A 288,358-nucleotide genomic window follows, 5' to 3' on the forward strand; every position below is an offset into this window, starting at 1 on the left:
CTGCTTTTGTTTAGCCACCTTCCACACCATTGCTCTGGCTCTGGAAAATCTATTGATTTTCACAGCTTAGCAATGTGTCTTCTCAGAAGAGACCCTATTTACTAAGAATAAGTGGTGACATTGGGAGGGTGGTGACAGCAGTTGGAGAGGCCATCATGAATGCTTGTGGGACATAGGAAAGCTGTTTTTTTTTAAATTTCATACAATATAAAAAATACCCCCCATTACCCTGACTCCTTAGGTAAAATTGCAGCTTGGTGTTAAAAATAATATATTAAAATGTTATCACTCTCTGTGCCTAGCTTAAGCACAACACTTTAATCCTTTCTGCTAGAGAGTCTAAGACTGATGGATCCCTTGAATTCAGGAGTGAGTTCTGAGATTTAGTATGGCAACAATCAACTGGGTGGATGCACAACTAAGCTGCCTAAGGAGGGGGAAATTGGTCTAACTTGGAAAAATTAATCAAGTTAGACTTCCTTACCAATCAGCATTGGAATTGGGTCCATGGATGATTACTATACTTCCAGCCCATAGGGCAACTTATTTTATAATAACATAAAATTATTGTTATTATCCTTAATAATGATAATATTTAATAATTGCAGCATCTCCTCTCAGTTCATTATTTCAAACTCCTCTTGACAGGTTCATTTCCTAGGGGAAGCTGACTACTATTTCCCTCAGGGTTTTAAAAGTAACCCTGAAGGTTTAGGAGTTTTTATTACTGTTGCTGCTGAGCCCCAATCTGGTATGTTCCCTTTATATCAATCAATGCATTGACATCAATTAGCTTTTACAAAGTTTTACTGAGAATAGTAGCCTTATATTTTTTCAAAATACAAAGATAGTTTTTTAACATTCACCCTTGCAAAATCTTGTGTTCCAGATTTTTCTCCCTTTCTCCACGTCTCCCTCCTCTCCTAGACAGCAAGTAATCCAACAATTTTTCTAAACATATTTCCACATTTATCATACTGTGCAAGAAAAATCAGATCAAAGGTGAGAAAAGAATGAGAAAAGAAGAAAAACATCAAGCAAACAACAACAACAAATGTAAAAATACTGTGTTGTGATCCACATTCAGTCCCCACAGTCCTCTCTCTGGATGTGGATGGCTCTCTCCATCACGAGACTATTGAAATTGCCCTAAATCACTTCATCGTTGAAAAGAGCCAAGTCCATCACAATTGATCATCATATAATCTTGCTGTTGCCATGTACAATGATCTCCTTCTTCTGCTCACTTCATTTAGCTTAAGTTCACATAAGTCTCTCCAGACCTTTTTGAAATTGTCCTGCTGATCATTTCTTATAGAACAATAATATTCCACAATATTCCAAAAAAACAAAATTCATAATTATTCAGCCATTCCCCAACTAATGGGCATCTACTCAGTTTCCAGTTTCTTGCCACCATAAAAAGAGCTGCTAAAAACATTTTTGTACATGTGGGTACTTTCCCTTTTTCTCCTGTTTGGGAGACAGACTCAGTAGAGACACTGATAGATTAAAGGATGTGCACAGTTTTCAGTTCTTTGGGCATAGTGGAACACTACTTTCAAAATAGTCTTCTCCAGCTAGGGAGTACATCGTTTTCTTTGCATAGTGTTTCTTTCTTTTTTTGGTAGCAAGAATATTTATAGTAAAAAAGAAAATTCTATAAGCACTTCTGGACCAGTTTTCTTCAGGCTCCATTCCTGAGGCTCTAGGCTTCTTTCTCCATTATGCTGAAGCAACTTTCTCATACTGGAATTTCACTTGTCTTACTCCAGAAGATCATTTTGCATAGTGTTTCAAAGAAGAATAGATATTCACTTAAGGTACAAAGGTAGTGAAATATATTCATAAGAAACTTATGCAGCTAAGTAATATCTTGAAATTTCTTGCTCTTAAAGGACATTTTCCTTTTCATTGAGTCCCTTTCAAGTCCATTGCAGAGCAAGGAGCTCTTCTGCTCAGATTGGCTAAGTCTTGACAAAATGTTACTTTTTTTTTAGCTTATAGATCACTGCATTCTAGGCTGAATAAAGTAGCTCACTCAATTACTATGTTAGGTCTTTACTGGCTATTGCTGCTACCAACTCAAGTAGTATTTGGTTAAGTCTGATTATTGAGGGTAATTTATAATTCTCTTGATCTTGTGATGTCACAAGGTCATAACTTGGCCAATTCCATCACCAGTTGTTAAGTTAATCATAGTCAGTAAAGAATAAAAACAAAAATATCATACAGCTATTGCCCTATCTCTGACTGACTGTTGTCTTTCTTACTCAAAAGCCACAAAAACAAGAGACAGATCATTTGCTCAAATCTGTGCATGCAATATCAGTTTTGGTTCCATCTCTATTGAGTCAACAACCCTTCTAGTTCCTCAGTGCAAGCAGGAGACTTTTTGTCATCATACTGCATTAACATCATGACTGAAACCAGCTTCCAAAGTTCTAAAGTGTTAGATTAGAAGCAATAACAATGTTGTCTATGTTATGTATAGCCCACCAGGAAGGATGAATCTGAGAATGGTCCAAGGCTTGGATTGTTAGTGAGCCATCTTCCCTTGTAAAGGAAGGAATTTTACCCTTTCAATGGGGCACAGAAAAACAAAATGCATTCTTTATTTCTTCTCCATCCAATTTGTGATATATTGGAACTCTGTCACAAATGCTCATTGCATGGTCCTATGCCCTTTGTCTTTTTTTTCCAGCTTTTTTTTCTTCTTCATCCATTGGTTTCAGCCATCAGTTCTGGGTACAAGTTATGGAACAATTAGGCCTGAATATCTGAAAAATAGAATATATGAATGGGAGAAATTTACTAGAAGACTAGAAGGACAGAAATTGGTCAAACCATGAAGAGCTTTAGATGTCAGAGGAGTTTTGGGAGCCAATAAAGTTTATTAATTTGGAGTAAGGATTCAATGACATGGTTAATCATCCATATATAAAACCTTGTATTCTGTTTTAAAATAATTGCAGTAATTATAAATCAACTGACCAGGCACTTAATAGATCCTTGTTTGTTTGCCTATTTCTAACACTTGAAGCAAGGTGGAAACTAAGATTGGTTTCTTATCACTATTAGGAGTCATGACCAATATGAAGAAACAACCTTCCATTAAAAAAAGATTATTGAAGCACCAATCCCCTACATACACCCACTAGGAAGAGCTTTGGAGATCTTGACAGAACTATGTATGCTGTATCTGAGGTCAATCTCTCTGAAGGATCATCAGTAATCCCTTTACTTATTATGCCATAGTTCCAATGAGTTTAAGAGTAAAACATGTTTTATCAAGATAAGCTTTTTTATCAAGATCACTTTTCTCTCTAATATGAGCGTGTAATCATTATTTTAAATCTTAACCTATAGAAAATGCTTAGCCTTAGTACAATAAATGTTGAAAATGCATCTCAATTGTAGTTGCATTAACAGTGTGCCCTGGAAATTTCTATTTGTGGGCTGTTTTTTTGGTATCCTGTTTGCTGTGAAAACAAATAAAAGCAATTACTAAAAAAAAATACCCCAACATATTCTTCTGTCAACAAGCATCTATATCATAAAGGATACTCTTTCTTGCAGAATCAAGAAAACTAATGTTGCTAAAGTCACCTAAGTTGCTTTTCTGTCTTGATCTTTTACTCAACAAGACACTCTGGGCAAAGTAATGACAAAGGTCTCATCGATATGCTACTTTTCATCTGCCTGACATTGAAATCAATGGACCACAAAAGAAGTCATTCTATCAGCACTGTCAGAAACGATCACTGAAATGGACAGAGCATATTACCTGATTTCTCTGAGCACTCACTCACTTCTGAAAGCTTTCTCTATGCCGTTACAAAAGTGACCCTACTTAGAGGTCATAGATAACGATGCTCTACAATCAAATGATGCTCAGCTGGTCTGAAAAGAGGAGCTTCTCCCAGGGTGTGAGATGATATAATGGTCTCCATATTCGCCCCTTGGGACCAAGCACATTTCCCATCTTCGGGATGTGTGACCTGTAGCAGAATCAGCCAGGAGAGTAGAAGCCCTACTTTGTCATAAGTAGTAACAGGCAGCAGAGCACTGCACTTGCTATTAAGGGGAAGACTTATCCTGGCATTGATATAGCATCAAGGAAAGACAAAGGCGGAAAAAACATTGGATCTCAATGGATATCTTAAGGTTTTCTCTTTAAAAATTGTTTCCTTCCTTATTAAAAAAAAAACATTAATTACAAAGTTCCTCTAATTTCAGCCCTAATAATAAGTCTTTCTTCGTGGTGGGCAACTATATGAATTAATCATGTTCTCTGGCTTATAAAGTGTCAAGTTCTAGGTACCAGGTGCTATGGTAGGCAGTAGGGATGTAAGTGGTCCCTACTCTCCAGTAGCTCACCTTCTATCAGTGGAATTTGTGTTCTATGTTTCAAACTTTCTATCAGGTACAAAGGATCTAAATACAATGAATAATACAATAGCTATGCACTTGGAGCTTATATATTCTAAACCAGATTGAGAGTCTATAGAGCCATTTACACCGACCTCATCATTGTATGCTTGTGAAATCTAGATAGTATATCAGCACTCTGCCAGGAAATGGAATCACTTCCACTTGAATTGCTTAGGAAGATTCTAAAGGCAGAGAGGTTTTTTTTCAAATTAAACTTCCCAAGATTCAAACTCTACTGCAGAGAGCACAACTCAGATGGGCTGGCCAGATTTGTGCAAATACCAAACAAATGCTTGCCTAAAACCATTTTATGTAGAACTCACACAAGACAAGTGCTCATGTGGTGGTCCGAAAAAAAGCAATCCAAGACACTTTCAAGGTCTCTCTTAAGAACTCTGAAATCGATTGCATGACATGGGAGATTCTGACACAGGACCACCCAGCATGGTGTGCCCTCACTAGAGAAAGTGCTGTACTCTATGAGCAAAGCAAATTGAAGTAGCTCCAAAGAAACCCAAGATGTACAAATTTAGAGGATCTGCCCCAAATGTTCACATGGACTATTTGTACTCAAGCTCATAATGGTCTGATCAGCCATGGTTGCACACTCTATAACTCGACTCTAACATAGTAATGTCATTTTGGTTCTCTTCAAGAATGGAGGACAACAACCAACCAATCAAAATATTCTAAAGGGGGACATAAAAAAGCTTTGTATAAATATATACATAATATAAAGAAAAATTCAAATTAATACAAAATCATTCAATGAAAAGGAGTTTCAAAAGTAGAGCACTGGCAGTTGGGGATCAGGAAAGGCTTTATGAAAAAGAGCATCAGAAACAGAAGAACAGAATGGATTCCAGTGTGAGACATGAGTCAATGCAAAAGTATAGAAATGGGGCTCTACATGTGAGGGATAGCAAAAAGACATTTAGCTAGACTGCACAGTGTCAGAGTGGGAGAAATGTACAATGAGGAGAGAAAGAAAGATTGGGCAACATTTTAAACCCAACGGAATTTTATATATTAAAGCCTAAAAGAATTTTATATTTGATCCTAGAGGTAAGAATTTGTTTAATAGGGGATTGCCATAATTGGAACTACAGCAATGTGGAAGATGAAGAACAATAGAGAGAGATGTGAGTTAGGGAGATAATTGCAAAGCTATTATAATCATATAGGGGAGAAGTTCATGAGAGGCTGAACTGAAGTGGTAGCTATAAAATAGAAAGTGAGAATAAAGAGATGCTTCTGGTGCCCACTGGTTGGAAATATGACGTGAAAGAGAGTAATGAGTAAAGTGAAACTGAGATTATAAACCTTAGAGACTGAAAGAATGGTGATGGTATTGGAAGAAATTGTTGTTTTGTTCTTCATTCTCAAAACGGACCAATGACATTAGGAAAGTGATAGCTTGACTTGCAAGTGAATTGGTTTTTAGTAAGGCAGGGCTCTACAGAATCACCAGTCTCACTCTCTCCTCCAGAGTTATCTGAGTCCAGTGGCAAAGATATATCAGGACAACTAGAGATGATATTGAATGCAGTGGGAGATCTGAGTTTTTTTAAGCTAACATCTTGACTGGTCAGTAATTTGTCTGAGGCAATATCCAGAAGAGTGAGTTTAGGGAGAAAGAGTTTTGTCTTGAAAATTCTGAATTTCAGATTTCTTAGGGTCATCCAGTTTGAAATGCCCAAAGTAATGTGGGATTAATGTAATGTAACATGTCCTGTTGTAATGTAGGATTAAAACCTATAGCAGAGGCTAGAGCTAGACATATAGATTTATGAATAATCAGCATAGAGATAAATCCACTGAAGCTTTAGGAATCAATGAAAGATTATAGAGAAGAAAGAAATTAGGAAGCTCTGGGACAGAGACTGGGGGAATGAATAAACATATTTTTTTGGCGTATTATCTAGAATGGCATGGAAGTTGAACCATCAAAAGAGTCCAAGAAGAGATGTTTAGCAAAGCAGAGAGAGAATCAGGAGAGAGTAGAGTCATGAAATCCCAAGGAGAAAGGATTCAGAAGGAGAGGTAGTAAGTATAAAATGTAAAAAATAGGCTAAGAAAGAAGAGAATTAAGAAAAGATCAGTGGAATTGGCAGTTAAGGGATCATTCATTGTTACTTGGGGGAGAACAGTTTCAGCTGAGTAATGGGGTCAGAAGCTAGATTATGAAAGTTTGAACAAGTGAGAAAAATGGAAATAGCAAATGTAAACAATTTCCAAGGAAATTGGCTGAGAAAAGGAGAAGGGGCTTGAGGAAATGTTGAGGTATATTTTAAGATGAGGGAGATTTGGGTCTCAAAGAGTCAGACATTACTGAACAAGATCAATTTTTAAAAGTAATAGGAAAGGAATTAACAGAGTTTAAGATTATATTTTGGGGATAGGGAGTTTAAGATTGTATTTTGGGGAAATGTGGAAGAGTTGAGGTAATAATCTCTGAAGAAAAATGGAAGGGATGGGATTAGGAATATATGTAGAGGAGATGAATTTGATAAATAGAAGATTCAGTTCATCATGAGAAATTGGGAGAAAGGAGAGGTTAGAGGGGGATTCTGTGAAAGGGTTTTGACATGAAAATGCAAGAAAAGGGAACTCAAATCAAATGTCCTCAATTTTCTTACTAAAGCAGGTGACAAAATCCTCATCGAGGTATGGAGAGATGAATGTGTGGGATATTTGAAAAGAGAAGGTTTGGAAAAGTTTTTATGGAATATGAGATAGAGAATCAATTAAAAATAATAAAAGGATTGTCTTGCTGTAATGAAAATCCAGTTGAAGTTTCATAACAAGAATTTATGATGTGTCCATTCCTCCAGTTCTATTTAGTAGTGCATGAATAAGAATAGAAAAGTTCAATGGTGGAAATAATCCAGAATTGAGGTTTGCTAAGGGATAAGTGGCAATACTACAAGGGGGGCAAAGGTCTTGAGTACAGACAACATACTATTGAATTGGATATATGAGGTCCGTCTTGAGAAAGGAGGGAATAAATCAGGAGAGGGATTATAAATTAAGAATATATAAGGATGAAGGGCTTTGATGTCTTGATAAGGGCAAAGAGTATGTTTAAGAGGGATGAAACAAAGAGAAATTGAATTATTTTTGTTGAATTATTTTTTAATTAAGTAATTTACTCAGGCCACACAACTAACAAGTATCTGAAGCCAGACTTGAATTCAGAAAGCGAACTTCAGTCCCAGCACTCTGTCCACTGTGCCACCTAGCTGTCCCTAATTGAATGATAAGGGATTATGATTAGATAGAGGAATATTAAAATTTTAAATTAAGTAGGTATTGGTAAGATTCAATGCATGACCATTCCTTTGGGTGGTTGAAGCATAATGAAAGAGTAGGTCACAGATTTGAAGGACACTGAGGAATGGAGAGGTCAGGGAATTTAAAGAAGAATCAACATAAATGTTGAAACCTTTTAATACAGAGATGTCAAATGTGTCCTGTGACCCACAGTATGACCCAAGTGCAGCCTGAACCAGATTATGTATAATTGGAAAATACCAAACAAATAAAAATACAATAAGACATATATAATATTAAAGTGGGGTTCTCTAAGTCCATGTGCAGCCCATAGGGACCCTTATGTGACCCCATTCCTATTTGAATTTGACACTACGTGGCCAATGTAAGGGTAAGAGTCAATAATCAGTAGAAGATGGTAAACTCAAGAATGACCCGGGGGGGCTAGAATAAAACAGCCACAGTGATCTGGAATATGTGAAAATTTTTGTTCCTGTGAATAACAGAAGTTGCTGAGTGATAATAATATAAGATAGACTTTCAAGTGTTAGTGAGGATTATTCCAACTTTCCTTTCCAGGACCAATGTGAGCAAAAGAAGACTTTCTCTCACCCTAATAACCACTTCACACTGGGTCTGAGTTCATGGCCCCCTTCCTCCCAGAACATATTGATTTTTTCCCACATTTCTCTAAGACCATTTGGGGAAACTCACATAAGTCCCTTAGGATTAAGTTGGTGATTCTGACTGCTCACCTTGCCTGTCAAGAATCCTGACTGTGCTCACTTGATTTTCTGCCAGAAACCTTTGCTATATTCATTTCCCCTTCCTGCCCTCATGTTTTTAGGAACAACACAGAAACAATTTTCAGGATTGGTTTGTAGGATTATCTTCTTTTGCCCATGTTCAGTTGTGCAGAACTGAATTCTAAAATGTACTCTGCTAAAAGAGAAATGTCTCCCAGGATATGTCGCTCTCCAACTATCTCAGATAGAGGTTTCTTGTAACCTTTAAGAAACACTCAAGAGGAAAATGTTGCTGCAGGGTGTTGCCCTTGCATTAAGTAAAGCAGGTGGAGTACTCCCCATGCCTGTTGGACAGTAGAGGAATTGGGGCTTTTCTCTTGGAATTTCAAGAAAATTGTGTTCCTTCTTAAGAATCACTTAGGCTCAAACACTTGTCATTGTAACAATTCCAGATCTTTTTCAGTTCTAGATGTTTTTCTATGTCTACCTTGGCCACTAAACTGTAATGTTTATTATTATTTTCCTGTGTCTACCTTGGCCAAATGGTTAAATAAATACAGGAATGATCACTTCCCTCCCTATTTCACATGGTTATTGGTGGAAATGGGTGAGGGGTGTGAAAGTGGAGGTGGAATTTGTTAGCCTCATGGTACTGGCAAAAAGATTGGTGAAGGTAGCTGGGGTAAGAGATAAAGTGATCAGAGATTAGATGTAATGTTCTTTTTATGTCATTCCATACACAAACACACACACACAAACACACATATTGAAATGTATCTTTCTCAATTTGATTTTCTTCTTTGCTTTTCCTAATCATATTAACTATAGGTTTAACTATTTTGTTGGTTTTCTTCATAAAACCAACACTTAGTTTTATTTATTCATTCAATAGTTTTCTTACTTTCAATTTTATTAAAATCCTCTTTTCATTCATAGATCTTTCTCAAACGATTACTTACTTTACTCCATAAATGAACAGTGGAGCCTCCATAGAAACTGGTGGAAGTTGCTCCACGCAGACTAAAGACAAATCCAATGTACAGTGAGTCAATAGATAAGAACAGAGCCAGAAATTCTGGTAGAATAGAATTGAAAGTTGCAGTTGAGTAAGGTCCAATATATTGCTGATGTCCTAAGGAGAGGGGTGGAATGTGGGAAGTGGAGGACTGAATTACAATTGAGAAACTACATATTACTTATTCTTATCCCAGACTGATTTTAGTCAGAATCAACCTGAAAATGTGGTCATTGATGACCACTTTTGTTAAAAACAAAGAAATAATTGAGAAAAAATAGTGAATAGAATACTGTATTTAGACCTTGAATTAAATCTTGCTGGTGATACTTACTAGTTGTGTGATTAAGTCAAGTCACCTAACTTTTCTAAGTCTTATTTTCCTGATTTGAAAAATAGAAGTAACAATATCTATGTTTAATATGATTGATATATTATATTATATTATATTATAAATAACATAGCATATGTTATATTGCACCCAATATTATATTGTATGTTATATATATATCCTATATATAGTTACATTTAGTTATATATCATATAACTAATTATATAAATATATCATATATAACTAGTATTATAGTATTATTAATATTGAATATTTCATAAGATAACTAGATGGCTCAGTGAATAGAATTGTTTGGAATAGAAATAGAGTAGTTTGGAATCTATTTTGAAATCTATTTTGGAAAAATAGAAAAGTTTGGAATCAAGAAGACTTGTGTGACCCTGAGCAATGCATTTAACTTTTTTCTACCTCAACTGTAAAAATTGGAATAATAATGGCATCTAGATACCAGGGTTATGAGGATCTAAAATGGTTATTTTTATAAAGTGCTTAGCAAAAGGCCTCTGGAATGTAGTAGGCATTTCATAAATGCTTATTTCCTTCCTTCCTTCAATGAGGTTGTCTTGAAGTTCAAATAAGATGATACATGCATTGAAGCAACGTGTAAATATCAGCAAAATATAAATATCAAATTATTATATATGATTAGAAATGGAGGTAGGTTAGTCAGGGGTTAGAATGAAAGGTAATTAATAGGTAGTACAAGGGAGGGATAGTAACTCCCTTATCCATTCAAAGAACCACCATTTATAACAAAGAATAGAAACAAAGAAAAAAATCACTTCAATAAAACTAAACAACCCTTAACTATCCAATAGCATCTGTAGAATTCCACATCCATAGTCATTCATCTCTGAAAGGAAGGGAAAAGGATATAGTTTTCACATTTCTTTTTGGAGGCCAACACATTCAGCTTTACTTTTTTCCCCATTTATTTTGTTGCAGTCATTGTGCATACTATTTCTGGTTCTGTTTACTTCATTTTGTATCTGTTCAGCAATTAAAATCTTTTCATTCCTGTCAGCATTTTCTATATTTGTCATTTTAAAAAATAGTACAGTAATACTTTATCATGTTCATGTACTATGATTTGTTTATTCCTGAGATTTGCACAAGATATGAAGACACAGATTGGTTGCAATCTGCACTTCTGGAATGAAGACAATCACCAGTGAAAGCAAGATTTCATTAAGCTACTAAAATATATGTTTTAAAATCTACACAATTGGTTATTAGAAGCAAAGTGGTAGAGGAAAAAAAGATCTCACATGAATTCAAAAAGAGTTTTAAATCCTACGCCCAACATATTCTAGCTGTTTGATTATGGACATATCACTTAACTTTTTAGTGTACTCATCAACTCTCTAATACTGTAAGTTAGAGATCACTTACCTAGCTCCATCAGTGAATGGAATTTCCACACCTTGAGCTTCCCCATACTAATGAGAACATAGCTTTAGACAACAAAAAAGTGTCATTCATGGAATTTCCCTACACTAATAATTCTATCCATTGTTCATTTCATTTTAGAAGAAAATCCTTCAAATCTCCTCTGAAGATGTGACAGATATTGAGTGATATTTGATCAAAGAGAATACTCTAAATGCCTAATGCAAGAGCTTTACTAGCACCTACCAGCTACTTCTATCTGCTTCTCTCAACTTTATTAATTTTATTATAGTCTTATCTAACGTCATTAATGCAACTCTAGCTCTTTATCATATAATATATCTTTGCTTTAAGATATGTTGTTTAGTTAAGTCTGTTTTGTTCAGGGTTTTAAAGAAAACAGTTTCTCTGGCAGGCAATTGTTTAGAATTACTCTGAGTCCAAATGCTTGGGCAATGAATTGCTACTGAGTTTTAAGTGTGACAAGTTGTTATGTACTGGAGAAATATAAACATAATAACTGTTGTATGGTCTTGGTATAGATTTATCTGATTATAGGCTGAAGAGAAGAATTGAATTATTAATCATAACCTAAATTGGAATTGTTTGTAGGAAAAACACAGAAAGATGAGAAAGAGATAGAGAGATAGATAAGGAGGCAGAGACAGAAATGGAATTGAAAGGACAGATTTCAGATCTGTATCGATTAATTTTAAGGCCAGAAATGATATATTACATTTGCTATTGATGAGAAAGCCAAGCCAGAGTAAAAGACTGGAAGTAATAGGAAAGTGATTCAGAGAATCAATTAGTTTAGCTATAGATATTATGTCTACTGATTCAATAAACTCACTTCAGAGTGGAAGCAGCTTATGTATTCAGCAGGAAAACTACCTTTATCAACAAACTTTTATATAAAATTCCTAAGACAGAAATGTTTAGAGGTGCAGAGATGTGCCTTTCCTTGAGCTCTTGGGGTTTCCTCACTCATGTGTTTCCTTGGTAGATTTCTCTTTCCAAAAAGTGGTTTCTTTGCACCCCCTTTCTTACTCTTTACAATTAAAACTATCTAGAATCTTTTTCTAATAACAAATGAATGCAACAGTAGGAAGTGTTCTATTCCTTGTTGGAAATCTTATTTTGCCTTCGTCTTTTTCCTTTATTACTTATCACATTTAATGTCATATTATTCTCCCTTTGAACCTCAATGTTCCTGTTTTACTCAACAACTTCTGCCCTACCCTATCCCCATACACACAAAAAGTAGAAATAAGTTTAAGGTTCTTCTAAGTTAAAATGGCTTTCAGTTTACTTTTTTTACTTATTGCATACAAAACACAAAATTTTCCTGATTTTATTTTCTAAAATCCAAAATACATACCTGGAAAAAGTTGAATGATTACCAAGGCAATAGTTATCTTAAACTACACTATTTTTCTAAAGGCCTCTTCTCCCTTCCCTTTTTGCTCTTCTTTCTATCCTCTTAAAGTCCATTCTTCATACCCAAAATTTCCCAGAAGTTTTCATTAAGCATTTCCTCATTTGATGCACACCACCAGGGCAGAAACTCACCACAGCCACTCACAGCTGCCCAGAAATCCTCAGCACAAGTGAATAGTGCTGGTGGACAGCAGCCAAGTCCACTGTCTGTCTCTTTCCAATGCCAAGACATTTGTCTCCTGTTTCCTGCACTTTTATCTGGCCTCATCTTTTCAACTAAATGAATTTAAATTATGCCTTTATCTTTTTACTCCTGAGAATTCCTTATTTCAGCCTCCATCAGATATGACTTCCTAGTAAGATCCATTTTCTCATTGAAAAGAGGATTATAAATATTATAAGGTGGGGAACTGGAGCACTTCTAGGAAATTAGTACAGAACTGGGCCACAAAGCAGAGGGAAAGGGGCCAGACTTTCTAATACAGACTACGACGCTTAAAGAAGCTTCACATTAAAAAAAATTATCAATAGTTTCTTCCTGCCTGCAGAATAGCAACTTGCATGTTGTTTGTTTGGTTTCATGCCTGATAATGAAAAAGCAAAGGAATTTACAAGAAGTTTTAAAAAGCATTTGTATGGCTAATGAAACTATAGCAATCATCTCTTTTCTCATTCTTTCTCTAACCAAATCACTCCTCTACTCAAACTACAATTGTTTCTTATTGTCTCTGAAATCAGATAGAAACTCCTCTGATAATTAAAGTTCTTCATAACCTGGTCCCAACCTAACTTTCCAGAATCATTATATATTCTTTACTTCCTGATCCAAACTGACCTTCTCTAGATTACATGCTACTCCATCTATGCATTTGCCTTGGCCATATACTCATAAATTGGAACCCAAACCCCATCACTTCCCCCACTTATATTCATTTTCAGGATGCAGCTCAAGCATTCTCTCCGATTTGAAGCCTTTTCCAATCTCTCCAAATTTCAATATTCTCTTTCCATAAGCACCTTGTATTTATTCTCTTTATATTTATTCCATAACAACAATATGTATTTGTGAAGTCCAGGTTAGCACCCTGGATACCTTAAAATCAGCCAGAGTCAGGATAAGCAAAAGTCCTGGGTCTTTATTCTTGGTCTTTAGGGGGAGAAGTGAAGGGGATGGACACAAGCTCTCCACAACCTCCCTTCTCTTCTTCCACCACTAAAGTCACTCTGGGTTCTCTTACTCCACCCCCTAATCCCACCTACAATTGTCTGTACACACCAAAAGATTGAGCCAGCACAGAATAATGAGAAGGACCATTTTCCAAGCATATGCTAATAGAATATTGTCCAATTGGTAATTAGCTTTAAATGCTCGGTTGTCTGATTCCAGTGCACCTATTCAGAGTTTCAGCCCTTTACATGTATTTACCTCATTTAAACATAAGCTCCTTGAGAGTAAGAGTTGTTCCATATTTTCTATTTAAAATCTAAGTGACCAGAACAATAGTGGTATATAGTAGATACTCAATGATAATTATTGTTTTTGAGACATGAAGAAGGTCCTATAGGTATTATCAACATTTTACAGATGAAGAAATTGAGAAGAGTTGATTAGTGTACTTGAAGAGATTAGAAGGAAACCTTATATGAAGTGATACAAAGTGAAATAAATCAGAGCCAGAGAAATAAAATGTGATAGCATAATAATAATATATGATAACATATATAAAATATAATAACATTTGTATCATATAAAATATAATAACATTAGTATACATATAATAATAATATATTATAATATAATAAGTTAAGTCAACAAGTACTTACTATGTGTCTGGAGCCTTGTTCAGTACAAGAGATACAAATAAAAGAAAGATAGTCCCTGTTCCTAAGGAACTTATATTCTAATATAGAAAGACAACTTAAAAATAAAGCTGAAGAGAGGAGTTCCAGAAGCACTTTATTCATGATCATGGAGGACAAAGACATTCAGAGATTCAAGAGTAGGGAGTGTTCGTGAGAGAGACTTTAAAATAATCATGAGCCACATTGTTATAGCCTTTAAGATGTGCAAAGCACCTTAGAAATATCACCTCATTTGGCCCTCACAAGAACTTGTATGAACTATTATTATCATCTTTTTTATATTCCAGGAAACTTTGTCTGAGAGAGTTCAAATAACTTGCCTAGCTTCACACAGCTAGTGTGAGGCAGGCTTTGAATTTAGTTGAATTCCTGACTTTCTGACTTCAATTCCCAGCCTTGATCCACTGCATTGACTACAACAGTTTAACTAGAGAGAACTACATGTAATACAACCATAAAATAACCAAAACTGAATGCTATATATTTATGCTGATCAAGCTAAACCCCCTAAGAAAATGTGTAAGATAGTATTTCTCTCCCCTATAGAGGTAGAGAACTATGAGAGTGGAACATTGCATAGAGTATTAGATTTGGTTGACATTTTGTTGAGTTTTGCTGAATCCTCACTCTGCCCTTGCCCCGGCCCCTTTTTTTTTATTCTACATTAATAGAGAAGACTTGACTTAAAATTTAGTCATAGAATTTACTAGTTGTATGACTCTGTACAAGTCACTTAACCTTTTGTCTGCTTTGGGGATAATAACAGCACCTACATCACAAGGTTATTGTGAGGACTAACCAAGATATTTGTAAAGTGTTTAGCACAGTGCCTGGCACATAGTAGGTGCTTAATAAATGTTTCCACCCCCTATCTGGATGCAGGGAAAAAGAGGAAGATATCAGAAAGCACTGGTGATATAAAACAAAAATACCTATTTTTTAAAAAGAAAATGGAAGAAAAAAAATAATCTATGACATTCGGAGTTCCTCCGAGTACATCTCACTGTCCCACAGTAGACGGACAACTGCTCAGTACTTTATAGACTTAGTATCCTGGGAGTACCGAGAGATTAAGTGATGCTCAGAGGCAGACATTTAGGATTTTTGGTTATGACTTAATCTCTCTTATTTATCTGTAAATTGCCATTGCCTACTACAAAGCTTTATAAGTAGTAGGGTGCTTAATAGAAGATTGTTAAATACAATAATTGAATTCCATTTTTAAAAATTTGATATTCCCTCACAACCTAACCTAGATGATCAGAAATAAATGAATGAAAAAATACTTAGTAACTATTCACTTTGTTCCCAGCATTCGGTTAAGCACTGAGGATACACTCTCCATTCTCAAGGAATCCACATTCTAATAGGAAGAGACAAATGTGTACAAGAAGTTTGAGTTACAATTCAGATAGAGAGGACCAGACAGTCTTAAAATGTAGCATGCAGCAGAGGGGAAGATAATTTTTTTTGATAAACCACATTTATTTCAGATATTGAACAATTTGACAAAGCAAAAACCTTTTTCTGGGTCTTTGATAGATGTAAATTGGAACCAAATACAGAGAGGAGAAGTGGTAGAAAATCCAAAAGCATACACCAGTAATCTGAGCTGCATGGCTTGCTGATAGAAAAGAATGACATCTTATGAGATTAGAGGATTCCATCACAGTTGCAATCCTGAGACCGAGGGGGAGTAGAACAAGAGTACAAGAAAATACTACTGGACTCTCAAGTCACAAATACATTGGGAAGTTGTTCAGGTGTGGAGTTTTCTCCTCTATTTTTGAACCAGATGACAAAGGTCTCCTCTTGTTGGAATAGTAGAGAATTCTTTATGGAATTTTTTTTCCACTTGGGAAAAGTATTTTCACATAAATATGTATTGCTCATTGCCAATTTGCATGTTAGTCAATGAGGCAGCTAGCTGGCCTAATGGATAGAGTAAGGGCCTGAAGTAAGGAAAACTCATCTTCCCGAGTTCAAATCTGACCTCAGACACTTACTAGCTGTGTGACCCTGGGAAAATCATTTAACCCAGTTGGTTTCAGTTTCATCCCCTGTAAGATAAGCTGGAGAAAGAAGTGGCAAACCACTCCAGGATTCTTGTAAAGAAAACCCAAAATGGGGTCACAAAATCAGAAAGGAGAAGATGACTGAACAACTACATATTATTCATTAAAAACAGATTATCTTCAGCCCAGCCAACAAAATTAAAGTAGGTTAATCAGTCACCGCAATGAGCATCACCTACCTGAAAGCTCTAGATATCCAAGGATAAAAATCAGGGAGCTGTTCACCAAAGAACAACCTGTGTCACACATAATGCTATGAGACTATGAGCTTGTAAATATGGTTGCAGCATATGAGGCGCCCAGGGGACTTTTGACAAGCTATAGATTGAAACATCTGGAGTTAAACAGAACCAGGATTTCTTGGCTCTAAGACCTTAAGGAAGTCAAAATACTGGGCCTCAGTTTCCCCAACTGCAAAATAAAGGTAATGAATTTGACAGTGTACAAGAGTCCTTCAGACTCTAATGTATGGTATCTTGACTTCTATTTCCACAGGAGGGAAATTGGTAGAATCTATAATAAATTGAACTCTAAGGAAAAAAAAAAGACTAACAAATTATAAGAAAAGCAACATGATTTCTGCAAAAGGAAATAATGCCTTACTAAATTGTTGAAGTTTTTGAGTGTCATTTCAAGTTTCCACAGCACATTTTTTAAAAGTGAATCACAATGGAATGGAGAGAAGAAAGATCCTGACTTAGAGACAAGAAATAATATGTAGAGATAAAATAAAATTTCCCTGGATGTTCTCTTCCTAGACTTAGGGTAGGAAGCTAAAGAGGGAAATGAAAATTAAAACTTTTATAAGTCATGAAATATCATAGATTAATAAAAGTAAACCAATGGACTAGAAAAATAAAATGGTTTGAAGTAGAATTGGATGAGTCATTATGATGTTTGTCCAACAGAATTCCTATCCATTCCCTGGTTTGTCTAGGTTAATTGAACATTAGAGGGCATTTTATATGTGTGTATGTGTATGTATGTGTGTGTATATATATATACACACACATACATATATATATATATATACATACATATATATGTGTGTATATATATATATATATATATATATATACACACACATATAATGTATGTGATCTTTCTTCTTCATATAGTTTTGTTGGTGAAGTGTATAATGATTTCCTGGTTCTGCTCATTTCATTCAGCATCAGTTCATCAAAGTCTCTCCAGGCCTTTCTGAAATCATCCTGCTGGTCATTTCTTACAGAACAATAATATCCTATAACATTCATATACCACAATTTACCCGACCATTCTCCAATTGATGGGAATCCACTCAATTTCCAGTTTCTTTCCACTACAAAGAGACCTGCCATAAACATTTTGGATCTATATGAGAATTAATGCAGCTTCTACCTAATTTGAGTTCATTTTCTCCCAATGCCAAGTTGTATCAGTAGTTAATATCTTATCTTACCCTGACTGAGCAGATATCTCCCTCCAACTCTTAATACTGTGTTTGACTTGGACTCTAAGGTTATGTTCATTATCCCTCATTGTCAGTCTTACACTGGAATCTGCTCCTTTACTTTGTCATGGTGAAAAGTTTATCCTGCAAGTCTTTATTTCTTAGGTCTTCATAAATGATTGTGCTTTTCTCATGTGTGCTTCTAGGCATCTCTGGGGCTCTGCATTGTACTTCTGAAAGCATCTGTACAGAGTTAATATTATGTTATTACAACAGACAGACAGAATGTCATTTCTTTAAGCCTTGGCTGAAAATGCTAGTGCCTACTAAAATTTTACAGATATGAACATTTTTGTTTGTATGCGGGCCTGAGCATATGAATCCGGTCACTGATGGCTTGAGGCAACATGATGTGCTCAGTTTGCTGAACAGCTTGGTCAAAAAAAGACCCATTATTGACAAGTCATTTGTAACAACTGGAATTATTTTCCCATAGAACAGTCAGAAAACTGGAGGAGAGCCATGGATGTACATTCACTTTCAGTTCTTAACCCTAGTTGCCTCCAATTTTTTTTTTAATTGCAGCAATTAGAGTAGTTTCAAAGTCTCTACTATACTCAAAGGATTGTTTCAGATATCTGAAATACAAAAAGAAAAATGAAATAGTTCCTAGTCTCGAGGAGATTACATTATATTGTATATATACTTTAACACACTCACAATGTCGCTCCACCCTCAAATTTCTTGTGGCACTTTACTAGATCTATCCTTTGAAAATATCTCACTTATAGAGCAACTAGGTGGCACAGTAGATAGAGCACCAGCCCTGAATTCAGGAGGACCTGAGTTCAAATCTGGTCTCAACACTTCTTGGCTGTGTGATACTGGGCAAGTCACTTAATCCCAATTACCTCAGCCAAAAAAAAAAAAAAAAGAAAAAATATATATCACTTATTTATGTTATAAATATGTTAATTGTTCACCCATTAGATCATAAGTTCTAGAAAACAAGTACTGTTTTACATTTATCTTTGTAACCCCAGAGCTAAAAATAAAATAAAATAGTAGCCACATTCTAAATATCTGTCCAATTGAGCTAAATTTGTGGAACCAAGAAAATGAAATTTCCTAAAGGAAGTAACCAATAGTACCCCTCCAAAAATCTACCCTCCCCCATCAGAGAGACCCCTATATATGTGCTGGTAAATGAAACTGAAGAATAACACAAGACCATTGCCTAGATCCACTACAAATTCAAGTTACATAACTACAACCGAGTCCTCACTGTTGCAAGGTGATCCTTTTATGATTCCCTAATTAGCTCACTATTCCATTCACTACAGTGTCTCTCTGAAAACGTATTCATCCTCAAACCTTTCTTGGCACCTCTCCCCCCAACTCTCTGAGCTGAGAAGTTTGCTTCATCATTTATTGGAAAAATTGAGATCATTTTCCAAGTTCTGTCTTCTCTCCTCCCCATCTCACACTCCCAGTTGCCTTATTCCATTGCCTCTTTCTTCCTTCCTGTTTACGTAAAGAGAGCCCTTCTCACCAAAATAAATCCTTGCACAATCGATTCCCTTCCATCCCATTTTCTCTAGCACATTGTCCTCTCCCGAATCTCCATCCTCCCACTTAATTTCAATCTCTCCTTGCCATTAGCTACTTTCCTAATACCCATAAACATGCCCATGTCTTCCCTATCCTAAAAATAAACTGATTTAATCTATCCATCTCCATTAGTTATTGTTACATATCTCTTCAACTTTATGTGGCTAAACTCCTTGAGAAGACCATGCACAATAAGTGCTTCCACTTTCTTTCCTCCTGTTCCTATTCAAAAAACTACAAAGATTCCCTTATCCCCTCCAGGATCAAATATAAAATCCTTTGGAGTTCAAAGCCCTTCCCAATCTGGTCCCCTCCTACCTTTCCAATCTTATACTTAACTACACACACACACACACACACACACACACACACACACACACATACACTGCAATCCAGGGACATGAAGCTCCCTGCTATTCTTTGTATAGATGCTCTACCACTAGACTCCAGACATTTCCCTTGGTTGATCCCCATGCCTTGAATAATTTTTCTCACATCTCTGCCTCTTGGCTTGCCTTTCTCCAAGTTCTAGACAAAATCCCATCTTTTACAAAGATGCTTTTATAAGTTCCTCTTAATGTTAACACCCTCCTTCTCTAACCTAATTCCAATTTACCCTGTTTAAATTTGTATATAACTATTTCCTTCTCTCCTCCGATGCATTATGAGTTTCTTCAGAACAGAATCTTTTACCTTGCTCTGCCTGACATAATATAATCACTTAATAAACGCTTATTGATTCATGGACTGACCGAGGAGAGCATTATTGCAGTTCAGCTTTCATTGGCTACATTAATTTTAGTCTTTGTTTGTTTTTCAGGTTCATGGATTAAATAGCTCAGATGATTCTATTAAAAGAAAGGATTCTATGCTGATAGACAGAAGATCTGGGATTTGACCCTGGTTTTGCATAAGTTAATTATATGATCCTGAGCAAGTCATTTTCCTTCCTCTTGTCCTCAGCTTCCTGCTTTATAAAATGTAAGCTTTGGGCTAAATGACTGTCAGTATTCCAGGGCTAGCAGTCTATGACTCTATGAACTTCTTTTTTAAAATTAACCATTTTAGGCTAAAAAACCTTTGATCACCTTTTTTAAACTGCAACTTAAATCTCCATTTTTATTTTATTTGGTTTTGGTCTGGACCTGTAATTTGATCATTTTAGAGAACTCCTGGAATGGCAATTCCCTCCATTGATACTGTAACATTAGCTCTTTTTTTTCTTTTTTTAAAAATATTTTATTTTATTTTATTTAATAACTTTATATTGACAGAATCTATGCCAGGGTAATTTTTTTACAACATTATCCCTTGCACTCGTTTCTGTTCCGATTTTTCCCCTTCCTCCCTCCACTCCCTCCCCTAGATGGCAAGCAGTCCTATATATATTAGATAGTAACATTAGCTCTTAATAATTTACCTGGGGCACAGAGAGGTTAGGGATTTGGCCATAGTGACTCTGCTAGTGGGTTTCAGAGGCAGGGTGTTTGGCTAGTTCTCCTAGACACCCAATTCTATAGCATGATTTCTCTCTGATTTCTCCTTGGGCCATTATTTTTACAAGAAGGCTGGAGAAGGCTAGCTCTTGCCAGAATAAATTAGCTAATTATTTAAGCAGGGAAATTGCTCAAAATTCAATAAAATGCTAATGATTGCATGTTTTAATTATACACATTTGCACCAAGTATTTTAAGTCAACAGAGCACAGAAATTCTATCTATTGAAATAACATTTAATCAAGTAACAGTGAGAGTTATAATGAAATGATCCTACTAATTGTTAATTCTTTTAATACTTGCCCTTGTGACCTGTATGGTCTTAATCTATTGTCCTGTCCAGATCTAAAGAGCTGTCCATGGTGGAAGTCATTTAATCTGATTCTCAGATTTCCACTCTTCTTTCTTTTTGGTAAGATGGGGTAGCCAGAGAGAAGTCTTCCTTTTACAATCTTCAAATAGTTTAGAAGAAAGGATAGTTTTGCTTGCTGAAAAATCAAAGGTGTGTCAAATCCTGCCAAATGGCTATGACTTTCCCTGAAATGTAAAGCTAGATATCACTTCCTATGAGATACTCTAAAGTTGTGTTCAAAAAAAATAATAATAATAATGTGTCCAGGATAAGAAGAGAAGATATCAGATGTTAGGAGAAAAGGGTTTGTGTCAAATTTCTCAGATAAGAGTTGGTGTATAACCAAAAGCCACCTGCTATTAGATAATTAGCCTAGAGATAACTAGAACAAAGGATATGATCGGATATAATAACTGACCAAATTCTTCTCAAAAGAATTGCAAACTATCAATAATCAAAAGAAAATGAAAACTGAATCTAAAACTGAAAACTACTAATAATCCTATGATAGAATGCTCAAAATCATTAATAACAAGAGAAATGCAAGTTAAAACAATACCTAGAAAATTGGAAAATGTGACAAAAGATAAGGAAAAGATATAACAAGATAAACACATTAATGCATCATTGGCGGATCGGTGAATTGTACAATCATTCTGGAAAGCAATTCAGAATTATGCAAATAAAGTGGCAAAATTACACAAAAAAATCTCCATACCTTTCAACTAAGAGATTTCACTACTAGATATATATCATAAAGAGATTGAAAATCCTGTACATACTTTGCTTTGTGAAAGCAAATAATTGGAAAAAAAAGTAGATGCCCACCAACTGGAGAATGGCTAAATAAATTGTAGTTTATGAAAATAATTAAATGTTATAGCATCTTAAGAAGTGATGACTATGTGAATATAGGAAAGAATGGAAAGATTTAAATGAACTGATGCAAAATAAAGTAATCAGAAAGAAGTAAATTTACAAAATGACTCAACAATATCAATTGAAAGAAGAATCACCACAAAACAAGCAAAAAATAAATATTACACAGATAACTGGAAGAAAAATCTTTACAACAGTATGATTAAGGTTTCATATCCAAGATACATGCCCATATATTTATATACATTTATGTATATGTTTACATATATATTATATATAAACACACATGTCTGTGTAACTGATTCAAATCTAAAGGCCAAAAGCAATTTCCTAAAAGATAAAAAAATTGAAACAAAAACCTATATGAAGAGACAATTTTTGAAGAAAGAAGTTCCACTCAAAACCTTCAGACTGGCAAAAGTGATAATGACAAATGCTGGAAAGATTTTTGGAAAAGTAATCACACTAGTTGATGAATTATTGCTGGAGCTACAGATTGTTCCAGCAGTCCGGGAAGCAATTTGGAACTATGGTCAAAGAATTACTGAACTGTGTACCTTTTGACCCAGTTATAACACTGTTAGTCCTATATATTGAAGAGATTAATGATAAAAGAAAAAGATGATCTATGTATATATAAAAAGACCTGGAAACCAAGAGAGCACACTCTTATTGAGGAATCATTTAACAAGTGATAATATTATGAAAAATGACAAAGTAGATGAAATTGTGGAAACTGGGAAAATCTCTATGAACTACAGCAGTGTGAAGTGAGCAGAACTGAAACAGATTATACAATGATAACAATATTTGAGAGAAAAAGAATTCTTAAAAGACTTTAGAACTCTCATCAATGTAATAAGTGAATGCAGAAGATCGAAGATGAAAGATGTCTTCCACTTCCTACCAGAAAGGTGATGGCCTTAAACTGCAGGACAAGACATATATTTTTTGGATATTGATAATGTGAGAATTAATTTTTGCCAGACTATGCATATTTGTCATGAGAATATTTGTAATTGGTCAATGGGGGGGGCAATGAGGAGAGATAATAAATGTTCATGCAAATAGGTAGATAATTTTAAAAGATGAATATTGTAAAATTACAAAGAATGAATTTTCCACTAAGAAGAGATATAAGAAAACACCTTTTCTCCTTCCTTTTCAGAGGTAGGGAGAAAGGTCTTGGATGTAGAATGCTGCATATAATGTCAATTTGGAAGGTGGGAGATTTATTGATTGTTGGTAGGATTTTTTATCTTTTTTTAATTCTTTGTTAAATGTTGTTTAGTTGTGTGAATTTCTCAGGGAAATTCAGTCAGAACAGGAACAAAATAATTTTTTTTAATTAAAAAGTATAGTGTAGTGGAAATCCCTGGTTGAAATCAGAGTTATGACTCTGCTATTTATTAACTATATGATGCAAGGCAAGTCCTTGCTTCTTCCTGGACTTTAATTTTCTTCTCTGTAAAATGAGGAGGTTAAATGAGATGGCCTCTGAACACCACTGTAGTTCTTAGTTCTAAAAAGGATCAGATTACCATTCCTATTCCCAATTACTAAGGTCTAATTCATCCTTAAGTTTATTCAATGTAATTTGACAATGAATATTCATCACAGAATCATGGCATTTCATAGAAAGAAGAGACTTCCAGGGCTATTCAGTCTAGCCCATAATTGCCAAAGTCTTTTCCACATAGCAGCCAACAAGGGGTCATTGAACCATTTCATGAAGATCTCCAGGTATAAGGAATCTACTCTCTCCCAGGGAAGTCCATTGCATTTTTGGGATTTCTCTAAATGTTCAGAAGGTTATTTTTGTATTACATGGTTTGGTTTGGTTTATTTTTACATTTGCCCTTGCAGGACTTTTATACATTACTCCTAGATCTGCCTTCATTTTTCAAAGAGAACAAGTTGCATTCCTTTGCCACTTTCAAAAGCTTGAAGATAGCAATCATATCCGCTCTGAGTTTTGATATTTTTTTTCCCTTCCTGGCTAACCATCTTGAGATTTTTCATCTAATCTTAGAACTCCATGAACTCCAGACCCCTAGCTATCCTGGTTGTTTTCGTCTACATTCTATTCAACCTATCAATTTTCTTCTTAAATTCTGACATCAGATCTGAACATGGAACTCTAGCTGTTATCCAACCAGGAGAAATCACAGAAGGACTTTTACTTCCTAATTAGAGATTTGCCTCTCAATGAAACCTAAGATTCATCAGTCTTAATCTCCATATCATCATTCCATTATTTCATATAGAGCTTGATATTCATTAAAATCCCCAGGTTATTTTCAGTCAAATTGCTATCTGTATTTAAGACAATTAAAAAAAAAAAGAAATTATCTCAATTTAAGTCTTTTGGTTCACTGCTTAAAATTTCAATTCAGTAAAACATTTATTAAGAGTTTACTATATGCAAGGCACTTTGTTAAGTGGTGGAAATATATATCAGAGAAAAAAAAGACAATCTCTCCTCTAAAGGAGAAGACAGCACACAAAAGCAAGCTGAGAGGGGTTGGTGGGGATGTAGAGCAGGGGATAGAGGAAGTTGTTCCACAGAGTTACAATCAAGCACAGCAGCTGATGAAAAATGGAGAATTACCTGGAAAGGTCAGATCCCAGCCCTCTGTAAAGGAAGGCCTTGGAAGTAGTCCTCCAATCAGATGGGTCTAAAAAGGAACCAGGCTATGAGCCAATAAGGGAAAAAATAGTGGAAAACATGCACAATCGGCCAGCATTTCCCTCCCTCTGTTTCTAGTGGATTTGTATTTTTGCAATTATATATCATTTCCTCATGCTCCACCGGCTGAGAGAGGCTCACAACCAATGTGTAAGCCATTTAGTTTCATGGAAAGTTATTTACAAGGCAGCACCAAAGTGAAAAGCTTAAATACCGTCGATCATTTTGTTAAACAATTTCAGACAGCCTTTAAGTATTGATGAGTTACTACAAAGTCTACAAGACAAAAACATTGTTATTGTTTTTTACAAGAAAGTCTTTCTGGCCTTCCTAATGGATGCACAAATGTTCTGGCCTGGGAACTCTGGCAAGAGAGACTTAACTTTTCCAGGGCAATTGGCTCCGCCAGCCCCAGCATCTGGAGCAACCCGCAACCTCATGAGGAATTCTTTTCATGTTTCCTCCCCACACCTCTATGAAAACTTGGAAGGTTTCTGAGAAGCACAAAGATTCACAATCATTGCCAAGACAACACCTTTCTTTCAACCTGCGCTCAAGAGAGGAAGGAAATTTCCTGGTAAACATGCATGAACACACACAAACACACACAAAATGACAGAGAAAAGACAGCTTGAACTGATCTCTAAAAATACATATGCAAGCCCTCCCTTAGAAGCAAGCTTTTCACTATCATGTACAAAGTTAATGGCAACTGAGGAACTACCATTCCAGAAACGTAGTCCCCTTTAATCCTTAATAACCAAATAAAAATGGGTAGCCCGTACTCAGGAGCAGCTTCAGCAAGGAGATCTCCAGGAAACAAGGCTCCCTACAGACTTTCCCTTGATCTTAAAGCTTAACTTGAAACATTTATATGCACCGAGCACCTGGCCAGGAGATGTGAGAAGGCCCTTTTCTTCCTCCCCCTTACCTTGGCTCTATTTCTTTCTTAAATAATAAATTCCTGGCTTTCTTCCCCACCGCTAACCTCTCCCCACCGCTGCCTCTCCTCTACCCCCCCACCTTCCTGAACCAGATTCCTTTCTCAATCATTTTTTATTCCCTCATAATAGTTTAAGAATAGCAAGACAAACTTGAAAACCCCCCATTAGCACCCATCAGATTGCCCAAGTGACGATCAAGCATCACCTGAGCAGCTTTCAGAAAGATGAAGTAGGCCGTCAGAGCTGGTTAATTCCAATCAGGTTGAGAACTTCTATTTCAATTCAAAGGGCTCAGGTTAACTTCGCAGGCCAATTTATTACCAACTTGCTGCATGTATCTTTCACACACCTTGCTGGGTGGGGAAGTGATGAATGCATTAACTCGCTCTGACTGGTCCTGCTTAAGCACAGGCTGCTGAATTATGGTCAGGAATTTGACAATAGCATCAGGAAGAATGGAACGGGAATCGTCCGTGGGTGCTGGAGTCCTGTGACCATAGAGTCACCCTCCTAAGGGAGGAATCCATAGCAAATTCACATTAATCATGAACTAGCGACTCTTGCCTCCTTCTTTCACAAGAGTTTGTTTAGAAGTCAAAAGAGTTGGTTTAGTCATAAAATTTTTATTTTCTATTCTATCCTATTTTCTATATTTTAGAATTTTATTTATTAGAATATAGTTAGAAAAATAGAAAATTATTTATTAGATAATATGTAGAAATATTAGAATATTTCTATTGTGATACTTAGAATCATGAATGTCTTAAGGAGGAAAGGATTTTTCAAGATAATTCAGTCCAACTTCCTTATTTTAATGCTCCAGAATTTAATGTTCCAGAATAACAATCCAGAAATTGTGCTCCAGATAAGTGAAAAAATTTCACTAGTTAACGGCTGGGTCAAAACTGACATCTAGGAGTGCCTAAATAAAGAAAAGGCAGAAACTGTTGTCTCCTATATTTCTATGGTATATATTTTGCCTGTGTAGAACAGAATTTCAAGAATAATTACCCTTATGGCCCGATAAGCAGATTAGTGAGGGGTGTAAGCTTATGAGTTTAGAAAATTTAATTAAATGAGTATTACATGCTATTGTATTTTATGAAACTTTAGAGACCTTTATAATATCCTATAAATATTTTCATAGAATCATACTGAGAGATTGTAAAGGATCTTAGAGGTTAAGTGATTTAATCAGTATTATACAATATACAGATCTGGGATTGGAACTCAGATCTTCTGATTCTTTAAAAAAAAAAAAGCAACTAACATTTAGGATTATTGACTCCAATCACAATGCATTTGAGTTGTGGATTTGGTTTTTTTTGAGGGAAGGAGAAATGGTGATTGAAGTCAAAGTGTGTTTAGCTTCATGGATAGTCTAATTTTCCTGGTTGTGTTTATTTGGTGTTTATTTTGAAAGTATTTTATATATTCTTTTTTTAAAAAATTTACATATTGTTAAATGTATTCATGTATTACAAAATTACAATGTATAATATTATGCATTCCCATTATAAAATGTAAGCTTTTTGAAGACAGGGACTTTATATTCTCAGCACTTGGCACCTAGTGCTCAATAGCATCTGACACTGAAAAATGGCAGTCGCTTCATGAGGAAGCTAGGAGATCCAGTACATGAGTCTAAAAGACCTGAATTTGAATTCTGTCTCAAACTGTCTTGAATCCTGTCTTCAGCAGAGTGACTCTGTAAAAGTCACTCAATGTACTTAAATTTCCTTATCTGCAAAATGAAGAAAATAGCTCCTAATGCCCAGAGTTGTCATGGAGATCGAACAAGATAAGATATGCAAAGCACTTTGTCCATCTTAAAGTTCTATATAAGTGACAGCTGTTATTAATAACTATTTGTTGATTAATTAACCGATTGTTAAGTTTACTCGTATTTGACACTGCTGGCATCTGGTTCTCCCTGACGGATTTTTTCTTACAAAGAATACACCTGTAAAATTGTCTTTCTCTCTGTGGGTGCCACTGCTGTTTGAAGTATTTCCTGCTTAGTGCCCTTCTGCCTCTTAGGTCCACACAAAAGCTTTGCTCAGAAAAAGCCGCTCCATTACTCATTATTGCTTTGTTCAGAACTAGGAGAACATTGTATACAGTAACAGAATATTGCTCCACGATAGATTTAGCTCTTCCCAGAAATGCAATGATTTAAAACAATTCCAAAAAACTCTTGATAGAAAATGCTCTCCACATTCAGAGAAAGAACTATGTTGTCTGAATTTAGATTGACACGTACTATTTTTCACTTTTTTCCTCCTTTCTCATAGTTTTTCCCTTTTGTTCTGATTCTTCTTTCATATGATTAATGTGGAAATATATTTAATATGATTGTTCATGTATAACCTATATTAGATTTTTTGCCATCTTGGGAGAGAGGTAGAAAAAATAACTTATAAAAATAAATGTTGAAAAATATATTTAAATAATAAATATCAAAAAAATGAATGCATTATTGCCTTGTGATTTATGTTTATTTATAGTATTAATCATTGTAATAATTAATTGCTTTTAGTGAGTTGTTATGCCAATGATTTTTGATCAATTACTAAAAACATCCATTTTATCAAGCATCATAATAGTAAAGTACTAACAATGAAAATATCAAACATGAAAGAATAAAACAAAAAGAATAGCAAGACATCTACCTATCCCTGACCATTTCTATCTGCATTGTGTCAGACAAGACAACTGCACTAGCTAGCAAGCTAACATTTATGTGGCACTTTAAGGACTTTATCTCATTTAATCCTCCCAATTCCTTGTGAGAGGAATACTACAAGTATCACTATCATTGCCATTTTACAGATGAGGAAATCAAGTCTCAGTACATTTAAATGACTTATCCATGGCCATTCAGTTTGTGAGCAAGAGAGGTGGGATTTATTCAAAATCTCCATCCAAGGTCAAGCTCGGCACCCATTCCACATGTCCCTGAAGCACTTCTTAGCTCTCTGTTCTTTGACTGTGCAAATAAATGAATATAGATATGCATTTGTGCATAGAAGCCCCTCAGGCTCTTGAAACAGATCCATCAATGAGGACATCTGAAGGGCATGCAATGTTTCTTTTAATAATAATAAAGTTGCAGTAAAATGATATCCACTTTTGCAAATGTATTATGTATTAGTTCCTTTCAGAGCAATTTCAATAAGTATTCTTCTTTGTCCCATACATACCCATTTCTAAACAGGTAAGTAATGTTTTGTTTTTTTATCCTAGTAGTATTTTAAATATGTTTTACAAGCTTCAAATCCCTTGGCATAATGGGAAAAATTCAAAATGCTCCACTAACAGCTTTGTCTTTTGTTTTTCTGAGGAGATAATTTAAGTTTACACAGAACTTTTGTGGTCTTGTAGTATGTGTTTGCTTTTGTCATGTTGAGCCCATTTGGAGATCTTTTGGTCTGGGATACTGTTATGATTTTCTCCTTTAGTTCATTTTACAGAGGAGAAAACTGAGGTAAATAGAGTTAAGTGACTTACGCAGAGTCACATAGCTAGTAAATATCTGAGGCTGCATTTGAACTCAGGTCCTCCTGACTCTGTCCAGTGTTCTTTCTATCTGGATAATATGAATGGACATGTTTAGAAAAATACTAAGCCCATTTGAAAAGTAGATAAGCAGGAAGTTAATGGCATTGGTGCTAGAAATAAGAAGAGGAGTTATAAATTCTGTGGAGACGAGGAAGAGGCGGAAATGCATTTCATTTTTTTATAGAATTCAGCAAGATGGTACAGGTTTTTAAAGAACTAAAATATAAATTTATTTCAAGATCAATAGGAATATAGTTTCTCACTTATTCTTTGGATGAATTGGACATTTACTAGTGTATTATGCTCTATTCAAAAATCTGTCCTCTAATTGAAATGTAGAAGACTTAGGAAAAATCCCAAGGGAAAAAATAAAATCTTTAAAGAGCTGGGGATTAAAATCAACAGAGAAAGAATAAGGGAACTGTGGGCTTTCCTCAATATTTAACCACACACACACACACACACACACACACACACACACACACAGACACACACCTTGTCAATGTTCAGTTTCTCAAAATGTGTAAATTTCATTATATGTTTATATATTGTTAAAAAAAAAACAGTAGAATGTCAACTTCCTGAGGGCAAGATATGTTTTATTTTTATTTTTGTATCCCCTCTTTTGTAGCACAATGCTTTATCTGCCTAACAGGTGCTTAATGAATGTTTGTTGAATTGAATTGACAGAAATCAGGGATATAACTTTTGGAAAATGGTGTTTAATTATTTTTATTTCCATTAAGACTGGACTGTAGGAATAATCTGATGAGAAACAGTGGAAGACGTATAGGAGAACACTCCCATTGTCAAATTTTCTTTCTTGACAACTTAAAAAAAAACCAGAAAATAAATAAACATAGGCATACAAATACCATTTTTTTAAATTTCCATTAAGACTGGACTGTAGGAATAATCTGATGAGAAACAGTGGAAGATGTATAGGAGAACACTCCCATTGTCAATTTTTCTTTCCTGACAACTTTAAAAAAAAACCCAGAAAATAAATATAGGCATACAAATACTATATATACATATGCATATAGATTTGTAACATTTATACAGCAATTTAAATTTTTGCAAAGCACTTTAGCAATATTCTCATTTTATCCTCACAACCAACCTAGGAGGTGGTTATGATTATTATCTCTATTTTATAGATGAGAAAACTCAGAGGCAGACAGAGGTTAATTGACTTACTCAGGTCACACAGCTAGAAAGTGTGAGAAAAAAAGGATTTGAACTGAGTCTTGCAGACTCCAAGTCTAACACTCCACTTAGTCACCTAGCACCAATAATCTTTCTGAGAGAGTTTGCCCAGAGGCAGGCAAGGAACCAGAAACCTTTTTAAGAACTCTTCCAACCCTGAAATTCTGTAATCATTCTATCATTTTAAATTTATATATCATAGTAAAGTCACTCTCTTTGGGTCAGTGGAAGCCTAGTAACTTACCTAAGAGTGAAGTTATCCGTCAGGACTCAATAAACCATTCCCTCCTTAGCAAGAAATATTGGACACCTTTGGTAGAAAAGCAATATATTTATACTCCAGTAATGTAAGACCCATTTCCATTAAATACAATTAATAAGTCTTTGGGATTTGCTCTCAACCTTGAGTGAAAAAACTTAAATACACACACACACACACACACACACACACACACACACACAAGTTGTTCTTCAAAATAGTATTTTGCTTCTTTTTTTTCCAAGTCAATGGATTTAAAAGATATGACTAAAATTACAAAATTTTGAGTATAAAAAGAAGAAAATATAACAAAATTAAAACCCCAGTATTTATTCTTGAGAGAACTGAGGAGTTAACTCATTATGCTCCTCACTGAATGTCATTACATCCTCTGTGTCAGTTTAGGCTTCTCAGGCAGGACATTTCTTTTGAAGGAAAAAAGTACATTGTGAGCTACCTTGATGGAAAGACAAGGAGTTGTGAAGCAGGTATATATGTGTGTATGCATATGTGCACACACACACACACACACACACACACACATATATTATGTATCTATTTCCTTTTAATTCTACATATGGAATTTTTTAATTTCTAAAGGTTGTATAGGGAAAGGAGCTGAAAAACATACCTTAACATATCTTTAAAAATAAAGTTAATTTATAATTTCAGATCAGATTCTTGATCATCAAAATCAATGAGAATGGCTTCATCTCCAATATGAATCAGAATGATGTAGCATCCTATCCTGAAGGAAAATTACTTTTAAAAAATCCAAATCTGAATGTTTTTTTTCTGAAAACTCTTCCCTTATTTTTCTAAGATTGATCAGCCCTCAGAAAAAATACCTAGATGGAGAGCCAAGCCAGTTGATTTCCTACTAGTTATCTGTACAGTATCTCAGGTCCCTCTACTGGTTCAGCTCTAGGGGAATTCTTTTCTGAAGTTCACTGGAAAGCAATTTCTAAATCAAAACTTTTGATTTGAATTTGTTGATAATTCCCCTCCCTCAATACTACCTCATATCATTCCTTGGGTGATAGAAAAAGAAGTAGTCAGTTCAATGAACCTGCTAGTTCTGTATTTGTATACACATCCAATGCATGTTTGCTGCCATGCAGAAGGTTCTAACTTAGAATAGTCCGCAAAAAAAAAAAAAAAAAAAAAATTCTTGAAAAAAATTAGCTTTTCAAAAGCTGACAAAACATTCTTAAGACATATTGTCTTTAGATAGCACCATGATTCAAAGAGCAACAGAAAGGAAAGAAAAAAATAAGCAGTGGAATTTCTCAGAAAATTTTCTTACTTCCAAAGTCTAACTTTCTACTAATTAAACATATAAATGTAGTTTTATAAACAATATGTGGCATTCTTTAAATTTAAGAATTACATTTTGAAATTTTTCTCCTCTGGAAAAATACTTATGCATTTGCAATCTACTTATATTATTTTTCCCTGAAAATTGTCAGTAGTTTGAATGTCTAATTCATTCAAGAAGGCCCTTGCTCCTTTTAATATCAATTTGTGCAAAGTTTCAAAATCCATGAAGCCACCAATTGATTTGTTATTCTCTTATCATTCTAATCCTGTGAGTTTTCAAATTGGGGAAAAAATGAGAAGAGAAATTGAAACTACAAAAGATAAAGGAAAATAATAGATTTGGTAGAGCAGAGCAAGTACTGTATTCTCTTAAGAAGCAGAAACTTTTGTTTGAAGTAATCTTGCCCAAGGACAGCCACACTGGAACCCAAGAAAGCATAAAAAGAAAAACCATGAGGGCTTTTCATTAAAACACTCACATTCTGGCTAATAAGAAAACTCAGGCTTTTCAAGAGTCGTAGAATCGAACATTCGTTACCTTCCAAAACATCAGAGAGATGGTGTTGTCATTTAGAAAATTTCTGGATCATTCTCTCCCAAAGAAAACCAATATTTCCAGTTTAACAATAATCCAATTCACGAAATATGGGATATTTAAAATGGAGCTATTGTTGCCTCTCCCAGAGCTTTGTCAGAATCTAGAAGTCCACCTTAAGCAGAATGCATAATAAAGCTTTGTTTTAGATGCATTTTGGAATGTATATTTCTCAAAAAGGTAGAGAGTCCTAATTTTATCTTTTTTAAAAACCTTATTTATTTATTTTTATTTTTTGAGAGTTCTAATTTTAATCCATATTTTTGAATATGTGACACTATTCGGTTTTTCTTTTATTTACCTGATATTTAAAATGATTACCAATACAATGTGGGACCCTCCAGAATTGAGATTGTCCTGCTTTTCTTTATATTCCCATAATGTCTTTTACAAAGTAAGTACTTAATAAGTGTTTTTTTGAGTGGCTGACTGATTGATTAAAAAAAAAACTTCCTATACTTCAGCTCAAAACAATTTTAAGTGAATATGTGGATTAAAATTCATTTTATTTTGAAGAGGTTTGTGGTTACAACTTAACATCAAAGAGCACAGACTCTGGACTCGGAGAGCCTGGCTTCAAATTCTGTTTCTAATGCTCATTAGATAAATGTTACATTATGTTTATGACCTTGGACAAGTCATCTATTCTTCCATTAAATGAGGATATTGCAGTAAATGGCTTCTGAAGTTGCTTTCATTTCAAAATCTAAGACCTTATGACTTTCTGGAAATTCTCTACGATGTTTCAAAACCATAGTTGGAAAATCATTTTGTGAAAAAGTTATAAATGCCCCCATCTACCTGAGCTACTCTCTCAAGTCACTGAGGCAATCTTATTATCACAATCTTAAAAGAGTGAAAATTTTCAAATAATCACTGTATTTTTCTCTATATAGAATTTACTCTATAAAATTTACTCACTGTCTTAGACTATACAATTCATTTCCCTCTCATATAGTTATGAAGCTAGACTACTACTTTTAAAATTATTTTTCTGCATTTCAAGAGACAAGTAGAAAAATAAAGTCCTACTAGTATGTCATTCTCTATAGACTTTAAGAATTAACACAAAAGAACAATACTGCCATCTAGTGGTCATACTAAAGACAGTTGCAAACATTGGGGATAAAAAATGGCCCTGTTATTTTGTGGGATTGTGTTCCCACAAACTCACTGTTTGGAAAGTAGCTAAGAAATTAAAGAATCAGGTTTAAACTTAAGTAGCCTTTCTCCTGATTGCTAAAGACCTCCTCAGAACTCTACATGACTAATCCTGGACTGTGAAAACTCATTACAAACTTCATATTCTCTTGTCTTCTCCTTCTTTTCCCCATATTCTCAGATTCATCTTTCTAATTCTGACATGATAAACTTTGTGTAACTTCTATCGAGCATGTACAGTCACCCCTTCCACATTGCAAATTTCCTCATTACAATTTCAATATATCACAAGTTAGCATCAGAAAATAAATGGGGATTTTAGAAGATTTTTATGCAAATCAGAAATAACATAAAAGTCCAGCAGACAACACAGAAAAAAAATTAAAAACTCAGAATGCATAAAATTCGTGTATAGTATATATGTAATATTGTATACTACCAACTCAAATTTTACAATAAGGTATTGTACCTCATAAAAGAAAAAGAAAAAAAAAAACAGCCTTTTTCTCTAGTAAAAAAAGGAGGGGCAAAAACTTTTACACAGATTTTCCAGATTGAAGGGGTGCCTCCCACTATGTGGAAAAGTAACTATATTTGTGTGCAAATGTGCAAAGATGCAGTGAATATATTTGACAACCTGAAGCATTTCCAGCTGTCAGCCTTGTATCCTCATCAAGATAAGCAGTCTGGGAAAGTTCTCCAAGTAACTCAGGCTGTTAGCCTAGGGCACCCAGCCCACTCTTAAAGGGTGGTCTTCTTGACGCCTTTCCCATCATTCTATGGGAGGTCTCACTGTGTTTTGGAATCCTTTCTCAACTGGAAGACTGTTCAGGAAAACCAAAACTAAAACCTCAAGACAGAATTCTCCCACATCCAGAACATACAATTATGGTTTATATCTCTAATTCAGTTCAACAGATATTTATTAAATACTTGCTTTGTACAAGAAACTGGGGATATGAAAAGAAAAATGAAAAAATTACCCTCAAGAATTTTAAGGTTCTTTTGGAAAGATACAACATAGACGCAGATAAATTCAAGAGAGTTTGAATAGGGGGAAAGGGGGACTTTTCTAAGAAGAAATATTACTTGAGCTGAGTTTTGAGGGAGCAAAAAATTCTAAAAGATAGAAGTGAGAAAGGAGTCAATCTACAAATCGGGGAAAATTAGTACAAAGGCATTCAAAGGCGGAAGGAATATTGAGTCCAGACAATACCTCATGCCAAAATGTTCCACATTTTCATGTCTTAGATATGCTAAAGAAAGGAAGTGGGCTTCTACTTTGATTTTTATAAAGAACTCTTGGGTGAGAAAATCTCTTCTATTCATCCTAGTCCACATCCTCTCTAACTTAGAATTTTAGAGACAGTTGCCAAGATTAGAGTACCATGTGGCTAATTTATTTCCCTGTATAAATCACAGGAGACATTTAAATCCAGATTTTCCTGGCTACACAGCCACCCTTCTATCCACTACCCCACACTTTCTCTCATTTAAGTTGGAAATAGACATATTCTCAGTCAAGCTTCTACTTTCTTTTTCAAACAATTCACTTTCCCCTTTTCTTCCTTCACTTATTCACAGGGATACCTCATTCTACAGCTTGAATCCACCAGTTCTTTTAAGAAGTAGGTAGCATGCTTATGCTTAATCATTAATCCTCTGGTGTTATGAATGATCATTACATTGATCAGAATTTGCAAATCTTAAGCAACTAAGTACACCACACAGAAAGCTGGTCCTATAATCAAGATAGACCTGTGTTGAAATCTAGCTTTGTTGCTGGACAAGTTACTTAACATCAGACTACCTTAGTTTCCTCATCTACAAAATGAGGATAATAGCACTGAAAAATCAAGTGAGGTAATAATTTTAGTGCTTGGAACTTACTAAGTGTTACACAAATGTTAGCTATAATTATTATCAGTTACTTTCTTTTACAATTTTGTTATTATATAAATTGCTTTTCTGGTTCTACTCATTTTATTCTGCATCAGTTTATACAAGTTTCTCCAGACTTCTATAAAACTATCCCTTCTAGCCATTTCTTGAGGACATTCCTTGATATATATTTTATCACATTCATATACTATTATTTGTTCATTCATTCCCTAATTTATAGGAATAATGAATTTGTTTTAACTTTAGCCTGATGATAATGATAATAATAAAAATAATAATAAGCCCACTTTCAGGTTTGCTGTAAACATCAAATGAGATAATGTTTATAAAAAGTATTTAGCACAGTGCTTGCCGCATAGTAGGTGCTATGTAAATGCTTAATCTTTTCCTCACTTTAAGTTTTGCAAAGTTCTTTATACAAATTATCTTCTTTAGTCTTCACAACAACTCTGCAAAGGTAAGTCCTATAATATCCCCATATTACATTTGAGGAAACTGAGGCAAAGTTAAAGTGATTTGATCATGTTCACATAGCTGGTATCTAAGGCTGGATTTGAATTCAGATATTTGTGAATCCAGATTTAATACTCTTTCTACTACAATCAAGTAGCCACTTGAGATTATCCCTGGGTTAAGAGACTTCCCAAAATAATCCAGAAATTTTTATATAGTTTCCACAGGCATTCCTATTAGGAGCCTTCAAAGCTGGATTAGATAGTGTCAGCCAGAGTTTGTATTTTCTGGCAGAACCTGTGAGAATACTAAGTCCCATTCATGCCATGATGTGGATACTTTGTATATTGTCAAGTATGTTTTTTAATTGTAAAGTATTACCTTTGTTTTCCATGAAAGGTATCCTCCAGTGCCTACTGTTGACTCCAGGGCTATGGCTACAAAGCTCAAGCTTTTGTAGGTCTCACCAACCTAAAAAAAGTTTATCACAATACTGTACAGCACTGGACTCCATGTCTGTTTTCTGAAATTGGGGCCAGATCAGTTCAGAGAAGCTCATCACCAAATGGTTGGTCCACCAGAGATTAATTTTTTCAGCCAGACGAACTCACAAAAACCATTTTCTAAGTTACAGAGGTGTTGCAAGCTATACAATGGAAGCGATTCATCTAAACTGCTGAGATCTGGTCAGATATCTATCTCCTGGCTTCCCTGGTCCCCTTCACATCTCAGGTTAATGAAAGAAGGAAGCCCTCCTTAATGTTAGTGTCTTCTCTCAGAGATTGTCTCCAGCTTATCCTGAATGTTTCTTATAATACATAATTTTTATATGTTGTGAGTGCCCCTGAGAAAGGGAATGAGTTGTTTTATTTTAAGAGATGCCTTCATTTATATCCCCAGTATTTAGCACAATGCCTTGTATATAACGGGTGCTTGTTCACTTGACTTGACTTGATTTGGCCTCTATATCATGAACTTTTTCATTACAAAATACAAGACTGTCTTCATTTCATTGAATCACTTGAAGAGACCTTTAATCCCTCTTCTACCCTCCAAAAGAGAAATATATTCTTTCTTTTCCTTTCCTTTCTCCAAGCATCTTAAAAGTAAATATTTAACTGAAAATGGATGTATATGTGGAGAAAAAAGTGACAAAAAGATTGAAATTGGTTTGTGTTACTGCTCTCAATTCTAAATTGTAAATAAATTAAAATAATTTGAGATTTGGGAGGCATCTTTGGCTTTTCTTTCCAAGGAAAATGATTCAAAACCTTCCGGCTAATTGGTAGTATATTAAGGTAATATAGTTGGATTAAGTGCTAGAAGATACTTAAGAGATCATCTAGTCCAGCCCCTTAATTTTACAGTTGAGAAAATTAAGACCCATAGAGGTTAAGCACCTTTGACCGCATTGTGACTATAAGTTCCGCATTCTATCCACTGTACCATACTACCTCTTGCAACTTCTTTCTGTTTTAAATACATGTAGCAGAAAGTGATCAGGTGAGTCTGAGCCAGCAGAACTGAGGAAAAAAAAAACGAAATTTGTATATGGGGGAGAGGGGACATAGGTCCCTAAATCCCTGTAATATTGACCAACTAGTTCCATCAGAGAGGGGGAGAAGAAAATCACTATTAATAACAGAGCAGTGGATTCTGGCATTAATTTCACTTGTTTCCGATTGCCACAGCTCTCTCACCACACCCTACCTAAGAACTCAATATTTTCTAATGTCTGTAGACTCTTCTTAGAGCCATGCAAGAATCTATTTATAACTAGGGGAGATCAACTTGGTCCCCAGGTAACTTGTAGACTCAATCACTGAGAAGAATCCAGGCTGAATTATTAAGTGTGCACTAGTATTGTTGAGGTGTCTCTTGAGGAAGAAAATTATGAAGTGAGGAATAGGAACCATTGTTACTGCAAGAATGAGAGCTACTTTTAATCATGCTATCAATCATTCTTCAAACATATGACTCATTCAGGAAATCCAGATCATTTGAAAAACACTGGGAAAGGCAGACTGATTTTCTCAACAAGTGAAATGTCAAACACATTGAAATTCTATGATTGCCTATCTCTTCCTAGTCTCTCCTCCATCTTCCAATGTAATTTGACCTGTTTACTTTGGAGATATTGAAATGGTGATCTCTTCCTTCCTTCCTCCATACCTAGTGATTCAGTTGAGGATGATTAACCTAGAGAAAAGACTTCAGATGGAGAAAGGGAAACATTATACCAGAAAGGCTATCATCTGGAAGAAGGCTTCAATTAGTTCTGCTTAATTCCCAAAGGCAGAATTAAAAGTCTTGGATACAACGTGTCAAGAAGCAAAGTTAGTCTTGCCATCTTCTAATAATTAGAACCACCCAAAAGTTGAATGGACTGCCTTAAAAAATTGTGGATTACTCTTTACTGAATGTGTTTAAGCAAAAAGGGTTCTTGTACAGGGATCAATTAAGGGAGGATGGTTTAGATAGCCTTTGGAGCCCATCATAATTCTGAGATTCTATGAACAGGAAGAGCCAAGTGAAAGCAGAGAGAATGATTAAGCAGAAAGAGTATTTCTTAGCCTATTCTATACCAGTGTCATCATCATTAATAACAATAGTATAATTAATAACAATAGTATTAAACATCTGCAACTGAACCAATGGGTTTGGAGTTTGAAGTGGGAAACAAAGGGCATAACTCTCCTGCACTTATTATCATAATTATTAATTATACATAATTCTATTATATGATGACATAACAGTATTAACAATAATTCACATATATTATAATAACTAAATGCCTAAATAATTAGCTTTATGAAGGATTCAAGCTCAATGTGATTCATAACTCAATGATATTTTAAATAGAGAACTGGGAATATTTTTTGCCTATGTAAATACGATGACATCTTAATGTTCCACAGATAATTATTCAACTATTAGTCAGTTACTAAGTCAGAGACTAAATTCAAACATTAGTCAGATGTATTATTGTAAGCCAAGTCATACTGATATGTTAGGTTAAAAAAAAGAAAAAAAGTATCACATCAGAGGAGAGTTATCAGTACTCAGAGTCTGGCAGGAGTAAACTGTTAGATGATCATACATTTCACTACTTTAAGGATCTGTGATTTCACCAGTATGAGTATTCCCTTGGCAACTGGGTGGAAGAGCTCCGAGTACTGCTGTGCAAAAAAATTCATCACCCTGTTGCCAACCTGGTGATACCTCTCTCCAAATTTAGTCAGACCTCACCCCAGACTACAAACATAACACAGTCCATTTCCAGACCCATACTCAAAGCTTTCGCACTCGTAGGACCTGTCAGAGTTTTGGCTGTGCTGTCAAACTTTTGGGAAGGCAGGGTCACCTCCCTTCTACAATGAGTCATCAAAAGGAGGACTTAAGTGAAGAAAAAGATCATTTTTGGTAAAAAAAAAATACATAATGTAATTCTAATTTTCATAGTTCAGTAAATCATTTATTGAAAACATTTATCAGACAATTAAAAGAAGCAAAGCGATCAAGAATTATAGTACTTTGCTTTAATGTACTCTCAGCATACTTCCCTATCCACTACATTGCCTAATGGATTTGCTTAGCCTATCAAAATGCCATTATAGTTTGTTTAATGTTTCATGTCGAGAAAAAAAATTTCTAATACCTACACTGTAAATTACAAGTCAGCAATTTTACAATGTAATAATTCTTCTGGTATCATTCATCCAAGAAACCCAAAGTGCTTTATAAACATATCATTAATCCTACATGAAAAGGATCTCCACCTCCTATTTATAGAGAACCTTTCTGCTGCCATGCTGGCTAGAGATGAAGCCGAAAGTCAAGAGGCACAAATCAGTTTAGTCTCACCTGCCGATTCCTTTTTGTAGTTCCTCTGTGAATGCTCAACATCTGAGACCACAGAATTCAAAACTACATAATTTCAGTTAACTTCAACTCTGAAGGTAAAGTAGAATAGTAGATCTCTCTGAAGGGATCTCTTCTCCAAATCTGAGATGATGGAGTTCAAAGAGATAGAACCTCAAAATACACAAAGGGATTCATGGCCATCTAAAAAAAAATCACTGCCCCCTCATTTGCAGAAAGGATGCTCTTTGGAATGAAAAGGAAGCTCTTCAAGAAGATTTTTCTAGGATCTATGAAGGCCAGTGTTGAGCAATACAAATCTCATTGGAAACAGAATTCAGAGGAATTCAGCGAGATGTGCTCACCATTGGGCACCAGGAAATCTGACTGTTATAACAAATCACTAATATAAGATGGGGCAGGGATGGTTAGATAGTTCTTTGTATAAAATAACTGACATTTTTTTCATATACTTAAAGCTTAGTATGGTTCACCAGTGACATGGAAGCCCCAAACCCTCATGTCATCTAGGGCAGAATTGAGACGTATAGCTTCCTCTCTTAGGTAGTGGGGAAGAGTGATGGAGATATTCTCACAACTTTAGAACTACATCAAGTTCTGGATACCACAGTTTGAAAAGAACATTGATAAGGTGGATATCATCATCCAAAAAGAACAACTGTGGTGAAGGGCATGTGCCCATGCCATATAAGGATCACTCAAAAGGATTGGGAATGTTTATCCTGGAGAAGGAAGCAGCAAGATGGTTCAGTGGATAGAACACTGGATCCAAAATCAAGAAGACCTGAGAGCAAACTGAGACTCAGACACTTAATAGCTATGGGAACTGGCAAATAATTTAACTTGTCTTTGTTTAATCCACTAGAGAAGGAAACTGAAAATTACTCTAGTATCTTTGACAAGAAAACCCAATGGATAGCACTGAAGTGTTATGGTCCATAGGATCAAGAAGAGCCAGACACATTATAAAAGCTGAATAACAACAATCTTGGGGAAACAAAGGCTCAAATAGAATAAGCTAGCTATATTCCAGGGCCTGAATGACTGTCGTGTGGAAGAAGAATGAGATTTTGTTCTGCAGTCTCTTCTTTCCTTGAAGTTCTCTGAAATAGTGTTCTTAATAATAGGATATAAAAATCATAGATCCTTCTTGCTTTCCTCTACTTTCCATTATTGTCCTATTTTCCATTATTGTTCTATCTGGATGCTGTGCTTTTATAGGCAAGTGATTCACATTGTAGGCTTTTTTTTCTCCATAGAGCAATAGGAGGCAATAACTTCCATCACATTCTAGAGCTAACCATTGGGAGTGACTATGAGAAAGCACAAACAAAATCTATTTTGCCCTGTTGAGATCTCTTTCATATTCAGAAGTTTTTGCGCAAAGTCCTACAATATTGTTGTCCTACAAAGAGTGCTGAATTTACACTACAGTGTTTCTGACCAAAAGGTTCTATTCTTCAATAAGAAAATTAGGTTTACTGATCCACATTTAGGAAAGTTGTATTGTTGTGTTTACGTGTGAGTGTGTAATTTTTTAAGAGTATAAAGTCAGCAGCCACTGGATGTCACTGATTCTCCGTATGAAAGCATCAGGCCTAGCATTTCTATAGTAGTCAAGAACATATCTCTCATTTGAAAAAATAAAAAAAGAAAACAAAACAGCCTAAAATCAGTTCATCTTAAAAAAAATTATCTTCCAAAATATATCCCAGTGAAGTTTGGGTTTTTTTCCTTATTCAGCTACATAGTTCTGCAGATGTAGGAAAACAACAAAAATGTGAATCCCAGACACTAAAGAACTATTGAAGATTAGGCTTCATTATACTAAAAAAAAAATTTTTTTTTTTTGCAAAAATTGGTAAAACTGTGTCCATTTTAGAGATAAGTAAACAAGTCATGGTGAAGTAAAATGATTAGTCAAGTAAGTCAAAGACAGAAGCAAACAAGATTTAATTTTTAAAATTTGTTTCTTGTTCCTCCCTGCCAATAAAAAAGTATCAGAAGATACATTACTCACAGTTTTATTCTTATATGTATCCAAAAATAATGTAAATAAAGGGAAAGAAAGCAATGTACTTTTAAGAGAGAGTATTCTGATGAAGTTTCCTGTGAATTCCTGTGAGCCATTTACTTAGTTGAGCTTGTCTCTGACCTCCCACTTTTACCCTTGTGTTGATAAATTGTTTTCCAAGTCCATAATAGCATATCAGGCAAAAGCACAGGGGATTGTCCTGTCCCTTCTAAGTAAAGGTCAGGTCCTTTCCAGAAAAAGAAAAACATCTGTAAGCCTCCCAGTTTGGAAGGTTTTCCGAGGAAACCTTTAGCCTCCAGACTGGGCTCTGTAGAGTTACCCTTGAGCCTGATACTGGTCTCTTCAGCTCTCTTCTTGGAGGTCTGGCTCCAGATGTTCTCTTTATTGGCTTCCATAATGGGTGGCCTTTCTCTCCACTCATACTTCTACCACCCTGGTGCAAGTGCTCATCATCTCATGACTGTATTATTGCAGTTGTCTGCTGGGGGGGATCTGCCCGCCCCAAGTCTTTCCCCAGTCTGTTCCACTTTTTACTAAACCTCCACAGTGATCTTCCTAAAGTGTAGGTTCAAGCACCTTACCCCTTTGCTCATCAATTCCAGTTGTCCCCGTTAATGCCAGAATCAAATTTAAATATAAAATACTGAGTTGATTTTTAAAACCCTTCATAACTTGGCTTCTTCCCAATATTTCCAGTCTTCTCATATTTTATTCCTTTCTTTAAAATTCGTTAATGCAGATCTTGCTGTTCCTCATGACTTCCATGTTCTTCACTTTTGCCTCCCGACTTCTTCTTTGGCTATATTCTAGCTTCAGCCCAAATCTCACCTTCTGCAAGAGGCTTATTCCCTCCCACAACTTCTTATATCCCAGTACCCTCCCTCTGAGATGAACACCCATTTATGCAACACATTTTTATAAGTACATCCTTGTTTCATGTTATCTTCCCCATTAGAATGTAAGCACTTTAGGAGCAGGGATCAATTTTAATCCCACAATTTAGCAAAGTGCCTCAAATATAATAAGTCTTAGTAAATGCTTGTTGACAGTCAGAGGACTTCTGCAATAGTGGGAAAAGCTCTTCATTTGGGATCTGAAAACCAGGATTCTAGAGCTAGCTCTGCTGCTTGCGAAGTGTGCAAAACTGGAATTCCCATCGATTCTCTGAGTTTCAGTTTCCTCAGAAATGAGATAAATGAGAAAGTTAATTTAATGATACTTTTTACTGTCTCTAATAGCTCTGATTCCTTAGATATTAAAGTGAATCATCTGTCTTTTCTTTCCCTGTGGAACATTCATTCTATCACTGTCCTCTTTCTCTTTCTTTCCTCCAATCTCTTTCTGTTTTTTCAATTTCCCTTCTACACTCCTCTGTCTTTCAAAACTCCAGTACAATTACACGAAATTTTTGATTTTTTTCTTTCTTCTTTCTTTCCCCTTAATTATTCATTCATTACTCATTTGATAATTTTTATTCATTCATTCATTCACGTGCTTATTCATTTTTTTTATTTGTTTATTTGTTTGATTATTTATATTGGTCCAGGCTGGTGATTTCATTGGTAAGGAGAAATACTGGTGTTGAAATTCCTTCTATCTCTGTAGTCTGGGCAATTTATTGATAATTTCCATTCAGAGAGAGTTGCCCAAGTTATTGAAATATTAAATGAATAGTCCCTATGCCAATATATGTCACAGGCAAGACTTTAATTCAATCCTTAATTTAAGTAATCCAAAGAATAAAAATTTTGCCACAGGGGTTCTTCTAAAATTGCTTCTTTTTTCTTCTATATCCTCCCCAATCTTATTCTCTAACCAACAGTTGCCAGTCATTACTTCTTCTATTTTCTTTAGTAAAAAAGGTTGTTAATCTGGAGTCTATCAAGTTGGGCTTTTAAATTTTTATGTTGCTAATTATATTTCACAGAATTGATTCCCTTTGTAATTTTATTTTATTTTATTTTATACAATAAAACCATTATTCTGCAAAGGTGTGCATAGGTTTTACCAGGCTACCAAAGAAGTGTATAATACAAAAAGAAAAGAAAGAAAAGCAATGATCCACTACGATAGAGAGAATGAAAATCCATAAGGAGAAAGATAATATGAAATGACATCATTCAATCACCTAATACTAAAAATCAAAATATACTGCAAAGGATACAGACTAATGCATAATTTTATATCATACTTCAATTAATTAACAAGAACTTACTAAGAATCTACTATGTGCCAGACAATGGAGATACAAAGACAAAAAAAAATTATTAAAATAGTGATTTCTCTTAAGGCTTTCTTATAATCTAATTATAAGATATGATTCCTGCTAATGAAAAGAAAAACGGACAGAGCATCTTCAGAGTCATAATAATAGATGAACATCCATATCATGCTTTAAGGTTTGAAAGCTCTTTGAATATACATTGTATTAAATGACCACGAATTTAAAAAGGGATCTTATAGATCATCAGATTTAATCTGCACAGGACACAGAGGGGGCGTGATGGATAGAGTGCTGAGCTTGGAAATAAGAAAACTCATCTTCATAGTTTAAATCTGGCCTTAAATTCTCACCAGCTATATGATCCTGGCCAAGTTACTTAATACTTTTTGCCTCACATTCCTCTTCTGTAGAAATGAGTTGAAGAAGGAAATAGGAAATCATTCAGGTATTTTTGCCAAGAAAACTCCAAATGGAGTCACAAAGAGTCAAACAGAATTGAAAAGCAACAACAAAAATCCAATCTGCCTAAAGACAAAGAATGCAAAAGAATGATTGCTCCAATGTAGCAAAACTGTTGCGGTGAACATAGACCCTCTGAATTAAAATCTTACACTCTTGTCACTGTTTTAGGTTCTCTCTTATAGAGGATCTATACAACAATCTGGTGGGATAAGCTCCACAGGTTTTATTATTTCTATTTCAGAGATAAGGAAAATTATCTCAGAGTAGTAAATAACTTACCCAGGGTCACAAAGCAAATGTAAAAAGTGGGATTCAAGTTCCTGATTACATTTTTAGTGTTCTTTCTTTCTTTAAAATAAAGTTTTGATGTTTATTTTTTTTCTGCTGACTTTTCCTTTATCCTCCATAATTTTTCCCCTCAACAAATGCATCTTTCACAATGGAAAAATACAGTTAAACAAACAAATCACTAATTGGCTGTTTTTCTATCTTGGCTCCATCACTTACTTCTTCCATTGCACCAATAATTGCTTTCAAGATCTAAAAACACGGGAGAGAAAGCAAAAATGAGCCCAGAGACATTGGCCATCATGAACACATATCAAAATATGTCTTATATCATCACTGAATGCTTATTTTAAAAAATTATAATTCTTATTGTACAATAAAAATGATAAACAGATAGATTTCAGACAATACTGGAAAGACTTGTATAATTTGATGCAAAGTGAAATGAGCAGAACTAGGAAAATTATATAAAGTAACAGCATTATCATGTGATAATCAACTATAGATGACTTACCTCTTCTCAGCCACATAATGATCCAAGACAATTACAAAGGACTCGTGATGGAAAATGCTATCCAAAACCAGATTAAAGAACTGATAGATTCTGACTATAGATCAAAGCATTCTTGTTTCACTTTATTTTTTGGGGGGGGTGTTTTTTTTTCTCCTTTTGTTTGGTCTGTTTCTTCTTTCACAACTATGACTAATATGGAAACATGTTTGTATAATTGTATTATGCAATAATTTGCACAATAGTCTATATCAAATTGTTTATCGCTTTAGGAAGGAGAGGCAGAAAAATTTGTAACTCAAAATCTTGTAAAATTGAATGCTAAAAATTATCTTTATATATAATTGGGAAAAATACCATTTAAAAAAAGAATTCTTTTTTCGATTAAAGGATATGAATGGCTTAGTCCTGCTGATATTTATGTTCTCTTTCAAGCTGATGAGAGGCAAAGCAGATGGAGAGGTGTTCTTGAAACTAGAAAGTCCTGGATTCAAGTCCAACCTATGGTATATATTGGCTGTAGGACTCCAAGCATATAATATAACCTCTCAGTGGTAACTTTCTAAGCCTGTAACTTCCAGAGAAGTCCACTTGCATTTGTAAAGAGAATTTCCACATCTGAGAATTTCCTATACTAATGAAATCGCAGGCTTAATGCCTAATGTAAGCTATCAAGAAGATGATGCTCTCAAAAGTTCTGACTTTGCTTTGCTAGTAGATATAAGCTAAATCAGAGACTTTTCCCTAGAGATGTTAATGAATGAACAAAGTGAAAGCATTTATTGAACACTTACTATGTGCCAAGCACTGTGCTAAGTGTTAAGACATAGTGCAGTTTCCTTTTATTCCTGCCAAGACAGTTCAAAGAGCCAGCTTTGATGTGTCTCCTAGTTCCATGTCTTTCAGAGCTATTTGCCTCAACTTTAGTTTCCTGTTTCTATCAAAAGGTAAAAGTCTGCTTTTCTTGCTTCAAGTTCTCTCCTGGGTAACCTGGTCTCCTTGGTTCTGTGCTTAGGACTGATAACTTTGCAGATCTGTGCCCATCATTTTTCTCATGGAAACTGCCAAGCTAAAACATGATTTCATTGAATTTGGGAACAAGAGTATTCTGAAACACAGAGTCTGCTGCCCAGCCCAGTCCCAGCCCATCACAGACTCAGCAATCCTTTCATTGTCTCTCTTCTTAAATCCCTAAAACCAGGAGGCAACAAAGGTTTGGCTTTTCAATGGCATCAAAAATAACACATGGAAGACAGTCCCCCAAAATCAAATGACCACTGCCCAGGAGCAGTGTCGAAGGTTTGTTAATAGTGGAGGACAAATTGGTAGTAATAACAGAGTAGCATAGCTCAGGAATTAGGAAGTCTGGGTTTAATGTAGGTCTGTCACTACTTGGTATAAGAATTTAGACAAGTCTTATAAAAATCTATGGACCTCAGTTTACTAATCTGTAAAATGAGAATGATCTGGATTTCTCAGGTCCCTTTCTTCTGTCATGTATTTATACATATAGCATGTATTTGTCAGTCAGTCAGAATTTATGGATTCTTTCTCAGAATCACATTTTAAAATATATGAAAGACATAATGTTTCAAAGACACAAATGTTTCAAATGTAAGCATATTTAAATATGATTATAAAATATATATTTTTAAAGTTCATGGATTGTAAGTGAAGAACTGCTTTAATTTATAATTGTTATCCCTGTTTTCTTCTCTGCTTATTATATTTTCTTTACTTATTATGTTATCTTTACTTTGGAGAGATAACATACCTGACATTGCTATCTTTAGTCAGTGTACACACTGGTGCTTAGCACATGCTTATCTGAAACCTCAGTTCCGGAAGCTCTTCCCTCAGGACTCACATAGTATTTAGCACTGGGCATATCAAGATGAGAATGAAAATAGTCCCTAACTTCAGGAGTCTTACAATCTACTAAAAGGAAATGAATATAGATAAGTAAATACAAAAATCAGTTCTGAGGAGGTTGGATTGCTGACGTCAAGGGTCTAGATAGGAGGAGAGATAATATAAATCAGGAAAAGGCTGGTAGAATAGGAAATGCATAAATATATAGAAAAGTGATACCTATTAAAAAATGAGAACTTAAAAAGAAAAAAAATGTCATTTTATGAAAATTAAGAGCTTTCCTATATAAAAGTTTTACAAATTATTATAAGAATTACAATACACACATCCCATTCCATTCACCATATTATACTCAGGCTCTTTGTTCTCTTTTCTCCCAATAAGGATTCTCCCCCATCATCTTATAGTAAATTACACAAAACACACCACTTATTAGCTGCAGGAGTCTGGCTAAGCTTTTTAACCCACTCTGCTAGAAGGCTAATTTCTCTATCCTACAACCATGCCCATATCTCCCCTATCCTGAAAAAATCCTCATTTGATCCTTCCATTCTGGCTATCTTCCTGTATCTCTTCTTCCTTTCCTAACAATTCCTCAAAAAGGCTATCTACAATAGTCATCTCCGCTTTCTCTTCTCTCACTCTTTCCTTTATCTCATGACTTCTGACCTTCTCATTCTACCAAAGCTATTCTCTTCAAAGTTACCAATGATCTCTTAATTGCTAAATCCAAAGACCTTCTCTCAATCCTCACTATCCTTGACTTTTCTGCAACCCTCGACACTGTTGGTCACTCCCTCCTCCTCAATACTCTCTTCTCTCCAGGTTTTTGGAACACCACTTTTCTGGTTCTCTTCCTACTTATCTGATCCATCCTTTTCTGTCTCTTTTGTGAAATCCTCACCCTCTAACCATGGAATGCTTTCTCTTCTTAATCAGACTACAGACCTCCCTGGCTTCTATTAAGTCCCAACTAAATTACCACAGTGTATAGGAAGTCTTCTCCAATTCCTCTTAATTCTAGTACCTTCTCTCTGTCAATTATTTTCTACTTGTGGTGTATAAAGCTTACTTTGTATTGATTTGTGTTGGAATCCTTACTAACTGCTAACTAATTAGAGTTGATCTAATCTTACAAGAAGATGTTTTGGGCAGAACCTGAAACAAGGTACTAAGTAGAACTAATTAATACAAGGCTTGTGTTCACACCTTTACTCATTGGAGTTCAATGAGTTCACACCTCCCTTGAAGCTCGTTGGGCCAGAGAGCACTATGGGAGAAAACCCATAATCCCATTCTCTCAGAAGAGTCAGATAAAAGGCCAGTGATGAGGGCTCTATGGCAGAATACATTTTTTCCTCTTGGCTGGCTGGTCACAGAAGAGAGCTCAGCTGGACTCGAGAGGAGCGACTCTGGTGGCAGACGAAGGGTTGGACATTCCATCTCTGTGTTGGTTGGAGGCTGAAGAACGCAGAGGCAGAGGCTGAAGGACAGAACCTTTGGATTTGGAGACATCCGAAGGGCTCTAACCCTCTAAACCGGCTGTGCTTTGAGAAGAACAAGAACTCCAACATTTGAACTCTAACATTTGGCGCCCCACGTTGGGCGCCAAAATGTTGGAGTTCAAATGTGGGGTTCTTGTTCTTCTATAAAATATTATAAAATTTCTCTCTGGGTGCCTTCCCTGGAATCAGTATTTTGTTTGCCCCACGTTGGGCGCCAAATGTTAGAGTTCAAATGTTGGAGTTCTTGTTGTTCAACTCCCTTGAAGTTAGAAAGTGTACTTTGTGAAGCTAGCATACTTGTGGACTCCAATGAGTAAAGGTGTGAACACAAGCCTTGTATTAATTAGTTCTACTTAGTACCTTGTTTCAGGTTCTGCCCAAAACATCTTCTTGTAAGATTAGATCAACTCTAATTAGTTAGCAGTTAGTAAGGATTCCAACAGATTTGTTTATATGTTGTGTCCCTAATTTGATTGTAAGCTCCTTGGAGGACAGGTGTGCTGTCTTTTGCCTCTTTTTACATCCCCAGTACTTAGCACAGTGCCTGGTACAAGAGTAGGCACTTAATAATCTTTCTTGATTGAATGATTAATCTTTAATTTTCTTATCTGTAAAATGAGAGATTTAGACTAGAAGAATTCTGAACCTTCTTCTAGCTCTATAAATCCAAAGGATTCCCCAGAGCCATCTGCATCATCCTGATCTATATATTGCCACTAAATGATGGCTCTGGAGGAGAAAGTGAAGCTGGGGACTTTGTGCAGCCTCCCTCATTGAAATCCCATTCACCTTTTGGTGTCAAGGTCCTCTTCAAGAGCAAAGAACAAACAATCTCTGTCAGCTGCCCCACTAGGGACTCAACTGGAACTAGCCAGTCATGCTCTTTCTTTTTTTTTTTCTTCCTTGTGTTTCCTTTTTTTTTCTTTCTTCCTTGTTTGCTTTCTTTCTTGTTTTCTTTCTTTTCTCTTTTTCTTTCTTTTTTCTTCTTTCCTTTCCTTCTATCCACATAGGATATCTTTCTCCCTCAAACCTACCAAAATATCTTATTATCTGCTAGACTTATTTCTTAAGAACTATGATTTAATGCAAATTAAGACAATTCCAAGGTACCACTACATACCTCTCGGATTGGCTAAGATAATGATGAATGTTGTAGGGAATGTGGGAAAACTGGGACACTGATACATTGTTGGTGGAGTGTTAGAGTTCAAATGTTGGAGTTTGTTCTTCTCAAAGCACAGCCGGTTTAGAGGCTTGGAGCCCTTCGGATGTCTCCAAATCCAAAGGTTCTGTCCTTCAGCCTCTGACTCTGCTTTCTTCTGCCTCCAACCAAGACAGAGATGGAAGGTCTCTCTTATCTCCTTCTGGGGAGCCCAGCCACCAACTTGCCGCTGAGAGAGGGCTTCTGGCGTAGCTCCACTGAAATCCGTCAAAGTGTTCTCTGCACAAGAGTCGTTCCTCTCGAGTCCAGCGCGATCAGCCAGCCAAGGGGAAAAAATGTATTCTGCCATAGATCCCTCATCGCTGGCTTTTTATCTGCCTCTTCTGAGAGAATGGGATTATGGGTTTTCTCCCATAGTGCTCTCTGGCCCAATGACTTTAAAGGAGGTGTGAACTCCCTTGAAGTTAGAAAGTGTACTTTGTGAAGCTAGCATACTTGTGGACTCCAATGAGTAAAGGTGTGAACACAAGCCTTGTCTTAATTAGTTCTACTTAGTACCTTGTTTCAGGTTCTGGCCAAAACATCTTCTTGTAAGATTAGATCAACTCTAATTACTTAGCAGTTAGTAAGGATTCCAACAGTGGAGTTGTGAAAAATCCAACCATTCTGGAGAGCAATTTGGAACTATGCTCAAAAAGTTATCAAACTATGCACACCCTTTGATCCAACAGTGTTTCTACTGGGCTTATATTCCAAAGAGATTTAAAGGAGGGAAAGGGACCCACATGTGCAAAAATGTTTGTGGCAGCTCTCTTTGTAGTGTCAAGAAATTGGAAACTGAGTGGATGCCATCAGTTGGAGAATGATAAAGGATGGTATATAATTATTATGGAATATTATTGTTCCATAAGAAATGAACAGCAGGATGATTTCAGAGAGATCTGAAGAGACTTACATGAACTGATGCTGAGTAAAATGAGCAAAACCAAGAGATCATTATACCTGGCAACAGCAAGATTATGCAATAATCAATTCTGATGGATGTGGCTCTCTTCAACAATGAGATGATTCATAGTGATTTTGTGATTATGAGAGCCATCTACACCCCCAAAGAGGAATGTGAGAACTAAATGTGGATCACAACATAGCATTTTGATTTGTTTTGTTGTTTGCTTAAATTTTATTTTCTTTCCCATTTTTCTTACTTTTTGATCAGATTTTTCTTGTGCAGCAAGATAATTGTATAAATATGTATGCCTATACTTTTTACATATATTTTTTTATTGTGTTTAACCTATATTGGATTACTTACCATCTAGGAAAGAGGGTGGGGGAAAGGGAAAAAATAAAAACAGAACCATGATTTAAACCCAAATTAATCCAGTTAATCATTGCTTTGTCCCTGACTGGCTCAGATTGAATGTAAATAGCAATTCTTTCTGTTTTGGCCAGAAATCCTGAGGTTTTCCCTTCCAGGTGGATTTTTTTTTTTTTACAATAAAGATCATTCTTTACTTCAGTTGTTACCTAACCTTAATCAACAGATTGGATATAGCCTCTGTCAAACTGAGACCTAAGATCTTAGCTTAACCTCTCTCAGATTCAGTTCCTCATTGGTAAAATGGGGATTATAATAGTATCTTCCTCATAGAATTGATGTGAAGAACAAATTATATGTGTTTGTGCATGTGTATATTCATATCTGCATATTTCTACACAAATACATATGACCTTTACACATAAAATATCACTTTGCAAGCTCTAGAATGTTTTATAAATGTTAGCTAGCTTTGTGATTATTATTAATCTAGAGTGAGGTTGAAAGGCATATAGAAACACTTTATAAAACTTTTATAAGGGCAATCTTTACAATTCATATAAACATTTTTCAAATTTGTGAAGTTTTCCAAAACTTCTTATGAAAGAACATCAAACTTGGGCTACCTTCAGAGAATGTTGAAGACAAAATCCAATCCTTTGAAAGGATTTTGGGAAACAGCATAGGAGAGATATTTTTCCTATCCTTACATTGGAGTATTTATTCTGAGTGTCAGCCTTGAGATAATTCCTAATGGGAACATTACCCATTAACAAGGTACAGTCTGCTCTCTGAGTTGGGCTTTGGAGTTACATATGCTACAAAGGAGATTGTAATTTTGAGATAGCTAATCCTTTGGATGATCCTATGGGGAAATATTTGCAAACAATTTCTCTCAGATAAATTACATGATGATCTGATCTAAAAGTCAGTAATTCTGGGCATGTATGGCATGTGAAGAATATATGCCAGGACCACCATCTGAGAGATCACCACCCTTGTCTCACCAATGCTTTCCTTATTTGCACTATGACCACTTTGGGGTCCCCATAATACTTTTTCTATCCATCTTATCAGGTTCACTTTCCCTCTGCCATTGCTACACAGGCAGAAGAAAAATGAGGAAAGCCATCGTTCTTATCATTTGTGTCAGAAGGGACCTTACACTAGAATGGTGACTGTGTGGCTCTACAATTCCCATTTCTTACATACATGTCTATCTTCATACTCTGAAAAACTGATTGAATTGCTGTCCTCCACCTCTTATTAAAATGCTAAAGATATAGACAATAAGTTTCATAAAAGATTTTTTAAACTTCCTACAGCTTAATTTATAGGGAAAATAATCTTCCTATATATCTTTCTAGATTGACTTAATGTCACTACATCACATCTTTTTCCCCACTGAGGCAATTGCGGTTAAGTGACTTGCCCAGGGTCACACAGACAGGAAGTGTTAAGTGTCTGAGACCATATTTGAACTCAGGTCCTCCTGATCTCAGGACTTCAGGGTGTTCTATCCCCTGCACCTCCTAGCTGCCCACTTCTTGTACATTCTACTTTCCAACTATACCATCCTACTTGCTACTCCCCAAGTAGGGTACTTGCATCCTACCTCATGTTCTGTCTTATATCTGTGCTTTTTATCGGCCTTCCTCCCTGCCCACTCTCTACCATATCAAAGGTCAGCTCAGGAGTCACATTCCAAATGAAGACTTTTAAGGTCCCCTTCTCCCTCATTGTTAGTGTTCTCTCCCCTCCTGAAAATTAATAAATTTTTATTAACTTTGTATATGTATTTTTTATCTTTCAATATGTTATACAACAACATCATCATCATCATCATCATCATCATCACTCACTTCATTTGTACTTACTATGTGCCAAGTGCTATTCTAAGTGATTTTCAAATATTATCTTATCTCCTTTAAACTTCACAACAATCCTGAAAGGATAGGTTCTATTATCTTTATCATTTTACAAATAAGCAAACTAAAACAAACTGATATTAAGTGACTTGCTCTAAGTCAAGCAGCTAGCAGGTTAGATTTGAAATGAGGTCTTTCTGACTTCAGACTCATCTTTCTATTGCACCACCTACCACCTTAAGGGCAGTACCTTGTGCACTCAATAAATACTTATTGAGTTGAATGGTATTATATACATGGCATTACTTTATATTTCCATACTTTTGGTGAATCTGGTATACCTCTTCAGTATTCATAGTCCAAGTGAACAGGGGAAAACCCATCAATGACTTTTTGTCCTGTAAAAGTCTTGTCCCTATCTGTTGAAAGACCTATATTCTTAATCTTCTTTAAGTCAAGTTAGGTAACCTTTTCCCTTTAAAGTTCATGAGGATTTATTCAAAATTGATTTGATTGGCTCAGAAGATTAAGGTATCAAACCCACTGTCTCATTGCTTGAATACAAAACAAACACAAGAAACTGGAAGGGCTAGGAGATGTTTGGCTGGGAGAGCTTAATGGGAGTTTCACTCAGATGAGTCAGCTCAAAGAGTTCTCAATGTATATCCTTGTTGAATATCCTTTTCCTATGGTTGTGAAGGGTGTGAACTCTGAAACTGTGTCCCCTTTAATCTGTAAAATAATCACTTTGAAATTGTGTCTTCTTTGATCTAAAAAAGAAAGAAGACTGGGAGTCCAAGGAGCATGGGATAGCATGTCTTCCCAGAAAAGATAAGTGACATCATTCAAGTGGAAATCTTGATTAAAGCTCCCTCCATTGATCTTTTGGGGGTGCCGACCCTCTTCAGGAAATTCCAGATTTTGAAAAGATCTTGGTCTGATAATCAGCTCAAACTGCCCCCAGCCCCCCCAACCCCCACCAAAATTTGCTCATAAAATAGGTTTCTCTTTGCAAATCTCATCATTAAGAATTTGCCTGCTAAGGGAATTCCCTCTTAGGGAACAGTAAAACTTCCTTTTGCCACAAACAAATTTCAGGTTCATGAATTCTTTCACGTTGGACCTTCACGAAGACCAGAGGGGATTCTCACATCAATTCTCACACCTCAATTCTCTACTACTAGAACAGCATCACTTGAAATGTAAGTAGCTTTCCCAATTAATAAAATATATCCTGTAAATATTTTAGTTTTCCATAATATAATATACCTTTAAACTCCACAACTGAAGAGAAAAGATAACAGGACAATCACATATGAAAAAGAGTGAGAGAGAGCAAAAGAGAGTGAGAGAGAGAGAAAGGCAGAGACATACAGAGAGAGAGAGAGAGAGAGAGAGAGAGAGAGAGAGAGAAAGAAAGAGAGAGAGAGAAGAAGAAAGAGAGAGAGAGAGAGGAAGAAAGAGAGAGAGAGAGAGAGAGAGAGAGAGAGAGAGAGAGAGAGAGAGAGAGAGAGAAAGAGAGAGAGAAAGAGAGAGAATGGGAACAGATGAACAGTACCCAAATATTATAAGAAATAAGAAGGCTAAATCTTCAAAAAGGCTTGCTGGTGGGTCTAGAAGGCATTAAAAATATCAAATTTTTTTGAGGGTGGGGTATAGCGATACCAATATTATACATTCACCAGGTCATTTCAATAAACATTAATTATCTATTGTATTCAAGGCATAGTGGTAGAAATTGGGTATGAATGAGAGAAAAAATAGAAGAGAGAACTTTAGAAATTTCATCTGTAGTTTCCATCCTATCATTTCTTCTTAGTGATTCTTAAGAGATGACTGAAGAAATATGGTAAAAAGAATACTTAAGAAAGCACAATGGCAATTAGAAAACTTTCCACTAATGTAACAAGATTATTGACTGGGAGTCGACTAAATTTTTTAGTTTGAATTTTCAAGTTCCAAATTCTCTCTCTTCATTCATCTCCTCCCCCACACATTGAGAAGTCAAGACATATAATATGTTGTAAGGATTGTTGGAAAAAATGGTATATTAATGCACTGTTGGAGCTGTGAACTGATCTAATCATTCTGGAGAGCAATTTGGAACTGTTCCCAAAGGTCTGTAAAACTGAACATATCCTTTGATCCAGCAATGTCACTGCTAATTTTATAACTCAAAGAACATCTAAAAAAGGGGAGATGAGGACCTATTTTCACAAAAATATTTATAGCAGCTCTTTCTGTGATGGCTAAGAATTGGAAGTCAAAGGGATATCCATAAATTGGGGAATGACTAAACATACTGGTATATGATTATGATAGAATATTGTGCTATAAGAAATGACAAGTAGGATGATTTCAGAAAAATCTGAAAAGACTTAAATGAACTCATGCAAAATAAAGAAGAAAATGGAAGGAGAGAAAGATTTTAAAACTCAAAGCTTCTTTAAAAAATATAAAATGATTTTAATATGTAATTGGGGAAATATAAAATATATTATATTTATTTGATTTGATTTTATTAAAACAAAATCTATTAATTATAGGGGGGAAGGAGAGAAGAAAACTTCCTTCAGAGCCTTTAACCAATTATCAATTGGGTAATGCCTCTTATTTTTATAAATCTGGCTCATTTCGCTATATAATTGATAATGAGAACTTTTTCAGGGAAAATTGCTATACATTTTTTCCACCACATACCCAGCCAACCCCCCACCTCAATTTCCTGCTCTCCTTCTAATTTTGACTAAACCAGTTTTGCTTATGTACAACTTTAAATTTTTTTTCATTAAAGCAAATGATAACAGAGAGAGTGAGAATGCTATGTTGTGGTCCACCCTCAGTTCCCAAGGTTCTCTTTCTGGGTGTAGATGGCTCTCTTCATCACTGAACATGTGAAACTGGTTTGAATCATCTCATTGTTGAAGAATATTTAAATTTAAAGTAGTCAAAATTATATATTTTACCTCCTGTGATCTTCTCTGTCTTTTGGTTAAAAATGATGAATTAGGATTTTTTGTGGGAAAACATAACTGGTTTCCCTTGTAATTTTATGTATTTTCTTAATTTAAAAATATTATTCTAAGAATGAATCCAGAGGTTTCATCTGCCACCCAAAGGGGTCCATCACAGAAAAAGTTGACAATCCCTGTATTGGTATGTAAAGGTACCCTTGTGATGTTTATTACCAAACTAAGATGAAATATGTAAGTATAAATAAGAAGTTAAAGCGTAGCATCACTCTAGATAAGAACAGTTTAAATGAATTAGAAATTAGAAATAAACATTCAAATTCAATCTGGGAATTAGATAGGGTTAAATTAAGTACTACTTAATGGTATATACTGATTGATAAGATAGCTGTCAAACTCTTCTTTAGACCTCATCTTATTTATAGAATCACAGAATCTCAAAGACCCCCACCTGGGTCTGAATGGAAATCATCCTTAGCATATTGTCATCTAATTTTTTGCTGTTTGATCCTTATATACACTTCTCAAACCCAGCTTAGGGTAATATTGGTGAAGATTCATTGTTTTAATAAATGATTTCTCACCAGAATCAAGTTGTAAAAGTTGTAACTGATCAAGAAATTGAAGAAGGAAATAACCTTAAACTAACTATTCTGAAGGACCCCTTAGACATCACCAAGACTTCACCCACTATTAGAATTAAGTAAGAAACCCAAATATAAATTCAAAATTTTAAATTTTAATAAACCTTTTGAATGTCAAATTTTATTAGTGATGACAAACCTTACACTGACTACCAAAACATAAAAGAATAGCTCAAACACTCATCTATTGCTTTCTTGCCCTGTGATTTTTGTTGTCTAAACATATGATTTCAATTGTATGTGATTTCAATAGTCCACTTTTTTGTTTGTTTGTTTGCATATATAGTTTCAGAGAGGTGTTTGGGATTCACAGGTTAAGTGACTTGCCCAGCATCACTCAGTCAGTATGTATGTTTCAAAAATAAATCTTGAACCCAGTACTCCTGAGCTCAAGGCTGGCCTCCTTTCTGCCATATCATTCTGTCTTTTGCTCCATAATAGCTGACATAGCTAATTTCTAATTAATAAAGCCATGTGGCCTGCTTACTTTCTTCTCAATTTCCCATAAATTCTGAAACCAGAAAAAGATTCTTGATAGTTACAATTAAAAGACTTGCTCTTGTCCTTTCTTTGTTGCTAGGAAAATGGGTACTGGAAATGGAAGGCAACTGTTAGGAGTTTAAAAAGACATCTTATGCAGGACATTCTTATAATCTCTTGTTAAATACTGAATGGCAATAATTAAGAAAAATGATTGACCAAACAAAGCAGAAGAGTAAGAAAGTCCAGATGGAAGTATGAGAATAATTACATTATACCAAAATATTGATCCAATCTTTTTTTTTTCTTCTTGATCCAATGTAGAATCACATTGTTGGAACTGGAAAGGACCTTAGAGTTCATTTAATCCAAATGAAGCTCAAAGAAATGAATAACTTGCCCAAAATCATAAAATGAAATAGATTTAAAAATTCAAGTCTAATTCCAAATCCTGGTCTTCTTTCCATTATTATTATTAATCATCATCAGTCCCGAGGCAATTATCTCAGGACGAAAGGGACTTCATTGTAATGAAAGTTGATTAAAAAAAAAAAAGAATTTTTAAAATTATATCAGTGAATGATGATCAATTCTGATGGATGTGGCTCTTTTCAGTAGTGAGGTAATTCAGGCTAGATCCAATGGTCTTGTGATGAAGAGGACCATCTATACCCAAGGAGAGACTTTGGGGACTGAGTGGGGAACACAACATAGTATTTTCACTTATTTTGTTGTTTGCTTGCATTTTGTTTTCTTTGTCATTTTTTTTTCCTTTTTGATCTGATTTTTCTTGAGCAGCATGATAATCATGGAGATATATATAGAAGAAAAATTGCACATATTTAACATATATTGTATTACTTGCTGACTAGGAGAAGGGTTGGGGGAGGAAGAGAGGGAGAAAATATTTGGAACACAAGGTTTTGCAGAAATGAATGTTGAAAATTATCAATGCATATGTTTTGAAAATAAAAAGCTTTTTAAAAAATCATACCAACTAAAGCTTTTGTGTCCCATTTCTATGTATCATTATCCTTAGATGGCCTGAATTTGTCATTGATTCTCAATTAGTTCCCCCAAAATAACACATCCTGCCTATGAACCAATTCTTAGATATTTGTATGTATTTCAAAAAAACCCGCTCAGCTAAGAAGTGGTGTATAACAATGCATCATTAACATTTCCAAAGACCAGTCTGTCCCTGGAGGGGTTAGCCCTGATGCAAAAATCTCATACGAATTTATCTCTGGAAGAATTTTAAGCATGTATCTAGTAAACCACATTTATAAACAAACTAATTGGGCTATTTAAAAATGCTTTCCACCAAATTGATGTTTCTTTCATGTTGTTTTAATTACTTCTGCAGAAATTTATTGTGTGTGCTAAGTTCCACAAAGTCTCTGGCAGAGAAGAATCTTATTTTTATTAATTTAGTGTTTTTATAAAAGGAAACCTATTACAATATAGCTGTAATCCACTGGGTTCAATTTTCATCATGTCAATGTTAACCCTTGCAATATGTAAAAATTAAAGAGAGTGATAATGAATATATGGGAAAAGGAGAGTTAGAGTTAAAGACAAAAAAGAAGAGGGTGAGGAAGAGGAACTAAGAGAAAAAGAAAAAAGAGAAGAGAAGAAGAAAAGAGAAGAGAAGAAGAAGAAGAAGAAAAGAGAAGAGAAGAAGAAGAAGAAGAAAAGAGAAGAGAAGAAGAAGAAGAAGAAGAAGAAGAAGAAGAAGAAGAGAAGAAGAAAAGAGAAGAGAAGAAGAAGAAGAAGAAGAAGAAGAAGAAGAAGAAGAAGAAGAAGAAGAAGAAGAAGAAGAAGAAGAAGAAGAAGAAGAAGAAGAAGAAGAAGAAGAAGAAGAAGAAGAAGAAGAAGAAGAAGAAGAAGAAGAAGAAGAAGAAGAAGAAGAAGAAGAAGAAAAAGGAAGAGGAAGAAGAAGGGGAAGAGGAAGAGGAAGAAGGGGAAGGAGAAGGAGAAGGAGAAGAAGGAGGAGGAGGAGGAAGAGAAGGAGAAGGAGAAGGAGAAGGAGAAGGAGAAGGAGAAGGAGAAGGAGAAGGAGAAGGAGAAGGAGAAGAAGGAGAAGAAGGAGAAGAAGGAGGAGGAGGAGGAGGAGGAGGAGGAGGAGGAGGAGGAGGAGGAGGAGGAGGAGGAGGAGGAGGAGGAGGAAAAGGAGACATGTTTGGAAATTCATTGTTAATTGAGCTTGTTAATTAGTTAAGTTTTACTAATTAGGGAATATCAGGCTGGCTTTAGAGAGATTTTTTTTTTTTTTTTTTTTTTTGGGCAGGGAAAAAGAATAACCTCTCTTTGTCCCCTTACATTATATCACTGCCATGTAACTGTGTTTTATAATCATCATATGTCCCTTTCTCTTCTTCCATAGGTCATTCTTTCCAATCTAAGAAATGTCAAAAAAGCCCCCTGATTCATTCATTTAAATAGGAAATATCTAATATAATCACTAGTCTTCTATCACTATCCTCTGATAATGTTCTATTTGTGTGGGGAAGAGGAGCCAAATGCAGACTCCATCAAATTAAAATGTAATCGGGAAATATCTAACAAAATAATTAAAAATAAAACAAAATATAGATATCACTACATTTTAAAACTGTCGAAAAGTAGTTGGTAAGGATCTTTATGTTTTAATTAGTGGTTCCATTTATATTTAATACCAATTGTGTAGATCAAAGGTGTTATCATACCTAAATTAGTTCTCTACAGGAGAAAATGTACTCACAACGTATTTTAAAGAGTTTTTTTTAAAGCATAGTCTATTCTTTCTCAAGTCTAGAAAATCCAAAAAACAATAAGCTAAACCTGGTGTGCAGCATTTGCCAATTTCTAAAATATAGATGCTCACCTTGAAAATTCAACAATTGATTCTCAAGAATTTATGTGAGAAGACTGCAGAACCTTGGAATGGTGGAGATTAGGACTTGGACCTCATATAAACAAAACACATCCCTACTACAAATAGTCTCTCTCAGTCCTGGAGAGGCTTACATGAACAGATGCTAAGTGGAGTAGAACCAGGAGATCATTGTACACAGCAACAACAAGATTATACAATGATCAATTCTCATGGAAGTGGCTTTTTTCAACAGCAAGGCAATTCAGACCAGTTTCAAAGTTTTTGTGATGAAGAGAGTCATCAGCACCCTGAGAGAGGCTTGTGGGGACCGTGTAGAGCACAACATAGCATTTTCTCCTTTTTATTGTTGTTTCCTTGCATTTTGCTTTCTTTCTCATTTTTTTCCCTTTTTGGTTTAATTTTTCTTGTACAAAATGGTAAAAGTGAAAATGTGTATAGAAGAATTGCACGTTTAATATATATATTGGATTATTTGCCCTCTAGGGGAGTGGGAGAGGGGAAGGAAGGGAGAAAAAATTTGGAACACAAGGTTTTTTAAAGGTGAATGTTGAAAACAATGTGAAGCCATCACACTGCCCAATTCCCACCCCAGTTTTTCAAGTGAGAAAACTGAAACTCAGGGAAACTAAATTACATTTCCAAGGTCACACACATAATAAATGTCAGAGAAGAGGAGAAATTTGAACTTCTAGATCCAAGCCCAGAATGCTTTATCTTGTCCCTATCTGTTTGACTTTGAATGTCACCTATTTTTGATTAGCTCCTGAGTTCTTCATCTGTAAAATTAGGAGGTTGGATTACATGATCTCTAATATCTTCCAGTTCATGGACCAAGAAATGCTTGGCACTTGGTAGGTTTTAATAATATTTATTGATTGACTAAAGAAGGAAATGGCAACCCACTCCAGTATCTTTGCCAAGAAACCCCAAATTAGGCTATGGAGACTCAGACACAACTGAAAAACAACTAAAGAACAAATTGATTGACTGGTCCTCTAATAACTAAGTACATTAAACCTCCATGTACTGGGAATCATCCCTACTGATTGTCCTGCTTCAGTGCTTTATCATATAATAGAATTGACTTTGGGTTCTCAAAGGCCATCCTAGGAGAAGACAAGGTGAGGTAGTTGTTACCAAGCTGCCAATGGAGAGGTACAGAATAGTAGTCAGAATTCAGCATTTGGAATCATGAAAATCTGCCCTGAAATCCAACTTCAGATGCCCAATAGATGTTTGATCCTGGGTAAGTCATTTAATCTGATCATTAAAATTAAGGGGCTGGACAGATTGGCTTCTAAGGTCCTTTTAAGTACTCTGTCTGTTAATCTATGACTCAAATTCAGAGAGACTTATTATCATAATATTGGCCCCCAAAAGTGATTAATTTTCCCAGTTTCAATTTCTCAAGAAAACTATTAGTTAAGGAACAAAAGGACAAAAGGAAAGAAATGAGGTCAGAGATCCTTGAAATTTGAAATAACCCTAAATTCCCAGTTAGTTGGTTAAAGAGCTATTTTGCAAGCTATGATCTTTGAATTTCTTCCCAGAGGAGGCCCAGATAAGTCCAACCTGCAAGGGCAAAGGGTAAAGAGGGCCACGATACAGCCTAGAAGATCCTGGTATGTCTATGAAAGGTCCAATAGCAAAAAGAGCTCTGGCTCAGGACTCAGTGCAAATACTTCCTTTGACACTCACTGCTTGAATGATCTTGGGACCTCCTCATCCTTCATTTTCCTCTTCTGTAGGAGGAAAGGTGTAGGAGATGATCTCTGGGGTCCTTTATAACCATCTATCTATGCTCTTATATCAATCAATCAGTAAACAGGTATTAATTAAACAACTACTATGTGCTAGGCACTGTACTGAGTACTGGAGATACAAATACAAAGAATGAATTGATCCTTGCTTGCAATGAGCTTGTACTGTAATGGAGGAGACAAATACATACACACACACACACACACACACACACACACATCTATCTATCTATCTATGTATCTATTTATCCGTCTATCTATCTAGTTAAAAACTAAAATATAAAAAGAGTAGTTAAAAATGAAAGATAGAGCAGTTTGCCAGAGAGGGAATTAAGACTTGAGAAGGGACAGAATTAGGGAAACTTTTTAAGCAAAACACAATAATTGCACTGTACTTTTTTTTTTTTTTTGGTCAGGCAATTGGAGCAGTCCCTTCTTAAATTTCAGGGTTGGTACTCTATCCACTGCATCATCTAGCACCCCAATTGAGCTCTCTTTTAATAGAAAAGAGGGACTCTTCATCTGGATCTTTGCAGGAAAGAGAATAATGTCTACTGAGACTAAAAGATAGATTTGAACCAGGTCGGGTGGAATTTTAAAAGCTAAATAGGGAGTTTTTATTTTATCTTAGAGACAATATGAACTGCCTTGCAAGCACTAAACTATTTTTTCTGTGCCTTGTCTTTTGTTTTCTGTCTTTCCCTAATATTTATTTACATTGTAATGTTCATTCTCCCCCTTGGAGTACTCCCTTGGGGACATTTATGTTTAGTCATGCATTAAAAAGCCCACATCCCTAATTCATCCCCTGGTTCCGCCAGCCAAGACTGTTGGCACTGAGTGATGTTGGTGTGTTAAAATAGTTGTTGATTACTGTAATGACCTCTGCTTCATTGTTTTATCTCTGAGGTGGGGAGTTCTGGGAACTAGAGCAATTGTGGCAAGAAATGACACATGTTCCTCTATCCTTTGTCCAATAAAACAAATTAATTTAATCTATGTTTGTTTGGTTCAACTTGGACACCAAATGGCCTGACCAATATAGTTAGCATCATCAGATAAAGAGCGGGCACAATGCTCAAGAAATATGAGTAGTCATTGACCATTGGAAACTCAACGATTACATATTGAAAACATTGAATAAAGTTTCTATGCTGCTGTTGCTATTGCCACATTGGATAAACTTTTATGTACATTCTCATTATAGCCTGGTACTTTGCCAAAGCAAGGGGGGCATTCTGATACTTTGCAGAGGGAACTACAGACAACAAAAGGAAGAATTTGGTCCAATTACTCTCCAAATATCGACTGGTTGCATTAGGATTTTCAAGTTAAAAATATAATTTGGCACTGCTTGATTTTGGGGGGTCCAAATGATTGTCAATGCTTTTCTTTAAATGATGTACTTAAATTAAAGATATATTAAAGTCTATTTAAAATAGTGGGATAAGTGGTTTGAGATACCAGATGGGTTACATCTTTTTTTTTTTTTTATTAATGAGTCTATTCCATAATTTCTTTCACTTGAACTAAATTGCACTTGACCATTTAAAGTGCCATATTATATGACAGTCAAGAATTAGCTTCTGTGGTTACTGACATAACTATGACAGATATTTATTTGTTCATTTTATCTTCCCCTCTTAAGGGAAGCCAAAACATTCGTAAGTCCTGGTGGAACATTTTTAACCAAAGAATGTCATTGCCTAAAATAATCTGTTCACTGCTCAAAACATCAAACAGGTTTATTTAAAAAAGTCAAGACCAGTATATGGGAGCAAATTTGGAACAAGGGAGATAGTACAGACCTAAAATGGGTATGTAAACCAGAGGTAAAGATAGTCATTCAAAACTTCCAATCCGGTTTTTCCAATTAATTCAGACTTCCAATCAGTTCCAAAGGTCTGACTATTAATAGTAATAGTGTCATCATAATGATCATTTATTATTCTTAACAGTTAATAATAATAATATTTATATAATCTCTTCTATATACCACCATGCTAAGCACTTTATATATATTATCTGATTAGATCCTCACAACTCTAGGAGATAGGGGCTATTATTATGCTTATTTTATAGATAAGGAAACTGAGGCAAGTGAAGGTTTTCCTTTTTAATGACTTGCCCAGTATCACACAGTCAATAAATAACTTAGACTAGATTTGAACCAAATCTTCTTGATTCAAGGGCTAGCACTCAATATACTGCACCACCTAACTTCTGTGATAAACTTCCAAAACATCTTTTGACATTCTTTTTCTCCTCTCTGCCTCGACCATCACTCTCATTCAGGACCTCATCACTTCTTAACTAAAAATGCTTTAATCACCTCCTGGCTAACTGGTCTCTTCTCTTTCTAGTTCATCACTCACAAGCCTGTCCAATAATCATCCTAATGGTGATGTCACTTCCCTTTTCAAAAGCGTTAACCAGCTCTCCAGTAGCTACTGAATGAAAAGCAGATTCTTCATGCTCCTCCAATTCAAGACCCTCAACAAGTCAACTCCCCCCAAAACTTATATTTTTCAAGCTTTTTTCATATCTTCCCTTTATCCTCTTTGTGTTCCCAAACTGTACTATTCTGAGTCCTCTTTTCCTTCCCTACCTTCATTATCTTAATATCATAGACTTTAGACTGGAAGGGAACTTAGAGACCATCTGGTCCAACTTCCTCATATTACAGAGGAGGAAACTGAAACCCAAAGAAGGTATGACTTGTCTAGAGAACACAGAGCTAAGATTTGAATATAGGTCCCCTTACTCCAAAGGTAAATTCGTAGAAGGCAGCAACACTTTTGCTTTTACCTTAGTATCCTCCGCATTTAGCACAGTACCTGGTACATAGAAAGAACTTAACTAAATGCTTGTTGTTTAATTAATGAATTCCCTTCCTTTCAGTGTCAGGTTAAGAATCAACAGTCCTTACAATGTCATCCCTGATACCTTTCCACACTATTTATCAAGAAATGACCAGAACTCCTTTGATAGTCTCAGGTCATCCTATGGCCTTTTATATACTTGATTTCTAACTTATTATTACAGTTATTGAATGAATGAGTGGATGAAAAAACCCAAAATCTTTTTTAAGCACTTACTTTGTGTCAAGTACTTTGCTGAGTGCTAAGAAAAATTGAGCCAGTTCCTGATCTCAAGGAGTTAGCATCCTAATTGAGAGAGAGAGAAAGATCACATAAAAGAAAATTCAACTGCAAGGCATATGGAAAGGAACAATGGGGCAGATAGCAAAACCCACAGAGATCTTTGAATTACATCAGAAGATCAGATGACAACATAAGCATATAGCGTCATGTCCAGGAATAAGGCGTCAGGAGCAAGATAGATAATAAGACCTAGTGGTCTTCCAAGTCATTGGATTGAATGGACTTGTGGATTCTTATGTCATCCAAGCTTTATGGGTAGTCAAGTTGACCAACCAAGAGGATAATATGCCCTGCATACTGGTGAATCTGTCTATTACCCAGCCATCTCAACTAGATTCTGGAGTGACCAGAAAAGAAGAGGAAAAGAGAAGAAAGGAAAGAGAAGTAGGATAACCTCAATGATACACTTATTATCCATGGTGCATCAGGGTGCCAGATGGGTCTCCCTCCTATTTAGTCCACCCATATTATTAGTAGACATATTTCACTCTCCCCTGCAAGGCTGTGAACTCCTTAGGGACATAAATGATCATTTCCCAATTTGATATTATTAGTGTCAAATACATTGACTTATATATAATAACTACTTAATGACTATTGAATTAAATTGAATTGAATGCTATAGAATCATAAACAATGCATCAGAGACCTTAAATGGGAAAAGGCATTTTTCAGGCAGGTGTGTTTATATATTCCATCTACTAAGCAAGAATCAAAGACTTTCTGCATTTAGGTAATACTATATGTCCAGGTCTAGGCTAGTAAAAAATTGTACTACATTGTGAAGAAACTAATGGTTAATATTTGTTATTCATATATTTTTCATGTATTATATATATATACATATATATATATATTACATGTGTAGTATGTAGGTTTGTATGCATGTATATATATATATATATACATATATATATGTATACATATATATAAACATACATATGGAATCTCTAGAAGTCTTAAAGCAGCTTTATATATCCCAAGTCTTCACTCAGTTTTAAACTTTAATAGATACATATAAACATAATGTACTAGAAGTCATATTAGGAAATACAAATCATAGAACCTCTTGATTCAAAAGAATCAAAACTACCTAAAGGGTAATCCAGAACTAAGGCCCAGGAACAACATTGTACTATTGCTCCCACCTATTTTTCCACTTTTTATATGACTCATTTTTATACCCACTTTGCTCCATCCAAACTGCACTTCTAGTCATCCTTCAAATTTACTACTACATTTCTCACCTTTAGACATTCACCCATAAAAATTATCACCCCTAGAGTGAATTTCCTCCTTACTCTCTCTCAGAATTAATCTTTCTTCAAGCTAACTACCTGTTCTTCCTCCTGCATAAAGCTTTTTCTCACTCCCCCAATTGTTAATATTCCTTCCCTCCTGAATTTTCCTTGTACTAATTTATTTATATTTTAATGATCCCTCCCATAAATTTATAAAGAGCAAGGATTGTTTTGTCTTTTTCCTTTATACCTATATTCCTATATATTTCATATATATGTATACACACACACACATAGGAATATATAAATATATATACCTATATATTTCCTATATACCTAGCAGACTGTCTTTCACGTACTAGACACCCTAATACATGTTTCTGCCTCATTTGAAGAGAGACATCTTGATTGTAAGCAGTCAGTGGCATATTACTCAGAGTGATTTGCTCCTGTGAAATGGAATTAAAGATATCATCAATTATAAATATGAACACTAACTAGGCTATAATAAAGTAAGGAAGAACATTATTGAAATTTTATCTACATGATACAAAAGAATGCCTCAAGTATGTTGGACTTCAGAGGTCTTCTGGAAGATTCTCAAAAAGAATTATACAGAAATAAAGATCATAGATGGGTTTGTACAAGTTTAGGAAATACCTAAAATTATGGATCAAAGTATTAGGTGTATTATCTTGAAATTTTACCAGAAGTCTAGGGAATAAGAGATAAGACAGCTAAGAAAATGCTGTTGTAGGACCTGTACAAGACTGCCAAAAACAATTGTTATGAAATTTTATCATTCTAAATCTAACCATTGTTTAGGGGCAGAGAGAAAAAGAAAATGATGATGAGCAAGAAAGAGAAAAAGAAGAATCTGATGATGATGATGATGACAATGATGACGATGATGATGATGATGTAGAAGAATGAGGAAGAGGAGAAAAAGGAGGAGGAGGAGAAAGAAGAGGAGGAGTGAAGACTCATTTTCCTAAAACTTTTCAAATCCTCTTTGACCACTTTCTTCAAGGATTCTCCTTTTGATCTGTTCAATACCATCCTTACTTCCAATAAATGAAGTAAATAAAACAATTCCTTCCTTTTCTTAGGAGAATCATTTAGATCCATTACCCTAATTTATTCAACAAACTAATGGAGGATTCCTTCCTATCTTGATCAGAGATGAAAGCAAGTCTTGGTTTTGAAAGTAATAGTTTGTGGAGGATTTTTATTTCTGTTCATCATTACAACTCAAATCAGCTTCATGATCATTGTATACCAAGACAGAATATTTTTCTTGATTTTTTGAACCTGAGAAAAAGGGTTCTTTGGTGGAGAGAATATTGGAATACAAGTCTGAATACCTAGGAAATGGTCCTTCCTCTGCCAGTAGAAAGTTACCTGGCCTTGAACTTTTGGCTGTTAATAAATTAAGCTGATTGGATTTCAAAAACTTTAGATTTCACCACAGGAAATTGTGGTCAGGCACTGCTTTTCTTACCAATCATTGTAATTAAATCATGAAGTATTAAGGTAACAGTGAAATTGGAACATAAAGAAAAAACTGACTGTTGATATGCAATAGTTTTTCTAACAAGTATGATCAGAGAGAAATATTTAGACTTCAAAATGTATTTTATTCACTTTTCAAAAAGAATGTCTTCTGATTCTGTTTCAGTACAATACAGTTTAAATTAATTGGGGGAATGACATTATACTAGAAAGATTTTGTTCATTTATTTTTAAAAAGGAAAGTTAATTACTTTCTGCCAAGTCTCTCTTTAACTTTCAATTTGAGCTCCTTTGGACTTAGCCCTCAGCAGAAAAATATTGAGGTTATTTTTGACTAAATAGATAGACTCAGTAGAACCAGTAAGAAGCAACTCCATGAATTTTCCATCAACCCCCTCCAATTACCTTTCCCCTTGCCTCAGATTTATGGACACACAAATTTCTTCAATGTGACCTTTGATTCTAAGCTTTTAGCTTAATAATATCTAAAGTGTTTAAAAGGGGAAAGCCAAGTTCCACGTTCTGTAGACTAAGGAATGCACAATTAAGCACGACTTTTTCTGTTCTTGCAGTTAAAATCTCTTCTTTCTCTCCAGATTTTGACATGTTTTAGGCATGTTGGAGATCAAGGTGAAAAAAAAAAAGCATGTTGGAATCAAATAAGTGAATGAGAAATATTCCAAATCGGAAAAAGGATAAGTTTGAGTGTCTCCCTTATTCAACAAGAAACTAGACTGGTATCTACAAAACAATAATCTCTTCATTTAAAGCCTCAGTGTTCTCTCATTAATATTAAAGACCTCTCAATTCACTCAAATAAGAGTTTAGAAGCTCATGTATCTCCAGCAATAGGTAAATATCCCCATAATTTTTCAACTCAGTGAATGTCAGGTGTAGGAGAATATGTCCATTAATTTATACTAGAAATCAAGAGAAAAGTCTCTTTGAAATATACCTCTAGGTGGAGGCAGAACCAAAATGGCAAAATAAAGGCAGGGAATTGCCTGAATTTTCCACCAACCCCCTCCAAATACCTTTACATAATGACTCTAGGCAAATTCTAGAATTGCAGATACCCCCCAAAAAATGAAGGGAAAAGGAAAAGAGTAATAAGGGAAAGGTACAAGAAAGGGGAAGGGATTCAAAGAGAGTGGAGGGATTCTAAAGAGGGAGAGCTGTGTGAGGCAAGTTTGGTGCCCATAAGTTTAATACTGGGGAGGGGAGTAAGGGGAATAAGAAAAAGAAAAGCACAATCTGAGGATAATAAGAAGGCAGGTAATACATAATTAGTAATTTCAACCATAAATGTGAATGGGATGAACTCTCTCATAAAGTGGAGGTGGATAGCAGACTGGATCAAAAGCCAAAATCCTACAATATGTTGTTTATAAGAAACACATTTAAAGCAGGGAGATACATACTGAGTAAAGGTAAAAGACTGGAGCAGAATCTAGTATACTTCAGGTGAAGTGAAAAGAAAACAGAGGTAGCCATCCTTATCTCAGATCAAGCAAAAGCAAAAATTGATCTAATTAAAAGAGATAAGGAAGGAAACTATATCTTGCTAAAGGGTAGCATAGACAATGAAGCAATATCAATACTAAACATATATGCACCAAGTAGTACAGCATCTAACTTTCTAAAGGAGAAGTTAAGAAAGTTGCAAGAAGAAATAGACAGCAAAACTATAATAGTGGGAGATCTCAACCTTGCATTCTCAGAATTAAATAAATCAAACCACAAAACAAATAAGAAAGAAGCTAAAGAAGCAAAGAGAATATTAGAAAAGTTAGATATAATAGCTCTTTGGAGAAAATTGAATTGAGACAGAAAGGAATACACTTTCTTCTCAGCAGTTCATGGAACCTATACAAAAAATGATCATATATTAGGACATAAAGACCTCAAAATTAAATGCAAAAAGGCAGAAATAGTAAATGCATTCTTTTCAGACCACGATGCAATAAAAATTACATTCAACAAAAAGCTAGGGTAAATAGACCAAAAAGTAATTGGAAATTAAATAATCTCATTCTAAAGAATGATTGGGTGAAACAGCAAATCATAAACACAATTAATAATTCCACCCAAGAAAATGACAACAATGAGACATCATACCAAAATTTGTGGGATGCAACCAAAGCAGTAATAAGGGGAAATTTTATATCTTTAGAGGCTTACTTGAATAAAATAGAGAAAGAGAAGATCAATGAATTGTGTTTGCAACTTAAAAAGCTAGAAAAAGACCAAATTTAAAATCCCCAATCAAATACTAAGCTTGAAATTCTAAAATTAAAAGGAGAAATTAATAAAATTGAAAGTAAAAAAAACTATTGAATTAATAAATAAAACTAAGAGTTCATTTTATGAAAAAACCAATAAAATCGATAAACCTTTGGTAAATCTGATTAGAAAAAGGAAAGAGGAAAATCAAGTTGTTAGTCTTAAAAATGAAAAGGGAGAACTTTCCACCACTGAAGAGGAAATTAGAGCAATAATAAGGAGTTACTTTGCCCAACTTTATGCCAATAATGATGACCTAAGTGAAATGGATGACTAATTTCAAAAATATGGGCTTCCCAGATTAACACAGGAGGAAGAAAATTGCTTAAATAGTCCCACTTTAGAAAAAGAAATAGAACAAGCTATTAATCAACTCCCTAAGAAAAAATCCCCAGGACCAGATGGATTTACATGTGAATTCTACCAAATAGTTAAAGAAAACAATTAACTCCAATGCTATATAAACTATTTGAAAAAATAGGAATGAAAGATTCCTACTAAATTCCTTTTATGACACAGATACAGTACTGATTCCTAAACCAAATAGCTTGAAAACAGAGAAAGAAAATTATAGACCAATCTCCCTGATGAAATATTGATGCTAAAATCTTAAAAAAAATATTAGCAAAAAAACTATAGAAAATCATCCCCAGCATAATACACCATGAGCAAGTAGAATTTATACCAGGAATGCAGGGCTGGTCCAATATTAGGAAAACTATTAGTATAATTGACTATATCAATAACCAAATTAACAAAAACTATATGATCATCTCAATAGATGCAGAAAAACCATTTGATAAAATCCAGCATCCATTCCTATTAAAAGCACTTGAAAGAATAGGAATAAATGGACTTTTCCTTAAAATAATCAGTAGCATCTATTTAAATACATCAGTAAGCATCATATGTAATGGGGATAAACGAGAACCATTCCCAATAAGATCAGGAGTTAAACAAGGTGGCCCACTATCACCAGTACTATTTAATATTGTATTAGAAATGCTAGCTTTGGCAATAAGAGTTGAGAAAGAGATTTAAAAAATTAGAGTAGGTAATGAGGAAACCAAATTATCACTCTTTGCTGATGATATGATGGTATACTTAGAGAATCTCAGAGATTCTACTAAAAAGCTATTAGAAATAATCTACACCTTTAGCAAAGTTGCAGGGTAGAAAATAAACGCATATAAGTTATCAGCATTCTTATATATCACTAACAAAACCCAACAGTTAGAATTGCAAAGAGAAATTCCATTTAAAGTAACTACTGATATTATAAAATATTTGGGAATCTATTTGCCAAAGGAAAGTCAGGAACTATATGAGCAAAACTACAAAATACTTTCCACACAAATAAAATCAGATCTAAGCAATTGGAAAAATATTAAGTGCTCTTGGATAGGGCGAGCAAATATAATAAAGATGGCAATACTACCTAAACTAATCTATTTATTTAGTGCTATACCAATCAGACTCCCAAAAAACTATTTTAATGACCTAGAAAAAATAGCAATGAAATTCATCTGGAAGAACAAAAGGTCAAAACTCTCAGGGGAACTAATGAAAAAAAAAATCAGATGAAGGTGGCCTAGCTGTATCAGATCTAAAATTATATTATAAAGCAGCAGTCACCAAAACCATTTGGTATTGGCTAAGAAATAGACTAGTTGATAGGTAGAATAGGTTAGGTTCAAAGGACAAAATAGTCAATAACTTTAACAATCTAGTGTTTGACAAACCCAAAGACCCCAGCTTTTGGGATAAGAATTCACTATTTGACAAAAACTGCTGGGAAAATTGGAAATTAGTATGACTGAAACTAGGCATTGACCCACACTTAACACCATTCACTAAGATAAGACCAAAATGGTTTCATGATCGAGGCATAAAGAATGAGATTATAAATAAATTAGAAGAACATAGGATACTTTACCTCTCAGATTTGTGGAGGAGGAAGGAATTTGTGACCTAAGAAGAACTAGAGAGCACTATTGATCACAAAATAGAAAATTTTGATTATATCAAATTGAAAAGTTTTTGTACAAACAAAACTAATGCAGACAGAATTAGAAGGGAAGCAATAAATTGGGAAAACATTTTTACAGTCAAAGATTCTGATAAAGGCCTCATTTCCAAAATATATAGAGAATTGACTCTAATTTATAAGGAATCAAGCCATTCTCTAATTGATAAATGTTCAAAGGATATGAAGAAACTATTTTGAGCTATATGAAAAGACACTCCAAGTCATTATTAATCAGAGAAATGCAAATTAAGACAACTCTGAGATACCACTACACACCTGTCAGATTGGCTAAGATGACAGGGAAAGATAATGCTGAATGTTGGATGGGATGTGTGAAAACTGGGACACGGATACATTGGTGGTGAAATTGTGAATACATCCAGCCATTCTAGAGAGCGATTTGGAACTATGCTCAAAAAGTTATCAAACTGTGCATACCCTTTGGTCCAGCAGTGTTTCTATTGGGCTTATATCCCAATCTTTAAGAAGGGAAAGTGACCTGTATGTGCAAAAATGTTTGTGGCAGCCCTCTTTGTAGTGGCCAGAAACTGGAAACTGAGTGCATGTCCATCAGTTGGAGAATGGCTGAATAAATTGTGGTATATAAATGTTATGGAATATTGTTGTTCTGTAAGAAATGACCAGCAGGATGATTTTAGAAATGCCTGGAGAGATTTACATGAACTGATGTTGAATGAAATGAGCAGGACTAGGAGATCATTATATACTTCAACAACAATACTATATGATGATCAATTCTGATGGACATGGCCCAAGAGAGCCAACAATGAGATGAACCAAATCATTTCCAATTGTTCAGTAAGGAACAGAACCAGCTATACCCAGTGAAAGAATTCTGGGAAGTGAGTGTAAACCACTATATAGCATTCTAAATCCCTCTCTTTTTGTCCGCCTGCATTTTTTATTTCCTTCACATGTTAATTGTAAATTATTTCAAGTCTGATTCTTCTTGTGCAGCAAAATAACTATTTGGATACACACACACACACACACACACACACATATATTGTATTTAACACATACTTTAACATATTTAACATGTATTGGTCTACCTGCCATCTGGGGGAGGAGGTGGAGAAAGGAAGGGAAAAATTGGAACAAAAGGTTTTGCAATTGTCAATGCTGAAAAATTACCTATGCATATATCTTGTAAATTAAAAACTATAATAAAAATAAATAAATAAAAGACTTGGTTCTTCTCAGCAGTTCAATACTAGGTCTGTATCCCAAAAAAGATTAAGAAAGGCTAGACTCAGGTTCATCTACAATAGAGTACAATGAACCTGAATCTAACTTTTTTTTTAATAACTTTTTATTGATAGAACCCATGCCAGAATAATTTTTTACAGCATTATCCCTTGCATTCACTTCTGTTCCAATTTTTCCCCTCCCTCCCTCCACCCCCTCCCCCAGATGGCAAGCAGTCCTTTACATGTTAAATAGATTACAGTATATCCTAGATACAATATATGTGGGCAGAACCGAACAGTTTTCTTGTTGCACAGGGAGAATTGAATTATGAAGGTATAAATAACCCGGGAAGAAAAACAAAAATGCAAGCAGTTTATATTCATTTCCCAGTGTTCTTTCTTTGGGTGTAGCTGCTTCTGTCCATCTTTGATCAATTGAAACTGAATTAGCTCTCTTTATTGAAGAGATCCACTTCCATCAGAATACATCTTCAAACAGTATCATTGTTGAGGTATATAATGATCTCCTGGTTCTGCTCATTTCACTCAGCATCAGTTCACATAAATCTCGCCAGTCCTCTCTGTATTCATCCCGCTGATCATTCCTTACAGAACAATAATATTCCATAACGTTCATATACCATAATTTACTCAACCATTCTCCAATGGATGGGCATCCATTCATTTTCCAGCTTCTAGCCACTACAAACAGGGCTGCCACAAACATTTTGGCACATACAGGTCCCTTTCCCTTCTTTAGTATCTCTTTGGGGTATAAGCCCAGTAGAAACACTGCTGGATCAAAGGGTATGCACAGTTTGATAACTTTTTGAGCATAGTTCCAAACTGCTCTCCAGAATGGCTGGATGTGTTCACAATTCCACCAACAATGTATCAGTGTCCCTGTTTTCCCACATCCCCTCCAACATTCCACATTATCTTTCCCTGTCACTCTAGCCAATCTGACAGGTGTGTGGTGGCATCTCAGAGTTGTCTTAATTTGCATTTCTCTGATTAATAATGTGAATCTAACTTTCTTAATCTCGGTTTCTTTATCTGAAAAACTGGAGTGAGAGAGAGTTTAATGCAATGGATAGAGATGAATGTTGGAGGAAAAAAAGACTTGAGTTCAGTTTTTGCATCCAACTTGTTCTATAGGATGAACACATATAAGTCACTTAAGTTGGTCATTCCTGAGAAAATTCTGAAAAAAATATAAATTGAAAATATTTTCATTAGCATCTGTGAAGGGATAAAAGAAGTTTTAGATTCCTCTTTCCCCAAAATAATATTTGCATCATATATTTCAAAAAGTTATTATAAAGAAAGGCTTTTGTAACTCTTTTAAATGCTATAGAAATGTGAATTATTACAAGGCATGTATAATGCCATAGAGAATGAATATTTGTTTAAAATTCAATGAATCCTAAACTAAGAAATTTTATTATAGCTGGTCAGAATGTTTTCTATAAACTGTCATGCTTGATAACCTTGTATTGGACCTAAGTTTGGTTTGTTATTTTTTTTAAAAAAAACCATCTAAAGGCCTCAGTTCTAAAATATATAGAGAACTGACTCAAATTTATAAGAATACAAGGCAGTCTCCAATTGATAAATGGTTAAAGGATAAGGTACTCTAAATCACTATTGATTAGATAAATGAAAATTAAGACAACTCTGAGATACCACTACACACCTCTCAGATTGGCTAAGATGCCAGGAAAAGACAAAGACGAATGTTGGAAGGGATGTAGGAAAACTGGGACACTAATACAGTGTTGGTGGAATTGTGAATGAATGTATCCAACCATTCTGGAGAGCAATTTGAACTATGCTCAAAAGGTTATCAAACTGTGCATATCCTTTGACCCAGCAATGTTTCTATTAGGCCTATATCCCGAAGAGATCTTAAAGGAAGGAAAGAGACCCACATGTGCAAAAATGTTTGTGGCAGTCCTTCTTGTAGTGTCAAGAAAGTCAAACTGAATGAATGCCCATCAATTGGAGAACGGCTGAATAAGTTATGGTCTATGAATGTTACGGAACATTATTGTTCTGTAAGAAGTGACTAGCAGGATGAATACAGAGAGGCCTGGAGAGACTTATATGAATTGATATTAAGTGAAATGAACAGAACCAGAAGATCATTATATACAGCAACATCAATATTATACGATGATCAATTCTGTGAGATGTGACTCTTTCCAACAATGAGATGACTGAGGCCAATTCCAATGATCTTGTAAGGAAGAGAGCCATCTATACCCATAGAGAGGACTGTGGGGACTGAATGTAGATCACAACATAGCATTCTCTTTCTTTTTTTTTTTTTTTAATAAATTTTATTTTATTTAATAATAACTTCGCATTGACAGAATCCATGCCAGGATAATTTCTACACGACATTATCCCTTGCAATCACTTATGTTTCATTTTTCCCCTCCCTCCCTCCTCCCCCCCCCCCCAGGATGGCAAGCAGTCCTATATATGCTAAACATGTTGCAGTATATCCTAGATACAATACATATTTGCAGAACCGAACAGTTCTCTTGTTGCACAGGGAGAATTGGATTCAGAAGGTAAAAATAACTCGGGAAGAAAATCAAAAATGCAAATAGTTCACATTCATTTCCCAGTATTCCTTCTTTGGGTGTAGCTGTTTCTGTCCATCATTTCTCCAATGAAACTCAGTTAAGTCTCTTTGTCAGAGAAATCCACTTCCATCAGAATACATCCTCATACAATATCGTTGTCGAAGTGTATAATGATCTCCTGGTTCTGCTCATCTCACTTAGCATCAGTCCATGTAGGTCTCTCCAAGCCTCTCTGTATTCATCCTGCTGGTCATTCCTTACAGAGCAATAATATTCCATAACATTCATATACCACAATTTACCCAGCCATTCTCCAATTGATGGGCATCCATTCATTTTCCAGTTTCTAGCCACTACAAACAGGGCTGCTACAAACATTTTGGCACATACAGGTCCCCTTCCCTTTTTTAGTATCTCTTTGGGGTATAAGCCCAATAGAAACACTGCTGGATCAAAGGGTATGCACAGTTTGATAACTTTTTGGGCATAATTCCAGATCGCTCTCCAGAATGGCTGGATTCGTTCACAACTCCACCAACAATGCATCAATGTCCCCATTTTCCCGCATCCCCTCCAACATTCATCATTGTTTTTTCCTGTCATCTTAGCCAATCTGACAGGTGTGTAGTGATATCTCAGAGTTGTCTTAATTTGCATTTCTCTGATCAATAGTGATTTGGAACACTCTTTCATGTGAGTGGTAATAGTTTCAATTTCTTCATCTGAAAATTGTCTGTTCATATCCTTTGACCATTTATCAATTGGAGAATGGCTTGATTTTTTATAAATTTGAGTCAGTTCTCTATATATTTTGGAAATGAGGCCTTTATCAGAACCTTTAATTGTAAAGATGTTTTCCCAGTTTGTTACTTCCCTACTAATCTTGTTTGCATTCGTTCTGTTTGTACAAAGGCTTTTTAATTTGATATAATCAAAATTTTCTATTTTGTGATTGGTAATGGTCTCTAGTTCATCTTTGGTCACAAATTTCTTTCTCCTCCACAAGTCTGAGAGATAAACTATCCTATGTTCCCCTAATTTATTTATAATCTCGTTCTTTATGCCTAGGTCATGGACCCATTTTGATCTTATCTTGGTATGTGGTGTTAAGTGTGGGTCCTTGCCTAATTTCTGCCATACTATTTTCCAGTTATCCCAGCAGTTTTTATCAAATAATGAAATCTTATCCCAAAATTTAGAATCTTTGGGTTTGTCAAACACTAGATTGCTATAGTTGACTATTCTGTCTTGTGAACCTAACCTTTTCCACTGATCAACTAATCTATTTCTAAGCCAATACCAGATGGTTTTGGTGACTGCTGCTTTATAATATAATTTTAGATCAGGTACAGCTAGACCACCTTCATTTGATTTTTTTTTCATTAATTCCCTTGAGATTCTCGACTTTTTATTGTTCCATATGAATTTTGTTGTTATTTTTTCTAAATCATTAAAATATTTTCTTGGAAGTCTGATTGGTATAGCACTAAATAAATAGATTAGTTTAGGGAGTATTGTCATCTTTATTATATTTGCTCGGCCTATCCAAGAGCACTTAATATTTTTCCAATTATTTAAGTCTGACTTTATTTGTGTGAAAACTTTTTTGTAATTTTGCTCATATAATTCCTGACTTTCCTTTGGTAGGTAGATTCCCAAATATTTTATGCTATCAACAGTTATTTTGAATGGAATTTCTCTTTGTATCTCTTGCTCTTGGACATTCTCTTTCTTTTTGTTGTTGTTCACTTTCATTTTGTTTTCTTACTCACTTTTTTTTTTATCTGCTATCTCTTGTCCAGCAAGGAATCGTATAAATGTGTTTATAATTTGTTGGATTTAACATGCTTAACATATATTGAATTGCTTGCCATCTAGGGGAGGGGGTGAAGGGAAGGAGGAGAAAATCTGAAATGCAAAGGTCAACATCAAATTATCTGTGCATATGTTTTGAAAATAAGAAGCTTTCTTTAAAAATAAAAATAAAAAAATTAATCTCCTAGCACACTCATACCTTAACGATATTTAAAGTCTATCTCAGGAGGCAAGTTTTGTTTGTGCATGTTGCGGGGAGGTAGTGGTGGTAATTTTCTATCTACAATCATATACTTTTAGTCAATGGGAAGTGTACTGATAATTAAAGGGGTAAAATAGATGTGGAGTAAAAATAGTCTCACTATTGGCTATATATCCTAAAGAGATCATAAAAGAAGGAAAAAGACCCACATGTGCAAAAATGTTGGTAGCAGCTCTTTTGGTAGTGGCAAAGAATAGGAAACTGAATGGATGTCGATCAGTTAGCTGAATAAATTATGACATATAAATGTGAAGAAATGTTATTGTTCTATAAGAAATTATGAACAGGCTGATTTCAGAAAAGCCTGGAAAGACTTATTTAAAATGATTCTGAGTGAATGAACAAAACCAAGTAAACATTGTACATAGCTACAGCAAGATTGTACAGTGATCAACTATGATACACTTAACTTTTCTCAGCAATTCAATAATCCAAGGCGATTCCAATAAACTTTGGATGAAAAATGTTATCCACATCCAGAGAGAGAACTATGGAGAATGAATATGAAGCAGAACATAATATATTCACCTTTTTTATTTTGTTTTTTTTTCTTGTAGCTTTCCTCTTTTGTTCTGATTTTTCTTCCCCAACATAACTCATATGGAAATATGTTAAAAATCAATACACATGCATAATCCAAAAAAATAAATTAAAATGTTAAAACATAATAAGCATATGTAGTGGAGAGATCACATTGCAATTTCATATCATTCACTATTCTATGTTAAGTAGAATATTGATCAACTTTGTATATACATATTTTAAATTTTAAACTTTTTCAAAAAATCTTTTTTAATTTTACTAATTTTTGAAGGTCATAGACTAGATAATGACAAGGATTTCTCTGGTACTTATATATTATATTTCTTATTCATTTGATTTACTTAACCCTGAATGTGTCTGGGTAGATTATAACTAAAAATAAAATGTTTATTAAATTGAATCCAATAGAATTAAAACAAGAAGTTTTTAGAAAAAATAATCTTTTAACTGTAACCATTTAAGGGTGAAAATAATGTCTACTTCAGTTATTATAATTTTTAAAAATTCATGATACTTAACATAATTTTGACAATTTGAGAGATCTATAGAGTTTTTGGTCACTAAATGAAAGGCAGACCTTTCATGATTGACTGAAAGAAAAAAGCTCTTGAAGTTTGAACCCATTCTTCCCATGGAGCTTTATTCATTTTAAAAGCCCACATCCCAGGCTTTTAGGAGAAATATTTTCTACCCCACATTTCACTGTCCTACCTTAACATTGGCAGACCTTCAATGGGAGCACACTAGTTGGGGTTTATGTTTTACAACTATAGAGATTCAGTACCTTAGTATTATCCCCTAGAAGATTCATTATAGGATTGTAAGATTTAAAATTTTAAAGGAACTTAGACACTTTATGGTTTGTGTATAAAAAATAGAATTCAGTGTTTTATTGAACTCAGTTGAACTATGAAAGAGTCTAAGAAGAGCTGTAAGAGGTTCAGTTTGGTGAATTCCAATTTGAGTCAAACCCCTGATTGGGAATCACTCTTTGGGTAGAAGAGAGAGATTCTCTCTAGCTTTCCTCTATTCTCTTCCCACTTTTAACTGAACATATTATCAGAGAACTTGCAACAGTAGGAAACATGTATCCAGGTGGGACCAGTTGCAGAAAAATATCCAAGACAGGAAGAAGCTTCAAGGATCATGAATCTTTGCATCAGAGGAAAATATCAACAACAGACGTAAGTACCAAGAGATGTGATTTAATACTTTTTATCCCATGTTACAAGTGTTGTTGTTTGACTCTTTCTAACCCTTTGGGCCATGTTACCTATGGGGCTTTCTTGGCAAAGTTACCAGAATGATTAGCAATTTCTTTTTCAAATGAATTAAGGCAAACAGAGATTAAATGACTTGCTAAAGGCATATAGCCCAGTAAGTGTGGGAGGATAGATTTGAACTCAGGTCTCCCTGACTCTAAGTTTAATGCTTTATCCACTTGCCTATGTAGAAACTTTCATTAAGCACTTGAAGTTTGAACCCATTCTTCCCATGGAGCTTTATTCATTTTAAAAGCCCACATCCCAGGCTTTTAGGAGAAATATTTTCTACCCCACATTTCACTGTCCTACCTTAAGATTGGCAGACCTTCAATGGGAGCACACTAGTTGGGGTTTATGTTCTATAACTATAGAGATTCAGTACCTTAGTATTATCCCCTAGAAGACTCATTATAGGATCATAAGATTTAGAATTTTAAAGGAACTTAGAGACTTTCTCATTCAAACAACTCATTTTCCAGAACTTTTCCAACTTCCTATCTATTGGTCTTCTTTATTCTACTGACAACTTGTTGCTTCCCATTCAGGCTGTATATCAGTTTTTCTTCTTTATGTGTAACCTTTTGTACACATCCTTTTCTACTCACATATCCATTTGGTAACATCTTTTACTGCTTCTTGCATACAAGTCATCATCTTTAACGTGTTACAAACCACTGCTATTCACTATGTATTTTTCCATCTTCATTGGGGTTATTTGTAATTTTGATTGACATATGAATTATTTCCTTATTTAGCTGATATCACCCCTTCTACTGTGAAGAGTCACAAATAAAAAAATTGAACATGCCCTTACAAAACTCAATTCCCAAATAACTTTGATCCTGGAGATAAAATAGAACAATCTCAAAAGATGTCCACTGAAATTAAAGAACTTTGTAAAGCAAGGCGACTTCTTAAAGCCAAACTTCATCTCACAATTGCTGGAAAGGAGAATGGTCAAACTGGCTATTTGTTTATATGAAATTATTTTCAAAAATGTCAAAATAAATTACATTTTCCTTCTCGCATGTATTTTTTCCAGTTCCTTTTAAAAACAAAATGTTCATTTTGGGCTATGACAGCTAAAATAGAAATGTCTTTGGCAAAGCTCAGCTTTCTAGCCTGCAGGCAAAATATAAAATTGTTGTTAAATTGGAGTGGACCAGAAAACGGATGGTAAAACTCATCCATGAAACTTCTGCTAATAACAAACATTTGTCCTATGACACGGACTGTAAGTAATAACACATGACAGGGGATGTATCTGTGCGGGAGCAGCAGGTTTTGGGTGCAACTAAGAGGCACAAGGCCACGTGCACCTGGGATTTAAGATATGACATACTATGAAACCATTGTATTTTCATTAAGCCATATTTTAAAACTAGGAAATTGTTAGGAAGGCACTTCTGTGATTTTAAAAATTTGTTATCTTTTATGGTTCCCCCAAGGAAGCATCTTGGTTAGTTATTGTTGTCTAACATTATGAAAACAGATCTTTAGTTCAGATCTCACCTCCCTTAACACTTCCACGGGGGTGAAGCTGCTCTAACTTGCCCCTGTGTTTCTCTTCTGCTGGGCAGTTATAAAGAGATGGGAGGCAATTTCTGAAGGAGGTAGAAACCCAGAAGGTTAAGGTTATATGTCTGATAGCTTGCGTCAGTAGAAGGCCAAAGTCATCATTTTGACATCCTCCAAGACAGTGAGCTTTCTCCCTTCTCTGTGGCCACAGGCTGCATTCTTGACTGAGACCAGCTGTCTCCTGAATCCTGATCATCACTCATAATTGGGCGTGCCCAAGAATAAAAGAATAATTAAACCAAAACGGTTTCTAAGATTAGGAAACTCTGAACTGCAGTGTTGCCTTACTCTGGAAAGGACTGCACATTAAAATAATGATTATTTGCTGGATAGGTCCTGTTCAATTACAGAATGTTTTGTGTCATATCTAATGATGCAGTTTCACTTACTAATGGAATCACAAATCTGGTAGCACTCTATTCCTCAAAAAAAAAAAAAAAAACCCTCATAGTTTCTAGTGTTATCAGGCATCTTTTCTTAAATGCTGGTATTATCAACTTCTATTTAAAAAACTTTCAAAACTGACTAAGGCAAGCATTTTAAAAAACTATACACATAACACCAAATGCTACTTAGAAAAATAATATTAAAAAAGTTTTTAAAGTTTTCTTTTCCCATAAAGTATATTCAGCCCATTTCAGCATTACTTTCCCAGAGGGTAAGCTTTGCTCTTGGTAATTTATTGTATCCCCAGGGTTTAGCACAATGCCTGATACATAGAAAACATTTAATAAATACTTATTTACATAGGGAAGTGACTTACACAAGGAAGTGTAGAAACATCACAAGGAAAGATGCAACTCACTCTTTTATACCAAATATGAATTCAATGCAAATTTCTTAGTCTACTGACTAGGAGAGCATTTCATAGCTCAGTGATGTAGTACACTAGCCAGTTTCTAGAATCAGGAAGACCTGAATTCAAATCCATCATCAGACACGAACTTCTTTGCCTCAGTTTCCCCATTTGTAAAATGAGCTGGAGAGGGAAATGACAAACCATTTCAATGTCTTTGCCAAGAAGACCCCAAAATGGGCTTATGAAGAGTCCGGCATCATTGAAACAACTGAAGAACAACTATGAGAGGGTTTTAATTGTTTATCTCTATCAGTTCGTGTATGTGTTTAAATTAATTGATTTTCTAGTGTATTTGTGGTGATAGGAGGTCCAAAGAGGCTGGATACAAGAAATATAACAGTACACTTAGAGTGAGGAGGGCTAGGTTTTATTGCTAAGTCAAAGAAATCCTCATTGACCAGGTCTATACACATAAAGTGGAAAGGAGAAAAAACCCAGGATTCTAATACCTCTGGCCCCCAAATGCTTTTAACTGGAATTTAGCCATAATGAAGAGGCATTCTAGTGCAGTCATGGGTAGAGGGCAGATCTTGGTGTTTGGAAGACATTAATTTAAGACTTCTGACCCAACTAAAAGACTGTTGACAAGTAATCTATCCTTTCAGTGCTCCAGGCCAGAGCTTATTAAACTTCTCCACTCACAACCCCATCTCAAACATTTTTTTTAACATGACTCTGGCTGTGTAGGTATATAAAATAGGCATACAAATCGAACATTTACTAATAATAAATCATAATTTCACAATCCCTACATTCAGTTACCTGCCTCTATATGGAGTCATAATCCACAGGTTAAGAAGTTTTGTTCTTGGCAACTCTCTCCCTTTTTTTCAAGCTATCTTTAAAATTTTTCCAAATATAAGATGATTTTCAGCATTCACCTTTGCAAAAGCTTTTGTTCCAAATTTTTCTCCCTCCCTCCACCCTGCCTCTTTCCCTAGTTTGCAAGCAATCCAATATAGGTTAAACATATGCAATTCTTCTAAACATGTCTCCATATCCATCATGATGTGCAAGAAAAATCAGATCAAAATGGGCGAGGGGAGCATGAGAAAGGAAAAAAAAATATGCAAACCAACAAACAATAACAAAAAATAAATAAAAAGGATGCTTTGATCCACTTTCAGTCTCCATCATCCTCTCCCTGGGTGCAGAAAGCTCTCTCCATTACAAGTCTATTGGAATTGTCTTTAATCACCTCATTGTTGAAAAGAGCCAGGTCCATCACAATTGATCATCACATAATCTTGTTGCTGTGTACAATGTTCTTTTAGGTTTGCTTACTTCACTCACATCAGTTCATGTAAGTCTCTCCAGGCTTTTCTGAAATCATCCTGCTGATCATTTCTTAGAGAACAATAATATTCTATAACATTCAAATGCTATAACTTATTCAGCCATTCCCCAACTGATGGGCATTCATTTAATTTCCCATTGCTTGCTAGGCAACCTCTAAAATTATGTGTCTCGGAGGAGATTCCTAATCATGATTTTCCTCTTCAATCTAGAGACCACTGTAGCCATCACCATACAAATAACTTAAGGTTGATGGAACCATAGATTTAGAAGTAGAAGGGACCTCAGGGACCATTGGATCCAACCCTACTCCCCTCTTTTTATGGCTGAGAAAATGGAGATTGAGAGAAGTTAAGAATTTCCCTGAAGTCACACAGAACTGATTTGAGGAAAAAATTCAAACTCAGGTCTTTTTGGTCCCAGATCCATCACTTTATTCTTCACTGTTTCTAGGTAAAGGTGCTCTCCATAAAGCCTCCATTTTAGATAATTTTGTCTTTTCATACATCTGTGTAGACCTTATCTCTTCAATACCTTTATTCATATCCATCCACTTGCATTGAGAATTCTCTGTCTATAATAATAATTATAACAGCAACAACAACAATGTTTATAACCAGCATTTATACAATCTCTATTGTGTTCTAGACACTGGGCTAAGTCTTTTGCAAATATTTTCTATTTGATTCTCACAACATCTCGGGAAGTAGGTTCTATTATTACCCTCTTTACAGTTAGGGAAACTGAGATATCCAGAGATTAAATGACTTACTCATGATCACAAAGCTAGTAAATGTCTGAGGTTAAATTTATCTCATGTTTTCCTGATTCCAAACCCAACCCTCTAGCCACTGTGCTGCCTGTCTAAACTCTACCTATACTTACAATTTTCTTTTGCTGTAACTTGAACTGATCTCTCCCTTTCTTAAACATTTTTTTTTGTCTGAGCCATTCATTTGGCCACATCTCTTGTATTTAATTGTCAATTTTTTATATTTCTCACCTCACAATTAGAATATAAGGTGATATGAATAGAGATTTAGTGCTGGAAGACTCTCAAAGCTTTCTATTTCAATCCATTCATATTAAAAATGGGTGATAGGGATGTCGATGTGCATGTCTTCTTTTACCTTTCCTATTTAAATAAATGTGATCACATAATGTATGTTATTTGCTAAATCCTATGCTCAGATCAAGTCCCACATTTGACTAATACCATGTTAGAGTTCACAATAAATACAACTCTATAGAGAATAGTATTCATTGTGATTACCAGTCTTGAAAGAAAACAATATCAGAAAGGATTCTTATAATCCAATTATTTGATCAATTATAGACTGTCATAGTTGGAAAAAAAAAGCATTATTCTTAAAGATAATCCTCAATTTGTCTTTCAATTCTTCCTTTCATTGGAGACTCAATTTTCTTATCTATAAGAAGGAGATAGAATATATATACATGGTAGATAATGAAAAAGGTAAGAACAAAGGGGAAATAACACTTCTGGGTAAAAAAAATAAAGCAGCAGTCATCAAAAACATTTGTTATTGAATTAAAAAGTAGAAAATTACTGATTGAAACAAACTACATGGAGAATCAGAAATTAAGTTCAATAATACAGTGTTCAATTAACCTGAAAATATAAATTACTTTGAAAAGAATTCCTAATTTGAATAGAACTGCTGGGAAACTGGAAAATAATCTGACAGAAACTGGGTTTAGAGCAGTATCTTAAACTATAGTTTACAATAAATTCAAATCAGGGGCACAACCTCAATATTAAAGATGATAAGAAAAAAAAATAGAAGAGAAGCAAATCATATACCTTTCACAGAAATGAGAAGTTGAATTCTTAACCTAAAAGAGATGGAGGCAATTATAAATGATAAAATAGATAATTTTATGACATGAAATTTAAAAACTTTTGCAGAAGCAAAATTATTGCATTTTAAGATAATAAAAGAAGCAGTATATTAGGGAAAAAAAAGTTTATCTTAAATTTCTCTGAAAAGGGTTTAGTATCCCAGATAGGTAGACCACTAACAGAAATATAAGAGATCAAAAATTATTCTCCAATAAATAAGTGGTCAAAAGATATCAACAAACAATTCTCAAAAAAAAATTGCAATCTATTAACAATAATATGAAAAAATGCTACAAATCAGTAATAATAAGAGAAATGTAAAACAAAATTACTTAGATTTCACCTCACATATAGCAAATTTGTAGAAATAAGAATTGTATAGACATCAAAAATATTTATAGCAACTTATATAGCAATAAATATAGCAATTTATAGCTATCAAACTAGAAACAAAATAGATGCCTATTGATTAGGAAATGGTTAACAACTATATTATGCAAATGTGATGGACTATCAATGTACTTTAAGAGACAAAAAATGGGATGAATACAGAGAAGCAAGGAAAAATTTACCTTGACTGATGTAGGCATGATAGAATAATGTAATATAATGATATAGTAACTAATGCAGAATAAAGTTAGCTAAGTCAAGGAAATAATACACACAATGATATAGCAAAAAAAAATTGAAAAGGAAACAAAAACAATCATCACAAAATAATTTTAAAAGAACATTGCAAAGTTACAAAGTACAAGGTTAGTTCTAAAGAAAACATATGAGAAGATATCAGTCTCTAGTCCTCTACAGAAGTAGGAAGACTACTTGGCTTGGAACTTTGCAGATATTGTCAGGTTTTTTTAGGGGAAAATATTGATTTTTTGCTGGGGGGGAGTTTCCTTTTTAAAAAATATTATTAGGCAGATATTCTTAATCTGGGATTCAGGAATTTTAAAATTCTTAAGATAGATAGGCAACTGTGTTTCAATATAATTAATTTCTTTTGTGGTACTAAATATTTTATTTTGTACATTTGAAAATAATATTCTGTGAAAATTATACCATATTGTCAAAGAGATCCATGAAACAAAATTTAAAAGCACTTTTATAAGAGAATAGTTCTTTAGGAGAGAGGAGGGAGGGAGAAAGGAATATAGATAAAAGGGGAAATCTAGATGATAAAACAAAAGATATTAACAAAATTATATATATATATATATATGTGTGTGTGTGTGTGTGTGTGTGTGTGTGTGTGTGTGTGTGTGTGTGTGTGTAGAGGTATGTATATATAAACAGATCTATCTAAATGTACCTATGTGTCAATAAACAGTTGAATATGAAAATGCAGAGATATATATATATATCAGGAAAAGATATTTTCTATGATGTGTAGTGAAGACAAAGTAATGTCTCTTCATTTCTTCTCCTAAATGTTTTTTTGAAAAGCATCTCAGATAACTTGAGTAATTCTATCCATCTGTCCTATTGGGAATCATAGTAAACTAAAAAAGAATAATAAGAGGAGATTCCAAGTATTTTGTACCCATGGAAAGTCTTAGTATGGCTGGGAGGCCCATTGGCCAGGTGTTAAGCCATGTAGAATTAAGAAGAAAGACTATATTCCACATAGATGTGTTGGTATATTTCTGTCCCTTGAGAGATCTTGGTATATTGTAATGAGTTTTAAATGTAGTATCAAAGGAACTGGGTTCAAATTATGACTCAGTCATTTTTGTATGACTTTGGGAAATCACAATTTCTGGGCATAGTTTTGTTCTTTAAAGACGAGATAACTTTTGACATTACTTCTAGCTCTAAGTATGAGTCATTGTGTGGCCTGGAATTATAGGGCTTCAATCCAAGAAAAGGCTTTTGAAATAAAGGCACCTGAACTGTATATCTGAATTGTGAAATAGACAGTGATGAATTATGTAGACAGAACTGATGATCCCCTGGGAAAGAGAATGATCTTCATATACTGGGAACTGTAGAGAACTACAGAAGTATAAGCTACATAAGTAGCAATGCTCAGTAATAGAAAGGATCTTGACAAAGAACTGTGTCTAGTGATGTGAACTGAGACATAAGTTGTAAGAAAATCAATGCAGTGGAGACATTTAAAGACTCTGTAGAGGTAAGTACCAACAAGGGAAGTCCAGACTCCAGGTAATCATGATAGAATCCTCCCCAAGACAATGCTATAAATAACTAAAACTCTCCTGTCACCTGGGAGAAAGTTTTTTTTTTTTTTAAACAATAATTCACTTCTCAAAACTATGTATATGTTTTTGTGTATATGTCTTCTTTCCTTTTAAAATAATCAGCTCCTTGAGGGGCAAAGATTATTTTGCTTTTATCCTCAGCTCTTAAAACAATTTACAATACACAGTAAATGCTTAATAAATACCTCTTGGTTGATGGATGGATTCTCAAAGATGGAAGAATCTGAGATGGCCGTGTAACCATCCAGCAATTTCAATGTTGCTGATAAATTTCTTCTAAATGAAGACCTCAAATAATAGGGAAATGACTTCCTGAAACAACACATTCTGTTTTTAGATAGTTCCAATTATTAAAGAAATCTTCCTTCCATTCAACTATAATCAGACCTTTTGCAGCTTCCATTCATTGTTTCTGGTTATATCTAGGGACAAGCAAAACTAGTCTTTTCTGTGTTCCACCCTTCAAATACTTGAATACGGCTTCATAGAAGGCTCTCTTCTCTGGCTAATCATACACAATTCCTGCAACTTATCCTCATAAATCATGGTCTCCAGCCTCCCACCATCAAGATTTCCCTCCTGCACATGGATACTGGCTTGTAAATGACCTCTACTCCAGGCATCTTGAGACATCTCCCAGTTTATGCTGCTGCTGGTTGCAAAATCATTTATACCTCTTGTTCTGGAAACCGTAATCAAATAAATATCTTCATTAAAGGAAGCTTAGTGAATTTCCCAATAACTATCAACTCCATGAGGAGTATCTTCCTCATGGCTACTTCCCTATATGTGGTTTCTAATCACTAGAATGTAACCTCCTTGAAGACAGAAACTGTCTTTTGTATCTTCAGTGCCCAGAATTGTGCTTGTTATATTGTAGATACTTATTAAATATTTTTCCATTCTATTCTGAATAGTTCTCACATAGGCATTGGGTCCACATTGCCATGGCTATAAGCTACGTTGCCAGTCCCACCATATGCTTCCAGTTATTAATACTGTGCCCCCACTCTTGTAATAATTGTAAAAGCTTTTTCTTTTTTCTTCAGTCTTTTCATTCAGTCTCATTTTTGAGCCAAAACAACTTAAAGCACTAAAGGCCTGTTGGATTTCTTAACCATGAGCAGACTTACACAATCTAGGCTTTTTGCCAGATATCTAAACTTTGTTGACCTATGCTAAAAGGTTAAGCATTTCACAGAGTTTTGATTTCCCCACCCCCTCCTTTTCTACCCTTGCCTTGGACTTAAATGTCATTTTTATCAAGAAATGGAATAACTATTAACTTGCTGGAAAAAAACTCTTTTAACCATTACGCAGTGTCCAGAGATGTGTTAAAAAATGAACATGAAATTATCGTTCCATTTCAGTTCTCAAAAACAAGGATTGTAGACATACTAGCTACTTCAGTTGGTCTGAACATCAGATGCTATAGACTTATCATGTGGTTGAACTTCCTACATCTAGTGCTCAGCATACATTTCCAAAAACTTCTCCTTTAACAGAATTTTACTGAAAAATAATTAAGTGGAAATAAATCACACTTGGTCTAAATTGGAAGGAGTTGAAAAATAAACTGATCAGCAAGATTTGACTCTCTTAGCCCCAAGTTTAAAAAATCCTCTGCTTAGTTCCTGGAACACCAAATAGACACATCACTGTGGGGAAGGTAGCTTTGGAGTGCACTTTCCCAGCAAAAACTTTGGAAAGAATAGAAAACAGAAGAAAAAATGGGCTGGACTTATAGACATGAGTACTCGCTGTTAGGAGACTTAGAACTCAATACATGGCATCCAATTCTTGAGATGGAGTATATATTGCCTATATGATATTTGCCATAGGATACAAGAAGCTGCATCACAAAATCAGTAATCATCAAGCATCTAAACGAGCACTTATAATGTGCCAGGTGCTGTGCTAAGAATAAAAATAAATTTAAAAACTCATTCCCAGTCCTAAAGGAGCTTACATTTTATTTGGGAAGACAACATGCATATAGGTATAAATTAAAGATATACAAATAGAATGGACAGTGTGGGAGGAAGTGATGTTGGCACCTAGTTAAACCAGGAAAGACCTAGGACAGAACAGTAAAAAGAGACTTTGATCTGAAGTCAAAGGATTTGAAGTCAAACCCCACCTTCTCATCATTGAATAGATAAATATAGTGGCTTATTTTGGTAGATCATTAAACATCTTCACATTGGATGGATGACTTCTAAGTTACATTCTAGCTCCAAATTCTATGATATCTTAGGTGCTGTGGATTCTTAGCTTCACTGGAAGTAAATATGGTTAGGATTAGAACCTGAAGAATACAGTCCTGCTTCCTTTGAGGTATCTGGATAAAAAGGATTTTAGTCTCAGAGCTAGGAAGACTTGAGTTCAAATCCTGTTTCAAATACTTCTAGTTAAGTTACCCTGGAAAAAATCATCTAATTTCCTTCATTCAGTAAAATGAAAACAATTCTATTATCCACAAGAAGATTATAATAATAGTATGGTTGTTACGAGGATCAAATGAGTTTATGATATAAAGAGCTTTACAAAACTTAAGGTACCATGTAACTGTTAAGTTATTACTATTATTATTGTTGTTTTATTATTTTAAATATTATATTTCCCTATTACATGTAAAAACAATTTTAATATTCATTTTTTTAAAGTTTTGAGTTCCAAATTCTATCCTTCCTTCCTTCTTCTCCTTCCCACTCCCTGAGAAAATAAGCAATGTGATATATTATCATTATTATTAAAACTGTATTATTGTATGTAAAACTCTCCTCACTGACAAAGAAAAGAAAAATAACACAATGACTCTAGTATTTAGTAATAATAATAATAGATAGCACTGATATAGTGCTTTAAGGTTTGCAAAGGGCTTTACAAATATTATCTCATTTCATTCTATAATTATAAACATCCTCAAATAACAGAGGAGGAATTTGAAGCAGATAGAACTTAATCAATTTGTCTAATCACATGGCTAGTAAATATCTGAGCTTGGATTTGAACTCAGCCCTTCCTAATGCCAATCCATTGTGACATTTAGCTATCTAAAACTACAGGTCCCATGTGCCTTGATCATAAATAGACACAATAAATGGTTGCCAACATGTGCTGCTCCATTTAGAAAAGCTTTTCTCAAAGATCATAGGATTTAGAGATCAAAATAGTTTTAAATTCATTTATTGAATTTCTTCTCACCCTTAACTCCTATTTTACTAATAAAAAATGGAGGGAATCCTGATAGTAAATAGCAGATAACAGATGCAGGCTCAGGTCCCATACCTTCAAACCTAATCCATTACTCCATCCTTTGGAATTTTACTACTTGGTGCACTTCTGGCTATTCCAAACAGTTTCCTGGAGGGAAAATTCTCTATACATATAGTCTTATTCTCAACACGTCAAAATAAATCTTGGGAAGTTTTCTGAAAGACTATTAAAATTTTAAGAGTTTAATAATATCCTTAATTTGAGCAATATAAGCACATTTTCCTTTTTGCTCAGCAAATGACCATTTTCACTCACTAGGCTGAAAAGAAAACATGCTGTCAAAGAGACCAAGAGGAGAAACAAAGCTGATGAGTGGAAAAGAGGTAATCACATTCCACAGCCCTAACTAGGGCAGGGCAACCTAGACTTTGACCTAGAGTGCCAAAATTTAGAAGATACTAATACTACTTGTACTCTTTTTTTCTAACAGGAACAAGTGAGATTAATACCTAATTAGTAAGAATAATTATTTAGTATAGAAAATTATCAAAGATCAACTTTCCTCCCCATTATTCCCTAGGTGAGTTCTTCCCCTTTAGCAGTAGCTTTTCCAGCCTTGCTGTATTTCAGGACCTTTTGTTTATTGGGGCTGGCATCCCAGAATCTTTTTGCACATGTCCTGAGGTCAGAGATCTTCTATGATGCCTTCAACTGAATAACTTATTTTATCTTCAATATTTGCCACTTTCTGCCAGCATAATTGTCATACCTTCCCCAGGGGCCAAAAAATGTTAGGTACAGTTCTGTCCTTATCTTTCCTTTTCCTGAAGTATTATGTGACTTCCTGGTTGGTGAGGGAAAGCACAAGTGGAATAGCACAGGACATTTGAGCCCTCATGGGAATCAGTGCTTGATTCTTCAACTACTTTAAGTCTAGCAGCCCTGAAAGCTGGAGTCTTTTCAAACTTTATACAATTTTGCTCCCCTGATATGTCAGTGGGACAGGACAAGGAGGAGAAGAGAGACAGAGAAAGAGATAGAGACAGAAACAGAAGGAGGGAAGAAAGCAGGGAGGGAGGGAGGCAGGGAGGAAGAGAGGGATGGAGCGAGGGAGGGAGGGAGGGAGAGAGAGAGAGAGAGAGAGAGAGAGAGAGAGAGAGAGAGAGAGAGAGACAGAGAGAGAGACAGAGACAGAGAGAGGAGGAGGAGGAGGAGAAAGAAGAAGAAGAAGAAGAAGAAGAACAACAACAACAACAACAACAACAACCATAACAACAACAACAACAACAACAACACAACAACAGAGGGAGGGAGAGGGACAGAGAGAGACATAAAAAGAGAGAAGGAGCTTTAGAGAAGAGAAAATGCAGAAAGGTTTATTAGAGGCCAAGAGCAACAAAAAAGATTGATAACAATAACTCTTAATCATGAGATATAAACTGAAGCACATCTGGGTGAAGGGAGAAGTAGATGAGTTAAAGGTTTCAGGGATCAAAGATAATGGCTATAGAGTCATAGAAACCATGAAAACTAATAAAGTCTCTAGCAAGAGGCCAAGCTAAATGAAAAGGTATTTGTTCTCTATTACAACAAAAATTGGTAACTGTGCCAATGTATAGAAATAACTATCTCTCTAAACCTGAGAATAACTGGGGTGAAGAGCTAAATATTCCAAAGGCTTCCTTTAACAAAAATAAGCAACAGTAATGACTAATCTATAGCACTTCCAGATTTGCAAAGAACATAATGTATTTTTATCTCATTCAATTTTCAAAACAACCTTAGAAAGTAGATGTTCTCATCATCTTCATTTTATTGTTGTTCACTCTTTTTCAGTTGCATTCTACTCTTTGTGACTCCATTTGGGGTTTTCTTAGCAAAGATCCTAAAGTGGTTTGCTATTTTCTTCTCCAGCTCATTTTATATTGAGAAAACTGAGGCAAATAGGATTGAGAGATTGCCCAGGGTCACACAGATAGTAAATGTCTGAAGCCAGATTTGAACTCAGGAAGACAAATCTTCCTTTCTTCCAGCCAGACATTCAGTGGTTACACTGAGTCACTGTGTCAGATGGGGAAACTGAGGCAAACAAAAGTTAATTGATTTGCCTGGGGACACATAGATAATAAGAATCTGAGCTGGGATTTGAACTCAGATCTATTCTGACAATCCTCAATGCCCTTTGTACCACCTAGCTGTCAATTAGAATATAAATGGGTGTTTTTTTTACTCCCTTTTGAGAACAAATTCAAAGGAAAGATGTGGGGATTGGTTAAAAAGAGGTTTTTTTTTTTTTAATGTCCACCATAAATACATACACACACACACACACACACACACACACATACCCCTCTTTATTCAATGATCTATTATAGCTTAGTGAATATTGTCAATTCAACAAGAATTTCTTTAGTTTCTAGTCAATTTGAAGCATTCAGCTATGAAATAGAGATATAAAGATAAAGTTAAAAACAGCCTCTAGCCACAAGAAACTTATAGTCTCCTGGGAATGATCTAGTATGTAGTATGGAACATAAGTTAGTAGGAGGCCTACAGAAAGTACTTTCAAAAGAATAAAGAAGGAAAGACAGCTTAACTCTGATTTGGAAAAAAAACTAGGTAAAGGGAAAGGAAGGAGTGCATTCTAGTCAACTCTGGGGATAACTGGTGCAAAGATATATAAGCAAGAAAGGAGATGTAGTATATGGACAACAATTAAGAGGCCAGTTTGACTGAAAGAGCATGTTTTAGGGGAAATAATAAGAAATAAGATTAGAGAGGCAGATGGGAGACAGATTGTAGAAGGGTCTATAAACCAGTCTTAAACACCCTGAGGGAGACCCAGGAGCAGCATGTGCCAGATAGAGTAAGATTGCTTCAACCACCACATCACTTCAGATACCAATATAAACATCCCACCTGCCTATGCACAAGAACCCAGAGAAGAACAGTCCTCCCCAAGCCATCAATATAATTTCTATTTTTGCCTACTTTTATCTAGAGAAGTAGCTCTCTTGGAAATTATGACCTGTTGGAGGAGAGTAGGGAAAAATAGGGTCACTAAATGCATTGTTGGTAGAGTTGTGAATTGGTCCAACCGTTGTGGAGAGCAATGTGAAACTTTGCCCAAAAAACTTTAAAACTGTGCTTCAGTCAAACTGACACCTGTTGAAGACCTTAGCTTTTAAAGACCAAAGTTTTCCATTTCATCCAGGACCATCTCCAGTTGACCTGGCCACTGGACCCAGATTTCTCTGGGGGAGAAAATGAGGCAAGTGACTTTGCCCAGTCTTCCTTCATTTAAATGCATTTTACTTGCATGTCATAGAGTCACCTCCCTGAGGTTATGATTCTCTTCCAGAATAAAGGACAAACAACAACCATTACTAGGTCTGTTTCCCAAAGAGATCAAAGAAAAAGAATCTTCATGTACAAAAATATTTTTAGTAATTCCTTTTGTGATGCAAAAGAATTGAAAATCAAGGAAATATCTAACAAGTGAGGACAAGCTAAATAAGATTTTTGTTTTAGATGGAACACTATCATGCTAATAAGAAATGACAGGGGGGATTGTTGCAGAAAAACTGGGAAGATCTATATGAACTGATACAAAGTGAAGTTAACAGAACTAGAATAACATTGTACACAATAAAAGCAATATTATAATAATGATCAACTGTGAAGATTTAGCTACTCTAACTAATGTAATGACCCAAGACAATTTTGTTATGAAAGATGTTATCTAATTCCAGAGAAAGAAATGATTATTTCCAAGTGCAAAATGAAATAATTTTTACTTTTGTTTCTCTTGCTTTTTTTTGCAACATGGCTAGCATGTTTTGCATGATTTTAGATAAGGGAAGGGTTGAAAGGAGGGAAAGAATTGGGAACTCAAAAAAAAGTTAAATGAATATTAAAAAAAAATAATAAATTTAAAAAGAAAGAAAGAAAGAAATCTGACCTGATGATGCATCTATCATAGTTGTGGCTTCTACTTTTCCAGCACCCAAGAACATGCATTATCAACTTTTTTGCTGCTGCACTCTAAGGACCATGGACTTTCCATCTGAATAATAGTTAAAAACTTCCATATGTTTTTGTATTTTTTTCATTAGAATTTGAGCTCTTAAAAGAAGGCATTATTTTCACTTTTCTATTTGTGTCTCCATTTTTATTACTATAATAAGTTACTAATAAATATTTTGTTATTTGTTCATTGATTTTTTTCATACTAGGGGCCATAAGGGGGCCATTAAAGATTTTGAGTCAGAGGAGGAGAGTAGTTAAATCTATATTTGAGAAATATCACTTTGGGACTTGAGTGGAAGATGGATGGGAAAAGAGGTAAGACCTTGAATCAAGGAGCTCAATAAGGTTATTGTTTATTATAACAATGAACATATAAATACCCTTAAACCTAACAATATGGGAAACAACCAAACACCAAAAAGCTCCCTTATTATAAGTATAAAGGGAACAAAATTGAGAGTACAAATATTGGTAAGGGGGGTTCCTTTCCTTTTTGTTGCTTTCGTTGTTTGTTGTTTGTTTTTGATTTTAGCAATATTCTAGGATGGTAAGGTGTGGGCCTTAATCAAAGAAACTGTGTGAAAGGAATTTGCAAACATATAGACTCAATTCTTTATTCAATTAATTATTCTGTCATACTTCAGTCAATTTTACCCAATGAGACCAATCTTTATGCTCTTGGATGACAAAGTCTATGTTTTCATCAAGGTGAAAATAGCTATTCACTGAAAAAAATCACAGAAAAGTGATTTAATATAAGTCTTATGAAATGTGACCCAAGGAAATTCCTATGGTCCCCATAGTCTCCTAGCCCAACAATGAGCACAAATGATGATTCCCATAAATGATCCATTAAATAAGAAACCTCTAATCTCCTAGAGCTTGTCAAATTTGAGAAATACTGTAATAATTCACATTACTATAATATCTTATATCCTATAAAGTAAGTCTTCAAGATAATTCAGTACTTTTATTCCTATTTTACAGATGAGGAAACTGAAAGTATGTGGTTATTCAAGTGGTGAATGTGGGAGCCAAGATCTTAATTATTGGGAAGCCAGTGATTCTACTTTTTCTACTATAACTACTATATCTTTCTACCATCTTCTTTAATGCCATTTCCTTTGACAAAACCACATACAGTTTTAATATTAACCACCTGATATTGCCAAATTCTATGTACTGATAATTTTCCTTTCTAGATCTTTTTGCAAGTCTGGGGGTTAACAAAGTAGAAACCCAACTGTGGTAGATGCATTATCAGGTCACATTCCTTTCTTTTTTTCTTTCTAAATTTGTTATTTACTTATTTTTAAGTATTCATTAATATTTTTAATTCCCATATTCTCTCCTTTCTACCAACCCTTCCCTACCTATTGAGAAGGCAATATGAAATCAATTATATGTGTAAAATCATATAATTTTTAATTTATGGAATAAAAAAAGCATTTTTCCATAACATAGTATGGCTTTTTTCAAAAAAGTTATGGAACATGAAAATGCAAATATATAATGTACAACTCACTATTTTTAAAAAATATATAATAAAATTGCCATGTACATTTCTTTTTTTTCTCTTTTCTCCCCCTTTTCTCTCCTCCTTCAAGTCTAGAGAATGGTTACCAATAACTACAACTAGGCATGTATAAGTAAAACTGTTCTATACATACTTCAATTTATCAGATCTTTCTTTGGTGGCAAATAATGTCTTAATAACAGTTGTCTAGGGATGTACGCTTTTTTCTCATTATTGTTCTATGTCTTCAACTAATCCCCCCTTTAAATATTAATGAAGAATACTAAAAGTATGACTCTTTCCCTGGGTATCATATCATGATACTTCTCCAAGGTTACATTATGGAACACAGGGTTAAGTTGAAGATAGCTATCTTTTGAGCCTTTTGTCAGCTTTATGCCAACATCTTTCTAGGGCAATGCTTCTCCAAGTGTAATCCTCAAATATCTTCCAAGTAGTCCATTAGCATTGACTTTTGTAATAGTGAAGTTTACAGTATGGAAACTTTAATATTTTTGTTCTTGGTGTGAATAAACAATTATGCAAGGAGTTTAATTTGAAAACAAACAAACAAACAAACAGATTGAACCTCACTCACAAAATTAAAACTGGTGAATACCAAAAAGATATTTTTTGGTGTAGTTTTTTTTTTTTCCCTGCTGAGAATTGTATTCTGGGGCATACACTAAAAAATTCATGGATTGTTGGCCTTCCCTCTTATATTTACCAGAATTTTTAAAAAAGATCTAATTTCCTGTTTACTGATCGTAATTTTAATTTCCTGGGAGCAGATGTAGTCTAAGAAAATAAATGACATTTTTCTTTAATTTTGTTGAATGGAAGAGGTACCTAATAAAATAGTTATTTAATTGCAAAGTCAGAAGGAGGGATACACCATCTGTCAATGCCTAGATCAGCTCCTTCTTTGAAATTTTTATTTTTAAGGGAGTTTCACTGGACACTGAGAAGTTAAGTGACTTGTTAGGGTCATTGGATAGTCAGATTTGAATCTAGGTATTCCTGATCTTCAGAATGACTTTTCACTTCTCTTTCTAATGAGAACAAGGTACATATTTACTTAGCTATTTTAAATTTAAGAAATAGAACAAGTAATTGTTATCCATAATATAGTATAGCATAGCACAGCTAGTTAGTATAGTATGGTATAAGAATATCATAGTATAATTTTAAAAATGATTGCACATGAAACTGTAAATCTATTATATGCAACTTGCTCTTCTTTATAAATACCTAATAAAGTTATCATCTAAATTTCTTTTTTTCCCCTTATTTTACCCTAGAAATTAGAAAAAATAATGATAAAATTAATTTGGAAGAATAAAAAATCAAAATATCAAAGGAATTATATATATATATATACACACATATAAAACACACATGTAAGTAAATATGCATGCACATTTTATATAACCATATAAATATATCTGTTATCTTATATATTATGTAAATTGTGTATGTGTATCTATCTATGGTGTTTACATATATATTTAATCTATCTTCTACATTTCATAAAAGACAGATCAGGCAATATTTCTTTTATTTTTTCCTTTTTTCTTTTTTTAAGGGGAGGAGACAGTTGGAGTTAAATGACTTGCCCAGGCTGATCCAGATGGTAAGTATTAAAATGTTTGAAGCTTGGCTTGAATTCAGGACCTGCTTACTGCTCTATTCACTGCACTATCTAGCTACTCCAGGTCTTTCAGTCAAGGGTAAAAACTGTTCCACATACAAACATTTTTTTTTAATCACTGGATACTCTTTCCATGTGATTCTAATGACCTGTCGTTATCAATTTCACAGAGAGTCTAACAAAGAACAGGACTCAAAACAATGATGTACTAGCAGAAATAGTATGCTACTCATCACAATTATTGCTAGATCTTGAATCTTCAGTACTAACACCATAGAAAAAGACGAGGAGCATGAATTTGGTCTCTGACTACCCACTTCTCTATTAATATGTTCTTTCTTCCTTAGTCCCATTCTTTTTAAAAAATCATTTAATTTTTAATTTATTGAATAAAAAAGCATTTCTATAATATAGTATAATAGAAAAAAAGATTATGGAAGATGAAACTGCAAATCTATTGTGTATAACTTGCTATTTTAAAATATATATTAAAAATTAATTATCATGTAAATTTCCTCTTTCCTTTTTTCCTTCCCTCCCCTCCATTTAGAGATGCCTACCATTAGACACAAATATATATATATATATATATAAACACATATACATATATATGCAGACATACATATATAAAGTCATTCTATACATTTATTTATTAGTTCTTTCTCTAGCTGCAAATGGTGTCTTAATATCAACTGTCTAGGGGATCTATGCTTTTTCTCATTATTGTTCTAAGTTTACAATTAATTCCCCCTTTAAGTATAAATGAAGAATTCTAAAAGTAGGACTCTTTCCCTGGGTATCTGCTTTTTCAAAGATGATTCCTTGGAGCTGGAAATATAATTGAGAACATGACCTCCCCATCCTCATTCTCTGTTCAGTCTTATTTTAACAATATAATGGAATAATGATGGTAATGATGTAATATAATAGTTGGCATTTAGATAGCATTTAAGGTTTATAAACCACTTTACCCGTTGATTCTTATAACAATGTAATGGGTAAAATAGCGAAAGATTTTGTTAACTTCAATCTAAAGGTGAGGAAAGTGAGATTCCAAGTGGTTAAGTCATATGGCAAATAAATGATGAAGAAAGGATTCTGATTCAGGTTCTCTTAAAGCTAACTCTTTCTCCTATATCACACTGCAGTTCAAAGACATGGAGATAGACAACCTGAAATTCAGTCCTACTTCTCTCAGTACCATTAAGGAAGTTATCTAAACTTTCTATCCCTAAAATGGGAATGAATAATAAAATGTCTCCTGCTTTCCAAGCAGGGACATGTTAGAGCTAACTAAATGGGGAAATATGATTGTTAAATTTTCAGCTTCACCATTTACACCTCAAAAATCAGCACTAGGGGCTTAATTTATTGTTTTATTTGTTACCTAAACTTTAAATAGTGATAACAGGGAAACATTATCAAAGAAGATTAAATTTAAAAGTGTATTCTGCTTTTCCTTCATTTAGTTACTAAACATTTACCAGTACAACATTGCTTCCAAGCAAAGTTGTTGATGAGATTAGATCAAATGAGATAATGTAGATGAAAAGACTTCATAAATTGTAAAGCTGTCATAATTAAGAAGATATTCTGAAAATAAACCATATGAATTCTAAATTAATTTTTCTAAAAACATTTTTTCCCCTGGGCCTGAGACTGCATTGAGAGTTCACCCAGAACTTCCATGAAGGAAAATCCATCTCCCAATTCAGGTCAGCACTTTTGCAACTTAAAGTCTGAGAGAGCCTCTTAGGCATAGGAAGGTAAATTACTTGTTCAGGATAACTTAGCTAATAGATGTCAAAAGGAAGTTGAATCCTAGGCTTCCTTTAGAGTATAAGTTTCTTGAAGGAAGGTACTGATTCAATGGTTGTCTTTTGTATTTCCAACACCTAGCACAATACCTGGAACTTAGTACAGTCATGCTTTTAATAAGCCTTTTAATTGCTTGAGTCCTGCCTCTCTAAATCTCTTTCCATAATGCAAAACTGCCCTCATGACAACAATAATAAAAATCTCTTCATCCAATGATTATAGAAAACCTGGTTTATTTAGAGAGCCTTACATTTGTAATAGAGTAGGAGACCCTGAAGGTGAACAGGATCTGTAAGGTTCTTCCCAACCCTCCAGTGTCCTGTAGCTACTTCTCAGCAGTCAATGTTGGGAGTAAAATAAGCACGTTTGCTAGAGTGATAGACATGGAATCATCAGAAAGACAGAAAGTGTCCACTTTGGGCCTCAGATACTAATTGTGTGACCCTGGGCAGGTCACGATTCTATAAAGTAGGATACTAGCAGCAATTACTTTACTGAGTTGTGAGGATCAAATGAGATAACATTTAAAGTACTTTATCAATCTTAACTTATCAACAGCTTCCCAAAACTGGCAGTTTAAGGTCAAGATGCTTTTAATTGATAAAGAAATGGATTATGAATCAGTGGTTGCCATGAGCCTCTGAACACAAACTCTTCTGAAGTGAATTCGGAGCACTACTCACAAACCTGACGCTTAATGTTATAAAGAGAGGAAAAAAAGAGGAGATACTAGCCAAGTTTTTGTTTCTAAAAGAAAAAAATCATTTCAGTGCTATTTGATGATTCAGTTCTAAATTATCACCCCATTTATTTACCTTCTCTTTAACTGCCTTCATTTTTTCTCATCCTTCCACTTTATCTTGGCTATTTCAATTCAATTCCACATTTATTGAAGACTTACTACATGTAGGAGGAGCTTGAGCTAGGTGCTGGTTTTTCTTCAAAGATGAACAAGATAAAAGGTTTATGATCCCCATTACAGTATTCATTATTTGCTTGATCATGCTCCTTCCTGGAATACCTTCTTCTTCCTGTCTCTGCCAAACTACTTTAATTCACAGACTCGTTTTCTCTATTCAACCTCTTCAGACTAAATCCAGTCTTTTCCTGGTCATGTCAATATCTCCATTACCCCCCTCCCTTTAGTATTTCTCAGAGATAATTCTTTTAGTAATGTTAGCAATGTTGTCTCTTTTAATTTGCTTATATTATTTTGCCTCACATAGTTGTAAGTATACCAAAAAGAAGGGTGGTATCTGTAGTTACTATCATTATAACTCTCCAGTACTTCAAATCACTTATAATAAAGGCTCCAATTGGGGCAGCTAGATAGCACAGTGGATAGAGTAGCTGAAATCTAGCTCAGACACTTAATACGTTCTGGCTGTGCGACTCTAGGCAAGTCATTTAACCCTAATCATCTCAGCAACTAAAAAAAATTTTTTTAAAGGCTCTGATTCATTACTAAGAAAATGCAAATAAAAATAATGGTGATTTTTTTTTCATACCCAGAAAATTGGCAAAGAGGACAAAAGATAAAGATTCCCAAGACTCAAATGGTTTATGGAAAGACAGACATACTGATGCATCATTGTTGGAGGTGTGAATTGGTGTACCATTCTAGAAAGCAATTTGGAATTAAGGGATAAAGATGACTAAAGTGTCCATGCTCATTGCTAGATATTTACCCCAACGAGGTGAATGATTAAAAGAAAGGTCCTATATGCACCAAAACATTTAGAGCAGCACTTTTAAAATATAATAACAGTAGTTGTGATGAGGTCCTCAGTAACTGGGTGAAGTTGGCAGGGAGGGACTAGACAATTGATGGAATTGCTCCCTGAGGCAGGTTGGAAAGGATATTGATAGAGATAAAGAAAACCTTGTGGTGCCCCCCCTCTTTTGGACTATCTTGCTATGTCCAGTCAGAATTGTAAGTTTTGGCAACCTCTAAGATTAAAGTTCCTCTATACAATTATCCATGGCTAATGCCATCTTTTTCTGAATCTCTCTTGGGGAAAGATCTCTTTAACTCTCTCTGCCTTGTGTCTTTCTCCGCACTCTTTCCCTATACCATGTAGTATCTCTCCTCTCAACCCTCCATCATGCTTTATGGTGTCTTTCTCCTTCTTATAGTTCCTAACTCTTTTAGGGTGCTAAATCTCTTGCTGTCTAGACTGCCAGCTAAGGGCATATTCCAACCTCATGAGTTATTCCCTTTTTCTTAGTAAATTGTGAATTCCAGGAGGGAACTTGTCTTTTCCCTCTTTAATTGTTAAAATCCTTTTCCTTATTATATATGTTCTCCCAACTCTGTTTCATATTTACCACTCCTGATGCATATTGCATCTCTGCTTATAGCATCTTCTCCTAAATAAACCTACTTTTTGTCAAAGATAATGGCCATTGTGAATTCTTTATGTGACTAAATCCCCACATTTAGTGTCTACAACAACCTCATCATTCAGTGACTAGGAATTGTTTTCCTAGATCACATCATTTGATCTCCTAAACCATCACATCAGTTGTAACAAAGAATTGGAAATAAATTGGGAATTCTAAGAAATTGGAAATAAACTAGAAATAATTAAATAAGATGTGATAAATGAAGGTAATGGAATATCAGATCTGTGAACTAATGATTATGATGAAATCAGAGAAGCATAGGAAGAGATAAATTGATGCAAATCAAAGTCAACAAAACTAAGAAAGCAATATTCATAATTACTAGGGCAACATAAGTGGGAAGAACAACAACAAACAATTAAAAACAAATGTAGTAAAATTATTGTGATCAAACCCATCCCCAAAAAAAAGATATGAAAAGGAAACCCTTTATCCTTCTTTGTAGGAGTAGGATGCTATATATATAGTATATACCATAATACATAAAGTATTATGGGTACAGAACACTACATTTAATGTCAGACATTTTTAGTATAATGGTGATTCAGTAGGTAGAATATTGAACCTGGTGTCAAGAAAACATGAGTTTAAATATGACCTCAGGTACTTCCTAATTGTGTGATTCTGGGCAATCTCTTAACAGTTCTCTGCTTTGCTTTCCTCATCTGTAAAATAAGTATAATAATTCCAAAGGTTATCATGAAGAACAAAATGAAATAACATTGTAAAGAACTTTGCAAACTTTAAAGTACTATATAAATGGCAGCTATTATTATTAGTTTTGTTGAATTACCGCCCCCCTTTTTAAAATTCAGAAAGGAATTACTTTCAGGGAAGGGCAATGGGATGGATGCATGTGGCAATGTAGGTAAGTAAAAGCAAAGATTCAGATGTGTGAAGGGATGAAAGCCAGGTTCTTTAGAGCCATATGAAAAAATGTTCCATATAACTAATATTTAGAAAAAATCCAATTTAAAAAGATTGAGATCCCCTTTTATATCCATCGGGGGGGAAAGATGGAAAAGAGGAAAATGATAAATGTTGAAGTATCTGTTGGAAAACAAAAGTAGACTTGTGAATGGGTAAAACTATTTGAGAGAGCAGTGGGAAATTATATACAAAACAATATTAAATGAGTAGGCCTATAACTCAAAACGATCAAAGAAAGAGAAAAAAGATACTTTGCAAAAATATTTGAAGTAGTTCTTTCTGTGGTGGCAAAAAAGAAAACTAAGGGAATATCCATCAACTGAGAAATGGATAAGAAATATGTATATTAATGTGCTGGAAGCTTTAAGGAAATAAATGATAACAAAATTATATGGAAAGATGTATGAACAGACACAGAGAGAAATAGACACAACCAAAATCATTTTATAACATCAATATTGTAAAAATGAATATTATTAAAGATTATATAAACTAATAAAGAATGAAATGGACAGAGCCAAGAAAACCATTTATACAATAACAATCTTATTTTTGAACTTTGAAAGCTGTAAGAACAAAGATTAATACAATCACTATACATATAATTGTATGATTATTATAATCACTAATAATAATATTAATATTATTGTATTAATACAATCACAATCTATGAACCTGTTTCTCAGAATGTGTGCTGCCATTTGTCATTGAAGAAATGCTTATTTTAATTCAATTAAATACAATCATATTTCCAGAGGAATGATAATGAAAAGTGATAATCAATTATTGAAAAGTGGTAATAAATTTAGGAAGCAGAACCAAACAGATATTTTTTGTATACAAACATTGAAGGAATTTATTTTGCTTAACATGCATATTTGTTATGAGAAATGTCTTTTTCTTTTTTTTTAATTAGATGAGATGTAGGGGAGAAAAATAGATTTCTGATATTTTTAAATAGAGAGTGGGAGGGGATGATAGATATATGAAATGATGCATGCACTGTGCAATATTTTTATTAGTTTTACTTAAATTTTATAAGAAAATTTATGAAGGAAAAATAATCTGTGAATAATTATAATGTAAAAACAAAACACATCAATAAAAGCTATTAAAGACAAAAAACAAAAGAAATCCCTCTGAGATTCATTGTCCAAATTTAGAATACATAAAATGACAGAATCAGTTGTTAAGTATAGGACATCTGTGACAGATACAGTAACAATAGCAGCACCAGCTACTAAAATTTAACTTTTTTATATTTATCCTTTACAATTAGCTTCATGATGAGATTATCTACCTTCATAGTACCAATACTCTGCATACTTAAAAAAAAAAAAACTTCCTTATTTTTGTAATACACTTAACATAGAAATATGATTTATATGATTTCAAATGTATAATTGTTATCCTTTTGCTTGCCTTCTCAATGGGTGGGGGAGAGCTAGAAGCTGAAAGAAAATTTGGAACTCAAATTTTAAAAAATGATTATTTTAAATAACCAATTATTTTTTCAAAAATAAAGAATTAGATACAATCACCAATATAAAAAAAATTATATTGTCTCTCCAGAGACAAGCCCAAGTCAAATAAAGCTTCATCTAAGAATCATCTCTGTCTCTGAAACCCATTATCTTCCATGTAACATTTCACTATGAAATCATATTCCAGTGTATGTGTCACTAGAAACCTGGCTTCTTGAAGTTGAAGGAATTCTAGGAAAAGCATCTAGTTTGAGTCTTCTCAACCCTTTTGTTGGACTCCTTTGTTTGGTGAAATCCATGAACCCGTTTCTCAGAATGTGTGCTGACATCTGTCATTGAAGAAGTGCTCCTTTTAGTTCAATTAAGATGTAATTTTCCCACTCAAGGTTCATAGATCTTTTGAGAGCTAAGTTAAGATCCCTTCATTTTATAAATCAGAAAACTGGGCTCAGAGAGACTCTTTCCAATACTTTCATATTTATAAAAATTAATTTTGTTCTTCTGAACATAAATATACAGAGGGATTTGAACAGAATTGAGCCAGTTTAAAATGTTACTAGATTATATATGAATATGTCATCAAACCACTTTAGAAAGGAACTGTCCAGAAGAAAATTGATAAATATAAGTGCAACTTTGCAATTCAATTCTTCTATAAGTTAGTGAGTAAAACAGTTTTCAAGTGTTCCATTCTTTTAGGGTCATTCTAAAGTGATAACACTCTTGGATTCTGAGGTTTCATCTCCTCTTTTTGTTCATCATGGTTTATCTTTTTTTTTTTTTTTTCAGTAATAACTAGCTGAAAAGTTTAGGCAAGCTGGAAATGTGGTTTAGTGAAAAGAACTCCAAACTTGAAAACTTGTTATGTAGTTCAGTCACTTCAGTCATCTTTGTGACCTCATTTGGGGGAATTTGGGGGAGCAAAGATACTGGAGTGGTTTGCCATTTCCTTCTCTAGCTCATTTTATAGATTAAGAAATTGAGGCAAACAGGGTTAAGTAACTTTCTAAGCCCAGTGTCCTCTTCACTACACCCCCTAATACTTTCAAAATTGGAATTGGGAGAGATCTCAATTCAATTATTTTAACAATAATCATTTGAAAGATCATTTCATATAAAGGATCAATTAAAAGAATGGGATAGATTTATCCTGAAAAGGAAAATACTTGTAGACAAAGAGATTAGTACCATGATAATTACCTTCAAGTATTTAAATATCTATCATATTAAATAGGCATTAGATTTATTCTGGTAAACCCCAAAGGACAGAATTAAAATTTTGAATGGAATTTACAAAGATAAAAATTTTGACATATCAAGATACATGAATATCAGGACTTCCTAGAGATAAGAAAAAATTCAGGAGTTCAATGGACAGGCATGGAAAGTGGTAGGCCCACAGGACCATGAATTTGCAAAGAACATTAATCAGGCTAGCCTCGACCTGAAAACAAATCTTCCCTCTAAGACTGCTTTCCATCTACTCTATATGCATCTTATATATGTTGTCTATATGGCATGTATCTTTTGATATATCGAGAGTTGTCTCTCTCATTAAAATATAAGCTCTTTAAAGACAAGGGCCATTTACCTTTTCTTTATACTTTCTGTATTAAATCTGGCATATAGAAAATGTTTAGCAAATGCTTATTGATTATTTTTAAAAATCCCTTCTATAACCTATTAGACAAATGTTCATCTGAATATTGCTTGAAGAGCTTTAGTGAAGAATCGATAAAAATCCTAGGCTCCTCTTCATTGGTGGTTTTTAAGTTAAAGACATGTTGGAGAAGGGATCATTTTTCAGATATGGCTTGGGCTAGATGACTACTGAGCTTCCTTCCTACTCCAATTATCTGAATATTGGCTCTAACTTTTGTGTGATGTTGTGCAAGGCACCTAACATCTTTAGGGACTCAATTTTGTTATCTCTAAAATTTGTACCATCTACACTGAGTCATTGTAAATGTTAAACTACTATATAAATATGAGTTATATTTTTAATTTCAGATAGACTAAAAACAACAACAAAAGCAAACTGTCTTCCTAATTCCACCTCTTTAAAAAATGAATTCAGTTCAAACAAATAAAGAATATAGCTGCTTTCTAAATTCATATCTCAAACCCTCTTTCTTTGTGGCACCATGTTTTAAAAAATACTTCTCTGGCATTCAACTTGAAAGTTTTTGAATAGGCTTACCCTTCATTTGAGGACAGGAGCAAGGCAATTTCTTGTTCCAGTTCAAAATGGAAACAAATTTGCACTTCCCCTTAGAGTGTTATATCTTTGTAAAGATTTATCTAAATTTCACAGACTATTCCATTTCCAGAGGAATGCTGAAAAACATTGTGATAGGACAGATATCTTCACTCTGCATCCATCTTTGAGCAGTTCTCTATTAGTATGAAAATATATGAATAAACGGAATCCGTTCACTAGCTTTATAGTACAATTCCTAATACAGATTTCAGTGAATGTTACCCAAGCCAAGGCATTTTATAATTTATTAGGTTCAGCTAATGAGTCCATCCCTTACCAATCTATTTGATATACATAGCCATCATTTTTCACCTTATCAATCCAATCTTGGTAGTCATTCTTTTTTATCTTTTTTTTCATTCCATTTTTTTCTTCTTGGTTTGTGGAAATAGTAGACCTCTTTCTATTAATAGAAACATAGGGTTCAGGGGTAATTTATCTTTTCTGCTTGCCTTACAAAATGAAAACTAATGCATGCTTCTTCCCTGAGTGTGGTTTATGATTTAATAATGCCACCATTCCAGCTCTTGTCACTAATCTTACCTCTGCAAGCAAAATTTGGGGGACCACCCAATCTCGTGCATTCCTCATGTCATGTGAGCTTCTGGGATACATGGCAATTGTCGGGAACAGTCTGTCTTTAAGCTCCATACCAGGTCCTAAGCACAATGAGAAATGCTCAGAAATGCAAACTAGTCCCCCTTTCCAAAGTCTCTCATTCCATTCAAAGCTTTTGTCTATTTCCTTGTCAAAATGATCATTTTGCTCTTCTTACCTCCTCAATGCTTTTCACTCATCTAACAACAGGATATAAATCTGTTATCGATTAATTGTCCTGCAATTCTCCTTCTCCTCTATTGTTCAAAATGTTTTACCCCTTTCAATTATGTGGGACATTTGTTTTCTCCTAAATTAAAGTGCAATTTGATCGATTGCATATTACTAAAAAAAACAAAACAAAACAAAACAAAACAAAACATAAATGCTTTATGTTGATGTGGGAAAGGAATAAGTCAAACCAAATACTAACCAATTTCTATATCTGGAAGAAAAGCTATAATGCAAAAAGTTATGTTGCAGCATACGGTCAAATCACAAAGGAGTTAGAATATGATTTTACCAAACCAATCTCAGTATGATACACTCATGCTTCTCTTGCAATAATCTCTGTTGCATAGATACCCATTAATAGCTTCCACATAGAAAACAAATACTCTCACCTATAACAAATTTCTTGATTTGTTTTGCTCCTGCATTTCATCAGAGTTGAATTGTACGATTTTCTGTTGAAAATAGAAGCTGCTTGGAGATGCCAAGAAAGCATATGCCATATGGACTGGAGTCCCATTGTTTAACTTTGCATCAGGCATGCCTCCAGTAGGCTGAACTGTTGTCTAAACTCCATCTTTTAAAGAAAGCATGAGGCTTCGTGCAAATGCAAAAAGTTGAGTTATGCTAATGAACTCCATTTAGTCAGCTCCTTGACACTTATTGGACATGATCATCAAACTGCATTATAGGTGGTAAACTCTGCTGTATGGTGTGGCTATTAAATTCATAAGATATGCAAAGATTTTTTTTTTCTGAATTCACTTGTACATTCCAACTGTATTCTGCATTGGAACATGTTCAACAGAAGATACTTAACTTGCAGGCAGCCCCGGGGGGACAGAGGGGAAGGGATGACTCGTGTCACTCACTGGTGACCCATCCTGTTGATTTGGAACTGTGGTGGAGGGACAATGAAAATAGCTATCATTTTATAATCCCTAGTTGGGCAGAGAGCACAGAGATAAGAAAAATAGGGCTTGGGGATGAGAGGTGAGGATGGGAAAGAGTCAGGCTTGGCTGGAAAATAGAGAGAGGCAAAGAATAGCTCATGGCACAAAAGGCTAAATATAAGGAGAAAGAAATTCTTATTCATGGCCACAAAGCCTTCTGAGTACCAAGAGCTAAATTAGATCTGGATTTGGAAAAATAATAACAAAAATATGCCCTGTTGATATTTATTGGACATGATCATGGGCTGTAACCTTTGCTGTGTTGGTATGGTTGCTAAATTCACAAGATATACAAAGGTTTTGTTTTCTTGAACCACTCCCACATTACATTTGCATCCAGTTTTTTTCATGTCTTAATCCTATCCTGCATTTGATGCCATTTTTATAGATTCAATTCAATTTCCAAAATAACAACAAAAATATTAAAAAGAAAAACTCTACTAGAACCTCTTTTCTTTTTTCTTCAAATTGAACTTCCCTATTTTCTAGGGTCTATTTGCATAGTTCTTTAGACTTGGATATCTCAGAAATTTCAAATGACTGCTAGGTTGATGATCTTTGGGCCATTCTCATAAGCAATGTATATTAAAAATTAGTCAAACTGCTAAATCACATAAGAAAAGTAACACAAAGGAGCTCATGAAAGAGATGGATGACTGAAAGGGAAAGTGAATTAGTCATAGAGTGAGAGAGAGAGTGATACCAGATGGACAGTCTGTGTGCTCATATGGTATCCAGGCAATGTTAAGTATTCTAAGGGAAGATTCTCAGCTTGTTCAGTAGGCTCCTGTGGAGAATTTATGAGAAGACATGGAGAAGAATCATATAAAACAAAAAGGTGTTATTCAGTTATGATTTATACCCTTAGAGAGAACACCTACATCAAAGGACTACATATCTATCAAAATATTGAAGCAAGTTGTACAATGCTGACTTGTGGTGAGAGCACATATAGATTAGCATCTCTATGATGTAAAAATAGCAACAACAACTAGCATTTATAGAGAATTTTAAGCTGTAGAGAGTGCCTCACAAATATTACCATATTTCATGTTTATGATTTTGGGAGGTAGAAATTACTATTATCCCAAGTTTACAAATAAAAGAACTGAGGCAGACAGAGATTAAGTAACTAGACAAGTATCACACAGTTATCATCTGAAGTCAGATTTAAAATAAGGACTTCCTAACTTCAATTCTAACATTCTATCCATGGTACCACCTAGTTGCCTCATGTCAAATCTTCATGAATATTAATCTAATGAACATAGTAAATTATTGTGTTATTTCTTCATAGGTAAATAAGAAATACATCCTTCTAGCTCTTCAGGTGCCCAAAGAAGAGATTCATTTTTAAAGTAGATCCAGGAAGATAATATATGCAGTAATTACAATAATATAAACAAAAATGTCATTTAAAGAGCAGCTAAAACTAATTATAATCCTTTTTGGTCTTGAGGAGCAGATGGCGAAATCCATTTCATTCCTTGTAGCAGAGAAGTGCGGAAGACCTAACAGTGTCTTTTTGTCTTTTGATTTCATTTGACAGTTTTTTTTTTGGTTATGGGATAGGGTTCAATGGGGACAATAGATGAGGGAAGAGTTATGCTACAAAATATGAAAAGGCATTAATAATTTATCAAGATAATCAATTATAATTATACAAATTATTAATACATATTAATAAATGCAAATGATATTAATAAAATTTTAAGAAAGAGAAAAAATAAGGGATTTATATCAGCAACATGGTCTACTGAAAAAGACATCATCTCTGGATTCAGAATGCCAGGATTCAAATCCTTCCTCTGACATCTATTATCTATGTTATCTTGAGAAACCCAAGCACCTAGAATTCTTATTCTCTTCAATTGTAAGATAAGGGATAGAACTAAATGGTCCCTGAGGTCCTTTCAAGATCTATATCTATAATTCACTGTCTAGGTGATAGCTAAGGTCTCTTTGATCCAATCCTATGATTCTACAACTTGGGTTTGCATAAAGGTCACAAGGAGAAAATGGATTCTTGGTTAAGAAGAAATGAGATTGTAAATGTGGATGGAACCAATACAGATCTTGCACCTGAATGGAAATGTAATTCATGCCAAAGGCTATGTAATATGCCCATAAAGCCTATTTAGCAAATGATACTTATATCTTTTGTAAAGTTAGAAATTCATTCAGAAAGACAGATAATTGATTTAGATAAATCAAGAAATTCTTGCCTATGTGAGTTTTAGTAACCTTTTCATGAATAGCTTACTGAAATTTGTCTTATTTTAAACTTTTCTGTCACTATGTGGGTATTCCTTTGATTATGTATCAGAGAATAAAAGAATTTGCAGAGCTGAAACAGCTTTAAGATCATTTCATTCTTGATCTTCTTTGTAATAGGTGCTACTTGACACATTTATTGAGTGTCCAGCATGTGCAGAATCATTTCCTCTTTTACCTTTTTCTTTCTGTCAATATTTCCCCCTAGGCAACATTTCAAACTCTGTTTAGAGAATATTAGAATTGGTACTTACCATTAGTCAATAAGATAATTTCTAATGTATACCACCAAAATAAAACAAGACAATATTTCATTGGGAAAATGCGAGTTAAGATTTCTGAATGTAGAAACCAACTCAAAGAGGCAAAAGACAAAGATTTCTAACAGAAGCAATAGAAGAACAAAGAACCATTTTGTGTCTGAGAAGCCATAAGTGCTTGATCGATGATTATAATACAAGCATGCATCCTGCATTATTCTCTTTTGTTTAGAGAGCCTAGGCCACGGAATCTTTTTTTTTTTTTTTTTTTTTTTTTTTTTAATGTGGGAAAGGAAAATGCTTTCTCAAAGTCTAATAGATATATACACAAGAAAAGTTCTCTATATAGATTATGTTGTAATTTGGGGATATTAAAAAAATGGGAATCTTGGTCATATAGAGGAGATAGTCAGATGGGCTTATGGTATAGTTGATAGAATATTGGATTGTGAGGGAAAAGAATTGGGTTCAAACTCTGGGTCTGCCTCTTATTATCTGTAACCTTAATTTCTCTGAGACTCTGATTCTTCATCTATAAAATGAAGGAATTAGATGGCTTTAAAATTACAGCACTAAAACCTTATAATATGTGTGTGTATGAATGTGTTTACCCAGATTCAATCTGGATATTAGTCAATTTCACTTAAATGTCTTTGATACTAAGGAAGCATCTATGAGGGGAAGAAAGGCGAATCCATCGGGGAAATAACTATATAATTACATGTACATATAACTATATAAACACACATGAAAAAGTCCTTGGTAATAGGTAGTACTGGCAAGAGAAAGCCTAAAGTACTAATACTCCCTGAGACAAACAGGGAAGGGCACTGATGGGGTTCAGTTCAGTCTTACAGTCCCACCCTGTGGAAGATTTGGGTAATCCCACCTTACTATCATCAATCAGAAAGCCAAGTTATGATGTCAAACCTCTGGAGGTTAAATTTCACCTATAAATCTGCCCACGGCCATGTTGGCTGAATCACTTTTGGGTTAATCTGCCACAGAACTCTGCCTTGTCTTTCTTCTCACTCCATACCTTATAGTGTCTTTCTCCTTTTAGGGTTCTAAATCCCTTTTAGAGGCAGCTTGCCAATCAATGGCATAAGCCACTACCCTCTGTGGATTTAGCCTGCCAGCAAATGGCATATTCCCATCTCATGGTATATTCCTTTTCTCTTTGTTAATTGTGAGTTCTACTGGGGAAGTTATTTTTTTCATTATTAATTGACAAATCCCTATTCCTTACTAACTATATCATCTCCCAAAACTATTTCATTTTACCATTCCTGGTGTCTATTTCGCCTCTTTATTTTGTCGGTAACTCTTCTCATAAATAAAGATACATTTTGGCAAGGAAAAAGCCCTTGTGAATTTGTCACATGAGAATTGCTCCTGAACCTTATCATTTGGTGCCAGCCCTCAATCTTATCAGACACATCTGTGAAAGGAGGGTATAAGAGAATAAATTTAGAGTTTGAAAATACTTTAGAGGTCAGCTAACCCATTTGCTTTACAAATAAACAATATAAAGTCTCAAAAGGTTTAATGGCAGATTGCAAAGCAAAATTTGCTTCCAGGCTCTATAACTGTAAACTACAGAGAGCCATTGTACCATACTGTTTTGATAAAAGACACAAAAAGGAAGAAAGAAGGGAAAGGGTGAGGGGAATAAGGGAAACCACTTTCTCTATTACTTTATTGCAGTTAGCTCTGTATATGTACTGTGTTTATCTGCCCTAGCTCTCCTCTCCCTAGACTCCAGCATAACCCATCTCATAACTGTACTGTGAATCTCTTTTAATGTGATCATAGATTCACTCAGCTTAGAAAGACCATTTGTTCAGTGTACGTAAAGGTCTTTATTCAGCTACATATTCTTTCTAATCCTTATTAAACTGCCCTTAGATACAACTAGCTGGACCAAGCAAAGCTCAGTCCTGCCAAGCTCAGTCCTGCCAATTCTTTCTGTGTCATTCCAAGTCTTGCTTATTTAGACAAGGGAACAAAAAATATGAGTGTTTTACACGTTCCTTGGTACATGTTCACCTCTCAAAGTGAAAAGCTGATCAGTGATATCTACAATAACCTCTCAGTGGCCCCATCAACCAGCAACACAACACTCTGCCAGGGTTAGCATTGCAAATAAGACTGTGAAATATCAAGGACTTTTTTTTTTTTTTTTGCCTCTTCTGTATTTTCTCTATGAGTCACATAAACAAAGCAGGAGGTGACAGACACAGTGAAAGGTCATCTGCACATCCTATCTGACCCACTCTAAGACATCAGGCTTGAGTTACATGTAGTGCAGATCAATGGTGTCTTTCATGAAGCATCATATAAATTCATTATCTCACTATCCTTTTACTTGGACAACCCCTTTAGCTTGCCTCCTGTCCAAAAACAGAAAAACAGAAGAGAAGGCAAGAATATATCATATTCAGATAGAAAGAAGAATAAAAATAAAAGGAGTCCAAGTCTGGACAGTAAGATACCAGAAACCAGCACTTTTGCATTGACACACATGCTTTTCATTATCTTCAGACTTTCTTTGTTTAACTATGTGAGAGAGAGAGAAAGAGAGGGGGAGGGCAGGGAGGAAGAAAGGAAGGAAGGAAGGAAAGAAAGAAAGAAAGAAAGAAAGAAAGAAAGAAAGAAAGAAAGAAGAAAAGAAAGAAAGAAAGAAAGAAAGAAAGAAAGAAAGAAGGAAGGAAGGAAGGAAGGAAGGAAGGAAGGAAGGAAGGAAGGAAGGAAGGAAGGAAGGAAGGAAGGAGGGAGGGAAAGAGGGAGGGAGGAAGGAAAGAAAGAAAAAAGAAAGAAAGAAAGAAAGAAAGAAAGAAAGAAAGAAAGAAAGAAAGAAAGAAAGAAGGAAGGAAGGAAGGAAGGAAGAAGGAAGAAAGAAGAAAGGAAGGATGGAGGGAAGGAGAGAGGGAGGGAGGAAGGAAGGAAGAAAAGAAAGAAAGAAAGAAAGAAAGAAAGAAAGAAAAAGAAAGAAAGAAAGAAAGAAAGAAAGAAAGAGAAAGAAAGAAGGAAGGAAGGAAAGAAAGAAAAGAAAGAAAGAAAAGAAAGAAAGAAAAAAGAAAGAAAAGAAAGAAAGAGAGAAAGAAAGAAAGAAAGAAAAGAAAGAAAGAAAGAAAGAAAAGAAAGAAAGAAAGAAAAGAAAGAAAGAAGAAAGGAAGGAAGGAAAGAAAGAAAAGAAAGAAAAAGAAAGAAAGAAAGAAAGAAAGAAAGAAAGAAAGAAAGAACGAAAGAAAGAAAGAAAGAAAAGAAGGGAGGAAGGGAGGAAGGAAAGAAGGGAGGAAGGGAGGAAGGAAAGAAGGAAAGAAGGAAAGAAGGAAGGAAGGAAAGAATTACCATCCCTACCATTATCTCTCTCCATACCTTCCCATAAAGAGGGAAAGTCCTTGAGACCCTTTGTATTGTTTCTGTACATATTTTTCACATAACAATAGCTAACATTTATATAGCACTCTAGGATTTGCAAAATGCTTTCCACAAGTTATATTATTTGATCCCCACAACAACCTTGAGACATAGATGCTATTGTTTTCCTTTTTCTTTTTTTCCAGAAGAGTAAATTGAAGCTGAAAGAGTTTAAGTAACTGGCCCAGTGTCCAAAGCTAGTAAGTGTATCTGATGCCAGATTACATTCTATCCACTGTGCCACTTAATTATCTCTAAAAAGCACATTCTAAGTAATGATTGAATGAAATTAGATTCCTTGATTTCCCTTTTCTACCACTTTATTCCAATTCTCTCTTTCCTGTGTACTTTGTTACTTTGTATTTATTTCTCTCTGTGTGGAATGTAAACTACTTGAGAGCATGAACTGCTTTTCATTGTGTATATGTATCCCTGGAGACTTTTACCTTATAAGTAAGCATTTGAAATATGCTTGCTATATTGGACTGAATTGTCTATCTTGATTCCCTCCACTGTCTTACATCAACAAAACAGAGAAAGAGCAAACCTATGAATTGGTCATGCAATTTAAAAAACTAGAAAAAGAACAAACTGAAAATTCCCAATTAAGCACTAAATTGGAAATCCTAAAAACAAAATGGTGAGATTGATAAAATTGAATGTAAAAAGTCATTGAATTAATAAATAAGACTAGGAGTCAGTTTTATGAAGAAAAACAACAACAATAAAGTAAATAAATGATTGGCTTAGAAGAAAACCAAATCATTAATTTTAAAAATGAAAATGGTGAATATACCACTAACAAAGATGACATCAAAGTAATTTTAAGTTTTTACCCAATTATGTCAATAAATTTGATGATTTAAGTGAAATGTAAGAATATTTAGAAAAATGTAAACTTACTAGATTAGCAGAAAAAGAAATAGAGTATCTAAAATAGACCAATTTGAGAAAAAAAGAAATTAAACAAGCTATAAATGAGCTTCCTTAGGAAAAAAAAAAAAGCACCAAAACCCACATGAATTTGCAAGTAAATTCTATCAAACATCTAAAGATCAACTAATTCTAATTGTGAATAAATTATTTGGAATAATAGTTGTCAGTGAACATTTTTTTTAATTATAGCCTTTTTCTTTACAAGATATATACTTGGATAATTTTACAGCATTGACAATTACAAAACCTTTTGTCCCAACTTTTCCCCTCCTTCCCCTCACCCCTTCCCCCTGATGGCAGGTTGACCAATACATGTTAAATATGTTGAAGTATAAGTTAAATACAATATATGTATACATGTCCAAATAGTTATTTTGCTGTACAAAAAGAGTCGGACTTTGAAGTAGTGTACAATTAGCCTGTGAAGGAAATCAAAAATGCAGGTGGACAAAAATAGAGGGATTGGGAATTCTATGTAGTGGTTCATAGTCATCTCGCACAATTCTTTCGCTGGGTGTAGCTAGTTCAGTTCATTACTGCTCTATTGGAACTGATTTGGTTCATCTCATTGTTGAAGATGGCCACGTCCATCAGATTTGATCATCATATAGTATTGTTGTTGAAATATATAACGATCTCCTGGCCCTGCTCATTTCACTCAGCATCAGTTCATGTAAGTCTCTCCAGACCTTTCTGAAATCATCCTGCTGCTCATTTCTTACAAAATAATAATATTCCATAATATTCATAAACCACAATTTATTCAGCCATTCTCCAACTGATGGGCATCTACTCAGTTTTCAGTTTCTGGCCATTACAAAGAAGGCTGCCACAAATATTCTTCACATGTGGGTCCCTTTCTCTCCTTTAAGATCTCTTTGGAATATAAGCTCAGTAGAAACATTGCTGGATCAAAGGGTATGCACAGTTTGAAAACTTTTTGAGCATAGTTCCAAATTGCTCTCCAGAATGGCTGGATGTATTCACAATTTCACCAATAATGTATCAGTGTCCCAGTTTTCCCACATCCCCTCCAACATTCCACATTATCTTTCCCTGTCATTCTAGCCAATCTGACAGAGTTGTCTTAATTTGCATTTCTCTGATTAATAATGGTAAGTGAACATTGTTGCAAGGGTGAATGTTGAAAACTATCTTTGCATATATATTGAAAATAAAAAAAATATCAAATATAAAATAAAATAAAAAGTTGTCAGTGAGCTATTTTTTAAAAAATTATATTACTTGTACTTTGTACAAACTTTGTATATATATAAATATATACACACATATGTGTATGTTATATATATGTATGTATATATATATATATATATATGTATATGTATATGTATATATATGCTTGTGTACATGATATACTTCTTCCTAGGAGAATATAGACTACCTGAGAAAAAGAGCTATTGTTGAGTTTTTTGGTTTTTGTTCTTTCTTTTGCTTTGTTTTTCTTTTGTATCTCCAGTATCTCTCAGGGTACCTAGCAAATAGTAGGCATTTAATAAATATTTGTCAAATATAATTGTTCTCCCATCTACACAATAGAAACAGATCAAAGTCCAAGGTATTTTAAGGACTACAAATAATATTTTCCCCATACACAGATCTAGTTGGCCCATATCAAAATGGATGGCCTGAGCAAATGACAGGTTTGTACAGAGAGTCATCTCTTTATTTCCAGACACACATGTGCTGCAATCTTGCATCTATTTCATCCCCCTGAGGCAGGATGTCAGGCCATCTACAGAGATAACTATTTCAGGGTTTCCCCCCTCAACATTTCTGTCATCATAGCTGTCATTGTCTCCCACCATTCTCGCCAACTACCTATGTGAAACATATTGGGCTAGAAATACTATAAAAGCAATTCTGCTCTAGTAATAAGGTTGACATTGTGGAATATAAATACTAGCTTTAAGAATGATATTGTTATGCAAAAACACAATGGATTCAATCAGAAAGACTTTAATTACAGTTTGAGACTTAGCAGCAGTGCTGAACTATGTCTAGATAAGGACAGAATACTGTATGAATTGCTGAAATGGACTAAAGAAAATGTTATCCATGATGACATTTGCTTAAGGAATAATTAGAACAAGTGTCCATTTATTTGTCATTAAACACATATTTATTAACTATCTATTATGGGCCAGACACTGAAATAAACACTGGAGATCCAAATACAAAAGTGAGATAAGTCCAGGCCTTGAGGTTCTTTCGGGACATACAACCTATTCAAATAAATAAGTGCAGGATACACATAAAACAAATTCAAAGTGATTAGAAACAAGACAAAAAGCTTTATAAATCAGAAAAGGTAAGTTGAAGTAGGGAAAAAACTAGGGGTTCCAAGAGATAGAGATGAGAATTAAGAGAATTCTAGACAAGCAGAACAGTCTTTACAAAGATAGAAAAGGAGCAGAAAACAGACTGTCATGTACAGAGTAGTAACCCAATTTGGCTGGATTGTAGAGTGTGTAAGGAGAAATTAATGTGCCATCAGCCAGAAATGATAGACCAGAATCATACTGTGAAAAGTTTTAGATAGATTCTGCAATTTATCCTAATGCATTGGAGAGCCCCTAAAACTTGAGGGATGAAGAAATGACCTAGCACTTTAGACACTTCATTTTTGCCCCCACTGAAAGAAAAGAAGAGGCTAAGTACAAAGAGACCAATTAGAAGAATATCAAAATGGTCCAGATCAGAAGAGCTATGGGCTTAACCTAAGGTGGCTGTGGTGTGAGTGAAGAGAAGGGGACAATCTCAAGAGATGTTGAGGAGGGAGAATGAATAAAACTTAGCAATTGACTAGGATTTAGGGGTGAGAATAAAGTCTTGAAGACAATGTTTAGGTTATAACCCTGGTGCTTTGAAGAATGGGCATGCTCTTGACAGAAAGGGGGAAGTTGAAAGGAAGAATGGAATTAGAGGGAAGAATCATGAGTTTTGCTTTAGGCAGATTGAGTTTGAAATACACATAGTCAAGTGGATATATTGAGTAGGAAACTGCTCAATATATGCAGCTAAAGAATTAGTACTAGACTTCAAGAGAGAGATTTAAGTTGGCTAAAGTAAATTTGGCAGTTATTTGAATATTATACAGCAGCTGCTGAAATAACAAAGAAGTATAAAGAAAAAAGATTAGAGAATCCAGGAGAGAACTTGAAGTACATACACATGTGGGAGAAATGGAACATGGATACTGATTTCTCAAGTGTCTATTTAGAATATTCAAAATAATCAGGAAATGACCATAAATCACACAGTGACTATAAACATATACAATTATTTCCTTAATGACAATAAGAAAGAGTAGCAAAAAAAAAAAAAAAAAAAAAAAAAAGAGCATCTAAGGGAGGCTACAATTAGATACACTAAATAAAATGCTGGAGCAGGATGAGACTTAGGAGATTTGGCTTCATATCCTGACTCTAATACTTTAATAGCTTTGTGACCTAAGTCTCTCTAGGTCTCAGTTATTCATCTATAAAATGGAGATAATGCTCCAAGTGGCAAAGTGATAACATTGATTTGAGATTCAATGAAATAATGTGTGGAAAGTGTCTTGGAAATATTAAAGTACCATGGAAACACTGGCTATGATTATTAAAAGGAATAGCTTTCTTTTGATATTATGGTATTCCATTGAAACTAAAATAGATGCAATAGGCATCTATCAAAGAGTTCTATTTCATCAGAAGCTGGCCAGCTGCCAATGGCAAGCATTAATTCTGTACCTAAGTTAGGTCAAGGAACTTTGGTATTAGTATGTGAAAGCATGACAGGTCTGTGAATTTGTCTACATGAGGCACTTCTGCCAAGAGAATTTCCTTCACCAAATCAGCTTTCTATATGGCTATGACTTAAAACTCATAGAGACTAAATGACTTAGAGCCAAGATGTAGTGACACTAGAAGCATGCCATCATACTATCCAATATTGGACAGCTCAAATTGTTAGGGACGTCAACCTTAACATAAGCTCTCAACAACTTTCTCCCTAATCCATACCACATCTTCTCCATTAGGTATGGTTTGGGCTTCAGGAACCAAACAGAATATATCTATTTCTTCAACTATATATAACATCATAGGATTAGAGCTAGAAGGGATCTCAGAGGTCATTTAGTTCAGATTCCTCAGATGGGCATAGTAATTATGTCCTTCATATATATATATTCTCTTCTCCAGATGATTAGAAAATGTCAATCAATCAACAAACATATAAGTCATTACTATGACACCTCTAAAAGACACATTTTAGAAATATAGCCTGAGCTATTAAACTAATTTAAACATCTTGGAGGGGGGGGGAGAATTTTACCACTGTAATTCAGAAATTTTTGCAAGAAAAATTTCCAAAATCATGGAAATGGAGGAATACCTTGCTAGGTCAATCTATAGGCTGTCAATGTGGACATACAATCAATAAAGTCCTATAATAAAATAATGACTTTATTTTACACTTAAGTTAGAAAACAATACATATGTATAGAATATAATTCTGACTTGATTTACATTATTTTTTACCCAAGATAAAAAGTGATAGAAAAAATTGTAATATACTTTACATGTTTATTAACAACTAATAGTCCCCATCTCCAAATTGTTGGTCCTCTAAAACTGAAAATGATAGGGTAGCTAAATGGCACAGTAGATAGAGCATCAGCCTTGAAGTCAGGAGGACTTGAATCCCCAAACTACCAAACACTTATTCCCTATGTGACTCTGGGCAAGTCACAACCCTAATTGCCTCAGGAGAAAAAAAAATACACCACAAGCTGAAAATGCTTTGTAAAAATGAAAGATAGCCATTTAAGATATGAAAAAAATATTCAGAAAAGTGACTCAGACTTAGTTGCCTTTTTGATATATAAATCAAGCAAGAAGCTGAAAATCACTAAGATACAAATGCTGTCCTCTCAGAGACATGTTGCTCAGGAAGAATAAGGTTATGGTTCTCTTGTATTCTGCCCTAATCAAATCACACATCTTCTTGTGAATCATTAGAGATGAGCCATTTTAGGAAGACATTGATAGGCTGAGGAGCCAAGTTGGCAGAGTAAAGTCAAGAAGTTGCTTGAGCTCTCTCAGTTTCTCTTGAAAACCACATGAAACCAAATCTCTGAACAGAGTCTGACAGAATGAAACCATTTTCCAGCTCAAGATAGACTGAAAAAACTTCAAGAAAGGTCAATCTCACTGAGGTGAAAAGGGTGTTCAGCCCAGGCCAGATAGACTTTGCGAAGGCCAGCAACTAAGACTAACCTTAGTCCTGGCTCAGTAAGTAGATCAATAAGGCAGCTTCCAGTCCCAGCTCAGAAGGCAAACTCTAGAAAACCAGACTTTTCCCTGAGCAATGCAGGTAAGGTTACCCCCTACAAAAACAAGGGGCCTCTTGTGCTCAAAGCCAAGGTTCAGAGCCAAATAGGAAGCTTGGGACAGCATCACCTTTGCCCCAGGAGCAGAGCTCCACCTTAAAAATAAAAAAAAAAATTAAAAAGGAAATAACAAAAGAAAAGGAAAGAAAAGAAGCAAGAAACAAAAAACAACTTTGATCCATAGAAAGCTACTGTGCTAACAGGGTAGCCAAAACACAAACTCAGAGGAGGATAGAATGTCTACAGAAGAAATCCCAAAGAGTGAGATAAATTGATCTCAGGCTCAAAGAGGCTTCTTGAAAATGCTCATAAAGGCAAATGATAGGGATAGAAGAAAAATGAGAAAAGAAATGATAGGTATGCATGAGAGAGTCAATGATTTGGAAAAGGAAGGGAAAAAATTGCCTGAAGAAAACAGCTATTTAAACAGTAGAATAAACCAAATGTAAAAAGAGATATAAAAGATAACTAAAGAAAGTCTCTCATTAAAAACTAGAACAGGGCAAATGGAAATTAATGACTTTGTGACAAAGCAAGAATCAGTCCAACAAACTAAAAAGCATGCAAAAATGGAAGAAAATGTGAAATACTTCATTGGCAAAAGAGCTTGTCTGGAAAATAGATTCAGAAGAGGCAATTTAAAAATTATTGGGCTATCTGAAGGCCATGACCAAAAAGAAGAGCCTGTTTAGCATTTTATGAGAGGTAATCAAGGAAAACTGCCCTAATGCTCTAGAAACAGAAGTGGGAAACAATCATTGAAAGAATTCATTATTCTCTAGAAGGAGATTCCACAAGGAGAATCCCAAGAAACATTGCTGTGAAACCCCAAAACTATAATCTCAAGGAAAAAATATTGCAAGCTGCCAGATAAAAACAATTCAAACATCAAGGAGCAACAGTCAGGATTACCCAGGATCTGGCTGCTTCTACAATAAAGGATCTTACAGCTTTAAATATCACATTCCAGAAGGCAAAGAACCTGTGGTTGCAAACCAGTGAGATTCAGTGTCATCTGTCAGGGGAGAAGATGGAGTTTCAGTGAAGTAAGAGACTACCAATCTTTTCTATTGTGGTATATGAATATTATGGAATATTATTGTTATGTAAGAAATGACCAGCAGGATGCTTTCAGAAAGGCCTGGAGAGACTTACATGAACTGATGCTGAGTGAAATGAGCAGGACCAGAAGATCATTATGTACTTCAACAATACTATATGATGATCAATTCTGATGGACATGGCCCTCTTCAACAATGAGATGAACCAAATCAGTTCCAATAGAGCAGTAATGAACTGAACCAGCTACATCCAGTGAAAGAACTCTGGGAGATGACTATGAACCACTACATAGAATTCCCAATCCCTCTATTTTTGTCCACTTGCATTTTTGATTTCCTTCATAGGCTAATTGTGCACCATTTCAAAGTCCAACTCTTTTTGTACAGCAAAATAACTGTTTGGACATGTATACATATATTGTATTTAACTTATACTTCAACATATTTAACTTGTATTGGTCAACCTGCCATCTTGGGGAAGAGATGGGGGAAGGAGGGAAAAAGTTGGAACAAAAGGATTTGCAACTGTCAATGCTGAAAAATTACCTATGCATATATATCTTGTAAATAAAAATCTATAATAAAAAAAAGAAATTGGAAAAGAAAGAAACTAGAGAAGTTAATAGAATCCTAGAAAAATTATACATGATTAATATCTGGAGCACAAAAATTGACTATGTATTAGGGCATAAAAAACTCACAATCAAATGCAGAAAGGCAGAAATAGCAAATTCTTCCTTTCTAGACCACAAAGCAATAAAAATTTTATTCAATAAAGGGCTAGGGAAAGATAGACTAAAAATTAAAAGGAAATTACATAATCTAAAGAATGAGTGAGTCAAACAACAAATCACAGAAACAATCTGTAATTTCATCCAAGAGAATGACAATAACGAGACAACATACCCAAACCTATGAGATGCACCCAAAGCTGTACGTAGTGGAAATTTTATATCTCTAAATAATTACATGAATAAAATAAAGAGATCAACAAATGAAACCAAAAAAGCTGGAAAAAGAACAAATTGAAAAACCCCGATTAAATAACAAAATAGAGATTCTGAAACTCAAAGAAGATTTGTGAAATTGAAACTAAAAATACTATTGAACTAATTAATAAAATTAATAGATGGTTTTGTGGAATAAAACAATAACAAAATAGACAAACCTGTGGTTAATTTGATTAGAAAAAAGAAAGAAAAAAATCAAATTACCAGCATCAAAAATGGAGCTCTTTTGCCCAACTGTAAGCTAGCAAGTCTGACAATATAACTGAAATAGATGAATGTTTACAAAAATATAAATTGCCCAGATTAACAGAAGAGAAAATAAATTACTTAAATAGTTCCATTCTAGAAAAAGTAACTGAACAAATCATCAATGAGCTCCCTAAGAAAAAAATCTCCAGGGCCAGATGGATTTACACATGAATTTTATCAAATATTTAAAGAGCAATTAATCCCAATACTATATAAATTGTTTGTAAAAAATATTTAAAGAAGGAGTCCTGCCAAATTCTTTTAATGACATATACATGGTACTGATACCTAAAACCAGAAAGAGCTAAAACAGAGAAAGAAAATTATAGACCAATCTCCTTAATAAATATTGATGCAAAAAAAGTAAAGAAAATATTAGCAAAGAGATTACAGCAACATATCAACAGGATAATGCACTATGATCAAGTGGAATTTATACCAGGAATCCAGTACTCATACAATATCAGGAAAACTATTCCCATAATCACCCATATCAATAAAATCAACAGAAATCATATGATAATTGCATTAGATGCAGAAAAAGCTTTTTGACAAAATGCAGCAACCATTCCTTTTAAAAACACTAGAAAGCAAAGGGATAAAGGGAGTTTCCCTTAAAATAATAAGCAGCATCTATTTAAAACCATCAGCAAGCATTATTTGGAATAGAGAGAAGGAATAAAATAAGATCAAGTAAAACAAGAATGACCATTATCACTACTATTATTCAATATTCTGCTAGAAATTGCTTTAGCAATAAGAAAAAGAACAAGAAATTAAAAGAGTAAGAATATGCAGTGAGGCAATAAAACCTGAATTCTTTGCAGATGATATGATAATATACTTAGAGAACATTAGAAAATCATGTTAAAAACCTACTTGAAACAATTAACAGTTGTAGCAAAGTTGCAGGATATAAAATAAACCTGAAAAAATCATCAGTATTTCTATAAATTACTGACAAAGCCCAGAAGCAAGAGAAGAAAAGAAATTCAATTTTAAAAACTGGAGACAAAATAAAATATTTGAGCATCTATTGCTAAAACAAACCCAGAAACTATATGAACACAATTACAAAACACTTCTCATATGAATAAAGTCAGATACAAATAATTGGAAAAATAGCAGTTGCTCATGGGTAGACCAAACTAATACAATGAAAATAAAAATTCTACCTAAAAAAAATTAACAATCTAATTATACAAATAGGTGTAAGAGAAAAATAAATAAAGGTTAAAGCTATTCACAATAAGAGGAGAAGGGAGGAAAGGATGAATAAAAATGGGGAAATAGAGAGAAAGGGAGAAAAGATATTACAGATATTACCATAGTGATACATCTATCTTGGTGAAGGGAGAGATAATAACAGTTAAATAGTAGTCCCACTGGAAAAATACATTCTATACAAGTTGTTGATAAAATGAACAACATAGGTGTTCTAAATCACTATTGATTGGAGAAATACAAATTAAGACAACTCTGGAGTAGTGCTACATACCCCTCCAATTGGCTAAGATGACAGGAAAAGATAATGATGAATGTTGAAGGGGATGTGAGAATATTGGGACAATAATACATTGTTGGTGGAGTTGTGAACTGATCCAATCATTCTGGAGAGCAATTTGGAACTATGCCCAAAGGGCTACCAAACTGGGCATATCCTTTGCTCTAGCAATATCTCTACTGTGCCTATATCCCAAAGAGATCATAAAAAGAGAAAATGATCCACATGTGCAAAAATGTTTATGGCAGTCCTTTTTGTAGTGACAAGGAACTGGAAACTGAGTGGATGCCCATTAGTTGAAGAATGACTGAAAAAGTTATGGTAGATGAATGCTATGGAATATTATTGCTCTATAAGAAATGATCAACAGAATGATTTCAGAAAGACCTGGAGAGATTTTCATGAACTGATGCTGAGTGAAGTGAATAGAACCAAGATCTTTTCAATAGCAAGGTAGATTCTGGGCAGTTCTAATGGTCTTGTGATGAAGAGAGTCATGTGCACTCAGAGATGAGACTATGAGGACTGAATATGGATCCCAATATTTTCACTTTTTTATTATTGTTTGCTTGAATTTTGTTTTCTTTCTCATTTTTTCCTTTTTGATCTGATTTTTCTTCTGCAGCATGGTAATTGTGGAAATATGTATAGCATAATTAAACATGTTTAACATATATTGAATTACCTGCTATCTAGGGGAGTGAAGTAGAAGATAAGGGAAGAAGAAAAAATTTGGAACAAAAGGTTTTGCAAGGGTAAATGTTAAAAACTATCTTTGCATATATTTTGAAAATAAAACATTACTATTTTTAAAAAAATGAAATGAAAATGGACCAAATTTGTAATGTGAACATAATTGTTGGGACACAATGCAAAAAAATATTAACCATCAAAAAAAAAAAACCACAGACAAAATATGACAATCAGGATAAAAAGAAAAATAATTTTAATTAAAATGGTTAAATATCAGATTATAAAAATAATAAAAACCCATATTAAAGACAAAAATAATAGAAATATAACAGAAAGAGATATGAATCTGGAACCAGAGGACTGATTCAAATCTAATCACTGCCACTTACAATCTATGTGACTTTCAGCAAGTCACATTAAAATCTCTAAAGGCTTCTGTTTTCTCATCTGCAAAGTAAGGATGTTGAACTAAATGACTTCTAAGTTTTATACAGTTCTAAATACATGATCATATTCGAAGCAGTTCAAATGAATGGAATGCTGCCAAAGCAATTCTTACAGATTCATATCTCTGAACATTTATATTAAATGCAAGAAAGAGCAATTTCAAATTATATTTTCAGTTGCAAATTTTTTAAATGAAAAAATTAAAATACTACAAGCAAGCACAAAATAAGAGATTATTTAAATTAAGAGAATTTTAAAAATCTAAACACCAATTGAAACATAGGAAAAGAAAACTTTTAAAAATAAAGAAAATCTTATCACAAGTAATCTATATTCCAATAACTGTGGGACAAAAAAAAATTAATTGTGACAAATAAATATAATAAAATACCACAAATTAACCAAATACTGATATGAAGAATATAAAGAAATTAGGGAAGACAAAGAAATGCCAAGTATATGAAAAACAACCGAAAGAGTAATAATATATCAACTACAATTATGAGAATAATTAAAACAGAAACAGCAACAAAACTTTATTTAAACAAACAAACAAACAAACAAACAAAACAATTCAGAAAATACCAAAAACCAATAGAATAAATTTGAAGCTACAGTTTAAAAAAATAATAAATACATTTTTGCAAAAAGAACAGTGGATACTGAGCATTTGTGGTTTGCACAATATTTCTCCCCCATTCCCTTTTTTTGTTTGGAATTTATCTACTTATCCATATATACTAGAAGTATAATTTTTAAAAGATTTAAATCATTTAATATGAGCTCATTCAAGCCTTATATACATTGTTTGCTAGATCTGTCTTCCTCCTATTTTATAGAAAGAAAAAGTACCTTTTAAAAAAAAAATCAAGGTTAATTCCTTTATCTGCATCCTTGACAGCATTACCTTATGTCCTCTTTAGAATCCTGCTCTGTCATTAGTATTTTCTCATATTTAGAGCTTAATCACTCTTCTTTACCAACTCATTAGTTTCTGCCTATCTGCAACCATGCTTAGGGTTGTATCCAAATGGCATTAAGATTTATAAATCCTTCAGCAGATCTTTTTTTTCCATAGGCTAGATTGGATTAAGTTAACTACTTTACAGATTTTTTTTCTGAGAAGTTGCATTGAATGAAGTCCAAAAAGACATTTGGAACCTTTTTATTACATTTTAAACTCTGCTGAGTACAATTAAAATTTACTGTATTGTCAATAAGCAGATTTAATGGCACTCAAAAGTTGGCAAAAGTATGTAATAGGAATATAAGGATAATTTTATTCAAATGGGAACATCTTGAAGAAAATCCAGTGCATGGCATATTGGTTTTGTAAAATAATAATAATAATAATAAGTAGAAAAAGAAATAGTAAATTTAGCAAATTCTATCTTTAGCAAATGATCATATGTCAATAACTCAATCTAAGTATTTATTATGGGCATTTTATATGTCAGGTACTATGCTAAACTCTAGGGATACAAAAATAAAAGTTAAATAATCCCTACTCTCAAAGAGCTTATATTTTAGCATAGTAAAAAATACACAGATACAGACACACACACACACGTACACACATAAATATAGATAGGTAGATAGAAAGACAGACATCATATATATACATGATATATACATACATATACAAAAAAGGTTTGTGTATAATATGCTGCTTATCTAGGTCTTGAAAGAAATGAGAGATTATAAGAAGGAGAAGATGAAATAATAGATATATAAAAAATAGAAAAAGACTAACTTGACTAAAACATAGAGTATGGGAAAGGGAGTAACTAAAATACAGAGAAGGTAAAATATAGCCTGTGAAGAGCTTGAAATAAAATAAAAAAAAAAAAAAACAACACTACCTCCAGCTTTAGAAAAAAAAGTCTCTGGATCTAAGAAAATCTGTAGTATGCCCACAGAGATGATCTCCAGGTTTAAAAACCTAGAATTTCAAAACTCAAAGTCAAAAACTCGCAAGTCAAATAAAAAATACTACAACTGTCTAAGGAAAATACATGCCATATACCACTGACCTGCAGGTTGAATCACAGCTGCTCATTCCTTTTTTAAAGACATTTAACTATTTGAAAGTTTGTCCTTACATTAAACTGAAATTGTGGCATGAATCTTGCATTTTTTATACCCACTATTAAACTTCCTTTTCAGTATAATTCAGATCATAAGATTATAGCATTTTTTAGATAGAAGGAACCTTTGAACTAGCTAATCCCTTTATTTCACACATTATGAAATAACCAACAAGGAAGATTAATGGTCTATTCTCCAAGGTCACACAGGTAGATGGAAGAGACAGGATTTGAACCTAAATCTGTGGAACCAAATCTATGTCTTTCCACAATAAGACCTGCCTTCCTAATTATACCAATAAATCTGAGATCCATTACAAGTAATTTTTAAGATCTTCTGCCTTTGTAATCAAATTATTACTTGATTTTGAGTAATTAAAAAGACTGCAGAGATATTTCTGGTTTATCTTAAATCAGAATCAATAATCCCAGTTTCATGTTTAGATAGTCCTAAAAGTTTTTTCACACTTACATAGGGCTAAGCATACCATTTATAGAAGGATATTCCTGAAAATAGACTGATTTTTTAGCACAGTATATTAGAAATTCTAGGAATATCAAAACAACCTGCATTTTGGGCAGAGACAAAAATGTCACATTCACATATGCCAATGTGTAGTTCAAATGTATGATTAAATATTTCCTCTTTAATGAGATGTTTAGGCATTGTAGAGATGTGCACTCACAAAGTATACCACCTACAACATATAATTTAATTACTCATCAGGACTGGTCCAATTTCCTTAGATGTTAAGAATAGTCTCAAAGACAGAGGGACTTAATTATCTTTATTTAATGATTTATTTATTGATTATTCATTCATAAAATATAACTTTATTCTCAGTCTTATGGAAATAGCAGATTTCCATAAGTATCTTTTCCTTAATCTAGTTTCTCTCTTGATTATGGGGAAAAAAACAAACCTTCATTTGGTATGTGCTAGGCACTGTGTCAATCACTTTACAAATATCTCATTTCATCCTCACAACAACTTTGGGAGGTAGGTGCTATTATATATTTTTTACATCTTACAGTAGAGGAAATGATGGTAAACAGAAATCATGGTTTGCTATGGGTTCTTTTCCCCCTTGTTTAAGAAGTAAAATCTCTTTTATCTTATATAGCTGATTTTAGTCTGTTTCTTTTACGGTACCTAAAAGCCAACTACAGATTTACTTAGTTGGCACAATCTATGAGGTATTACACATATTGCACTATTATTCCCAAATTTACTCCTTTCCAGAATGTAGATGCCTAGCAGTGGGATCTCTAACACAAAGGATATAAATGTTTTGCTATACCTTTTTTCATACTTCCAAATTGCTTTCCAAAATAATTCAATAAATCTCTGCTTCACTGTTAGGGTACATGACTTCTCACACTTTCTCCACAATGGATAATCCCATTCTTTAGAAACTTTAATAATTTGTTACATATAAGCTAAGACAATTTAATTTTCCATTTGTAAATTGCAATTTTCTTATAATCAGAGATTTGCCACAACTTTCAAATGGTTAATAATCCTTTGTAATTATTTATTTGAGATGTGTTCATTCATATCCTGTGATCATTTATCTATTAGAGAATGGTTCTTTGTTTCTTATTTGGTATTAATTTCTGAAATATCTTGTCCAACTTACATTCACTAAATGACCAAATCACAACATTTTCCAAACATGCATTTCCTGGTTGATAGTCCATATGCCATCCTTGCCTAAAGGTCAGTGCTGGAAATTTGCTGCAGAGTACTTCTCCTACCACTTGGGTCTCTATTGCCCTTTGAGTTTTCTACAATTTTGGATCTCCAAAGACTGTCATATTCCAAGATTTGTAATTATTAATCATCACCAGTATGACATTAATGCTAAAAAAGAAGGGCGTTCATTTCAGGAAGCAGGTTGAAATTATTAAAGCCATTGAGCAATGCCCCAAATGAAATCCAGCCTGTTCTCTTTCTTCTTTTCGATTCTGGGTCATATTCTCATTCATCTGCATGTACTTATGCACAAACTAAAGGGCCTGGCCACCCAAGTTCACATTCTAGTCTAGACTATAGGCATTTTTCCTCTATATGGTTTATTAGACCAATTTCTTTTGAATAATTTTGAATTTTCATCAAGGAAACCCAAGAATGCTCTAAGTCCTGATATAATCAACACCATAATTTCTTTCTTTTTTTTACACAGTTCTTTATATATTTTAGAAATGATTTTTCATTAATTCCCTTGAGATTCTCGACTTTTTATTGTTCCATATGAATTTTGTTGTTATTTTTTCTAGATCATTAAAATATTTTCTTGGAAGTCTGATTGGTATAGCACTAAATAAATAGATTAGTTTAGGGAGTATTGTCATCTAAAATTATATTATAAAGCAGCAGTCACCAAAACCATTTGGTATTGGCTAAGAAATAGATTAGTGGATCAGTGGAAAAGGTTAGGTTCAAAAGACAGAATAGTCAACTATAGCAATCTAGTGTTTGACAAACCCAAAGCCCCTAACTTCTGGGAAAAGAATTCATTATTTGATAAAAACTGCTGGGATAATTGGAAATTAGTATGGCAGAAATTAGGCATGGACCCACACCTAACACCATATACCAAGATAAGATCAAAATGGGTCCATGACCTAGGCATAAAGAACGAGATTATAAATAAATTAGAGGAACATAGAATAGTTTATCTCTCAGACTTGTGGAGGAGAAAGAAATTTGTGACCAAAGATGAACTAGAGACCATTACTGATCACAAAATAGAAAATTTTGATTACATCAAATTAAAAAGCCTTTGTACAAACAAAACTAATGCAAACAAGATTAGAAGGGTAGCAATAAACTGGGAAAACATCTTCACAGTTAAAGGTTCTGTTAAAGGCCTCATTTCTAAAATATATAGAGAACTGACTCAAATTTATAAGAAATCAAGCCATTCTCCAATTGATAAATGGTCAAAGGATATGAACAGACAATTTTCAGAGGATGAAATTGAAACTATTACCACTCATATGAAAGAGTGTTCCAAATCATTATTGATCAGAGAAATGCAAATTAAGACAACTCTGAGATATCACTACACACCTGTCAGATTGGCTAAGATGACAGGAAAAAATAATGATGAATGTTGGAGGGGATGCGGGAAAACTGGGACACTAATGCATTGTTGGTGGAGTTGTGAACGAATCCAACCATTCTGGAGAGCAATCTGGAATTATGCCCAAAAAATTATCAAATTGTGCATACCCTTTGATCCAGCAGTGTTTCTATTGGGCTTATATCCCAAAGAAATACTAAAGAAGGGAAAAGGACCTGTATGTGCCAAAATGTTTGTAGCAGCCCTATTTTAAAAAAAAAGAAAGAAAGAAATGAGATCTTTATCAGAAAGACTGGCTGTAAAATTTTTTTCTAGTTTCCCTTTTAATCTTATTTCTTTTGGCTTTGTTTGTGAAAATCTTTTTAATTTAATGTAATCAAAATTGTTAGTTTTACCTTTTATAATGTTCTTTAGTTCTTCTCTGGTAATAAATTCTTTCCTTCTCCAAAGATCTGATAATTAAACTACCCTTTACTCTCCAAATTTATTTAAAGCATTGTCTTTTTTGCCCAAATCATGTATTCATTTTGACTTTATTTTGATATGGGGTGTGAGAAGTAAGTCTATGCCAAGTTTCTGACATATTGTCTTCTTTTATTATTATAGCTTTTTATTTACAAAACATATGCATGGCTAATTTTTCAACACTGACCCTTGCAAAACCTTCTGTTCCAACTTTTTCCCCTCCTTACCCCACTCCCTCCCCTAGATGCCAAGTAGTCCAATACATGTTAAATATGTTAATGTATACATTAAATACAATATATGTATACATATTTATACAGTTACCTGGCTGAACAAGAAAAACGGATCTAGAAAGAAAGTTAAAAAAAAAAAAAAAAAGCCTGGGAGGGAAAACAAAGATGCAAGCAAACAACAATAGAAAGAATGGAAATGCTATGTTGTAGTCCATGCTCATTTCCCATAGTTCTCTCTCTGAGTGTAGCTGATTCTCTTCAATACTGAAGAAATGGTCTGAATCATCTCATTGTTGAAGAGAGCCACATTCAGCAGAATTGATCATCTTACAGTATTGTTGGTGACGTGTATAATGATCTCCTGGTTCTGCTCATTTCACTTAATATCAATTCATGTAATTCTCTCCAGGCCTCTCTGAAATCATTCTGCTGGTCATTTCTTACAGAACAATAATATCCCATAACATTCATATACCACAATTTATTCAGCCATTCTGCAATTGATGGACATGAACTCAGTTTCCAGTTTCTAGCCAGTACAAAAAGGGCTGCCACAAACATTTTTGCACATGTGAGTCCTTTTCCCTTCTTTGAGATCTTTTGAGATCTCTTTTCTATATAGAACTCTCTATAAACCCATTAGTAACACTGCTGGGTCAGAGGGTATGCACAGTTTGATAACTTTTTGAGCATAGTTCCAAATTGCTCTCCAGAATAGTTGGATCCATTCACAACTCCACCAACAATGTATCAGTGTCCCAATTTTCCACATCCCCTCCAACATTTGTCATTATCTTTTCCTGTCATCTTAGCCAATCTGACAGGTATATAGTGGTATCTTAGAGTTGTCTTAATTTGCATTTCTCTGATCAATAATGATATGAAGCACCTTTTCATGTGACTAAAAATAGTTTCAATTTCTTCTTTTGAAAATTTTCTATTTATATCCTTTGACCATTTATCAATTGGAGAATGGCTTGATTTTTTTTATAAATTTGAGTCAATTCTCTATATATTTTGGAAATGAGGCCTTTATCAGAACCTTTAACTGTAAAAATGCTTTCCCAGTTTATTGCTTCCCTTCTAATCTTGTCTGCATTAGTTTTGTTTGTACAAAAGCTCTTTAACTTGATAAAATCAAAATTTTCTATTTTGTGATCAATAATGATCTCTAGTTCTTTGGTCACAAATTCTTTCCTCCTCCACAAGACTGAGAGGTAAACTATAATCTCATTCTTATGCCTAAATCATGAACCCATTTTTATCTTATTTTGGTGTATGGTGTTAAGTATGGGTCCATGCCTAGTTTCTGCCATACTAATTTCCAGTTTTCACAGCAGTTTTTGTCAAATAGTGAATTCTTATCCCAAAAGTTGGGGTCTTTAGTTTTGTTAAACACTAGATTGCTATATTTGACTATTTTGTCCTGTGAACCTAATTTATTCCACTGATCAACTAGACTATTTCTTAGCTAATACCAAATAGTTTGGTTTACCACTGCTTTATAATATAGTTTTAGATCAGGTACAGCTAGGCCACCTTCATTTGATTTTTTTTTTCATTGAAATTGAAAAGGATCACATGGTTGGCTTCACTGCCTATATGGACTTCATATATTATTTTGGACTCTTTTGGTATGTTTCCATAATGGGGGCAAATAACTGTGAATTGCATACGTATCTCATTTTACTGCTTTGCTTTATCGTCAGAGGGTTTTTAAGTAGTTATTTCTATTGTAGACTTTCTCAAAAAATATGGCATCATCTTAATATATGCATGAGAGGCATCTCACTGAATAGGAGAATAACATAGCCATTTTCTAAACTTTTGGAAAATCATTTTAGCAGCTGTGTTAGATTGAAAATGAAAGAGAGATACAAGTCAGGTAGACCAATTAAAAGACTGCTTTAATACTATTATAAATGAGAAATGATAACCTGAAAGAGGCTGGTGACCTTATGGATGAAGACAAGCAGATATATTCAAGAGATGTTGAGGAGATGTAGCTTCAAGACACAATCAGTTAAATGCTAGGCCCTGGGATATGTACTTTAAAAATATCTCATTTGATTTCCACAACAGCCATGGGAGGTAGATGCTATTATTCTCCCCATCTTACAGTTAAGGAAACTGTGGCAGAGATCATGGTTTGCCATGGTTCATATAGCTAGTATATATTTAAGATAAGATGTGAGCTCCAGTTTGACTCTGGGCTCAGCATTCTATCTAGTGTGCTACCTATCTGCCTTGGTGAAGACATGAAGATTGCAAATGTGGGTGACTGGAAGAATGATAATGTTCTTGGCTGCAAAAGGAAACTTGGGGAAAGCTTGGATTGGCTTGTGAAGAGGATGATGAGTTGGATTTTAGACATTATAAGCCATCTAGCTAGAAATGTTGAATAAACAGTTTGTCATATGGAACAGGAACTTAAGAGATGATAGTCTGGTAGTCATTTAAATAGAGATGAAAATGAACCCTTGAGATCACCAACGAGAAATTATAGGGATATACCTACAATTAGTGGGTATTATATGAAGATCCAAGAAAAGACAGTGAGTAGGGATAGACAGACAGGTAAGGGAATAAAGAAAAGTGTGAACTGTCACAAAGACCCAGAGGGAAACGAATGTCAAGAAGGAAAAGGTGGCTAGAGTTTGCAGAGAGGTCGGAAAGGAAGAAAACTGAAAAAATACCATTCACTTTGCCAATTAAGAGATCTCCTGAGTAACTTTAGACAGAGCAGTATTGAGTTGAATGAGTAAAAAAAAATCAGACCAATTACTAGTGTAAGAATCAATATTCAATTGCATTGTATCTTCATCTTCAGTCTCTCATTTCAATTAGTGTTAATCTTTATATTAAGTAACTGAAATTTATAGGATACCTTGGCTTCAAAAAAGTAGCATCCATGTTGTTAACCTGTCATTTTGTGTTCTAATTGTAGAAAATTTCCATTTTTGATATGCTATTAGGTGAACTCTATATCTAGTGAATATAAATATGAACATCTAGATCTCATCATTCTTTACAATCTCCTGCTACATTCCATAGTAAACTACCTTCCACAGTAGAAAATGTGTATATGACAGATAATAACACAGGAAATTCCCATGCATGAGGAAGTGGAAAGTTGTTTCCAAGAAACTTCTAGTCCAGTTTTATAAACAGACTCCACGGATGAAAGCTTGGAAATGCTCCCATAAAAGCATCCCAATATATAGTTGCCCTTTAGAGAAGTAAGAAAATCCAGCTATCTCGTATGTGCTTTTTGTAACATCTTGGAGTTCCTGCTGTATTCACAGTATGTGTATATAAAAGTTAAATGTTCTTTTTTTTCTTTATTTGAGAGCATTCTTAAAAGAAATATCTCTAGCATGTGATTTAGCCTGAAGTAATTTCTGATATACAAGACTAGAAGTAAGAAATGAATGACTTGTAGGTAAGAAAGTTATGAGACAAATTCAGCCTATTCACCACATTTTCTCTAATTTTGTTTCCTCAACCTTTCCATCTGACCTGTAGTCAATACTTTAAGCCACTAGAGGTCATAATTTCACATCTGTCCTGAATATTTGCCAAAAAATAAAGTTCAGGGGCAGGGGGGAGGGGAGAGAGGGACAAGAATCTATTTATTTATTTTATTTGCATTTCAGTATGTGTATTTGTTCTTGAGTCATGTTCATCCCCTTTATAGCATAACAAATATATGTGACACATAACAAAATATCTACTGGATTTTTTTTGATGGGAGCAGTTTTTGATGAATTGCTGATTTAAATGAATATTTATGATATTAAGGATCCAAATCCGGACCCCTCTTTATCACTAGGAAAAGGAAATGAAACTAAGAATTTGTGAGATCATTGTGCTAGCTGAAGTCCTTTCAGTAACCTACCTACAAAATTTCTTTAGATCCAGTCATTCCACTACTGGGAATATACTTCACTATAGTGAATGACACATAATATTCAAGCAACACAAGTGACAAAAAACTGACATATAATGGGTCCCTACCAAGTAAAGAACATGGTAATGAACTTTGATGAAATGAAATGGTATGAAATGATAAATGTGAGTAATTCAAACAAAACATGAGAAGACTTATATGAACTGATGCAGAACAAAGAGAGAAAAACCAAGAGAACAAACAGCATATACAATGTACATAATAATGTAGATGAAAACAATACTCAAATGCAGACTAATTGCAGGGATGAATCTTGGTACTAGAGAAAGGAGATAGAATGATAAAGAGATGGATGCAATATAACAATATACTGAGAGATACAATTACTAAATTGGATAGATTTTTATTTACATATATATACAAAAGCACACTCATATGTGTATCTTTTCATGTCTACTCTACATGTTAAAGGGGTTATTCAATGAAGGTCATATTAGGGAAATAATTCTGATTTTTTTTTATTTTAAATTTATTAATTAGGTTTTTCAGTAAAGGAAACTAGGCACAGGGGGAAAATGTAAAACTCACTGAATAGTATATCTAAACATTAAAAATGGGAGCCAAAATCTTCAATATAGAAGTCTTTTATCTTTCTATACTTTAGTGACATAAAAATATTACAATTCACTTTTATCTAGTTTTTATTTAACAAAGTTGTTTTGATTAAAAGGGGAAAAAACTTAAATTAGTAAATTGTAATTTTAAAAAAATTATAATTTTGATGCAATAGCAATAGCCAAGGAACAAAATGACTAGAAGTACAAATTGCATGTAAACAATACAATTTTATAGCATTCCAGAAGAGGATGATGCTATCAGGAATGACCAACAAAGATTTCACAGAAGATTTTAAAAGCTAGAAAGGATTCAAATAATTAGGCTGCATCAATTCAGAATTAATAAAATGTGAATTTTCCATATTAGAATAGTAGAATATTCTAGGTACAGAGAATAGATTATTCTGCTTTCAATGTAAGGTTCATATAAAGAAAGAGTACGAAGTGAAATTTGAGAAGCAGGATGGGGTTAGAACCTTGAAAGCCAATCAAAGGAACTAGAGGAGACCTGGTCATAACCACAATTATTCTATTTCAAGCCTGCTCCTATCTTGTGATTTGGTTATACAAAGGGAAGAAGAGAAGGTAAGAGTGATGGGTGATATTAGGGTGGTTTTTTCCACTGAAAAATTACTCTAGGCTATCTATGACAACAAATTTTCACAACATTCAGACTCAAGAATCTTACATCTCTAAATTGTCAATTCTAAGTTATCTTTTATTATTCTTTGGAGGCAATGGGGATAAAGTGACCTGTTGCAGAGGATCATACAAACTAGTAAATGTCTTTAGTTAGACTTGAACTCATGTCCTTCTGATTCCAGGACTGTTATGCTATCCACTATGCCAAAGAACTGGTCAAAGAAATATGGAATTAGTTAACTCTAAATAGATTTCAGTTTTTCTTAAGAACTTCTCCTTGGTATATATTTCCATTTCAAGAAAGCACAAAAAATAATAGAAAAAAATTTCATGAGTGTCCATCTTTTCTTTGGTTATTGTTTTGTTCTCTGCTATGAACTTTTTACTTGATTCTTTTTTCTCTTTCATCTTTTCCACTTTCCCTAAGCAAGCTACAGTTCAGCACAGGCATATTACATACACACACACCCCACACATACAAATATATATTCACATACTCCCATACATATACTTACATACATACATATATGCATTTACACATATGTAGATGAATCTAAAACAAAGTTAACATGACTGACATATAATTTAGATTTCTCTCTTGATTGAATTAAGTTTGACTTTAAGATCAATAGTTAATAGCACTACTTTTTTTCTAATAAATTCTACTCTTGATCCTTGTTAGTGTTTGTATATATCTCTTATTTCCTATTCCTGCTAACTTTTTTACTTTAATTCTACTCCTTAACTTGTTTTGCTATTATTTGACTTGTTACTCATAGATCCCTTCCTTTTCTTGTCCTCTTACTTTTTCCCTCCCTCTTTATCCCATTCCCATTTATCTACAGACATTTTTCCACTGTCATAAATCTGCATACACTTCTATATTCCACCTTATGCTATTCCCTTCCCCTTTATTTCTTAATAGAATTCGTAATGCTGTATCCTTCATGATATACACAAACATGCACACACACACACATATGTTTCTATTTAACCCCTTCCTGATGTAAGTAGGTTTTCAGAACTACCAGATTTCCTTCACCTTCTAAGGCCTCTGTATCCATTCTCCCACTGCACCTCATTCATAGAGCATAATTACTATTTTTATCTTTGCCTAAACAGTTTTGCTTTTTTAGAGTCATATCATACTCAGTTCTTTTGAGCTACCCTATTACTGAGGCCAATCTTAATCATGTTATACATTTCCATGTAAAAAATAATAAACAATTTGTTCTTGTTGAATCCCTTGAAATTAATCATTGATATTGGCTCTCATATGTTAAATTTTCTATTGCGTTCAAGTTTGGTTGAGACTAAGTTCTAAAAACTTACAAGTTCATTGAACATCCATTTTTTTGTTCAATGTTATGGTGAGTTTTGCTAGATATGCTATTTTTTGGCCACAGGTTTAGTTTTTTTTGATCATTGGTATATATTATTCGAGGACCTGTTGTCCCAAGAGAAGCCCTGTTCTTTCCTAAATCTTATTTGTTTTTCACCAATCTATGCTCCTGGTCACCTTCTGTTTGTGGTAAAAATTGGAGAGGGAATTTTCTGACTCACAATTTCCACAGAATCCTCCCCTTTCCTTTATTTTAAAATTAATTGATTGGACAGCACCAGGGGATAAAGCAGGTACCATGGTCTAGCAAGTATCATGATAACGAGAATGAATAAGTTCAGAGATGTGTCGAAATCAAGTCCAAGTAAGAAGAATCCAGATTCACGAAGAGGAATTTTAATTATGTAGACCAGATAGCACCCCCTTTTTGTATCCATAAATGGTGATATAGTGAAAAGAGTGCTGGGCCTGTAGTCAAAGGTCTTTGGTTTGAATCTCAACTTTATAACTTACTACAAAAGCAACTTTTAGCCATTTACTTAAATTGGCTGGTCCTCCATGATCTCATCCATAAAATGGGAACCAGGACTTGGGAACTTCTTTCAGTATTAGAGTTTTGATCTCATAATTTCTGGAGAGTGAGTTTAAGTAGTTTCCTTTCACATGTCAAAATGAAAAGTCTTTGGAATCTTGAGTGATCTTACTAGCTCAGCCCTGTTTTGGAGTCATTCAGAATCTTCAAAGTAATTTTATTCCAAAAATAGCAGCCACCAACCAAAATAAATAAAAAGGCAAATAAACTTAATACTCAAACAAATTAAAAATTTTTAATGTTCCTAATGTACATAAAATCATGAACTCAAAATTATTTTTTAGAAACCTGTTTAAAATATGTAGATTACCATATTAAAGTGCCTGGTCAAGTTATATTTAAGGTTTTGTTTTCTCAGCAAAATGAAGTTTACATGACTTCTCAGATCTTCCAGCTCTAAATTTATGAGTCTATGATAAAAAAAAATGTCGTTTGTTTCTTTTTCACATTTTGATCTATTTTTCTTCTGTATACTATTTTTAAAAGGTTTTATGGCTTTCTTAATTCTCAGGGGATTTAAAAGTAAAAATGATCTTTAAGATCATCTGTCCCAATCCTTTCATTTTACAAATGGGCAAACTGAGCCTCAGAGGGATTTGCATAGGGCATACAAGATATAGTGTTAGATTTAAAATTCAGATCTTCTGATCCCAAAATCCAGAGTTCTTTTTACTATAATATAATGTTTAAATAGTTATAGTAGTATGTATTATAGTAGTATGTATACCTGTATATATTCTGACCTTGCTTGCTTCACTAGAGACAATATCATACAGCTCCATCAATAGAATACAAGACCTACAGTCAGGAAGATGTAGGTCAAAAATTTAATCTCTTGGTTCCTCAGTTGCCTCATCTATAAAATAAGAATAAAAAATAATATATGCCTCAGAGTGATGTTGGAGACTAAAATAAGATAATGTATGTCTATCACTATATATGTTCTAATTATTCATTTCACATTGTTTCAAACAAGCTTTCTAGAGCTTCTTTGATCCTTCATCTATGTCACTTCCAGCAGTGCAAAAATTTTCTTATAATGTAATTTGCTCTGTCATCTCTTAACTATGGGGTCCATGGATCGTTTCCAGTTTTTCAGTTTGTTAATTTTTTAAGTAATGAAACTCAAATAACGCACATCAACATCCCATCAGGAAAACCCCAGTGTTCTTGATGGCCCAGTTAGGGACACAAAGAAAATAGACGCAAGTTGATCTTCATCCAAATCCACTTCCAAGTCCTAGATTCTTGTCTTGGTCACTCATCCGCTTTCATAACCCTTGCAGCATCTTCTACATTGTGATGATCTAGTCTCTGCTCTGTGAAAAGCCCTCTAACCTCTAAGCTGTTTCATTCTTCTTAAAATAATGACTTCTGTAACATGCAGCTGTAGAGTTCTTATTTCTGAGGAAATTTTCAAAAAATTTTCTTTTTGCCTTCTGGGAAATATGATCCTGGGAAACCAGTTTATATGGTATTAGATAAGTTTCTTAAAAAGGCATATGAAAATAGTAAATCTATTTGAATAGCTCCTAAGTCAATCAAATGGTCTATGGGACTTATGAAAGAGTAAAGGAGAACACAAAATAATCAAATACCTATACCTAGATGGATCATGAGTCAAATTTTCAGCTCCAATGGTGAATTCAGTTCCAATGGAGAACAAGGGAAGGCCTTCATTATTCATAGCACTATCAAGTTTATTCATAGATTCCCCCTCACCCCTCGCCCTTTACAGAGCTAGCTTATTTTTCCAAAATTCTTCAATGTTTAATATTTTATTTCCCCCCAATTACATGTAAAAATAATTTTCAATATTTCTTTTTAAAATTTTGAGTTCCAAATTCTCTCCCTTCTTTCCCACCCCCTAATGGAGGCAACAATTTGATATGGATTATAAACATGTAGCCATACAAAACGTATTTCCATATTAGTCATTTTGTGAAAGAAAACATAGACCAAAAAACTCCAAAAAAAAAGTTGAGAAAGTTTAAAAAGTATCCTTCAATCTATATTCAGACTCCATCAGTTTTTTTCTCTGAGAATGTATAAAATTTTTCATTAAATGGTCTTCAGAATTGTCTTGGATCATTATATTACTGAGAATAGCTAAGTCATTTACATTGAGTTCATCATACACTATTCCTGTTACTGTATACAATATCCTTATAGTTCTATTTCATGTCACATTAGTTTATATAAATCTTTTCATGTTTTTCTGAGAGCAAATGCCTTATCTTTCTCACAGTACAGTATTATTTCATCACAATCATAATACAATAAACTTGTTTGGCCATCCCTGAATGACAGATGACAGGTATCCTCTCAAAATCCAATTCTTTGCAACCAGAAAAGAGAGGTTATAATTATTTTTGTACATAAGATCCCTTTCCTTTTTGTTTTTTTTTTTAATTTCTGTTGGGATAGTAGTAGTATAATTAGGTCAAAGGGTAGGCATGGTTTTATAAGCATTGGGCATAGTTCCAAATTATTTTAAATAATTGATTAAGAGGCAACATATTTTAATACAAAAAGTTTCAGATCACAGGTGAGAGACCTGATCTATTTATCCCTTCTGGGTTTTAGGTTCCACATTGGTAAAATCAAAGAGCTAAGCAAGATGACCTTTGAGGTTTTTCCAGCCCTAGAGATATTATTCTATGATACTTAAAAAAATGGTCATCTAGGCATGTATGATTCTAATTAGGTTCCAAAGGTGAGCTCATTAACTCCATTGGAGTCCATTTTATTGTAGGTTAGCTGTATTAGGCAGTTATTGCTTAAATTAAGTTGGGGAGGGATGACAGAAGTCTGCGAAAAGGCATTGTGTCTGAGTAAAATAATAAGGAACTTAGTGCTGATTTAAAAAATTAAATAGAAGTTTTTAAAGGGAATTTCATATTTAATAATTATAATCATGTTTGTACTAAATTTGCCCATAAAATGAATAGAAGAAAACAAACCAATTTCTCTTTGCTGCTTTACTTTTATATGTGGGCTTATTTGATATTTGTCTATTAAAAAAAAGATATTTGTCTATTGTCAGGGGGTTTTGTGCATGTAAACAGTGTTTGGTGGTAAGGAGTCAAGTTAGTGAGTATAAACTAAGGGCTCCCCACTTCCTTTAGAGTGTACATGGAAGTATCTTTTGTTCTGAACTTATCAACCACTAGACTACCAATATTTGAGAGAGTTGATTTCAGCTCAATAGACTCAGAAATTGAAAGAAGGTTCACAATCTCAGGATCTCTTCTGGTATCTTTCTAACTTTAAACTCAAATACTCAAATTACATATATTCACCCACAAGCCATCTATACATATTTAGAAAACCCAAATGTCTGCAAGCATTATATACACACATGTATTTGTACATACACAAAGAGAGATATGCAGAAGGACTGTTTTTAATATAGGGGAATTAATAGAAGAATGGGCAAAAAAATTGGCGATAACTATAATCAAAGTTAGCCTGATCAGAAATTGTCAAGATGTATTTGTACAGTTTTCCTGGAACCATGTATTTTGTTTCCTGTAACACTGGTGTTAGAAATGTATCTGAATTGTGAAGTTACATGACAGCTGAAGAGAAGAGTCCTGAAACCTTTGACATGATACAGACATCCTTGAGAGAAGGTGACTTTTGGCAAAAAAAAAAAAAAAAAAAAATGACTATGAGTGATCGTATGGCACAGGGTCTGCCCAACCCTCTGCTGTGCACTACGGCTAATTGATCAAGCAGGATATAGCACAACCCAATGGAAATGACTTTTTTTCTCAATGCTTACAATTTTTCTAAGGGAAATACTTATCAACAAAGACTATGAAAACAGACATACAGAAAAATAAATCCATGTAGGTAATTAGATTCCTCAAAGCTACACACCTCTGCTGTGACTCACTTTCTCATCCTTGCTATAAGCAGCATCACAGGATAAAGACCAGCTTAGGAGCCACAGTCCAAAGGTTCTGACTTTCTCCAATCTTATATTCTGCTTAAAAGCAGATTTATGTTTGTTGGTGCCTTTTTAAGGGTATTGCTTGTCGATTAAATCTGCTTTTTTGCTATCACAGGTCAATAATACTGCTACTCTAATCGTATTAACATTAATATCGACTGCCTTATACCACTGATTTCAACCTATTCATAAAAAAAAGATAATATTGGTTTTCAAAAAATTAATAAGTATAGAGCATATTTGGAACTATAAATGTATGGAAATGATCCTGGGTACAGTCTAAGGATAGCTGCTGTGGATCCTCTGCAACCTAGGATATCTATTTCTATTAGGACTAAAACAGCCTACTTTCCTGAGAAATGTGACTATTGTATAGCTCTCATATTTCCATTAAAAACAAACCCCTCAATTATCTGCTGAGAGGAAATTTATTCCTATTAGATTGAGAACTTAACTGCCAAAGGAAAACTATCAAATTTAAATTTTAAAGAATCAATCTTACACTTCACAAATAATAGAACCCCATCTGCCAATAAAACATGAAAAAATTTTAAACAGGCAAAGAGTAAGAATCTTCTCTCCTTTAGCCACAGGGAAATTTCAATAACCCAAAGAAAAGCATCATGGGAGTCAGGTCCTCAGAGGGTGCTCTGACTTTTTCATAAACCAAAGTGGTTTGAATTTAAACATTAGAGGATTTCTATGTCAGGAACAAAAACCATCAGACTCTTCCTGAGAATGTAGATAATTGCAACTGATATTTCTATAGCCTTCAAAACAATTTATATCATCTTGGCTAATTTCATAATATCTCTCTGACATGGTCAGGGAAAATCAGGTTCATTTTAAAGAAAAGAAAACTGAAGTTGAGAAATAAAATTCCTCATCCAATCTGATCAAAATAATAAATAAAAGAAGCAGGAATGGGACTCAGGTATCCTGACTCCAACTGTCTTTGTAGCACATCACACTGCATATGGTATTTTCATCAAACAAGGTCCCAATTTCTTTTTTTTCCTTAAAAGAACAAAAAGCAGATAGAGATCTGAAGATAGAGCAAATAGAGTCAGAAGCACTTTATTTCAAATCTTATCTCAGAGTTCACTGGGTAATCCTGAACAAATGATTTAAGCTTGCTGAGTATCAGTTTCCCATCTAAGAAGGAGGAGAAATTATATTTTCCTCATGAGATCCCTGTCAATCAGTCAATAAATATTTATTTGATGCCTTCTATGAACGATACATTTTGCTAACCACTGGAGAATGCAAGATAAGGCTTAAGAAGGTCACAATCTAATGGGGAAAACAAAGAAATACACACACATTTGTGTATATATACATATATCTGTGCAATACATATATAGAGACAGAGACAGAGACAGAGACAGAGACAGAGACAGAGACAGAGACAGAGACAGAGACAGAGACAGAGACAGAGACAGAGACAGAGACAGAGACAGAGACAGAGACAGAGACAGAGACAGAGACAGAGAGGAAAGGAGAGAGAGGGAGAGAAAAAAGAAGAGAGAGAGAGAGAGAGAGAGAGAGAGAGAGAGAGAGAGAGAGAGAGAGAAAGAGAGAGAGAGAGAGAGAGAAAGAGAGAGAGAGAGAGAGAGAGAGAGAGAGAGAGAGAGAGAGAAAGAGAGAGAGAGAGAGAGAGAGAGAGAGAGAGAGTCACATTTAGGATAAATAGGGAAACAAAGGAAGGCATCAGAAAGCCTTTCTGCAGAAAATGGGGTTTTAATTAGAACATAAAGGAAGCCAGGGAAGTCAGTAGGTAGAGATAAAGAGAAAGATATTCAGACACGAAGTACAATCAGAGAAAATGTCTGCTTCCTGGAATAGTAAGGAATCCATCGTCACTGAATGGAAGGGTACATGGCAGAGAGTAAAGTGTAAGAAGACTGGAAAGATAGGAGAGGGCTAGATCATGAAGGGTTTTGAATGTCAAGCAAAAAAAAAAAATTGTATTTGATCCTAGAGGCAAAAAGTTACTGAAGTTTATTGAGTAGGGACAAGAGAGGGGATTGTCATAATCAAACATACATTTTAGGAAAATCACTTTCACTTTGAATGAAAGATGGGCTGGAGTGAGGAAAGAGTTGAGACAGGCAACTTCACCAGCAACTATTGCAATAGTCTAAATGTGAGGGGATGAGGTCTTTTGTCAGACTGATGGCAATAACAGAGCAGAAAAGGGATGTATTCAAGAAATGTGGCAATGGGGGAACTGACCTTTGCTTTGGCAACAATTTGGATATAGGAGATGGGAGATAGTAAAGACTCCAGAGTCTGAGAATTCAAGTCTGAGTGATTGGGAAGAAGGTATCATCCTTTATAGTAATAGGAAAGGTAGGAAGGAAGTGATGATTTATAGAAAAATGAAATGTGATGATCAAATGACATCATCATCATCATTATTAGCTAGCATTTATATAGTGTTTTAAGGTTTACTTATCACTCTTCCTTTATTATCTCTTTTGATTCTCCATAGCTCTGTGAAGTAGATGTTATTATCCCCATTTTACAGATGAGAAAACTAAGGCTGAGGATAATGAAAATAAAGCCTTCTGCAAGCATAATGTCTCATATAAATGTAAACTATTATTTCTTTCTTCCCTAGGCTTTTAAGGATAATCATCCTTTAAAAAAAAATTAAAAGCATGCTTTGCAGGTCAGTTTTAGAGCAAGGAAATGAGATGTTTAAAAGAATCAGTTACCTTCCTTAAAATGCCAAGTGAAACAATAGCTCCAGATGAATATCAAAGGGCTCTTTCTATACATATATATGGCAACTTAGGAGAGAAACATGGAGGCTTATTAGGTAATATTCAAAATGATTCCAGTGAGACTGATGCTAACCAGTTTCACATATTGAAGAGGGGAAATGATTAGAAAAAGTAGCAAGTAGTTCTTTCTTGTTCTCCAATCTATCAGTAATAAAGATGAGACTAGACTCCAAATTTCTGGAGAGTGCTTCAGATAGTGCTTTCCATCTTCCCCTTGGCCTCTGCTGCCCCATTAAACTCCATTTATTCACAGGATCTCTTGCCCATTCTCCTTACTGAATGCTGATCTCATAACAACATTGAATAAACCATCTAAAACCATGTCAAAGAAAGAGTGCAGACCCAGAATAAAACATGTACTATGGCTGAACAAATCAAGGTTCTTACTTTAGCTGAGGTATCTTTGTTTAGTTTTCTTTTTCTCCTTGTTTAAAAAATATATTTTTTTTATTTTCCCCCAATTTTATATAAAATAATTTTAACATTTGCTTTTAAAACTTTGTGAATTCCAAAATCTCTCCCTCCCTCCCTCCCCTTTTCCCCAACCACACTGAGAAGGCAAACCATTATACATAGGTAGCAGTTTATATTTTAAAATGATACCTTTTACTATAATTTATCTTATATTTTCTGCAACTAAAAAAAAGAGATGTTTCATAAGATTGCTCAGGGACTCCATAACACACACACACACACACACACACACACACACACACACACACACACAAGACAAAGGATCCCTGCATTAAAACATTGTTTTTCTTTGATTTAGTTGTTTCTATTGTGATACACTTTTCTTCATTTTCCCCCATGGCCTGCAATTTCATTAGTATGGGTATTCTCAGGTGAGAAGAAGCCTTCTACCAATAAGTGGAAATGTTATGTCATGTAGTTTTAGACCGTTACCCTGGAACAGTGAGAGGTTGAGAAAATTGTGCATCAGAAGAGGGATTTCAACTCAAGCCTTCCTGGTTCCATCCACTGTTATCTATGCTGTCTCAAGAGGAAAAAACTGTGACCACCTATGACTGGAAAGACGGTATGAAAGTGTGAGCTATTAACAGGGCAAAATGGGAAATAATTCTCAAAAGTCATAGAGTGATTAAAAATTCTGTTTAGTTAATGGAATCACAGACTCTTTTCTGTTCCTCTCAAATACCCTTTACTCTTAGGGTCTTTGTTTATTTAAATATATTCATCATATTGAATGTGGATCATGACATAGTGTTTTCACCTTTGTTATTGTTGCTGTTTGTGTGCTTGTTTTTTTTTTTTCCCTCTCATTTTTTTTCCTTTTTTTATATGGTTTTTCTTGTGCCACATGTTACATGTGGAAATATGTTTAGAAGAATTGTACATGTTTACCTTATATTGGATTTCATGCTGTTTAGGGGAGAGGGTGAGGGGAAAATTTGGAACACAAGATTTTGCAAAGGTGAATGTTGAAAACTATCTTTGCAATTAAAAAATTTTTAAAATTATTATCAAGTAAATAAATAAGCCCTCATAAGCCCTGAACTGATCTTTTTGAACTAAGCCAGATTGTTGTTGGTGCTGTTTCTCCTTATTCTCCCAAGGACCATTATCTCAGGGAGATGATGATATGACATGCAAGTGAGTTGGATTGAAGTGAGAGAGGCTGGGCAAGGTTATCTGCCTCACTTTTCCCTCCAGAGCCATCTAGATCCAGTAGCAAGCTATAGACCAGGAGGCTGGAGATAGCTCTGGATGGAAGATACTGTTCTTTTTAAGCTAACATCTTCAGTAGATCTCAGTTTGAAATCTATACTCAGAGTCCTACTAGCTCTGTGACCCTGGGCAAATTACCTAACTTAATTTAACTTCTTTCTACCTCAGTTTCCTCATCTGTAAAATAAAAAAAAAAAAACAATACCATCTATCTCAAAGAGTTGTTACAAGGACAAAATAAGATATTTGTAGAGAGCTTCACCTTAAAGTATTACATGTATATAAGTGTGATTTTTTTTAAAGATCTGATCTTTTGAGGTCAGTGGTAACAACCCCCAGAATAGATTAAGCTCTTGTGAGCAATCCCCATTTCTGTGAAATACAGATTTCTTTGTTTGACATTTAATTTGGTTTCAAGCTACTTTTCCTACTTAATTTTATACAACCTCCCTCCCTAATTGAACTCTGTGGTCCAGTTAAATTAACTTCTTGCTGTTCCATTTACACAATTGTCCATTTTTGAATCCTGTATTTTTATGCTGACCATCTTTAATGCCTGGAATGTACTCCCTTTTTACCTCCATCTTATAGAATCTTTAATTTCCTTTTTACAGATTTACCCAGGCATTCCCTTTGTAACTTTTCCTTAGTCTATTCTCCCTTTCAAGTTTTTTCTATCTAGTACAGGGAAAAAAACAAGCCTTTATATAGTACTTATTATGTTCTAATCCTTAGACTAAGCACTTTTTATAGACATAATCTCATTTCTTCCTCATAACCCTATTATTAATCTCCATTTTACAGTTAAGGAAACAGAGGCAAACAGAAATCAAGTTACTTGACCATGGTCACACAGCTACTAACTACGTGAGACTGGATTTGAACTCAGGCTTTCCTAGTTTCAGGCCTACTACCTCCTGTACTATCAGTTTCTAAGTGCTGGTACCCTCAAATAATATGCTCGTAAATATTTAACATGTTCCCCAAAAAATATGATACATTTTAAAGTTATCATTTAGCCAATCAGTTGGACTATTCTCTTTTCATGTCCTGACCATTGTTTAAAATTAGTCCATCATATGATGGTATTGACATGTTCAAAAAAAATCTGCATTTAATCTGCATTGTTAATATTTCCCCTCACTTTCTTCATTACTATCAACAAATCGATAAATCAAGTCCTGATTTGTAACATTTGCCAATTTCTGAAGTATAATCATACTGAAAATTTAACAATCATCTTTCCTTAAAAAGTTCTAACTAGTTCCAGAATATCCTCAGACAATGTTCTCCCTCCCAAAACCCATTGTTGTATGTACATTAATTATACCTGAAGCATATACAAGGAACATGAAATTGCCTTGAGTTCAAGGATTGTTTTCACTTTTGTGTTAGTGTATTCAGTCTGGCATTCAGTCAGTTCTTAAATACTTATGGATTAATTGATTGTTTAAAGTAGTATTACAGAAGCCAATTGATAAAGTTCTAGTTATTTCTCCATTTTTATCCTTCTGACATTTTTATTGTTTTGCTTTAGTCTTAGGGGAGATAGCTTTCTTAAATACAAGAGGTCAAATATGAAAATAAGTTCGGGAAATATATTTTACTGGCAAATGTCAATGTCATCAATGCTTGGGTAATGTGTGTATTCACAGAGCAAAGCTTCAGATAGTTTCCTGAATTGTTATTGAATTGGTGAAACTGTTTCTGCTCTCCAAAATCATCACCATCCCTAAGTGGGCTTGCCGCTACCATCCAAACTCCAGGTCTGTGATAGAATTATTTTCTAGATCATGTTTCTCCATTTTGAGGGACAAAAAGTCATCATAGAAGTGTAAGGGGAATAAATTCAATAAAACCCAAGTAAAATGATAATAGTAGTGATGGGAAAGAGACTCCCCTTTTCTAAGCACTGATTTGTGTCGATAAAAGCAGGAATGTTTGTCCAGGTCCTGCAAAGATCTGGGGGAAGGGCAAGAAATGATGGATGGTGTTCCTGAACACACGAGTCCTTCACATTCAGTCATTGAAATGCCACAGTCCCCTTGCTAGTCTACTGATAAGCCTGGCTATGTTTAGCAACTTGTACCAATTGGTTTTATATCAGGGAATCCAAGCTGCCATTTAACACGCTGGGTGTGCTGTCATCACAGAATGTTTATCCTATTCATTGCCCTTAAGCTGACAGCTAATGTTGGAGCAAATACAAATCTTGATCTTCAGGGTTAGTGTAGAAGTTTAAAGTTTGCTTACACATACACACATTGAGAGAAAGAGAGACAGACAGACACAGAGAGAAAGAAAGAGAAAGAGAAAGAGAGAGAGAGAAAGAGAGAAAGTTAAAATGTCTCCAATCTAAATAATATGCTGTTTTGAGAGAACCAAAGGAAATTAATCTTTCAATGTTTGGATAATGAGAAATGGAGACTCATTTTCCCCTCTAGTGTTATCTTAGAGCCATTTGGGATTTTTCTCTTTCCAGGCTATTTGAACTAAAGAATATGGGGATGGGATGAAAGTATTACCATAAGCCAAATTAGACTTTTTTAATTTAAAAAAACATTCTGGTTTCTATGAAGAATTCATCCCCAGAGAACAAGTAAACATTACATTGCCACACAATCTTGAAAATTTAAAAATATTGCAGAGAATAGGATGCCCCTGGGAATCTTTATTCTACTATAAAAAATTCAAAGAAGTTATTTGTGGACATTTAAATCTTCGTCAGTTATAACATGTTCTGCAAAACCCCATGTTAAAATGACAGTACTCATAAGATGCAGACTGAACTGTAGAAACATCAACAATAAATATGATACAACCAACATTTCTATAGTGTAGACAGAGCATTGTACAAGAGCCAAGAGAGCCACACAACTAGATTACACACTCTCTCAGGGATTTATACATCAGGTGGTTCTTTTTTGGATAAACTAACATCAGTGCTTGGGATTTTAAGAACTGAATTGCTAGAAGAAAATGAAGGCTTACTCTTCTTAAATTGTTTTGTTGTTTCCCAAGTATATATTAAAGTCATCCTGGATTCTGTGACAGATGTGACCACAGAGATTCAATAATCCTTTTAGTACCAATAACAAATCAGGACACAAAACAGAGAGAAGTAGGCTAAGGTGTTCAACAGTGTCATGAAAGATATCCTGTAGAAAGTCTAAAAAATCAAGGCATTTCTTATGGATGGTGATATTTCACAAATATTACTCTTCACATATGTCACTCTTGATTCTATTGCATTCTAGAACACTGCAAGGAAAAAATTTTTCTAATATATATTGTGAGTTATCCCTTTTGCCACAATGCCACCTATATTTATGCTTCATTTGCATTATACTCTAAGTCTGAGGGCATTTCTTTTATGAATATTGTTTGTATTTATGGCAGAATATGCCCCATATTGCAAAGGAGGATTGGGATGTTCTTGCTTTGCCATCCTAATAAATGCCTTTGATAAAAATTAAGTATATTGACTGACTGTGAATAGGGGCTCTTGAACAACAACGTTATAGATTTAGACTCACCAAGTTACCTCTGGAATGTAGTCACCATCATCTGAGTACCCAAGCAACAAGTTCAACTAAAAATTTCAGGGATTATCACTGAAGAGATATTGCAGTTGTAGTCTAATGAATATGATATTATAGCACCATACTAATAAATACTGTTTGGGAAATTTAAGAATCAAGACATAATAATAACATTTAGCATTTATATAGCACTTTAAGATACAATTTACCTTCACAACAGCCCTGGAGTCCTTAGGGTTAGTATTATTTCTATTTTGCAGATAAGGAATCTGATGTTGAAGGAGATTAAGTTTTTTGCCCAAGGTCACATCTAGTACATACTTGATTTGAATTTGAACTAAGATATTACTGACTCTAAGTCTGACTCGGTGTGCCATCTCGCAGCATAAGCTCTAGCTGAGATAAATTTTTAAACATGTATCATGATTATGTAATAGAAGGTGATCTAAGGCAAGTGCTGTGGTACAACAGACTTCTCGTTTTTCTATCTCTTTGGTACTTATTTTCTACTTCTCTGATAAAATATAATTTAATATAAACACTATCTTTTCACTAATGTACTGGCATTTAGTTCCTAGTTCAACTGCAAACCATCCTTTAGCTTATACACTAAAACTTTGCCTTTTTTTTTTTTTTTTTTTGGATATCTCCCAAGATTGACCACAAAATTGTAGGTTCCTAGCTACTCCTATACTATGAGTGATAGGGTAAGAGTTTTCCTGTACAAGGAAAAACAACTATGTCTCTTCCCATACCCACCCCACATCATCTCACCTTTCTGATTGCATACACTTTGAATGAGCTTAGCAGATGGACAAGTAGCCAGACCACAGTTTTGTCAGAAGATGTGAATGGACTGGATCACTTCTCTAACTTGCTGCCACAAAAGCTCATCTTATTCAATTTGATTCAGTTCAGTGAGAATATATTATATATTTATATATCTTCTCTGTGTGAAGCATTGTCCTGGTGCCAAGGAGACAAAAACAAAAATGGAAAACAGTCCCTAGATCTAAAGAGTTTATATTCTTACATCAACAGTCTTTCAGTGATACTGTGTGGTTGAAAATCATGAAACACCATCATGGAAGAATCAAATTTGGGGACAATGCAAGGAGAGCTGAAGCATATCATCAATGACTACTTGTATAAAAAGATACTTAGTATAAGAAATACAGAATTATGTTCATAAAATAAAGTTAGGCAGTTATTTTGTGAGAGGAAGGATTAAAATATGGACTGCCTTAATATTGCCATGGTACCTTAAAAATATTAAAATGTTTATTGGAAGGACTGAAATTTGTTGGGTAAACTTCTTTGAAGAACTTAAGAAAAGATAAAGACAAGAATCTCAGAAGATGAGGATATTGGATGGATATTAGACGTATTGCTGTTGGTGATGCTCACAGTGATGACACCGAAGATCCATAGAAGCATCAAAGAAGTGCATATGTTTTCAAGTATGCATTATGTATTTATGTATGCTCTGTGTATATTTATATAGTATATATTGGTCTAAGCAAAGGCTTCGATTTCCTCCTTCCCCAAAACAATCTGAGTTCTATCAAATCCTAGGTATCCCTATAATTGTATTATGTTTCAACCCTAGATATGTTTTCATTTGAAGGAAGTCTCTATGAAGTGACACCAAATAAATATACTCAAGAAAGCAGTATATACAATGTCTAAAGCATTCATTAAGTCACCAAGCATTTATTAAGAACTTACGTTTGCTAAGCATTGTCCTAAGCACTAAGGATATAAATAAAGGTGAAAATAAACCAAAGCCAAAACGAAACAACAACAACAAAAAGGCACAGTCCCTTCCCTGAGAAAGTTCACATTCAAATGGGGAAAACAATATTCAGAGTGTCCCAAAAGTCTTAGAGCATTAATATAAGAATAAATGAAAGATAATCTCAGAGGGAAAGTACTAAGGGAATAGGAAATCAAAGACTCAGAACTGGGAAAAACCTGTAGCAAATGGGATTTGAGTTTAGTCTTGGAAAAAGACAGAGAAACTAGAATATGGAGGTGAAGAGGAAGAGTATTCCAGGAATGAAGGACAGTCAATTAAAATGTCTGGAATTAGGCAATACTCTCTTGTTACGGAACATCAAGAAAGTCAATGTCAATGGACAGTAGATAAAGGGAAATAAAGTGTATGAATACTAGAAGGGTAGGAAGGGTCCAGGCTATGAAAGATCTTTTTAAAACACTGAATTTAATATTTTTTTTTCTAGCAGTAATAGGTAACTACTGAAATTTATGGAGTAAAAGGATGATGTCAACAGATAGACATTTTAGGAAGATCAACTGAGTAGAGAGTGGTTGGAGTAAGGGAGAGATATGATAAGGGATGAGGATTTGTTGTGAACCTGAAAAAATAAGATGTCAATACCTTCAATAATAATAGGAAATTTGAGGAGAACAGAAGGTTTGAAAGAAAAATAATGAATTTTGATTTGGAAATAATGAATTATGGTATAGCAACAATAATAGCAAACAAAAATTAAAAGTGAATGGCATGTAGTTATATAATATCCAAGTTTGTCTCCAAAGATGTAATGAGAATAAAAATCTCCTTCCCTTCCTTTCAGAGATGGAAGAGAGAGGAAATACCTATGGATATAGAACACAGCATATTTTGTCAGATATTAGTTAATACTGAACTGCTCTTTTTCTAACTTATCATTATTCTTTGTCTGAAATACATACTTAAAAGAAGCATTGTCATAATTGGTGCAGGTGAGAGAAAGAGAGTCTTGGAGCCCATGTTCATTCCTGATGCCTCTGGAGGATACTCATCAGCTTGTGGGATCCTTTGACTATCCTCATAGACATATATCTGGCTTCTCAATGGGAATTTTCAGTGTCAGAGCTTTTTGTGGGAATTCTATCCCATTTAATGGTTAGTGAACAGTAGATACTGACATAATTCTGCTTTGGTGAATATGTCACACCTACTCTCATGCCCTGTGTGTTAGTCACTGAGGATGAAGTCTTTGCTACAGTTTTTAATCTCTCTCTCTCTCTCTCTGACTCTTCTGTCTTCATCTCTCTGTCTCTGCCTCTCTGTTTCTCTATGCAAATGCATATCGATGTATATATGTTATATAATAGATATGTATTTTGTGATATGTATTTCATAGTGGCTATTGTGTACCTTAGAAATGTGAGTCATACATATATTTTAAAATATTTAAAATATATTGAACATATTGCCATCTAGGGGAGAGAGTGGGGGGAAGGAAGGTAAAATTTGGAACAGAAGGTTTTGCAAGGGTCAACGCTGGAAAAAAATACCTATGCATATGTTTTGTAAATCAAAAAGTTATAATAAAAAAAGAAATATGAGTTATATCATTAACAACCATATCAAAACTCTGACAAAATAGCTTTAGGGGCCAACGAGTAAATCAAAATATAATTTGTAGTTTTCCAGACTTGAAAAGCAAAATGATTTGAAAGACATTCACTTTAAGTAGTGTATCATTTAAATAAATAACTCAGAAGGCTGAACCACCAACACATTCTCTTTTTTACAATCACCACAGATGCACTCTATGTATTTAAGAGATGAGCATGACATAATAGCAAAACCTAAGCTTGGGATGGGATCATCCGACCTGGATTCAACTTCTGGTTTACTAGTTATGGGATTGTCAATGTCATCATCTCTCTGAGCCTCAGCTTTTTATCTATAAAATAGGGGTATCATGAAGAAAGCCCTCTACAGACCAGAAAACTATAAAATTTTCACCATTGTGGTTCATGGACATTATCCAGCTTAAAGGCATTTGATTTTTCTCTCTTTACTTCTATTCCTCTAGTCATTTCTTTCTGCTACTTAATTATCTGATACCCTATTTTTGCCTTCTTCCTTTGGTCAGTCAGATTTAGAAATTTTGGTTTTGTCCTTTTCCTTTGGATTTATTTCTTCCTTTCTCCTGTGTCTGTTCAAGCTTTTGTATCTGTTTTGTTTTAAAAGGTCCTTTCTGTTTCACTAGTGACTCACTCAGTACTCAGGGGTAGAGTTGAGTGCATACTGTTGGCTCACTGGAACTTTAACTGGCTTCCACATTAGAAGGAATGTTTCAGAAAGTCTCTGACCTAGATGAGCTAGGAGGCCAAAAGTCTAAAGAACCGAAACCCAGAGCGCACTTTTGGTTAAAACTGTAAATTGGAAATAACAGAAGTTAGGCTTTGTTTTCTCCGGTAAATTAAGTCACATTTATCAGGTGATGCTACAGAGAGACCATCTGATTCACATGGAAGGCAAAAGAGGCAAAGAGCTGAACAGAGCAAAGTGACTGATATGTCATGGCCTTAACATTTTCAGTTATAAACTTGCCAATGGCGATCTTTGCCCCAGGGCCAATGACTGGATTCCACAGAGAGGCTTAATCCCTGACTTCAGCCCCAATTGCTATGCATCCCTTAGACTTTGGGGGTTCTCTTTCTAGGTTGGAGGAGGACTCATTGTGATAGCAATGAGCGAGATGCAATAGGGCTCAGCCAAGACCCATTTACCAAAAGAGAGCCGTGGTGATTTGAAGAGCTCTGCACACCGTAGGCACTGAATAAATGTTTATTGAATGAATGCATGAATGAGTCTCCCTCCTGTCCAGACCTATGACAAGAGTGAAGTAAGTGAGCCATTTGCCTCGGGCTCATGCAAAGCTGAAGGGGTGCAGAAAAAAATATATAAAATATGCATCCATTCTCCCAAGCACACTATGCTATTGGGAAAGTGGGGCCTGGTTTTATATTCTTGCCTTGGGTGCACAATTAGCTAGTTAGAGTTGCTTCTATCATTTGACAGGAGTTCTTCTAGAGAACACTTCCTGCTCCATCTTCTTGCTTTCCTATAACTTCTTGGTCTTTTCCATGCCTTCCTGCCATGTTGAAGAGACTGAGATAGAACTTCCTGACTTTTTTCATCCTAATTGCTATAAATTCCTCAGTCTGTCACAGCACAACTGGAATGGGTCACATGATGGTTTTACCCTCCAAAGGTATACCAAACTAAATTAGATACATAGAAATGTGGATTAAGGATTTGATGTTTCCTTAAAACAAAGAGAGGCACTTCTTTTGGCAACAGTATTTTTTCCAGTGATACTTTATGGCAATGAGTCATGGAATTCTTGTCAAGAGGAGAGACTCATGATAGCCATAAGTAGGCTGAAATATAAGACCAACCAAGAATTGCACAGGAGTTTTATCAGAGTGATGTATGAGCAGAAAAGAAGGTGGACTGTTTGTGGAAATAGAGATAAATAGTCCCTTTCATTCCACCTCTCACCCCTGTGCTTTTGCCCAGGCTACACCATGTTTAGAAATTATTCAATTCCTCTGCTCTGCCTCAGAAAAGGCTTCACTTCCTTCAAAGCTCAACTCACACCATCTCTTGTAGGAAGTCCATCCTAATTCCTCTAGTAGCTAGTATCACTCCCCACGCCCTAAGAAATTACCTTGTACATGTTTCTTTTTTTTTTTTATCATTTTGTTTTTCCTTCTTAAAAAAAGGGTAGATTCCTTGAGAGTAAGAATGGTTTCATTTTTGTCTTTGTATCCTTAGCAACTAGTATATAGTATGCACTTAATTACTCCATAATGAATGAATTGCTATACATAAAATATCAAAAGAGCCAGAGGACCTCCTCAGAATTTGGGGTGAGCTATCTGCGATGAATTATAATTCACCCAATATGAGAAGGTAAGGATAAGGAAAAAATGGCATCACACTGAGCAGCATACATCAAAATATCTGAGATTTCACCAAGTCCCTTAATGATTTGTACTCAGAATACCCAAGTTCAAGAGCTAATCTTGATACCAATTAATTATGGAAATTTTTATTAGATTGGATTTGTTTGGAATGTCAATTTACCTGAGCATCAATCTGCTCATCAGTAAAAGTAGATGGCTTACTTCACAGAGCTGTGGAAACACTTTGTAAAACTGATTTGCTACCAATGTGAGATTTATTAAGATTGCCTGATTTTGAGGAATTTATAATTTTTTTCTGCATCAATGATATCATCACTATAGAAACCCCCTGATATTTCTTCTTCCAATGAACACTAGCAACTGTCTGAACTTTGTTGTCTTAGAAAATTACTTGGGGAAATTAGAAGTTTAATGAATTGCCCAGGGTCACATGACAAGTATATGTTAGAATTGAATTAGGCCCCTCCTCCAAAGCTGGCCCTCTAACCACTATACCTCTCTATCATTTAAAAATGGTTTCTTAGAAAATATATTACTGTTAGTGTGATTCAATTAAGAATTCTAAGATAAATATTCATGGGAAACTAAATTGTGCATTTGCATATCACAATGATGAGAAAACTTTATGAGTTGGCAATAATTTTTGGTTTGTTAGCTTTAAAAGTCAGACAACATGATAATAGATTTAGAAACAGAAGGGATTGCAGTGACAATCTAAGCCAAAATCTTCTTTTGTGAATGAAGAACTAAGAGAGAAGTTATATATATTTTACAATGCTACATATATATTAAGAAGCAAAGCTGGGATCTAAACCTTGGGCATTTGACTCCAAATTCAGCCCTTTCTATTGCATATTACTGAAATCGAACTCTTATCTTTGGATTCCTCAAGGCATAATTCCAAATTCCTCTGTGCCGTCCTGAGAGCATGTCCCAAAAGCAATGCTTAAGTCACCAGAATCAATTATTAGACGATAAAGGCAGGAATAGAATTGCAGATATTTTTTCAGAGTACTTTGCAAAGGGAATAGCATTTCTTCAAGGTATTTTCCCTAAATCTGACCTCCTGCATTACTCAGATGCAAAGATTCATGTCTAGGCAATTTGCAATAGAACAGATCATTTTTTTTAACCATTCTTTTTTATATTATTTTAAATTTATGGATAAATAAGCATTTTCATAACATTTTCATAAAAAAGATCATTGAATGCAAACCTAGAAATCTATTATGTACAACTTTTATTCCTTATAAATATATAATAAAGTTACCATGCATATTTCTTTTTTTTCCTCTTTTTTCCCCTTTTACCACCCCTACTCTAGAGGGTAGACACAAATATATACATATACATGCACACACACACACACACACACACACACACATACACACACACACATATATATATATAATCCCTGACTTCAGCCCCAATTGCTAGACACACACATATACATAAATTTATTTATATGAAATCATTTAATACATAATTCTATTTATCAGTTCCTTCTCTGGATACAGATAGCTTCTTTCTTCATAGGCCCTTTGAAGTTATTTTGGGTATTATAATAGTCATTCTAAATTGTTCTTAAAACAATATCATAGTTACTGTAGACAACATTATCTTTGTTCTGCTCACATTGCTCTTCGTTATTTCATGCAAATCTATCCATGTTTTTCTAAGATCATTGAATTCATCATTTCTTATAATACAGCAGTATCCCATCACAATCATATACCAGAGCTTCTTCAGTCATTTCCCAGTTGATGGGCATCTCGAATATTTCCAATTCTTTGCCACTATGAAGAGAGTTCCTATGAATATTTTAGAATACATAGATTCTTTTCCTTTTCCCCTAATCATCTTTGGAAATAGACTTAGTACCAGTATTGCTAGGTCAAAGGGTATAGGCAATTTAACAATTCTTTGGGCACAATTACAGATTGCTCTCCAAAATAGTTGACTCAGTTCATAATTCCACCATTCTTAGTCTAGATCTTCACTCTTTGCCTTCACAACAGTGCCTTAGGACTTTTGGACTTTTTGGAAATATATTATTTGATAGAGCTGACCTCCTCAGAAGGAGAATTTACTATAAAAATTACTTATTCTGAGCCATATTTTTTTTTGCATGTTGGTGAAGGTGGGAGGTCTGCAAACCTCCTTCCTCTCACTTTCATAGCAAGATGATCCCACAGCCACCTCATCTTTACATACTCATTCATTTTCTCTTTCTCTCTCTCTCTCTCTCTTTCTCTCTCTCTCTCTCTTTCTCTCTTTATCTCTCTCTCTCTCATACACACACACACACACACACACACACACACACACACACACACACACACACACACACTTCCCCCTGCTTATGATTCCCATTCCTATCTAAAGACCAGGAAAGCGAACATAACAAGATGACATATATGTATCACCACATTTCTCTCCCACAGCCAAACTTGGAAGTCTCTGTCCATTTTAACAACTAAAATAAGATCATGGATGTCTAATTGAGTAGTTAAAAGGTTTTCCTTAAGTGTTCTCATCATCGTGGTTTTCTGAGAAAAAAATCAAGAAAAGCACATTTGGTTTTGTTTATTGATTGGCCTCCTAGTACAAATAGAGTCCTAGAGTAATTAAGGCTTTTGAACAGGCAGCTACACTTGGTCCTGAAAGTTATTGCCAACTTGAATTGAAGAGGGTTCAGCTGAAATTAGTCTCACCATATCTGCAATGCAGGATTAAAAGGAGTGCAATCAATGTTTTCCAAAGGGCTCTAGCTACAGTCTGAGGTTGTAAGCCTGTCTGGGATGCAGACAGTGTGTGCACAGAACAGTTTGTTGCACAAAGATGGTCTTCTATCATTTAGTCCTTGAAGGCCAGAGTTTATGAGGAAACTTCCTTATTAGGAACAAATAAAAATCCTGGGAGAGAGGCAGAGAATTCCCTCTAAGAAGAAGTATGAAGACATAGCAGATATTTGAAGATAGGTATATCCAAATAGAAGCCAGTGGAGCTAGATATGAAGTTCAGTTACACAGAGTGCTCTGATACTCAAAGGTTAGGATTCCTGAAAGGTTAGGAAGCTTAATAGAACTTAATATCTATTCAGCTGATTTTGAAATTTTCTATTCAAAACTCAAAAGCACAAGGTAATTAAGTATTTAGATCACAGTCATTTATCTAGACCTGAAAGGGAGCTTAAAGAGAATCTAATTCAATATCTTATTTTACAGATGAAGATATTGAGGTTCAGGGAAGCTAATCAATCACTCACCAAATCTGTACTATACAGATTTCAGTTCCAGACCCTAAACATACAAAAATAGAATAATAAACTCAGGGAGCTTACATCTTATCAGGGAAATGATATGGCATCCAAAATTATATACAAAATAATTTGGAGGAGGTAAAGCAATAACAGCTAAAAGGGAAAAGGAAAATGAAAAATAATGAGGAAAAACTTCATGTTTTGAAGGATCCAAAGGATTCTAGGTTGGAGGGAGCTTGTTCCAGGCATGGCCAATGGTTATCTCCAAGGTAGACAGAGTATCATGTGTTAGGATGTGAAAGAAAGATTGTTTGGCTGGATTACAACACAGGTGAAAGTTAGTAATGTATAATGAGGCTAGAAATGAAGAAAGAAACCAAATTATGAAGGGTTTTAAATGACCAAGAAAGCAATGATCATGAGGTTATGGGGAATCACTACAGTTTATTATTGGGGGGTAACATGGTCATTCATACCCATGCTTTAAAAAAATATCACTTTGGTAACTATGATGAGGACCTTAGAAATCTTAGAAATCTTCTAGTCCAAATTTCTCATTTTATAAATGAGGAAAATGAAGTGTATAAAAGGTCAGGTGACTTCTCCAATATCACACAGTGACAGAGCTAGATTTTGAACTGAAGTCCTTTGACTCCAGATCCAGACACAATGAGTCTTACATCACTTAAACCTATGACTCTATTTGCCCAATTCAATTTCTTATGCAAATAATATGTGACTAAAAAAATTGTGTGGAAGGCTTCAAGACCAAACAATTAATTGATGTAGATAATACAAACTTTAGAATTCTTTTTTCTCCAAAATATCCAGTAAATTGAGTCAAATTTTTATCCCAAATTATTCAGATTTGTGTCAATTTTATTGCCTTATGAATGGCAATATACAAATGATTTGCCCTCTGTGCTTCAGCCACTTATGTAAGAAATGCAAGTTTTGAGCCCAATCTGACCTTTGAAGTTCCTTTTGGGTTTCACAGTCTATAAGTCTAAGAACATAGGAGAAAGAATTTTTTTTAATTTTTATTTTCCCCAGTTCCATGTAAAAACAATATTTTTAGTTACATATGTACATTCTTTAAAAAAAAATTTCCTTATGAAACCTGTTGGGAGGGAAAGTCAGAATAAAAGAAAAAAATAAGAAGAAAAAAACAGAAGAAAAAGGAATGAAGTGAACATAGCATGTGTTGATTAACATTGAGTCATCCATCTCTCTCTGGATGCAAATGGTATTTTCCACCCAAAGTTTATTGGGATTTCTTTGGATCATTGAACCACTGAGGAGAACCAAGTCTATCATAGTTGATCATTGCAAAATTGTGCTATTACTATATACTTTGTTTACCTGGTTCTGCTTGTATCACTCAGCATCACTTCATGTAAATCTTCCCAGGACTTTCTAAAATCAATTTGCTCATCATTTTTTATAGAACAATAATATTTCATTACTTTCACATACCATAACTTATTCAGCCATTCCCCAATTAATGGGCATCTACTTGTTTTCCAAATTTTCATTTATTTATTTATTTATTTTTTTGCTGAGGCAATTGGGGTTAAGTGATTTGCCCAAGGTCACACAGCTAGGAAGTGTTAAGTGTCTGAGATTATATTTGAACTCAGGTCCTTCTGTCTTCAGGGTTAGTACTCTAACCACTGTACCACCTACCTGACCCTACATTGTTCAATTCTTTACCAACACAAAAAGAGGTGCTATAAACACTTTTGTACATCACCCTCCTTTATGATCTCTTTGGGATACAGACCCAGTAGTGGCACTATTGGATCAAAGGATATGCACAGTTTTATTTTGGGGTATAATTCCAAATCCTTCTCCAGAATGGTTGGATCATTTCACAACTCCATCAACAATGTGTCAGTATCCCAGTTTCTTTTTTTCCCCTAGGGGAAGGAATATTAAAGGGAGCTCCACCAGCTTATGTGTAGTAAACACAACGTGGAAAAAGATGAAGGAAAGATGATTTTCTTTTTATGGTTGATTCACCTGTAGAACTTTACTGTTGGGCAGTAGATCCAACTATTCACAAAGTAAGAGCTATTCCTGACCCAGAACCATAAAGATCTCAACTCTGAACTTTGCCTTAGCTGTAAAAACACATTAATCAGAATTTCACTTGGAACAAGGTAGAAGCAAAGAATCATGGGCATATATTGGCACAGATATATAATGAATAAGAAGGAATTTATATCACAGCTACAAAATCCCAAGTGAGGTTAAGTGAAACTTTAAAAGAAGAGGCACAGCACATACAAAAGATAATTCACTGCCATAGAACTGTTGCCATTTAGAATGCGTTCTATCAGAATATTTTATTATTATTATTCATATTATAATAGAAAATTATATATAGAGAGAACTGCTGCCATTTAGAATGAATTCCATCAGAATATTTTATTATTATAATTCATATCATAATTAAAAATTATATATAGAATTGCTGCCATTTAGAATGAATTCCATCAGAATATTTCATTATTATTATTCATATCATAATTGTAAAATGATATAACATATCAGCTGTGAGTGGTTCATAATTGCAACTATTCATCAATAATAGAAGTAACGTTTTAATAGGTAACTAGGTGACACAGTGGATAGAGTGCTGGACTGGGAGTCAAAAAGAACTGGATTACAATACTATCTCAGACATTTATTAGCTATATAACTCTTGACAAGTCATTTAACCACTGTTTGCCTCAGTTTAATCATCTGTAAAATGAGAATAACAATAGGTCCTGCCTTGTAGGATTATGAGGGCACACACACACACACACACACACACACTCACACATATATGTAAAAGTACTTTATAAATACTGACTCTTATTACTTCAAAACTTCAAGCATCCTTGATTTTGTTGCTCCATTATAAACCCAACTCCTCTATGTCTTAGGCAATACAGTATGGCAGAAAGAGCATTGACTGATCTCAGAGTACCTGGGTTCAAATCCACTTCTAATACTTATAACCCTGGAGAAGTCAGAGAGTCTCTGAGTATCCGTTTTCTACAATGAAGGGATGAGACAAGGTGATCTCTAACACTCATTCCAGTTCTAAAACAGGACTTTAAAAAATTGAAACCCTTTGGATTCAACCTTCAGGGGATGAGCCTATTTAAAATTTACAAGGTTTGTTCTCAGATGACAGACATATAGTTGGTTCCTATGTCCTTACTCAAAACTTTTTCATGGTAAGATCTATCAGATATTTTGATCTTCTATTATAGCCTTTAAGAGGCTGAGGGACTTCATAAAAAGTAAAACATCACAGAAAGATTTTAGTAGGAGGTCATTAACAATTCATATTCACATGACATTTATTTTAAAATTTTGTTTTCCTATGCCCCAAAGGGTACAATATCCTTTGATCTGGCAATAGTACTGCTAGGTCTATATCTCAAAGACATGCAAAAAAAAGGAAAAAGGATCTATTTGTACAAAAATATAGTAACTCTTTTTGTGGTGACTAAAACCTGGAAATCTAAAGGATATACATCAATTGGAGAATATTTAAACAAGCTGTGGCATATAATCGTAAGGGAATATTATTGTGCTATAAGAAATGTCAAAGCAAGATGATTTCAGAACAACCTGGAAAGACTTACATTACCTTCATAGTGAAGTGAGCAGAACCAGGAGAACATTGTATACAGTAACAGTAACACTGTGCAATGATCAACTATGATTGACAGTTCTCAGCAATACAATTATAAAACAATATAATAGAACCAGATAGAATTTGGACTCAAAATGATAAATAAAAGTGTTTTTTAAAAAACTTTCTTTAATCAGCACCTATTTTTCTCTCCCTCTAACTATATATAGTTTATAGATAGATAGATAGATAGATAGATAGATAGATAGATAGATAGATAGATATAGATATAGATATAGATATATCTATAGTTTTCCACACTATAAAAGAAAAAAGAAAAAGAAAATGCTTGCAATAAATTTGCATGATCAAACATTATAAATTCCTATATTGGCCACTTTCAAAAATTACTATCTCATTTTGCCTCTAAAGTCTAGCATCTCTCCTGTCAAAAAGTAGAGGAGCATTTTTCATCACACATCCTTTGGAACCATTACTGGTCACTGCATTGACCAGAGTTCTTGAGTTTTTCAAGACAGTTTGTCTTTACAATATTGTTGTTACTATATACAGAACTCTGGTTGTGCTCACTAGTCTCTGCATCAAGTCATACAAGTCTTTCCTATGTACACGACACTTAGTTTTATATATTGTGTTTGCCAAAACAATGCTGTAAAGTACAACTCATGGAAAGCTGAGGTTGAGGGGGAGAAAAGATTTGTCCAAAATGACATGGCTAATGAGCATCAAAATGTAGAGCCTAGCTAGCTCTTCAGACTCAATACAGCCCTATTTCTGCTACATGATGTCTGTTTCCAAATAAAAACTGTGTTTTTAGGAATAAATGGTTCTTGTTGCTTGACTTGGCTTGACTTTTTGGAGGAAACAAAAAAATTACTAGATTTTGAACTTTATTAAGGAATGATTAATGTTCCCTAGCTTTATAATCATTGATAGCAATCTTATTGAATTTACAGATGACACAGAGCTGGAAGAAATAATCAGCATCCTGAATGATAGACCTATGTCCTACAACATTGGACTAAATCTAATAAGATGAATTTGGTAGCAATATATGTAAAATCTTATCCTTGAGTTAAAAAATTATCATTACAATACAAAATAGGGAAAGTGAGAATGATCTGGAGTTTTTGTGGACTACAAAATCAATGAGTTAAATAAACAATGTGATAGGGCAGCCTGAAATATTTAATGCAATTATGAACTACATAAAGGGAGGAATAGCTTCTAAGAAGAGGTTGAATAGGTGATGACCTCTACTCTAGTCAGACATTATCTGAAATACTGTGTTCAATTCTAGGCATCAGTATGGAGAAGCTAAAGAGAATTCAGAGGAAAACATCTAGAATGGTGAAGGATAAACTTGAGTCCATGGTGTATGAAGAATTGGATTGGAGAGCAAAGAAGTCCAGAGGAAGGGGCGATTATAATAAAAGCCTTAAAGTATTGAAAGGCTTATTATGTCCAAGTGGCATTAGGCATATTCTTTGTTGGACTCTGAGAGGGAAGAACTAGGAAGAATGTTGCACATTCAGGCCTGATATTTGAAAAAAAAATTTCCAAACTTTATTTTTTTTAGTAGAGATGATGATGGGGAATCAGACTTCTAATTACATTGGTATAGGTAACTCCCAAAGAGGAAACTCCCTCCACCAATGAGGTGGTACCCAATGAGGGTAAGCAGTGTTTTGCAATTTATAATACTGGACAACTTAGGAAGACATTTGGTGGTTAAGTGACTTGTCCAAAGTCACATAACTAATATGTATTAGAAAACAGTCTTTTTGATTCTGAGACTAGGTCTCCATCTAGAATGCTACTAGCTGTCTCCTAACTATAAGAAAAATCCAAAAAGGAATGGACTTCTTGGTTCTCTATCACAAAACATTATCAAAGAGACTTGGTATATTGAAATGAGATTCCTCTCCTAATATGAATTGGAATACAAGACTCCCAGGATCTCAACAGATTCTGTGATTCCATGATACTAATCTTCTAATATTAAATTATCCCAGAATTTTAGTTACTAGAATTATTTCTTTGAGAGGCACTGTGCTCCAAGGTGTTCAATACTATAATAGCTCTAAAAAGCATATAAAGGATATTTCATTCTCTTTTTTTAATTGACTCTCACCCCAATCAACTAAACAATTCATCATTACTTGTCATATTAAATTATTACACTGTATACTATTAAGTATTAACTTCCCTGAATGTATACTGACTCTTTCAAAAACAGATCTGGTTCACATTTCTGATGGACAAATCCTACTCTTTAGGACCCTGTCCTCCTGTTAGCTGACAATTGCTGCCACTTCTAAAGTTTTCACTCTCCTGCTAAAAGATTTTGTGTATTCAAATCCAAATAGTACTCCCCATTTAAAATAGAAGTAATTTAAAGAGATTGGATATTAGAGAGACAAAAAAAATCTTCTGAATTTTAAAAATGAATATTTAACTTACTTGACCACTAGGAAGGAAGCAAAAGAGCTACTAGCTACATTTGGAGCAATTGGGAGTCATTTTCCCTTCTAAAAAGTAGAAAGAAAATAGGAAAGGGGGCAATTATGGATTTGCAAAATCTGCTACACATTGCCTGGACAGTTAGAGTAAAATATTAGTATGCCCAGAGGGCAAAAGGAAAAAAAAACCTTCCATTTGTCCTTGTATAAAATTTTAAATCAATTCCAACCTTAACATTGAAAAACTGAAAACTTGAACTGATTGGTTTCTGTAACCAGGGCCAGAGTTCCATAATAGGCTGGAGAAAACAGTCCCTGATGTTTTGGGAGGAAATTTGGTATGTGTATGCATGTGTGTACGTGTGTGTGTGTGTACGTGTGTGTGTGTGTGTGTGTGTGTGTGTGTGTGTGTGTGTGTGTGTTCATTCTTCACCTAATTCCAGGGCTGCTGGAATAGAAGAAAAGTCTGCAGAATTTGACATACCAACCTACCCATCTCCCCAGGGAATTGGGAGGGAGATAAGTGGCTATACAATGGATTATAAGCTTATGGGAGTTATTGCTTCAAAAGGTTGAATAAGCTAAAGATATAAATGTCCCCAAAAAGGATTTTGATTAAGGTCCTGGATAATAAATTCATGAAAGGCTGTTAAGAAAAACTAGGTATGTTTGAATCTGTCCCACAGAGTGGGAAAGCAGACCTTATAACTCCTAAACCCTGGAGGACAGCAGACCACTAGAGGAATCCCGATGGTGGGGGAAGTGGTGTCCCATAGTGGTTATAAATATGTACTGGATTCAGATCTGCCTTAAACTTAATAGAAACTTTAGAATGAAGGTTGTTGAATCACACAATACCTGGAAAATAAGTGCTTGTTTATTCATTGATTGGTTGAATTGAAATAATCCCTCACTCCTCATATTCAGTCAGTTGCCAAATTTTGTTGACTCTATAATATATGTATAATCTTTACCTACTTCTAGCCTAGTTGAGGGCACTTCTCACATACACTATTATAATAGCTTCCTAATTGAAATCTCAGGTCCCTGTTTCTCCTCTTTCCAATCTATTCTACCCATAGCTACCAAAATTATATTCCTAAGGTATGAGTTTGCCAAAAGCATTATCCTGCTCAAGAAGTGACTGGTTTCCCATTGATAAAATACAAGCTCATTAGTTTTCCATTCCACTACAGAATCTTGCTTGACAACATCTTTTTTAAAAAATTATTATAGCTTTTTATTTACAAGATATATGCATGGGTAATTTTATAGCAACAATTGCCAAACTTTTTGTTCCAATTTTTCCCCTCCTTCCCTCTCCCCCCTCCCCAAGATGGCAGGTTGGCCAATATATGTTAAATATGTTAAAGTATAAATTAAATACAATATGTGTATACATGTCCAAACAGTTATTTTGCTAAACAAAAAGAATCGGACTTTGACAACATCTTTTAAAAAATGTCAATTGTATTTTATTTTTTCATTTACATGTAAAGATAGTTTTCAACATTCATTTTTATAAAAATTTGAATTCCAAATTTTTTTCTCCCTCCCTTATCTCTCCCCCTTTCAAGATATAAGCAATCTGCTATAGGTTATACATGTATAATCATTTTAGTTGTGCAAATGTTCCTTTCTCTCCCTTCCCATGACCACTATACTAGTGAGGTCCTCATTACTTCTTCCCCAGACTATGACAACAGCCTTTTAATTAGTCTTGGTATTTCAGATATTTCCCTTCTTTAGTTCATCTTCCACTCTGGTGTCAGTGATTTTTTTTTAAAATGGCTGTTCTGACCATAGCAACTTTCTAGTTCTAATAGTTCCCTATTACCTACCTACTAGGCAGCTAGATGGCACCATGGATAGAGTATTGAACTTCAGCTCAGGAGAACTAAAGTTCAAATCCAGCTGAAGGCACTAACTGTGTTACTGTGCAAGCCATTTCACTTCTATCTGTCTCAACTGCAAAAGAGGGACAATAATAATACCTACTTTTGAGTGTTGAGGGTCAAAAGTGAAAATATAAGTAAAAAGGGCTTTGCAAATGTTAAAATACAATATCAATGTGAATTATTATTGTTACCTCCAGGACCAAATATAATTTTTGTTTGATATTTAATGACTTTCTCAATCTATTCAGTCTTATTGCACTTGATTCTCCTCTCCATACTCTACTCTCCAGCTACATGTGCTATTTGTTGTGCCTTACATTTAGCCTTAGATCACCTTTCTCTTCTCCTTTTCAGTGGCTATCTCCCATGACTAGAATGCTCTGCCCTCTCACCTATGTCTCTTAGCCTCTCTGGCTTTCTTCAAGACTGGCTCAGATTTCACCTTCTTTTAGAGACCTTTCCCAGGCCCCATAGTTGTTAGTGTTCTCTTCCCCATCTCAGGTTACCTTCATCTTCTCTTTAAATATAGTATAGATATCTACTTACTTACAAGTTGCCTCTCTATTAGAAAGTAAGATTCTTGACAAGAATGGTCATTCTTTGTAATAAATGTTTATTAATAGGTGTGTACAGCACCAATATTTCCCAGCATCTTTTCTTACCACTTCCCAGAGATCCAGACCACATAACAAATAATGCTTTTGTTTAAAAAGAGAGAGAGAGAGAGAGAGAGAGAGAGAGAGAAATTCCAAAATTAGCGAAACTGATCAATCCATGAAAAAAGCCTGAAAATATACAATGAACAATACCTGTGGACCACTTGTTTTTGCAAAAGGTTGTAACTTTTCAGTATCTCTACTTTGGAGCCTTGCTTGGTCTCTGTAATTTTCAACATACACTTTTTATTGTTTTGAGATGATTCTATTTACATTGCTGTTCTCACGGTGTATATTATTTTCTTGGTTCTGCTTACTTGACTCTGCCTCAATTCATGTAAATATTTCCATGCTTCTCTGTATCTATCCTATTTGTTGTTTCTTAAACCATACTAATATTCCATTACATTCATATACCACATGTATACATATCTGTGTGTGTTTATGTTGTTTGTGTGCATAGAAAGACTACATACACAAAGGATACATATCTGTAACAGATATATCTATCCATCTAATACATATAAAAATATGTGTGTGTGTATATATATGTGTGTGTGTGTGTGTGTGTGTGTGTGTGTGTGTGTATGGTATATACATGTACATAGAAAGAATATATACATGTACACACATATACATTCATATGTGTATATATGATAATACGCTTTTTTATATAGATTACATATGTTAAAGAATGATAGATTATTAACAATGCTATGAAAGAATTCTCTAAATCACTAATAAGATGAATGCAAATCAATAAACTCTGTATTTTTTCTCACACCCTACAAATTGGCAATAACAAAAGATGGGAATAGTCAATATTGAAGAAATTGTGGAAAGATAATCATATTACTGTATTGTTGGAATTGTGAATCACTACAACTATTTGGGAGTAGCTAGATAGAATGGTGGATAGAGTTCTAGGCCTGAAATCAAGAAGATTCATTTCTCCAAGTTCAAATTTAGTTTCAGACACATACTAACTGTGTGATCCTGAGCAAGTTACTTGACCCCATTTGTCTCAGTTCCCTCATCTGTAAAAAGAGCTAGAGAGATAAACCTTTGGTAAATCTGATTAGAAAAAGGAGAGAGGGAAATCAAATTGGCAGTCTTAAAAATGAAAAAGGAGAACTTACCACTGATGAAGAGGAAATTAAAGAAATAATAAGGGGTTACTTTGCCCAACTTTATGCCAATAAATTTGATAACCTAAGCGAAATGGATGACTACCTCCAAAAATACAGGCTTCCCAGATTATCAGAAGAGGAAGTAAATTGCTTAAATAGTCTCATTTCAGAAAAAGAAATAGAACAAGCTATTAATCAACTCCCTAAAAAAAAAATCCCCAGGACCAGACGGATTTACATGTGAATTCTACCAAACATTCAAAGAACAATTAGCCCCAATGCTTTATAAACTATTTGAAAAAATAGGGAATGAAGGAGTCCTACCAAACTACAGACATGGTACTGATACCTAAACCAGGTAGGTTGAAAACAGAGAAAGAAAATTATAGACCAATCTCCCTAATGAATATTGATGCTAAAATCTTAAATAAGATATTAGCAAAAAGACTACAGAAAATCATCCCCAGGATAATACATCATGATCAAGTAGGATTTATACCAGGAATGCAGGGCTGGTTCAATATTAGTAAAACTATCATTATAATTGGCCATATTAATAATCAAATTAACAAAAACCATATGATCATCTCAACAGATGCAGAAAAAGCATTTGATAAAATACAACATCCATTCCTATTAAAAACTCTTGAGAGTATAGGAATAAATGGACTTTTCCTTAAAATAATCAGTAGCATCTATTTAAAACCAGCAGTAAGCATCATATGTAACGGGGACAAACTGCAACCATTCCCAATAATATCAGGAGTAAAACAAGGTTGCCCACTATCACCGTACTATTTAATATTGTATTAGAAATGCTAGCTTTGGCAATAAGAGTTGAGAAAGAGATTAAAGGAATAAGAATAGACAATGAAGAAACCAAATTATCACTCTTTGCTGATGATATGATGGTATACTTAGAGAACCCCAGAGATTCTACCAAAAAGTTATTAGAAACAATCTACACCTTCATCAAAGTTGCAGGATATAAAATAAACCCACATAAGTCATCAGCATTCTTATATATCACTAACAAAACCCAACAGTTAGAGTTACAAAAAGAAATTCCATTTAAAGTAACTACTGATTGTATAAAATATTTAGGAATCTATCTGCCAAGGGAAAATCAGAAACTTTATGAGCAAAACTACAAAACACTTTCCACACAAATTAAGTCTGATCTAACCAACTGGAAAAATATTAAATGCTCTTGGATTGGGCGAGCAAATATAATAAAGATGACAATACTACCTAAATTAATCTACTTATTTAGCGCTATACCAATCAGACTCCCAAAAAACTACTTTGATGAATTAGGAAAAAATAACAACAAAGTTCATATGGAAAAACAAAAGGTCAAGAATTTCAAGGGAATTAATGAAAAAAAAATCAAATGAAGGTGGCCTCGCTGTACCAGATCTAAAATTATATTATAAAGCAGCAGTTACTAAAACCATCTGGTATTGGCTAAGAAATAGACTAGTTGATCAATGGAATAGGTTAGGTTCAAAGGACAAAACAGCCAATAACTTTAATAATATAGTGTTTGACAAACCCAAAGACACCAGTTTCTGGGATAACAATGCATTATTTGACAAAAATTGCTGGGAAAATTGGAAATCAGTATGGCAGAAACTAGGCATTGACCCACACTTAACACCGTACACCAAGATAAGGTCAAAATGGGTTCATGACCTAGGCATAAAGAATGAGTTTATAAATAAATTGGAAGAGCATAGGATAGTTTACCTCGCAGACCTGTGGAATATGACCAAAGAAGAACTAGAGATCACTATTGACCACAACATAGAAAATTTTGATTATATCAAATTGAAAAGTTTTTGTACAAACAAAACAAATGCAAACAAGATTAGAAGGGAAACAGTAAACTGGGAAAACATTTTTACAATCAAAGGTTCTGAAGAAGGCCTCATTTCCAAAATATATAGAGAATTGACTCTAATCTATAAGAAATCAAACCATTCTCTAATTGATAAATGGTCAAAGGATATGAACAGACAATTCTCAGATGAAGAAATTGACACTATTTATAGACATATGAAAATATGCTCCAAATCATTATTAATCAGAGAAATGCAAATTAAGACAACTCTGAGATACCACTACACACCTGTCAGATTGACTAGAATGACAGGGAAAGATAATGCGGAATGTTGGAGGGGATGTGGGAAAACAGGGACACTGATACATTGTTGGTGGAATTATGAACACATCCAGCCATTCTGGAGAGCAATTTGGAACTATGCTCAAAAAGTTATCAAACTGTGCATACCCTTTGATCCAGCAGTGTTTCTACTGGGCTTATACCCCAAAGAGATACTAAAGAAAGGAAAGGGACCTGTATGTGCCAAAATGTTTGTGGCAGCCCTGTTTGTAGTGGCTAGAAGCTGGAAAATGAAAGGATGTCCATCAATTGGAGAATGGTTGAATAAATTGTGGTATATGAATGTTATGGAATATTATTGTTCTGTAAGGAATGACCAGCAGGATGAATACAGAGAGGACTGGCGAGACTTACATGAACTGATGCTGAGTGAAATGAGCAGAACCAGGAGATCATTATATACCTCAACAATGATACTGTTTGAGGATGTATTCTGATGGAAGTGAATCTCTTCGATAAAGAGAGCCTTAATTGATCAAAGATGGACAGAAGCAGCTACACCCAGAGAAAGAACACTGGGAAATGAATATAAACTGCTTGCATTTTTGTTTTTCTTCCCGGGTTATTTATACCTTCTGAATTCAATTCTCCCTGTGCAACAAGAAAACTGTTCAGTTCTGCACACATATATTGTATCCAGGATATAATGTAACCTATTCAACATGTAAAGGACTGCTTGCCATCTGGGAAAAGGGGTGGAGGGAGGGAGGGGAAAAATCGGAACAGAAATGAATGCAAGGCATAATGCTGTAAAAAATTACCCTGGCATGCGTTCTATCAATAAAAAGATATTAAAATTAAAAAAAGAAAGGATTGTACATATTTAATCTATATTAAAATTGCTTGCTGTATTGAGGAGGGGTAAGGTGATGGAGCAAGAAAAATTTGGAACACAAAGTCTTACAAAATTAATGTTGAAAACTGTCTTTACATGTATTTGGAAAAATAAAATACTATTGAGGAAAAAAAAAGAGCTAGAGAAGGAAATGGTAAAGCACTCCAAGATCTTTATCAAGAAAACCCCAAAGGGGGCCATAAAAAGTCAGACTTGACTGACAAAAGAAAAGGCTACTATTTTGGGAAACAATTTGTCACTCATTCAGTAAAAGTGAATAAAATTCAGATAAAGTGACTAAAACTCAAGGTGATTAAAGAGGACACATATATGCATACATTTAATACATATATGTATATGTTTATATACACATTATCTATGTATGTATATACATATATGCACATGAGTATACTAAAATTCAAATAAGTTGAATAAAGAGGATACATATATAAATACTAAAGATGATATATATTTTAAAAGATACATATATTGAATATATAATGTATATAACATATATATATATGCCTTCATCACTATTTGAATTTTTGTATACATACAAATATATGTGTAAGAGGTACAAACACATAGAAACATTTTGGATTACAGTTACTTCAGCTTCAGGGAGATAGATCATCCTCTCTTCAAATGGCACAATAAGAAGAAGAAGAAGAAGGATCAATGGGTATGTAGAGAAAACACTAAGATCCCTTCCAATTCTAAATATATAGTCCCATTTCCCTTCCTTGCTTAAGAGGGCACAAAAGACAAAAGGTCAATCTGTTCTAGGTGTTTGTTTTGTATTAAAGTAGTTCTCAATTGTATTTTTCTTCAATAAACTGATTGAAATCAGAACCAATGGAAATCATCACCTGAGTGTCCAAACTGAAGCAAGAATTTAGACCAGCAAACCCTTGGGATGGTCAGAATATGCCAAAAGAATGTTGGCAATGCTTTCACAAACTCTATCTCACATTCTTCTAAGCACAGACTAATTGAAGGCAGACTGCCTAAGCATTCCCCACTAGAAATGTACATACTGAATCCCAAGTGAAAAAGATACAATAGGCAGAGAGGGAATGGAAACTAAATTCTAAATGATAAATGATTAGATACAGAAGTAAAGACACAAAGTCATTTTAAAACTAAGTAGGATTGTTATTTTTCACACATCATCATCTTCATTTAAAGCTTTTAAGATTTTTAACCACTTACTACATATACATATATATCTTTTTCCAACAATATAACAACTGAAAATACAGCTTTACATTTACATCTTAACAGAATTAGGTCATTTTAATAGTAAATTGGGTGCATTTTTAAAGAGTTACGAGTAAGTAATGTTCTGGGTTTAATCAGGGAAAAATTGGGTAGAGGAGTAGGAGAACACAATGACTATGTTTCAACAAGGAATGGCTTACAAAGCTGCCATTCTTGAGGAGGAAAGGAAAAAAATTTAAAACATGAGGTTTTACAAAGGTGAATGCTGAAAACTATCTTTGCATGTATTTTGAAAACTAAAAACCAAACCTGACACTGGAAGAATTAACACTTGAAATAAAAGACAGATATAGATATATATTTGAAATTATTTCAAGTGACATACACATAAACATACATATGTGTACATATACATACATATATAGCCATTTTACTACTTTTCATGACTGCATATTTCTGTGTGTGTGTATAGTCCTAGGTTGCCATGCTGAATGTAAGCAAGCTGAAGCAGTACAAATAAAGATTTCACAGGAGAAGTTATCTTAAGGATATCATCAGAGGAATACTTTGCTGTGTGACCTGGTCAAGTCACTTAACTTCTCTGACACTCAGTTTCTTCATCTGGGAAATGAGATGGTTGGACTTAGGACACAGTCGCTTCTAGCCCTAGATCAATGATCGATGTTGTGATGACCACACTAGCATCCAGGATACCCCAGAATCAGCCATAGTCAGGATAAGCAAAAGTCCTTAATCTTTATAGTCAGTCCCCAGATGTAGGATTGAACAGGATGGAAGCAGAATTTCCATGACCACCTTCCCTCATCTACCACCGAGAGTATGTGTCTGGCTAGCTTTACTCCACCCCCTAATCCCTCCTAAAATCCTCTATATACCAATCATTGAGCCAGTACGGATAGTGGAAAGGACCATTTTCCAAGGATATGCCCATAGAGGATCGTCCAATCAGAAGTTAGCCTCAAGCACTGGGCAGTCCTACAATAGTCTTATCATGTCTTAGAGAATCCAATGATTCCTGAGGGTTTTGAAGTCCAACAATTTTTGATGTCCATGAGTTAAACGCCATAACTGCCATGCTCTTTCAGTGGTGGACACAGTCAACAATGGCACCATCCGATGTTTCTTGCATCTTCTCCTTTGTTTCAAGGGTCTGCTCCATCTCCCTCCAATGGACAAGGCGAATACGGCTCAATGGCACACATCTGATTCCTTCTTACCTGTAGAGATACAAGCAAACCCTCTCCCCCAAGCAGTTAACCTGTCTGATCCCTTCCATTCACCACTTTCTGGATCTCTCCACATCACCTGGCAATTATCTAAAGATAGTAGAGCTGCTCGCACTGCACACTGCCCTTCCGGTGGGTTATAAAACCTGTCTGCCGGAGCCAGTGCATCTTTGTCAAAAATCAAGAAATTAATAGTGTAAAGAGCTAGATTTAGAAGTTCTCTAGGGTTACCTGTGGCTCCCCCTTTCTTTTGTTTTTGGAGGTACATCTTAATATCTCTGTTTCTCCTTTCTACTATTGCCTGTCCTTGAGGATTAAAGGGTATGCCAGTGGTGTGTAAAATCTGATACTGTGCACAAAAGTGTGCAAAATGTCTAGAAGTATATGCAGGTGCATTATCTGTTTTTATTGCTTGTGGCACACCCATAATTGCAAATTTTTGTATAAGGAATTCAATGCCCACTCGGGCTGTCTCTATTGCTGCTGGTATTGAAAAAGTGAATCCTGAAAAAGTATCTACCACAACATGGATAAAAGACAGACAAGCAAAAGATTTATAATGGGTCACATCCATTTGCCAAATTTCATTAGGTCTTAAACCATGAGGGTTTTTCCCCAGAGGCAGTGTAGGACCATGGGAAGGAAGGCAAGCTGTACAGGCTTTTACTATGCTCCTAGCTTCCTCTTTTATTATCCCAAATTGTAAACGTAAAGCTTGAGCAGCCTGATGATATTTAAAATGAGATTCTTGGGCTTCTTGAAATAAAGAAGTATTGGCCAGCATAGTTAGAAGGTTATCTGCCTTTGAATTACCATCAAAAATTGGACCTGGAAGTCCACTATTAGAGTGGACATGCAAGATATAAATCTTACCTGGATGCTTTCTCACTTGCTCTTGAAGTTTCTTAAAGAGCTAATATATATTAGAGGGTACAAATTTTATTTGGGCTGTGGCAATTCTTTGTACCACACCTACTGAATAGGCCAAATCAGATATTTTATTTACATCTCCTGGATAATAAGTAAGAGCTAGAATGATTGCATACAATTCATTCTGCTGAGTGAACTGAAAAGGAGTTTTGACTACTCTCTTCATAGTTAAGTCATGAGAATATAAAGCACAAATATTATGTTTGGATACATCTGTAAAGATAGTTGGTCCTTTAAGAGGAACTTTAGAAACCTTCTCTTCAAGAATCCATCACCAATTATGTAATAGTCTGGTTATCTCTAATGGAGACCCATGTGCAAAATTTGGAGCCATGGCCAATAAAATTTGCCACTCTGGGATGGTTTCATAGCATACATTCATTTGTGCATTAGTATAAAAGGTGTATATCTTGTCAGGTCTTATCCCAGATAATTGTACTGCTCACTTAATGGCCTTTAATAAAATTCTAGCCACAAGTACTAGGTAAGGAGTAAAGCTTTGTTCTGGTTGTGCTGGGAGGTTCACCCACTCTATCACACTGTCTCCTTGATGAAGGACTGTTGTGGGTGTCTCTTGTGTAGCAAAAACTGATATTTCCAAGGGTTTTTGAGTGACTCTTTCAACCACATTGGATAAAGCCAATTCAACTTCTCTCAGAGCCTCTTGAGTTTCTTTTGTAAGCTTGTGTGGTGAGTTTCAAGCACTGTCTCCCCTTAAAATGTCATATAATAGTTGCAATTGATAGGTAGTCAAGCCTAATATTGGACATATCCATTCTGATATCTCCTATCAATTTCTGAAAGTCATTTAAGGTGTTTAGCTTCTCTGTCCTTACAGAAAGTTTTTATATTGTGAGCACCTTAGGATATACTTCATATCCTAAATATTGAAGGAACATGTCTTTGAATTTTTTCTGGAGCTATGTGCAATTTGTAGTTCCTTAGTGTTTCTATGGTCTTTTGTAGACATGCTTCTAACATTCGTTCCTCAGGTGCACATCTTAATATATCATCCAAATAATGTAATTACTTTTGAAAATGCTTTTCTTACTGGAGTAAGAGCAGCAGCAGCATACATTTGACACAGAGTAGGGCTGTTTTTCATTCCCTGAGGCAAAACTGTCCACTCATATCTTTTATAACACTCAGCTAAGTTAACGCTGGGCACTGAAAAGGCAAAACTTTTCGTATCCTCCTTATCTAGAGGGATAGAATAGAAACAGTCCTTAATATCTATGACCCAAAGAGGCCATTCTCTAGGAAGCTGAGTAGGAGATGGAAGCCCAGGCTGAAGAGTTTCCATAGTTTCCATCTGTTCATTTACCTTTCTCAAATCAATGAGCATCCTCCATTTTATAGATTTCTTTTTTACAATAAATACTGAGGAATTCCAAGGACTTAAGAGTAGGTTGTAAGTGTCCTTGGTCAAGCTGATCCTGTACTATATCTAATAAGGACTGAATTTTATCACTACTCAAGGGCCACTGTTCTATTAACACTGGTGTATCAGTTTTCCATTAGATAGGAACAGGTGAGAGTGTAGGCAGGCCTTCAACAGCAGTCCTGCATAAAAAAACCAAAGTATTCATTTTTAAATCCTAATTGTTGTAAAATTTCTCTTCCCCACAGATTGATGGGGATTTTTTCAACTATAAAAGGAGTAAAAACTCCTGTTTCTCCTTTAAATATCCATCTCAAAGGGATAGCACTAACTTCAGCTGCTATTGATCCTCCTATGCCAGACATGTAGGTGTCTGCCTTAATCTTTGGCCAGTGACTGGGCCAGTTGGCACCTCTAATGACTGTACGATCTGCACCTGTGTCTACCAATCCTGCCATTTATATAGATAGTGAGCATAGTCGGTCAGCTGTCACAGCTGCTGTCCTAAAATATTCCTGGATTCTGTTGCTTGGAGTCAGAATCTGGGCAACTATCACCAGATTGCCTATTAGGAATCTGTATTAGTAAACCTGATGCTACTACTTCTCCTGATTGGTAAGTTACACATTGTCTACCTGTATTAGTTACTGGGATATTATCTACACATTCCCCAGTTTCTCCCATCAGTGTGTGGATGGACACTGTTTTATACGTACAAAAAGGAGGTGAAATGGCCAAGCCTACTGTGCCTGGAGGTAAGGGATCCATAGGCTGGAGAAGAATAGATTTCACCTCTCCAGGGGGTAGCTCAATTGTCCCAGCTGCATACAACTCTATTCTCCCCAATTGGAATCCCTTTCTCCCATCAGATTGCTTTCTGGCTGGTTGATTGTGTAATCCCTTTCTCCCATCATATGGCTTCCTGGCTGATTGGTCATGTCTGGCTACTGAACTTCTAGGCACTCTCTGGATGCACCATTGGCTGCCATCATGCCCCAAGTATTTTTTGCCTGGTGCCCTGAGGCTGGGCCATTCATCCCTGAATCAATCTACATTCTGAGGCCTAATGGAAACCTTTGTTGCATTTTGGACATGGGATTTTGGGTCTTATTCTTTCTCCCTGTTTTCTCACGCTACCTCTATGCCAACACTGAGCTTTCAGATGCCCTACTTTACCACATTGAAAGCATTGATGAGTCTCTCTAGAAGTCCCTTGCCAAAGAGATCCTGTCTCTCTATGTTTGGATTTTGGGAAGTCTGCATCATAGCCTGGCTATAAAAGGCATTTGTGCCCACTGTGGCACAGCATCTTATGAGCTCCTCTGAAGGAGCATCCTTGTGTAGTTCTAGTATAATTCTTCTACAAACCTCATTAACATTTTCTTTAGCAAGTTGCCTTATCATAATGTCTGTTACTGCATTTTCACCATTAGTTCTTGTGATAGCTGTCTGCAAACGTCCCACAAAATCAGCAAAGGGTTCATTTGGCCCTTGTGTTATTTTTGTGAAGGTTTCACCCTTGTTGTTCTTATTGGGAAGCAAAGTCCATGCTTTGATAGCAGTAGCAGCTATTTACCCATAAGCTGCTAAGTGGTAATTAATCGGTACTGAAATGTCTGCATAAGAACCTACACCTGTTAGTTGATCACAGGTGATTGGAGGATTATGTCCACAATGACTATTTTGTTGGGCTTGTAGCCTACAGAGTTCACTATATTCAGAAAGCCACAACAAGTTTTGTCCAGGTTCTAAGCATGTCCTTGCTATAGATTTCCAGTCCTTAGGGGTTAAGACTTCATCAGACAAATTCTGTGGTAACATCTTAACATAAGCTGATGTAACCCCATAAAGAGTGCAGGCCTTTTTCAGGTCTTTGAGGATTTCTATATCAAAAGGAATGTATTGTCTACTTTCTTGACCTGAAGAGTTAAACTCTTGAATCACTAGCTATATTTCCATTTGCAAGTCACTTAAATTCTGTCCTTCTTCCCTGGCTTTAACTATTGCCTTTTACAATCTAGTCATAGGAGGGGCTGATTTTTTTAGGGGGAGGTGCTGGTAGTGTCACAGCCCTTCCCACTACTCCTTCCCCCTCCATCCCAGAAGGGAAGTTGATGGGGGCGTGTTAAGAACCAGTTCCAGTTTAGGCAGGGTTGAAGCTGCTCTGTGAGAGCAAGAATCACCAGGCCCTTCACCCAGCCCTTCATCCTCACTTAACTCCCCATGCCTTCCAGTGATATCACTGTTAATTCCTCCTTTGTCCTCCTCATTTTCCTCACACTTCCTCATCTGGCCATTTTTAGAGTTTTCCTTTTTTCTATAACTAGCAGGATTTTTTAAGGCCAATTGTATTATGTTGTATGTATAGAATGTCTCCTTGGAAGTTGAACGAGGACCACGATCATTGTATATTCACATAATTGCTCTCCTACCAGCTTCCAATTATCTAGCCCTATCTCTTCTTTCTTTAAGAACCAAGGGGATTTGCATTTTAATGTACCCAACAGTCTAACGATCTGCAACCAAGTTACAATTAATCCTTGTCCCTTGATCAGCTTAAACATGCTTTCTATAGTACCCGCTTGAGGTGGGGGTGGGCGTGGGGCTGGGGCTGAGGGAGAATTTTTCCCTATATCTGCCCCATTGCAGCTAGAAAAGGTTACTAGTTTAGCCCTTAACAAAGTTAAGTTCCCTGTTTATCTATTTAAATACTCACCCTATTTCCTGGTCATTGGAGACTTCTTCAGTGAAGTTAGGGTCCTCGGTTCCCACGCTTGGGCACCAAATGTGACGACCATGCTAGCATCCAGGACACCCCAGAATCAGCCAGAGTCAGGATAAGCAAAAGTCCTTAATCTTTATTCTCAGTCCCTAGACACGAGATTGAACAGGATGGAAGCAGAATATCCAAGACCACCTTCCCTTGTCTACTGCTGAGAGTATGTGTCTGGCTAGCTTTACTCCACCCCTTAATCCCTTCTACAATCCTCTATACACCAATCATTGAGCCAGCACGGGATAGTGGAAAGGACCATTTTCCAAGCATATGCTCATAGAGTATTGTCCAATCAGAAGTTAGCTCCAAGCACTTGGCAGTCCCAATCTCAGTGCATAGTTCCAGCCCTCTAAATCATGTGTGCTTGACCATTCAATGCAGCTCTAGTCTATATCTTCACTTTCATTCATCAAAGGGGTTTCACCCTACATTCTTGGGAATCTTCTGACTTTCTTTTGTTATAGAGAGTATACCATTGGAGCATTTGGATGTCTACAAATTGTTCTTCACTCTATTTACTTGATCAACCCATCCTCTTTTTTATTTGGACACTTCCTTAATTATAGTTTGTCTAACATAGCTCTTTTATAAGTCCTTATATGTGATAAATCTCAGCTTACTTGTACCCACCATATTCTTTTCCATTACCCTTTGGGGGATCCTCAATTTCAGAAATTTAATAGAACTTTAATTCTATAGTATAACATTTTTGAAATGCTTACAAAGTTCTTTGTAAACCAACTTATAAGAAAACCAACAAATAAATTATGTCTTCATTGAGACCCAACTTTCTTGATCCTCTAGGACCTTCGTGTCAAGGGAAAGGCCACAAAAGTGGTTGTAATAAGTAATCTATTTTTAGTGACAGACTTTTTTATTATAGCTTTTTATGTATGTTATATGCATGGGTAATTTTACAGCATTGACAATTGCCCAACCTTTTGTCCCAATTTTTCCCCTCCTTTCCCCTACCCTTTCCCCCAGATGGCAGGTTGACCAAAACATGTTAAATATGTTAAAGTATAAATTAAATACAAAATAAGTAAGTGACAGACATTTTGACTAGGAGTTGCCCTGAAAGCAAGTTGACATGACATGGTAATATGTCAGTCAATGAACATTTATTAAGCATCTTTTAAAGATATTGTTATAAATACTGAGCATACAAAGAAAGCTAAAAGACAACCTCTGATCTCAAGGACCTCACAAGTGCATGGGAAGATAATATTCAAATAACTGTATTCAAACAAGCTGTATAATGGATAAATAGGAAATAATCAAAATCCCAATCAGGGAAGATATTAGAATTTTAAAAAAATTAGAAAAGGCTTCTTGTAGAAGTTGAAGTTTTAGCTAGAACTTAAAGGAAGTCAGGTAAGCTAGGAGGCAGAGATAATGGAAAGCTGTCTAGTTTAGTCACGGGAAACCATTAATAAGAGAGGAAAACAGGGAGGAGAAGAGAATGAAATAGTAATGAAATTATGGAAATACAACTATTCAACTCAGAAAATATTTATAAACACCTATCCTGTGTAAGGTAAAAGATTATAATAATTTCCTTAATAGAGAATGCTTCATTTTGGGCTTTGTATGTCCAGAAGCTAACACAGAAGTATATGAAATTCATAGGTTCATTTACAAGTCACTTTGCTAGGGAGAAAGACGGTAAACAATAATCTTTGGGGCAGCTAGGTGACACAGTGGATAGAGCAACAGTCCTGAATTCAGGAGGACCCAAGTTCAAATCTAACCTCAGACACTTAACACTTCCTAGCTGTGTGACCTTGGGCAACAGGGAGAAAGGAAAGGAAGCATTAATAAATACTTTCTATGTTCCAGGTGCTGTTCCATGCACGGTTCTAAGCACTGATGATACAATTGAAGCAAAAAGAAAATCCTGTCTTTAAGAATCTTAGGTTCTAGTAAAGTTAGACAATCTACAAAAGGGAAGCACTGGGGGAGGAGAGGATAGGGTGTAGGGAAGGCAAGTCATTTTGGGGTCCTTCAGAAAATGGAGATTCAGGGAGGAATTCAGTAATGGGATAGGGGTTGAGTCTTGGCAAGAAATATTCTGTGGTGAGAAAACTACAGGGATAGTAGGAAGTTGTTTCACAGTGAGGAGGTCCTAGGTGCTGGGGAAAATTCTAGGATTTGAAGCTCACAATGTCAGGAATAGAGCCAGAAAGATAATGTAAAATGTGGAGGGAGAATACTATAAGATAAATATTATCCACTAGGCTGGAATTGGACTGTGAAAAATTTTATATAGGAAAAAGAAGGCTTTGTACTTTGTTGTAGAGGCAATAATGAACCATAGAAACAAATAGAAAAAAAAATTAGAATTTGATGAGTTTGTTGAAAGTCTGTTTTAGGTCCAATGTGATGAAAAGTTGGTGAAAACTCCATATCATGTATTTACATATGGTGGAAATATCATAGCACAGATTTAGAGGTTGAAGGGAGGCCCATTTGCTAAAAATACTTCATTTTACAGATGAAGAAACTGAGATCAAAGAGATTATGTGATTTAGAGTGCATATGTGAGTAAGTGAAAGAAGCAGAATTTGTATGCAAATGTTTGGAAGAGTTCTCATCCCTCATCTTGATGTAGAAATAAACCTGGAGTCTAAAAAGGCAACATCATTGAGCATGGGACCTACTGGGAAGTCTGTATATCTGTTACTGGAAGACCAGCCTGGCTAAATTTGGAGACACTCTTCATCATTTAAATGGGCACTGGGGGATGCAGTTTTCAGCCATCATGATTTTATTGGTCTATCTACTAAAGTCTGAGAGTTGTGAGTTGTGTTACCCAAATGGATAAAATAACCTAAACGAATGAAATCTCTGATCTTCTGTGTGATGTCATAAATTTGTAAAGGATTTGGTGTAAACACTTGTGCAAAGTTTATTCAAAGAGGAGAGATTTTGTTGTTTTGTTTTGTTCTTTTAAATGGAAAGAGAAAAATAATCATCCATTGAAATGAACCTTACACATAAAGTAAAACTAGGAAGATTGCCTGCACGAGCATTCTGACCAAATTTAGGCTCGATTATCTGTAAGGCTATTGCTGTGATCTTGGGAAATCTCAAAAGAAAGGGAGTAAAGGAAGAAAGCAAAAGTGAAAGAGAAGTTGTTGGAAAGAAAGAAAAAGGATAACAACACAGAAACCGAATATAGTGAAATAATAATGACCAAGCTTGCCCCTGAAAGAGATATAAGGTACCTCCCCTGCTTCTTTGTAGAGATAGGGGGCTATAGATGTGGAACCCTTTTTCTTATCTTTAAAAAAATCATCATTAGAAGTTCATTCTTTAGAGTTAAGCCTTTTAAAAACATTACAAATAAGAGGAAGGGATCAATGAATGTGAATCTCTACATATAAGACTTTCAAAATGTCAATTTTGCTGACTTTTATTTTTTTTTATTCTTTGTTTTAAAGGATAGTGTGGAAAGATGATGGTGATGGCTCTTATAAAGTATATTACATGATGAGAAGAAGGGATGGAGAGTGTTTCAGGGTGAATGAGGATGTCCCAGGTGCTGAGTCAAGTTCTAGGTTAAGATATTAGTAGAGGCATGATTTTTGAAGTCTACAATATCTTCAGAATGAAGATCACAGATGCCCAAAATTTATTAAAAGTAAAAGATATAGCATTTGCAATAGCTTTATAAGAGAGAACATTTATTTTGTAATTATATATTTTTTAAAAGTGTCTAAAGATAGGGGACATAAAAGTAATTAAATATAGAAAAAAAGAGAGGAAGCAAAGAGCAAGAATCATCTCACATAAACGGTAGAGGGAAAGAAATTGTGAGAGAAGTCCCCTACTGTATCATTAACATTTTAAAAATCAAAATGATGAAAATAAAACAATATATGAGACTTGGAATAAAAACAATCCAGAAATTTTCCAGATTAACCAAAACTTTTTTAAATAATAAACAATGAAATGATCCTTTTTAAACTAATAATTCCTTTTTAGTACAGAAACCAATCCCTTTTCATTTTTGGAATACTCACGTGGGGTCTTGCTATCCTGGTAGGTGACTGCTTTACTCGTTCATTCCCTCTAGACATGATCTCTAGCTGCATTTCTGGCAGACTGTCTGCTGGACACCCAGGCCATTTTCTCACCAGCCACAATGCTGGTGACTTCTCTCTAAATATTTGACTTACATTGCCCCCAAACCTTATCTATATCTGGAACTTTCATCAACTCTGACTGCTTCTGTAAAAAGTGTGTCAAGCTACTCCCTATCCCTATAATTTTCCAAATCCAAATACCCTACCTGGTTATTAAGTGGTATATGGTCTCTTACTATTTGAATGCAAATTTGTCTTTATATCCTCCACACTTAGCGCAAAACTGGATACATAATAAATGTTTGATAAATATTTTCAATTAATAATTTAATTGATTAAATTTAATGACAATTATTTTATTCATTTATTTAATACTGTTAACAGGATAAAAAAATCCACCTTAATCATAGAATTATCACAAGGCAGTTATGTATATCTCCTATGCTTTATTCATTTGTACACTAATGTTAGACTGATAGAACCAAACTTAATCACAGAATCAAATCATAAAAGAACTGGAAAAGACCATTTAAAAGCATCTAATTCAAGCTCTCCCAGGATACCAACAAACTGAGGCCCAAATTCTTAAAATGAATGAAAAATGCTCAAAGTCACAAAGGTAATAGTGGTAGAACTAGGCTTCTCTCCCAGTTCTTTCATTACATCACCCAAACTTGCTTTTGAGTTATTTCAATGAAATCTGTATCAGACATTTACAATCCACCAGATTTTCTCACAGGATGCCTGAATCCTATTTAAGAAATAATTTTGCTCCCAAACTTCCTGGGACTCTATTCCTGTATGTAAAGTAGGGGGATTAGACTAAAGTATCTCTCAGTAACCTTTTAGTCTGGATATTCTATAATGCAAAGACTTTTGGAATTTATTCTCCAAACAAGAACAAGTTTTTAGTGATACATCATGTGATCTAAATGACAAGGAAACACATCAAAAAGAATGAGAGGACAGAAAGTGGGAAGACTGATCCCCAGAGTTGCTGTTTCAACCTCACCTAATTATTCTTCCTGTCTTTTAAGTGAAAGGTCATATGGAGCATGACCGAGCCCTGGGGCACATGAGAATGAACAAACAAGGGTCCAGCCAGTAAAAGAGAAAGGTCAGAGACTTTCTCCTTAATGTTCCCATCTCCCCCATTTTTCACCTTTCCCTCTCTCTACCTGATGGACTGCTCTTTCACCCCACCTCAAATTATCTAAAATAGAGTTACTCCAGAAGATTAAGTTTCAGTTTCCTAACTGAAACTTAGAGGCAAATGCTATATAATACCCAAACATCCTGATGAACTTTAGTCTGAATGAAGAAAATTTGGAAATAAAACACCTTTACAGCAGCTCTCATCAGAAAAGAAATTCTTTCTTGGTTCTCTGGTTTCACTGAAGGGGATATTCCCTTCTCAGGTGTATATTGCATCTACAAAATCTTGCCCCAAGTCTTCATCATGACATGAATTTAACTCAGGGTTCTTTTTTTTTTTTTTTTTAAGTTTTAGGGAGTACATATTTTGTTTTTATATTACATTCATATCGGAATGTGTCCCCATCCCACCTAGTGAATTTTCCTTTATAACAACAGTTTAAAGAAACCAATTCAACAAAACTCACTGAATTATTGATAATATCTGGCAATATGAGCAACATTCCACAGTCAGAGTTTTCTCTCTGACAAAAGAAGAGAGGGGAATTTTCTTCTTTTTTCTCATTGAGGTCAAGCTTGGTCATTATAGTTATAAAGTGATCAATTCATTTGACTGTTATTTCTATTTATATTGTTTGTCATTATATAGTATATATGTAAATGTATATATGTGTGTTCACACATACATACATACATTCACTTTCCCTGGACTGTCTACTGGTTTCTGAATTCTTTGGTTACTATAACTTAACTACAAAATTCAAATGATAAAAGTTTAGGGAATTTATCCCTTTTGAAATAAAATTTAATTGAAGAAGGTAGGCGTGTATAGTGATAAAAGAGATAGGGACTCTATTATTCAAGACAATCTTTGCATGCCTCTTGATTTTCCTTAAGGCTTCTTATGCAATTCTTAATACAATTTGTTCAGCTTTCATGGAATGGTACATGTGCTCAGGATCATCAACAAGCAGAGGACTCATTACAACTTCCTGTTGTAATATAATGACTCATTAATTGTCCTCTGAGTCAACCCTTGTATAAGATATCCTTTAGCATGTAGCTCCAGGACTGCCTGCTTTTGGATAACCATATTAAGACATTTGGTTTGAGAAAGATAACACTTTTTTGTCCTCTACAAACATATTTTTCATAGTCTCTTTTTAGAGAAGTTACCATTGCTAGTAAATTACCTCTGTCATTTTTCAAGGTTCAACTTAGGTTGCAATTCCAGTGGGAAGATATTCCCCTCTTGGTTAGTTCTTTTTCTTTCATGAAATTATTTTGAATTAGCTTATCCATATACACGTTACATGTCCAAAGAAGAATATAAACATCTTATGGTAAAAGATTTTTTTTCTTCCTCTCTCCCTCTCTCCCTTCATCCCTTTCTCCTTTCCTTCCTCTCTCCCTTTCCTCCCTCTTTCCTCCCTCCCTCCATTCCTCCCTTTTTTCCTTCCTCCCTTCCTTTCTTTCTCTCTCTTCCCTCCCTTCCTTCCTTTCTTTCTTCCTCCCTCCCTTTCTTCTTTCCTTCCTATCTTCTTCCCTCCCTCTCTCCTCTTCTTCTTTCCTTCCTTTCTTCTTTCCTCCCTCTCTCTCTTCCTCACTTCTTTCTTTCCTTCCTTTTTCCTCCATCCTCCCCTCCCCTTCCTTCCTTCCTTTCTTCCTCCCTCCTCCCTTTCCCTCCCTCTGTCTCTCATTCCCTCCCTCTCTCCTTCCTTCCTTCCTTTCTTCTATTCTTTCTATCATAAAGACAAAATGTAGTTGTCTTATTATTTCCTTGCTATCCCTTATACTTGGCATTTTTAGGTCGTGCCTATGACTTCACACAAAGTGATTTCTCCTCTACTTTCTACTTTCTATTCTCCCTTTAAGATTTAATTTAAGTGCCATCTTGTACAAGAGACCTTACCTGATTCCTTCAGTTGTTACTGATCTCCTTCCAAATTATTTTGTGTTTACTTTGTATTTTGTAATAGGGTCTCAGAACTGACTGGCACTTTGGGATTTGTAATTCAGAGAGACAAGCCCTGAGTAATATCTTTGAACAGGGAGAACTTCATTCAATCACTCAATAAACAACTAATTAAATCGATTAAATTCCATATCTGACATACATTATTGGATACAGAGGCAAAAGAAAGCCCTTGACCTCAAGGAGATTGCAATCTAATGGAGGAGTTCTGAAGCACACTCAGAAGTTTATACAGAGACAAACATAGTCTGTGAGACAGGAACTGAGAGCAAGAGCTTAGCAGCTTCAGTAAGGAGACATTTTCCCCAGCCCACATGGGACTTAAAGAACAGATTTGAAAGAGATGATGACCTAAAGCATCAGACAAAAGGAGAAATTGAATGAAAACAATTAAAGGAGGCAGTGAAAAGAGAATTCAAGAAGGGCCATTAGACTCCGACGCATGCCCAGGAGCAGAAGATTCCCTGAAGTTAGCAGCTGTGCCAATCTCTTCAAAGACTGAAGGTTTTTTTTTTTAAGTCTGCTTTTCCCACAACTTCCCCTCCCTAAGCCTGTTAACACATGCTATAATATACTCAGCTTATTTCTATTACCCAAATGTTTCCTATATTCTGATTTTTTCCTCAAATATAAAGAGGCTACAAAAAACAAAGGTTAAAATTGTTTTCACATATAATTAGGAAGAAATAAAATAGTAAAATTAAATATATATATAAAGAACAAGGGTTAGCTAGCTATAATCAAATATATAATGTCTTTATATTTATATATTATAATATTTATTATATTTATATGTTATAATATGTGTAACACATAATATATAATATAATAAAAAATAAATTAGAACAGAGAGCAACACATCTGTTTGAATGTTAACTGGGGGTCCAAGCTTTTGTGATTTTGTGTTAATAACTTTTTTTCTCATATAAACTCCATAAATTAGGAAAGGGATGATGTGGAGCTGAGAGTCATTATATTACCTCTAAGCTAAAAAGATAGTTGTTGAAAAAGGATGTCACTGATTAAATTTCCAATGAGAAAGAGAATAGGGAAAAAAGAGGAGAGCCCAGATAAAAGATCAAAGTAAAAAGCATCCCCCAAGGAGAAAAGAAAAAAGACCTGGGCAAGATTCAGCTATGAGGAAGAATGAAAAATAAAGTCTCCATGCTCTCCACAATGGCCCCTACTAGTGTCAGTTTTTATTTATCCATGAATATTTTGTATCTCTCCAAATGGAAGATAAAGTCCTTAAGAGCAAAACCAACTTCATTAGTTTTCTCTGCAGCTTAATGTATAGCCAGTGTTGAAATACTAACGGTAGTTACTTAATGAATAATTGTTGAATTGAATGAAATTAGTGTATGGTGCAGTGGAAAGGGTGTTAAAAGATGATCTGAATTCAAATTCTAGCTATATCACTTGATCTCGGGCAATTACTGGACCTTTCTGATTCTCATCGTTATCAACAATAGAATGGTTAGACATGATCTCTAAGTTCTCATCCAGTTCAATCTATGATCCTCTGGTAGTATAAAGAAAGCAGCAAGTGTATTCAATCCAGGCAAATGCTTATTTTCTTGTTTTTCAGCAAGTAAAGTTAAGTGCAGCTGGGAGGAGGATATGGCATGGGGAAATGTGGGTGGGGCCAGTGAAATTTTACAGACCAAATAGAATTCCTCAAACTGAATGAGTCTTTTAAAAGTATTTACCAACTGGGATACATCTCTAATCACTTACCAAAAAAGAAAAAATAAATGCTTACTCTAGGAGTCCTGAGACTGTTCTTGGAAAAGAAACATTAGTAAGCTGCCATCGTTGACAGTATTGGTAGACAAAAATGTCTGAAAAGACATGGCCAGGAAAGAACCCTGACGATCATATTCTTGCCATTGACAAAAAGCAATCACGGTATTAAGTCTACAAGTCATTCCCATTATCTCAATAAAGGCTTATCCCAAAGACACTCTAGGGATCTCAGGCAATTGGCAGTTCCTAAAATAATGGATAAAATCAGTTATGACTACTATTATTTTGAATGATAGTAGCTCATATTACTACACATATTGGCTACTATTATGTTGAATGAAGACAGGAGCTCATACAACTACACGTACTGGAAGCTTTTCAAAGTGCAGAGCAACTGAATGTTAGATATCCTGGGAAATCTGTACCAATATGGGAACTAAAGTGCAAAATCGTAATAATGATAATGATGATAATCATTTCAAGGCAACCTACCCTCCTTGCTTTCCCAGGGAATTGCCCCTGCTCTGGATTCACTTTCTTCTCTTCCACTTATCAGCTTTCTAGTTAACAAGTTCTACTTTATATAAACTTTGACCTTTGAACTCCTTGTCTTATCACTTTTTCCCCCCCATATGGCAGTCTTGGATAATTCCCACCATCTATCTCCCTTCTCCTCTCCTGCTCTTAAAACTGCTCAAGGCAAAAAAAAAAAAAAAAAAAAATCATACAATCCTGCAAACCAGGTCCACCACAAATTTATTTTTATCCAGTTTCAAATAGACCTTCACTGCCGCACACTAATCTGTTTACTCTTTTCTAATTAACTCTCTATCACACTTCACACAAGCTCTTCCAAACTTTCTCTTCTACTCCCTTTTAACAAATCATCTATCTCATACTTCAATGATTAAATTGAGGCTTTCTGTCATGAGTTTTAATCTCCCTACTCCCACATTTCAAATCCCTTCAGCAGCATCCATTATCTTCTCCATTTGCTTCAGTCTCAGAAGAATTAGTCTTTTTCCTTATCAATGTTAACCCCTCCGCTTCTTCCCTGGATCTCATCCCCTCCAATTTCTTTCAGAAGCATGTCCTTTCCAGTATTCTTGCTTCCCTCCCCAATTTTTAACCTTTTTAATCAACTGACTCCTTCCCTGATTTCTTCAAACATACCTGGATCTCCCTTATCTGCATTTGACACTACTATCTCCTCCAGTAGGCATCCTCTATCTCTCCTCTCTTTCATAGTCAAACTCCTAGTTATATAAGGGACTGTCTTTATTCAAAATAATGCTAGTCTTAATTTGTTTCAAGAGCTGCCATGCTATATCCCCTAGTATATCTTTGGAATAAAGAATTTATTAAGATAATAGAAATGACATTTAGCCATTTCAGATTATATATTTACTTTATTTCAATGATTGCCTTTGCCTCCAATTTCTCATCTATAATTTACTTCTCAACTATTTACAATCTGGCTTCCATCCCCAGAACCATATAGGAAATGTTCTTTGCAGTGTAAGAATTTATCTTTTTTATTACAAAATTCAATGGCCTTTTCTTGAACTCTTCAAAGTATTTTGACATTATTTACCACTCCTACTTTTTGACCACTGTTCTTTTTTTGAAACTGCTCCTTTTCCTACATCTGACAAAACTATCATATTTTACTCTAAAATTTCTTCACCAATGAATTTTTACTATGCATGCCTTCTCTCAAGATTCTGTATGAGACCCTCTCTTCTCCCTTTTCTATGTTCTCTACCTCTTAATGATCTAAGACTCAGATGTTCAATGTAGATGTCTACTAAATCATCACAGCAAGTCCTCTTCTCCCAGAGTCCTAGATTCACTTCTTCAATTGCTGTTTGGCATTTTCACCTAGATGTCCCACTTGCATCTCAAACTTAATATATCCACAATTAAACTCATTATCTTTCAACTTATTTATCATCCCTCCCTCCCAATCCATTCTTCTTTATAATTTCTCCATTCCACCCTACCAGAACCATCATGATGTTAATCTTACAATCATACAGGTTTGTAATATAAACATCATCATCTACCTATCTCTCATATCCCACTACCATATCTACTAAAGTGCTAAATCTTGTCAAATTCACATCTTTAACATCTCTCTTACTTCCCTTCTTTTTATTTACACCACAATCATTTTGGGCAAGCTTTAATTAGTCTCCCTAAATGAAGGGATCCTCTCTAATCTGTCCTCCAAAAAGTTATAAAATTGACCTTCCAAAGGAGGTCCTCCTGCACGAGAATTTTCTGTGGTTCTCCATTGCATTAGGCTAAAACCACAAATTCCTCTGTTCTCTAAAGTCCATCACAGTCTGCTTTCAACTTATCTATCTGGTATACATGATTCCTTCTCACATATTCTACAGTTGGTTCAAATTTATCAACTTACTGTCATCTGTATATAACATTCTATCATCACTTGCCTCTATGGGGATTTCATGATAAGTTGCTGGTCTATGGCAGAAGTTTTCATCCTGAGAATTTACCACATTGATGAAATCACAGGTCCAGTTCAAAAATCATTATCATCATAATATCATGATCACCAAAATATTAATTTGGAGAAGACCCTGATTAAATTCTGATGGAATTTAAAATCTTTCAAATACTAAAATATAGACTACAGTTTAGGATGAATGTAAAGAGAAAATATAGAGAGGATAAAGAAGAATGATTAAATAAAAAGTGTCTTGAAGAGATAGCCTAAGATAAAAGAATTTGACAGCATTACATTAAGATGTTTATTGCAAACTAGAGAAAACCAGATTTGGGATCAGAGGACCTAGATTTGAGTCTTTGTTCTATATTTCTGATGTGCTATTATTTTATTAACTGTGTTTCTAGTTAGCTATGTTATTATATTATATTATATCCTATTAACAGTCTTCATTTCAGCAAGCCACTTGTTTCATGTTCTTTGAGATTCAGTTCCTTTTCCTGTGCAAAGGGGAAAAAAATAAGAATATTTTAAATGTCCTTTATTACCTCTGAATCCTAACATTGTGAAGAATTCCTTCTTTATTCAGACTGTTTCCTGTTATAGAATAATTTATGTGAAACTTTGGGGAAATATTTTAAGAAGAATAAACTATTGCTCACTATTAGAATCCCACTATGTTACCTCATCACAGATGAGATATGTTATATTCAAAAAGGTTAATAAAGGGCAGTACAAGCTCTAGCAGGTCCTACCAAAATATAAACACTTCATTAGGTTCACTGATAAACTACATTCCATCCTTCCCAGGGCAACTAAAATATTTGGAACTCCCCATCACCTCCATCAAGTAGGGATGAATTTTTCCACTACAGCAACTCTTTACAAGAAGCAAAAAGAATCCATGTGTTGAAGAGATTTCATTGTATGCATTTTAAAAATTATAAAATACCTGGGATCAGGCTGTTCTGCCAGGAGAAAAAAGCAATTTTTATATTGAAGACCACTAGCAGAGATACGATAAGCAGGCCTTCAAAATCACTACTTTATCACTGCAGAAATTACCCTGCACAAAGCCCTCCATGATGAAATATGAAATAAAACTCTTTGCAACCTAGCTCCATTGGACATCCCTCATATTCCATACTCTGCAATCGAGCCAAACTGATCTTCTTTCTATTCCTTACACAAAATATATTTCCTGTCTTTATGTCTTTATATTGGTCTCCTTCCATGCTTGGAATGCACTTCATTTTCTCCTCCACCTCAGAATTCTTCCTGTCCTTCAAGGTGTGACTCAAGTACCACCTTCGATATGAAGACTTTCCTGATCCCTTTAGTGCGTCTCCAACAATACTTCACATTTAGTTATTTTGTGTTTATGTGTTTGTGTGTGTATGTGTATGTTAATGAATATACTTACATATAGCACTTGACTTTTCTGCTAATACAACATAAACTCTTTGTCAGTAAGAATTGTTTGATTTTTTTTTAATTTATATACCCAGTGCTTAGCATATATACTAAACTTTAAAAACTTTTGTCGATCAATGGATGAAATGAGATAATGCATGTAAATACAAAAACTTCAATGTGACCTATTCTAATGAATCCTATATTGCAAAGAAAAAAGATAAAAGGAAGAAGGAAGGAAAGAAGGAAGGAACGGAGAGAGAGAAGGGAGGGAGGGAGAGAAGGAAAGAAGGGGAGAGAAGGGGGGAAGAAATAAATAAAAGCAAAAAACAAAGAAAGAAAGGAATGGAAAAGACATTAATAACAGTTATCACCATTTTTAAGGAAGTCAATGTAATCACAAAATGAGATATAAAAAGACAAGAAAAAACTCAACCCGCAAACATTTGATCTAGTGTACAAATAGCAAAATGTACAGCAAAAAGAGTCAACATAATTCTAAAATATAAATTCATTAATAATCCTTTAGGGAAAAGGAAGAAGTAAAATTGCAAGTAATTTTACCTCATAAAACAGGAAGAAGCAGTAGTAGGGAAAATGAATTTTCAGAGAGCTTAGCATGAGACATATTTAAACCTTATTATCCCCAAGATCATTTAAAAATAAAACTGGGAAGAATATAACAAATAGATGAAAAGTGTAATAGACCTGTCAGCATTTCTATAGCAAGCTCTTTTCTTCAAAAATATATCCCAACTTTTAAATCATAGCCCACAATGTGCTACAATAAAACAAAGACAGGAAAAACAGCTGGTTTGAACCAAGTTGAAAATAATAATAATCCATGTGCCTACTTTCTCATCTCTATAAAATCTTTAAGAGACTAATATATATATATATATATATATAAGAATCAAGGTTGTCATTAATAAAAATGGGAAAAGGGAATGGCTATTATTTTGCAATTATTTTGCACAACAGATTACATTGTAGCACACTTTTACTAAAAGTTGCAAAAAATAAAAGAGAAATTCATGTGATTCAGTGAAAGCAAAATGAAGTTTCTACTCTAACATATGTTAAGATTATATATAGTTGTGGTGGAGCCAAGATGACAGAATAGAGGCAGCATCCCAGCCAAATTCTCCCAACATTTCCCTCCAAACATCATGTCAAAATAATGTGTTTAAAATAACATGTCAAATCAAATTCTGGAGAAGCATCACCACAAAAAGTTGGGATGAAACATTTTTTCCTATCCAGAAGATCTTAGAAGGCTAGAAGAAAAGGTTTATGACACCATGGGCAAGGTCCAATCCAGAGCACATATGGCACTAATATCTAATTAAAAGAGACAATTGGGGAAACTACCCTCTGCTTAAAAAAAAAAAGACCACAGACAATGAAGTATTATCAATAATAAAAATATATATACTGAATGTCTGAGTATCCAAATTCTTTAAAAATAGTTAAATGAGTTAAAGAAGAAATTGGAGAGTAGGAGAATACTAGATATTTTCCTTTTGGGAACGAGATAAATCAGGAAAATCATAAAAAAAAGACAAATAGAATCTTAGAAACAGGTACTATAATATATTTCTGGAGAAAATTGAATGGGAATAAAAAGAAGTATGTCTTTTTTTCAGCTGTCCTTGGAACCATTACACACACACACACACACACACAAATGACTATCTACTGTATCCCAAAGAGATCATTAAAAAGGGAAAAGGACCCACATGTGTCAAAATGTTTGTAGCAGCCCTTTTTGTAGTGGCAAGGAACTGGAAACTGAGTGGATGTCCATCAGTTGAGAAATGGCTGAAGAAGTTATGGTATATGAATGTTATGGAATATTATAGTTCTATAAGAAACAATCAACAGGATAATTTCATAAAAGCCTGGAGAGACTTACATGAACTGATAGTAAGTAAAGTGAGTAAAACCAAAAGAACATTGTACATAACAAGAAGAAGATTGTGTGATGGTCAACTCTGATGGACTTTTCAACAATGAGGTGATTCAGACAAATTCCAATAGACTTGTGATGGAGAGAGCCATCAGCACCCAGAGAGAGAAGTATGGAGACTGAATGTGGATCACAACATAACATTTTTGTCCTTTTAATTGTTGTTTGCTTGCTTTTTTTTTCTTTAACACTTTTTTCCATTTTTGATTTTATTTTTCTTGTGCATCATGATAAATGTGGAAATACAGTTAGAAGAATTGCACATGTTTAATCTATGTTGGATTACTTGCTCTCTAGGGGAAGGGAGTGAGAAAAATTTGGAACACAAGGTTTTGCAAGGGTGAAAATTATCTTTGTATGTATTTTGAAAATAAAAAGCTATTATTTTTTTTAAACCAAGGTCTTCAAACTTTTTAAATAGGGGGCCAGTTCACTGTCCCTCAGACTGTTGGAGGGCCAGACTATAATAAAAACAAAAACTTTGTTTTGTGGGTCTTTAAATAAAGAAACTTCATAGCTCTGGGTGAGGGGGTTAAATGTCCTCAGCTGCCGCATCTGGCCTGCTGGCCGTTGTTTGAGGACCCCTGATTAGGACATAAAAACCTCATAAACAAATTCAGAAAAGCAGAAATATTAAATCATCCTTTTTGGATAGTAATGCAGTAAAAATCACATCCAATAAATGGCCTTGGAAGTATAGATTAAAAATTAACTGAAAACTAAATAATTTAATCCTAAAGAATAAATAACTCAAAAAAATCATAAAAATAACCAATAATTTCATTAATTATAATGACAACAATGAGAAAACATTAATAAAATTTTTGGAATTCAGCAAAAACAACACTTGTGGGAAATGTTATATTTCTAAATGTTGATATCAATTTTTAAAAGATATCAATGAATTGGGAATGCAATTTTTAAAATTAGAAAAAGAACAAATTTTAAATCTCCAATTAAACACCAAAATAAATCCTGAAAATCAAGAGAAATTAATAAAACTGAAAGCAAAAAAATGAATAAACAAAATTAGGAGCTGGTTATATATTGGGGGTGGGGGCAACAAAATAGATAAACCACTAATTAATTTTATTAAAAAATAAAAGAAAGAAAGAAAGCACAAGTTATCAGTATCAAAAAATGAAGAGTATGCATTACCAATAAAGATGAAATTAAAGTAATTATCAAGCACTATTTTGCACAATTATATACTAGTTAAACTGATAAGATAAGCAAAATGAATGAATATTTACAAAAATATAAATTGCCCAGATTAACAAGTTTTTGTATTTATATTTATATTTTATGTCATATATAATATATTTGATATTATATTTACAACACTTAACCTTATCTTAGAAAAGAGAAATTGGATAAATCATAAAAGAACTCCCTAAGAAGGAATTCCCAGGACCAAATAGTTTTATAAATGAATTCTACCAAACATAATTCTAAGAGTATACAAACTATTTTTTAAAATAGGTAAAAAAGGAACCCTTTTTTTGTCCTTTTATGACACAAATATGGTTTTGATATCTAAACTAGAAAGAGCAAAAAGCAGAGAAAAAAACTTTACACCAATTTCCTCAATGAAATAGATGCAAAAATTTTAAATGAAATACTAGTAAGGTGACTATAGCAGTATATCACAAGGATCATATATTGTGTTCAAATGAGTTCATTCTAGAAATGCAGGGCTTTTCTATTGAATATTATGAAACCAATAAGTGTAATTGACCATATTAATAACAAAAAATATATATTATTATCTCAATAGATACAGAAAATGTTCTTGACAAAATATAGCACCTATTCCTATTAAAAAGAATAAGAATAAAGGAGATTTCTTAAAATGATGAATAACATCTATCTAAAACCATCAGCAAACTATTATGGAGATAAAGAGAAGCCTTCCCAGGAAAATCAGAAGTGAAACAAAAATGTCCTTTATCACCATTATTATTCAATATTATAATAGAAACATTAGTTATAGCAATAAGACAAGAAAAAGAAATTGAAGGAATAAAAATAGACTATAAGGAAACAAAAGTCATTCTTGGCAAATAAGATAGTACACTCAAGAGAACCTTAGAAAATCAACTAAACACTAGTTGCATAGCTAACAACTTAAGCAACATTGCACAATATAAAATAAACTCACATTAATCATCAGCATTTCTATATATTACCAATAAAACCCAGAAAGAAGAGAAAGAGAAATTCCATTTAAAATAATGGCAAACAGGATTAAATAGTTGGACAAAGTACAAACCCAAGAATTATATGGTCACAATTACAAAATACTTTTCACAGAAACAAAGATATATCTAAACAATTGGAGGCATATTAATTGCACATGGACAGGGTCAGTCAAATAATAAAATAACAATTATACTTTAATTAATTTACTTATTCAGTACCATACCAAACAAACTATCAAAGAATTATTTTAAAAGTTTAAGTGGAAAAAAAAACAAAATTCATTTGTGAGAGCAAAAAGTCAAGAATATCAAGAGAATTAATGAAAAACATGTGAAGGAAGGTTGCTTAGTAGTAGAGATTTCAAATTATATTACAAAGTTAATAATTATCAAAACAATCTGGTTCTAGTTAAGAAAAATACTGGTGGATCAGTGGAATACATTGGGTAATACTAGATAGTAGTAAGTGACTCTAGCAATTTAAGAGTTTTATAAACCCAAAGATACAAGATTTGAGGGTAAGAACTCATCATTTTAAAAAATTGCTGGGAAAACTAGAAAATATTTTGGCAGAAAATAGGCATAGACCAATGTCTCAAATTTATATATCAAGATAAGGTCAAAATAGGTACATGATTTAGATATAAAAGATAATATCATAAGCAAATTAGGGGAGCAGGGGAAAATGTACATGTCAGGTAAGGATAAGAGAAGAGTCTATAACTAAATAAAGATATAGAAAACATTGGAAAATAAACTGGATAATTTAGATTATACAAAAATAAAAAGGTTTTGCACAATGAAGACAAAGACAAAATTAGAAGGAAAATAAATAATAGGGAGAAATATAGCCATGTTTCTCAGATCAAAGGCCTTATTTCTCAAATACATAGAGAAGTGACTCAAATTTATAAAAATAAGAGTCATTCCCCAGTTACCAAATAATCAAAGGATAGGACCATATATTTTTCATAAGAAGAAAGTAAAATAATCTATAATCACATGAGAAAAAATGTTTTAAATTACTATTGCCAAGAGAAAAGAAATTTCAAACAACTCTGACATACTATCTCACACCTATGAGATTGGTAACATGACAGAAAACATGACAAAGAAGGAAAAAATAACAAATGCTAGAATAAATGTAACAAAAACAAAACAAAACAAAACAAAACAAATAGGGACACTAATGCAACAAGTTGTGAACAAGTTCAGCCATTCTGGAGATCAGTTTCAAACTATGCCTAATGGACCAAAAAAACTTCTCATACTCCCTTATTCAGCAATACTATTCCAAAGAAATCAAAAGAAAAAAAAAAAAGGATCCATATGGACAAAACATGTTATAACTGCTCATTTTGTGATGGCAAAAAATTGGAAATTGAGGGGATCCTCATCAGTTGGGTAATGGCTGAACAAGATGTGGTATGTGATTGTGATGAAATACTATTATGCTGTAATAAATGATGAGAGAAAATAGTTTTTTAAAAAAAAAACTTAGGAAATGTTGTATGAGTTGATGTCAAAAAGACTTCAAAAGAAGATCATTGTATATGGTAATAACAGTACTGTAATAAAAATCAAGTATGAAAGACTGATCAATATAATGATTCAAGATAATTATAAAGGCTTATGATTTTTAAAAAATGATATCCACCTCTAGAGGGAGAACTGTTGAAATCTGAGCACAAATTGAAGTATAATATTTTTTGCATGGCTAACATGGAGACATGTTTTTCATAAGTTCACATATCTAATTGGTAGCATACATATTGTTTGCCTTCTCAATGGGTAGGGGAGGGATTAAAAAGAAGAAATTTGGAACTCAAGAGATTTTTTAAAGAATGTTAAAAATAATAAACTTTTTTTTTAAAGAAAAGAAACATTACATGTAGAATATAGATAAATGGTTATATATACATATGTATATAAAACCATTTATGTATATATAACCATTAGACTTAAGTATATATATATACTTTTAGACTTAAGTATATATATATATATACTTAAGTCTAATAACTATTCCTCAATATATAATTGGTCAAAGGATATGAACAGTATCCAAAGAAGAATTGTATACTATTAACAACCACGTGAAAAAAATTTTCAAATAACTAACAATAAAAAAGGCAAATTACAACAATTCTGAGTTTTTATTTCATACTCAGCAAATTGATAAAGATGGCATAAGATGGGAATAGTATTGGAGTAGTTGTGGTAAAGTCATGCTAATACATTTCTGATGACACTATGAATTGGTACAATCATTGTGAAAAGCAATTCAGAATTATGCAAATAAATTAACCAAAATGTCCATAGCCTTTTGATTCACCACTAGGCTTTGATTCCACTACTGGGCTTATAGATCAAAGAGTACTATATATAGCAAAATATTTTTAGTAGCACTTTCTGAGATGGCAAAAATTGAAAACAGAGTAGATACCTATCAATTGGCCAATGTTAAACAAATTGTGTTACATGAATGTAATGTATATATAATATACAATGTGTATGTAAATTCAATATATTACTATGCTATAAAAATGAGTATTTTGAATACAGTGATGCATTCATGAAAGAGTATATATAAACTGATACAGAATGAAGAAGGATCTAGAACACAACCTACATGATGACAATGTATGTGTTACAAGAATAACAATGACAAAATGATCAAAAGTAAATGTCCAAAGTTATAAACAGGCATAATCCCAAAAAAGAGATATAAGAAGAAACTTTCACTCTACCTTTTCATAGAGATGGGAGGTCCAATGTTATTGAACATTGTATACATCAATTGGATTTTTTGATTTATTTTTCTCTTCTACATCTTTGTCTTTAAAAATAGTCTTTGTTGTATAGGATGATTCTCTGGGAAAGAAGAAAAAGAGGGAAAAGAGGAAATTATGGGTAATGTAAAAACAAATTATTTCAATAAAATATTTTTTAAAATTATACAAGATTCCTTAATAATTATGTGTTAACTTTGTTCAATAATTCTCTTATTAAGTATAAAACAAGGAGATATATGTTTTCTACTGTCATTTAAAGAATGTCCTACACAGAGACATTCTGGGGATGCTCTTCTTTATAGATGGCACTGTGTGGTTTATCTCAAACCTGCAATATTATAGAACTCCCTAAATGAAACTGACTTCAAAGAATTCAAGTTAGCAATCAAAAGAAGACAAGTTGCATGAAGAATATGAATTGTTTAACTATTCAGTCCAATATACCATCTCAATCCGTCAATTTATTGAATGCTATGTAAATACCCTGCTAGGTGCTAAGAATACAAAGACAAAAATGAAACATGTCTTGCTACCAAGGAGTTTTTGTTTTAAAGGAAGACGTGTACTGTACAGTATGATATGCAGCTGAACTTCTTATTTAGCAATCTAGTATTTGGGGAAGATAGAGCATGAGCTGAATCCATAATTAAATAAAAGAAAGAGGGCTGGATTGTTTTTGAGAAATTATATGGTTTTAAAATTTGTTTTCAAGCTGTACCCAAAAAATTTTAAATCATCTTTTAACATCAATATTTTTCAGGTAATTCTACATGATATACTTTTCTGACATTCAAAATCATGGTAACTATAAATAGGTTTCAACATATTATCAATGATGATTTGAATATTAGAAGCATATTTGTTAGAAGTGTATGATTTGTATGTTAATAGTATAAAACATTTCATTTACAAGTTACATGATTAGAAAAGGAATAAGACCATTCATATATCAAGAGTGTGGGTTAATATAGTGCTGTTCTGATACCAACATAATCTCTAAAAAGGTCTATAAGAAGTTTTAATATATTGTTGAAAGAAGATGAATAAAAGACACACAGGATTTTTTAAAAAAAGGCATGGATAGGTTATAATCTATATGTTTTGTTTGTTTGTTTGTTTGTTTTGCTGAGGCAATTAGTATTAAGTGACTTGCCCAGGATTACATAGTTAGGAAGTGTTAAGTATTTGAGGCCAGATTTAAACTCAAATCCTTCTGACTTCAGGGCTGGTGTTCTCTACTGTACTGTCTAGCTGACCCCATCTTTTTTTTTTTAATAAAGGTTTTTATTTTCTAAATATATACATGGATAATTTTCAATATTCGCCCTTAGAAAATTTTATGTTCTAAATTTTTTCTCTCTCCCCAACCCTTCCAAAAGACAGCAAGTGATCTAATATATGTTAAATATGTGCAATTCTTCTGTACATATTTCCATAAATATCAAAAGATGCACAAAAAATCAGGTCAAAAAAGGAAAAAAAATAAGAAAAAAAAAACAAAAGATAAGCAATCAACATCAAAAACATAAAAATACTATGTTGTGTTCCACACTCAGTGCCCACAGTCCTCTCTCTGGGTGTAGATGGTTCTCTTCATCAGTGAACAATTGGAACTGGTTTGAATCATCTCATTATTGAAAAGAGCCACAACTGTCAGAATTGATCATTGTATAATCTTGTTGTTGCCATATATAATGATCTCCTGGTTCTGCTCACCTCATTCAGCATCAATTCATGTAAGTCTCTCCAGACCTCTCTGAAATCATCCTGCTGGTCGTTTCTTACAGAACAATAATATTCCATAACATTCATATACCACAATTTACCCAACCATTCTCCAATTGATGGGCATTCACTCAGTTTCCAGTTTCTTGCCACTAGAAAAAGGGCTGCCACAAGCATTTTTGCACATGTGGGCCCTTTTCCCTTTTTTATGAACTCTTTGGGATACAGGCAAAATAAGACATTGCTAAATCAAAGGGTATGCACAGTTTGGTCCTTTGGGCATAGTTCCAGATTGTTCTCTAGAATGGTTGGATCAGTTCACAATCCCATCAACAATGTATTAGTGTCTCAGTTTTCCCACATTCTCTCCAACATTCATCATTATCTTTTCTAGTCATGTTAGCTAATCTGAGAGATGTGTAGGGGTACTAAGAGTTGTTTTAATTTGCATTTCTCTGATTAATAGTGACAATCTATATGCTTGAAGGAAGTACAAACATTAATGAAAACAGATATATCTTTTCATATTTTAACTGTCATTATGGGAACTAAGAGTCAAGGTAACTGAGTATCTCATAAAATCATTTTTCTGGTTGCCTTTGGGTCCATACTTAAATTGGGTCCATCATATTATTCATTTCTTCGCAGAAGACTCATGAGTTATTTTTCCAGTTAGCTACAAGTTCTTTATCTTCCAGTTTCATCTATAATGAGAATGTTAATATTAATACTGACCAATAGAATATTAATTCATTTGTCATTGAAAAAAAGATCTTGCATTTAAGCTACAATAAAAGTGATATTTTCCTATGGAAGTGAGCCACACAAAAATTGGAGTCATAATGAATTTTTCTTTGTTTTAGAGACAGACATAGTTAAATCATTAATCACACAGTGGCCCATTTGCTGGTATTGAATCATTCCCTCTTTAGCTAGACTCTTTGTATGCCAGATATCATCTATAGCTATGATAATGTTTTCAGGATCATAATTAATTGCAGGCAAAAAGACATAACTTCCAGCAAATGCTTTCATGTGAAATAATTCTGGGATGTGCTATATGCATTATGGCCAAGATACTTCTAGAATCGTAATGCTACTTGCCCATATAAGAGCAATCACCCATGTTAATGGTTTAAGAATTGCTTAAATTCCTCCTTAAATAGTTGTTTTTTGTTTTTTTGTTTTTTGTTTTTTGCAGTCCAATCTTTCTGCACCAAGCTTATAATGTAGACCAAATTGGAATCCTGCACAATTAAATATACTATTCAATCAGTTTAAGAGGTAGTCCAGGCAGATGGTTTAATAGCAAAGCTTCTAGGGGAAGGAGTAGAGAATAATGTGAAATCTATAGTGGTAGAAAGTCCAGGGAATCAGATCAGATTTCTCAGACTAATAGAACAATTAGCTATATCTTAGATATAGATCTAGGCTAATAGAACAATTAGCTCATCTTAGAAAAATGACTCTGTGTAGTGAAAATTGATGACCAAATGAAAGGTAAAAAGTATATCATAGAATCACAGATCAAGAATTGGAAGGGACTTCAAGGGCTACCTAGTACAATTACAAAAGCCAAATCCTCTGAATTTAAAGTCTTAGATTAGATTTTAATGGGCGATACAACCTACCAACAAGTATGTGTCTACAAGATATATGAAGTAAATAATAGATAAGCTCTAAGCTTAAAAGGAGGGGTAGTAAAAGGAACTCTTATTATTGAGCAATTTCTATATCATTTTATTTTCAGAAGTAGTCAAAGATTGGCTTCTTCAGACCGACACACCCATACCCACTAACTCACCTAACTGCCTGGGAGAATAGAGAACCAAATAATTTCCCAAACCACACACCCTCAACCATAACCCAAATATCTCTCATAGAACACAGAATATGGGAAACAAATTCAATTGATACAACTCAAAGACTTCATAGCTCCATCATCCCTAATTTCCTCATACAAATAGATATTATATGGGGTACTAGAAGCAATCAAACCATGAAGTCCCATAAACATACACACCCATGAATCCCAGACTCTGGAGATGATCTAGTTGTCCAAGTGGACCCTCTGAGAACCAGTGTCACCAAAGGTGCAGTTATACCAGAAAAGAAAAAAGTCTATCTCTATTTCCCCAGAACCTTTACTGATACATTACCCTGTTCCTTCACCTTGCTCTGGAGACCTCCTTCTTCCTATCAACCCCAATAAAAAAGACAACGATCTCAAGGCTATTGTGATATTCATTTCTTCTGCATTTCAAAGAATTTTCTTGTTTTTATTTTTTTAAGAGACTATAAAAATCTAAACACAATACTCATATTCCCTTGACAAACCAACTATAGATCTTTTTTAAACTTTGGGGAGGATGGGGTGGAGTAGTGGGGTATGATCTGGTATTCATTTCAAGGGGCTGAACTTCATGTTCTACTTTGGAAAGCAGCACATGAGAGTCATTGTTTAACATCATTACTTTCAGGCCACAAAAATGTCTATAAAAGAAACCGTATGGGTAGTTTATATGTGTCAATTGTGCCCAAACCCAGAAAGCTCTGGAACATCAAAAGATAGAATTGGACTTTATCATTGAAAGACTTGGAGATAATACAGATACCTAAAAGTGTAAGGGCTCAGTTTGTCCAAACAGGAATCTGGGTAAGGGAACAGCAATTGGAATTGATACAGGCAAATCCTGTAAGAGAACAAACACTAGACAAGAATATTAATGTTACTGTTACAATATTGCTGAATGCTCCTGTTGACTACCTCTTTCTACTTCCAGTCTCTTGGCTCCCATGTGCCCCAGAAGAGGTATCCCTCTCTATTTGAAATCATAATTAGTTTGTAAACTAATCAACAAAATCTCAAAAAATGTGCTGACCAAAAAATATCAATTAAAAATTTTTAGTATTTTTGGTTCACTTTTTTAAAAAATTGATTTCTAGTAGTACATATGTAGAGATGCAAGGGACCTCAAAGCTAATGTAACAAAGATGCTTCCTTTGTTGCTGGACTCAGGGGGAATCAAGAGGATTATTAGCATTTCAGATCAAATGGGAAGATTGGTTTGTGAAAAAAAAAAGTGGGGAGAGAAGAGAGCCCAACTATACAACTACAAAATTCAATCTGCTCACAGCAGATTTTGTTATTGTCTTCTCATCCTTTCAGTAAGGATCCCTGTAGCTTATTCTTGAAGACTTTGAAAGCTACAACTAGGTGGTGCAATGGCTAGAGCCCTGGAGTCAAGAAGATCCAATTTCAAATATAGTCTCTCACACCCGCTGTGTGATCCTGAGCAAGTCATTTAACTTCTGTTTGCCTCAGTCTCATTGTAAAATGAGCATAATAACAGCACTTACTTCCCAATATGAGGATCAAATAAGATAATAATTGTAAAACAGTTAGCACAATGCTAGACTGTAATGTTTGGTAAGAGCTTTATAAATGCTAGATATTATTGGAGATGAAAAAAATGAGCATACAGACCAAGAATTATCTAAATCTTCTCACTTGGCTATTTTCAACAATAACAATGGAAACAATTTTCAACAATAACAATAACAAAATACAATCTGAGGTTTTATCCAAGCATTTGGTTTCCACTCCTCTTGCAGAAATCTCAAAAAAAAAAAATCCTTCAATGTCTTCTAAACTCTATTGCCTCCATCATCTACCTCCTCTTGCCTGGTCTGGCTATTTTTTTTTCGTTCTTTATCACCTTCAATGTTCTTTGTACTTCTTTGTGGAAAACACTGAAGACGGTCATGGTAGATCCCAAATGTGCTGCCTTCTCTGTCATTGATGGAGAAAAAAATTTGCTCTAGAAATATCTTGACAAATCTTTTCCATTTTTCATATGTTTGCTATTATTGTTTATATTGTTACTGTTATAACAATGTCTTACTAAATTTAGGGACTCGTTCAAAGTTTATATAATTGTCTTCACATCCTTTATATCCAAATGGGTGTTGTCATAGATCCTAGTTGCCAGAGGGTAATGACTGTAACAATAGCTGACATTTCTATAAGGGCATTAAGGTTTGCAAAACATTTTACATGTATTACTTCATTTGAGCCTCAGAAGAGGTCACAGCTATGATGTAGGCAAGAAAAATGATTATCTCCATTTTAGAGATTATGAAACTGAAAATCAGAGAGCCGAAGTGACCTCATAGACACAAAGCTATCAAGTATCAGAGACATTGTTTGAACCCAAGTCTTCCTAATCTAAGTCTATCATCATTCTATCAGGTACTGTATAATGCCTGAGTGCTTCTGTCTCTCTGTTTCTCTCTGTCTCTGTCTCTCTCTGTCTCTTTGACTCTATCTCTGTTTAGCTTTTTGTCTTTCTCTGTCTTTGTTTGTCTGTCTGTCTCTCTGTCCTTCCTGCCTTCTTTCCTTCCTTTCTTCCTTCTTTCCTTCCTTTCTTCTTTCTTTCCTTCCTCCCCCCTTTTCTCTCTCTCTCTCTCTCCTCTCTCTCTCTCTTCTCTCTTTCTCTTCTCTCTCTCTCTCTCTCTCTCTCTCTCTCTCTCTCTCTTCTCTCTCTCTCTCTTCTCTCTCTCTCTCTCTCTCTCTCTCTCTCTCTCTCTCTGTCTTGTCTCTGTCTTTCAATCACTTTGTCTCTGTCTCTATTTGTCCCTCTCTTTCTTCTTCCTCTCTCTCCTTCCCCCCTCCTTCTGTCTGTCTCTCTTTGTCTTTGTGTCTGTTTCTGTGTCTCTGTCTCTGTCTCAGTCTCTCTCTGTGTGTCTCTCTGTGTCTGTCTGTCTCTCTGTGTCTCTGTCTTTCTCTCACTCACTCACTGTTCTCCTGTCTCTCATGGAATTTTTGTTTTATTATTTTATGGCAAATATTTGACTATACTACAAGTTGAATCCATTTTTAGACTATTCTGAATATCTAACCACAAAGTTCTTTTTATATGCTTGGTGGAGGGTAGGCTACAAGACATGACCAATAAGGAATCTGAAAGAAAAAAAAATAAGAAAAATATGTGTTTAGGGAAATATAGGACAGAGAGAGAATATGGTAGTTGATTGACAAGGATGAGGAAAGATCTGTGGATAGCCAGTGTGTTCCACTGGTGCTCTCACAATTTCTAAAGAAATTGAGAATAAGCTCCGTTATAGTATATGAACTCCTGTGATGAACGTAGGGAAAGATAGATATAAGAACCCTATAGTAGCTAGGTCTGGATCTGTAATATGAGAGGAAAAGAACCAAAACAGTGAAATCATATACCCATTGGGCAATATGAATAAGCTTCTCCCACAAATGAAATCTTAGTGTTTTTTTTTTATATCAGTGTTTTTTCTGTGATGTTTTAAAGCTGTGAACCAAAGAACACTCCAGTCATTGAAGAACTGAAGATGGGAATGCAAAGGGCAATGGAGAGGCCTCCCAATATCTATATGCCTGAGAATAGGGAACAGCAGAATCAGACTAGCTAAACTGATTAAGGAAGAAGAGTCTTGCTAACCATATAGGGTCTAGAAAATGGCAGTTTATTCATACAAGCTTAAGTCATCCAATTCTTTTAATTATTATTGTAAAATATTTTTAATCCATTTCTTCCTTTCCAATCTCACTGCCACTGCCTTATACCTGGATTACTACAGTGGTCCTCCACCTGTCTCCTTTCCAATGCAATCTAGTCTCCTAATTAGCCTTCCTAAAATATTGCTTTTAACACATCACTTACCTGATCAAAAAAACTTCAGAAATTCCCCAGTGCCTAATGGATAGAGTCTAACCTTCTACCCTGGCATTCAAAGCCTTCCACCATCAGACCCTAACATACCTTCCAATATGATTGTCCAATACATCCATAGTGGAACTTTTTACTTAAGCCAGACTGGTTATTCATTGCTCCTAAATGATGCCATCTTTTTTCTCTTCTCTTAATGTCTTTGTTTATGCTTAGAATGACTTCCACCTACCTAAATCTTGAGTTCAAGTTTTCCTTCCTCCCCCTCTTCCACTCACAATGATTTCTCCCTCTTCTGGACTCCTCTGGAAGTTATTATCTACATTGCTTATGTACCAAAGAACAAGTCTTCTGCTAGTCTTTGTGTCATTATTTTGTATCCTTATTTATCTTTTCATATGTTAATTGTCTATTCTTTAGTTAAAAGACGGTAAGTTACATAATGGGATGGATGTTTGCACAAGACTTCTTTGTATCAACGTTATCTTTACTATAATGTATTGCACATAAAAAATGCTCCAAAAATAATTGCTAATCGGCTGATCCAGTTGATAAATTAATGAACAGTTTAACTTGAAAATCACAGATAGTTATCCCATTACCACTTTCAAGGAGAACACTACAATAAACTGGAAAGGGCACTGGATTTGGAAGATGGGAGCCTGAGTCCAAATCCTGATTATCTACTTAGGATCTTAGTTAAGCTATTGCTGGTTCTCAGTTTCCCAATATGTAAAATAGAATCTGTATGTATAAGTAAATAAACAAACAAACAAACAAACCTGATCCTCTTCATCCCTAGTCCTCTGATAATTTCAGTAACAATAATATTCCTTCAGTTATATCTCTTGGGGACCAATAATACAGTTGTGGCTGACTTGATTCATTTCCTTACAAGCAGATAGAACTTAAGTCTTGAGAAAGTAACTTTGTGCTTATTGGGTGTGACTCTAGAGAGAGAATCATTTTCTACCCCATTTGTGGGAGGTTTATTTCTAGTGAAGCAGCCTAATAATGTGCTTCTTTATGCCCACTGCTCTCACATCTTGGCTCTTATGGTTTCCTCTTCCTTAGAAGAAATGTATCCTCTCCTCACTTCACATGAATATATTCTGTTCTAAATTTCCTTTATATTCTATCCTCTGAGATCATATTCAATGACAAAAAACAGCAAAAATATCCCAAAAGAAGCTCTTAAGAAAATATCATTGCTCTACTTACTTCCACTTGCATAGAATCATAAAGTTAGAACTAGAACAGATCTTAGAAGTCATCAAATATAGGATCCTAATTTGAGGAACCACAGGGGGAGAACTAATTTTCTTAATGTTCCCACAGGTTATAAGAGACAAAGCCAGAGCTCCACTTAAGGCCCTCTGATTTCAGAACCCATGTTCTTTCCTCTGCACTTCACTTCCATTTTCTTTGTTTTCTTAAATAACATATGAGAGGAAGCATAGTACAATGGAGAGAGAACTGGCAAATGAATCTGCAGACATCACTTATAATCTCATATATCTAAAGAAGGAGATGTATTCAATGATCTGTAACTTCCCTTCCATCTCTTAGATTTAGTGAATAGAATTATCTAGTTCTCCCTTCTCTCTGTAAATCACTGAAAGATTTGGATCCTTATGGGACCATTAGAATCTCAGTTCTAAATCACCTCACAAACTACTTACCTAATCTATTATTGACCAAGAATCCCCCATATGATATTTCTGAAAGTATCTTCCATTTTCTACTCATAGACCTCCAGTGAAGGGAAAATCCAATACTTTTCTCAAGAAGCCCTTTCCACTTCTGAACAGCTATAACTATTAGGAACTTTTCCTTTACATCAAGGTGATTGTTAACCATTCTAAAATTCTATGAGTCATAAAACTAACAAGCCCAAGGATGTCCTAACAATTCTAGGAAGATTACCCAAACTCTCTGGTACTGGATAGATCACTGTCCGCTTTTCTATCATCCTCCCTCTTCCCAAAAAAGTTAAAAATTAACTCAAGCCATCAAGCAAATACTGATTATCTTTTGGAGTAGCCCCAAGCTGAATAATCTCATTTAATTCTTTCATCTCAAACTGTGCCATGGAGTACAAAAGAAAGAGGATATTCTGGTTGTGCACAGATATTGGCTGCAGATTCAAATTATTTTTTACTAACTATAGTTAAGTTCTCTGAACCTCAGTTTCCTAATCTATAAAAGAAATGGAGTGGATTAGATGATTACTAATTTGTTCCAATTTGAAAATTTGTTGACCATAGCTAATTCTTCAAAAGTAGACCCCTCATCTTCCTTCTGGGGCACTCCTCCCTTATAGACTGAAGTTGGTAAATGCAAAAATAGTTTAAGACAATTGATGCAAACATCCAAACTGTCAGGCATGTTCAATATCAAACCAATTTACCTTTATTGAAGCCACCTGATTTTTAATATTTTTTTAATTATCATGTTGTGAAAGTGGTGTATTTTTAACTCTTGGAGCTAAGGAGAAGGGAAGATGCAGAATCATATGAAAATAGACATGTTGTGTAGTCATTCTTGCAAGAAAACAGGAATTTATATCACCATAATTTTAAAGATGAATGTTTTGGCATGAATTATATGAAGACAGTTGGAAAAAATAATGGGAAAGCAAATTCTTTTTTTAAATACAGTCTAACAGTGTGAGTCACATACAAATAGTCATTTCTCACAAAGACAGGAGCCAGGCAACTCTCCAGGAAAGGTAACTGCCTGGAGAGATCAATGGCAAGAGGTGTTTTGTTACAGTTGTTAATGAAAGCTTTAGGAGACTCCTTTCTACTGGAAAAATAACTAAGAACATTCCTTAATGCTGGCCAATGGGAGGGTCCCCAGCATCTGTTGCAGATGCACTGCTGGATTCCATCGAAGGAGAGTCTCTGTTGTCAATTTATGCCATATTTCTCCTCAGTGAACCAAATCTTCTCAGTGTCTGAGCAGTTTTTACAAATAGCTCTTCAAGATCTTCAAGGTTGATGGACCTATCAACTGGGGAATGACTAAACAAATCATGTTAGTTGAAAGTAATGTAATATTTCTGTGCTACAAGAAATGATCAAAGGAATGGCTTCAGAGAAGCCTGGAAAAAAGTTGAATGAACCAATATAGAATGAAGTGAGCAGAACCAGGAAATAATTTCTAAAATAGCAATACATTGTAGAGAAAAATAATTTTGAAAGATTTAAGAATTCTAATCAATGTAATGACTGTACATTATTCTAGAGATGTGGTAATGAAGCATATTACCCAATACCTAAGAGAGAAGTGATGGATCCAAGATGCAGAATATTATTTTCAGAATATTTTCAGAAACTGTTAATTTAGGAATTTGTCTTGTTTGACTATGCATATTTTTACAATGGTTTTGTTTTTATTTTTTTGTTTTTTTAATTTGGCAAAAAGAAGGGATAATGAATATAGAGACACCAAAAAAAGAAAAAAAATTATTAGACATTTTTTAATGCCCAGATGAGAACAGAAGAAAGGTTATAAAGAATCGTAAACAAAGAAAACAGCTTTGAAAGTTACATACTTAAATGTGTGTGTGTGTGTATGTGTGTGTGTGTGTGTGTGTGTGTGGTGTGTGTGTGTGTGTGTGTGTGTGTGTATATATATATATATATATATATATATATATATATATATATATATATATATATATATATAGTGGATGTGGATGTATGTATGTTTGTATGTATGAATGAATGAAAGACAAGTTATACCTAATGGAAATTCATAGTGACTGGGACACTTTGTATATTGGATAAGGACATCATATCATATAATGAATCCTCTGTTCTTGGCAACAGAATAATTTATATTAGTGCTCTAAATGAGACTACTGTACCCTTATTTTCTAATGTCCAAACAGTAAAAGATAATGGTAATAGTAATAATAACCGACACTTTACAGAACTCTAAAATTTAGAAAACTCTTTCCATGATTTTTGCCCACTGATCCTAACAACAAACCTGTATAGTACATACTACAGGCATTATTATTCCCATTTTCCAAATGAGGAATCTGAGGTTCAAATTGAGTTCAGCTAACAAATGTTAGAGGCAGGATTCAAAATGAGATCTCCCTATAAATGCAGCATTCTTTCCATTACTCTAGGCTGCCTCCTGCGCTGATTACCTAGTTCTCAAGTTTATTACAATAAGAAATTTTTAAGGAAAATGATTAACAAAAGTCAGAGCAACAATCTGATAGATAGGAGATGAAAGTCAAATGATATAACTCAATGCCAATAGATCCAACTGACAAAACAGCCCATATGAGTCGCACATGGAAAAACTTTAGTGTAGAAAAACAGATCCAAAAATCACTAAGTATGCAGGAATATAAGAAACTGTGGGGAATAAGAAATCAAGTAAATTAAATCCAGGGCCTAAAATCATCAAAGAAACTAATAACCTAGTTGCCTATCAAGGCCATAAAATCTCTATAGTGATTAGTAGTTGGAAACATTTTGAGGAACTGGATTTTTAAAAAATAAATCATGCACTGAAACATGTTCTTCTGGGAACCATCATTAAGAAAATAGAAATTTGACCTCACAAGATCCCAGTCAAGTTAGTTCTCTAGTCTTATAAGCCTACTAGTTTGATATCTTTTCCTTTTTAGGGACTGCAACAGAAATCACAGAGCCCTCTAAATAAGAATGGCCAATGTCTCCCTTTCAGAAGTATAGCCATGAGGAAAGGAACACAAAAGTTCCCAACTGCTATTCTTGAGCCAGTGAACCATGGTTATTTTGTCTTTACCTTGAGAAGTAACAGCAGAGTAGATAGTACTACTATGCACTAGTACATAGTAGATAATACTAGTACATAACAGATAGAGTGCTAGACTTGGAGTTAGAAAGACCTGGATTTAAATCCTCCCTTTGTCAGTTATGTGACCATGGACAAGTCACTTAACCTCTCCGTAAAAAAGTTTTCTCATCTGAAAAACAAAACTAATCGTACATATAGCATCTACTTCATAGGGTTATTTTCAACTGACTTTTAAACTCAAATTTTCAAATGCACATAGATACAGGGTGTTCCAATAAGCCTTATTGCCTTTTGGGATATTTCCCATTACTGATTTTTCCCAAAATCAACATATATAACATGAAGTACCTGAAACTAAGAAGCTTCAATCATCTATAGTGAACCGAGAGTCTCAAAGGTTCCAGGGATGTCAGCTTTCTCAGTCTGTGACACTACAAAGAATGATTCTGACAAATGCTCTCACCATGCTTTTGAGTCAAGTCAATCAACGCAATGTGTCTTCCTGTTTCTCTGGAAAATATTTTCGCCAGAAATATTAATTATTTGTAATCATTTACCACATAAAAAAAGTCATCAAGAGATGAGTAAGAACTATTAAGATGATGTAGACAATGCTAGATGGTCTGTTATCAAGACAAGTGCCTAGAATGGATATGGACTAGAGGGAAGAGCATTGGTACTCTAGACTGTGTGTGATCAAGTAGGTAAAGGCACATTGTGTAAGGAATCAATTCTAATTTTCAGCTTCAATATAGTCATTATTTATTAATCATTTAGAAATCTTTGTGTTTTGCACTAGGAAGACAAAGATAAAAAATGACAATTCTTGTGGATCTTACAGAGGATTAGGAATAGTGATGGAACTGAATATCACATCATTTGAATATTGGTTGAAAAAATTGGAAATGTTTAGCCTGGCTTAGATAGAACAAGTATTTGAAGGGATCTTAAGGCAAAGGGGTTAGTTTTATTCTGTTTGGTCCCAGAAGGCAGAACTAAGAACAATGTATGAAAGTGGCAGAGGCAGAATTAGACTTCACATAAGGGTAAAAAAAAAATTCTCAGCATTCTGAATTATCCAAAAATGGAACAGACTGCCTCCAATGATGGTGTTTTCCACCACTGTGGAAAAAGGCTGAATGTCCAGTTAAAGAAGGAGATATTGTACTAAAGATTCTTTCTTGTTCAGATACAGGGAGAATCTAGCAACATCAGAAATCTGTCCAACTCTGAGAAGCTGTGATTCTGTATTTTTTTTTTCTCCTAGGTTAGATAGATGGTATCGAGTCAGTTGTAACTAACAGAGAATCAAGAGTTGATCAGTTTAACTAAGAAAAATCATAGCACTTTCCGATCTGCATTTCTAAGTAACAATGAATAAACAGTTAAATTATAACAACTTAAAATGCATTTAAAGAAACAGGGTATAAAAAACATCTTGTATCATTAAGGGGATAAGAATTTTGTGCATAAGGAGGGGAGCTTAAACTCCTGAACTAAAAGACTGCAAGCCTAAAATAACAAACTCATATGACATTGTGACTAAGAGTAAACCAAATTATAGAAAAAAAAAAATCAGTCCTCTGAGTAATGAGCAGATAGCTGAGTGAGTGCCAGGTTTCAGCACAAATAATTGTGTATAGCATAAACTCTGGAACTATCCTCCTAACTCACTCAACTTACATTCAGACTGGCAGAGCACAACTGTCCTCCTAGATTTCAAGCATTAACTCTGAATGGTTAGGGTTGATTTTCTAGGGTTAGAGCTCAAGCCTCCACTCCCTCATGAATTATTAGTTGACATCAATTGGCCAGACAGACACAATTAGCTTTTAGTTAGGATTATTTATTAAAGTAGGAATAATTTCTATAAACACCACCAGGCCAACTCTAAACATCTCTACTTCTAAAATCATGGGTACATTTTTCCATCCATACATATAGCATCCTATGGTAAATTGGCTCATACTTAGAGAGCATATGTGGCAGAAGTATAATTGAAGCCCCTAGCTGCTAGAAATGTTTTTTTTTCTCTCCTTCATTTAAAGTTCCTCTTGGTTCATATGAAGTTCCTCTAGCTTTCTCATAGATTCTTCTGGAGTCCTTAAGTAATCGTTGCTCTTTGTATCTGGTTTGTCCTCAGCTCCTGACATAAACATTGATGTAAGTCCACTACTGTTCTAGGGATGCTGTTAGAGTACCCAATGGAAGCCCAAAATCTTGCTGCTTTTTAAAATTCACAAGCTCATCTTCTGATCAAGGGAAAGGATGGAGACAAAAAAACTCACTACTCAATCTACAAATAAGTCCTTCCCTAAGGCTTGACTAGAACTTCTTCCACCAACTGGGCTAGCCAAATATTATAATACTGTTCTGCAGGCTTATTATTTTTTTTCCAGCTTCCAAAGTATATGACTAAGTTTCTTTAGTAAGTCCCAATATGCTTCCTCATATCATCATTTCATTTCATCCAATGGTTTTTATTCCTTCCAAATTGATTAACAATTTTTGGTACCCAGCTTAATGCTTTTAAACTAATTGATCTAATAGAATTTTTCTCACCTGATAAAAGTATTAAGGCATAAAGCATCTTGTTCATGAAGTAGGGTGAGGGTGATTGAGTAATTGACTCAATTAAGACTCATCTTGATACTTATAATCTGCAGGCATCCTTTATGATAGTACCAGTGAGAAACAGGCATATTTTCTCAGGAGATATTCTATAGTTTGCTACATCTTTACTATCCTATAACTGACTGAAAGATGCTGAATACACAGAGTCCCATTATATTTATCGTTTATTGATTAGTTTTAAAGCATTTAATGAGAAAAATCAAAATGCTGCCATAAAATAAAATCTCCTTTCTATACAAAAAGTTATTCAAGATTTCTTGTCTGAAATCTTGTCTGATGACTCTCTGATCATTAATATGAAGAAAAGGCAAAGTTTTGTTTCACTATCATAGAGAGTTCCAGCATTGAATCCAAGTTGAAGAAGGATGTTAGAGAACTTTCTGTTTAAAATCCATCATCATCCAAACAAAAATGTTCTATCAAATAAAAGCAAGAAAATAAAGACTATCTACCATGCAGGCTATCATTATAATTAAACAACTTATAGATTTCATCCATCATTTACATATACATATAAACTGAACCAATTTTGCAAATGAAGAATGAGTTGAATCTAATCTTAAACCAGAAGAAGAAAGCAGAAATTCTCCAGTTGTGCACTTAGAACAATGCCTGGCACAAGTAGTGCTTAGAAAATATTTAGTGTTTAAATGATTGAATAACTCCAAATTTGTCCTAGAAATAAAAGCCTATCTTTTAATAATAAAAATTTACTAGCATTGATATATGATTTATTGAATCTAACAATCTACAGAGGATTAAATTAGTGTTGCACAGAGGGAAAAGGAAAGGTTCATGGTGGGCATGAAAAGTTGATAACACATAATAAATAAGAACTATTTTTAATTAAAGCTTTTTATTTTCAAAATATATATGTGGATAATTTTCAGCATTCACCCTTATAAAATTTTGTGTTCTAAATTTTTTTCTCTCCCTTCCCTCTATGCTTCCCAAAGATAGCAAGTGATCCAATATATGTTAAACAATTTTTCTATCCATATTTCCACAAATATCATGCTGAACAAGAAAAATCAGATCAAAAAGGGAAAAAATGAGAAAGAAAACAAAATGCAAGCAAACAATAACAAAAAGAGGAAAAATGCTATGTTGTGATCCATACTCAGTTCCTATAGTCCTCTCTTTGGATACACTTGGCTCTCTTCATCACAAGATCATTGGAACTGACCTAAATCAATTCATTGTTAAAAGAGCCATGTCCATCAGAATTGATCATCATATAATCTTCTTGTTGCCATGTACAATGATCTCCTGGTTCTGCTCACTTCACTCAGCATCAGTTCTCCAGGCCTCTCCAAAATCATCCTGCTGATCTTTTATAAAACAATAATATTCCATAACATTCATATCCCATCACTTATTCAGACATTCTCCAACTGATGGGCATCCACTCAGTTTCCAATTCCTTGCCACTACAAAAAGGGCTGACACAAACATGTTTGCACATATGGGTCCCTTTCCCTCCTTTATGATCTCTTTAGGATATAAGCCCAGTAGAAACACTGCTGAATCAAAAGGTATGCACAGTTTGACAGCCCTTTGGGCATAAGAGGAACTGTTTTTAAAAGAATCTAAAAAAAAATCATATCATTAGAGAAAAAGTTTGGCTGGTCATATTGGAAGGGCAAGAGAAAAACAGTGAATAGTGTGAGGTTTACTGGTATTTTGATTATGCTCAACTTATATCTTGTGTGTTAAATTGTATTTTGTTCTGTTTTCCTAACCAGTATATAAAATTTAGGAGAAAATAAGATAGCAAAGGGATACCTGGAAGTCACATAGAAATTATCCCAAAAATCAAAGGAGCATAATTTATAAATTATAATATTATATATTAACTAAAATTCATATCCTGGATGAATGTGCCAAATCGGGGTAAACCATCTAGGTGCTGCTTTTCAAGATTCTGGTCCTATGATGTATAAATTCTAGACAATCCAGACCATAGTTCAATACCAACAAACTGAAGTAACAAAAAAAAAGCTATTTCTACCCCAAAAAGTAATGATAAATGGCTTCCAGCACAGGAAGAATTTATAGAAAAACTCAAAAAAGATTTTTTAAATCAAATGAGAAATATTGAGAAAAGCAAAAATAAATAAATAAATAAATAAACAAATAAACAAATAAATAAATAAATAAAGACCATCCAGAAAACCCAAGAAGATTATTATTTTAAAAAAAAAAAGTTAACTAGAAAAGGAGAAGAGTCTCAAAGACAAAAATAACTCTTTGAAAATTAGAATTGGGCAAGGAGAAGCCAGTGAATGTATAAGAAGCGGAGAAATAACAAACGGAACACATCTTTACGTTTTTTAATAAAAACAACCAGACTTGAGAATCAGTGCTTAATTTCATGGCTAAGATGAGTACTAAAGCACATGAACCCCTTTTCCATTTTCAAGGATGGTTTCATGATATCTGAATTTTTTTAACATTTGCTTCAAAATAAGTGAATTATTGAACTTAGCTTGACCATGATGTACTATGATAAATTCATGCATTTGCTTTTTTGAGTAAATTAAGTAACCAAAAAAGTATTTACTAATTACCTACTATGTTCTAGGGACCATGCTATGCATGGAAAATATGAAAACAAAAACAGGATTTCTTCTCAGGAAGCTTGTGTGTCTACTGGGTTAGAAAGCCAGCAGAGCAGAAAGCCCTTGTAATCAGGAAGATCAGGGTTCAAGATCTATCTCTGACATAAACTGTGTAGCTGACCATAATCTCTCTGTGCCTCCAGGCCCTATCTAAAACTATAGATTACAACTGAATTGCCAATCTGCATTGGCAGAAGAGGTTTCCACATTGGGAGTTCCCTACCCTAATGAAATCATGCACAGCAAAAGTAACAAAATTCAGGATTTTATGGATAGATGTTCTAAATATTAGTGTGTGCCCTTTCCCTTCTGTAAGGCTGGTGGGGAAAAAAAGTGGTTTTATGTCTATGGACATCCTCAACACAAATATGAGCTTAACTGATGGAACTTTTTGTGAGATCCTTTTAGGGTTTTCTTGGCAGAGATATAGGAGTGGTTCACCATTTTCTTCCCCAGATCATTTGATAGATAAGGAAATGAGGCAGACAGGAGTAAGTCACTTGTCCAGAGTCACACAGCCAATAAGTGTCTGAGGCAAGACTTTTACTCAGCTCCTCCTAATTCCAGAGCCAGTGCTCTATCCACTGTGTTGCCAATTTACAAATACACTTTTCTCTCCTGGTCAACTAACATAAACACACTTTTCTTAAGTGTACCTGGGAGTGACTCCGCGTTTTGATCTAAACAAACATTTTTAACCCAGTAGATACTTACAAGGACTGAGGGGATTTCAAATGAATGCTTCCTCTGTGATTTATGGTAAGTTTTATAACCCAATTGTAGAATGTGAGCAAGAGGTCATAAAAGATCATAGGTTTAAAGCTGAATGACCTTAGAAATCGTATAGATCAACTACCTTATTTTACAGATTAAGAAATCGAGAATCTGAAACATGAAGGTTTTTACCCATGGTCTCTCAGCTAACAGGTTTCAGAGGCAGAATTCTGTTTCTATGACTCCAAAACCAATGTTTTTCCCTGAAAGCTATTTTATGTCAGATACTGTATGTGTGTGTGTGTGTGTGTGTGTGTGTGTGTGTGTGTGTGTGTGGTGCAGATTGTCGCATCCATAGAATTTAGCAGAATACATTGTATTTATCAGTCTCAAATAAATGCTTGTCAAATTATAAAGAATTCCAGTAATAAAAAAAAATAATTTCAGGGTTTTGTTGATTGTTTTGTGTTGCTGTTGTTGTTATTGTGGTTGTTGTTACTTTGAATGTACCAAAGAATTCCACATTACCACACTTTGAATAAGTGGTATTTTCATCAGTACTTCCTAAAACTGAGCAGTTAAAGTTACTAGCCCATGGCCAACTCTTCAAAGTCTCATCTTCTAACACCTAGACCAGAGCTCTTTTCAATATACCGTAATAAAAAGAGACCCTGAAAAAAGACTAATATTCAAGATTTTTTTGTAAATCATCCACCGGGCAGGATCTGGGACCAATTTTTGTGGGCTTTCTTGGAAAAAAGTGCCTTTAAATGGAATAGAAGGAAAAAACTCTCAGGTCCCTTTTTTTACCATTGAAGAGGCAAGCTAGATAATATTGTGGATTGGGTTCTGGATAAGAAGTCTGAGTTCCAATCCAGCCTCAAACACAGTGTTGTTGTATGATTCTGTGTAAATCTCTTAACCTCTTTCAGTCTCAATTTCCTCATCTACAAAATGGAGATCTAGCTTACAGAGCTATTGTGAAGATCAAATGAAATAATATTCCAAAGCACTCTGCTACTTATATGAATGTTAGTTATTACACTTTTAGCCTTGATTATTCGAAAGAGGCCAAGGACCTATAAAATAATTAAAGAAGAAAAGAAACATTGATCATTATATTGGTTCAAAATGAAAAGCAATTCAGCAAATTCAACCAGAATGGCTGCGGCTAATTATTATTACATTGCAATGTCTGGAAATTCTCAGCTAAAAAATACATTGGTACAAACAAGTATTGCTAAAACATACTGGAAGTTAGAAAGAATAGACCCCAGTAGACATCAAAATGTATACACAAGCTTATGCTCTCAAGGAGTAATGGAATGGACTGAGACACTTTAATGTGGTGTGTGGTTGTTGAACAAAACCTGAAATGAGAGACTTGATCACCTGATTCCCAAAGATGTCACTTTCCCAAGGAAACTGTCCATTTTCTTGATCTTTCTAAGTCTCAGTTTTCTCCTGTAAAGTGTTTTTGAACTAAATAGTGAGTGCTAAAAGTCCTTCCAACTTTTAAATAAAGTCTGCTTCCCTGATGTCTCTATTAGAAAAGTCCCTCTAATGTGTCAGTATTCAGAGAATCTATGGTTTTACTCTTATTTTCTGTATCAATTAGGATTTGTGATCTTATTTAACAAATCATTTCCCTTAAAATCTATAGAGTTTTCCTCAAGATCTATGTTCTTTGGGTTTTCCTGAATTACTTATGTGATTTTATATGTGGAAGGGTAAATTGCCATAAGACAATATGAGACTCAGTATGTTGGCTATGTGATCCTAGGCAAGTCACTTAAATTGGCACATGACCCCAGAAGCATTCTAAGCCTTAAAGTTGAGTAAGTGTTGAACTTCATTATTAAAAAGAACTTTTCATCTGAAATTCCCCAAAACTGCCAAGTTCAATTTTTTTTAAAAAAAAATATAGCACTAAGATAGATTTACTATTTTTAAGAAGTTCCAGAAAAAATGTGAAAATGAAAGATTCCCACAGAAATATTATATAGTAAACAATGCTGTAAAACTGATTTTTGATACCTGCTTACATACAAATCATTCTGGTCTGTGTGGTTGCAGGAATATTAATTTTTACATAGTTTTATGTTTTGTTTGTTTTTATACTAAAACCACAGATACCCCTGATTTTCCATTTAATTGTAACTCATCTTCATGGTTCCTAAGGTACCCAAGCATCCATCATGCCTAAGGTACTAAATATAAGGCTGAGTACTCTAGAAAAAAAATCCCATAATCTGTTGTGCTACATCCCATGGGCCTAGGGCACACTGATAATTCTATTAGGGGACTTAGGTCCACATAATGTAGAACTGGGAGAGATCATCTAGCTCATTTTACAGATAAAGAAATTGAGACCGAGAGGGCTTAAGTTATTTGCCCAAGTCATATAGGTAGTAAATAATTCTTCATTTGTTGTGAAATGCATTACAAAACATTAACCAGGAATTAACCAAATAACCAGGAATTACAGCAAAATTTCCCTAATATAGAGGAGAAGGAAAGCTAGACAAACCAGTTGGAATCCAGTTGCTTGATTATTTTGACTTGGACTTTTCAGCAAGTTGTCTTGTCATAGTGAAGATATGGTCTTGGACAAGAACTGCCCTGGAGAAAGTCCAACATATTTGGGACAGATTTAAGCTGTCATATAAATCATACCATAAGACACAGAAATCAAGGCAGTACATTTTTGGAAAATGCTTAACTGTAATTTAATAGTATTCTATAATATGAACTTGGGTGCATTTTAAATGATTTAGTTATAGCATAAATTCTTTTTATTTATAAATTCTTTTTTTGTCTTTTTAAGTCTTCTCATTTAAATTGTTATAACATGATATTTGAAAAGTTCTATAAATAGGAAAAGATTACAATTCATACAAAGAGGTCATCCAATTCAGATTTATTATGATTTATAAACTGTTTCCCAACATTAGGGATGAGTATTGTTATTCTGCCTTTACAGATAAACTGAGGCTTAAAAAGTGACTTTATCAGTGATACAATTAATGTTTTGGAGCCACTATGCCTCATTAACTGGAAATTCAATAGGAACTTATTAAGCACTTACTATGTTCTTGGTACTGAGTGTGAAACAAGATGGATAAGATACAGATTCTGAGCAATGAGATTTTTCTAGTTGAAAGAAAATTATTATTGAACCAATATTTTTATGCTTTTTTTTTGCATGGCATCAAGAAATTTGATAATATTTAACCTTTCTGTGCCTTGGTTTCTTCAACTGTAAAAAGAATTAGATTAGATGATTTCTCAGTTCCCTTATCTCTAGATCTATGAATTCCTTTCCCTCTATTCCTGATTCCACAATCCCATTCAAGAGCTTCTTTATTGCCTACCAGAATCATTGCAGTAATCTCCTAACAAGTCTTCTGCCTTCATTCTCTTCCCTGTTGCTCTTTTTCTTTTCTCTCATTTGTGCATAGATTTGGTAATGTCACAATTCTCAAGCATGTTAATATTTCCCTATATCCTATGATATAACATACAAACTTTTTAAATAGTAGACATGCAAAGTGCACTACAATCTCACTTGACATTTCTTGCATTATTTTATACTACTTTCTCTCTCTCTCTCTCTCTCTCTCTCTCTCTCTCTCTCTATATATATATATATATATATATGTAAAAGCTATGTTCCATCCAAACTAGATTACCTATCTATTGACACATTGTACCTACCTCCATGCCTTTCTGTATTCTATCTTCTATGTCAGAAATCATCTCCAGTCCCCACTGGAACTTTTAAAATCTACCTCAAATGCATGCTTCTATAAGAAGTTTTCCCTGTTCTTCCTGAACTCCAGTTGAGAATATCCTTTACCTCAGATCTGTGATAGCAATTTGTTCTTCTCTTAGGTATTTCCCATTCCTATATTAAACTCCATGATTACTGGAACCAAATCTTATCTCAGTTTTTTAACTCACCCAGTACTTAGCACATAAGAAATATTCAATAACTATTCACTGAATTGAATTTATCAGTAGTAGAGTTTGCAGCATAAATTCTTCTAGTAATTTATGTCACTCTTCCACTTGACTTTTCCTTCTTAAAGATTGAAATGATTAAATCAACTCATTCTAATAATAATAATAATTTGAATTTATGTATAGCACTTTAAGATTTGCAAAACACAATACAAATATTATTTTATTTTATCCTCACAACAACCTTGTAAGGTAAGTGCCATTATAATCTCCATTTCATAGATGAGGAAACTGAGACAGCAGCTAAGTGATTTGCCCAGTGTTATACAGCTACTAAATCTAAGGTCATGTTTAAATTCATCTTCTTGACCTAGGTCTAGCACTCTAAATACTGTGATACCCAGTACTTTACAGTTTAAAAAAAAAAAAAAGATAAAGCGGTCAAGAAAGAGAGAAACTGAAACAAAGGCAGAGATAGAGAGACAGAAATAATGGGAGAGAGACAGAGTGAGACCTACAAATTGTTTGAATGGAACTGAATAAAAAAAGATGGTTCAAGTAATTTCTCCACTTTATTCTCAGCTGCTATAAGACCTGAAAAATTTTACACAGACACACTCACACACACACACACACACACACACACACACACACATACAGACACACACATACACAAAATAAGGAATTGAAAATTTATGACATCCACTATCTCTTGCCTCCCAGAGCTCTGACTTCCTTCTATTAAGGTGATCAAAAACAAGAAGAAGGGGAATCTTTACACTGGAGATCTAATTGAAACACCATGGCATAACCTGGAGCAAAATAGCAATTAAAACCCAATATACATTTCCTACCCAGTGCCCCATGCCTTATTGTCTGACTTAAATTCCCTTAATAGATCCTTGATTTTTTTGATGCCATTGTCTAGAAAGTTACTGCTTATACTCTGCATGATTCTGTTCTCTGGTGTGTCATTTTTTTTTGTCTTTTGTTCTGTTTAATTACCTCCAATTCAATGACTTTTTATGATCCAAAAAAAAAAACAATTATCCTGTAGAACAACTTCATCTGGAAGTCGGTTCTTAAAAGCTCTTTTCTTTCTTTCTTTTTGAAAGTTAAACATATAAGAAATTTATTTTCTATTCAATTTGTTAAGATCCCTTTTAAAACAAACAAAAAGGATAGTATAGTTCTCTTAGGACTCTGGTTTACTCATCTGACTTATTATCCATTACGCCATTTTCATTATGAAATCATCAAAGCAGAAAATCATTACAATACTTGCACAGTATTACTACTAGCTACATCAATCTTGACTTATATAAAATAATAAACAATACAAATTCAGTCTAAGATTCCTGGCAAAGATCTTACCTAACTAGATATATATAGCAAAAGAAGTTTAAAACAGAATATATTCTCAAAGAGTGAAGGAAAGGAAGGAAAATCCAACATGTATAAGTAACAGTCAAATTGAAATAGAAAAGTTACTTTCAAAAATACTTTGTATCCATTCTATATTTTTAAAAAAAGGTTCTGAGCTAATCAATCGCAGATAATTATTGATAAGGAAAACGTTTAAATTTTATAATAATTAATAAAGTACCAAATAAGTAGAATAAGACATCTTTTACAACCAGATGTACATTGTAGTTTTGCTTTCAACCTCTCCCTTCTTCTATCCATCTTCCAGACAACTGCGAAAATCACCTTTCCAAAAGACATTTCATTCCTCTGCTCAGGAATCTTTAATGGCTTCCTATTTCCTTCGAAACAAAGTATCTTTCTATGTGATATTTCAAGCCTTTCACAGTCTTTCTTCAGCCTTCAATACATTTATCTTTTTCTAGTACTTGACAATTTACTTATTGTTTCCTGAACTCTATTTTATACCATCTATGTCTGCATTTCTGAACAGGTTAGGAAGAAATGCATACTCAGCTCACCTCTACATCTCAGAAACCTTGCTCACTTTTAAGACTCAACATTGGTATTCCCCTCTTACAGGAGTCCTTTCCTTATTTCCCTTGCTATAATTGTTTTCTCTTTCCTAAAATCATATCTTATTCATCTGTCAATTATATTTGCTGTATCCCACAGAATGTTAGCTCATTGATTTTTACTTTTCTTTCTATTTCTAACACATGCCTTGGAACCTTGCACATAATCGCACTCCATACAAAATACTTTCAGGATAAATCTGCAGTATATATACTGTGTATACTGTTTTATACACTGTTGTTTGCATTTTGTCTCCCCCATTAGATTTCTATCTTCTACAGAGTAGGAAATGGTTCAGTTTCTGTTTGATTTTTTTTTTTTTGCAATGTAGAACAGTCTGATACATAGTAGGTGCTTAATAAATGCTTGCTACTTATTTGTTGACTTGATAATTGCTTTAATTAAAAAAAAAGAATAGAAAAAAAAAAGACACACTTAGTTGCCCTAAATCATTCACTAGCACAGTAATTCTCCTAGGACTCAAAATGTCCTGTATAACACATCCTTTCTTTTGCAATATTGTTCAGAATTTTTTCCAAGTTCAAAACTCTGTAAGTCACAGGAAGTGACAATTAGCCTGTAATTAAACAATTAGAGATAATCAGAATCTCTTCTATTTTTCTCCTTGTTTATTAAGAAATTATACTAGAGATCATACAGTACATTCTTATCCTTTAGTTACCTCAATATTTTGTTTTAAAATTCTTTTGTTTATAAAATAGTTTGCGTCAGAAAATGTAGGCAGAAGACTTAGAGGAGCTTACGGCTAAACCCATATCATTCTTAGTTTATCCAAGGAAATCAAAATAATCTTTTTTGTGATATGGGTATCTTTTGAATTAATACATATGAATGTATTACACTATCTCTTAGCAGTGGAAGGATCTGCAGGATATCCAGGAGCCATCTTGGCTTATAAGCTATATGAAGTTGAGGGGAACCAATGAATCTCAAAACCTTCAGTGTCTATTTGAAGCATGTGAAGACTTCTTCCAACAGAATAGGTAGAAGATATCAATTTTTCCCCCAAAACCATGAAGCTGGCTAAAGAAGGAATTGTGAAAACCCCAGGACTTTGTCAGACTTCCAAGATGCCAGTCATCCAGGAAGTACATTCAGGACCATAACCAGTCATCCTGACTTTTGTCTTTCCCCTAGATTTCAAAGACTCTGGAAGAGAAAGTGAGTCTGAAAATTTTGTGCAACTCTGCTTCCCTTAAATCCAATTTATGCATGTCAAGATATCATCCCATGAAATCATTGGTCCTCTTTGAAAACAAAGGGCAAATGTAAAATGTTAATGAATCAAATGCCATCATCCTAAATTAATCTACTGGCATTACAACTAACATAGATTATATATTATAAACAATACCATGTATATCCATAGCACTGAGTCCAATCCTCAAGTCTAGCCACATATAAATATGCATGTGATTGATGATGAAAAAATGCCTCTCATCTTGTAACAAAAAAAAATAATAATTAAAATATACAGAATGTAAAAGGACCTGGTGATATTTTTGTTGTTGGGAAATTTTGAGACTATCTTTACCAAAGCAAATCAAATTCATGATTTGTGACTTACCTAGAGTCACATCATGTGTGTAATAACACATCATGTGCCCAATATCATTGTTGGGCTCTGAATTACGGTTTTTCCAAGTCCAAGTCCAACATTTTATCTACTACAAAAGTGGTATCAACTTAATCAAAAATAGGGCCACTAAAAGTGCATAGGGGACTACTAACGTATGGAAGGATTTCTTTGGGAGGCATATTGACTTAGAAAACCATAATCTAACATTAACTATGTTCTTTTGTATTTTTGCTTATTTTGCTAAATATTTCCCAATTACATTTTAGTCTTGTTCTTAAGCACTCGAGAGTGTTGGGGGTCCATGTGGCCCAAGGGTTCCAATTTGGACCCCTCTTTATTACAACTCTCTGCCTATATGTAGGAATATTTTGGAAAAAAGAAATTATTACTAGTTAAAGTACCTCTAGGATTTGGTGAAAAGGATAATATGAACTAAGTGCTTTCCATGCTTTTTTGTCAGCAACATGATTGCAAACAATAAACTTTCTTCAAATAAAGATTTCAATTTTAAAACTGGAAGAAAATTCAGAAAACACTTTGTACAATCTTAAACCTTATTTTACAGACGAAGAGACAGAATCTCAGAGAAACTAACTGACTTTTCTAAACTTGAATATATGGTAACTAAGTGGCAGAAACAGAATTTGAATTCAGGGTTCCTGATTCCAAGTTCAGTGCTTTTTCCATTGCACCAAATTGCCTCCCATCCTACCATTTTATTGTGACTATGTGAAATGTATAGATCAAATTACTCTGCAAAATATAGTCTAATCCTTCTGAGTTAAGGCTGAACAAGAATGATAGGAGACAAAGTTTCTTTGAATTGTTATTATGCAAAAAAAAAAAACAGTCTTATTACAATGCCTAATTATGGATGGCAGGAAGGTTCTAGCAAAGGATTGTGGTCTACTTTCTGAAAACCAGCCTAGTTCAATTTATAAAGACTTATCATCACCAGTAAAAAATTCCAACAAATGGAAAAAAAATCCCCTCCAAAAAAAAGTGGGAAATCAAATATAGGCAAGTTTTTCTTTTTTCTGTGGTAATGTATTGTGTATATACTTATTGAATATGTATATATTTATAAAAGATTCTGAAAATTTTTTTAATTCACCATGTACCCTACGTATAACAATAATGAATCAGAAAAATCAAAAAGACAAAATATAGATTTATATTAGTTAGAACTAGAAGAGGTCTTAAAAATCATTTCATCCACCATTACAAATTGAGATGTGTATTTTTAAGCCTGAAAGAAATAAAGCTATCACTCAAAATTGTTCAAGGACTTGAAGAATATAGTATAGTAGAAAGAATAGAAGAATAAAGACAAATCCCTGAATTGTCCTACAAAATAATTTGAATTCAGATTCAATCAAAAACATGGAATAGATGGGGCTTTGCCTTAGTTTAACAAAATTCAGAAGGTTCTGACAGCAGCTACATCCCTTTTGTACCTAGAAGCAATTTAATTTAAATTTAAACCTCTTTTTCAAAGGAAAACTCATTGGAAAGGAGAGGAATGCATTCAGAAATGTATTATAAAAACAAAAGTCATCAATAAAAATAATTGATTATAGAAATGAGATTATTGTTCTCTATCGCTTACAAGTTCATGACCTTTTTAATATGTCCTAGGGCCCTTTTGCAGCCTGGATGTGACTAGGACTCCTCAAAATATTTTTTAATGCACAAAACACATAAAATTACAAAAGAATTCAATTACATTGAAATCCAGTTATCAAATATTACTGTATTTTTAAAGTACAAATTCATAAACCCCAATTAAGGAATTATTGATGTAAATGAGCATTAAAACTCTTTTCATTTTATGGTCCTGTGCAATTATAAGAAAAGGCTTTTTCAACTTTTCTAGATACTCCTTTCTAATTAACAGAGAACAAATTACAAATAACTAATTAGCAAAGAAAACAAAGAAGAATCTTAGATATGAAGTTCTGACATTTGATCTAAATTTAAAGCTTGGTGCCATAACAACAAAGATGACTTTGTCATCCTTAAGCCCCAGAATTCACTACACAAAATGAGAGATACTTAGCTTTCATTCTTGTTGATTGAGTCTCAGTTATAAAAAATGAATTTTTTTTTGAGTTTCCAAAAAGAATATGAATCAAAACATTATTGCCCAAATTTCCCATTTAATAGAGATTTATTTTTTTTTTAAAGAATCTGGCACCCAGAAAGGGAAGTAAGTTGCTCTCTGTCACACAGTGAGTCAGGGGTGGCTTTTGTACCCATGTTTCCTGATTCCCATGCAAAGTCCTTTCTACTACATCATCATACTATCTCTCTCATTTAGGACTAGAAAAAAACTATAGAAAATGAGTCCAATGTAATGGGAACAGTATCTATTTTTTCTATTGTGTAGTCACTGAGTCAAAATTAAGGAGAGAACATCTGAAAGGGAACCTCTTTTAGACAATCTCCTGAAGTCATATGAGAAAATAATAGACCAGCAGGAATGCCAAACTCAGTTTTTCTAGCCATTTGCAGACTCAATCAATTCCATTTAATTCAACAAATACTGATAAAATGCCTACTATGTGCAGAACAATCAACTAGGAATTTTAGATGAGGTATTGGAAATAAGATAATCTTTATCTTCATGGATTTATAATCTGGCGTGACCCCAAAGTTGAATAAGATGATATAATGAATGTACTTTTTTTTTTTTTAATGGCAAAACTATAGTCCACTACAGACATAGTTTGAAATTCCTTGGCTCACATAAGTGTTACCCTTAGGGCATCATTTATGCAAAATATCTATTGGTTGCATGTAGCATTAAAAAAGAAAGACTTTAATTTGGGAACATTTTAATTTATAAACCTTAGAAAATAATCCAAACTTTTTACTTTTTTGAGAGCTGAATACTATAAAATAGAATGTTACAAAAGCCAACCAACAAAGAATCAGATATCTCCCAACTTGGCAACAAATATATGCATAAAATTCAAAAAGATAAAGGGAATTGACAAAGATAAAATTGAATGCCTTTTAGGGGGGAAAAAAGCTGTTTTGGCAATTTTTCTTTTTTCTGAAAAGTAGTTCGGTGACATTATTGACTAATCCCTTGCCAAATACTTTTTAATGAAGCAAAACTAGCTCAAAATAACAAGAGCTGTCCCTATCATGACTTTTTTTTCCTTATTCTTGCATACATTGCTAACATTTCACACACAAAAACATCATAATTAAAATAACACACGTCCATACAATGGCAAATTATCTTTTTGATTTGTAACAAAATGGTCTCACACAACTTCTAACATGGTATAGCAACCAACTTATTTTAATCTAATTATAATTTATAAAATGGTCTTATAGAAACCATTGTTTTTAAAGGTAAAACAAATAATCACTGCTTATCACAATAAAGCAGAATAGCTTCTACTCGTCTCTCTCTGATTCTATCTTTTCTCTCTCCTTCTCTTTGTCACTGTATCTCTCATTCTGTTTCTCTGTCTCTGTTTCTGTCTCTGTCTCTATTTTTCTGTTTTACACACACAATTTAATACTTGCCTAATTGACAAATACACTCAGAGTTATCATCTCTTGTGACTAGACCATATATCATTCCTATGTTATCCCCCCAATATTCCTCTACATTCCATTCCTTATGCTAATGCCTCTTCTTGTTATGGGGCCTTTTTCTCCCCTGGTTCCTAAAAAAACAATTCACAGAAAGGTGTGTGTGAGTGTGTGTGTGTGTGTGTGTGTGTGTGTGTATGCATACATAGATACACACACACACACACACATATATATATATCCACACTCATGATTACAGATGAATATATATGTGCACAAATATCTTTATTTTTATAACATATATATGTTATATATATATGAATATATATAATATGTATTCAGATATTTTCCTCAAATAACGTACATTTAAATTGTGTTAGGGTTTTTCCCCATAAAATAGTACAAATTATTAAGTCAACTCCTTCACTCCATATACTTCTTCTGAATTTAGACAAAACAGTCATTTAACTATCTCAGTGTTTATTGGTACACTTGGAGTTCTTCATATTATGTCATGGGGACACCATTTGGTCTCTATTTGATGATTCTCTACATAAAAGAAACTATGGAGTATACTCATGCTGTCTTACATTGTGCCTCCACATTTCTGAATCTAGGAAAACTGCCTCCATTCTTCCCATCAGTCATAACCAGAAGAATCCTACCCTGCTATTCCTGAGCCTTGACTGAAAATGTAGATGTTTGGGGGTGGGGAGGAGAGGGAGGATAGCCAGATACAAGGAAAACTGTTTCTTCCTCTTCTTTTTTTTTAACTGAGTATTAAATTTCAGGGACCCAAAGAATACTCCCAGAGGGGAAAAAAAATAACATTTTTTTCTTAAAGTGACCATGCAAATTTTTTTTTCTCATAGATCTATTACTAATTTAAATGGGAGCCACCAAAGATTTGCTTGGTCCAGTGAATCTACTTTAATGTCATCTTGTTCATGGTATGGCATTTATACTGCTGCTTTTTTTTTTTTTTAAGGAGTAAATTTTCCCACACATAGAAGTTTTAAAGTGCAAATAAATACAAGACCCAGTCACTGTTTGGATTCAGTGTTTTCACTTGGAACCAGTGCCTTACAGATTATGACATGTAGCACACAGAAAATGGGATTAGAAAAGGTGCTGTGGCCATAGGGCTGTCCTCGGGCTGTAGGAGGCAGGTAAAACCATTTATTATTCTTCCCCTCATTCTGAGGAAGCTCATGATAGCTATGTGTCACCTCTAATGTCATCGACTCCCTCTCAGGCTTTGTCTCTTTGTCTCCCTCTTCCCTTCACTGTCTATCCCCCACAACCCCTCCTCCTTGTTCACCATGGATCCTAGGAACCAAAGAAAGGAAAGCAAGCCTAGGAAATGGTTCCACCATTACCTACTATTCCTGTCCCCTTCTCTCTCCCCACAATACAGAAGGATTCTTATGGAGTATTTAAGAGTTTAAATATATTCACATATATATATAAACTTAGAGCATTTTTGGTTAAATCTTTCATATCCTTTAGTTTACTACACAAAAATGCTTCAATGATTCAAAGAATAGAACATCTGACATTCAAAACAAACATTGCTACCAGAAAGTGATGATAGAAGTGCAAAGAAAAATCATTGACTCTGTTCTTTGTTTAGAGTTGGAGAGGAAGACCACCGACAGATTCCATTATCTTTCAGAGATTTCAGAATGGACAATGGAGACAAATTTTTTTCTGGTTCTGTTACGAAAGTGGGAAAACAACCAAAAAACTTGACCACCAACCCTATATTCAAGAGAGGTTGTCTGCTGACTCCATAAATCATTTATGTTGAGGTTTCTCATGGTCTTCATGACATACACATACATACATATACACACACATGCACATATGCATACATATCAGTAAATATAGAGAATTCTGTTGTTGAAAGCAGCTAGAAAGAAAAAGGCTACCAAGTGTTATGGTATTAAAAGTAATTCATAAATTTTTAGCAAAGGTAATGAGACAACTTCATCAAAAGTCAACAATTTAGCTTTCTTGGCAAAATTTATTGCTTTTCTATCAAAGAATGAAACTGATGTGAGAAAGATAATTCCATAGGTCCAAAATGCCAAGCACATTATGTAAAATTGATTTAACTAGGTTCAACAGTACAGTGGATTGGGCATTTCAGGCAGAAATTTAGTCTTAAAGTTGTCAATGGTGCTTGAACAAAGTACACCATATATAATTTCTAAATATCATCAACTTGCTTTCTGGAAAATTGCCTGTGGCTTATCAAAGAAAAAAAAAAAGATTTACTAGAGTTGCTTTAAATCTGTTATTTCATTGGTATGAGGAATCCCACTATGGGAACTCCCTCTATCATCACAGATTACCAACTGCCTATGACTTAATCAATAAAACCTAGGAAGTTAGCTAAGTCACAAAGGGGCTAACTGATTTGTCAAAGTTTACAAAGCTAGTAAGGGATGAAGCAGGAATTTGAACACAGTGTTGCCTGACCTTAAGCCCAATAATCACTCAGAATGAAAAAGTAATAATAAAATTAGTACTTGGTTAAGAAGTTTTTATTATATAGGGCATTCAGTTTTTGATTAAATATTTCCTATCCTATATCTCACTACACAAGGGAGTTTGAATGATTATGACTCAAACAGAAATATTATTTCTGATATCAACAACAAATGACTTCTAGGTTATCAGAACCATTGATATGACATTTCTAAAAGATATTTGCCATCAATTAAGATAGCAGAGTGTGTGCTGCCTTTATGCTGTATAATTATATCTTGCCCAATATTGTTAATTGAATCTCCAAAAATGCAGTAGGTATAATGATCTTAATGGGAATCATTAGTATAGAATAGGTAGGCAACCAGCCCTGTAACGTACCAATAGGGTTTCATGACTTGGCAATGACATCTAGTCAAAAATACTTTAATTATGTTCTTATGCAAAGATATTTGTTGAGGAAACCATATGCAGATAATCTTGAATATAGTGGAAGTGATGGGGTTGCTTTTCTAGCTATATTTTTGTTTAAACTGTAAGACTACAAAGATGATGAAAGCAGTTCTCTGCACTCATTTGAAACCAATATGATAAATCAATCATATGGCAATTCATATACAGGAGGTGAGTACTGCTTTGTAATGATTTTGGTCATTCCTGAACTTATTTGTCCTGCTGCATATTTTACACAGCCTGTGAGGCATAGAAGGAAAGAAAATATTTGATCTTTCAAGCTGAAGAGACCATTTGTACTAGTTATCTGGCAGTTTCAGATGACAGTGGTTTGATACACCAAAATTTATATTAACTCAATATTTTCGAATGGATAGCCATAACTACAAAGTTCATAGCTTAATCAACATCACCAACCACCCTGAAATCCTGATTTTTCAAGAAAAGTATCTAATCTAAACTGTCCAGCTTTGTCTGCCATATTTATTCAACTAAAAGACACTGAAATTCATGTTTCTCTCTACTCTCCAGAGCTGTGGTTGGTAGCATTATTCCCTTTCCCCAGATACATGTCATTTTGTAAGATAAAGGCTACTCCTTATATATTGTAAATATTATCATGGTCACAATACTAAGAATTATATTACTTAGGAAACTAATATTAAAAATCTATCATCAGATGCCTTACTTTAGAGTCAGTCATTAGAGCTTACTTACAAAGCTCTGAGGATGACTGACCCTTTTTAAAAGACCTCACTTCTCTTTTCAGCTTTTAATTTGAAATAATACTGGCTTTATACATTAAATGTTGAAGGAATTCTCTAGAAACCTCACATTATCACAGGAAGCATCTGAACAAAATTGCTAAATTTGTCCTAAGTGAAGCTTTAAAGGCAATTGCAACTTATTTAAAAGAGATAAACTAAACTAATCTAACATAAAAACAATTCCATAAAGAACTGTGGAAATCATGATTTTTCTCAAAAAGATATTCTTAAGAAATATTGCCACAATAATCACTCATTCTTATATCAGAGGAAACTAGCCTAAGAGTCATTAGACAAATGAAGACCCAAGGAAGCTTCCCATTTCAATGTTATGGAGATCGTATAATGAGAAACAATGTATATAAAAAGCACCATATCAATTGGTCAAAGACTTATTATGGAATCTTCATAATATGTATTTTTCCCAAACCAATGCCACTTGTGATTTAGGGACTACATAAAAATAATGTGACGTCCACCTCATCTCCTTTGTTTGACCATCAAAAAACTGAATCTATGAATGACTGTAAACCCTTAGGTTTTATTCTTAAAAACTAGGTAGAATAAATCCCAATTAAAATGATTAAGAAGCTTCCTCCCATTGTCTATTATTTCCCTGTTAAGAGAGTGTCTTCAAATGGGGAGATGGGGGCAGGGAAATGGATTCAGGAAGATGAGAGGTAATACATTTTTAAATGACTACTAAAGTATGCAGAACCCAAGTAAGTCCCCAGATAGTTAAATGGACATACTAGAGAAAGCTTATCTGAAATTTCTACAATAAATGGCCACCTTAAAAGTTTTTTAAAAATAGTGAGAAGTACTGAACAAATTTTGTTGGTTTTTTTTTTTTTTACCTCCCTTTTGCAATGGAATCAGGGAATGAAGCATTTTTCTTGGACACTGAGTATAATTATAACTAATCATCTCCTTCTCCTTGGAGCAACATTCGTTGACGTTCCTTCATTTTAGGGTGGCTGGCTGACACAATTCAAATATAATTACTCTTCTTGCATGATAAACTCCAGCACCGTGAGCAAATACAGTATGTCTCATTGTCAAGTATGGCTAGACAGCAGCAGTGTAACATAGACCTTTCAAGCCCTGGTGTAGCCCCCTGCCTTTGAAATCTTTGCTAGATGACAAAACTGACTTTCATTTCCCGTGGACTTTCTCAAGGTATCCTTATTAAGAAAAAAAAAAAGCCTAAAACCCATAAATTTAATCTACTGCCTGCCAATCATGATGGTTTCTGCTGTCAGGAGCTCATGATACATAACCACAAAATTTAAATGTTATTGTTTCATACAAGAAGAAAACTGTTGCTCATGACTCCCCAAAAACAGTCATGTGACAACCCAGTAAGTTTCTTTTGTTTGCCTCCTCTGCAGGTTAACAATACCAAGGGCTGTAATAACGCTCACCATGTAGGCCACACATGGAAGTAACTGCATGCTAATAAACCTTGAGGTAGATCATTTTTCCTGACCATCCTAATGCAGACAGTTGGAATATGAGCTCCTGTTTCTGCTTGCTGACTTGCTCATTATAGATTAATAATAGTGCTTACTTCATACTATCTTGGCTTCTCATTTTTCCAAAATAAAAACACTCAAAATTTCTTGGTCACAGAAATGCACATGGCTTTGATTTTTTTTTTTTAAGTATACAATCAAAACAAAATGTGGATGTGATTGTTATCTCTTAGCGAGGAAAAAAAGATTTAAAACTAAAAGGAAATAAAATAAAAATTTACTTTACATGCAAAAAATCCCAATATAACCTATTAGTATCCTTGGAAAATGCTATCATTGTGGTAAATATGTGCTCCTCTGGGCAGAGTCTTATTACTTGTATTTAACAAGGAAACACATTCTGTTGATTGACCCTCCAACAGAAATCTAGAATCTTTTTTGTCTCTTGGGAACTTCATTTATCCATTTCCTTATGGGTGCAACCTGATGTTTTTACCATTTTATTCATAGTTTTTTCTTGTAGTTCAAATTTTACTTTTTATGATGAAAACTTAAGTCACTTTTTCAGGAGAGTGGTAATCATTTCCCCAGCAATCTAAATATCTAGTTCAGGTTTCTTATAGGAAGAATCATTGAGCATTAAATGATCATTGGTTCCTTGATGTTCTGAAAAACTTTTGGAAACATTCATTGACTATTTTTAATAGGTGAGAATAGTCTTAACAGATGAAATGTGTGATTCTGTTGATGAATGTTTTGTTTTACTCCTTGGGTGGGGAAATAAGTTGGCTCAGAATTTCTACTGGCTTCATTCCTCCATGATGTGGAACAGTGTATTCCAAATAAAGTTGTATCAAATTAAAAACAAAGCCTGTGTTTGCTTAAACAAAAAAGGCCACTTAGAAACAATTTTTGCTTCCCAAAGAAGGAGAGTCCCATTGAACATTCATGTGAAGGCCAGAGTCCCACCACTCGGAAATAAGAGGAACCATCTTTCAAGACATAAAACCCCGCTGTTGTAGTCCTGGAACCCTCAATGATGTCTAACAGAGAATCAGTTTCTTCTTACCTCTACTCTTAGAGACAGACTGGCACGTTGTAATAGGATACTACTTCTGGCAGAAAGATATGTGGAGAAAAAAAGAACATGACCTTGAAAGACTTATACTCCTGTACAGGACACCTCAACTTCAGCTCTCTTAAAAAGTCAGAACTCTGACACCTCACAACTCTGAGCTGAAAAGCAATAAAAGAAATAATAAAAGCAATAAAAGAAAAAAAGAAAAATACTTTATCATCATAACCCCATCTATTTCCACAATATATTTTTTGGGAAGAGTCAAAAAGTTTGCTTGGGTTTCTCATGGTGTTGGTGAGACAGTCATTGCCTAACCATGAGAATGACCCATGTTACAATTACGCTAGGATACCTCAGACTTTTTGTGATTCAGTTTTGTTATCTTGGTCCTCCTCTGCTCTATTTATAGTTTTAGAAAGCAGATCTATTTTCAACTGGAATGGCTGTTTCTTGCCCTTTCCTTCCCTGAGGGGACAGGAATCTACCATTCAAAACCCAAAGACCAGTCACTCAACTAATAAACAAACTTCATGAAGTTATTGGGCTACATTAACATGTAAACACTTTGGGGGGAAAGGAGGAGGGAAGGGAATGAGTTGGCCAAGTATATAAAAATAGTGTGGAGACTAAAACTAAATCAATATATATTTTAATGCATGAGCACACATACATTCCCCTATACACCACTTTCCCAAGATTCAAAAAAAGGGGAGTAAAAAGCATTTCTGAGAAAAGGTGAGGGTTCGAATTCACCCATCCCTCATTACCCCAACACACACTAAGAGTAATCCCTCTCCTGTCCACATAATATGACCCTGAAATCTAATGAACTCTGTTGTCACCCTCCTCATCAAACCCACTGAAAATCTCAAGTTTAGCCCTCTGAACTAAAGCTAACTAGTTGTGCAAGTACAGCCCCAACCCCCCAAATAAAATAAAAACAAACAAACCAAGAAGGGATGACTGCGAATTTGCATTCAGTTTGCCATGTTGCCTTCACTCGGAGGCTGAGCAGCCTTCCTCCTGGCTTATTTAAATATGTATCAGCTCAGAAGAAGTTACACAATGTTTCCATCAGCAGAAGATGTGGCACTTAGAGAGAGCATCAGGAAAATAAAAACTACAGACAAAATAGGATGTATTTGCATATATCACTTGAAATTAGGCTATGTTGCAGCTCATTGGGAACTCATATGCATTGGATGTCAGCTGAGCTCCTTTTCTTTCCCCCCAAGGTGACATTGGTGCTTGTCTTACCAAATATGATGCAATTGACAAGTGTTTTCATGTAAGGAAGATATATGCCTCCCATCACCTTGTCAAGCTGAGTGAAGGCAAACTCCGGCACAGCCTTTCACAAGTGATTAGGTGGTCGGAGTCATTAAAAGTCATAAAGTTAGACTGCAGCACTGTGCCATGCATATATATGAACTCATCCAAGGCTGGCTGTCCTCCTTGAAGCGGGTGAAAGCTCTCAACTTCGCCTCTGACCGACTCATGAATTCCTGCCTGAGCTCTCTTTCCCTGAGCATACCTTTGAAATTAGACGGAGCAGAGACTCTGCTGGCTTGGCCAGTCTCATTGTCTCCCTTTGTCTCAGCCAAACCTCTTAAAGCTTGTGGTCCAAGCCTTTGACCCTGGTTCATCAACCCATGAGTAAATAACTAGGCTGTCATTCATTATGTCAACATCTGTCTAGCACTTTTTAAGAAAATGTTTTCAAAGGGCTTCCTGAGCTATTCTCAACTATCCTGTGAAAAAAACACTGGTATTATTAACTTGGTTTAACCCAAGAGAAAACTGAGACACAAAGAAGTGAGGAGACGGTCCCAGAGGCAGATGTGGCCAAACAGAAGAATGTCAGAATGAAATATGCTCTCATGGTCTATCAACTTCTCCACTGTCCCTCTCTCTCTTTCTCTCTCATACCCTCAATGTTTCCTTGTACGTGGGTCAGATTTGTTATAGTTGTGTCCCCAAGAAGATATAGTAGCAACAACAAAGCTACTGTATTCATCACAAAGGGAAAAGGGTGGGGGAAGGAAGTGAAAAAGAAACGAAGGGAGGAAGATCTCTCTCTTGTACCCTCAATCTTTCCTTGTCCGGGGCTCAGATTTATTATAGTTGTGTGAAAATGTTCCTAAGAAGATATAGTAGCAACAACAAAGCTACTGTATTCATCACAAAGGGAAAAGAGGTGGGGGGAGGAAGGGAAGAAGAAATGGAGGAAGGAAGGAAGATCTCTCTTATACCCTCAATGTTTCCTTGTATGGGCATCAGATTTGTTATGGTTGTGTGAAAACGTTCTTAAGAAGATATGACAGAAAGGACAAAGCTATAATCAATCACAAAGAGGAAAGGGTGGGGAAGGAAAAAAAGAAGAAATGAAGGGAAGAAAGAAGGAAGGGAGGAATAGGGAAAGAAAAAGAAAAAATGAAGAGAGGAAAGAAAGAATCCAAATCTTTCTAAAGCCCATGAAAGAGATATAGAGAATGCTTTTTGCTATTTGCAATCACTAAACCATCTCCCTAAGGTATAAGTCTTAGTTTAGGACCAGCCCAATTCTCATGCTACAATCAATTCATTTATAAGATATCTTGCATTAATGTATATGGATTAACCAAGATGCCTTTCTCACAAGAATTCCATTTCCCTGTCAATGACTTCTAGTTCTAGTGGAATAGCATGTGCTGAATTCTAGCATGAAGTTTTTGCTTTGGTACAAGAGTTTTGTTTCATGGATGCGACAGGTTTCATAATTTTTAAAATGGAGTTGTGAGTTAAAAGATGGGAAAAAAATAAAACAAAAAATGATCTCTTCTTGCAGAAGAAGTCCCACCTCTAAATTAAATCACTTCTTTTCATTCTTAATCAGGTTACTGAAATAATTGTTTCAACCAATCAGTTATCAACAAAGACAAAGAACCAAGACTTAGGTATACTCAATCCTATTTAACAGCATTCTGAGTTAGACACAAAATTTATATGATTTAGACAAATGGCATGTGACCATTTGGATCTGATAAAACAGAAATCTTCTAATTCCTCCCTAAAATTGAAGTATTCTTCTCCAAGATGAATATACCAGAGTAAGAAACAACTTATATAATATTCAGATGTTGAGTTAACTTCCACAAACCATCATAACATTGACTGGACAATGGCTCAAACAATTATCTACCTGAGTATTCTGAAATTTTAATATTTAAACTCAACTACAAAGCAGTTGTGAGAAGAAAGAGATGAAAGGGAGATCAAGAAAATAAATTTAGGGAACCTCACATCTACCCCATCCTCCAAAATAAAACAAATTAGCCATGTAGTCAACAACAAATAAGGAAAGTTTTGTAGTCTTAAATTCTCTAAGTCCAGTTTCTACTTCTTTAAAACAGGGATAAAACTTAATCACTGTTTTGTGAACACAAAAGGGGGAAAATTTTCATTGCAGACTTTAATGTGATATATAAACTTTAGCTATCGTCATTCCCACATCATGCTAAGATACTAGACCATTTTGTGGTTAAATTTATTCTGACAATTCCCGTTCCAATAATAAAGATACATAATTTATTCTTCAATCCTGATACACTTTTTCATGTCAATCCTAATCCTAATTTTTTGCATAATAAAATAATCTCCTTGGCAAAATCATTTGTTTTCTTAAAGGATGTTTTTAGTAGCAGGATACAATGAAATTTCTTCTACAAAAAGAGGAGATAGGAACATCCACTTTCTCTTCCATGTTCTCCTTGGGTAGAAGAGCTGAAATAAAAATGCCCAAGATGTGGCCTAGAGCTAGGCAATAGAAGTGAAGAAAATTTACAAATTAGTTAAGTACTCAAAAAAAAAAAAAAAAGAAAAAACTCAACCTTATTAAATACTTGTGTGTAGAATATTTACTTTTTTAAATAGGCACTAGAAGATTTCCATTTATCAAATTTAAAGATCCATATGTCTGTTCTAGATACTGGGGGAAAGATAATATTTAGATAAGACATATTCCTGCCCTTGTGGAATTTATAATCTAGCAGAAAAAGAGAAAATCAATATGTTTTGATAACACAGAAGATTGTCAAGCTTTGCATAATCTAATTTATTACTCAGTTACCTCAGTTGTTCTATGACAGAATGTAGACTTCCCCCACCTCAACTTACTAACAAAAGACATCATAAGAACTGAAATGACATTTAATCTAATAATTATGTTTTCTTACATATGATTCAACTCAACAAATATTTATTAAGTGCTTAATCGTGTGTATTGCACTAGGCTTTAGGGATAAAGGTAAAAATGAAAATCCTTTTCCTCAAAGGATTTTGCATTCTCCTGAGAAGATATAACATGTACATTGATGAGTATATCTAAAATAACTTCAAGAGGGCAAAAGATCTGGGGTAATCAGAAAGGACCTCCTACAAAAGGAACATCTGAGTTGAGACAAGAAGAGAGCCAAAAATTATGAAAGGCAGAAGAGGGAAAGGGAGTAAAACACTGGAAAATCTGTAGGTTGACAATGTAAAAAAAAAATGATCTTTTTTTTTGAGTGATATGAACTTCAGGATCATATAGCTTAGGCAATTGATATTGGTATACTATCTAGATATTCATTATTAGGTATAAATAAAAGCCCCTATCCTCATTATATTTATGCCCCTCTAATTTTAAAAGTATGACCATTTATATTCCTTGGAGTCAATTTGACAAAGCAAAATCAACAAATTCTGCATTCAGTATTGCGACTAATTGGTACCATGCAAGGTTTGAAAATTCTGTACAGAAATGCATTGCTCTTAGTTGAATTCCAAAAATTGAAATTCATGACCTAGAGATTCAGGACAAGAAACCCTTAGGAAAATTTTAGCAGTAGTGCAGGCAGGACTCTTGAGTAATCAGTTTTTGTTAATCAGTTCAAAATTCAGGTAGTTCAGTGGACAGAGTGAAGTTAGAGTTAAGACAGTAAAAGGGAAAAGAACCATTGCAAGACTTTATGTAAATAAGAGAAGTTAAATTCAGTGGTATAATTCAGAAGGCGCCACAGAAATGTTCCCCCTGCCAACCTTTTGGTGGATTTGTCAAAATACCAGAATTTAAATAAGGTTTCATTTTATTGATCAAAAGTATTGAATACTCAGGAAAAATGTCTATAGCCCTAGGTAATTGCAGTGTTAATAGAAAAGAAACCATCTTGTATATCAGTTTGTTGCTGAATTTAACATCAGGAGACTAAGGTTAGATTTTCCCTCAGATCCTTTACTATCTGTGTGATCTGAGGATCTGCTATCTCTCTGGAAACCGGTTTCCTCATCTCTAAACATTTTAAACAAGCATTTTAAAGCTTGTTAAAAATTTTAACAAGCATTTGTCAAGTGCCTAATCTGTGTTAAATGCTTTACAAGTAGTATTTCATTTTGTCCTCACACCAAGACTGAGAAGTATCCCTGTCTTAAAGATGAGAAAACTGAGGCAGACAGGTTAAGTGACTGAAGCCAGATTTGAAGTCAGGTCTTCTTAAATACAAGTCCATGACTTTATTTATTGCATCACTTAGATGTTGCTAAAAAGAAGGAAGTGGATTTGGCCTAAGTCTTTCCTGACTCTAAATCCATGATACTGTGAATAGGACTCCCAAAGAGAAAAGGCACAGGATGAGTAAATATTGAAGAGTAGAGAAAGACAGCAAAAGACCCACAGTATGGGACATCCATAAGAAGAGAAGGCCCAATTAGAATGGTGTAATTCCTTCCTGAGAAGGAAGGATGGAATAAAAATTACTCACTTGGTGCCCAATTCAGTATACAAGGGTTTCTGACTCCTATGAGCTTCAAAATTATTGAGTGTTCATTAATTGAGTGTTCGTACACTGATATTTCCATCTAGGACCTCACCGATCTGGGATTTCCATCAGTCCTTATAGTTTCCAAGAGGGGGTCAACAGGGAAGTTATGTCAACTGATGATGTACTGTCCAGATATAGGTAATAATTGCTCCAATGTGGACGTTTTTATTGGTAAGGGAAACATGGGTCATTTTCACAGTTCTCTAACAACTCAGAGGAAGGAACTCTCCACTTGAAATGCCCTTTCTGGTGACCCACTTAATATGAAAACTCCCCAAGAATTTTTCAAAAAATTCTGGAAGTTAGATTAAAAACATTTACTTGGTGGGCAAAAGGGTGGATTAGAGTAGGAGGGAAAAAAACAAACCTTTCTTCCAGGAAACGCCTAGAAATGAATTGCATGTGCTTTAAATTTAAAATAACAGCAAGATTGTCCAGGAAGGAAAACAAACAGCCTGGTCTGGAATTGAATGGATGAACCATTTCAGACCAATGCACAGCAGCACTCCTCTCTCTAGCTTTATCACCGCCATATCTCTCTCCATTTCCTTCTTGGTCTCGCTCTCCCGGGTGACTCAATCTTGTGTCCTATTTCCAGGTGAAATCACATTCCTTTTATGCAGACAGTACAAGCACTTACCAAAACCACACACATGAGGAAGTCATTACCTAAATTCAACCCAAGCACCCCCAATCTCAAACCAGGGTCAGGTTTGGCTCACAGCCGAAGCAACTGCTTACACCAGCTCTAGACCACATGGCTCGGCCTGAAATTACAATGTCTAGCTGCAGTGGGCACCAAATTCAATTTCCTGACCAAGATTTCCTAATGCTAACCTCCAACTTTACCCAGCACACATTCTTGGAAGGGGATTATCATTAAAAATGCATTTTATAAAGAACAATAACTACCCAGCACTCGGCAGTGGAATAAAGCCTCCGCTTCCCAGTGCTTTTTCTCCCAGACTTGGATTGAACAGGATGCTTTTGGAACCATTGGCTATTGTTCACTAGCTAAAGCTGAAGCCCCTCAGAGTTTCTTTGCCTGTAGGTTAAAAGAGAAAGCTTTGCTTGAAATTTTGCTTTATCATATCTACTTTTAATAAGTACTTTTAATAATATTTTAATACTTTATTATATCTGCTTTAATAAAACTTAAAATAAGGGAGAAACAGCTGCTCACAACAATATGGGTGTCAACACAAAACCCTAAGCAGAAATTCTAATACTTGGAATGTGCACTGCAAAGCATGCCTGTGGAAAACAACATAAGATTTTTAATATGAGGAAGGGAGGAAGAGAATGCAAGACACTTTGGATCTTAAGACACAAGGTCCTCATCCCATCAGGAAAAAAAGAAAAAAGAAAAAAATTGTATATGATAACCATATTTCAACAATTGATTTTCTTTGCAATCCTATGTATTTTATTTTAAAAGTTTTCCAAGAAGAGATTGATAAATTACACTAGATTGACAAAGATGTCTATGACACAGCCAACAAAACAGAAAGGACCTCTGATCTAGATTGTTCTCTTTAGAAGAGACCTTTAAAAATGAGAGAGACATGGACTGAATGGAGCCAGAAAATATTTGCTTGGGTTAAATAGATATCCTGATAAGCACATCAAATAGAGAAATAGTCTCCATTTGCCTGTCCTTTGTGGTGCTAAGGATCATATCATATCAGCAGCTGTTTATAATTATCTACTCCAATAGAATGCAATTGCTTCTTAATTCTTAATCTTTTTAATTCCAATTTAGAACACTATCCATTGTGATACACTCCTCTTAAACTTATGCTCAAATACTCTAATGGGTTCTTCACTTTTTTGTGTGTGTGATGAATCCCTTTGGCTACCTGGAGAAGCTAACAGACCCTTATATAGAAAAATAGTTTAAATGTGTAAATAAAATACATGCAATTTAAAATGAAATCAGTTATATTGAGTTATCCAAAAAAAAAAAATTCTAACCAAGATCAAAGAACCCAAATAATCTCTGCTTTAAAGGACCCAAGATTCCATCAGCGTGGATATACTCTCCAGCAATGCAGAACAATCTTTCTAGATCCTCCCAACCTACTGATTTTTACCCATGTCTTGTGATAAATTCAACAAAAATATCACAAAATGACCCCAGTGAAACACCCAGGCTATCCAAGTTCACTCTCAACACATAAGTAGACCATCTTCATTCCCCATTATACATCATTTAATTCTACTTCTCCATAATTCTTCCTTTATGATATGTTACAACTCTTCATATCCACCTAAAACCTCTCCCTTGCCCTTTGGGTAATTTGCAGTTTCACTTCTTTAAACTTTGTATTCTGTGAATCACAATCATCTAAGAACAACAGATGAATAGTGTTTGTTGCTTTAAATGGGAGTGGGACTTAGCATTGGCTAGCATCATTGATAAGTAAGTACTTAAAAAAAAAAGACTCACTTTATCTGAGCCCCACTTAAAATTCAGCTGAGAGCCTTTGTCCTGTTTTCAAGAACTTAAGTTCTTCTAGTACAAAGCAAACACCAAGAGAGAGAGAGAGAGAGAGAAAAAGAGAGAGGGAGGGAGGGAGGGAGGGAGAGAGGAGAGAGAAAGAGAGAGAGAGAGAGAGAGAGAGAGAGAGAGAGAGAGAGAGAGAGAGAGAGAGAGAGTTTGTATATTTATCTCTATATATAAATATAGATATTAAATATATATATATAATTGAATTGAATAAAAACTATGAAAGGTTTGAGAAGCCCTTTTTGTTTTGCCAACTCTAATATTACTCAAGCCCTCAAGCCATCAATGTGGACCATACCATCAAAGAACAGAACCATGGTCCTCTTTTTAACCAGGAATGAGGGGGAAAACTACCAATTATTTTTCTTAATAATAACAATATAATAAAGAAAAGTAACTGAAAAACTGAGAAATCATAATCAATGAAATGGCCATTCCCAATCCAGAGGACAAACAGTAAAAACTATTACTCTTCTACTAGACTTAAGATGCAGAATGAAACATATTTTTGTATATGACCAACATGAAAATTTGTTTTGCTTAATTATGCATATTTATTATAAATGTATTACTTTTTATGGCAATGGAGAGGTAAGGAAGAGAAAAAATAAATGCTTGTTAATTGAAAAAATATTGTGAAGTTTTTTTTTAAAAAAAGAAGTAAATAGCCTTGATTCATCCTGTGTTGACATCATATATTTCCCTATATAATTTTGTCAGTTTGCCCTCATCTTAATATATATGACCTTGACAGAATAGATTATTGTATTGGCTGGTTATTCCACGCATATGCAACTCAATCGACATATTAACAAGACAGACAACTGGCTTTTCTTCAAAACTTCTCTCTCCAAGTCTTCTCCCAATCCCAGAATCCCATGACTTGTCAGCACACACTGCATAGAAAGCAGGAAAACCAAAGTTGGCGATAATTTTGGTCCATAAACATCCTGAACTCCATGTAAGCCCCACTTGTGATGAAAGCTCTAAATGCATTTTCCTCATCACTCCTCTTCTTTTCATTTTCACATGTGTTTATTTTAGGAAAACTTCAATGTAAATGTTTCTGATTAACTCAGGGACATGTGCAAAAGAAGGGAAAAAAATTAACAGAACCACCTAATGTTCTAGGAATCAATCCAAATTTGTCTCTCAAAAAAAAAAAAAAAAACAGGAAATTAATCTTGCCAACAGTTCAATGAACTTGGAGATCCAAAAGGTTAAGATTCATTTGCAGCCTCTACTATCTGCTGAAGTCTTACACTAATACTGAGGTGCAGAAGTGACTGGGTTCTTGAAAGCTAACCCAGGCTCATATGAGCTCCACTAAGTTCTAAACTAAGTGGAAAGCCTTTGGAGGATGGTCCTAGAATCTGCCAACTATGTCTGTTTTTGAAGGAACCCTATTCAAGTTGCAAAAAGGTAATTACACGATGCTCCCAAAGTGATAAATATTTGTGCCACAGCAACCCTTGAGGGCCATTTGCTATCTCACAGAAACTCTACAAGGATGGCAGGAATGATTACACCAATAACCCTAAAACATGATACTCACTGAAGCTTTAGGAACTGGTAGGGTTTCCAGCTTGAAATGGGTTTTAGTGATCACCTGGTCCCATACCTTCACTTTACAGATGAAAACACTGAGACCCCAAGAGAAATAACTTGATCTTGATCATAGAGAAAATAAATCCCAGAAACAAGGATTCAAAGTCACATCCTGTTACTAAATTCTGTGTACTTTCAACTATATTACTCTCTACATTTTTTCATTGCTGTTCAATTGTTTTCAGTCATGTCCAACTCTTCATGATCCCATTTGGGTCTTTTTTTTTGGCAAGAATATTCAAGTGGTTTGGTATTTTCTTCTCCAGCTCATTTTACAGATGAGAAAACCGAGGTAAACAGAATTAAGTGACTTGTCCAGGGTCACATAGCTCATAAGTATTTGAGATCAGATTTTAACTCGGGAAGATGAGAGTAGCTCAGCACCCTATCTACCTACCTGCCCTAACTAAATGTTTAGAAAACTATAATTTCTTACGTCCCATAGAAGTGAATATAAAATGGTAGATCTTAAATTGTATGTCCCTTCTAATTAGGTAGAGACCCAACTCTAAATCTTATTCCCCTCTCAATACACTTCCAGGTACAGTTTTTATCGAGTGTAACTCAGTTCTAACCAAGCCTAGTTTCTTGGATGTTAATGGAGATACAGAAGGAAACAAGACTCCTAGTTGGGGGAAGAATGCTGAGATAATGATGTATATTTGTGAAAAGGGCAGAGTGAAAACTTTTTGGGAAAAGAGATGCATGGTCAGAGAAACTCTTAAGGGATATTCATGGGAAGACTTTGGAAGCTATAGGCACATAGGAGAAGGCAATTGTTCAAGAATGTCCCTGATTTCTTACTATGTGTCTCTCAGGGAAAGTCTCTCAAAGCACTCATGTTTCTCTCCGAAATAGTTTTCACATCAATTCAATCTGGTGCAGAGCATCATCTCCACATTCTGCCCACCAATTAGAAATCATGTCTCCTTCTACTTCCCCAGCAGCATGCAGTATGCTCCAGGCTTGGTTGTAAGCCCAGCTACACAAGGATAGAAAGGCTCCATTTTAAAGTGCCCAGCTGTACCACAAAGCTAGTTATAGTTCAGAGAAACTCCTGGATTCTTTGTACATATTGATATATAACACATCTCCAACTATAACACCCAGGGTTAGGATTTTAAAATGAGCCAGACCCTGCTAGATCTAAGTTTTAATATATTTTTCATCCTAGTACAGAGGAATTTCTAGTTTTCTATCCATTTCTAATGCTAGTTTCTGCTTTTCTGGGAAGAACAAAGACAAGTCTTTTTTAGCAGCAGGTCAAAGCTAGGATAAACAACACTCTAGGAACATATTTTAAAGTGTTAAGAGACATGGACTTGTAATTAGAAGATCTGGAAGCACCAGTTCTGATACTTTCTGTGCACCTATGAACAAATCATTTTATCACTATCATTTTATCACTCTTTGTCTTAGTTGTGTGTGTGTGTGTGTGTTTAAAAAGAATAATATGTATACAATTTGCCTTGAGGTAGCCCATGGTGTATTGGATATAAAACTGGTCTCAAAGGCAAAAAGCTATGTTTAAGTTTGCCCTTGACATCTATTGGTGGTATATTCATGGGCATCTCTCAGTAGCCTAAAGAACTAAGACTTTGAATTGAAGAAGAGGAGGTACCGCTCTGTATTACTGAGGGGTTCTTTTTTTAGATTGAAATTCCCAACAAGTACAAAATCACTTTTGGGTACCAGGAAAATCTAACCCAAATACTGACTCAGAGGTTTTCATAGATATTATAAATATGTAACATTTAATGGTTTGCAAAGGACTTTATGTGTATTATCTTATTTGATCCTCACAGATGATATTATTATTCTTGCTTTACAAATGAGAAAAATGAGGAAAACTTAGTTTAAATGATTTGTTCAGGATCACAAATAGTCAATGTCTAAAGTCATATTTGATTTGAGATCTTCCTACCTTCAAGTCCAGTGCTCTATCCATTGTGCTATCCAGCTGCCTGTATTATTACAATACCAATATTTTAATGTTCCAAAGTAGAAAAAGTATACTAAACAATATGTTCAGAAAGCACCTGCTCTGGGGACTCTTCCTAATCCCCTAGTTGGTAGCAGTCTCTCCCTCTTTAAATTAATTTTTGTTACTTCATATATACTCATTTGTATACGTATTGTATGTTCTTAGTCGACTACAAGCTTCTTGAGAACAGTGACTTTTCCCCCTTTTCCATTCTTGTCATGTGTTTTATATACAGTAGGAATTTAATATTAAGTAAAACCCTATGAATATAACCTATTATTTCTGGAAGAGAAATCATCATTATGTATACAAGTACATAATCTATAGCTCAGTTGAAAACAATTCTATTTTTTCACTTCATATTGTAATAGGAAAAGGTAGAAAGATTTGCAAGACAGGAAGAATGGGCAAGTAGCAATAAGGTAGAGTGAACTTATTCCACAGAGGTCAGAGACAGAGGGAAAGTCCTCTTATACAAACAATATTTATATTAGCACTCTTCATTGAAGCAAAAGACAAAAAACAATATGGCTGACCAACAGTTATGCAATGACTAAACAAACCACAGACTAAGAATGAAATGAGATATTATTATATCATAAGAAACAACAGATGGGAAGAATTCATTGAAACTCAGGAAAACCTTGACAGATTTAAACAGTGAAATAAGCAGAAGCACAAAAACAATTTATACAATACCTACAATGACATAAAGAAAAATAACTGAAAGATTACACTGTTGTCAGTGCAGTGGCTGATCTTGATTCCAGAGGCATGAAGCATATGTACCTCCCTCTTCTTGGCTAGGAGGTACTAGGCTACAGGTGTGGGTTAAGACATACATTTTCAGACAAGTCACTGTGTTGGTTTGTTTAGTGTTGTTAGACTTCCTTATTATATGGGAAAGTTCACAAGAGTACATTGTACACAACAACAAGAAGATTATGGGACAATCAACTATGATAAGACTTAGCTCTTGTAACAATTAAGTGATTCAAGGTAATTCCAAAAGACTTGTGATGGAAAGAGCCATGCACATTCAGAGAGAGAACTATGGAGACTAAATATGGATCGAAATATAACATTTTCACCTTGGTTATTTATTTGCTTGGAATTTTTTCTTTTATCTTTTGATCTGATTTTTCTTGTCCAGCATAATGGACATGGAAATATGTCTAGAAGAATTAACACATGTTTAATCTATATCAGATTGCTTGCTGTCTTTGGGAGGCAGGGAAGGGGAAGAAAGGGAGAAACATTTGGAACACAAGGTTCGCAAAGATGAAGATCGAAAACTATTTTGGAATGTATTTGGCAAAATAAAAAGCTATTAAAATGAAAAAGAAAATTTTTTAAAATTTTAAAACAAGGGAAGGTTCAGTTGAGAAATTGGAAAATAACGTAAAAGAAAATAAGATTCAATAGCAAACCTGTGAAAAAATTATTAAAAAATAACTTGTTAGATATTAATCCAAATCATGTGGACAAATGTAAGACAGAGGTTCCTTCATTCTCTGTGATAGTTAGTGAAAGCTATATAAACCATCTTGGATTTTATCTTGAAATTTCTAGTTAATTAAGCAGAACAGACATTTAAGGAGAAGGAGGACCCTGATCTATTTGGTTTCTCACTTTGCAAGTGTCTGAGGAATTCCTAGATCAAAAGTGACAAAAAGAGAGAAAGAAGAGATTTTTAAAAAAGAAAAAGAAAAGAAAAGTATGTGTGAAAAGAAAAAATAAATGGATTTCAGACACAAACTAGAGAAGCATCCAAAAAACACAACACTGGCAAAATCATATGCAGCTGCAAGGATGCAAGAGTGAGATAAATAAACAAAAAATGAATAAAGATGAGTATAAAGAGCACTGACCTTGGAATCAAAGACCAGAGCTCAAATTCACAGTTCTCTCTATATAAACTTAGACAATTCACTTCATCTTGGCTTTGATTTCCTCATCTGTGAGATAAAACAGTTGGACTAAAAGATGTCTAAAATCTTTTCCAACTCTAATGTTCTGTTTCTAAAACATGCAGAATTATGGGCTTGACTTGAATATCTTTCTATAATTAAATGTTCTTCTCAATGTACAATATCTGATCACAATCTGATTTATTAAATGATAAAATAATAATAAAAGCCTAAAATATGCCTTCTAAGATATTGGATATCTCATTTATGTATAGAGGTTTTCTTGGATTATGGACAAACATCATAGGATGAGAAAGTATAGATTGATTAAGATGTGAAGACACAGGGTTATCAATGAGATCACAGATACCTTGAAATGTATTTTATGAGTATCTTCAGTACTGTGCCATTTTCCCTATTGTCTCCCTTCACATTCTAGCTGTATTGTTTATGTTTCTATAAAAATTTTAAAGCTTATGTAATTAAAATGTCCATTTTATCTTGAATGATTCTTTCTATCCCATATTTGATCATGAATGAAACTTTGAACCAATGTTTTGCCCCAAAATATCCTTTAAAAAGCAAAAGGGAATATTAAATGATTTTCCCTCTCTTAAAAAAAAAGATACTAAGGGAGTCAAGAGAATTATTAATCAGTGATATAGTAAAACTTTCTTACCAATTCCACATGTCACACAAACTAGACTAATAACCATCCCCCAAACTTAGTATTTCAAATCTGGCTTCATGTATTTGGACAAGCATATACCTAGAAGCTACTTCTTCATGACATTCAACTCTCAGAATAATTGACTTAACCAGCTACTGAAATAAAGCTTCACTAATAAAAAAATGCTAAGAAAATTGGAAAGTATGAAAAATATTAAATTTGAACTAATACCTCACAATATCTACCATAATTAGCTCACCCTGAAAACAAGACTTAAATATAAAAGATGACATCATAAGTTATAGAAATGAGGAAGACATTATTTTCTTACCCTAAAGAAGTATTTATGCCCCCCCAAAAGGATAGAGAACATCACAGAAGATAAAATGGACAATTTTGATTGCATAAAATAAAAATTATTTTCTCAAATAAAACCAAAATGGCTTAAATTAGAAGGGAAAGATATAATTGGGAAAAATCTTTGCAGAAATTTTCTCTGATAAGAGTTTTCATTTCCAAGATATATAAAGAACTCATTCAAGCATATAAAAATAAGAAACTTTCTCCAGTTGATAAATGGTCAGAAGATACGAATAAGCAGTTTTCGAAGGAACACACACACACACACACACACACACACACACACACACACCAGTTTGATGAACAGTTAGATGAAAAAAAATGCACCAAATTCATTAGGTTGTGAGCTCCTCTGCAATGGATAATGTCTTTTGCCTCTTTTTGTATCCCTTACACTTAGCATAGCACCTGACACATGGTAGGTATTTAATAAATGTTTATTGATTGGCTGAAATCACTAATCACTAGAAAAATGTAAATTAAAGCAACTCTGACATTATATCTCATATCCATCATATTGGCAAAAGATGACAAAAAAGGAAAATAAATTTTAGAGGGACTAAAGAAAAACAGGTACATTATCTCACTCTGTGTTCTGGCCATTCTGGAAAGTAATTTTGAACTATGCTCCAAAAGTCATCAAAGTGTACATATTCTTTGACTCAAAAATCCTACTACTACTAGGTTTATACCCCAAAGAAATCAGAGAAAAGAAAAAGAACTCATAGGTATAAAAATATTTCTATCAACTCTTCTATGGTGGTAAGTAACTAAAAACTATGGCACTGAGAAATGGATAAAAATTATATTAAACAAATATAATGGAATATTATTGCACCATAAGAAGTGATATAAAGACAGCTTCAGAGAACTGTCATTGTATTAACTGATAGAATAAAGTGAGCAGAATCAAGAGGACAAATTATACAAAACAATATTATAAAAATGAACAACCTTGGAAAAACTTTAAAATATTTATCAACACAGTAATCAACCACAGTTTCAGAGACTGTTGATGAAATATGCTACCAATGTCTTGATGAAGAAGCGATGTACTCAAGATGGAGAATGACATACTTTTTTTTTAATGGCTAGTGAAGGAGTTTGCTTTACTTGACCATATTGTTATGAGTTTCATATAATTTTTTTTCCTCCTAGTAAGAGAGGAGAGTAGAAAGGAAAGAAACGAAATGCACATTAATTGGGGGAAAGTGAAGCAAAATAAAAGTTGCACTTTTTAAAATCTTCATTTTCTTTCAGGTTCAACTCTGGTGTCACCTTTCTTGAATACTGTCTGTCCCTCGTGTTTGCAATACTCTTCCTTCCTCATTTATCTATAGAATACCTTGAAAGAAGCTTCAAGATGAACTTCAATCACCAAACACTTTACTGATATCCTCAACTGATATGTCCTTTCTCCCAAATTTCCTTTATTCTCTCTTTATTTATTTTGTATATACATGCATGAATATCTATATCTCTATATCTCTATGTATATAGATATATATTGCTACTTCTCTGCCCCATTAGAATATAAGCTCCTTGATAGGAATTTTTTTCATTATTTTCACATCCCTAGATATGAGATACTTTAAAAATTGTAGCTGGGTTTAGAATGGATTGAATTATACATTAAAAAAAAGTAAACTTTTAAAAGTATAATTTAAAAGTGGCAAGAAAAAAAGAAACAGGCAAACAAACACAGGAAATATTTGTCTGTTGGTGAGTTTCAATGCTGGCTTTATTTATTTATACGGATGGTTACTTCATCAGTTAGAATTTTCTTAGAACTCTTTCTTCTAAGTTCAAAGCACAATACCAAGAAGACATTTCAAAAACTCAGACAAAGTCTCTGCTCAATTCTTAAAAAGTTACTTCAATGATACTTCACCATCTGTTATTTATAAAAAGTTTCTAAAGGTCCTCCACACCTACAGCTTAATTGCTAAATTAGAGAACCAAGATCATAATTTTACAAATAAAATTTTGAGAATAGGAAAATAACTTTTAATTTTTAAAAAGTGATAAAATACGATTATAAAGAAACTCATCTTTCATATCAGATTTGAACAATTTTAGATAGAAAACGAACTGTGGAATAAATTAAAAGACATATCACTCTGAGGCTGATATATAAGCATGTCACAATGTATGTGCTTTGATGTTTTTAATACCAGGAGAACAATTATTCTTTTTTCCCTTTTAATCTCTTTTAATATTATTTTATATTTTCCAATTTCATGTAGATATTTTTCAATATTTTTGGTTAGATTTTTCAGCTCCAAAATTTTTTCTCTCTCTCCCTTCTTTCCCCCCTCCTCCAAAACAGCAAGCAATATGATATAGTTTATTCCACTCCCCTTTACATAAGCAATAAGATGCTAAACTCTTAATGAAGTAAAAACATATTTCAACCAGTAAAAAGATTTGAGCTAAGTATGTAAAGTTTTGAATCAATATAAGATATCTAGAAGAAAGGAAAGGTGAGGGAATTTGGATGTTACTTTGTGATGTTCTGAGGATATTCTATAAAAGAGCAGACCAGTTCAGGGAAGTATCCAGCAATTTAATGGCTAGGTCTGCCACAGGGAAGATGATGCTAAGTTTCAATTGGTATTGGTATAGAAACTGGCACACTAAGAGATTTTGGAGTCTAATGCTTATTTTTACAGAGAGGGAACAGTCATAACTTTGCAGTTATACTCCTAAAAGTCAAAAATAGAATTGGGGAGGGGGAAAGAATAGCTTTGTCCCCAGCAAAAGTCTCCCCAGATTATGGCAAAAGGATCTCTACCTCCTCACTATATGGAGAGACTTTAGGGGTATGTGCAAGGGAAAGGAGGTATCTAATATTTCTCTATATAGGTATATATGTCTCTGTGTATATATGTATGTGTATATGAATGTTCTAAGTATATATATGTATATATACACATACACTATATATATATACACACACTTACATATAGTATAGCTGCATATAAGTTCATATATGTATATATAATATACTTATTATAAAGTTACATATATACATAAGTATATTTGTTTATATGCTTATACTGTTATTTCTTCCACATCATAGAGGTTAAGGGCTTGATGCTCTATAAGCTGGAAAATACACACAAAAAATTGGGGGCCTCTCGTTTTAATTTTTCTGTCATGATTATAGTATTTTATTATAAAATTTTAGTTAAGCATCTTTGAGTTTCTAAACTTTTCTGTATCATCTGTTATCTTCATGTTATCTACAGCTTTTTCAAAACCCCCAAGTCCCATTTACAGTAATTTCTTATGCCAAACTATCAGAATCATAAAAGGGAAAGTTGCAATGTGGAAGGAATAACTGTATAAATGTGTAGGTAGATAGGCATAGGTGTTCGATAAATACACATACATGTGCACGCGCGCACACACACACACACACACACACACACACATAAACATTCACACACAAATTAAAAGCTCAGAAATACTGCAAGTTGTTGCTTAAATACCAAAAAGATTTGTCCAACTATCAGGAAAACCTTGATTTTTAGCCTTTAGCTTTTAGATAAAGAGAAAACAATGTATACAACTGAAGAGATTTAGAAATCTTGTGAACTTCTAGGGAGGAGAGAAATCTAGGGGAGAGTTGGGGAAGGGACATTCAAAAGATATAAAGATGAAGATTAGACAGGGCAGGTGAATTCTGGAGAATGATTTGGAACTATGCTCAAAAAGTTATCAAACTGTGCATACCCTTTGACCCAGCAGCGTTACTACTATCTCTTTATATCACAAAGAGATCTTAAAGAAGGGAAAGAGACCTGTATGTGCAAGAATGTTTGTGGCAGGTCTGTTTGTAGTGGCCAGAAACTGGAAACTGAGTGGATGCTCATCAATTGGAGAATGGTTCGGTAAATTGTGGTACATGAATGTTATCCAGCCCAGCTGTAACAATGAGGACTCTATTAGTGACTGTATTTGGAAGTTTGAGTCTTCCCTTCCCAGGGGTCAAAGTGATGAATGGAGAGTGTACCCACAGGGGGTAGGGGAAAATGTTTGTAACTTCTGTACTTACTATATGTTTGAAATAAACAATCCTTTGTAAAAATCTAGAAAAAATACAATGTCATAGATCAATGGTGTCAAAGTCAAATAGAAAGATATCCTTGAGGGCTACATATTGACTTGGAAAAGCACAAATTTATATTATCTATTTTATTGCCTTTATTTATTTTGTTAAACAGATCACAATTACATTTTAATCTGTTTGGGTCATATTCAGGCTGTGAGTTGGATTCCTTTACATCAACTTATCCCTGCTAAAGATGATGTTGAGATAAAAGTGGGGAAATGAAATTTACATGATAATATTTTTGTACCTTTAAAAGGAATAGCAAGTTGTGTACATGGTAGATTTGCAGTTTCATATGCAATCATCTTTTTTTATTATACTATGCTATGGAAATTGTTTTATTCCATAAATTAAAAATACATTTAAAGAAAAAAGAAGATGCAAAGGTAAAAAGGAAAATGTCCCAAAAGAAGAAAGTGCCTCTTATTGGTGATGTATTGTAATTATACAAACATATAATCAAGCCAGGTTGATTTTTTTTCCCCAGCATGTCCTTATTTTGATCTATTGGTATCATGCTTCAATCATTCATCACAACATGGCAATGACCTTGAGTTTTGAAAGCCATATTAGCAGGATATAAATGCTAATAATAAGTCTTCCCATTCTAGAAAGGGACTGAATAGAGCCTGGCAACAAAGTTTTTGCTTGCCATCACAGGACCAGCTGAATTAAGTTTAAAGAAGGTCACACAATAATGCATATTTTCAGCCACAATTTGTGAAATTATCAATTGTAGCCAGAATCAATTCAGTGAATACATAGATGGAAACATTATTGTCTGGCATATTTTTATTTCATTATTTTATTGCCTTTGTCACTTCCAATTTTGGGGTTTTTTGATAGTGGGGAGAGGGCTGATAACTTCCTAAAAGGCAAATCATTTTTGTTGGGGATAGAGGAAGGAGAGGAGAAGAAAGAAAAGCCAGAAAAACAGATCAAAGCATCAAGAGGGCAGAATTTAGGACATCCCCAGAAACAGTAAGGCCATAGAAGCAGTTAGGTGGTGTAATGGGTAGAGTTAGATTTGGTGTCAGAAACACCTGAGCTCTAATCCTGACTCAAAGAACTAGCTGTATAAATTTAGGTAAATTAGTTAACAGGTAAACTGAGCTTCAGTTACTTCATATCTCTCAAAGTTGTTGAGGATCTGAGATAAAATATGTAGAATTCTCTGCCAATTTTAAAACACTATATGAGGGAGATTGGTTAGTATAGTGGATAGAAAGCTAAACTTGTGGTCAAGAAAATCACAATATAGATTCAGAAATAAAAAGAACTTTAGAAATCATCCAATCTAACATTCTCATTTTACAGATCAGTAAGCTGAGGCAAATAGAGGCTGAGTGCTCTGTTTCCAGGTGACACATATGTTTGAGGCAGAATTTGTAACCTAGTTTTCTGGACTCCAAGTCTTGTAACACAGCCTTGCAGCCACCATCAACGCCACTTTTACCACCAGTATCTCTCTCTTCCTTCCACCAAGAGAACTTGAGCACATCACTTAAAAGCTCCGGTCTAATTCTGTACTTTGTTAAATAAAGATATCTATAGTATTCCTTTCACAGAGTTGTTTATTAGGTTCAAACCTTAAAGTATTAAATACAGGGTACCTGAAAAGTTCTTTGATAAAAGTTTCTTATCTTTAATAGTATAAAATAACTGTAAGACTTTGGGGATCCTTTGAATAGAATGTCAGTTATTGCTATTGTTATCTCTACTGGAAAAGCCAAACCTGAGTGAATTAGTATATGGTTTGTGTAAGAGACAAGTGACACAGCAAAGAATAAATATACTGGAGGAGGACAACCTAGTATTTGAGGAAATGAGAGATGGTGGGTGTAGAAATCCATTTTCATAGCCCTTTCAAAGTACCACTTAATCCTCTAGGGTGGTTATAACTCGTTAACTATAGAAACATTTCGTTTTAATCAGATTCTATTAGAAAATTTAACATTTGTAAACAAATCTTGTTTAATCTTAGGAAATATGCGATTGTTTGACCTGATAGGAATAAGCTGTCTTATAATGGATAAATCACATAAGTATTTTATCCTTACTCTTTCTCTGATCTGCTAAAGTATTTTGGACATGTCAACAAATTTCTCTTTATACTTTAATTCATCTGTAAAATGCATGCTAAAATGTGATGGAAAATTATGGTAAGAAGTATACAAAATTTTGACTCCATTTCAAAAAATGTACTATATTTTGAGATGGATATGAAGAAGTGATAGATAGAAGATTCTGTATCTGTGGTTTTATCTGTGCTGTTCTCTAGCAGAGATTCATAGAACAATATAGTCTCTGAAGAATTAGAAATACACTCTATAAAAAAAGAAAGAACCTTGAAGAAGAATTTAAATAAAGTAAGTATGTCAGCATGGACCTGAATGAGTAAAAAGAACATGAGCTGATAACATGGCAAAGTTCAGAGACAACAGGTCAGTAAACTAAGACAAAGTTATCTTCAAAATATGAGGTGAAAAGATTTCCTAGCCTAATTGTTATACCCTCATTCTCCTGTGATGAACTAGAAGGACATCAATAAGAGTCACTTAGGATCTATAAAGAGATATAAATATAAATAAAAGTGGATGAGTTGCTGGCTACATGATTGGAAGGAAAATCCTTATCATACAATTCCTATATCCATTTAAATAATTTTCTTTGGTAACAGAAGCTAATAATAGCTGATCAAATGAAATAATATATCTAAGATATATGTAAACCTTAAAGCTCTATATAAATGCTAAGTATTTATAACCACTTCTAGGATTTCTATATCTTGCTTGCCATTGCATAAGACAGGAATTGAATAAATGTTTGTTATATGAATTAAAAAATGAATGAATTTATCAGTTATACTTCTCTAGTCCATTGCTCTGCATAAAGGACCTTCCACCATTCCACATGTCATTATACTTTTCTTATAATGCCAAGTTTCCAACCTCAAGAATGATTACCTGCTTTAAGAAGTCAAATATAGTATTAAGAATTCACTAAAAACCTTCAAGGTAAGATTTTCTTTTATGATTAATGTCTTGGAAGCAACTTTTAAATTTTCATCTTCTTTGGAGCTTTCCAAAATTCCTCCACCACCAAAAAATAAGCCCTGCTCTTCTTATCCTTCTATCCCCTCTCCTGCTCAAATGCTGGAGCACCATCAATCATAGCCCTCCTACACCCAGAGTGTCTCCTTGCCAGGAGACAGATGTTATGTACAAATATTAGTCACTGCACAGAGAGAGGAAGAAGCAAACAACTAAACCCATAATGAACTTTAGCAACCACAAAGGGGAAAACAGGTTGCTAATTCACCAGCTTTTCATGTGATGACATATGGCTTGTCCATAGAGAAAATATTTCTCAACAGCAAGCTTCCCTCCCACCTTCTCCCGGGCCAGATGGGAGGAGAGCAGAGTAAAGACAAATGGACAGACATGGCGGTGGCTCAAGAGCAAATGCAGCTTTCAGCTGGCAAGGAATAGATTTGGCAGCCACATCTCTAGGATCAGACACCATTCTGTCTTCCAGGCAGACAGAGCAAAGCACTGGTGATCCTGTGTGGAGTCTTCCCCTTGAGAGGCAAGTCACTCAATCAGTCTCATGCAGTTTTCTAGCCCCAGGTACAGAGTCTCCAAATACAAGAGATGCTCCTTCAAACACAAATATAATCAGAGATGAAATCTGACTACGTGCAATCTGCTTTGAGCAGGCAATTGTTTTTTTAAGTAAGTCTAACATCAAAAGGAAGAAAGATAATTAGTAATTCCCCTATCTACAGCAAATTCGGTGTAAGTGGAGAGAGAGAAAGAGAAAGAGAGAGAGAGAGAGACACACAGAGAGAGAGAGAGAGAGAGAGAGAGAGAGAGAGAGAGAGAGAGAGAGAGAGAGAAAGAGAGAGAGATGGTCCAAGACCACTGACAACCCATGTGGGTCCAGTCCCCCAGGTCTAGTGGTATGAATGGAGCAGTCCACTCTCATTTGGCACAGACATGCTAGTTTTTGGTAATATAGGAAAGAGAAAGCCTCAGGTCAAGGTGACCATAGGCTCCATGGAGCACAATGACCTGACATCAAGTAAGGGAAGAGATTGTACTTCCCCTGCCCCCAGATGAGACTAATGGAGGATGAAAGACAGGGGTATGAAAGGCAAAGGGAAGGAGCACGTATGAACCCTGGATCAAGACTTAGCCACACTGTCCTAGTTATAGCTCTGTCAAAAAGATTATATAGGCTAACACAAAAAAGTAGATACTCTTCTTAAACTCTTAATGACTCAGTTTCCTTTCTCATAATAGCTTTTGATCACCTTGAAAGCTAGAAATAGGCATAGAGATTTGATTTAAGTTCAGAACTGTTAACCCTTTGGGCTTCTTATAATACATATAATGTAGCATAATTATTAGTTTAGTTTGTATAGAAACCTCAAGATGATAGATTTAGAACCAGAAGGAATTTTAAAAGTCATTCAGTCCAAAACCATTTTACAATTGAGAAAATTGAGGTTCAGTAAAAGAAAATAATCCTATTCTGTGGTCACATGGTTAGCAAGGCTGAGAGGCAGGTTTCAAATCTATTTCTACATGACCCCATACTGTCTTAAAGAAATCTGGGTTTGTCCATACAATTCTATTCAAAAAGCAAGTATTGTGCAGATACTATGTTCAAGGCAGCATGACATGGTGGGTAAAGAGCCAGATTTGAATACAGGAAGCTAGAAAGTCCTAGATTCAAGTCCTCCCTCTGACACATACTGGCTATGAAGTCCTGGTCAAATCACAACCTCTCAGCTTCTTAAATTGTGGTTCACAACCCCCTGTGGGATCTTAAAACTGAATTGAGGTTCACAAAATTGTGATTTATTATCATTAAATGTTTGGTTTGTATACCTATTTTATAGTTATGTAGAATATCCCAAGTGAAAAGAAAAAGTTTAAGAAACTCTGCTCTAGGAAACTCTTTAAGACTCTAACTTAGAAAGTACAGATCTGCATTGGCAGTGAGAGTTTCCTCTCTTGTGAGTTCTCTTTAATCAATGAAATTATAAGTCTAATATCCATCCTTTTCCCCAAGCCTATGTGCAAAGCACATAATGATAATAATAGGTGCTAGGATATAATGATAAAACAGGAAACATGTCCTTCCCTCAAAGAGTTGATCCTGTCTTGGAGGTTTATTACATGTGCCCAGACAAATAACTGCAAGATCATTGCAGAAGAAAGAGAACATTTATAATTAAGGAGATTAAAAAAAGAAAAGTTGGCATCCAAGCTGAATCTTAACTATAGTTAAAAATTCTGAGAGATTAAAAGGGAGGAAAGAGTAGTTCCAAGCATAATGGATAACATGTGCAAAAAAAAAAAAAGAGAGAGATAAGAGATGAAATATGAAACATCAAGTACAGGAACAGCAATTAGTCCATTTGGTTGTAAAAAGCAAGAATGAGAATAATGGAAAACAAATCTATAGAATTGACTCTGTGCTATATATAGTGAATGAGAGACATGAGAAGAGGAATTAGGGGTTTACTATCAAGTATTTCTGGATACCTGATAATGGATACTGCCCAACATGTAGCAATATACCTATCAGTATAACACTCTGTGTACATGAGAAAGTACCTTGAGCCAAAGAATAATCAGCAACTTATAGTAGGTCATAGTGGAAAGTTCAGGTAGTAGCTATGAGTATGGCAATATTGCCTCTCTGATAATAATAATGGCTATCATTATATTGCACCATCCCATTCTTCTCATCTTTTTTTATGGAGTTCATCCAAACTTGTCCTGAAACAAGTTTTTTTGTTGCAATTATTATTTAGTATTTAATTGTTCTGTGGAATATTGCCCAAGTAGATAAAATAAATGCCTTTTTAATTAAAATACAGAGATGTCAATTCATCCCTTGTAGACTCACTGAAAATATCCTATGTATAACTATAATAGGATTCAGGAAAACATCCCCTCTTGGATCACTGCCTTGTTGTGGCAGAGGGTCTGCATAACTCAGTGAAACTGTGCTATATTCAGTCATTGAAAACAAGACCTGGAGCTAAGCATGGCTCACTCAGATCATGAGCTTCTTATTGCAAAATTCAGACTTCACTTGAAGAAAGTAGGGAAAACCATTAAACCACAAGAGTATGATTTAAATAACACCTCTTATGAATATGAAGTAGAAGTGATGAATAGATTTAGAGGAATAGATATGGCAGACAGACGATCTGAAGAACTATGGCAAGAGGTTCAAAATATTGTACAAGAGACAAAAATAAAAACATTTTGAATAAAAAGAGCAAGGAAGCAATATGAATGTCTGATGAGGCTTTACAAATAATTGAGGAAATAGGAAAGGAAAAGGGGAAATCTATGTTCAACTTAATGCAGAATTCTAGAGAATAACAAGGAGAAATAAGGTTTTCTTAAATGAGATGCAAAGAAATATCTAAAAAGAGTACTTTGGGAAATCTAGAAAATTAGAGTATTCAGGAAAAATTTCATGCAAAAATGGGCATGATAAAACACCTTAAAATGGTAGACACTTAACAATAGAAGAGTTTAAGAAGTGGCAAGAATACATGGACGATTTATACAAAAAAAAAAAGAAAGAAATATATATTTATATATCTTTAATATCATTGATAACCACTATGGTGTATTACTGAATTAGAGCCAGAAATCCTGGAGAATAAAGTCAAGGGGGCCTTAAGCTAGTAGAAATGATTGGCTTCCAGCTGAGCTATTTAAAATTCTAAATTGTGATTCTCTAAAAGTGTTGCACTTAATATAACAGCAAATTTGGAAAACTTTGCAATGGCCATTGGATTGGAAACGACTAGTTTATGTCTCAATCCTAAAGAAGGGTAATGGCAAAGAACATTCAAATTGCTGAACAGATTATGCTCATCCTACATGCCAGCAAGGTTATGTTTAAGATTCTGCAAGCAAAGTTTCAGCAATATGTGAACCGATGATTATCAGAAGAGCAAGCTGGTTTTTGAAGAGGCAGAGAACTAGAAATCAAATTGGCAACATTCACTGAATTATGGGAAAGGTAAGATAGTTCTAGGGGAAAAAATCAACTTTGGCTTCATTGACTATGATATGGCCTTTGACTGAGTAGATTAAGACAAAATATGTCAAGTAAGATTATCAGTTCATTTTACCCATCTTCTGAACAACCTGTATGTGGGACAAGAAGAAATAGGTAGAATTGAATATAGAATAGAATTGAATTGGTTTAAGATTGGAAAAGGAATACCACAAGGTTTTATATTGTCACTTTATTTAAATTACATACAGAGCTCATCACATTAAACACTAAATTGCATTAATCAAAAACCAGAATTAAGATTGTTAGGTAAAAATCAACAATCTTAACTATGCAGACAATACCATGGACAGAAAGTGAAAAGGAATTAAGAAGTTTTTTGATGAGAGTGAAAAATGAAAGTGTAAAAAAGCTGGCTTGAAGCTTAACCTTAAAAAAACTAAGATACTGACAACTGTGGTCCCATTACTTCCTGAAAAATAAAGGAAGAAGGGGCAGTTTGATGGAACACCAGTCCTGAAGTCGGGAGACCCTGACTTTGAATCTGGCCTTAGACACCACTTCCTAGCTGTGTGACCCTGGGCAAGTTATTTAACCTCAATTGCCTTGCAAAAAGAAATAGAAAGAGAAGAAATGGAGATTTTGTATTCTTAGGCTCAAGGATCATTCAGTAATGAAATTAAAAGAAGCTTGTTCCTTAGAATGAAAGCTGTGGTACTTCTGGACAACAAAAGCAGAAACATCACTTTGCAGACAAAGTCCATATAGTCAGAGCTATGTTTTTTCCAGTAGCAATGTATAGCTATGAAAGTTGGATTACAAAAAAAAAAAAAAAAGCTGAGTGCTTACAGAACTGATGCTTTTGAATTGTGGTCTAGAGGTGGCTTTTGAGAATTCCTGGGACAACAAGGAGGTAAAATTGGTCAACACTTAAAGAAATTAATTTGGATTATTCAGGGTCAAATGCTGAAACTGAAACTTAAATATTTTGGCTACAAAATGAGAAAACAAGACTCATTGGAAAAGACCCTGTTGCTGAGAAACTTTGGAGACAAAAGGAAATGGGAATAGCAGAAGATAAGATAAATAGGTAGTGTCATAGAAACAAAGAACATGATCTTGGACAGACTTTGGGAGATGGTAGAGGATAGAAGGGCCTAAGATATAAGACAGTGGGTCATAAAGAATTAGACATGACTAAATGACTAAACAGCAACAACAAAAACTATTGTGGAGGTGGATAAAATAATTGAAGTATTTTAATTAAAGTGTTGGGATAAAAACCTCATCTTTTAAACTTTATTAAAAAGTATCTTTAGTATAACTCCAAAGATGATTTAAAAAGATGATAATGGTGTTAACAAGTACATCATCCTACTCCTGAAAGGTTTTGAGACTTTCCATCATTTCTTTTTATTTTTACATTTATTAGTTTTATTATTTTTTTCATGATCATTATTATTATAACCTTCCACCCTAAGTGCTAATATACTCAATAGGAACTAAATAAATGTGTGTTTAATTGAATTGAATATGTTTCTCCTGGGAGCAGAAACTACTAAGAAAAGGAATTTTCAGTGAGATCTACCAATGAGATAGGCAATAACTACATATTCAGATTAAAGGGTCCTTATTATTTGGAAGTGTCTAGTTCTCGTCATCTCATCCTTTAGAGAAAAAAGTCAAACTCCATTATCTGTTGAATATTTATAGAGAAGGAAGATTTCAACTTATATTTTTTACACTGAGCATAGAGAATAATAATTTCCTCTTAAAACCCTGGTGAAGTTGGAGATTCTGAAAATCTAGGAACAAAGAAAATTAGAGAGAATTTTAATTGTAACAAAATGCCCTCAATTTCCTAGTAAATGGTATCACTAGAAAAAAATAGTTTATATAAATCATGCCAGTTTATCTTCCACAGAATCATATTTAGGGAGGGACAACTGAATTTTTTCCCCAGATCAATGAAATTTTAAAAGCACAAAAATTGGCACATACCTACCTTCAGAAGATTAGGATGAGATGAGGGGAGCACGAATCCAGACAAAGACACTAGTTGTTCTTGTTGTCTGTCCTTCATTCTCAAAGAAGTCCATGACATCAGGAAGAAAGCATTAGTATGGATATGGGGAAGTAGATCTCCTTTGGGGATTCCTCCACCATATTTTCTCTGATGCTTATGGAGGGGCAGCCTGTCTCTCTCTCTCTTTCATCCTCCCTCTGGTACACTAGGGAATGGCTGAACAAGCAATAATATTACTTACATACACACACACACATACACACCAACAAAGTGAATAATCCTAGTGTTGCCTCCCCTCCCATGCCATTTAGAAAAGATTTTCACAAAAACCTCTCCAGAAAAGTTAAATAAACACAAAACTCTGAGGTACCTTCTAATTCTGGAATTTTATTTCCTTAGCCTCCTTCTTGTTCAGCTGAATTTCTCTTAATTACTACTTATGTTATTTTCACATCACAAATTATAAAATTGGTATAAGAATGTTCTTAATGTTCTAATATCTCTTTTCCTCCTTCTTGACCAAGACACTAAAATTGTCAGTTATGGTTCTGTTTTTCTTTACTTGGATTCCAAATTTCTTGAAGACTGAGAAATTTCCTCTTATTTTTACAGTACCCAACAATGATTTGTACAATCGATGAGACAGATGCTTAATGAGTTTGATGGCGATGAGTAATGAGCTACAAAAGAAGCCATTATAAAGTTCCTTAAATCAGTTACATATTAAAATTTTAAAAAGCAAATTTTTCAGAGCAAGAATTATATGGTAGAAACAATGATGAATTTAAAATCAAAGAATCTAGATTCTGATCCCTTACTCCAATGAACTGACTTGTGGACCTCAGTTTTTTTTTATCTGTAAATTTAAGGGATGGATTAAATAATCTCTGAGGTGCAATTATAATTCTTTGAAAAGGTACAGTTTGTACAAGTAAAAAAGTAGAAGAGTTTTGATAGCTTTCCAAAGGACCATTTCAAAATGGGAATCAGCAATGCCTGGCTCAATAAGAGGAAAGATGAGAGTGGAAATGAGAACAGCACCCCACCCACTCTTGAATCATCACAATCAACAACTGCTTTTCAGATCAAAACCATTCTAATACACACTTTCTGTGAATCTGTTGTTCTAGGAATATTTCAAGTGGGCACTAGAGCTTGAAAGTCCAATGAGAAATTCCAGATGATATTTCAAGCAGGTAGCTTTTCTTATTTTATTTGTTCAGGATGTCTCTAATTTTCAAATTATAGGTACAATATTATGGCTTCCTTATAATACAATTCATCCACCTGATCCCACCCAGAAAGTGTAACCACAACTGGTTTTACAAAGTCCAACAGTTCTCTAATTGACCAAAATATTCTTTTTTTTTTAATTGACCAAAATATTCTTACAAGTGTTTTTGTTTAAAGGTCAAGAATTTCAAGGGGAACCATACACCAAGATAAGGTCAAAATGGGTTCATAATCTAGGCATAAAGAATGAGATTATAAATAAATTGGAAGAGCATAGGCTAGTTTACCTCTCAGACCTGTGGAAGAGGGAGGAATTTATGACCAAAGAAGAATTAGAGATCACTATTGACCACAAAATAGAAAATTTTGATTATATCAAATTGAAAAGTTTTTGTACAAACAAAACTAATGCAGACAAGATTAGAAGGGAAACAATAAACTGGGAAAACATTTTTACAGTCAAAGGTTCTGATAAAGGCCTCATTTCCAAAATATATGGAGAATTGACTTTAATTTATAAGAAATCAAGCCATTCTCCAACTGATAAATGGTCAAAGGATATGAACAGACAATTCTCAGACGAAGAAATTAAAACCATTTATAGACATATGAAAATATGCTCCAAATCATTATTAATCAGAGAAATGCAAATTAAGACAACTCTGAGATACCACTACACACCTGTCAGATTGGCTAGAATGACAGGGAAAGATAATGGGGAATGTTGGAGGGGATGTGGGAAAACAGGGACACTGATACATTGTTGGTGGAATTGTGGACACATCCAGCCATTCTGGAGAGCAATTTGGAACTATGCTCAAAAAGTTATCAAACTGTGCATACCCTTTGATGCAGCAGTGTTTCTACTGGGCTTATATCTCAAAGAGATACTAAAGAAAGGAAAGGGTCCTGTATGTGCCAAAATGTTTGTGGCAGCCCTGTTTGTAGTGGCTAGAAGCTGGAAAATGAAAGGATGTCCATCAATTGGAGAATGGTTGAGTAAATTGTGGTATATGAATGTTATGGAATATTATTGTTCAGTAAGGAATGACCAGCAGGATGAATACAGAGAGGACTGGCGAGACTTACATGAACTGATGGTGAGTGAAATGAGCAGAACCAGGAGATCATTATATACCTCAACAACGATACTGTTTGAGGATGTATTCTGATGGAAGTGGACCTCTTCGATAAAGAGAACCTTAATTGATCAAAGATGGACAGAAGCAGCTACACCCAGAGAAAGAACACTGGGAAATGAATATAAACTGCTTACATTTTTGTTTTTCTTCCCGGGTTATTTATACCTTCTGAATTCAATTCTCCCTGTGCAACAAGAAAACTGTTCGGTTCTGCACACATATATTGTATCTAGGATATACTGCAACCCATTCAACATGTAAAGGACTCTTGCCATCTGGGGGAAGGGGTAGAGGGAGGGAGGGGAAAAATCGGAACAGAAGTGAATGCAAGGGATAATGCTGTAAAAAATTACCCTGGCATGGGTTCTGTCAATAAAAAGTTATTTTTAAAAAGTGTTTTTGTTTGTTTGTTTTTAAATAGAGACTGGACAGTTAAGAACAAAGAACTTGGAGTCAGGAGAGACTTAGATTTGAGTCCTACTTCTGAAATAAAGTGTGTGACCATGGGCAAGTCACTTCACCTAAAATTCCAGAGTTATAGATCTAGACCTAGAAATTATCTCAAAAGTTATTTTGTCTCTGGTTCCATTTCCCCATTATTAAAATTGAAGATAATAATAATCCCATGTTTTTACCTTACATGTTTGCTATAAGGCTCAATAGAAAATATATACTAACTATGTCTCAGTGGAGTTTAAGTTTAATAGATGAAAACTACCATATTTTTGGAATTCATGCTATAAAAATCTTAAATACTAAATAAATGTCAAATATTTTTAGGTAATTTTATACTAAAAATGGAGATATTAAATATTCAGATTTCTCAACTTATTTTTTTCAGCAATTTCAGGAAAACAGGTGTCAGAAAATTCAAATCTTCGTGGGGATGGAAGTAAGAGGGAAAGAAAACAGGACGAATACAAGAGGCGCCTCCTATGTAATAGGTTCTTCCCATTTTTAGATCACTCTCAAAAAATGTACAGGTAAGTGGGAAGATGTAAAAAAGTGAAAAAGCAGAAAAGGGCTTGCCAGATTTGGCTTTCTAGAAAATTTGCTTTATTTTCTGTAAAGTAGTTTTAGTAAGCATTCATTGAGTGCATGCTATGTGTTAAGCGCTTTCCAATAGATAGATAGATAGATAGATAGATGGATAGATAGATAGATAGATAGAGGATAGATATAGATAGATATGATCTCTGACAAGAAATTCTTACATTTTCATATATATATATGTATATATATATATACATATATATATATATGATCTCTGACAAGAAATATATATATATAATTTAGGAAAGAGAAAGAAACCTTTTGACTTTGATCAAAATAGAAGAGCATTCCTAATTATATCATCTTATTATTTTTCAGCAAGTAAGAACTTTCTACTGCTTCATGGAAAAATGCAAACCTTCCTACAGATACCCCTTGGGATTGTAAAGGAATTGACCTTCCATTAACCCCTCAAGTCAAACTCAGTTCTGAGATCAATCTCATCCTTCCTACCTTAGGGACAAGGTGTTTTCATTTTAAAGGTGCTTCTAAACATTCTCTTCTTTTTTCTTTCTAGCCAACATCCTAATTATCTCAAAGGCTCAAGGAGAACTTCTCCCTGGACTGATCAAAGAGAGGAGAGTTGGACATTGTTTTAGATTTGTTAAAGAAAAACTGTCTTAGTCTTAGATAAAAGAAAGACTCCCACTCCTTTCCCCATTCAAGAAACAAGAAATGAGATATTATTTATAAATGTAAAGTTATGTAAAAACATAGTTCTATATTAGCCATATTACAAAAAAATTAATAAAAATAAAATGAAAAAAATTATGTTCCAATATGTGCTCAGATTCTATCAGTTCTCTTTCTAGAGATGGATTTTTTTTAATTAATTAAAGGTTTTTATTTACAAAACATATGTCTGGGTAATTTTTTAACACTGACCCTTGCAAAACCTTCTGTTCCAAATTTTCCTTGCCTTCCCGCAGCCCCTTTCCTAGATGGCAGGTAGTCCAATACATTAAATATATTAAAATATATGTTAAATCCAATATATGTATAGATATAAAATACTTTTTAAGATAATTTCTTGATATTTCTAAAAAAGACATGGGAGAGAAGAGTCTCCTTCGATACTGGCATAATACCTGGCACATAGCAAGTTCCTATTTCATGAAACTCAATTGAATAATTAAATATAGGATCATAACATCATAGTGCATCTAGATACTGAAGGAACCTCAAAACTGGCCAAACCAACTCCCCTTCATTTTAGCAAGTGAATAAACTGAGGCATAGGGAGATTAGGTGATTTGCCTAAGAATATATAAGTGATAAATAAAACATGTGGGTCCTCTGAATACAAAGCCAACATGCTTTCCAAGAGAATTAATATTTCAAAGCATCCAAGAAAAATAGGTCAAATTTTTTCCATCAGACAATAGAAGAAGAAATGTGATTTTCTAAAAAAAAAAAAATAATATGTTTTAACTACTATTGTAACATTTTGATTCTTATGAGAGACCATTAAGGTCAGTGAGTTAAAGCACTCCTATAACACTTAAAACTATTATATATATATATAGGTTCTATTATAGAGACTATTACATTACAACCATTACTGGTTTCAACTAGTACCTAGCTTTTCACCCTCCACTGAGTGTACAAGCTATACAAAGGACAGTGATTCAAAACACATTATAAATGGCACCAAGAGTATGTTGCTGACTATTCAGGGTTTCTAGAACTATTAGAGAGGAGGTTGACAACTAAAGGAGAAATGAATGTGCAAATAGCATATGTAGAAGAATAAAGAACACTCATGACTCATGCTACCATACTGGATTTATCAATACATGCCATAATCTCTCTAGATTTGCCCTCACCAACTACACCAAAGTTTAAATCACAAATAATTATTTGCTCTTTTAATGTTAAACTTGCATCCATTTTTTTGTTGGTAGGATATATTTTAATATTCCCAGAGTTTCCAGTTCTGATTATTTTCCAAATAATTACCTGCTTGATATCTTTAAATAGTATTAATTTGATTCAGGAGTCCTGCCTACCAGTTACAGAAAGAGAGAGACACTTCCAGCTGTGCATATGATATATTGGCTTGACCTATATCCTAAAACTCCAAAATATTAATATATTTTCTATAGCCCCAATTTCTCTTCTATCCTTCCCCAACCACTTTACAACCTTTCAGTAAACGTTATTCAGTGCTCTTCAGCCTTTTATTATGCATTCTAAGCAAGGGTTCAAACACAAACAAATTGAATTTCTCTGTTGTTAAAGCCTCAAAGTATTGAGAAAGAGGGATAAACTAGACTTATTATTTTATCAGAATGAGGACCTTGGTGTGGAAATTCCCTCCACAAACATAGATATTCAACAATAATTTATAATAATGGAGAGATACCTGGAACACAGAAAGGGAAAATGGATTATTCGTGATCAGTCATTGTGGATTAAAGGTAGCTTTGGTTGACTTCAAGGGCAGCCCTCAATCCACTGGCTGCCTTTTACCAAAAAAAAATCCAAAGACTTTTTGCCTTTGGAGGTTGAGATCAGCCTCTCAGCAGAGATTAGAAGGTGGACATCCAAAGCCAGGAAAAGAGACAAGTTGTTCCAAGTCCGTTCATCCTCTGAGTTAACTTACTGTTATTTATCTGGCAAAGTTCTCTTGCTTCATACTTCCCATCATTAAAATTTTACTCCCAAATAGGCATCTTGCAAATATTTTGCTTTTGTAGTTTTTCATCAGCAACTCTTGTCCCTACGTACATTGCCCTTCTGTCTGTTAGCAAGTTGTCGGACACATGAACCCTGAATAGTCAGCAACATACTCTTGGTGCCATTTACAATGTGTTTTGAATCACTGTCCTTTGTATAGCTTGTATACTCAGTGGAGGGTGAAAAGCTAGGTAGAATGGAATTTCTTCAATAATTCTATTTACACATTTTAAATGGCTACAGATTTCTTGCTTCCCAATAATAGTGCCCAATAGAAAATGCTGCACAATGGGTAAAAGTTTGTGCCAATAAATTGTCTGGCACAAGTCTTGAATAATGCCTTTGCATGTTTGCACATTTCTGACCTTCTCATGCTATACATATTGAGCATTCTCCCCAAAAAATGTCGGGCTCTTCTTTAAAGACATTTATCATGGGCTATATTTTAATGAGAAGATTGTAGTAGTAAAGATCATAGACTCAAAGTTAGAAGGAACTTTAAATAGAATGGATTTCAAGTAGATGTATCATATGCATGATGATTTAATACTTTTTCTTCTCCTTTCACTTCCTCTCCTCCTTCTTCTCCTTTTCCTCCTTCTTCTTTTTCTCTTCCTTCTTCTCCTTCTTAAATCGTGATCAATATTATCTTTTGTTTATATTATCTTTTACAAAAATCTAACAAAAGATATCACAAAAGAACCCACAGCTATTTTTGCCTTCCTTTTGCCCATTTCTATGACTTTGTTCATATCATTACCCATGACTGGAATGGATATTCACCCTATCTAGCATGTACATTCTCTCACATCTCCATCTGTTGCAATCATTTTTATTCTTCAAGGAGTGCTTCCTCCTCCATGAAACTTTTCCTGATACTTCTCCCCATCCATCAAATAGAAACAATCCTTCACTTCTCACATTTATGATGACGTTTTATATTAATTTCTCCTTCACATTTACATCCTAACTGATTTGCTTCAGTGAATTTCTGAAGTTACTCTGAGTTACTCCTATCAATGATTCAAATTGCAACTTAGTCACATCTGTAGCAACTCCACATCCATCCATAAATCTTCCATAAAAAATTTACCCAATATACAAGGTATCTTTCTCTATGTATTTTAATATTACATGAGTAATATTATTGGTTACTTTTATCGTTATTAGTAATGTTCTACATTCTCCTTACATGGATAGTCTACCTCCTTTGCAAATCACATAAACGTTTTTACATCACCTCTTGTGACCAAATCATCACTGGTAATCTATAATAATCTATCTATGCCCAGTATTTCTATTATTGTATGGGCCATTGGCTATTTTGATTCTTAAGAGATTGTGATGTTTTGTAATTTGAAGATTTATACTACAAAAAAATTAACATTAAGGAGGAAAAGACGTACTGAGAATTTTTCTGCATGTATCCAAAAAAGTTTAGTATTATTTTTAAAAAAAATATTGTTCAGTTTCCCCAAACTAATCCAAGTCTTTTTGCTTCTTTTATTCATTTCTGAGCTCATTTCACTGCCTATCTATAATACCTGCCACAAATATAGGTACAAATGAACTAAATAGGTATCATATCCAACTCTTTTTAAAATTGAATTTAATCAAAATTCATGAAATAAACTATCAGTTCTCAGGAACAGGAAATTGTGCTACCCATTAGGAGCAGGTTCTTCAAGAACTCACAATAAATGTTTCAGTTAACAAATAAGTATTGAGCACTTGTATCAGAGATGCTGTGCTAGAAATATAAGATAAAAAATTGAAATCTCCACCTGCAAAGAGCTCACTATGCTAGGAATGGCAGAATTCACAAAACTAAAATCTGACAGTCCTGTCACAAAACAGAATTCACAAAACTAAAATCTGATGATATGGTCAAGAGCTTAATAATATGGGGATGCAAATAGAAATACAAGGCAATGTATTTATAGCCCTTTACTGAAGCCTACAATATGATGTCTCTTTGTGAAGGTGCCCCTTTCATTTTGAAGGCTCCATCAGTGGAACTCAAGTTCTTTCAAGTCTTAGAAAGCTGAAAAGGCTCTGAAGACAGCCTTCTTTATCTTTCATGCAAAGGTATCATCAGAAGGTATGGTCACCCAACAATGAATTCTGGAAATAGGACATCTCACAAAAGAATCTCTTGAGGAGGGATGTAGTCCATGTGAGTGGAGGAAGTATCCACATTGATGAAATTATAAATCTTTTGCAGTGCTGAAGAAGTATGTGATGAGCTTGCTAACTAATACAAAGATAGTACGTGGGATGGGAGCACAGAGGTTGGAGAGATTGCTTCCAGCTGGCTGGGTCAGAGAGGACTTTGTGGAGGCGATTTATTTTAGCTAGGCTCTAATTAAAAGCTAAGTTGTATTCTAACAGGCAGATATGTACGTGAAAATAACCCAAACAGACAAAACAGTGTGAGCAACATCTATGGAGGCAGGAAATCAGGGGGTGGATTCAGGAACCAGAAAATAGCTCCATTTGAGTGGAATATTAGATTGTGAAAAGGAGTAAATAAAAAGAGAAGAAATAGAAATAAAAAAGTACAACCTCTGCATTCCATAAATAATAATTATGAACATCTAATAGATTAAGTGACCTGCTTAAAGTAACTCAGATAATGGCAGCGTTAGGACTAGAGTTCCCAATTCCAGATGTCTATCTTCACCATATCTTTAATATATACCTCTCCTCTGAGTCAGCACGTCAGGGTGGGACTTCATCACCTCATACCTGGATTAATGTAGTATTTTCTGGTTGTTCTCCTTGTTCCAAGTGTCTTCTCACTCCAGTTTTCCACTTAACTGTCAAACTGATTTTCCTAAAGAGCACCTTCTGACCAGATCACTCACCTATTTAATAAGTCCCAATGTCTTCCTATTTATCTCCAGGATAAACCATTAAATCCTATCTTTGTCTTCTAAAAATCATTCTTTCTTTCTCTTTCACATTCTCTGTCATCCAGTGGTGTCATTCTTGCTCTTCCACAAAACTCTTCATTTTCCAAATCTCTGGATTTCCACTGGTCAACCCCAATGCCTGAAATTCTTTCCCTCCTCACCTCTGCCCCCTGGTTTTCCTGACTTCCTTTAAGTCTCAGCTAAAATTCCACCCTCTCCAAGAAGTCTTTTTTGGTTCTGCTTATTTTTAGTACTTTCCTTTTGAGATTATTTCCAATTTATCCTAATTATGTCTACTTTGTGAATGGTTGTTTATACATTGTCTCCCCAGTTGGATTATGACTTTCTTGAAGATGGGGGACTATTTTTGCTTTTTTTTTTTGTTTCACTAATTTTTTAGGGTTTTTTTATTAGGGTTTGTTGTCGTTTTTTTGGTAGGTGTTTTTGGTGGGGTTTTTTTTTAAGTACTATATCTGGCACTATTTAGCATATATATAGCAGGGTCTCAAACTTTTTCCACTCACAACCCTTTTTGCCTGAGAAATTTTTATGTGACCTCAGGTATATAGGAATATAAAATGTCATAATTTCATAATTCCTACATTCAGTTATTCAAACTTATATGGGGTCACCACCCATAGTTTAAAAACTTTGTTATTTAGTACATGGTGCCTATTACTTAAGAGATGCTTGTTCACTTGATCTGAAATCATTAACTCTGTAGTCAAAGAACATGGATTCAAATGATGGTTCTGATAGTTTCCATTTTTGTGATCTTAGGGAAGTCACAATCTCCTTCTATCCTTCTTTCTTCTGGTCTCTGAGATCCTTTCTACTTCAAATTCTCTGACTAGAACTGAGGTTCCTTGACCATTATCACACCTGCAAGCAGAAGAGAGATGATCAAATTTCCATCAGCTGTGGAATTTTTTTTTAACATCCATATATTTCTCAGTAGCCTCAGGATCTTTAGCATGTCTGCAAAGCATACTTTCTAGAGAAAGAGAAATGTGTAAAGGGATCAACTGTATTTTTAGACAAATTTTTAACCTACAAATAACATGCCAATCAAAAATGACTTCAACCTAATGAGAAAAAAACCTTAACAATAATCTTAAATATATATATATATATATATAGCTGACTTTTTTTTTTTACAAAAAATTTTACAAAAGATTACAAAATCGTATTTTCCAATTTCAACTACACACTTTTTCTTGTTTCCTCAAGTCTCCCAGATGTGTTGCTCTCCCATCCTTTCAACTACAGACTTCTTTTCACCTCTGCCTCTCAGGATCCTTAGATCCAAGACTCAAGTCAAGGCTCAGATGCCCTTTCCTATATTAGACATTTTCTGATGCCTTCAACTCTTGGGGTTCTTGCCCAGTGCCCAGTCCTATTAATTTGTGTACTAAGTAATATTATATCTATATAAATATTAGTTTTTATATTTTGTATGTACTTTTTTGTCTATATGTTGCTTTCCCCCAGTAGTTTATAAACTCCTTGAGAGGAGTTATTTTTTCCTGTCTTTGTTTTCCTTACTCCTATATCAGAATTTTGCTCCTATTGAGCATTTCATATTAATATTATTAGCATTGTTATATATTATAAGTAAATGTACTACTAATATGTAATAATAATTAATATAATAAATATTAATATTTAGAGAAGTAGATCATAAACATGTGAAGTTACTGGGTTGTAATCTGCTCTACAAAAAGATTAAAAGAAATCCCACCTTTAGTGCCTTTCTTCTGCAAAGAAAAGTAACAGCTCCAGGCTCTCTGGATAGAATGGAAGGGGAAAAAAAAAGCTTTGGGCTAAAGAGATTCATGGTGCCATATACAATCTCCTTTTTCTGTTCTTTGTCTATGGAAATGTCATGTTTGTGGATGATTGTCAAGTTCATGATAATTTTTAAGATGTGTTAGGCAATAAAACAGATAGAATGCAAACTTTCAAACTCTTGATGTCATTTCATAAAGAAATATGACTGGGAGTATACTGTTCCCAAATATGTCTCTATGTGGTCTGCACAGTCTAGGAAACCAACAGTCATCTTCAGTGTAATCCAAATCTTCAGTACCTGGAAGCTTGCTCCTCATCTGGTAAAATGAAAATGACAGCTAACCCTACATGTCACACTATGCTTGCTTGCCAGTAAGTCTGAAATGCCCTCCAGCACTCAACCTTCCCTCCACTCTCTCCCCTAGAAAAGAAAGAAAAATCTGTTTTAACAATTTCTCATTGAAGGATCAGACTTTTAGTGGGCTTAAGGTGATTTGTAAAGGGCACCTCTCCACTGTGAGGACAGGAATGTTTATTTCCAAGCATATTTACTCTACAAGTGGGAATAGACTTTACCATTCAAGGAAGACATATGCTATGTCCTAATAATCCTTCCTCCCTCTCTTAATTACAAAAACCTGTTCAAAAAGGAGATTATGAAGCTGTGATGTGGCATCCTACAGCGTTGAGATGAGCCACGAATGAAAAACATATGGTCCCTAAAAACGGCTATCAAGAAAAATTAAAGTGGATTCAATCTATGCATATGAGACAGGAACACTTCAAGGGACAAAAAGGCCATAGGTTACTGACTTGACCAACAAGAAGTATTCAGCTTCTATTATGTGCCAGATAATACTAGATGCTGGGGATATGAATTAAATAATTTCTATCTTGCAATGAGTTCCTATTAGAGGCTCATACATTTAGAACTAGAAAAGACCCTAGAAATCATCTTGTACCACATTGTTTTAAAGATAAACTGAGACTCAGACCTGAGGAACTTTTTCAGAGACATACTAATAGAAACAAAGATAGGTGGGATTTGAACTCCATAATCCATGCTCCCAGGATATTACACAAAAACCTATAGTATGGTCTTTTTTATTATTATTAAAGCTTTTTAGTTTCAAAACGTATGCTTAGATAATTTTCGGCATTCATCCCTGCAAATCCTTTTTTTTTTTTCTGCATTCCCTCCTCTAGATGGTAAGTACATATTTTTACAATTATCTTGCTATATAAGAAAAATAAGATCAAAAAGGAAAAAAATGAGAAAGAAAACAAAACAACAGAAAAAGTGAAAATACTATGTTGTAATCCACACTCAGTCTCCACAGTCTCACTTTGGGTACAGCATAGTGTGGTCTTGAAATGTTTTACTTCCCACTTTATATAGTATATACAATCATTTCCAACTTTCAACTCTCAATATTACTGACCAATCTTTTTCAAAATACTAAAACTTTCAACTCCATATTCCTGACTAAAATCTATTTTAAAGAGTAATCTTTTAAGTCAAGAAAATTTGCTTTGGTTAGCATTTTATAATCTCCTATTTTCTAAATACCTAAGTTTCAACAGAGAGTTTACGCTAAAAATATAGTCTCAGCCATGAGTGGAGGAGCCAGAGTCTTAACCCAACAAAGAACAGACTGGTTCTAAATACTCAGTCACACACAGTTTTCCGCATCAGAGTCTCCTTGGAGCCTTTTGGATTTCATTTGCATTCTTAGGGGGAGGTTGGCCTGGAATTACTTCCTTTATTACACAGGCCTGCCAGAAGCTTTTGATTATATTATTTCTTTAATGAGTCACAGTTTGACAAATATATATAGTTTTATTAAAGGATGAAGACAGGGGAGAGAAAAAGAGAATATTAAAAGAAAAACTCATCTCAGGTGCCCAGAATCAAAGCAAAGCCCAAAGTAACCCTTGATGCCATAATCTAAGTATTCTCCAAGATTCTAATGAATCCATTACTTGGCACAAGAAGGCTGGATATCTCTGCCCCAATATTAAAAGATCACAGAGATTATCACAGATTCTAATATCTAGAACTATGTCCTGAATCAATGGAATTGTTAGCATGGTCATTTCAGCCCCAAACACATTCTGTAATTCCAGCATTATCAACAGGCATTGAAATCTATTTCCACTTTAGCCCTAGTGTATAATCAGTGGATTTTTTTTCTCCTTACAATAAAATCTTTCTCCATACCCTTAAAAAGTCAGGACAAAAATGCTGTGTACAAATGTGATTAAATGGAAAGTATCCAAACAACTCAATCATTGTCTTTGGAGTTTAGTTCAGGATAGGGGGAAAGAAACAAATCACTCCATTTAAAACCTTGTAACTCTCTCTGAAGCATCTTCTCTTTAAAGTATGACAGAGAAGGGGTTAAGTATAAGGGTGGGGGAAATGCCAAAACTGAAATCAAACAACTTGTGTTTGAATTTTGACCCAAGCCAAATTAAATATCTCACATCTCCTGGTTCTGTTTTCTCATCTATAAAATGAAGGTGATAGACTCGATGACTTCCAAGGTCATTTACAAATCCACATTTATTTAATTTTTTAAAATTTATTTAAATTATTTCTGTAGTAACTGACAGAGACCTAATTAACTATTACTCTTTGATGAAATGATCTCAAGGACACAAGTTGTGTTTGCTACCACCTTCTTTTTGTTTGCTACTAAGGTCCAACTTCCTTTACTTTGGCTGTAACTCTAGGCCCATGTGGAGGGCCATCTCCAGTCATCCTGGTCTATTTCTGGCCACTAGACCTAGATGGCTCTGGAGGGGAAGATGAGGCAGGTGGTCTTGCAATCTCGCTAAATCCAATTCACCTACATGCCATGGCATCCCCTCCCAATATCATGGTCCTCAAGACAAATCACAACAATACTAGCATTATTAGCTATATTAGGATGAAATTAAAAAATAATTTTGTAATTGGCTCTTTGTTCTTTCCAAAGTTCTCTGATGACTAGATAATTAGTGAGTATTTCAGTTCCACAGGATTCAAGTAGTGCCTATATACATTAAATGAAGCTATGGCAGGCATTTTTTTCTAGTCTAATAGAGAAACTTGCTATAATTTTTTCCCTCCATTTTCTGTTTTCCTTCTAATCTTGGTTGCATTGATTTTTTTTAATTTAATGTAATTTGGATGGTATGCAATTTTGTGCACATATGTTTAGTATTAACATTACTTCATTGTCTATGGTACCTTTTTAGAAAAATCAGTTTTCCTGTTTTTCTCCTTAAATTGGATTTTTGTCTTCATTTTGTCTGAGTTTATGACTGCTACCCCTGCTTTTTATTTTTACTTCTGCTGAAATATAATATATATACAATCTCTTACCTTTACTCTCTGTGTGTCTCTCTGCTTTAAGTGTGTTTCCTGTAAACAACATATTGTATGATTCTGTTTTTTAATCTACTCTGTCATCCACCTTCATTTTATGGGTGAGTTCATCCCATTTACATTTACAGTTATTATTATTAACTATGTACTTCCTCCCACTCTACTTTTTCCCTTTGTTTATCCTTCTCCAGAAACTCACTATTGTTTATAGAATAAAATATGAATTTTGTTTGACTTTTAAGACACTTGTGATCATTCCTATCTTTCCATGTTCATTAAACATCATTCCCCTTTCTGTATTCTATCATCCAGCCAACCTGGTCTGCTTTTTACATGCACTCCATCTTCATGCTTTTGTATAGATCCTCTTCCATTCCTCAAATACACTCTCTCCTCATCTCTGCTTCTATCTCATGGAATTCTTTATGTATTTCAAGACTATTGAAGCCTCATCTTCTATTTAAGGCCTTTCCTGATTGCCCCAACTGTTAGTAACTACCTTGCATTCAACTATATCTTTAATTTATCTAAATTAAATTGGTGATCAGCAAATGATCCCTCTTACATTCTAAGGGTCACTATGAAGGGTGATGATTTCTAACAATTATTCTTGAGGCCCCACTAGTATGCTTCTTGCTATCAATAAGCCAGATTCCACTCTCTTTTAGTAGAGAAGGGAAGTAGAAAGACATTAAAAAAAATTATCAAGTACTACTATTTGTCAGGCAAAATGCTAAACATTTCACAAATCTCTCATTTATTATCTTTTAGAAAAGAAATTAATTGAGAGAGCATAATTCTGGAGAATTGACACAAAGCATTCCCCCACTCTCCCCATGCACAAATAAAGTCACTGGGAAGAGTAGGCTCATACTTAAAGCATAACTGCTGTGAAGTCCATGCGTGGTGAATACATGTGGTCAAAGGATACTAAAAGTTGTCCTCTCTTTCTAAAGTCCACATGAAATTTCCCATAAGTATAGCATTCTGTCAGGCAGGGTATCCACTGCTAGGTCAGACTACTTTGTTGCTGTTAGGCAGAGCCACTAAGCTAAGCTGCCTCTCTTTCTTTCTTTTGTTTCTCTCTGTCTTTCTCTCTGTCTGTCTCTCCGTCTCTTTGTATCTGTCACTCTCTCTGTCTCTCTTTGTGTGTCTCTCTCTGTCTCTCTCTGTGTCTTTCTGTGTGTCTCTTTTTCTCTGGCTCTGTGTGTGTGTGTGTCTCTGTCTCTGTGTCTCTGTCTCTGTCTCTCTATGTCTCTCTATGTCTCTCTCCCTGTCTCTCTCTGTCTGTCTCTGTCTGTCTCTGTCTGTCTTGCTCTCTCTCCCTTCTGCCTCTTTCTCTCATTCTCTCATTGGTATTGATGAAAGGGGAGGCACTATTACCCAAATGTTATGCATCTGCTACTAAATCAACCAGAAACCATCTTGTAATTTCTCCAGAGAAGAAGATACTCAAAAGAAAACTTAAAAGGGGGAAGGTGAAGGCAAAAAAATTACCTGACGGAGGAGACAGGGCAAATTTTAATGCCCACAATGTTGTTTCTTGAGTCTATTCATCCTAGGGTTGCTGCTCAGTCACCTCCCTCTTTCTGTGGCTATCTCTACTAACTCTTATGGACACTCCTATTGATGGTGTTTGCTGGTCAAACCTTTGATGAGGTTTCTAGATCTCCTGAACTCATAAGATCAATGATTGAACAAGTCCAATCCCTTATACTTATTCATCTGAGATCAAGAAAGAATAAATTCTTTGGGAACAGAGATGTTTCTCAAATACATGACAGTCAGGCTGGGTAATATAGTTAGCTAAAAGCATTCCTTCACCCAGCAGTTCAAAGCTTTTCCACTTCACTCACCACCAGGAAAGAAGGAGACTTACAGATGGACATGTCACATCTTTTATAAGCACATTTAATTCTAAGTTAGAAACCCTTGAGTCATCAATTCTTCTGGCTCTAAAGCCAATTAGAAGATTTACATCTTTATCCATGAACCATTCATGCCTAGAATTAAATTCATCACATTTTTCACATGGATGAATTGGAAGCAGGAAAAGAATATCTTTACGAACTCTAACATGGGGAATATCCATTCTGTTTCAAAGACTGAAAGCAGACATATTTCAAGCATTGAACTACCATTGTATAGCCCCTGCCAGTGTACACAGACACACACATATTATATATATATATATATATATTTTTTTATTGACTAACATTTCATCTGCTCTGATAGAATGGAACTTCATCGAAAGAAAGAACTTTTTCATTTTTCCTTTGCCATTTCCATTCCCTAGCACACTGCCTGTCATAGTAGGAGGTTAATAAATACTTGCTTGATTTATTGATTGATTCATATCTGGATAGATAATGTGATAATAATGTCAAAAGTCATATAACAACCATGAAATGAGGTCCAAGAAAAGACTCTTGAGATATTATTGGTGATATTTCAGTAGTAAGGTCACAAGTTATTTGAAAGTGAGAATATGGAGGTAATATGTAGATGATCTAGGAATATGACTGTTAAATAGAATTTTGAAGGGATTATTTGAAGGGATAGCATAAGTAAAAGGATTTTAGAATTAGGGATATTGGGGATTTTGTAGAGGTGAGAAAAACCGGGGCATCTTCGCCATCCTTAAGGAAAAGCCAATGCATAAGATGAAATAAAAGCCGGAAGGAAGAAAGAAAATGATCAAAGAAGACCAGAGTGAATGAGATAAAGGACACAAGTGGAGGGGGTAATTTTGACAAGAAGGACCATCTTTCTATTTGACACCAGAACAAAAGAGGAGAGAATGGGTCACAATATAAACTGGCTTCTAGGTATGGAATAGGGGAAAAGAAGAAACTCATAGAAGATGGCCTCTATTTTCTCAGTAAAATAGATATAATTAGAGAGAAATGAGATAGCAATGTGACAGGCTTGGGAGGGGGAAAGAAGAAGCAGACTGATATGATTTGGGAATCTGCTAGCAAGTTAATTAGGGAAGAACACAAGAATTACATTTAAATAAATGAGAACTCAACTAACAGAAGATAATATAAATTTAAATGATCTCGTTCAGCAAAATTGTTTGAATTTTCTCTATGAATGTTCAACAGTACTCAAATAAGAGCAAAGAAAGAGAATTTGGGGGGTAACAAAGCTTGAGTTCAGGAAATGATAAGATGTGAAAAGATAAAAAATTCAAAGATAGCAAATTGTGTATGACTAAACTATACCATAGAATGGTATAGCTACAAAATAAGGATTATGAAACAAGGAAAGTGTTCTTTATTTTATGGATAAGAAAACTGAGATCTATAGTAGATAATGATTCACCCCTACATCATAGGGGTCATAACTTTCAAAAGCCAAGATCTGAATCCAAATTCTTTGACTAGATCCAGTGTATTTTGTTATCCATTCCAGAAGAATCTTAAAGGATCATTTCCCTTTACATGTAAAAAGACTGGCTCTAAAAACCCACTGTCTCTGGAATAGATCTCATTGTATTCATCATAGAGTTGATTAAGATGGTGAGCTCTCCCCTAACAGAGGTCAATTTTTAAAACTTTAATCAAGTTATTCAAGTTTTCAGATGTATTAAATGTTCCTGGGAAGTCTAAAACATTTTATCAGTCACATGTGAACAATTAGATCATAAGAATGAAATATTCATCAATAAAATACCTAAGGAGTCATATTTCAAGATGAGAGATATAGTTTTAATCATCTTTAATCAAAGTTTCCAATTTTCAAGTTCTCTTTTTTTCCTGGAACCTCAGAAATTTAGTATTCCTGAACAAGAGTACCAGTTTATCAAACCTAGTGTCTAGATAATTCTGTTGCCAGCATCAAAGATGAAAAATACTGCTCTATATTTTTTATGACTTTTCAGATCACAATTTCTTGGCCCTCTCATTCTTAGAGTAAGACTAAAAATAGCCTTTATCCCTGAGAATATGTTTTCTCATGTTATATAAAAAGTGTCACAGGAATATGGGGAGGATCTGTGATTTCCCCAGCAAGGGGAACTTCCCAGTATTGGAATTCCTCCCACTAATGCAGGTGGTAATCCTTCTATGACTTAGTAGATAAGGCCTAGGAATTAACTTAGTGGCAGTGTTTAATGATCAGATCATAGTTATTCAGTTAGCAGGCATCAGAAGCAAGTTTTAAACCAGTCTTCCCAACTCCAAGCCCAATGTTATATGTATAAGTATACATTACCCTGTACAAAAAAATTCAGAAGGCTCAGCATCTTCTCTAGGTGGTTTGCTATTTCCTTCTCTAGTAAACTGAGGCAAACAGAGAGTGGATCCAGGATCACACAGTTTCTAAGTTTTTGAAGCTAGATTTGAATACAGTTCTTCCTGATTCCAGACCCAGTATTCTATTCACTGAGCCAATTGCTTCCATTATCAACATATCGCACTTTAATTAGGAAATGACTCTCATGAAAAACAGATTCATTGCCTCCTTGTCTATTTCAATTTTGTTTGATAAGCAAGATAATCATTTCTTCCTCTAGATCTATCACATCCAAAGAATTGTGTCAAATTGAATAAGTAGAATTCATGTTGAATAGTTCAAAACCTGATATAACATACTACGAAAAAAGAAGAGTTGAACAATTCACACACACACACACACACACACACACACACACACCCCAAAATCTTTTCTTAAAAATCTTTTTTTTGCCCTGGGATATGGCTTAAAGGATTAAATACAACAAACATGAGAATAATTTGGATCTCATAAAAAGGCAAGAGTCATGTATCTTTGAGGAAAAGTAAACCCCAAAGCTGAGAAAAAAGCAAAGTGTGTACAAAATGTGTTTTTACTTCATTGCAAAGCAAACAGAAAGGGTGTCACCAATTGAAATAGTATCACACAAGACCTAGTCACCAATAATTCCATTTCACCAAATTACATTAAAAATTATAGAAGAATTGCTTGTGGGAAAACTAAACAGACAGATGAATACTCAAGGGTAATGGATTATTCTTTCTGAAACTCAATAAAAGTAGTGGAAACAATAGCCCAAGACTCTGGGAAAGTATTATCCAGTGCTGTGTAGGGAGGTATTGCCCCATACAAAATCATCAAGATCATTCCCAAAGGTCCATTGCTTCTCAATGGCATCTCAGGACAGAACTAGCATGATTCCCAACAAAGCATCCCAATAATTGTGAGGGACTGGCTTTAAGTTTCAATTAACATTATTATTCAATTAGTAGATGCTAGGCACTAGGGATACAAAGGCAAAATGAAACAGCACAGCACCTAAGAAGCTTACATTCTATGGGGGGGGGGGGAGAGGGAGGGGAGGAAGAGAGAGATAAAATTTGTACACATATAAGGAAAGGTGGGGCAATACAAAGTAGTTTCAATAATGAGAGAGGGCTAACAACCTTGAGGTATCAAAAAAGGCTTTATATAAGGGGAGACATCTGAGTTATGCTCTGAAGGCAGAGATTCTAAGGTATAAAAAGTAAATGATAGGGATGAGCTAGCAGATCAGTTTAATTAAAACAGTGAATCAAACAACGCAAATTATTATGAATAAAACTGAAGAGACTGGGGGAGCCAGATTGTATTGTAGAATTAATAGGATATCATTGAAAATCTCTGAGTAGGGAAATAATAGGGTCAGATCTATTTCAGATTCTCAATTCAGCATCTGAGGGATAGACAAATTGGAAAGGAAAAAGACTATTGTCTTTTTTTGTGAAAAGTGATTAGGACATGAACAGAGATGAGATGAGAGAGATCATACTGGAACAGTCAAGATTTTACATCTAATTGCAGGAGGGGAAAGATTAAAGAATGTTTCCAAGGTTGCCATGCTGTAAAATCAGAAGAAATGGGAAAATTAGTAGTAAAACTGCTCATTTCTATGGGCACCTGCAAAAATCGTTTAAAACGCCAGTTTTATTCCTTACTCTGACATATCTCAAAAAATATCAAGGTATTAAAGTTGTTTACTAATTATATTATTGAACCCACCTGGTAACTCTTCCATGGTAAAAGTTCGGTGAATATTTTGTGATTTGTTACAAATGGTCAAAAAGAAAGATCTGAATGTGAAATCATGTAGACTTCATATTATCACAGAAAAAATAAACTTCTTTGCTATCTGAGAAATAATATCTGTATTCAGAGAAAAAGCACCTTTCCCTTCAATGGGAAGATGGAAATGCTGAGAGCTCTTCTCTTTCCTCCACCTCTTCCTCCCTTTCTTTTTCTTTCTTCCTTTCTTCCTTCCTTAGTTCTTTCTTTCTTTCTTTTCTTTCTTCCTTCCCTCCTTCCTTCCTTCCTTTCTTTCTTTCCTTTCTTCTTTCCTTCCTTTTTCTTTCTTTTTTACTTTCTTTCTGCTTTCCTTCCTGCTTTCTTTCTTTTTAAAATGAGCTACAAAGAACTGATCTAAATTAATGAAGGAAGATAATTCGCCACCAATGAAATCAAAAGTCCAATTTTTAAAAAAGGGGGGGGGGCTTAAGAAAAAAGAAAAGAAAAAAAAGGAGGGGATCTAAAAAGTAATGGTTGTCCACAGAGCATTTACAAGTCCCTTCATACTCAGCAGTAATATATGAAGTTATTTAAGGCCCAATAATAAGGTTCAGGTGTGGAGTTAAGGTGAGGTTAAGGAATCTCTGGGAAAGCAAATTTATAGATAAGTATATTTTGCTTATGGGTAGGTGAGACATAAAGATAAACACCATCTATTTATATTTAACTTGCTTTCTCAAATGTTTTTGTTCTCATACTCAGTCATCAAAATAGGTACAAGGTTACCTGAGCACACAGTTATTTGTTTTTGTTTTTTTTTTAAAGGATTGTTTCTATAATCACTATTTGTATTCAGTAAAGTTTAATGTTGCCTCTGTGTTTCTCATCCTGGAGATGGATTAATTAATTACTGCACTCTAATTTTATGGAATGCCTATGAAGAGGGAGGATTAGTTTACAAATCTTTATCTTCTGCTGTGGTTTTTCTCCAAGCATGTATTGCCAGACCATAATTAGGACTTTTGCCACAGGGTAGAAGGGTGGAATGAGCTACAGTATTTTTGGAAATAAAGTTCTGACATCCCATGTCATTGCTAAGGAAAGGGCAACTTTAAGAAAATAAGTTTTTTAGCCCCATCTATTAGAGAGAGGAAAGTAATAAGAGGAAGAGTGGGAAGGAGGAAGAACAAAAACATGTGCAGATCTTTGGAGTCAGCCCACAATGAGTTATTGACTCATTTCACTCAGCTGAAACCTTTTTAGTGCAAGAAAGAAAACCTTTCTGGTCTCTGGACTACTGCTGACTCACTGGGTGGTCCTGAGTAAGTCACAGCCTCTCTTGGCTAATAGTTTCTTGATCTCTAAAGGGTATATAAATGAGTGATCCAGTGTTCCCTGGCCACTTCTTCCCATAGATGGTGCTCAGATTAATGAGCTTGTTTGGGGAAGAGACTCTTTGAGCTTGGATCAAAGCTTCTGTGTAAGTACAATGTTTTATTATAAACAATAATAAGGGGGACTAATCCTCCTGGTGACTGTGGAGTAAATCATTCCTCTTTTGTAAGTACTTAAAGACTTGCAGGACCCAAGGGTATTATTTAGTACAACAGAAGTACACACTAAATGGCACCCTCGGGGCCTAAAAGAGTTCATGGATCTCTGAAATGGGAGTAATTTACCCCTAACTCACAGGAGGCTTAAGCCCATTATTATCAGCATGAAATAACTGTTCATTTTTTTGTAAGAACATTAACCTGGCCAAGCCCATTGGGTCCCATTTGCTTTTTTCTGATGCACCAACTGTGAGGTGCCTGAGAATGTAATTGAAAAGAATGATTCCAAATTTAAGTATTTTGTCCTTGGCTAATTGGTTGAAATATTAATGAAAATCATTTGTGATCATATCTGATGGCCGGTATTTCTAGCTTGATGATTTTTCACAACAAATTCAATACATTTATCCCAATTTGTTACTATTTTTTCTGAAAGCCCCTTGTCATCACTCAGCTTTCCATCAGACTACTCAATTTTTACATCAATTTGTCCCATCCTCTATCTGCTCTCTCCATTCTACGCATAGAAAGCTTATCATAGCATGTTTCATGTGTTCACAGCATCATAAACTTTGAGCTGGATCAGAGGTCCCCTTATCCAATCTTCTCACTTAAATGAAGATGAAGATAAAGAAATTAAGATCAAGAAAAGTGGGTGATTTCTCAAAGATCTCCAGGGAATAAAAAAGGGAAGCAAGATATGAAACTCTGGAATCAGGTTCTCTGACTAATGTATTGATCTTTCCATTGTACTATTTGCCTCCTTCACACTTGAAACCTTAGGTCATCTAACTTGGGCTCCTTATATACAAAGAAATAACTGAGTCTCCAAATAGAAGTACTAGACCTGTCTGATTTATGTGATGGCTTATTTTACACAGTTTGTATTTGTACCTATGTTCTTAAAAATCCTTATCAGTTGCTAAGTGAAGTGAGTAGAACCAAGAGAACATTGTACACAGCAACAAGATTATGTGACAATCAATTGTGATGAACTTGACTTTAAGGCAATTCCAATTGACTTGCAATGGAAAAAGCCATATGCCTCCAGAAAGAAAACTATGGAGATAGCATAGCATTTTCACTTTTTAGTTGTTGTTTTTTTTGCTTAGTTTTTTCTTGTGTTTTTTTTTTCACCTTTTGATCTGATTTTTTGTTATGCAGTATGATGAATATGGAAATATTTTTAGAAAAATTGCACATTTTACCTTTATTATATTGCTTGCTCTCTAGGGGAGGTGATAGAGGAGAAGGAGGGAGAAAAATTTGGAACAAAAGGTTTTGCAAAGATGAATGCTGAAAACTATCTTTGCATGTATTTGGAAAAATAAAAAATTTAAAATCCTCATCAGTAAGGAAAATCATGTTGACAATAATTACTCTAGCATGACTACTTATGGATTTTTTTCTATTCTTGGATTCAGTGTTTTCTCTAATAGAGATCCATACTTACTAAGGTAACCTCCTTTAGTACTATAAATTGTGGTTGTGATAATCCATAAGAGTGAGGAAGTCCAAAATAATGCTAGTACAACAAACTATACAAGTACTACAAAAACCAATAATTCTTCTCAGAGAAGATGGAAGGATGGTATATTTAAATGAATTGTGTTACTGATTTTAAATATATGCTCTATGGCGGGGCTAACATATACCCTATACCAGTGGTTCTCAAACTTTTGTTTTCAGTATCTTTATCCTATTAAAAATTATTGAGGATATCTCCAAAGCGTTTTTGTTTATCTGGATTATATTTATAGACATTTACCATATTGGAAATAAAAACTATGTTTGAATTTGTAGACCCTCTAAAAGGATTTCAGAGATCCCCAAGATTCTTGTGTAGACCATACTTTGAGAACCACTGCCCTATACATTATAAAGCAACATGTTTAAAGGCATCAAATTTTCTGGTGATTAAAGAATACCTCTTGAAGATTTCACAGAACTTCTTTATGTATTAGTAAGAAATGGCTTATATTTATTATAACAATACAGCAAAAGGATATGTAGACTCATTAGTAATGATTGTCCAAACATTTGAAGAGCATAAAAACTACTAAGAAATAATAGTTTCACAAAAACAATGACATCTCATTTTAAAGAGAGAAAATCAGAAAAATAAAAATACTATTTTAGCTGAAACACATAGAATCTATATTCTGTCTCAATTTGGTGAGGGAAAAGTTACAAAAGGTCTCAGAAATCATCTAATTCAATGCTCTTATTCCATTTATCACCTTATCTGCATGTATAGATTTTTGCAAGACAATCCAGGTTTCTGGAACTCGATTACCTCAATCAGAAAAAGAAAAAAAAAAAAAAGAAAAGAAAATCAGAGAAATAAAAAAAATATATCTCCAAGTTGCATAGCCTTCAGAGACAACCTTATCTAATCTATAGCTCAAAGCTCATG

At 34.4% G+C, this 288,358-nt stretch overlaps 1 long non-coding RNA gene across 2 annotated transcripts; it reads right to left on the bottom strand.

Annotated features, from left to right (window-relative positions):
• Nucleotides 1-2,599: 2,599 nt before the first annotated feature.
• Nucleotides 2,600-209,758, bottom strand: LOC127540067 (uncharacterized). 2 transcript variants are annotated; one of them, XR_007948093.1, is made up of 4 exons: nucleotides 209,649-209,758; nucleotides 200,492-200,615; nucleotides 107,903-108,018; nucleotides 2,600-2,780 (listed from the first exon to the last, which is right to left on the bottom strand). It is a non-coding gene; the product is annotated as an uncharacterized LOC127540067 (long non-coding RNA). The 2 variants fall into 2 exon arrangements; XR_007948092.1 differs by lacking the exon at nucleotides 2,600-2,780 and having other exon boundaries at nucleotides 107,318-108,018.
• Nucleotides 209,759-288,358: the final 78,600 nt, after the last annotated feature.

The sequence above is a fragment of the Antechinus flavipes genome, chromosome 6, assembly GCF_016432865.1.
Source record: "Antechinus flavipes isolate AdamAnt ecotype Samford, QLD, Australia chromosome 6, AdamAnt_v2, whole genome shotgun sequence".
Lineage (NCBI taxonomy): Eukaryota > Metazoa > Chordata > Mammalia > Dasyuromorphia > Dasyuridae > Antechinus > Antechinus flavipes.